This window comes from Abrus precatorius, unplaced genomic scaffold, assembly GCF_003935025.1.
Source record: "Abrus precatorius isolate BTA unplaced genomic scaffold, Abrus_2018 Scaffold7, whole genome shotgun sequence".
Lineage (NCBI taxonomy): Eukaryota > Viridiplantae > Streptophyta > Magnoliopsida > Fabales > Fabaceae > Abrus > Abrus precatorius.
This window is the reverse complement of record NW_020874417.1, coordinates 11,819,913-12,108,249: the sequence shown is the minus strand read 5'-3', so window position 1 is coordinate 12,108,249 and position 288,337 is coordinate 11,819,913. Positions and strand designations below refer to the sequence as shown.

Sequence of the window (288,337 nt, the reverse complement as noted above, 5' to 3'; positions counted from 1 at the left end):
TCTTGATTAAGATTTGTTATAAATATAACATCATCTAATCTATTTAACATTTTTGGCAGATTAAACTATAAAATATATATTTTTATTTAATTTTTATCTTATTTGTATTATTTTTAATAAAATTTGATAATATTAGCAATAATTAGAAAGATTTGTAGTATTATACCACTTAAGTATTTAAATTAGTAGAATATATTGAAAATAAAATTTAAAATATTTTTATTTAACTGATTAAATTTTAATAAAAATATGAAATAATATTTCATTTTTGTTTTAAAAATATAAATTGAGTATATTGTATAATAGTGATATAAATTTATAAAATGATTTTTAAATTTTAATACTTTTTTATTTAAAAATAATTCAAAATTGATTATATTGAGAAGGTATGAATTACAACATTAATTCACTATTATTCCAGTAATTTCTTGTTTGGGATAAAAAATATTAATAAAATATATATTAATATATTTCTATTTTATTATTTTAAAAAATGTGGGCATGATTTGTTATAAACAATTGTTTAAATTAGAATTGGCAATAAACAATTAATAATGGTAAATTTTTAGTAAAAAAAGTATTTATTACATTTTTTAACTTTTAATATAACAAATATATATGTTTTTGTTAATAAAAAGATGCTTAAACTTAGCCTTTATTAACAAAACCCATAAATTATTATGTTACTGATTGACAATTCAATTTGGGCGGCACATGGGAAGTCAGGAACTGGCACGTTAAGCTGGAAGTAACAACCTAAGAATGATAAACTCCCACGATGCACAATAAGGTGAGACTATTGCTAGCCGAATAAATGACAAAAAATATGAAAATAATAATGTTGTTGAAAATTATAAATTGAACAATATATATGCCAACTTCGTAGATAATAATTATGATAAATTAGATTGTTAGTAATCATTACCTTTCATATTATTTTTCTGTAAAATTTATTCAAATTATTTATCTTTTTATAAATCAAACTTTGTAATACAAACAAGAGTATATCATTTGAAAAGAGAAACATTCATTAGAGTTACTCTCTTATAATTTTCTATACATATATTTACTATTTAAAAAATTTATAAATTATACTCTTTTTATTATGATGATTTTATTTTATTTTACCTATGCTTTTTTCAAATTTTAAAGGTTAAAATTTTATTCGTATTATTCTTAAATACTTACGGTCTTTTTTTCAATTAATTTTAACAAATTTATTTTTAACATTAGAGTATCTTATACTCTTTTCTATCTATCACACATACATACATAATATGTTATATCTTTTTAACACAATAATATACATGTAAATTATATTTTTATAATACATCATAATTAATCTAATTTTTATTAGTATATTATATTTGATTAATCTTATAATTATGCAATAAATTTTTTATGTCTTTAATTTTTATAATATATTTTGATATTTCATATTACTAAACTAGTTGAATATAAAATATTTACTTTTGACTGATAAAAGGTGTTTAACAAATTGTGATAGCTTTTAACTTGAAAATGATATACTAGTTGAACGTATCATGCATTAAAAAGAAAGAAAATTTGGTGCAAGAATATAAACAAATATACATCTCACCTTTTTTAGCTTTTCTTCCTCCTTGTGTTCACTTTTTATTTAAATGTTTATCTATCATCTATTTTCTTATATTTATAAATATTTATTCTTTATTTTAACTAATACAAACGATCTTGTTATTAGTATCGTTTTACACAAAATTAACTATGAGAAAGAGAGATTCCAAAGAATTTCATACAATGAAACCAAATTAGAAGGTTTGAAAATGCCTAAAATGACCATATTCTTGAAGATCTAATTGAGAATGCCAAGAAAAACAAAAATTATAAAGAACAAAATATTAAAAATGAAAAAGTTAATAGGTATAGACTTAAAGACAATGAAGAATTTAGATTAAAGTTTTTAAATGAATGAAACGAGTATCATAATCATGACAACTTTGCAACTGAAAAAACTCTTTGGTCACACAAAAAAAAAAAAAAAAGTAAATGGTAGGCAGTTTTTAAAAGTTCAATTTATTTATGTTATATTATCTATGACCTTTTGGTATGATTTTCTCTTACAGCTTGACTTGAATTAAATTCAAAAGAAACTTAAGTAAAGTGACATGTTTGTTTTAAAATTTTGGAGCTTAATCTTTACTAATAAAATGCTATAAATTTGGAAAAAAATCATGTATTTTCTTGATTTTAAATAAGGAAGACATGTATTCTTTATAGTCATTTAATAATTTGGTAGATATTTTCTTTTTAACTATCAATTTACACATCTTAAAACAAGACTCAATTTAATGGTACACTTAATGACTCACAATTGATCCATGTTGGACAAGCTTAAATAAATACAATGTTAAAATAATATTGTTGAAATTATGCTATTATTTTAGTTTATTTATTTTAGGCAAGTATATCATTAAAAAGGAACATGATTATACCATTAATGAAAATTTCAAAAGAAAAGAGCAAAGAGAATGACAAAGGAAAAAAATTTCATCCAAATTCCTCCACCAGATTACAAGTTTTGTGAAAAGTAAACAATTTTTTTAAAGTTTGGGACAACTATTTGATGAAAATCAAGGAAGACCCATTGAAGACAAAGACTTGAAGACATTAGAAGAACTTCAAGGACTAATGACAAGGACAAGGGCAAAAAGAATAAATGGAGACTTAGAAAAGATTGTTGTTGTTCTAATTGAAAGAGAACTTAATTTGGAGTTAGAAAAGTCCAATACAGTCAATTACATATGCTTACAGAATTTGGACTCTAATGAGTTTCATTAAGATTTAATTATTATATTTAGTTTATTTATTTTAATATTAGTCATTACTTATTTTAAATTTTTATTTAGGATAAAATATTGTTATTTTATTTAATTTATTTGAATTTAGGCTTGTTAGTATAAGAGGCCTATTAGGGTTTGTGTTAGTATTGGTTTATAAGCATTAGGCATATATAAGCTCTTGTAAACACACTTTTAATTAGTTTTTGAATACAATTTGAGCTTGAACACTCTTGTGAGAGCGTGTGACTCTAGGTTCTTGAGTGAGCCAATTTTCTTTGATCTTATCAAGAGGTCAAAACTCTTGTGGCGATCGTTCCTTGACTTATCAATCTTGCGATTGCGGCGCCATTTTCCATCTCTATTATATTTTCACTTTTTATTAATTTTCTTCTTATTTCAATTCCTATTTATGCCCTAATAATTTCATTTTTATTGTATGAAATCCAATTCAAGATCGTTTAATTCAGTAACACGGTTTGTGGTTGTCATCAATTGGTATCAAGAACTTTGGTTAGAATTGGATTAAAGATACTGTTCATCGCACACTGTTCATGTAGTGCTCATTAAAAAAGAGAGAGAGAGAGAGAAATATATACTACAAATAAAAATTGCAACATATAAAAGTATGTTTTTGATATATTTCTTCCAATCTTCCATTTATTTTGCTTGATTCTATACCAAAAAAGAAAAATAGTTGTTATTTAATGTTACATAATCTTCTTTAAATTCTCCAATTTTGTCTTATTTGCAATCTATTTTTTAGTGTGTTTATTTCTTATTTAGTCCTTTTTTTTTCTATTGTCTTGTTGGCTTCTTCAGTTTTAGAGTTTTCTTTTGTTGGCTTCACTTGTTTCTTATTTATTGATCGTCTCTTGGTTTTAGTTGATTGTATGGATTGGAGGTTGACTTCCTTAAGAACTCTTGAGAGCACTTGAGGGGAAAAAGGCGAGGGAAATCCTTACACAAGAGCCAATTTAGAGTGAAACACGAGTGAATATCTACTGAGTGAAAACACTTAGTGAGTGGAAAGAACCTTTTCTTTTTGCATTAACTTTTATTGTTTTGTAGAATGTCTCAAGAAAGAGGATCAAGTAGAGAGAGCACTCCTGCCTCGCAAATTGAAAGACTTGCTCAAAGATTTGAAAGCATGTTTGAGAGGCAAAATGAAGCAATAAGGAATGTTTAAGAGGTGTTAGCAAATAATGCAAGAAGGCGGTCACGTGATCATTCCCTACATACCCATGGAGACTCTAGTAATTCTTCAAGAGAAAGAAGAAGAAATAGGAGAGATGAAGAAGAAATGAGGTATGATAGGTGGAGAGATAATAGAGAGAAGAGGAATCAAAGAAGGAGAAGAGAAGATGTAAGAATAAGAGAAAATGAGAGAATTGGTGGAGTTAAAATAAAGATTTCTAGTTTTCATGGAAGGAATGATATTGAAGCATACTTAGAGTGGGAATTGAAAATAGAGTAAATATTCTCATGCCATGATTATAGTGACGAAAAGAAAGTAAAGGTGGCTTCCCTAGAGTTTCATGACTACACTTTGGTGTGGTGGGATCAAATTCAAATAGACTGAAGGAGATATGATGAGGAGCCTGTAGATACATGGATTGAAATGAAAAACCTAATGCGTAGGAGATTTGTTCCTACATACTACAATAGAGAGCTTCATACAAAGCTTCAAGGTTTGAGGCAAGGTGGCAAAAGTGTTGATGACTATTATAAAGAAATGGAAGTTGTCATGATAAGAGCTAATGTATTTGAAGAAAGAGAAACAACAATGGTCCGTTTCTTAAATGGGTTGAACTATGACATCCGTGACATAGTAGAACTTCATTCCTATGTAGAAATTGAAGATTTGGTTCACCAAACTATTAAAGTAGAAGCACAACTAAAGAGAAAGGGTACTTGAGGAAGAGTGTCTCTTCCTACAACTCAAAAGGATGGAAGGAAGAAGTAAAGAAGGAGGAAATATCAATTAAGGATACAATTGTACAAAGTGGTAAACCTTTCTTTAAAATTTCTTTTAATTCTACTAATACTTCTGTTTCTCTTACTTCTTAGCATAGAGCAATCAAATGCTTCAAATGCCTTAGAAAGGGTCATATTGCATTCCAATGTCCAAACAAGAAAACTATGATTTTGAAGGAAAATGATGAAATCTCAAGTGCAAGTTCATCTCAATCATCACATTCTTCAAGTGAAGAAGTTAGTGAGTTTGAAGCTTTATACCACGAAGGAGATTTGCTTATGGTAAGATATCTCTTGGATAGTATAGTTAAAGAGGATGACACTACACAGAGAAAATATTTTTCATTCAAGATGCTTGGTACGTGGAAAAATTTGTTCTCTTATTGTTGATGGTGGTAGTTGTACCAATGTGGCTAATGTCAGACTTGTTGAAAAATTGAATCTTACTACTACTCCTCACCCTAAGCCCTATAAGTTACAATGGTTGAGTGATGAAGGAGAGTTAGTTGTTAATAGACAGGTTTTGATTACTTTTTCTATTGACAAGTATAAGGATGAAGTCTTATGTGATGTGGTGCCTATGGAAGCAAGTAATATCCTCTTGGGAAGACCTTGGCAATTTGACAAGAAAGCTATTCATGATGGTCATTCCAATAAGTTTACTTTTGTACATAAAAGGTGAACAATCACTTTAGTGCCCATGATTCCTAGTCAAGTACATGAAGATCAAAAAGTCATTAAGTTAAGGAGAGAGCAAGAAAAAAAGATGAGAGAAGAAATGAAAAGAAAAAGAGTGAGTTTGAGGACAAACTTAAAAAGGAAGGGGAAAAAGTGAAGACACTTAAAGTGAGAAATATGAGAGTAAAAAGAAAGATGAAGAAAAAATCAATATGAAAGGAGAGAAAATTTGTTTGTCAGAGGAAAAGAAGTGAAGAAAGTTTTGTTGGCCTCTCAGTCTATATGCCTACCTTTGTGTAAAGAAAGTCCTCATAATAAATTTATGGATTCCTTTGCTAACAATATTTTGCCTAGCGGTGTTTCCTCTCTTCTGCAGGATTTTGAAGATGTCTTCCCTAAAAAAGTATCTTACTGCCTACCTCCAATTAGAAAGATAAAACATCAAATTGAAAAAAAAAATAGAGCAACAAGCAAAGTATATCAATAAGGAAAGGAAGAAAGTAGAATTTTAACCTGGAGATTGTAACCGCCCCGAATTTTGTAATATTAATTATTGATAATTATATAAATCTAAATGTATATTCATGTGTGTATTTTTAAATATATGTTGTAAATATGTATATATATATATATATATATATATATATATATATGTATGTAGATGGGTGTATGCATGACTGGTTGGGCTGAAATAGGCTAAGTGCCTAAGTACAAGGCGAGATACTGAGTTGTTCTCGCTGTAGCTAGAGGGCTTTGGGAGGAAGGACTGAAACTGTCACTTTCTCGCTGTAGCCAGAGATGTCTCATTCTAGCAAGAGAGCGACAGTTTGGGGTGCATTTTTGGGTGCAATCTCGCTGTAGCAAGAGTCTGCAGAAACTAGAGTGCAATTTTCTCTAGTTTTTTCGCTGTAGCGAGAGGGCGTGTCGCTGCAGCGAGAATATCTCACTGTAGCGAGAGTGTCGCGACCAGAAAAGGATTTAAAGGGGGTTAGGGTTCGGGGAGAGTTATTTTTCCCTCTTCCTTCTATCCTCTCATGCCCAAAGCCCTTTTCACTAATTAAATTGCCTCCAAAGCTGTTTGGGAGTGAGATTGGAGCTCAGATTTGTGTAAAGAATGCTTGGAGGTGAGTTTTAAACTGTTAAGGTTTTTGTTTTCTTTCCCATTCTCTGTTCTTGGTGATTTTGGAGGTTCTCATAGAATTCTTCTATGTGTTTAGGCCAAAAGCCGTGTTGGGAGCATTTCTGTGGTTGAGTTCGGACGTAGGTCTTCAATCTAAGGTAAGGGGAGACTCTACCCTACCTCAATGCATTATAATTCTTGTGTGATTGTTGATTAATGCAATGTGGCTGAGATAGAGAGTAGGAATTGTGTGTTTGATGGAAATTAGTGTGTAATGTGATGTGTGCTGGAATAGTTAGACCCCGTGTGGGTGATTGTGTGTGATGGAATGCCATTGATTGGTGAATTAATGATATTGTGAATAAATGTGGGCTATGTGCCGTGTAATGTGAAATGAATGTGTGCCTAATGCTGTGTATTTGAGTACCATATGGGCTGTAGGCTGTGTGTAAGAACGACTATTGCATGCGTGAATGAAATATGTGTGAATAGGCGTGTTAGCACCGTTGTAATGTGCTGTGAATGGTTCAGCGATACACTAGGGATGTGAGAGATGAGGACGGTAGAAATACCTTGGGGAAGAGGGAGTGGTGGTGACACCGACTGCGGAACGGGTGCACTACGGGTCACACTTTCTCTTCCTGACTAGACCTCTGATCACTGTCTTTGCTGAGCGACCCGTGACTGCCCACGTGATATCCGTGAGACGGGGATAACCGGCGACCATTCATGGTATAATTTTGTGATCATAGTGCTATAGTGAGTGTGGCTGTTGTGCGTATGCACGAGTTTGTGTGTTGTGCTTATGAAAGTAAAATGCTGCATGTGATTGTATTTGCTTAATGCATTGGTAATGTGCTGGAAGTGTATGCTGACTATGTGCTTTTGGGTAGTGTAGAATACTCACCCTTACATTCATTTTTATGGTAACCAAGACGATCAGCACTGGACTCAGTGAAGGGGTGAATGGAACTGCTATGGGACTTAGGATATCATTTTAAAAACTATTGTATTTGAATAAATCTTGTAGCAACTGGTTGATATAATTTGTAACCCCTTTCTTTATTTGAAAATGTTTAATGAACTTGGATTGAAAATGGAAATTTTATTATTTTAAAATAATTTGCGAAATTCCTTATTCATTGAAATTAAATTTAAGGTGTTACAGAGATTGGGTTTAGATACATATGCACAAAAAAAAAGTTTCCCATGCAAGGAAATTCAAGGCTTAAAACAAGAGGGGATGAATTATTCCAAGTCTTATAGAGGATTGCAGATAATGCATACAAAGTGGACTTACTAGGTAAGTATGGTATTAATGCTACTTTTAATGTATTTGATTTATCTCTCGTTGATATAGATAATAAAGAGTCAAATTTGAGGACAAAATTTCTTGAAGAATGAGGGATTGATGAAAATCAAGAAAGACCCATTGAAGACAAAGACTTGAAGACATTAGAAGGACTTCAAAGACCAATGACAAGGACAAGGGTAAAAAGAATAAATGGAGACTTAGAAAAGATTGTTGTTGTTCTAATTGAAAGAGAACTTAATTTGGAGTTAGAAAAGTCCAATACAGTCAATTACATATGCTTACAGAATTTGGACTCTAATGAGTTTCATTAGGATTTAATTATTATATTTAGTTTATTTATTTTAATATTAGTCATTACTTATTTTAAATTTTTATTTAGGATAAAATCTTGTTATTTTATTTAATTTATTTGAATTTAGGATTGTTAATACAAGAGACCCATTAGAGTTTGTGTTAGTATTGGTTTATAAGTATTAAGCATATATAAGCTCTTGTAAACACATTTTTAATTAGTTTTTGAATACAATTTGAGATTGAACACTCTTGTGAGAACATGTGACTCTAGGTTCTTGAGTGAGCCAATTTTCTTTGATCTTATCAAGAGGTCAAAACTCTTGTGGCAATCGTTCCTTGGCTTATCAATCTTGTGATTGTGGTGCCATTTTCCATTTCTATTCTATTTTCACTTTTTATTAATTTTCTTCTTATTTCAATTCCTATTTGTACCCTAATAATTTCGTTTTTATTGTGTGAAATCCAATTCAAGGTCGTTTAATTCAGCGGCACAGTTTGTGGTTGTCATCACTATTTGTACATGATTTTGTTTATATTTGAACTGACATTTTTTTTTTGTCTTTATATTCTCTCTTTTTCTTATCAAAATATTTATTTATAATATTTTAATTTTCTTTTTCTAATGAATTTATATGATTTTAGGATAACTTATATTTGTGTGAAGAAGTTAAATAATATGTCATGAAACAAATGCAATCTCAATATCAGAAAAGACATAGTTATTAGTATTGAGGCATATCTTAAACATAAAGATAGGTCAAATGATGTGTTTCTTAAAGATTGTAATTGACTAATAAAAAAAGTCAAATTATAAATTTAGTTTCTATCCTTGATACATTTTTTTTTTTAATTTGATTGATCCTTACATAAAATAAATATTACAATTTAGTTCTTGCATGAGTAAACACTTTTAAATTAGTTCTTACCATTAAAAGTATGTTAAGAATGTTGGATAAGATGGGCCAAGATGTAAAAAATAAAATAAAATATTCATATAAAGACTAAAACATAAATGTTTATTGTAATAACTAATTTTTAAATAAGTGTTAACTATAAAAACTAAATATGTATTCCAACAAATAGTTGAAGTACTTATAGGTAAAAAAAGAAGTGCATAAACATGAAATGTCTGTTAAGCATATTGGTATTGACTTAATCATAGTTGATTCGTTAATTAAAGGATTAATGTCCAAAACATTTTTTGGCCATATATATATGCATAGTATTTTTCTTACATTATTGTGATATCCATGAATTCAATCAAAGTTATGTTTTTGTTTGTTTTCTACTTATTATCCACATTATATTATGTACATGTATATGATGACAGGTTGTGTCTTTAAGAGACATTAAAGTTAAAGATTACCTTATACTTTGGTTAAAGTTATGAATTTGAATTGATTATATGACACAGAGAAGAAATCATATTATTAAATAACTTGTAACTACTATGATGCAATGATTTCAAATTCAATTAAGGATGATGACTTGATAATTTCATTGCACGATGCACATTTATGGTTTATTGTTGAATTTAGAAGTTATCACAGACCAAATAGGAGATTATTAGATTATTTAATTAAATAATATAATGACTCACATAATTTATAGGTTAAATCTTATAAAAATTTATTTAATGTAATTGTTATTAATTAATAAGAAACAATTGAGTTAGTGAGAGTTTATTTAAATTTTAAAATATCTCTCATCTCTCAATATGTGCCTTTATTCTTTGTCCTTGATTTCTACTCCTAAGAATACAACAAAATCTCCGTCACATCTCGCTTGTCATCAAGCAATGCTTAATGGAATGTGTGCGCTTCACAGTAGTAGCACTTATGACCTTATTCTTCTTCCTTTAGGGAGATATGTTGTGGGTTACAGGAGGCTATATACTGTAAAAGTTGGTCTTAATGGTCAAGTGGATTGCCTTAAAGCTTATCTTGTAGCCAAAGGTTTTACCCAAGTTTTTGACTTGGATTATAGTGACACATTCTCTCTCATAGCTAAAATGATTTCTGTTTGCTTGATCTTGTCCATAGCTACCATTTGGCACTAGACTCTTCATCAACTTGAAATTAATGATTCCTCATGTCAACCTCCTGTATTTGTTGTTCAAGGGAAATCCTTAGGATTAGTTTATCGTCTTTAAAAATCCTTGTATGGTCTTAAATAGTATCCAAGAACTTGGTTTGATAGATTTAGCATCGTTGTTCAACAATTTGGGATGATTTGAAGTGAAGTTGATCATTCAGTCTTTATCACTATTTAGCTATTGGATGCATTTACCTTGTTGTATAGGATGATATTTTTATCACTAGCAGTGACCATCATAGCATTACACAATTGAAATATTTATGTCACTATTTTTAGACAAAAGACCTTGGTAGACTTCAATATTTCTTGAGAATAAAGGTAGCACAATCCAAACATGATATTGTAATTTTTCAAAGGAAGTATGCATTAGATATATTAAAAGAAACAAGTTTGATAGAGACACTCCTATGAATTCTAATTCTAAACTTCTACCAAATCAAGGGAAACCTTTTATTGACCTAGAGAAGTATAGGATATTAGTTGAACAACTAAATTATCTCACAATTCCTTGACCATACATCTCTTTTATTGTTAGTACGATAAGTTAGTTTCTCAACACTTCATGTGAAGGACATTGGGATGCATTGATTCCATCTTGAAGTATATGAAAGGAGTTCTAAAAAAAGGTCTCTTATATGAGGACAATGATCATGATAAGATTGTTGGATATTCTTATGTAGGTTACGCAGGCTCTCATTACAGGAGGCTCATTTTTTGCTATTTTATTTTGATTGATAGTAATCTAATTTCTTGGAAGAGCAATAAGCAAAATGTGATTTCTCTTTCTAATACAAAAGAAAAATATTGAGTCATGACTTCAACCACATGTGAACTTAATGGCTGAAACAATTACTTAAATAATTAATATTTGAAGAGTATACACAAATAACACTCATTTGTGATATCCTAATAGCCTTACACATTGCCTCAAATCTAGTTTTTCACAAATGATTGAAGCATATTAAGATTGATTATCACTTCCTTCATGAAAAGATCTTATCTAGAGTCATCGCCATAAGCTTTGTCAATTCAAATGATCAAGTGACATATGTAATCATGAAGTGTGTGAGAGGTTCTCGTGTTAAGTACATATGCGACAAGTTCGGTGCATATGATTTATATGCTCCAACTTAAAGAGGAGTATTAAATATATGTTAATATGTTATTTAGGAAAATAATATCTGTATAATTGTAGTAATTAGGTAATCATATATTTGTTCCTGATTACATAACTATGATTGATTACCCTTGTTAATATAAATATACAACCATTGATGTACATAGTTAAAACACACGAAATTCATCACATGCTTTCTCATTTTTTCTCATCTTAACATATTGCTATGGGATATATTGTTCGAGATGAAATTGGACATGCTAAGAGTAAGTTTTCCTACCTCATGAAGATTCTCTATATTATCTTAATTGATGAAAAATTTATATGGGTTCAAGGAAACATAATGAAGTAAGTCTTCTTACCTCATATAATATTTTTTTTAACCATATTAAAAATTCTTTCTAAGAAATGATATTTTGACTTTAAATAACTCTAACTTGGCGAGTATTCTTAAGAGAAAAAAATGCTACTTAAATTAAGAATATTGATTTAAGAGATAATAATATGATTTGTTAGAAAAAGAATTATGTATTCTAAAAATGATAATTTTTAGGGACTAATTATTTATTTAAATCTTGTCACGTCTAAGCTGATATTTCACATGACAAATATCACTTAAAGTATTGTAAATTAATGGTAATGACTATTTTAAAAAAAAAGTTTAAGTTTAAATCTAACAATTTTTTTTATAAAAATTAATTTTAAAAATTAATTTTTAAGAATATTTACTTATTTAGATTTATTTTTACATGCTTTAAGATGTGTTTAGAAGAAAACTTATAACTTAGTAAAAGTAATTATATTTATGTTTTATTTTAATGCTTTATTTTTATATTGGAAAAATAATATTATAATTTATAATATTTAATTTTAATAAGTTAATGTTGGAAGTTCATGTTATATTTATGTATTTAGTGTTATTGTATTTTTGAATATTTTTGTTTTTTAATTAATATTTTATGTAAATTTGTAAAAACTGTGAAAATCATAGTTTAGTTAACTAAACTACGGGTAATGAAACATGTACAGAAATTTAGCTACCGAATAAGTATAAAAATAAAAATCAAAGTTGTCACCAAATTAAATATAAAAATGGAGATAAATATTGTTTAATCGTAGAAATGTAACATAACACATTCTTCAGTTTATTGTAATAATGGACATTTATTTTAATTTCTATATAACACACACACACACACACACACATATATATATATATATATATATATATAATTCTATATATTTATAACAAGAATAATAAAATTATAATTATTTAAATTTAAAAGGTTTAAAATCACTTCTATGTTACACATGTTTATTAGTTTATATATTTATTAAAAGAATTATAATTATTAAAATTCATAATGTTAATTTTATATAATAAAATTATATATTATTTTATGTATTTATAACAAAATTTATAATTATTAAAATTTAAAGTGTCTAAAATTATTATAAAAAATTTTATATAAAAAATTTATTATAAATTACATTAAATTAAAATTTAATGAAATTAATTATAATATTTTATATAATTTAAAAATTGAAATTAAAATTAATTAATACTTATTATCTTTAAATTGTATTTAAGAAAAATTTATTAAAATTGATAGTTATACAATATTAAAAATGATAATAATAAAATTGTTATAAATGACATTTAATGAAAAATTATTAGAACACATTTTTATTTAAATTCTTACATGTGATACATTTATTAATTGTGTTTATATATATATATATATATATATATATAATTTATATGCTTTAATTTTTTAAGACTAAATAAAAAAATATATAAGAATTATAACGGAAGATGTTTTATATAAGAATTAAAATGAAAAATGTATAAATATCAGTATTATAAAAGAAGATAATAAGAGGACTATTTCAAATAATTCTTTTACTCAGAAATTTTAATAGATACTTTTTACAAGAATCGAATCGAAAATGTGTGTTAGATTTAGGGACAAAATAGTATTTCACGCAAAAGTTAAATAGAGGGTAGAAGGTGCGCATGAAACGGCCAAACGTGAAGGAAGTAGGAGGCAGCATCACGAAATTTCCATCGCTAAAACATGATATACCGTTCCTTACTCTTCCAAGTGTAGCCTTCCTGTGTCTTCCTCTTCAAACCTTTTCTTCTTCTTTCTTCTTCTTCTTCAACAACAACAACAACAACAACACAAGAGTCAAGAGCAATGGGCTTAGAAATTTTGGAGCCTAACAGTTGCATTAGGGGTTGCTGCAACAGCGCCTCTATTCCTCTCCATCTCCCTCCCTCCTCTTATACTCTCCTCTCACCTATTGCCCGAGGTAAATCTTCATTTTTACACTTCGAATTTTTATTTGATTTTCTTTTTGCTTTTTAGATTTTATTTATTCAATACTGTAACTTTGTTGGTTATGGTAATCGTAGGGGCTGAGAGTGTTGTTTATGAAGGGACTTTGGATGGCGTGAGGGTTGCTGTGAAGAAACCCGTCTTGTCAACTTCAGAAGACATTCATAAGTTTCATAAAGAATTGCAATTACTTTGGTCTCACTCTCTCTTTCTCACACACACGCACACGCACACATCAGCCTTTCTCTGTTTCTGTTGAAATTTACTATTTTCCTTAGTCTTTTGATATGCTGAAAAGTAAATTATGTGGAATTTTGTGTGTTGAGGGTTTACTGTGTTATTATTATTTTTATTGTTAAATATGTAGCAAACTAGATCACCCTGGAATAGCAACACTTATTGCCGCCCATGCAAAACCACCCAATTACATGTTTTTCTTCAAGTTGTATGAGTCTCTGAATCTCGCACAGAAGTTGCACGTGGAAGAATGGACCCCGACTCTCAATGATGCACTTATGATAACCATGCAGTTAGGTATATCTGTGATTTCACCTTGTATAGAGTTAGTACCAAATTTCAAGTCATAGTTGCTTGGCCTAGCTGTAAGTGATTGACAGTATAGGTATACATGTTCTTGCTAACTATCTGTATGTATATATGTGTCTTTTGGTATTCCAACTCTCCTAAATGGCTACTAATAATATTAATACCAGGATAGATTAATTGATTACATTTGTAAAATAATTTATTGACATTTATAGCAGTTTGGAATTGTTATTTTGGTATTAAGGCCTCCTCTTCAAGTTGGAATTATTAAATTAAAATTAAGGAGCCAAGAAGTGGAAGAATTTAAAAGTATTCACAAAATGAACCAGGAATTCTTTTCCTTCAATTTTTTTAACCATTATATTTACCAACTTTAATTGTGCAGGGGAAATTTGGAAGTTAAGAATAGAAAGTGATTGACAGTTTTATCCAAAAGAAAAAGAAACTAAGTTGTTTGACAATTTTTTTTTTCCTTTTTCTTATACTTCCTTTCTCCAGCAAAGGCTTTGCAATATCTGCATAATCTCGGGATTGTGCATAGAGATTTGAAACCAGCAAATATTCTTGTAAATATCTCCAATATCTTTTGATTTTCTTGTTGATTAAAATTGTTTTTAACATTTGATATATTGTATTCCGTGAATGCATCACCTTACTAATCTTATGTATCTGTGGTGCAGCTTGACAAAAATCTTTGTCCACATGTCACAGATTTTGGTTTGGCAGAACACAAGAATGATCTTAAGGGAGTATCTATAGAGAATTGGAAGTCTTCTGGAAAGCCTACCGGTGGTTTTCACAAAAAGAACATGGTTGGAACACTCATTTACATGGCACCTGAAATATTACGAAAAGAGTTACATACAGAAAAGTCAGATGTCTACAGCTTTGGTGTATCAATCAAGTAAGAACAAGAGGTTTGTTTTCTCCATTCATGTTGTTTTTCGGTTATGTGAGAAATGTTAACTGGAATGAAGTGTCATTGTATATGTGATGCAGTTAATTATATGCCATATGCTATTTTTGGTTTCTGAGTTGATTAGCTTGGTTTTTGATTGAGCTCAATGGCATTGTGTGATCTGTAGGCAACCTCACGTAGTGGAATAAGGCTGAATTGTTGTTGTAGTTGATTAGCTTGGTTCTCAATCCATGTCATTGTTTTCTCTCTCTCTTCTCTAATGCATGAACAGCCTAGCAAATCTGTGGATGGACTATCATCCACTTCTTTTGTTTCTTCCTTACTTGAATAGAGAGTATATTCACAAAAACAGAAACATATGGACAACTTCTGGAAATTATTAATTCTTGTAAACCTTAGTTATGGTAGAAAGTATGCAGCCTGGTTGAAGTATTTGTTTGGACTAACACTTTAACCACATGAACTGGTCATTATTTATCAAATAAGCTGTTGAAATGCTGTTATAATCAACAAGCGTAAATAAAATTTGTTGAACACTAGGAGGAAGAAAAAGAAGATAAGGAAAGTGAGGCAAGGCAATTGGAATAGTTACAAAACTAGTTAGGTTGTTAAAGTTGTTAGTTACTTAGTTGGTTAGGCAGTTGAAGTTGTCAGGAGCATGGACCTACTTAAATAGTAGGAGACGGACAGAAGAGGCTTTCATTCAAATTTTCTCATTTCAAAACTGAGCGGTCGCTGTTTTTGAAAGGAGGTTTATTGGAGGGAAAATTCTCTTCTTTGGTATCTGTCATTCAATCAATCATTACAGAACTGTTCTTTTTCTTTTCTTCTTTATCAGCTTTTTTTTATTCTCCTGGGTCTTTAACAAAGCATAGATAGATAATAATCTTTAATTTATTTTTTGCTTGGTTGATTTAAAACCTTTATTTGGACCTGCTGCAGTGAAATCCTTACTGGTGTTGTGCCATATACTGATCTTCGTGCAGAAGTTCAGGTCAGTCAACCTGTCTTATCTTATGTGTAATATAGGTAGTTTGAATATATAGCTTGTCTGTAGAGTATGTCTCCTATAAATGAGATAAAGTATGGACTATTGACTGTTACGAGCGGACATCCAAGTCCTACATTAGGAGAGTAGTTGGTCTTCTAGGTGAGAAATTGGGCTTGAGATTGCAACTTTGTCCAAAATGCCTGATGCAATTTGATTTGTCCATCTCTTGCCTATGTTCCCTTTACTTTTTCTCATTTACAATATGGACATTATATTTGTTGATAAACATGAATTTTTATTTTTAAGACTGAAAAACACTTCCTTTACTGTTTAAAATGTTAATCTCTGTTGTGACCACTGACCATCCTCGAGGGAACTTTAGCTCATCAATGGGAAATGTTTTATTAGCAAGAATCAAATGGGATATATTTTTTTTGTTTTTACTTTTTGTGCTTGGGGTGAAGAATGATTCTTGGGTCAAACTTAAGAATAAAAAAAATTTCTCTAGCACCTACCATGATAGATGTTAGAGAACAATAACAAAACTTTTAGAAAATAGGAATGAATAAATTTAATGACAATATTGTTAGTCTCTTTGATTCTATATTTATACCAAAAATAAATATTAGTATAAGAAAAACTGGCCCAGCCCAATAATACCAAATATCCTAGTAAGTTCATATATAGCTTAATGACTATTGTCTTTTTAACGTGCCCTCTCAAACTAAAACATAGATGTTAAATATAATCAATTCTGTTCTTGATGTGCTTTTGTGAAGACATCAGCTAGTTGTTCTCTAGTCTGTACATGTCCAATGGTACCAAGCCCCTGTTTTTAATCCACAAAGTTAAAATTGGCCTATATATGCTTTGTTCTTTCTTGCAATAGTAGGATTAGAAGCAATATGAATGGCAACCTGACTGTCACACCACAATTCTAAAACCAGTCTCATTGAGAAGATTTATGTATCCACACCATTTCACTTGTAGCTTGGACCATGGTACAATATTCTGATTTGGCATTTAACCAACCAAGCAACAACACTTTGTTTCATACTTCTCTAGAAGACAAGGTTGCCTCTAGCAAAAATATAGTAACTCGAAGTAAATCTTCTATCAATAAGAGATCCAGCCCATCTAGCATTGGAGAAACCATCCACTGTAGAGTTTGTAGGCTCTATCAAATATCTTAATACATATAGAACAACCTCCCAATTTGTAATATGTGTGCTAGGATCCAATTGCAATGTGTTGGATGAGTCTCACATTGGAAGTATGAGATTCAAATGTAGGGTTTAGAAGTTTTGGGCTCTTCAACTACAACGGTTAGCCTTTATAGTGTGATTCTCACAACGTTCTTATCAATTGATATTAAAGTCTTCCACCATGTTTCTCAGCTGCAAATGAACAGCGTGGGTGGTGACGTTGGCATTGTAGTGTTTGTTTAAGACTAGTCAAGGGGCTAGTGCACAACTAGCTAGCATGGGTGTTGGGGCTATTGAGCATGGTGGGATGTTAGGATCCAATTGCAAGGTATGAGACTTGAGTCTTGCATTGGAGGAAGTATGAGATTTTAATGCGGGGTTTATAAGGCCTTCAATGATTAGTTTTTTGTGGTGTGGTTCTCCCACGATCTATAAAGCCTAGATACTTAGTACGACACTGATATGGGAATACGGGAGAAGATATGTTAACATGAATTTAAAAAAATAACATTTTATACATATACCTTCTATAAAAAGATATTGATAATTAATTTATATTAATGTGTTACATTTGCATATCAATGATCATATTTTTCCTATGTCTAAAAAACTAAGTCAAAATATTTCTTTTACTATGAACACATGAATAAATTACGTATTTTACTCCCTTATTCAAGTTAGAATTTAAAAAAAGAATTGGTAGTTCTATCCAAAACAAATATAGAATTATCACAAAAAGGAAGTCCTGCCTTTGTACTATTTAATTCTAACATTGTCAAACTCATTTCCTCTAACCTCATCGTCTACAAAAAGCATAACTTCTAAGTTTGGTTCATTAAGAGATAATTCAGCCAATTTAAGAAATCCAACACCATTATCAAGTGAAACATGTACATCTCCACTAATATCACACATCCTTATCTCTCCTTTAGTATGTTTTTCTTCTTTATAGTGACAAATGTCCAAAGTGAAGATGATCATTTTGAAGCTCTATTGAACCAAAGTTACTTGGAATTCTAAAATTAGACTCAACACCAGAACTCATTTTTTGTCAACAAACAACTCTTGAAAAATGCAAGAATAACATTTTTACTTTGTTGATGTAAAATGAACTTAAAAGAGGAAGTTTGTGAGTTTTTACCGCAACTGCAATAGAGTAACAAATTTCAAAACTGTTGCTGAAGTCAGAGAAGAGGATCAAAGTTCAGAACTTTTTGTTGCAATGAAGCCCTAGTGGTGGCGAAGACGGTGCTTGAGGTTGCCGACCGCCGTTGAACACACCCATTATCGCCGTCAAAACAGAAATCCCATCACCCACTATCACGTTGAAATTGGAGAATTGTGCCTCAGGAACTTGCTCGACCAAAATTGACGCCTCAAAACAACCTCTTCGAATCACCTTGCTTTCTCAATAGTTCTCCTCCTGATGTATTATTTCCCCAAGAGAATCGCAGCTTAAAGAAGCCCTAGCTGGTTTTTGATTTTGGGTGGGAGAAAGATTGAAACTCCCCATTTCAATAATAATTTGACTCAAGCCTTTACGCTGAGCTGTATCGGAAGATTAGGAGTTGTATCCCCGCTGTATCTAAGCCGTATCGGGTTGGAAATTAATTTTTAAAAATAAATTAAATTATGGATACTTTTATGATACATATCGGACAAGTATCCGATAACGGATTCGTGTTTGACACAGGTATTTTAGCTGTTTTAATGTATCTGGGCTTCATAGCCCAAGGTTCTCATCAATGTGGAGATAACTAAATTGACTAATAACACTCACAAGGAAGACAATATTAGGGTGAGTGACTGGATGGTAATTATGCTTTCCTACCAATTTTGTGTTGTTTAGGATTTGGAATAACATCATTTACCAATTTGACATTAGGGAGCATAAAGGTTTTAAATGGTTTAGCTTTGAGCAAATAAAGCATATTCTCTCTCTAGGTACTACAATGCAACCTAATCCTTGATCTGAAACTGTGAGTGACTATGAGGTAATTAAGCTTACCTCCCCATTTTGTGTTGTCAAGGATCTGATATAACTTTGTTGACATCCAAAAGTTTGTTGTTAAGGACTGTAGGGGTACAAGTCAAGGCTAAATTTTCTCTTGGTTAGAAAAAATATTCTTCTTACTACTCATCACCTCAAGACCCAAAAGATACTTTGATGCATCCAAATCCATGATCTAAAATTGTGTTGAAGAAAATCGTTGAGGTTCTAATCCCAAACTCCTTCCTTTTAGTAATAATGATGTCACATATACTACTAGAAATATGCAATCATTCTCCAAGCATTGGGAGAAGGATGATTGATTGAAATTGGAATTAACCAAAATGAACCAAATTGTATTGAAATCACCCAAAAGTGGCAAAAAATTCCAAGCTAGTTAACTAGGGACATTTAAGAGAAGTGTTATGATTTTAACTAGTTAGAGCGCGTGCTCAATTCATAAACTTTGTTATCTTAGGACATTGAACCTACCATTAGAAGCAATTTTATTGTTTTATCTAATTAAAATAAACAACAAAAAGAAGAATGAAATCCCTCATAAATTAAATAGATGACATTGTTAAATATGGGCTTAAACCTAACCTAACTCAACCCCAAAAGCTGGCTCGTAAGGTGATGATTGATCTAACCTTTATAAGTTCTTATTTGGCCATATCTGTATTCATTGTGGGACTTCAATAGACGTAATATAATGTAACCAATGAGGTCAATATACATTTGGTATCTAGAGCATACATCTACACTCTGATCAATGTAAATGTTCCTATGACATCCCTGGCTGCAGATCACTACTCATAACATTAGGCATGAAACCCATGGCATGACCAAACCACCTAGAAACACTTGAAAAGCCCTCAGAAGTGATTGAAAAAATTGTATTTACTCTTGAAAAGGGTTGATTGGCAGTATGTGAAATGCTGAGGCTAGGATTTTGTTTTTGAAATATAAAGAAGAAAAACAAAACTTTGGTTTGGTAGGTTATTCTCTAATGAGGTCTAATTACCACAATAGATAATATTGAAAGAAATGTTATAAAATAGGAATGGGTAATGACTATCTCTATGTTGTTAGTCTCCTGGTGTCTATTTTTGTACTAAAAATAAAGATCAGTGCAAGAAAGTTAAACCCAGTCCAATAATACTAAATAACCTAATATGGTCATATATAACTTAATAACTATTCTCTAACAGGAGGGAAAGTTCAATTTTAGATCTTGTCATATATTCTAATTATCTTAAGAAACTTCTAAACCATTAGTACAATTACATTTAGTTTGAGATATTCAACTAATTGAGATTTATGTTACATAAAATAAGACTTATATCTATAGTTGTCAAGCGAGTAATTTTTGCATCAAAATAACAAACTTTTGGTGGGACTGATAATATTTGTAGTTGTTTATTTTGGAGGTATGCTTGTTTTGCATATGAGAACCTTTGGGAAATCTTTTTATTTTTTGTTTGCTATATTAACTATATTTTCTTTTTTAAAATCTCGGGGGTGGTGATATTGATCTATGATTACTGATGACAGGCTCACACAGTGCTTGAGATGAACTATACTGAACAGCAACTCACAGCAGCTATTGTTTCTGATGGATTACGGCCAGTCCTTGCTACTGAGGAGTTTGGTATACCATCCAGATTATTGTCAGTGATACAGAAATGTTGGGATGCAAATCCTAAAAATAGACCTTCCTTTGATGACATTGTCAAGGAACTAGAATTTATTATGGAGCACATGACGTTAAAAAAGGCAGAAGATATGTGTATCAGATCTTCTAATTTGCATGTTGTTGCTGAACCTGTGGACATGACCGATCACCTCCAGGCTTATCAAGAGAGTTTTAGCTGGTCCACTCAAGGAGAACTTTTGGCCAGGAGTGCCTCTAGTGCAACTGATACTGGTTTGAAAACTTGGCATGAGTCTTATGATGAGCAATTGGCATACCGTCCAATACTTTCTTGGGGATCTTATGCTACCTGTGGGAGAAGGGAGACTATGGAGGATACACATTTCATTCTGCCCCATATTTGCGATGAAAAGGATGTGTATGCTTTTGGGATATTTGATGGCCATAGGGGTATGTACTCGTTATTTAACAAATATCCACATTTTGTTTGATTCTGTTTTAAGATAACAACAACAACCAAGCCTTATCCCACTAGGTGAGTTCGGCTAGTATGGATTACATCAATAACCAAATTTTCAGAAATCTGGTTAATCAAAATGTCTCTTTTAGTAACTTAGTCTAAGGTTCTTTTGGGTCTCCCTTGACCCTTTTTTACTGGACTAAAAGTTATGCAATTCACTTTCTTCATTGGTGTCTCCAAAAGTCTTATATGCACGTGATCAAACCACCATAGACGATTTTTAGTCATTTGTTTTTACTATAGGTGTTACTTCAATATTTTTTTGTATACTATCATTTCTTATCCTGTCATTTCTTATGCAATCACACATCCACTTTAACATTCTCATTTCTATTATTCTCACTTTTTTTTTGTGTTGTTCCTTTTAGGCTCAACATTCACTATCATATAGGATAGTTGGCCTTATTGCAGTATAATAAAACTTTCCTTTCAGCTTAATAGGTAATTTACGGTCACAAATAACTCTGATGTTTTTCTCCACTTTAACCACTCAACTTGTGTTCTTTAAGTAACATTATTAATTTCTTCATCATTCTATTTTATATTACATTTTAAGATAAAATAGATTATATTACTAGCATACTAGTGGGTACATAAATCTCTTTTTGAATTTTTAGTTACATGCTCCTGTATTATACTTCTGAACATTAGTTAGTTTTTCTAATAGAGGAAGCAACTTAAGTATGGAAATTGAGGTTCCTGCTTTTCTTGTATTGCATTATTGATAACCCTTTTTCTTGCCTCTACTTGTTCCCAATTCCAGAATACTCTTTACTCTTTCAAGCATTTTTTCAAGTAGTTTTATGTTTGTATCCCACCTAGTGGGAGAAGGATTGAGAATGTAATATACTAATATGATATCTTTGAACATTTTTCTAAACAGGATATGAAAAATTAGGAGAAACGGAGAATATGAAAAAAAACTGAATTCTGAAACTTATGGAAACTGAGTGTATACTATAGGTTCTTTTAGAGAGACAGGGTTATCACAATCCTTTTACAATATCTTAACTCTATTTGTTATAACTAACTTATTAAATAGTTAACAGAATAATTCTATTTCTAACCGATAACTCTGTCAACTGTACTAACAGCTGCCAGCAAGGCAATGAGAACAGCTACTCTTAGTTAGACAGGGCTACTATATACCCTAATATTCCCCCCTCAAGCAAAAGGGGTTTCGATCAAGGTTGCTTTGTCACAGGCCGGGTTTTCTCTTCAAATCTAGGAAACTGAATAGTAGATAGAGTTTAAGTCAAAATATCAGCAATCTGAAAATGAGCTGTGATATGCGGCCCTTGAAGAGACTTGTTGAGAATTTTCCCACGAGCCAAAAAATAGGTCCAAATTGCATATGTATTGTTCAAAGCATACTTATGTTAAGAAATGACAATTCTAGAGGAGGATTGGACAACTTTAATATCCAAAAAATATTTAAGGGGACCACGTCTTTCATCTAAAACTGACTGGAAGAGATGGGCTTTAAGCCATTAGATTCCTTTTGTTTCATTATCATTGATGATGATGTCATTGAACTAAGACAAGAGAGCAATTAGCCTCACATCTGATCATGTCAAACTGTATTAAGGTAGAGCTAAAATGTTCAAACCAGGCATGGGATGACTGCTTCAAACCATATTGAGAATGATAACGGTGATAAATAAGGCAATAGTCACCAGAAACAATAAATCAAAGAGGCTGATCTATATAAACTTCTTCCTGTAATTCACCATGCAAGAAGACATTTTTAATATCTAGCTAGTGAAGAGGCCAACAATGAAGAGCAGCCAAGGCGAGTAAGAGACAAACATAAGTGATTTTGGCTACAGGGGAAAAAGTTTCTCCATAATCTATACAAAAAATATGCATATATCCATTGCTCCCAAAACTCCAGCTGTAATATCAGCCTTTAAGACCTGCTACGGTGTCTTGATGAAAGCCAAGAAGGTCTATTCCAATGATGTTCATCACCTCTACAGTGGTTTCTAGCCTAATATCTGTAACATGGATTTGCAGACTTATTTTGGTAAGCTTGATCATTTAATTTCTTATTTTGATAGCCTCATGCATTTGCTAGTGATGCAGTGACTCATGCCAAGCACCATAGCAAGTTTTTCATGGTACTTGATCTTGCCAGTATCCTGCCCACAACCTGATTTGGTCTATAATCAAATCTTATCACGAACCGTTGTTGTCTCCTATGGCATGATTATTGTACAACTATTGTGTCTCTTCACTTCTCATGCCTTTGACCACTCCTCCACTCCTACTTTGGAAAAAAAAAAGCCTAAACTATTGAGACTACATAAAAAGAAAGTGAATGAATGTTACATGTCAAAGATGACTACATGTTTGTGGATTTATAGTCACAAAAATGAGTACAGAGAATTAATCAAATCCCTTAATTACAGTAACAAATATTATAATTATAGTTAGAGAAATATAAACACATGATAAATGTGTTTTCTAAGAATGAGAAATAATTACTTATTTTTTAAAATCTCTCATGAAATTGGCTAAAATAACCAATATTATTTGTTCAAAATAATTTCAATCAAACACTCCCAGAGTCTACTGAAGGTACTGAACGAGAAAGGGTTATCACAACCCTGTTACAATTACTCTACATTAATTATATCTAACCTATCATTAGTTATTAGAACAAATAACTATTTGCTGACTGTATTAACAACTGCCAGCTAGGCAATGAGAACTGCTACTCTGTTGCACACAACAACTAATACACTAGTAAACTCATTCTAACTTTGGTAATGGATCCGGATGAATGTTCTTGGTAAGGTTACTACTTTGATAAATATCATTGATTGTTATGCATGAAGATGATCTTGATGACCGTTTGTGGTAATCTAAGCATGATTAATACTCTTGCAGGTGCAGCAGCTGCTGAGTTTTCTTCTAGAGCTGTACCAGCTGTTTTACAGACTTCAGGTTTTATGGGCAGGTATATTTCACTCTAGATGACCCTTTTCCTTCCCATTCTTTTTCCCCATCTGTCCTCTGATCTTGAAAGTTTAATTCTTTAATGTGTTAATGCAGTCCTGCTAATGCACTAGTGGAAGCATTCATTAGGACAGATGCTGCCTTCAGAAAAGAGCTTGATTCCTATCGCAATGCCAACAGATGTATCCAGAAGAATTGGCATCCTGGATGTACAGCAATTGCTGCTCTTATAGTAAGGAACAAGCTATTTGTTGCTAACATTGGTGATTGCAGGGCAATCTTATGTCGTGCTGGTAATCCAATTGCTCTAAGTAAGGTGAGCTGAAAATTACTGTTGTTAGGCATTATTTATAAGGAAGAGCTCATGAAAAGTTTATTTTAACTTATATAAATAGTGAATGACTCTTATAAGCATTTTTTAACTTCAATAAATATCTTGGGAAAGCTTATCAAAATAAGCTCAAAAATAAGTTTTGTCAAATTTATAGTTTAAGTTCTCATGTGATTGATAAGCTCTTAATTATGCTACTTATCCAAATACACTCTTAATACCATAAAAGCTTTTTTTTATTTCTTTTTGCTTTTCCATTTAGACTAATCAAATCTTAACAATATTAGGATCATGTTGCAAGCTGTCTTCAAGAGAGAGAGCGTGTTATTCGTCAGGGTGGCCATGTGCATTGGCAAGTTGATACTTGGAGAGTTGGTCTTCCTGCGCTTCAGGTTTGTTCAAATTGATTGCTAGGTTTGTTCAAGTCATGCTTCATAAAAAATGATATAAAAATTAATGAAGATATTATTTATAGAATATAAACTAGATGGTTAAAGTGGAGAAAGACATCAAAAGTTATTTGTGATTATAAAGCACCTATTAAGCTAAAAGAAAAGTTTTTTCTTACTACCATAGGACCAATTTTTCTAAATAATAATGAATGTTGAGCTTTAAAAGGACAACACGAGAAAAAAAGTAGAAATTATAGAAATGAGAGTGCTAAGATGAATGAGTGGTCAATCAAGGAAGAACAGGTTAAAAAATGCCTGTATATGAAAGAATATTGGAGCTACACCAGCTGGTGGAAAGATGATAAAAAATCGATTAAAGTGGTTTGAACATGTGTAAAAAAGGACACTAGTGGCACCAGTGAGAAGAGTGAATGATACGCTTTTTAATTCAGTGAAAAGGAGTAAAAAGAGATCCATTAGAACTATAAATGATTTTATGGTAATATTTCATAGAAAATTTGGTTTTTAACTAAGTTCAATGGTGTTGCGTGATTCATATAGCTGATCTCACTTAGTGGAAATAAGACTTATTTGTTCTTTTGGATTATAAATCGATTAATGGTTTATTCTTGACCCATCCATTATGATTCAATTCAAAACTTATCCAGTCAATCCATATGACACCTGTACTCAGCTGGCATGATGCTCACATGAATTCCAAGTCATGCTAATCCACAATCTTGTACATTATATATATTTCTGATTTTCCATTTCAGAAAGTAACTAGTATATATAGTGGAGGACAGGGTTATTTGCTGTGTGCGTATTTGACTAGTTACCTGATGGTAGTGGGAACAGTGTAGGAGGCCTTCTGAAAATGGGTTGAATAATTAATTTTAGGTTTTCATCTATTGGATGAGTCATGCAATCTGAATCTGGGATACTGTTGGAAGTGAGCCAAGTCTACCGTTACCTGTTTGATACATATAAAACCCAATTGGTTCAATAATGTCTGTCCTTTTTGCTTTCTTGTTCCCTTTGTTTTAACTTCTGGCACCAATGATCTTGTGTTAGCAAAACGATTTGAGCAGAAAATGATATTAATGGCCATTTGAGTTTTTACCATTTGTAGATGCTAATAAAAACCACTCTTTTCTTAACACAGGTTACTCGTTCCATTGGTGATGATGATCTAAAGCCTGCTGTAACTGCAGAACCTGAGATAACTGAGAGTTCCTTATGTGCAGAGGATGAATTTCTGGTTAGTAGTTTCACTTTACACCCTGTTATTTTTTTGAATTTCTTGATATGCATTGGATCTTTAGATAAGTTATCAGTTTGAAGTATCTTTAAGAATAAGTTGGCAGATAATTAACAGATTATCATTGGATTTGTAATCTTACTGATTATATTTACTGAGAGGCTTCAAAATTTCCTATGACAATAGCGGGGAAATCATGTAGGGCATTGTTAAGTAATGATTATTTTTGTTAGACCAAACTAGCTTCGTTTACCTGAATAATTTATTTCCAATTTATTGAAGTTCCCTTAATGATAGATTTATATTATATTATATTATATTATATTATATGCATCATCTTCTTATCACTCTGGTGCTTCTGATACTGTTTTGAAACACTTATCTTTATGATTTAATTTGTGGATTTAGGTCATGGCCAGTGATGGCCTCTGGGATGTCATAAGCAGTATGGAGGTCATAAATACAATAAAAGATACGGTTAAAGAGCCTGGAATGTGCTCTAAGAGATTGGCTACTGAAGCAGTGGAACGTGGGAGCAAAGATAACATCACAGTTATTGTTGTATTTTTACGCCCGGTATCTACAGCAGAGAGAATTTATTAGCATACCTTCCTTTTGAATGCCCTGAGATATGCCACAAATGGTATGTACTTATATTCCTTTATTGAATAAATAAAAATGGGTATTATGTTTTTCCGTCACCTTCCCCCTTGGATGATGATTGGTTCTGTTGATTGTAGAACTATCTTTTATTTGACCATAATTATTTATGTGTGTAGTTTTAATTTGCACAAGACTTAAAATCATGTCCAATCATCTTGTGATTCTGTCTACAGTACGGTTTTACTTCAGAACAAACTTTACAAAACGCAACATTCAAAATGTGGATGTGAATCATAATCTGCTGTATCAGGTATGTCAACACTTGATAAGAACATGAAAGATACTATAGAAAGTTGTATCGTGTGATATAAAATATTTAACAGGACAGCACCAAAGAAGCGGAGTGAGAGATAAGAATCATTTACTGAGACGGAAGAAGAAATACGATACACGAATTAAGATTAATAGCATCATTCATTACCATAAGGCAAATTAAGATACACAAACAACATATGTGCTATGCATGATATGATTTAACAATTTATTTCATTTTCTTGTCTTCATTCCATGCATGTGGGCCCATCCAAATCATGGGGAAGCAGTCAATAGACTAAATAATCCAACAACAAACACTTGTTAATATCAGCATCCAACAAGCTCCACTGCCCATAATAACCTTCAGCTCTAGTTAGGACAGTCAAGTTCGGTTGTTGGATTCCTAGCTACAAGGTGCTATTCTAGGCCATTACGATTCCAAAACTCAATACATATATTCTCTGGGCTTCATACATTGAACCAGCCACTATAATTTCTCAATGAACAACTAAGAGACTTACTCTCAGAGTAAGTGAATCTCTTTGCTTTATTAAGATCATAGGCTTTTAAGTTAAATTAATTGTTCTTGTAAAATTTTATGTTATCATGATCAAAGCATGTATCAATATACTGTTCCTATTAAAACATTTACATTATCAATTAGAATATATAATAGATATAATTTTAAATTAATAATTATTAAAGTTAATAATTTTTGGTGATATAATAATTTATTATTAGATTTTGTTTTCCGTCCAAAGTCTGCGACTATGATGTTAAGGTGTCTCTTCAAACCCAAAAGGCTCAAGGTTAATTTTTGCTCGCAATTCAAACACAAGACATCATGCTAAATAAATTGACCATACACATGTGAACTTAATGAGACCTTTCACCACTTCATTAACCCTTCGAATTTATAATTAAATAACATTGTAATTTCATTTTCTAAATATTACCCTATCCTATGACATTGACTTAAAATCAAAATAATCACATCATATATTTACTCTCAGCTGATAAAAGTAATAAGAGTTTATTTTAATAAAAAGAAATAGTGTATCGAATCTAAATTTAAGAAAAGCTAACTATTTTGGATACTTTTTTTCTAGATTGTTTAATTTATTTTATAATCATGTATTAGTGTTTTGTAAATACGATTTCATTCAATACATAAAAAAGCATATAAAGTTTTAATATAAAATAATTAAATATTTATTAATTAGAAAATTGATACAATATTTATACCATATTGTTTTTAATAAAACCATATACGATATAATGATACAACATTTTCAACCGATGCCTAATTTATGTTTATATTTTCATAAATTGGCATTAATTATTTTTTCAGAATCATGTTTACTACTTTACATGTTTTAATTTTTATATTATAGTTTTATAATGTACGAATCAATAGTGTTAAATACTATTATGTATTTAAATGGAACTTTTAAAATCAAACAAACATTGATAAAATTGAGTTGACATAGTATTAAATTTATGATCTCACTCTGTTACAATAAAATACAGGTATTATATTTATTCATTAAATTTTTTATTTATCATTAAATTGTAAAAATGTAAATGTTTTAAATATCAAAATAACTTCGATTCTTTAAAGAGGAAACCTAGTTTGTGGTGCTTTTTAAAAAAAAAAAAAAAGGGTAAAACTTACCTTCTCACTCTACACTTCCATAAAGAAGTTAGTTAGTTCAACATCATACTTTTTACTCAGTCAATGAAGAAAGAGAATAAAACAGTTAAATTTGAGGAAAAAAAATATTTTCCATTGTTAATTAAGAAATAATAAATATAAAGATAGTATTAAATTTTGATGAGGATTTCCCTAAGCCTCTTGAATTTCGGACCTACTAGGACTAGGACGTATCTCGAGCTACAAAACTCGAAAATGGGTGATTCAAAAACGAGAGAAATATTCACGTTGTGAACCTTAATTTTGACTCAAGAATCACTTAATTTGAATTTGTATAACGCAAGATATGGATACAAGCTTAATTTGGGGTTTGTTTGGAAGAGAATGCTATGAACCTTAAAATTCAGAATTGGAAAAAAAAAATTTGAAATTCATACCTTGTAAAGAGAATAAAAGGAAGGAAATATGATAGGGAAGGCGCCACAAACAAGGATGTTTGATAAGCCAACAAGATCGCCACAAGAACGGATGAATTCTTGATAAGATTGGAGGTTGCAAGGAAGAACCCTAGCAGAGAATAATTCTCACTATAATCTGATTTCAATCATGTATATCCTCAAAATGATTTTCAAGTGTTTTAGTACAATTCAGTTTTGGAGTTTGTTCACATGGACTCGACATATAAAAACAAAAACTAATCCCTTTAGTACAAACATGATGTATATGTTCAAGTGGTTAAGCGAGCATATTACATCGTAAGGTGCAAGGATTCAAATCCTATAATAAACAATAAAGCATAATAACATGTTTTTTTACACAAAGTACCAAAATAAATAAAAAATCTTCCAAAATGAATAAAAAGTCTTCAAAATTCAGATTGAAACTTTGGACTCTTCTTTGTACACTTTACTTTCTTATATGTGATAGATGTCAATCTCGTAATTTATATTTTCCCACCCAACATTTTTTTCTTTTTCTTTTTACCTGACGATATTGTGTTTAAGCAAAAATCTCTTAACTAATCATATATGTTCTATGAAATTTTGAAAAATAATAATTGATACAAACTTTAATGCACGTAATAGTATAACTGTCACTAATAAGAAATAATGAGGTTAAATAATATTATGATGATATATTTAAAAATTCATAAATATAATTAAAATAATTATTAAAAAAAGATGGTAAATATTTACAATACCATATTAACTTATTAAAAGAAATTATTTTTTTCATTAAAGGGATTCCTTATTATATTAGGATAGTATTTGGTCGTAATACAATTGTATAGAGGCTTAAAAAATAAAACAATTTTTTCACTAAAAAAAGAACAAGTTTTTAGATAACTAATTATTGAAAATTTTCCTTCTCTATTTCGAATCTCACGATCCAAAGTCCATACTACATGAGAATTTTTAACTCTGTAGTAGGCTTGTCCCATTGCAAGCAATTAACTTTTAAATGTAAATACTGTGATTCCATGCCGATGGAATGATACATCAATGGTATATATTTACTAAAACTAATTTGATTTGGTATCAAAAGTTAAAGTATAACATCTATGCATCATATTTTTAGCTAAGACCTAAAACTTTATACTAATAAATCAGTTTCTGTTAGATAAAAATTATACCAACGAAGACATTAACCTTAACTTGGAGTAGTAGTAAATTTTTAGTTTTTACTTTTTTTTTTTTATATTCGACCAAAATAAAATTAAACTGGTGTTTAATCAAATTTTAAAATAGTTTCACTTAAATTTGTAGAAACAAAAGAGGAAAAAAAAAGTTGTTATTTTCCCATTTTAGTTATAAAAATAAATTATACAACTATTATTGTTTTAAAAGACACATAAGCGAAATTATTATCACTGATCACTGTTATTATTGTCACCTCCACTACTATCATCATTGTTACTATTGCATAAGTTTTTTTAAAAATTAACAATTATATTATTATAATGACTACTACAACTATTATCTTAGCTTTTTCCATCATCGTCACATTATTATTATTTCCACTCTCAAATCTCCACTATTTTCATCACAAGTCTACTGTATATTGCTATCACAATTACCTCTCACTTTCTCTGTAAAAATTAAATATATGTTTTAGTCTTTAAAAATTTTAAAAACTAAACTAATAACCATATCAAACAATTAAATATATGTTTTAGTTTTTAAAAATTTTAAAACCTAAACTAATAACCCTAAACTAATAACCATATCAAACAATTAAATATATGTTTTAGTTTTTAAAAATTTTAAAACCTAAACTAATAACCATATCAAACGGGACTAAGAGAAATTATTTTTAGTTTTAAATTTTATATTCTCATTATATTATGTGTGTGAGTCTAAAAACACTTACACTTAATTTAAGTCTTTTATTTAACTTATATCTAATAAATTATAACCAGTTACATGTAAATAAATAAAAGGCTTAGATCGAGTATATGAATTTTTAAACTTTAACTAGTATAAAAAGATTTTACTTTTATATATATATATATATATATATATATATATTATAGTTAAATATATCAAAATAATTCCTTATAACTTGATTTTTTTATTACATAAATAGTTAAGTAGATTTTTATCCAAAAGCACTTTTATCAATCAGATTTAACATTTTATACCAATAATGAGTTGAATTCAAATTTCAAACCATTGTCATTGCATTGAAACATCGAGTCTTCAACTCAATTTTCTATAAAATCCACGATAACTATTTAGAGGTAGACAGTTTTTTTATGAAAATGATAAAAATAAATATTGTTTTATCATTTCATCGTTAATAAAAAACCCACCATCATAATTTATGAGAAGGTAAACAACAAATAAAAAGACATAATTTAGTGATAAAAATAGCAGATCAGTTTTTTTTACACAAAAATAAATTGTTATAGTACATAAATTCCTTATTTCAAAATAAACTCACAGGTTTGTATCTTAAAATAAGTCAACTTATTTGTTTATCATGTTCTTGTCTCCCTTGTTGGATGATATTAGATCGAACTCATCTATAATAGCGCAGGAACTAACATATAACAAATTAATGTATTTAATTTATTTCTACTCAACCAAAATAATTAAATATTAAGCATTTAGATATTCAACCAATGTGACTAATACAATACAAGGTATTTACATACTTTTATTGTTGATTAGACCCTCATTTTAGCTTATTACAATGAATTTTTTTTTTATAAAACGGTTTCTCATTATTTTAAAGAGCACTACCAAACATTCAAATAAATATTGTTATCCAACATTGATATACTTGGACAGCGATTCACTTTCTAACGTATAAACTATAAATCAGAAATTTGAAATTTTTTTCTTTAAATTTTTTTTTTACAAACTTAAATTAATTTATTGTTATGTTTAAACTTGAATTTATTTATCTTAAATTCAAAATTTCTTCATTTATGAGTTTTTTTTTATCACAAATTAAAAAATCAATTTTTTGTCTTATGGAAACTCAAGTTTTTATTTTATATTAACCAAATAGTTTACATTTAAATAAATAAAATAATAGTAAATATGAAAGAAAATTAAAATAATAGAAAGTTTCATTGTTAATAGAGAAAAAAAAAAGAGGAAGGAAGTATGAAGAGAAATAATGAAGAAAGTACCTACAGTTATGAAAGAGCCAACTTTGTCAATATAATTTTTTAAAATTTTAATTTATGAAAGTGATTGACATATAATTACTTTCTAAAAAGTGACTTTAGAAAGTTGTTAGCATGTGACTGCTCTTTAAATAACGTAGTGATCTTTTAGTAAGCACTAGACATTTTAGTCTTTAAAATGTAAGAAATGTTATGTTAATTTTTGACTTTTGTATCCGTCAAACATTTTAGTTCCCAGATCTAGATACTGTTAATAGACAAAAAAAAAAAAATACTGACACATCAAGTTAGATGGCATGTGAATGGTGACTTAACAAATACACATGCAGAAAAAGTCGAGTCTTAATTATGCAATGTTTTCCTTCCCTTTCCATTACCTTTACACCTCTAGTTAGCTTCCTTCTACAGCTAATGGGTTTCCAGCATTTTGAATGATGACAGAATTATAGTAGAGACCTTGTTATTTTATGCATTACTTGATTGCTCCGAGACTAATATTATTAGACATGAGAGTAGGACCAAGTTGGAAAGCGAGCTTAGGTAAAAAACTTCTTTGTTTGGGAACTTGAATGGTGTTATTATACTCCACTCATAAGAGAGTTCCTAGTGCAGCCAGCACCCAAATGCATTTGCCTTGAGAAATTTGTTTATTATTGACCCTCTTGCTACTTTAGTAAATCATCATAACCCTTTTAGAAGAACAACAAATTTTAATTTTAGATTTTCTAATGCCAACTACAATTTGCGAATCAGTCCTAGAATTTAAGAAAAAAATTATGTCAGGTTCTTTTGTGAGAGAAAATGAGAAAGTTGTAATAACTATTGTATGACCATGTTTACTCATTTAAACATATAAAATAGCATCGCACTTGACAATTCATATTTTACACATGTTTAGGGATTAAAATATTTGACAAATATAAAAATTAGAGACTATTGTGACACTTTTAATATTTTAAAGACTAATTTTTAAATATTTATTCTTTTGAGACTAAAATAAGAATTTAGTCTTTATTATTGTACACATATACTTTCATGTCTTTTAAAAAATGGAACGATGAAGGCAAAAGCATTTACAGTTTGCTTTACCATCCAGAGCAATTGGTTCGGCTTCCATCAACTTTGTAATCATGGAACAGTCCGAACCTTGAAGAAAGAACGGTAACAAAAAATGACTTTTTTTTCCCCAATCGATCTTTCGCATTATTTACACGGTTGTTATTTAGTTATAAAAGTTGGAGTTTATAATTTTAATTATAGTAAGGTATATAAGATGTAAATTAATAGTTTTTATATCATTGATGTAATATAATATTTATTTAAAAGATAAAATTTAAAAGTTTGAGTTTTTAAATCAGTTATAAGTTATTTTACACGAGCTGTACAGTCGATGTAAATAATTTATAGAAATTATATTACCTGTTTTTATACCGATTATAGAATCGATTTAAAATATTTTTTTATATGATTTAAAAAATACTTTTTAGCAGTAACTATAAACTAATAAAGAAGATAAAATAAATAAATAAAATTTAGGGATAAAAATAGTAGAGCAACACCAGCATCAATTGACAATTAGAAACAAGGGCTCTCTATATAATGAATTTTAAATAGCATTTGTAGCAAATATGCTTGCCTAGGTATTATTGAAATTGAATGTCATCATTGTGACGCAGACCTGAAAAATCACAATATTGCTACCACAACTGCAATTGCAAATCACTATTTTCAAATCATTATTAAAGATTAAAGGGAAAATTCGGCCCGAGGATTAAAATTGTTGGTTCCCAGTACAATGATTTCTTAGAAGACTACTAAGATCAGAATGGGCCATGGTAGCTCTTCTAGATGCATCAAGGGAAGGAACTTGGTTAAGTTCAGAACCAAACCCCACATTCCTGTGGTACAGATTTTGTGCAGTTTCAACATGTGGAGGTTCAGTAGCTACACCCAAAGGGTTGGTCATCCCAAATCGATGCCCTGGGATAGAAGTCTTAGGCAAACCTTGGTTACCATAGCCTGGTGCAAATTGAGGAAATGGCATGTGAGCCATAGGGTGCAGATGAGTCCCATTATAAAAGGGTATCGACCCATGTAAAGGATGATGATGTGCCAAGGTTGAGTATGGACAAAAGTGAGCACCAATACCAAATGTTCCCATCTCAAATTCTTTGTCTATCCTTGAGAGCACTCTTTCACGCCTATGAGCGTTTTGGTGTCCACCCAAAGCTTGAGAGCTTGGGAATTTCTTGTTGCAAAACTTGCAGGAGAATTGGCGTTGCTTAGGCTTGATCACATGAAGATTAGTGTTTTCCAAAGGTTTTTGAGCAAAACCTGATGGATCCTCATCACCTTTCAAGGATGTGAAGGTGAAATTGGATGAAGTTTCACCCACCATTTTGTCATTGCCAAGACTAAGAGATAGTAATAAGTCTGAACCTTCAGCATCCACGGCATGTGCCTCCTCGATCTTGTGCTTGAGCTTTCTATTCTCAATATCTCTGGCAAAGAGTTGTTGTGGCATTGTTATAAAGAAACACTCCCCAAGGAAGATGTACTTGCTAAGAGCTTTTTGTGGTGTTAGCTGTTGTAGAGTAGCTATTTATTATGAGAGAAATGAATATTGCATCTTCCATCAAAGGAAACATATCTGGGGTGGATGCATTACATGGCCTTGACATAATAACAAATTTACATATAAGGAAACCATAGAATTCAAAAGGCCTTAAATGTCAAACTTTAGGATACATGATTGAAAATTCTTATAATATGCTGTAAATTAATACTTACTATATTGTCCTGTAAACTATGACATGTACACCCATTAATTTTGAGAATTTTCAACTTCTTTGGTTTATGTCATTTTATAATTAATTTTGTAGCTCCATTTCTTGTAATGCATGTATACATGTAACTTTTTTTTTTGGGGGTCTTAATTAGTTAATAAACTAAACAATTAAACTTTTAAAGCATCTGATGAACTATTTTTAAAAAAAATTAATTAGATTCCAGTACGTACTAAACATTATGGAGGGCCCCAATTAAAAAGTTTAAAAACCTAGTTACAACCCTTCAAAATATAGGGACTTATTTATAAATTCTTAAATAATTTAAAAACTTCAAATTAATTTAACCATTCTTACTTTATTTTAAAGATATTCCTTAATACATTGCACTAATTTGTAGCAATTTTGTTCCTTAGAAACATTAAATTACATTACGGCCAAGAACAGTAAGCAAGTCTCATGTTGTTCTAATTTCAGGTGGTTTGCAAATTCACAGTAAACTAATATGTTGTTAGTTGATTATCACTGTAGGCTTTTTGTATCTAGCAAGCATCAAATGGGATAGTCAACAATTTCAACATGACATTCTTTTGTCTACATCTTTATCGAAACAATTAATTGATGTGCCAAAAAAATCCTTCTAATTTGGTTTTTTGGGAGAAATTATTTATATTTTTTTTCACTTTTCAGAAATGCATTAATTCTATTAATCTATTATTCATGCTAATTTGACTAAGAAAATTAATTAATTCCCTTATATGTGCCTTATGCCAATATAGAAGTCTAATATATATATATATATATATATATATATATATATATATAATGAATTTATAGTCACAATTTATCCAAATGTTTACCAAATATAACCTTATCATTTATAATTAATAAGGGGATGGTGTAAACAGGGAAAGCCTATTTAATGTCCAAAAAAGAAGAAGAAGAGATAAACACAATATTTGAAATTAGCATTATCATATTACAATTTCACATGGGAGGATCTTTTCCCCACTGTGCATAGAACACAAATTTCTAGAAACAAAATCATCTTAAGATTTAATTAAGTTGAACTATGATTTGGTCATGCAATTCAAAGTAAACATTTTATCTAAAATTCTTTCTAATTTGATTTTATTGTTGTTATCGAATTTGTTTAAGCAGACTAAATCCACTTTAAGCTTTTGAGTTTTTGCTACCATTTCGTATGAATTATCATATAAGTATTAACATTAAAAAAATGGAATGAATATTAGAAAAATTAAAAAGGATAAATTATAATGCAAATTTTATAAAACTCCAAAACAGCATTTATGGAATATAGAAACGAAATATTTCATTAAACCTTTTTCATATAGAGATTGATAAGTAATTAGATAAATCATTCTTTTTTCAAAATATGGTTAATTATCATATTAACTAATCAATTTCGATCATTTGATTGGAACTTACAGTTTTGCCTTTTGTAGCACATCGTGGGAGAATATATATTTTATAACTACAAAGGACAAAATTATATATTTGACACAAAATGAAAACTTTATTCTACATTAAAAAAATTGTAACAATAGTCTTTTATTCACTTATTTTCAATGAAAGTTTTTATTTTTATTTTTATATCTGAATGTATCCTAATTTTTTATTTAATTTTTATTTGATAATATTTTAGAATAAATTAGTAGATTGAATCATTAAATTTTTGTCTGATTATCTAATATATTTTTTTCATTTCGGTTCTTTAACTTATAAAAGTATTTTAAATAAGTATTTATTTTTGTTAAAAAATTATTTTATGTTTTTTTTCTCTCTGTGAGCTCCAACAAAAATATAGTATATTCAAACTATTTTTTTTGGTTGCTTCTTTTTCTCCTCACTTCTCTTCCTTATCTTATCCATCATTCACGTCTCTTGATCCATTTTTCTTCCTTTTTTTCTTCTTCTTCTTACCACCATTCACACATTTTCCCCATCTTCAAACTCCAACAAAAATCTTTTATTTTCTTTTCCTTTTTTCTCTCTCTTCCTTTTCTTTTTTTGACAAAAATATAATAAAACATTCCTTATCTTGAAAGTTTTAGTCACTTTAAATCTCTTATTCAAATATCTTTATGTAACATGAATTTGGGTTCATTAGATTTAACCATTTATCTTAAAAAAGCAATTGTGTATATGAAAAGTTTAATTTCTCTTATTCTATCTTTATACACACACATACCTTTGTAGTGCAAAATTTATCAATTAAAATGATTATTGTTGTTACCAAATTTTTTTTTTTTGAAGTTTGAAGGAATTGATAAAAGGAGAAAAAAAAAAACAAACAAGAAAAGTTTTGTCAAAATTTAAAGAGGTGTAACGTCTTTGATTATTTAATTCAGTAAGGGAAAAAAAATTTAGTTGAGAATGGGAATTAAATTAAATTCATTTACACACTAAAAATAAAGTGCATAATTATATAACTTTTATCCAATTTACTCATACTTATAAAAATTTAAATGATAAAGCAATAGGAAATAAATAAATTTAAGTAGAAAGTTGAAATAACATTAATGTATATTGTTCTCATTAATTTACAAAGGATTAACATTTGCAAAATATAACTTCAAAATATATTAGAACTCATTTACAATATTTACAAAATACAAAAAAATATAACAAGTCCTAATGAGCAGTCTATCTACCAAAGGACCGAAGATAATACTAGTCATTTTCTCCAAACCACCTATCAATCTCTGCTATTTCCTCTGGGGATAAGTCTTTGTTTTCATCATAGTCACCCACATTAGTTACCAATTCAGGGCCCGTGATTCGCTCAATGTTTCAATGGCTTAGTCTCCCATGCTAATCATGGCCTAGAAAAGTATATACATATTTCCATGCATTTGGCGATCAAGTTTGTAATACCCTCATTTTTATTCCCTTATTTTTGAGTAAAATAGGAGTTGTCGTGCAGGACTTCTCACTCAGGCGAGATGTGTCTCGCTCAAGCGAGAAAGGATAGAGTTGCCTCAACTATCCTCTCGCTCAAGCAAGAAGGGAGCTCGCCCAAGCGAGATAGGGCTCGCTCAGGCGAGATGTCGCAGAAAAATCTGGAACTCTCAGGACCCGTCCTCACTCAATCGATAATACCTCTCGCTTGAGTAAGGATATCATAAAACCATTCTCTGATTAGCTCATTCAAGCAAGGATGTGCTCGCTCAAGTGAGATCGCGTGGGTTTGAAGGGTATTTAAGGACTTCTGCGTTGAGAAATTTCATTTCTCACCAAAAGCCACTTCTTTTTCTCTGATCTCTTTGTTCTCTCCATCTCCCATCCTAGAGAAAGCCCTCAATACTTCTGAATCTCTATTGGATCTGAGCTCCAACGTCCGTTCTTCTTAGATATGAGTAAGTTTCTGGAGCCCAACATTCGAATCTAGTTTCTATTTCTCTGTTCTTTCTCCTTCTGATAGTAATCTATTCTGTGGCATTAGAAAGAATTCTAGTTCTTGAGAAGTTTTACCGGTTGAGATGTGGAGTTTCTTCCTAGAGCTAACGAAGAATTTAGTTCTTAGACTCATTTCCAAGTAAGGGGAGTGTTCTCAAGCCTTAGCTTTATTTCTATATATAGTGACCCCAGGAGAATCTGAGTAATCTATTTTAGTAATAATTTATAAATTTTTATGAAACCATATGGTAAGTGATTTTTTGGTATAAAAAAAGGTTTCAGGTTTATTTGAAATAACTAGAATTAGATTCTTAGCAAAAGTTATGGGCTAGAACAACATGAAGAAGTTTTAGGATTAAATTAATTGGGATGTATAGGAGTTAAGTAATAAAAGACAGAGAATACTGAGTTCTAGGTTAGAAGACTCTATTGAGGCTGAGGAAATATGACATCTGGTGAATGATTATGAAACTGCACAATTTGGGATGAGTCCGAAGGTGTTCAACCATCGGCATATTGTGTGCTAATGTGTTATGGTCTGATAAATATGTGATGAAGTGATAAAATAAGATAATTGTGCTGAATTGTATGATGATGCATTATTGTTTGAGGTTATGTACTAAAATAAAAGAATATGATGATTGTCTGAATTTAATGAAGTTTAGTAGATACTAGGAAGAAGAGATGTATAAGTATGTGAATTACTGAATATGTTTTGATGAATTTAATGATGAGAAAAAGGGATAAAAATTATAACAGTGAATAGAGGTGCATGAATATGATCTTTGGAAAAACTGTGTGATATGAAAAGTGATGGGTATGTGTAGAGAAAAGAAATAAGAACACTAGTACATGTGTTACAAATACAACGATTGGTACAATTATGATATATGTGTTGTAATACATCGACGAATGAGATTATAACATATATGTTGTAATACATCAATTCATGTAGTTGCAACATATGTATTAGAATAGTATAAGGTGTTAGAATAGTATAAAGTGATGTGCCACGGTTAAGATATGGTATGGATAGTTTAGGGATACACTTTGGATATAGGGTTTAGAGTTGATTGTGAAAATCTAGGGAAAATGAGAGTGGTAAATGCAGTTCACTGATGTGTACATGATATAAAAGTGGGAAGCATTTACAGGCCTCACCTCATTCCTTGACCGAACTCCTAACTATACCTTTGATTGGAAGGCTATGAATGCACATGTTGTATCCGTGTGTGGTTTAGCTTACGCTGTGAAGTCCTTTGTAACTAGAGAGAGTACATTGGTAGTGAGTTAGGGGCTCGAGAGTACCTAGAGTACCATTGAATTTATGGAATATTTGAAAGTGAAAAGGATAAAGTGGCACAAAATTATGGATCAGATGATGATCTTTGGCTAAGTGTAAAGTAATGCATTTTCATGTCTTATTATTGTATGTTTAATTGAGAAATTAAGTTTGGAGGGAAAATGATGTGAATGGATTATTTATTTTTTAAGAATAAAAGAAGTTATGTTGCATGTGTATGCTAGAAGAAGTAGGAAATGTATAGACTTTGAATATAAATTTATAAATATTTTGGAATCAATATGATAAAATGGAAATGAGTTGAATAATCGAATTACAATATTATACAAGGAGAAATAGATGTTAATTAATCAAATGATGAATGAATTTGTTAGAAATTGACTGTCCCTAACTTATTATATGTGGCTTTCGCAAAAACTGTCTGCATTGTTCCCTTTATTTTATAAATTAAGATTTAGTGGGTAAGAGATGCTCACCCTTACAATTATTTTTCAGGTAAAGAAGGTCATTTCGTTCTAGGGTCATACTCACAAGGAATGATAGGAAGGAAATTGTTCTGCAGAGTTTAATTTATTTAAGAGAGAGAATTGTAAAGATTTATTGAATAAATTCTATTTAAAGTTATTTACTCTATACTATTATATTGATGAAAGTTTTAATTTAAAGTTAAAGCACTTTGATAAATTTATGGTGAAGGATGATTAATATAGCCTTTCAGTTTTCTTTAAATGTAAAGCATTAAATTAAATTGTGTATGAATGAAGTTCTTTATCTTACTCAATTTTAGTAACTCTAAACTCAATTTTAGTAACTCTAAACTTACATGTTTTACAAAGATTTCCTATATATTTATTGATCTTTTACTTAATTTACTCAAGAAAAGAGTTAAAAGAATTATTTTAGCTTTTCTAGAAAGTGTGAATTGAGAATTCCAAAAAATATATAATTGTGATTTAAAATACAATAAATTTGTACTGATTTAGAGTATATATATATATATATATTTTTTTTTTTTCTATATTCATCTATCTTTTACTTATTTTACGCAAATCATGTTAATGTTTTTATATTTAAAAGAAGAAATTATATAAATCAATAATAGGGTGTTACAAGGTCAAACCTCTATATATAACCAAACATGCAGTATGGTGGATTCTACCACTGCTAGAGTAGTCAAAAGGTACATTATATCCTATAGTCATTTCTAAAGTAAAAATAATGCCAAAATAATCATTACTATGAATAAAACTACAATGACACAATTGTTGCCATTCTCTAGCTACATGGTCTAATCTACTGCTAGTAAGTAACTCTGACAAACTAACAAGTCTTTAAATCCGTCATCTTTATTTCCTAGAATGTTTTGTAAGGATGAGCCTCTCTTTCATTACAAAACATGAATTTACAATAAAATTAAGTAACACAAACAAAGATGATACATTAATCAATCATACAATGCAATTTATGTTTATATGCATACAATAATTAACAATCATTCCATTTATCATATTCCTTTCTATTAATACTTAGAGTTTTCATTTCACACTTTCACTATATCTGATTCTCTTGAGGTATTTCTTATTATAGATAGTTGTTGGATAGCCGTAGCTACATAAATATAACTTGTGCTAAACTGGCCCTTTTTAGCAAAAGCATGGTCAAGAGTTTAGGTTAGAAAATGAATGTGAGGCTTGTGGGACTCTTACTCTCATTAATTATACGCAATTCAAGAAGAGCATAAACTACCTTCATTTTTCCAAGATTTCTAAAATCGCCTCTAACTTCCACATTTCTAGTGTATCTCTGAACTATCCACACTTGTCCTTATCATTTTTCTTTCTCATTCCACTTTTATTTTCATATTTCTTATCATAATCTAACTTGACATTTCCACTTTACTAATTTGTTCATCCTTTACCTCCGGACTTTCGGTTGAGCGAGACTATTCTCGCCTGGGCGAGATATGCACACAATGGTCTCCCTAACTATTTCTAATATTCTTGCTTGAGCGAGCCCATTGTCGCCTGAGCAAGATGACATCTAGAGAGTTGGATGTTGAGGTGACAGTTAGGCTAATTTATCCCATTCTTGCTTGAGTGAAACTCATCTCACTTGAGAAAGAATGCCCTAAAATCTTGTGATTTTGGGTGCTCAGTCTTGCTTGAGCGAGATTTCCTACACCGGACTTCTATTAAAACACTTATAAATCATTCTGAAACATACTCTAACACTATCTAATATCAAATAATCCACCAATAATCAAATAAATGAAAAAGAGGGTATTATAGGAGGGAAGGGGAGAAATGGGTCATCAAAGCGTGAACATGGAGTAAAAGAATAAAGAAAATTAATAAGAAGAAGAGACAATAAAAAAATTTGCCAGAATATACTAAGTTTTCATCAAAATTCACAAAGAAGAAGATGTTGAACAATAACTTGTTAATAAAGATCAAAATGAGAAATGATGAAAACACCATAACAAAAATAAATTTTACTAGCCATTATTTAGTAACCATAAATATTTTGTCAGAAATTCTTCAAATTTTAATTAGTATACTTATTAAATATTAGTCAGTAAAGATAGATTTCTTAAAAAATTAAAATAAATGTCAATTGGAAATATACAAAACTCTTGAAATTGAAACTCTGACTTTCTCTCTCATCTCCATGAACTAAAATCCCTCTCCCATTACATGAGTATCTTGTTTTCGGGTACCGGAATCTCTCTCCATGAACCAAAAGTCCTCTCTCATTGCATGGGTATCTTGTTTCCAGGAACCAAAATCCTTCTCTCATTATATGGATAGATCTAAGAAGAATGCATTCGTATTCTTCTTCATTTTCAGAAAATCCAAGTGACTTTTCAATTAGTTCATTTTAATTTTGATTACTGCTGAGTTTAGTTTTAGATGTATAGAGAGATAATACTAAATTTTTTGGTCATATGATTATAGAGGTTATTTTTTTAAAAAATTAACAATTTTGAAACTTGATCCTTTTTGTATTCTCTTCTTAAACGTTTATAGATTGACTGCTATTTTGAGTTCTCTATTGTTCCTGAGATATGGCAAATTGAGCAGTGCACAAAAAATTGAATGGAATAACTGGTAAAATGCCTTTATATAAATATTTCTTTTTTTCTATTTTGTCCATAATTGACTTTTTATGTTAATTTTAAGACATTTTACTAATGTAGGGGATTCTTAACATTTCACGCTCTGTTTGCATCATTTACGTCATTTTACCTCTTGATGTTATCATATATCTCCAATAAGGATTCACAAAAAGGGCTGGTTGTTAATAGATTATCTACTTTCTCTAATTCAGTATTGGAGGAATGTTAATGTATAAGCAAATTTTAACTTGTTGAATATGATAAAAGCTTATTTTTAAATTCTTTTACATTTTAACTAGTTTACGCTAAATTGATGGTGATGCTTATGGGGTATTGATAAAATATACTGACTTATGAAGTGAATGTAATTATTGTGATATTTTCTGTTTATAATTTAATATTCATGTTGTATCATTTGTAAGAATTGATAGTGTTATACTCTTTAGATTTTAGATAAGGATGCAATGGAGGAGGTGAGACAGAAGAGAGATACATGAAATAAAGCCTGGTTATATTGTGCAACTCCAAGTGGTATGAACTAGTTTGTTTTTGAAGATTTGCTTGGTTTTTGTTTGTGATGATAATTTAATGTGATCTTTTTTTTTTTTTTGTTATTACATTGGTTGATCCAACAGGAAGTGCCTGAAAACAAGAGGCATTACAAGGCCAATGCTGGCCTTAATTCAACATTTAGAATTAGGAGGCTAGTGGTGTAACGCCCCGAATTTTGTAATAGTGATTATTGATATATATATGTATATATATGTATGTGTAAATATGAATGAATATTGAAATTTTCACTTGAGTGCGTGATGACTAATTGAACGATGATATGTATGAATGGGGATATATATATATATATATATATATATATATATATATGTGTGTGTGTGTGTGTGTGTGTGTGTGTGTGTGTGTACGTGTATATGTGGCTGAATTTGGAAAATAGGCTGAGTGCCTAGTGCAGGGTGCTCTCGTTGTTCTCGCTATAGCGAGAGGGTCCTGGGAGGAAAGCATGAAACTGTTTTCTTTTTGCTGTAGCAAGAGGTCTCTCGTTGTAGCGACAAAGCCACAGTTTAGGCTGCATTTCTTGGTGCAGTCTTGCTGTAGCGAGATTCTACAGAAACTAGAGTGTAGTTTTGTCTGAGTTTTTCGCTGTAGCGAGAGTGTTGCGACCAGAAAGGATGTAAAGGGGGTTAGGATTCGAGAAAGGTTATTTCTCACATTCCCTTCGAAATTCCTTTGATTTTCTCGACCCAAAACCCTATCCCACCGATTAAATTGCCTCCAAAGCGTGTTGAGAACGCTTGGAGGTGAGTTTTAATGGTTAGGATTTTTATTTTTCATCCCCTTTCTCTGTTTCTCGGTTTCCTTGGATTCTCATGGAGTTCTTCCATGTATTTTAGCCAAAATCCGTGTGGGGAGCACTTCTGTGGTTGAATTCGAGTGTGGGTCTTCAATCCAAGGTAAGGGGGAACTCTACCCTATCTCATTGTGTGAGATTCTGTTCAGTTGCTATGTTTTTGTAATGTGATTGAGATAGAGAGTAGGAATAAGTGTGTTGATGGAAATCATTGTGTTTTTGAATGTAATGTGAGTTGGTGTGACTGATTATGTACTAAGTGTCATGTAATAAAATGAAGACATATATGCCAAGTATTGTGAATGGGTATGGGCACTTGTACTGTATATTTGAATGAATAATTGTGAACAGGTGTGGGCCGTGTAATATGAATGAATATAAGCTTTGTGTCATGTACTGTAGAACGAATGAGGGCATAGTGCCGTGTATTATGCATGATTATGGACTTTATGCTGTATACTGAGAATGAATATTGCAATGTGTGTGAATGGAGCGTTATTAACGTCGGTGTAACGTGCTGTAAATGGTTCAGTGATACACTGGGGGTATGAAAGATGAGGACGGTAAAAATATCTTGGGGAGGAGGGAGTGGTGGTGACACCGACTGTGGGAGCGGGTGCACCATGGGCCACACACTCTTCCTGACTTGACCTCTGACCACTACCTTTGCTGAGCGACCTGTGACTACCTACGTAGTATCCGCGAGGCAGGGCTAACCGGCGACCATCCATAGTAAAAATATGTGATCACAGTACCACAGTGAGCGTGGCTGGTGTGCAGTGAGTGCACGAGATTATTGTATGATAATTACGTGTGTGTAAACTGTTTGGTGCTGTGAGTGCATCGAAGTTGAATTAGAAATTAATTGAGTGGTAATGTTGCCTGTGATTATATTGTGTGAAGTGTATTAGAAATAATGTAAATTATGTGCAAGGTAAGACTCTATGTTCGTTTATGTGTGTGGTAGTGTAGAATACTCACTCTTACATTCAGTTTTTAGGTAATCAAGACGATCAGCACCAGATTCAGTGAAAGGTTGGATGGAACTGCTATAGGGCTTAGAATGTTAATTTGAAATTGTATTTAAAATGGTCATATAGCAGTTATTTGATATAAACTTGTAACCTTTTCCTTATTTTGAAATGTTTAATAAAACTTTTATTATTCTGAATTTGCGAAAGTATTATTTATTTGAAATTAAATTTAAGGTGTTACAGGTGGCTGGGTTAGGATTGAGTTTATGTTGCCATTGTGAGTATTAACTTTCCATTTTTCAAGTGGATTTAGTTGCATATGGGTTGTTTGAACTGGTAAAATTGTGTGTTATCTTTTTTGTTGGCATTCAGGCTATGTTTTTTGTACTTAATGAAAAAGAATGGTGTGACATTGGGTAAAGTTATCATTAGTTTGGATTTGAATCTTTTTATGTGGAATGAAATGAATGGTTGGTTACTTCCTATACCTTTCATTAGAGGGGAAGAAAAATAGGGGTATTGTTTGTATGAATGGAATGTAGTCCTTTTGATTCTGTTTCATTTCAATTTTCATCTTATTTAAAACAATACAAATAGTGGAACCTAGTGTCATTCCATTTCACTTCATTTCTTTCCTTCAATCCAAACATAGTCTTAAATAGGCTCACTAAGAACATGATCATATTGTTATGATAATTATTTCAAACTCTAGTTATATTACTTGTATCTTTGGAATAATACCTATTATTGGAATATAAATGTGATGTATGCATACAAAATAGTGAGTTTTGCTTGCTTCATGGTGTCATCTATAGAGTTAAGGGGAAAAATGAATAACTAGTTAATGCAAATATGTAACAATTTCTTTGATTTAATGTTCATACATGCTGTTTTTTTTTGTTTGACGTTTTTGAGACTAAATTTAATGTGTTTCTTTACTGCTTCAGATGTGATTTTGTAATTGTACTATTAATGATCTTGTGTCTATCCTAATTGTCAGCCTTTCATTATTTTTATTGATCATACATCTTTCAGTGTTGTGATCATTTGATGTTCAGTTTATTTTGCTTGTGGACAATACTAGTCCACCATTTAATTATTTTATCTTTGGTACAAATTCTTATTATAATGTATCCAAAGCTTTGAGTTTGGTAATGTTTTCCATATCTACTATTGAATTTATTATATTAGCACATTTTTTTTAATGGTTAAGGTGTTTGAATGGGCTAAAAAAGGATATAAAACCTAAATATTGATATTATTGCATTTGGTTATTGCCATAGTCAGTTGCTTGTTTGAATTTCTGTAAAACTGAGTCTCTTCTTCTTTTGTTGTATTATCAATAGGTGGGCATGCATAAACTTTCATGTTTGTTCATATCAATCCTGAACTTAATGCTATTGGAGAGACAAATAGCACACTCAAGTTTGCTGAGAGGGTTTCATCCATTGAACTTCGGGCTGTTCAAACCCAAATTGGCATTGGTCAAAGTAGGGAATGCTCAAAACACCATAGAATCTGAAAAATCAAGAGCTGTTTCACCTTTTCATTTACTAAAATATGGTTTCAGTAGCATCATGAAGCTTGAAGCTAGTCAACGACTCAGATTATAGAAGCTTTGATGTTATTGAATAAAAGATATAGTTAATTATAAAAAATTGTGTAAATACACATTTAGAAATTGTTTCATATTGATATAATTCACATATTCTCTAACTTGATCTGAAATTCTATTTTCAATCCAGAAATTGTGTTTTTATGTTAAATTTGCTTTTTACATAAAACGATTGTTATTATGATGTGTGAACTTTGATTACTAATGGAATTTATAAAATTTGACTATTAAGGATGTCAAATATATTATTTCTTTGAAATAATTGTATATATATTGTTATTTAAAAATTTGTAGATAAAAATACTAATTAAATTATTCATATTTAAGATATTATTAATTATTAATAGAAATAATTTTAAAATTTTACCAGCAATAATAAAGGCTAGTAAATAAATAAAAAATAAATTTTGAAATCAATTTTAGTGGTCATTTAAATCGTCATTAACATTTGTTACTATAAATTGAAGTTTTTAGCGGCAATAAATTAAGTCTTTTTAGCAGCATTCTTTATAATGATGAGTAATACTTTTACCGACATTGGATACAATGACAAATAATTTTTTGTTGGTAAAATTTTTAATGGCTATTTTTATTGTCACTAAAAGTTATAATAATTGTCATGAAAAATTAATTTTGTTGTAGTGAAAGAAACTTATTTGAAACACATTTGTAAGTTAAAAGACTAAAATGAGAGAAAAAAAAAAGTTAAGAGAACCTAAAATCAAAACAAAACCAAGAATTGACATACCAATATACTAATTTAGTCATTATTTTATAATAGAATACTTTTTACATAAAATGTTTGTCTAACAACCTTTTATCAATGGTAGTTAAGTTATTTACTTCTTATGTTAATTATCAATTAGCATATCTCTTGTATTTAAAAATATGTTCATGTTCTCTTCAAATCATCAAATATTATCATTTTATGTTATTCTCTATTCTTTTCTATAATTCTCTTTAGTTAATACAATATCAACGGTTTAAACTTACTTTATGTACATTTTGTTTCATTGTTTTTTCTTTTTCAACAATGATTGTTGCTACATTCAGTCATGATTAATTTTTGAACTTTTATTTTTTTCATCATTCTAATAATCTAGGCCTTCCAAACTAAAACAGTTGGTAATTATAATTAAGTCAATCTATTAAAGATTTTCTTACAAGACAAGAACAAGTTTTGGTTTGTTGATGGCATTATGCCTAAAACTAATGGCTCTAATCCACAAATACTTGCCATTTAGGAAAGAAATAATAACCTTATGAACTTGTGAGTTATTGAATCCTTAATTCAATGTGAGAAGAACTCTCAACTAATATTATATACTTTAAAGTTGCTGCCACATATGCAATGACCTTCAAGATCATTTCAATTAACACAATGGTCCTAGAACTTACAAATTTAAGAAAGACTTCATCAATCTAGTTCAAGACTCCATGATAGTTAACCAATATTTTACCAAGTTGAAAGCTCATATGGAAGAGTTGCTTGATTTTCATCCACCCTACCTATATACTTGGGGTGATGCATGTGTCTTGCTAAAATATTATTAACAAGAATATGATTTTTTACTTATAGGCCTAAATGATGTTTTTACATTAATAAAAAGTCAAATTCTACTTATGGATTCATTACCTCAAATCTCCAACTCCATAATTGTGGATCCATCATGTACTCATTATGATCTTAAAGGTCATACTATTAATCGTTGTTATAAAATTCATGGATACATATCTAAATATCCAAAAAAACAAAATGAATAATTTTCAAAATCTTCAAATTGTAAATTAAGTTTTGGCATCTATATTTGAAACATTTGGTTGTTTATCCATGAGCAATGATCAATTCCAAATGTTGATGATCTCTTTGTTGTCTTCACAAATGACTTAAGTTGCTAGCTCTACTATTACACCTTTGGACTCAAACCTTAATCTTAGGTTTGTTATGTCCAATACACATAATGGATTTTTTTAATAAAACCATCCAACTTAGGAAGTAGTAAACAAATGTCATGAAAACAAGAAAGAGGTTCATTTATCTCATTAACTCAATACTTGGACTAACATTTTGTTTTAGATCAAACATTCATACATCATTGTCATAATTACCCATCCTTAGTACTTCAAACAATAATTATTAATTGTGCAACTACATGCAAAAAATTAAAATATTATTTGTTAATACAAATAAATTGTCAAGATTTAAAATAGTTGTAAGAAATAGGGATATTGGAACCAATATGGAACTGCCTCATTGATTCTACAGAACTAGAGGAAAAAAAAAATAGAAAGAGAAAATAAAGTTTCAATAGAAATTTAAAAGACTTTTCCATTGCACTTTGAATCATTTTCACCCAATTGAAACTAAAGCTTATGTTATGATGTAATGCCTAATACTATAAATAATAAAAATGATAAAAAATAAAAATAAAATTGTAAGTAATAATTTGAGGTGAAACCATAGGCATTAAGGCATTTATCACTACCAAGATGAGAAGAGTTAACAAACTTATCTGGTGAAACAAGTCTCAAAGCATTACATGGATTCAAATGTTGTGACTCAAACAAGTCACGAAGCAAGTTTATGTACTTCTACAAGTCTCAATGATTGTGAGAATGTGTGCTACAAAATCAAAGAGGGGAAGAAGAAGAAAACAAAATCTTATTAGCAATGAAACTAAGAATAGACAGTGAGAGAGAATAAGCATGTATGCAAAGAGAGAAAGGGATTGGAAATCAAAGAAGGGGAATGCAAAGAGAAAGGAGGAAAATTAGGTTTTGATTTATTTCTTACTACCTTTCTAAGAAAATCTTTGGTAATTATTAGCACTCAACTACAATTATGCACAAAATATTAGTAATGCTAATTTTTTTCATCACAGTTAATTAAATCATCAACATTTTTAGTCTTTTTTACAATAAAATTACCATAGCTAATAACACATGGTTATAAATGCTTTTTTGATAGTGTAAAAGGAAGATTAGTGTATGTAAAATACAGAAATCTATATATAAGTTTAGGCAAGTTTTAAGACAGCGATTCACAGAATCTCTACCTCTATAGTCAATGTGGTTTGGACAATCAAAAGTTGATTATTCCTTATTCACATGTGGCACTACTTCCTCATTTGTTACTAATGTATGTTGATGATATTATTTTATCTTGTCCTAACTAACATATATGTCTTCAACTTCACTACAAATTATAGAAACTTTTCAAACTTAAGGTAATTGGTGATTTGAGATATTTCTTAGGAATTGAACTTGCTAATTAGTCTGGTCAAAGAATTCATCTATGTCAACACAAATTCACCCTAAACTTCCTTGAAGACTTTTGTTTCCTCAATCACTAACTTGCCTAGCTTCCCATAGATCATAATCTGAAAGTACCTCTAACGAAGACCTCCTTATAGATGCAAATCAAAATACATGGTTGATAAGTATACTTTGATTTTATCGTATTTAAACTTGACATTTGTTTCACTTAGTCAATTCATTTTTACATCTGGAACATCTCACCTTGATGTTGTTCATCAAGTTCTTCACTACTTAAAAGACACTTCCAAACAAGGAGTTTTTTTTCTTAGCTAAATCTTCACTTTTGCAAATGATAATCAGATAAATTGTCCAAACACCTATCAGCTAACTAGTGAATATCGTATCTTCTTAAAAGACTTAACAACTATTTTGTGACAATCAATTTGCAATCATATTACTTCTAATTTAACATTTCATGAACAAATTAAACACAAAAATTGATATTCAGTTCCTTAGTGAAAAAGTTAGCAATGATTTAGTTCACTTAATACATGTTAAATATGCTCATCAATTGGTTGATCTCGTTACCAACCTCCTTCAAGTCACATTGTTCTATAACTTACTATCATCCTTAGAAAGACTTTTATAATAGAATATTTCCTATCTAAAATACCCCTTTAACAGTTCTTTATCATAGTTAGTTATGTTAGTTAAGTTTATTGCTTTCTCAAATTAGTTATTAGTTAACATATCTCTTATTATATTTAACATGTTGATGTTCTCTTTAAATCATTTAAAATGTTAGTTTTACATGTTAGTTTTATTTTATCTCTTCAAAGAATTTAGTAGGACATAATAACCTTATTATTTCAATGGAAAAAAGTTATGATTACTTTTTAGTGTAACACCTTATTTTCAATATTCATTAAATAATAATTTCGCAATTTCGGGATAATAAAAGTTCCATTTCAAATAAAGTTTTTAACCTATGGTTTCATCAAATATTTCAAAATAAGAAAAAGGGGTTACAATCTTCATCAAGTACTACTACAAGACCCTTTTTAAATACATTATTTTCAAATTTATATCCTAGTCCTATAACAGTTCCATCCACCCCTTTCACTGAATTCGGTGTTGATCGTCTTGGTTACCTGAAAAATGAATGTAAGGGTAAGTACTCTACACTATCCAAAAACACACAGTCAGAATAGAGTCTTACCTCCAGCACATTTCCAATACATTAAACAAATACAATCATAGGCAACATTTCACATCAATAAGTACAAGTCATAAACCCATGCACATGCACGCTAGCCACACTCACTGTGGCACTATGATAACAGATTTTTACTATGAATGATCGCCGGTTACCCCCACCTCACGGATACCACGTGGGCAGTCACGGGTCACTCAGCAAAGATAGTGGTCAAAGGTTTAGTCAGTAAGAGAGTGTGTGACCCGTGGTGCACCCGTTCTGCAGTCGGTGTCAGCACCACTCCCTCTTCCTCAAGGTATTTCTACCGTCCTCATCTCCCACATCCCCAGTGTATCGCCGAATCATTCACAACACATTACAACGACGCTAACACGCCCATTCACACATATTTCATTTACGCATGCAATAGTCATGCTTACACACGGCACATAGCCCACATGGCACTCAAATACACGGCACTAGGCCCACATTCATTTCACATTACACGTCACATAGCCCACATTTGTTCAAAACATCATTAATTCATCAATCAATGGCATTCCATCACACACAATCACCCTCACGGGGTCCAATTATTATATCACACATCACATTGCATATCAATTTCCATCAAACACATAATTTCTATCTTCTATCTTAGCCACATTGCATTAATAATCAAAACACACAAGAATTATAATACATTGAGATAGGGTAGAGTCCCCCCTTACCTTGGATTGACGTCCCACACTCAGATTCGACCACGGACGTGCTCCCTACACAGATTTCAGCCTAAAACACATGAAAAAACTCCATGAAAGCTTCAAGAAACCAAGAAACAGAGAAAAAGGGATGAGAAATGAAACCCTAACCATTAAAACTCACCTCCAAGCGTTCCCCACACGGATTCAACATTCAATAAAGCTCCCGAACGGCTTTGGAGGCAAATTAATCGGTGGAAAAGGGTTCTGGGTCGAGGGATTCGAAAGGATTTTTGAGAAATAACTTAAACCCTAAATTCCCTTTAAATCCTTTTCTAGTTGCGACACTCTCGCTACAGCGAGATATTCTAGCTGTAGCGAGGTCCACGCCCTCACGCTGCAGCGAAAATATCAAAAGAAACTGCACCCTGGTTTCTGCAGAATCTCGCTACAGCGAGACCCTCTCGCTACAGCGAAACTGCACACAGAAATGCACCCTAAATTGTCGCTCTCTCGCTACAGCGAGGTGACAGTTTCAGTCCTTCCTCCCAGGGCCCTTTTGCTACAGCAAGAATCCTCTCGCTATAGTAAGGACAACCCAAAATTACACCCTGCACTTAGGCGCTTAGCCCATTTTCAGTCTAACCAATCATTCATACACATATCCAAAAATACACACATATATATATGCATTTAGATTATATAAATAACAATAATTAATATTACCAAAATTTGGGGTGTTACAACTCTCCTCACCTTTAAGAAATTTCGTCCCTAAAATTCAACTAAACATATACAGTTACAAGAACAATTCCAGATATAATTTTCTGAGCAGGAACCTAGTGGGAAAGGAGAGTAGGCTAGGGCCAAGTAAAGTATAACTTGTACATATATGTAGGTATAATTACCAGTGACTGAGGGAACGGGTAAATAGAAATCCTCAACCGTTGTTAACTTTTGGAGAAAATGGTAATTTTGATGATCATGGGTCTAGGGGAAAACTTGTGAGGTCATTTTTTTTAGTTGTTGTATTTGATATCGTGACCCCACTTTATTTTGTATGTAATTCAGCTATGTGCATATGTTTATATGACTGAATGACTGTATATTTTGACAAATAATATGTATATATGTATTTGGATAACTGGTGCAGATGGTGTATTTAGTTTCTATTAATGTGAATAGATGTAAACTCATACATGTGACTTTCTTACTACTTGGATTATTTTAATATTATACTTATATTAATGGCGTAATGAGTAGTAAGGGTGTCACATGATAAGCTGAACTTAGTCTCAACTTAGTCTCCAACGCCCATTACAGGCTTTCCTAAAACCTTAAGGTAAACCTTGGGTCTCTATCTGACACCATACTAGTCGGCATTCCATGCAGTCTGACTATCTCTCATACATACAACTTCGCAAGTCGCTCCAATTTATACTTCATGTTGATCGGGAGAAAGTGTGCAGCTTTAGTCAACCAATCCATTATCAGCCAGATGGCATTATGATTGTTCCTGGTCTTAGGCAATCTAAAAACAAAGTCCATGGAGATACTATCTCATTTCCACTCAGGGATCTCCAACGGTTACAACAACCCAGGTGGACACTAGTGCTCTACCTTCGCCTTCTGGCAAGTTAGGCATCTAGCCACATATTCAGCCACATCCCTCTTCATTCCATTCCACCAAAAACTGTTCTGAAGATTCTGATACATTTTAGTTGCACCGGGGTGAAAACTCATCCTGCTCTTATGCGCTTCCTCAAGCACCATTTGTCTCAGCTCATCCACTTGAGGAATGCACACTCGGTTCTGAAACTTAACCACCCCATTCTCATCGTGGTGGAAATTCAAGTCCTTTCCCTCATCCTTCTGTTTCATCATGTCTTGTAGGAAGGCATCTCTTTGTTAAGCATCTCGGACGTACACTAGAAAGTCGTTGTGAATCGTCGTCGCTCTGAGATATAAACTCCCCGGCCTCACCTCCATGGTCAAATTCATGTCCCGAAATTCCTCAATCAACTTCATCTCTTTCACCATTATCGCTGCCACATGCAATGATTTTCGGCTCAAAGCATCAGCTACCACATTTGCCTTGCCAGAGTGGTAAGACAATGTGAAGTCGTAGTCCTTGAGGAATTCCATCCATCTCCTCTGCCGCATATTCAGCTCCTTTTGATCAAATAGATATTTCAAGCTCTTATGATCACTGAACACCTCGAACCTCGCCCCATATAGGTAATGCCTCCATACCTTAAGAGTGAAAACCACCGCGGCCAATTCTAGATCATGTGTCGGGTAGTTGACTTCATGTGGGAGTAACTGTCTTAAGACATAGGCGACCACTCTCCTGTCTTGCATCAAAACACAACCAAGTCCTTGCCCGGATGCATCACAATACACATCAAATTTTTGCTCCGGGTTTGGCAGCACTAACACCGGTGCCGAAGTCAGCCTTATCTTCAACTCTAAGAAACTAGCCTTACACCCCTTGGTCCACTTGAACTCCTTCCCCTTGCGGGTCAACTTCGTTAAGGGCAACGCTATCTTAGAAAGGCCCTCAATGAATTTCCTATAATAGTCTGCCAATCCGAGAAAACTGCGCACCTCTATCACATTCGTCGTCCTCGGCCGCTCAGTCACTGCTTCCACTTTTGCAGGGTCTACCATGATCCCTTCCTTCGATACTACATGTCCCAGAAATTGGATCTCTAACAACCAGAACTCACATTTGGAGAATTTCGCATACAGCTGCCTCTCCCTCAGAATTTGCAAGACAATCCTTAAGTGCTCGGCATGCTTCTCTTAAGTCTTTGAATAAATTAGGATGTCGTCATGAACACCACCATAAACTTATCCAAAAACTCATGGAAGATCATGTTCATGTAGTCCATGAAAATCGCAGGCGCATTGGTCACCCCAAACGGCATCACCAAATACTCATAGTGACTATACCGCGTTCTGAACGCCGTCTTAGGTACATCTGCATCCTTCACTCGAATTTGATGGGACTCCGACCTCAGGTCAATCTTTGAGAACACTGCTGCTCCTCTTAATTGGTTCATCAAATCATCGATCCTCGAAAGTGGATACTTGTTCTTGACCGTCACTTTATTCAATTGCTGATAATCTACACACATCCTCATGCTTCCATCCTTCTTCTTCACCAAGAGCATTGGTGCTCCCCACGGTGACGCACTCTGTCTCACAAACCATTTATGCAATAGGTCTTCTACTTGCTTCTTGACCTCTACCAATTCCATTGGTGACATCCTATAAGGCGTCACAGAAATTAGGCTTGCTCCTAGAATGAGGTCGATAGCAAACTCTATCTCCCTCTTAGGTGGCAGCTCAGAAACATCTTCAAGAAACACCTCCAAGAATCCTTTACCACTGGAATATACTCTGGCTCCACCACGCTTTCGGTTTCCATTGAGAACATAACTATGAAAGCCTTGGCGTTTACTATGTCCTCCCACGCTCCCCGGCTCATAAGCCTTGGAACCTCTGCCATTATCGCACTGAAGATCAAGGTCTTCTCCCTACATTCTAGCAGCACATGGTTGGCAGCAAGCCAATCTATTTGCAGAATTACATCCAATTACGAAAGAGGTAAACAAATCAAGTCCACCTTAAACTCCCTACCATGTACCATTATTGCACACCCCATACACACCCATGACATCATAACCAGCTTACCCGTAGGGGTAGTCGCCACAACATTACACGGCAATTCCGTCACATACAAATTCAGACTCTTGAGGTAGCTTCAAAGATTCTGCTCTTGCTTGATGAATCCACACTTTATAGATATTTTATTTGGTTTTTATAAAGTTTTAATAGAAAAAAATAGACTTAGAGATTGTAAATAACATTAAAATCTCATTTAGGTAAAAAAAAAAATAGCTTTCTTAATTTTTGTCTTATTTCCATTAATTTTTGTGAATATATTTTGTAATTTTGATCATTTGAATAATTGTGCAATAAATTCTAGACAAACTTCATGAATTTTTGGCTCTTTGGAAAAATATGAACTGAGAGTAACCACTCTCAGTTACCAGAGTAATCACTCCAGGGAGCTGATTTCAAGGGATAGCCCAGAATAACCACTTTCAGATATCAGAGCGATCACTCTAGAAGCTTCAGACCCCAAGTTCCTGCGCGTAAACACTCTCAGAAATGAGAGTAATCACTCCAGAGACGCCCAGAAGGAAGTACCCTGCGCGTGTTTACTCTCAAAAGTGAGAGTAATCACTCCAAAGATGCCCAGACTCAAAGTGCCCGCGCATGTTTACTCTCAGAAGCGAGAGTAATCACTCCAGAAAGGAAAAAATCTAAAGTTGTTGCGAGTAAACACTCTTGTTTACAGAGTGATCACTATGGGGCCATGTTAGACTTAGTATATATAGATTTTTAGAAATTAGGGTACGGATCTTTTTCATAATTTTAGATTCTTTTGCCACTGAGCATTTTTGCAGAGCTTGGGATCCTTGGGTGACAGCCAAGGGCAATCTTAGGGTTTGATTTACAATTTCCTCTTAAATTTCCTTTAATTCTTGCATTGATGTCATTGAATTCCTTTATCTTTCATCTTGATTTTGTAAGACTCATCCTCATGGAGGGCTAAACTTTCTTGTAATCCTTAGTGAGTTCATGTATTCTTGAATTCCTGGGTATGAATGTCAATATAATTCTCTTTCCTTCATGAATTTATTTTTCCCAACTCTTTGAATTGAATTAATGTTTGAATGAGGGGGACATTGCTTAATTAACCCTAATTCATTTTAATGAAATTCATAACTTAGTTTGCTTAATCCTAAGTTAATTTCTAAGGTAGCGTTATCTTGGGGATGAGAGGTTGGAGCCCATATAAATTGCTTAATTCGTATGAGAATCTAAGGTTAATTCATGCTTTTTGAGTTACCCTAATTCAGAGGAAGAGGAAAAGTATTGAATCTTGAGAGGGATAAGGATAGAATTGCACGAACAAACTAAGGATTGCATATTTCATTGATTGGATTCATTAATTTCATCACTTGACTTTACATTAAAATTGGAATCACACAAAACCCCCTTGTTTTAATTGTTTTCATAGTAAATGTTGACAACATGTTCAATGTATGTTACAAACTAAAGTCTTTGGAGACTACCTAGGTTTGCACCCTAGATGACATAAATTTTTCTGCAAATTTTGATGAAGGTTAATGACAAATCTTTTTGTAAAATGAAATGAGAAAATATTTCGTTCATCAGTAAACAAATCAATTACGAAAGAGGTAAACAAATCAAGTCCACCTCAAACTCTCTACCATGTACCATTATTGCACACCCCATACACACCCATGACATCACAAATTGCTTACCCGTAGCGGTAGTCACCACAACATTACACGGAAATTCCGTCACATACAAATTCAGACTCTTGAGTTAGCTTCAAAGATTCTGCTCTTACTCACCAGAATGGGCAAGTCCGTCAGTTGAAACACACTGACTGCAGCCCGAATGTCTGACCTCAATCCATGCTCAAACTGAGCGCACAAATCCTCCTCTCCATCAACATGTTGATAGTGAGGCCAGTATTTCATCAACTCTTGAAACTTAGCTGCATACTCCCCCACGGTCATGTTTCCTTGCTTCAGTTCAAGGAACTCCCTAGCTTTCTGCTTCCTCAGATCTCGAGGAAAGTAGTTCCCTAGGAAGATGATCTTGAATGTTTCCCACTGAACATAGCCATCTTCTTGTGGCAAGCTCTGATCGGCAAACCTCCACCACTCCTCAACCTCCCCATACAGCAAATAGGTGGCATAGGCCAAATTTGGGAGGATCATGCTTAGTGAAGGTAGATAACCCTCTATACTCAACTGGCTCTCCGCCTTGATTGGGCACCATGGCTTCCAGAATCTGAGCCATGCGTTCCATGAGGTCATTGGTGCCTCTAGCTCCTCTACCTCTACCAGACATATTAAATCTAACTATATAATTTAATAGTCACAGTCCAACACGTCAAATCAATAATACATTTATAATTCAGGCAAACAAAACAATAAACACTTATCTTGGACGCTTCAGCCCGATACCCCAGTTTGGTTTGGATGAACTGCTCTGATACCAAAATTGTAACACCTTATTTTGAATATTCATTAAATAATAATTTCACAATTTCGGGATAATAAAAGTTCCATTTCAAATAAAGTTCTCACCCATGGTTTCATCAAATATTTCAAAATAAGAAAAAGGGGTTATAATCTTCATCAAGTACTACTACAGGACCCTTTTTAAATACATTATTTTCAAATTTATATCCTAGTCCTATAACAGTTCCATCCACCCCTTTCACTGAGTCCAGTGCAGATCGTCTTGGTTACCTGAAAAATGAATGTAAGGGTGAGTACTCTTCACTATCCAAAAACACACAGTCAGCATAGAGTCTCACCTTCAGCACATTTCCAATACATTAAACAAATACAATCACAGGCAACATTTCACATCCATAAGTACAAGTCATAAACTCATGCACATGCACACCAGTCACACTCACTGTGGCACTGTAATCACAAATTTTTACTATGAATGATCGTCGGTTACCCCCACCTCACGGATACCACGTGGGCAGTCATGGGTCTCTCAGCAAAGATAGTAGTCAAATGTCTAGTCAAGAAGAGAGTGTGTGGCCCGTGGTGCACCCGTTCTGCAGTCGGTGTCACCATCACTCTCTCTTCCTCAAGGTATTTCTACCGTCCTCATCTCCCACATCCTCAGTGTATCGCCGAACCATTCACAACACATTACAACGATGCTAACACGCTCATTCACACATATTTCATTCACGCATTCAATAGTTATGCTTACACACGGCACATAGCCCACATGGCACTCAAATATACGGCACTAGGCCCACATTCATTTCACATTACACGACACATAGCCCACATTTATTCACAACATCATTAATTCACCAATCAATGGCATTCCTCACACACAATCACCCTCACGGGATCCAATTATTCTATCACACATCACATTGCATATCAATTTCCATCAAACACACAATTTCTATCTTCTATCTCAGCCACATTGCATTAATAATCAAAACACATAAGAATTACAATACATTTAGATAGGGTAGATTCTCTCCTTACCTTGGATTGACGTCCCACACTCAAATTCGACCACGGACGTGCTTCCTACATATTTCGGCGTAAAACACATGGAAAAACTCTATGAGAACTCCAAGAAATCGAGAAAAGGGGATGAGAAACGGAACCCTAACTATTAAAACTCACCTCCAAGCGTTCTCCACACGAATTCAACCTTCAATCAAGCTCCCGAATGACTTTGGAGGCAAATTAATCGGTGAAAAAGGGTTCTAAGTCGAGGGATTCGAAGAGTTTGAGAAATAACTTCTCAAATCCTAAACCCCCTTTAAATCCTTTTATGGTCGCGACACTCTCGCTACAATGAGATATTCTCTCTTACAGCGAAAATATCAGACGAAACTGCACCCTGGTTTCTGCAGAATCTCGGTACAGCGAGACCCTCTCGCTACAACAAGACTGCACCCAAAAATGTACCCCAAACTGTTGCTCTCTCGCTACAGCAAGACATCTCTCGCTACAACGAGAAGGTGACAGTTTCAGTCCTTCCTCCCAGGGCCCTCTCGCTATAGTGAGAATCCTCTTGCTGCAGCGAGGACAGCCCAGAATTACACCTTGCACTTAGGCACTTAGCCAATTTTCAGCCCAACCAATCATGCATACACATATATATATACACATATCCAAAAATACACACATATATATGCATTTAGATTTATATAAATAACAATAATTAATATTACCGAAATTTGGGGTGTTACATTTAGAACCATAAATGACTATCTTTAAAATAACAAAGTTAAAAAAATTGTTGTTTGAACAATTAGTTTGTATAGGAGTATGACCTAAGTAAAATTCATTTGCAAAGATATAGCTTACCATGGATTTAGATGAGGCAAATTTTATAATCCATTTAATTTGATTTTAACCACTTACTTACAAACTTAAAATTATCTTGGTGTGCAATGTTAGACATAGTTTTAATAATTAAAATTGATTAATTTTACTTGTTTTTATTTCTTCTCTATGTCGAGTTCTTTAAGCTTAATTTTGTAACAAAATTTTTAATAATTAATAATAGTGATACATAAAAAAAAATGCTCTGATTATGCTTCTAGTGGAAACATTGTATCAAGATTCCTTAAATTAAGAAAAATAAAAATAAAATTATGTTCAACATTTTCTAAAAGACTTGGTTGGGTGGTAAAAGTGTTGAAGCAAGTTCTTAAAAGATGAGAAGTCCAAGTTTTGATGAATGAAAAATACTCCTATCGGAGATTAATTGTTTAGAATATTTGATTAGTTTACTCAAGTGTTTTCATACCGTTTTTAAGACAATATAAGTACAAATCGTCTAGAACTAACAAGTTATACAATGTCCAAAGAAGGTAAAAACATTAGACTACCAATACAAACAACATATTATTTAATCATGAGATGCACTGTGAATTTTGAAGATATTAAAATAGAGAAAATACAAGAAGTTGACTAGATAAAGATAAACCATACACAAAATAGAACAAAATAAAGAGACAGTTATGTAAAAAAGGAAAAAATAATTTTAACACATACGGATGTGAACACAATATAAAAATATTAATTACTTAGAATTTGTAAAACTCAAACATTACATCACATTTTTTACGAAAAGCATAAAATTATGCAAGCATAAATAGGGATCAAGTAAATATAATTTATTTTTATGATGTAAAATAAAGGGAGAAGAAAAATTATATTTTTCTTTTTTATAAATGTAAATTTTATGAGATAATGAGATCTAAATCTATTTTTTTTTCTTTTCTTTTTAGAAACGGTGATAATACAATAAATCATGCACAATGTAAGAGAAAAACATTTCTATATACTTTTAACAATATAAAAAAAATAACATATGTAGACAGAATGGTGAACAATGTTCCTCTTAATTTGTTTCTACAACGAGATAATGTCATCGCTAATTACATGATATGAAAAAGAGAGTTGTTCGTCGCTCAAGCGAGATTACCCAGAGCTGAGGGGTGTTTAAGAGATTTTCAACATGGAAATTCATTTCATTTTTTCAACTCACGTACCTCTCTCATATTCTCTGAACTCTCTCTTCCCTATCACAGATAAAAGCCTTAGAAACTCCAAAACTTTACCGAATACGAGCTTAACCTTCTACTCTATAGAATTCTTTGTGAGTGTCTTAGAGCTCGAACTTCTCATTTTCACTTCTATCTTCTTTATTTTCTCTTTTCTCGAAGAATCTCTTTTCTTTAAGGTGTAAAACTACCTTGATTCGTGAATCAACATTCTCTTACTTTTTCATCACTAAAAACTAGTTTTCTAAGGTAAAGAGAGCTTTATCTCATTATTAAGAAATGTTGTGTTTGTATGTATGAAAGTGTTCGATTTGGATATGTGATAATATTTTTTTGATATGCTTGGAATATGATTTGATATTTGTGAAGCATATTTTTGTGATGATTAATGATGAGTGCGATCTCTATTCTGAGTAGATGCATGATATGGTGGATTGTGGATTGAGTCTGAGGGAACTAACTCTTGGCAGTGATTGAGTAAAATATGATACAATAATGAGCTAAGGAAAAATATAGAAATATGAGATAGAAACATGGAAAGGGAAAAGGAAAAGGATATGATAAGGACAGGTATAGATAGTTCAGAGGTACACTGGAGTATGGAAGATGGACAAGACTGAAAAGTCTTGGAGAAATGAGGGTGGTGGATGCTCCTCTTGAATTGCATAAGACAAATGAGAGTAGAAGCACCACAGGCCTTACACTTGCTTCCTGACTAAACTTTTGACCATGCTTTTGCTAAAAGGGGCTGGGTTGGTGTTGTATTTGTGTAGCTGCAGCTATCCAGCGACTATATATGCTAAGAAAGACCTCGACGGATCCCAGGAAATGTGAAATTGGGAAATTGGAAATGTTAGTAGTGATAAACTTAAGTTGAATAAATTAAAATATTAATAATCTTGTCATATTATTTGTGTTTTGTATGCTTAGTAATGAAAATGGAGACTCATCCTTACATAACCATTTTAGGAACCCATTATGACAACACCCATTGAGAGTCTTAGGCTTGTAGATAGTTTTGTAACTATAAGGTTAAATTATGTATTTAATGAGTATCAGAGATTGTGTTTCTTTAGAATTATTATATATGAAAATGATGTTTCTAGTGACATCATTATGATGGAAATGGAATTATCTTTTAGTATTCCTTTTGATTTCTCTATAAGTAGAATCCATCATACTCTATGTGTATATATCTTTCCTTGCACTGTGAGAACCCTAGCAGCTTTGACGTATCTGTTCACGTATCACGACCACAATTATCTTGGGAAACCATCCTATTGGACGTTTGAGCGGATTACTAGTGCTCATGTTACTGTGGATCTTGGTGATCTATATCTCGGATCAGATGACGACCTCGACTCCAATGATATTGCGAGGATAGAGGACTGGCATGAGATGACTAATGTCTCTTGGTCACGTGATGGATAGGTTGCTCATTAGGACTTATTATGTTTTGTATTTTGTAAATGTTGGAAATAAAGTCCTAATGTATTTTATTGTATTTTAATGAATACTTTGTAAATGTTAACATTATGTATATCATGAGAACAATATACGTTCATGTATTTTAATGCTTCTTCTTCAGGTTCTGCTTAATCATTATTGACTCGTTATTCAAAGTTTTGTACAATTAATCAAAATGAATGGAATATATGATAATTTTACTGTTATATTTGAACGGTAAATAAAAATTTATCTCATTTTTCATTTAATTCTGAAATTTTACTATTATTGTTTAAAATAAAAATAAGAATGTTATAGTGATCGACCCCAGGGTCGAAAACTTAACCTACACAATCAACTCAATAGAGTTTTAAAACACTTCCTATTCAAGAAAATGCTTTGCTATTGCAAGTCAAGTCAAGGTGATCAATGAATTTTTATACACTTGTGATAGCTTTGTAATAAGCCTAATTAGTTGTGAATTATGCTTAATTGTATTGTTTTGGCTGAGTTTTATATTATTGGGCTTAATTGGGCTTAATTGTTAAACTTTGTTAATTTTCGGCTTTTAGAGCCTTTTGACCTTTGCTTATTGTGTAGGTAATTTCTCGGGCTATAGTTATCGGATCTGAGTGATTCCAATTGCATTTGAAAGCTAAGAGATGGGCCTACAACACTCATAGACATTTAAAGGCTGAATCATAGCATCCAAAAACAAAATTGGATCAAAAGTGGGCTGGAAGACGCAATTCGCGGATTTTGGACCTTAGTGCAGTGTTTGGGTCATATCTCGGCCCACAGATGTCCGATTCGACTCATTCCAGTGGCATTTGAAAGCTAACATCCATGGCTTGAATGGAAGTTCAATAAAAATATAACAGACACGCTTCCTGGCCGAATTGGAAGGAGGAAGTTACGGTTTATTGTTGAAGATTTTGAAAAGTCAGATTTGAATAAAAGGTGGGGAGTTTTTCTTGTTGGAAGACTTTTTTTTTTTCTACTCATTTTTTTTGGAGATTTTTCTTTTTGTGAGCTTCCATCCATGGAGGAGTAGTTTCGTTTATCTAGTTCAAGGATCACCGAAATACAACATTCATGAGAATCGGTTTGTAGATTTTATATTTGAATTCGGGTTTCCTGGTTTCTTGTTTCTCTCCATTCTGATTAATATTATGAACTGAAGGTTTTTGTTTGATTTATTTTTCAGAGGCAATTCAATTTATTGTTTTGTTTCGGTTGAAGTGCATAAATTGATTTTTCAAAAATTAAGGTTAATTAAGTGGTTCAAAAAGTTAACATGTTCGATTAGGTTTTTTTAGGTTTCTAAGTTTAATTGAATTTGTGTTAATCAAATGCATGAAGGTTTTCGTGTGATTGCTTGATTTAATTTGAGGTCTCAGTCGAATCTAGTCTTTAACCACCGAATTTGAATAATATGTAGTTTGGGATTCCGTGATTGAATATTTGCTTATTCTTTCTTGATTCTTAAATTAAGTGTTTTTCTAATTGATTTAATCCTTTCAACTTTGACTCTGTTTTATTGATTCTATATCACCCCCCCCATCCTACATACTCTCCAAATAGATTAATTTGTCTCTGTGATCCTTTGGAAAACGATCCTGGTTGCTTGCCTCATGCTATAGTAATTAGGTTTATTTTTGACACGTGTACGTCCCCGTGTCAAATTGGTGTCGTTGCCAGGGATCATTGAGGCGTTTAACCGTATTTAGAGTGCTTTCCTTATTCTGTTTAATATTCTCTTTAGTCTATTTTGCAGTGCTTTGCTTCAACCCTGTTTTCCTTGAAGCCTTCAACGTGAAAACTTACATCTGATTTGACTTTAGAGTTTGGGGCTGAATTTTGGTGTCCAAATAGCACTCATCAGGCTGATCAACCTTGACCAAAGGAGCTCCCGCCAATTCCTTCATCTGGTAGGTGTTTTTTGGCAAAAGGGTAAAAAGGTAATTTTTCTGGCGACTAACTGAGATTGGGCTAAAACTTGGTCAGGCATAGTAGAAAAATTCAAGGATCAATACCACACAATTTGAGACTAAATTGAGGGGTGCACCCCTCAATTTCCAAAATTCAATCGTTTAGACCACTTTTTCAATTTTTTTAGTATTTTATGATTTTTAAAAATAGTGAAAAAAATTCACAAAAATAGGAAATTTAATTTCTAGTACTTTTGTAGTGGTCCCATAATTTTTTTTTAAATTTTAAAATTTTTTTTTCGCTGGTCTTATTTCTCGGTTAGCATATTGTGTTTGGGAATTTGTGACTAGCTTTTTTTTAATTTACAAAAATAGACAGTAAAATCATCCATAAACACCTTCATGCAACTCTCCAAAAGGTCAGAAAATATACTCACCATACACCTCTGAAAGGTGCCCGAAGCGTTGCACAAACGAAATGGCATCCTAGTGTAAGCAAATGTGCCAAATGGGCAAGTGAATGTAGTCTTGTGCTGGTCCTCTGGTGCAATATGAACCTGCATGTATCCAGAAAATCCATCTAAAACACAGTAATGGGATTTACCTGCCAGCATCTCTAAAACTTGATCAATGAATGGAAGAGGGAAATGATCCTTGCGAGTAGCCTGGTTAAGTCTTCTCTAATCTACACAAACTCGCCAACTGTTTTGAACTCTGGTTGGAACCAACTCATCATTATGGTTCTTCACCACAGTCATCCCAGTCTTCTTTGGGACCACCTGTACAGGACTAACCCACTTACTGTCAGAAATGGCATAAATAATACCTGCTGCCAGTAGCTTTGTGACCTTCTTCTTCACAACATCCAAAATAGTAGGATTGAGTCGTCTCTGTGGCTGTCTCACAGGTCGAAACTCATCCTCCAATAAAATTTGGTGCATACAAATAGCAGGACTAATCCCAAGAAGGTCAGCAAGAGTTCAACCATTGGCCTTCCTATGATCTCTCAAAACCTGCAGTAATCTCTCCTCTTGATCAGATTTGAGATCACGAGCTATAATGACAGGAAGTCGTTGGTTGTCCTCTAAGTAGGCATACTTCATATGTGCAGGCAAAGGCTTAAGCTCTACTGATGGAGGTGGAGATAGGTCAACTGCTGGTGGTGAAACATCTACGTAGTGGGGTAACTATATCTGTTGCACATGCAATATCAACACTACAAACAGCACAAATAGATGAATCATCACAAGTACACAGCAAACAAATCATCTAAATTTTTGCAATCATCAATAAGAAAATCAATAACATCCAAACTGAAAACAAAATGGTTCTCTGTTGGGTGTCTCATTGCCTCAAAAATGTTGAACTGCACCAAATTGTCACCAAACTCCATGGAAAGGGTCCCTGCATGAACATCTATCTTTGTTCTTGCCGTCCTCAAGAATGGTCTCCCAAGGATCAATGTAGCATGGCTGGACAGGTCATCCTCCATCTCTAGAATATAAAAATCAGCAGGAAAAAGGAGGTCCTCAACTTTGACAAGAACATCTTCCACGACACCAAGTGGCTGCACAGTGCTTTTGCTGGCTAGCTAGACTACAATTCCTGTAGGAATCAAATCTCCAATCTGCAATGATCTAAAAACAGATGCAGGCATAACATTAATTGAAGCACCTAAATCCAGCATAGCATTTGTAAAAACTTCCTCTCCAATAGTACAAGGGATGGTGAAAGTTCCTGGATCTTTGCACTTCTGTGGTAACTCAAGGAGCAAGTCTTGTGGAATGATTGCAGACACATTCTTATTCTGGAGAAGTGCAGAACCATTTCTCCCCATACTCACTCGCTCATTACCTTTTAGCTTCCTCTTGTTAGTACACAGTTTCTTTAGAAACTTTTCATATTTTGGAACTTGTCGGATGGCATCAAGGAGAGGAATATTTACTTCTATTCTGCTAAACATGTCCAACAACTCATTATCTGACTCTGGTTTTTTTCTTGCTGCTGCTGGTCTGTTCGGGAAAGGCAGTGGAACATGTTTCTCAGTGGCTACATCACTATTATTTTCAGAATCTGGTGTTGTGGTAACTCTTTTCCACTTCGCAGTGTAATTGCACTATTACACTCACATTTCCCTTTGGATTCATGACTGTTTGAGAAGGTAGATTACTGGAACCTTGAGATTGAATCTGACTCAATTGAGTGGCTAGTTATCCAACCTGAATCTTCAAATCTTAGATAGTTGCTTGCATGTTCTGTTGAAACTGTAGATTGTTTGTAGCCATTTGTTGCATCATCTCCTCGAATGATGGTTGACTCCTTTGTACAGGAGGGAGTGGTGGAGGTGGCTGTTGCCTGAATGGAGGCTAATATTTGCTTACAGCAGGTTGAAATGAAGGTTGTTGACTTTGTTGCTGTTGCTGCCCCCATTTCAAGTTTGGATGATCTCTCCAACCTGCGTTATATGTCTGGGAGTATGGGTTATAATTCTACTGCTGCTGATTTGGAGATCTATATTACTGTTGTTGGTTGGTGTACATTCCAGAAACATTCGCATTCGCATCTATCTCTTGCAAGGTAGGGCATGAATCTGTAGGGTGCTCAGTGGAAGTACATATGCCACAGACTCTTGTTGGTTGCTCACTTGCTTGTTGTTGACCAATTGCCAAATGCCTCACCATGATAGTTAACTCGTTGATTTTGTTTTCCAGCCTCTAATTTTTCACACCATAAACAGCACTAGTACCAGCACCAAGTGCTATCTCATTCACTCCCTTAGCAGCTCCTCTGAATCTGAATTATTGAGTGTTGGCTGCCATATTGGTAATAAGTTGCCTTGCAGCCTGTGGTGTCTTATCCATCAATGCTCCTCCACTTGCTGCATCTATCATACTCCTGTCCATCAAAGTTAGTCCCTCATAAAAATATTGAATTAGTAATTGCTCACTTATTTAATGGTGAGGACAGGTAGCACACAGCTTGTTGAATCTCTCCCAGTGGTCATACAAAGTCTCTCCATTCAGCTGCCTTATACCACAAATCTCTTTTCTTATTGCTGCAGTTCTGGAGGCAGGGAAGAATTTTTCCAGAAATAACCTCTTCATTTGATTCCATGTAGTGATTGTTGAAGGTAGGAAGTAAAGCCAATCTTTTGCAATACCATCTAGATAGAAAGGAAACGCCTTCATCTTGACATGGTCTTCAAGCACTCCCTGAGGTCTCATGGTGGAACACACCACATGGAACTCTTTTAAGTGCTTATGAGGATCTTCACTTGCGAGTCCATGAAACTTTGGCAACAAATGGATAAGTCCAGATTTAAGCTCATAAGAAGTTGTTTCATCTTTAAGATATTGGACACACCATGACTGACACACAACATTAGGTGTGGCCAATTCCTTCAAAGTTAGCTCAGGGTTATTAGCCATGTCCTCAATTTTAATCTCAGATTCACTAACAGTAGGATTAACAGTTTCAGAATCACCACGTACACTACCACTGTTTTTGCTAGCTCTTATCCTACAAAGTGTTCTTTCTATTTCAGGATCAGGTTCATTCAATACACAAGGGTTGGCCCTGGTCATGCAAGGTTAGAACCAACAAGAACAACAATTACTCAATGAATGCACAAAGTCAATTTACAAAGCAAGTACCATCAAAATGCAAGATACGAATGAAGTGGAACCATGATAAATCTCTTTTTGGTATGGGAAAACACCACAAAAAAATTTCAGATTTTTTTGAATTGATTTACTATGGAAACTAGAGGCCTAAAATAAAAAAAAATAAAAAAAAAGGTCAATAAATGCTAAAAAAAAAAAAACTTTTAGAAAACAGGCGATTTTTGAAATTCTGGACAGCCTCAACCAACAGAGTGGGTTGATGGCATAGGAAATTTTTTTCTACCCCAAATGCATATGCAATATGCTCAATTTGGAGTTTTCTAGCAAAAGTTATGTCACTTTAAAGTTTCACAAAAATTTTCTTGGCCACTAAGATGTATCTCTTTTTCTATTAATGATTTTTGTAATCCACCAACTCTAAACACTAATACACACCAAAAGAAATGTGGACACAAAAATTCAGATCAAAATTCGATCTTTAGTTTTTTTTTTTTTCAATTTTTCAAAATCTGATGAATAGTCAATAAACAGTACTAATGGAATAGTAAAATCTAATAGCAAAATATGCAGCAACTAACTTTTCTATTCCTACTAGTCCTCTGTTTTTCGCATGCAGCCACACATAATGGAACCAATTCACACACTTAATTGCAAATTGAATTACAATGAAATAATGGAATAGACAATCAAAGGAACACAACTAAACACTAAAACACGAATCAATCGTCATACACATACGAATTCAATTGCAAAACTAAAACTAAAAAATTGAAAAACAAACACAAAATACTTAGTGATCAAACTGGAATTTAAGAATGATTATTGAAGAAAGCAAACATCAAATTACAAAATGCTCTCAAAACTGTAAAATAGAATGCATGAGCAAACGAATCACAGAATCAATTACACAAGAATAGAGTTTGCAAACGAACAAAAACACAATACGCAGAATGGAATACCCGAACAAAATGCACGATGAAATAAAAACAAAATGACTTATGTCCCCGGCAACGGCGCCATTTTGAGAACCACGTCGTAATGGTATCAAATAAACTATATTTTCTCAACAATTTTGCAATAGAAGGAGTAACCCTAGGTCATCTCACAAGGACATAAAATACATTCTGCATCTGGTTCCATCATACAGTTTTCAGGTTAGCTTGGGAGAGGATTGTTTGAATTAAAATTGTAAACAACAGAAAAGAACAAAGAATAATTCCAACGAAATATGAACTTCAACCAATTCAAAATCTCAATCACTACAATGCAATTCTCATTGTTATAAGAATACAATTCCAACGAATTTCCAATCAACACCAATTCAATTCGACATTAACAATCTGAAATCTAAGTTCAAATTATGAATTCCATCAAAACAAAAACTGCAATCGCAAATCCAATGCTCTAACGAAATTCAGAACGATTGATTGATTGAATTAGGTGAATTCATTTATTTCGAATCTAAAATTCTCATTCTCTGTTTAGGTTGCAAATGAAAATTCAATATCATGAAAAATACGTAATTATCCTAATCAGAAAAACAGGAGGAAGGGAGAGAATTTGATAGAACCTAATTCGAAACACAAATGCAATGTAGTTCTTGAAACCTTCAACCGATTGATGGATTAGCCTTGCGTCATGACCATGCTTGCTTCGGCCAAAACCAGAAAAAATGAAAAGATGGAATGTAGAGAGACGAAAATAAAAGAGAGGAAAAGAAAGAATTTAGAATAGAGACTTTTTGAATTCTAAAAAATGAGGGAAGAGGTATCGTACATGAAGTCATAACCTCTATTTAAAGACAAAAAAATTGGGCTTAATTAAGGCCCACCTCCCTAATAAGGTTCCTAAACACCTAACTAAGTAATATAAAAAATACAATCAAATTCTGAAAATTTCAGTGCAGGGACGCAATATTGTGACGCAATTTTGGGCCTGAAGATGCTCGAACCGGACTTTTCTCCCAACAAAGAAGTTGTAGATCTCTCTCTTATCTTTCCAAGGACACAAATTTTGTTCAGTTCTGAATAGTGTATCACTAGATATGGTCTTTGCAAGAAATTGTGTCAAAACAAGAAATTATGGCAGGAATTAAGAAATATTTACATTTAAATCCTAAATGACTTACTAACACAAATCTGAACTAACATATCAAAATAACACACTAATAAGACTCAATTAAACCAAAAATATGGAGAAAAAGATGTACTAAAATATGACTATCAGAGTCTGAGTCTTTGCGTTCTGATTTCGAGCATATTACTACTAATATGGCTAACAGAACCTTGAAGGAACTTGCAGCACCTGATGTTAACCATCAAGCTCTAGCCATCCAATACCCTGTTCTGAATGGAGGCTTTGAGCTGAAGTCTGGATTAATCGACTTGCATCCCAAATTTCTAAAATTCAATCGTTTAGACCACTTTTTCAATTGTTTTAGTATTTTACGATTTTTAAAAATAGTGAAAAAATTCACAAAAATAGAAAATTTAATTTCTCGTACTTCTTTGGTGGTCCCATAATTTTTTTTCAATTTTAAATTTTTTTTCGTTGGTCATGTTTCTTGGTTGGCATATTGTGTTTGGGAATTTGTGACTAGCATTCATATGTGTTTGATGTTGCATGACATGAACCAACCCTGGTGAATTGCATCCTTTTAATCCTGAGATTGATAGGACATTTCGTCATTTAAGTAGAACACATAAAAGGCTTTCCTTCATCGAGGTTCCAATTGATAGCAGTGTAGGTTCTGCTAGTAGTGTTCATCATTCTATTTTATTGCATTCTAAGTCCGAGTCTAAGTCTTTGCATTCTGATTTCGAGCATATTACTACTAATATGGCTAACATAACCTTGAAGGAACTTGCAACATCTGATGTTAACCATCACGCTTTCGCCATCCAACTCCCTGTTCTGAATGGAGACTCTGAGCTGAATTCTGGATTAATCCACTTGCTTTCCAAATTTCCAAAATTCAATCGTTTAGACCACTTTTCAATTCTTTTAGTATTTTATGACTTTTAAAAATAGTGAAAAAATTCACAAAAATAGGAAATTTAATTTCTAGTACTTCTGTGGTGGTCCCATAATTTTTTTAAAATTTAAAATTTTTGTTTGGTTGGTCATGTTTGTCGGTTAGCATATTGTGTTTGGGAATTTGTGACTAGCATTCTTAGGTGTTTGATGTTGCATGCAACGAGCCAATCCTGGTGAATTGCATCCTTTTAATCCTGAGATTGATAGGACATTTCGTCATTTAAGTATAACACATAAAAGGCTTTCCTTCATCGAGGTCCAAATTGATAGCAGTGTAGGTTCTACTAGTAGTGTTAATCATTTTGTTTTTGTGCATTCTGAGTCTGAGTCTGAGTCTTTGCTTTCTGATTTTGCACATATTACTACTAATATCGCTAACAGAACCTTGAAGGAACTTGTAGCACCTGATGTTAACCATCAAGCTATAGCCATCCAATACCCTGTTCTGAATGGAGACTTTGAGCTGAAGTCTGGATTAATCCACTTGCTTCCAAATTTCCAAAATTCAATCATTTAGACAACTTTTTCAATATTTTTAGTATTTTACGATTTTTAAAAATATTGAAAAATTCACAAAAATAGTGAATTTAATTTCTAGTACTTCTGTGGTGGTCCCATAATTTTTTTTAAAATTTTAAATTTTTTGTTTCGTTGGTCTTGTTTCTTGGTTAGCATACTGTGTTTGGGAATCTGTGACTAGCATTCTTATATGTTTGATGTTGCATGACACGAGCCAACCCTGGTGAACTGCATCCTTTTAATCATAACATTGATAGGACATTTTGTCATTTAAGCAGAACACATAAAAGGTTTACCTGCATCGAGGTTCAAATTGGTAGAAGTGTAGGTTCTAATAGTAGTGTTAATCATTCTGTTTTTTTGCATTTTGAATCTGAGTATGAGTCTTTGCGTTCGGATTTCGAGCATATTACTACTAATACGGCTAACAGAACCTTGAAGGAACTTGCAACACCTGATGTTAACCATCAAGCTCTAGCCATCTAATACCCTGTTCTAAATGGAGACTTTGAGCTAAAGTCTGGATTAATCCACTTCCTTCACAAATTTCCAAAATTCAATCGTTTAGACCACTTTTTATATTTTTTTAGTTTTTTACGATTTCTAAAAATAGTGAAAAAATTCACAAAAATAGGAAATTTAAATAATAGTGCTTCTATGGCGATCCCATAATTTTTTTTAAAATTTTAATTTTTTATTTCGTTGGTCTTGTTTCTCGGTTAGCATATTGTGTTTGGGAATTTGTGACTAGCATTCTTATATGTTTGATGTTGCATGACACGAGCCAACCCTTTTGAATGGCATCCTTTTAATCGTAAGATTGATAGGACATTTCGTCATTTAAGTAGAACACATAAAAGGCTTTCCTTCATCGAGGTTCAAATTGATAGCAGTGTAGGTTCTACTAATAGTGTTAATCATTTTGTTTTTGTGCATTCTGAGTCTGAGTCTGACTCTTTGTGTTCTGATTTCGAGCATATTACTACTAATATGGCTAGCATAACCTTAAAGGAACTTGCAGCACTTGATGTTAGCCATCAAGCTATAGCCATCTAATACCCTGTTCTGCATGGAGACTTTGAGCTGAAGTCTAGATTAATCCACTTGCTTCCCAAATTTCCAAAATTCAATCGTTTAGACCACTTTTTCAATTTTTTTAGTATTTTACGATTACTAAAAATTGTGAAAAAATTCACAAAAATAGGAAATTTAATTTCTAGTACTTCTGTGGTGGTCCTATAATTTTTTTTAAAATTTTAAATTTTTTATTTCGTTGGTCATGTTTCTCGGTTAGCATATTGTGTTTGGGAATTTGTAACTAGCATTCTTATGTGTTTGATGTTGCGTGACACGAGCCAACCCTTTTGAATGGCATCCTTTTAATCGTAAGATTGATAGGACATTTCGTCATTTAAGTAGAACACATAAAAGGCTTTCCTTCATCGAGGTTCAAATTGATAGCAGTGTAGGTTCTACTAGTAGTGTTAATCATTTCGTTTTTGTGCATTCTGAGTCTGAGTCTGAGTCTTTGTGTTCTGATTTCGAGCATATTACTACTAATATGGCTAGCATAACCTTAAAGGAACTTGCAGCACTTGATGTTAGCCATCAAGCTATAGCCATCTAATACCCTGTTCTGCATGGAGACTTTGAGCTGAAGTCTAGATTAATCCACTTGCTTCCCAAATTTCCAAAATTCAATCGTTTAGACCACTTTTTCAATCTTTTTAGTATTTTACGATTACTAAAAATCGTGAAAAAATTCACAAAAATAGGAAATTTAATTTCTAGTACTTCTGTGGTGGTCCCGTAGTTTTTTTTAAAATTTTAAATTTTTTATTTCGTTGGTCATGTTTCTCGGTTAGCATATTGTGTTTGGAAATTTGTAACTAGCATTCTTATGTGTTTGATGTTGCGTGACACGAGCCAACCCTTTTGAATGGCATCCTTTTAATCGTAAGATTGATAGGACATTTCGTCATGTAAGTAGAACACATAAAAGGCTTTCCTTCATCGAGGTTCAAATTGATAGCAGTGTAGGTTCTACTAGTAGTGTTAATCATTTTGTTTCTGTGCATTCTGAGTCAGAGTCTGAGTCTTTGTGTTCTGATTTCGACCATATTACTACTAATATGGCTAGCATAACCTTAAAGGAACTTGCAGCACTTGATGTTAACCATCAAGCTCTAGTCATCTAATACCCTGTTCTGAATGGAAACTTTGAGCTGAAGTCTAGATTAATCCACTTACTTCCCAAATTTCCAAAATTCAATCGTTTAGACCACTTTTTCAATTTTTTTAGTATTTTATGATTTTTAAAAATAGTGAAAAAGTTCACAAAAATAGGAAATTTAATTTCTAGTACTTCTGTGGTGGTCCCGTAGTTTTTTTTTAAATTTTAAATTTTTTATTTCGTTGGTCTTTTTTCTCGGTTAGCATATTGTGTTTGGGAATTTGTGACTAGCATTCTTATGTATCTGATGTTGCATGACACGAGCCAACCCTGATGAACTGCATCCTTTTAATCCTGAGATTGGTAGGACATTTCGTCATTTAAGTAGAACACATAAAAGGCTTACCTGAATCAAGGTTCAAATTGATAGAAGTGTAGGTTCTAATAGTAGTGTTAATCATTCTGTTTTTATGCATTCTAAATCTAAGTATGAGTCTTTGCGTTCAGATTTCGAGCATATTACTACTAATACAGCTAACAGAACCTTGAAGAAACTTGCAGCACCTGATGTTAACCATCAAGCTCTAGCCATCTAATACCCTGTTCTGAATGGAGACTTTGAGCTGAACTTGCAGCACCTGATGTTAACCATCATTCATGATTTATGTGTTGTTTATGCCGAAATTAATACATGCCTGCATGGTTTAGATTCTGAACAGATTTTTTCTGATGAGTTATATGCTGATCATCCTGTTGTGGGATATGATAATGCTCTTGTGCAAGATTTTTCACATGTTGCAGGTGCTGAAGTTACACCAGCAGATCAAATAAGATAAGTGTCGTTCATACAAGAGCCACCAACAGTGGAGCTCAAGCCACTGCCAGAAAATATGAAGTATGCATTTTTGGCACCCAATGAGAAGCTGCCAGTCATAATAGCCAAGGATCTGCGACCAGAACAGGAAGAGAAGTTGCTTAACATCCTGAAACATAATGTAAAGGCTATAGGCTGGACACTTGTTGACATTTCTGGAATTAATCCTTCCACATGCATGCATAAAATTTAGGTAGAAGAAGGAGCCAAACCAGTGAGGCAGCCCCAGAGAAGGCTCAACCCGCTCATTCTGGATGTCGTAAAAAAGGAAGTCAGCAAGTTACTAGCTGCTGGCATAATTTATCCAATTTCAGACAGCAAGTGGAAGTGGTTCTTAAGAAAACTGGCACTACAGTGATAAAGAATTCCAAGGATGAGTTGGTGCCTACAAGAGTGCAAAACAGATGGAGAGTTTGCATAGATTTTAGGAAGCTGAACCAGGCCACCAAGAATGATCACTTTCCTTTGCCCTTCATTGACCAGATGCTTGAGAGGTTGGCAGGTCAATCACACTATTGCTTCCTTGATGGGTTTTCTGGCTATTTCCAGATTCATATTGCACCAGAAGATCAAGAAAAGACCACCTCTACTTGTCCATTCGGCACTTTTGCATATCGGAGGATGCCTTTTGGTTTATGCAACGCCCCAGGTACATTTCAGAGATGTATGGTGAGTATTTTTTTTAATTTTCTTGAGAACTGTATGGAACTCTTTATGGATGATTTCACTATATATGGTCAATCAATTGATGCATGTTTAGACAACTTTGATAGGGTATTGCATAGATGCATTCAGTCTCATCTTGTCTTGAATTTTGAAAAATGTCATTTTATAGTTGGGCAGCGTGTAGTCTTAGGACATGTCATTTCTAGTGAGGGCATTGCTGTTGATACAGCTAAGATCGATATTATTGCCTCTTTACCTTACCCCACATGTGTACGGGAAGTGCGTTTTTTTCTTGGACATGCAGCTTTTTACAGGAGATTCATCCAAGTCTTTAGCAAGAGTGCTCTTTCGCTATCCAAGCTGCTACAAAAAGAAATAGACTTCCAATTTGACGATGATTGTAGGAGAGCTTTTGACAAGTTGAAGCAGCATCTGGTTTTTGCTCCTGTGCTTCAGCCGCCTAACTGGGAGTACCTGTTCGAGCTTATGTGTGATGCATCAAACCTTGCAGTAGGCACTGTTCTTTCACAGAGGGTTAGGAAGATTCCTCACGTCATAGCATATGCTTCCTGAACCTTAGACTCTGCATAGGCAAATTACACCACCACTGAGAAGGAGCTTCTGGCTATCATTTTTGCTGTAGATAAATTTCGTGCTTATCTGTTAGGAACTAAAGTGACAGTCTTTTCTGATCATGCTGCACTAAAGTTCCTATTAAACAGACCAGATGCAAAGCCCAGACTCATCTGATGGATGTTGCTTTTGCAAGAATTTGATATTGAGATCAAAGATAAGAGTGGAGCCGAGAACTTGGTAGCAGACCACCTGAGTCGAATCCCACAAACTTTAGAGCCTCTCCCGATCCGTGAGACTTTTCCAGATGAGTAGCTATTAGAGCTGTAAGGTAAGGATCCATGGTATGCTGACTTAGTAAATTATTTGGTTGTTTCTGAGTTGCCTGCTTATTTTAAAAAGCACTAAATAGAGAAACTTAAGAGTGAGGCTAAGTATTATGTTTGGGATGATCCTTACTTATGGCGCATATGTAGTGACCAGGTCATTAGGCGTTGTGTGCATGAGCTAGAGATACCATCTATTTTGCAGTTTTATCATACTCTTCCATGTGGGGGTCACTTTGGGCCACAGCGCACTGCTAGGAAGGTCTTAGATTCTGGTTTTTACTGGCCCACATTGTTTCGTGATGCTTACACATTTTGTAAAAGTTGTGCACAATGTCAGAAAACAAGTAGTATTTCAATGTAGGAATGAGATGCCTCAGCAACCCTTATTGTTTTGTGAGATATTTGATGTTTGGGGCATTGACTTTATGGATCCATTTCCTGTTTCTTTTGGTTTTATTTACATTTTATTGGTTGTTGATTATGTCTCCAAGTGGGTGGAGGCTAAGGCCACTCGGACTGATGATTCCCATGTTGTTGTAGATTTTGTTAGATCACACATTTTTTGCAAGTTTGGAGTGCTCAAGGCTATCATCATTGATTAGGGTAGCCACTTTTGTAACAGGAACTTGGAAGCCTTGCTGAAGAAATATGGTGTCACTCACAAGGTCTCAACTCCATACCATCCACAGACCAATGGACAAGCAGAGGTGTCAAATAGGAAGTTGAAACAGATCTTGGAGAAAATAGTCAAGCCCAACAGAAAGGATTGGAGCAAGAGATTGGAGGATGCATTATGAGCTTACCGCACTACCTACAAAACTCCTTTGGGGATGTCCCCCTATAGGATTATTTTTAGCAAAGCATGCCACCTACCGGTGGATATTAAACATAGAGCCTACTGGGCAGTGAAGAATTGTAACCTTGATTTGAGCCAGGCTGGAATACACAGGAAGCTCCAGCTTCAAGAGTTGGAAGAGATTTGAATGGAAGCTTATGCGAACTCCCACCTATACAAAGAAAATACTAAATTCATCCATGATAAGATGTTGTTACGGAAGGAGTTCTCTATTGGCCAGAAAGTGCTTCTCTACAATTCTCGCCTCAAAAATTTTTCTGGTAAGCTTCGTTCTAGGTGGCTAGGTCCTTATATTGTGATAAAGATTTTTCCTTCTAGTGCAGTATAGATTTTAGAGCCCACCACAGACAAAGCTTTCACAGTGAATGGCCATCGCTTAAAGCCATTTCATGAGGACATACTATTGGAAATAGAGGAGGTCCGCCTATTGGCAGCCACATACACTTAATGAGAGAGTTTGCCCTTCTTTTTCTACTCTTTCATTACACTTGTCTATTTTCCATGTTATTTTGTTGTGCTTACATTGAGGACAATGTGTGATTTAAGTGTGGGGGAGGGTTTATAAAAAAAAAAAAAATCAATCAATCAATAAGAGGTTGTAGTGCAGAAAGAAAAATTGCAAAGGAAGCATAAGAGAAGTATTTTGTCTGTTCATTGTCATTGATCTATTTTATTGGGGGGGTTGACCCTTATGTATGATTCGTTCCCCAGTGCTCCTTTTATTTCCTTAGGGTTATAGCTTAAATGACTTTTCTTATCCATCTTGACCTTAGCCCCATTACAACCCTAATAAAGTCCTTTTGATCTTTATGTGCATATGCTTCAAGTGGTAGAAATTAGAGGCTTGTCAAGCCTATGGTAGTGCTTGCTTTCATGAGTACCTTGAGTGTAAACACAAACTTGAACACTTGAGAGATAGAGAGCGTGCATAGAGAGGATTCTATCACTTTTGGTTCACCATTTAGTTCGATTTGCTCCTTGTTTGCTTGGAATGATAAGAGTTGTTGACTTCTTGACACTTGGAATGTTCTTTTATTGTATCATGCTCACCTCATCTCATGCCTAGGATTCATTGTAAAGTATGTAAAATTTTGTTTTCATGCATTCATCTTTGTTCATTTTTTTTGCATACTTAGTGAATTGTTGTGTATTTGCCCAGGAGTGCAAAAGCTTAAGTGTGGGGGTTTTGATCAATGAATTTTATACACTTGTGATAGTTTTGTAATAGGCCTAATTAGTTGTGAATTGTGCTTAAGTGTATTTTTTTGGCTGAGTTTTATATTATTGGGCTTAATTGGGCTTAATTGTTAAACTTTGTTAATTTTTGGATTTTAGAGCCTTTTGACCTTTGCGTATTGTGTAGGTAATTTCTCAGGCTATAGTTATCAGATTTGAGTGATTCCAATTGCATTTGAAAGTTAAGAGATGGGCTTACAACACTCATGGAGATTTTAAGGCTGAATCATAGCATCCATAAACAAAATTGGACCAAAACTGGGCTAGAAGACGTAATTCGTGGTTCTAGACCTTAGTGCAGTGTTTGAGTCATATCTCAGACCACAGATGCTCGATTCGACTCATTCCAATGGAATTTAAAAGCTAACACCTGTGGCTTGAATGGAAGATCAATAAAAATCATAACAGATGTGCTTCCTGGCTGAATTAGAAGGAGAAAGTTACGGTTTGTTGTTGAAGATTTTGAAAAGTCATATTTGAATAAAAGATAGGGAGTTTTTCTTTTTGGAAGACAGTTTTTTTTTTTACTCATTTTTTTTTAGAGATTTTTGTTTTCGTGAGCTTCCATCCATGGAGGAGTAGTTTTGTTTATCTAGTTCAACGATCAACAGAATGCAACATTCATGAGAGTCGGTTTGTAGATTTTATATTTGAATTCGGGTTTCCTGGTTTCTTGTTTCTCTCCATTTTGATTAATATCATGAATTGAAGGTTTTTGTTCGATTTATTTTTTAGAGGCAATTCAATTCATTGTTTTCTTTCGGTTGAAGTGCATGAATTGATTTTTGGAAATTAAGGTTAATTAAGTGGTTTAGAAAGTTAACACGTTCGATTAGGTTTTTTGAGGTTTCTAAGTTTAATTGAATTTGTGTTAATCAAATGCATGACAGTTTTCATGTGATCGCTTCATTTAATTTGAGGTCTCAGTTGAATCTAGTCTTTAACCACCGAATTTGAATAATATGTATTTTGGGATTCCGTGATTGAATGTTTTCTTATTCTTTCTTGACTCTTGAATTAGGTGTTTTTCCAATTGATTTAATCCTTTCAACTTTAACTTTGTTTTATTGATTCTATATCACCCCCTCTCCCCCCCCTGTCCTACATACTCTCCAAATAGATTAATTCGTCTCTGTGATCTTTTGGGAAACGATCCTGGTTGCTTGCCTCGTACTATAGTAATTAGGTTTATTTTTGACACGTGTACGACCTCGTAATCAAGGACAGGTAATAGATAGAGCAGGTACCCAAGATAACTATGAACTTTATTTTCAACATTAGCTGTATTGACAACGAAAGCAAAGTTTCCATAATGTATGGAGTGAAGGTATCTTAGAGAGGTTTAAACCTAAGTTTGAGAAGGAATGGTATCATAGAGACAAGTCGAGTGGGTACATGAGTCACGAAACAAGTCCACATGTTGAAGCAGCGAGGGTTTACGGAGGTGCCTCTTGTGAAGGTTCCAGTACTTTGAAGGTGTGTGTGGATGCAATGATGAATATAAGAGTGCAAGAAGAATGCTTGAGGGATAGTTCGTTTGTAGCATATACAAGTGCCAATGAGAGCTCGAAGAGTGGGTGAATTTATTCACTAATGTTTGAACTAGAGACCCCAATGAAAATGGTGGTGGAAAAAGGAAGAGAAGATTTGCATAACTATTTTTAAATGGTAAAATGATGTTGTTTTTTGTCAACTCAACTTACACATTTGTCACGTAATATAACATGTCAACATTATGTTATTGTGTATTGGTTAAAGAGAAAAATGTTCAACAAAAATAGAAGTTAGAAACAAATATCAAATTTTTAAAATTTTAGGGATTAAAATGTCTTAAACTTACTATTTAAGGGATTAAAGTGAGAGTTTAGTCATTAATAATGTGAAACACCCTATTTTTATTAAATATAAAGATAACATACTTCAATCATGGATTTTTTTTTTTTTTGGCTAACTTTATTGATTTGTAATAACAATTATTATTTATTTGAATGCATGCTTTATTCCATGAGAAAATGGAATGTATAAAAATGCCTAATAAAAATAAGAGTTTTTTTTTTTTAACAAAATGTTGTGATGCATACAAATGTATTTATTTTCATAATATTTTATTTTTAGGTTATGTTAGTAAAGGAATTTCATTGTATTTAAAAGGTGTAAAAATAATAATAATAATAATAATAATTTACATTTTTTTGGCAAAATTTCATACTATACACTAATGATTCAAGTGTTTTATTCTAAATGTTTACTAAGAAAAAGATAATGAAAATGAAATAGTACAAAAAGTCAAGCTAGAATTTATTAAAAAAGTTATGCTAAAATTTTTATCCAAATATTTTATTACTTATTTATTAATAGATGCTAGAATGTATGAATTCTTTTATCAATTTAAAAAAGTCTAAAAATATTATAATTTTAAATTACTTTTAGGATATCCTTGTTTTATAATTGAAAGAAAATAATAAAAATGTTCTCACAATGTCCTATCAAAGTTTCTAGAGTTCTACACTAATGATATGAGACATTTATAATATGTGACCTAACTTAATGTGATTTACAAAACCTAAAGATAAATTTATTCTAAATTCTCATCCATAATCAATATATAGTTTACTAGATGTAAGGATATATACAAACAAAGATGTTCTAATTGGAGTTTTCATAATAGACAAATATGATGTACATCTAAATTGTTATACTATGCAATCCCTTAAGTCTAAGGTTACTCACACTCAAGCACAGGACCCACCGTGCAATGTGTGCATGTGGTGTGTGATGAAGAAAATAAATCTTTAGGCCATGTAATTACAAAATGAACAAACAATAAAAACATATATAATAATAATGGTCATCTACCCTACGGTTTCACAACATGTAGCAAATAAGCATTAAAAAAAATAAGGAAATAACAATATACATGTACAATAGAAGAACAAATATTCAAACAAACAATTATTAAAAAAAAATACACAATGATTTAAATTAGGGTTTAACTCTTGAATATCCCTAATAAAGTCATTATTGTTGCAACCTGAGTTGCTACGTTAGGAAAACAAAAATGATAAATAAAAAATATATAAGAAAAAAATATATACAAAAGAAGCCACTATTAGAATTTTTAAAGAATTTTAAAAATTTTAAAAAATTGTTCGTTTAACTATATCCAAATTTAGAAGTCTAATTACGCGTAAAGAATATATAATATAAGTACTCTATAATATTCATAAAATAATTTACCTAAATTGTATAATAATCGAGTTCTATTTCATTCCTAATCTTACATTTTATTTATTAAAGAGAAAAAGATTTATAATAATTAGGCCCAAAGGATTTTAATCCTCACTCTTATGTATTTCTTAATACAATAAAAAAAATCAGAGTTTCATAGTTCTAAAAGTGCTAAAATGATTTAGGAGAATAATTTTTTAAATTTGTTAATTTTTCTATAAATAAGGGAGAAAATTTGGCATTAAAAGTTTATAATTTATTAATAATAGTATAATCTATACATTGTTGTCATTCATTCTTATGGAAATTTGAAAATTTTATTTTTACTCTTTAGATAAGAAAAGATATAAAGATAAAAATAAAATATAAAATAATTCACATGCACGAGGTACTAAATAATGTATATAAATTGATATATTTACAATTTTATATCGTGTGAATGATAGAATAATTTATATATTGCTATGATAAATCATTGTGTGAATAATAAAACAAATTAATTAATTAATTATTTGTTTTACTTAAAAAATAACATCATGAGAGTTTATAATTGAAATATTCATTTGAATTTTTTTAATTTGGCTTAAATATGTTTTTGGTCTTCACATTTTAGCAAATTTTTAATTTTTGTCTCTTCAAATAATATTTTTTTTTGCTTTAATCCTTATTTTTTTATAAATTTTTGTTTTTAGTCTCTAACGCTGATGCAGTCAAACAAAAAACTGATATGTAACAATATCATAATAGACTAAGAGTGCATGTAGTCAAGAAGATTTTGGACATGGAAATTTAGAAAGACATGATTGTAGGTCTACTTTATGTATTTTAGAAGAAATATACATTGAAAAGTTGTTGTAATATCTTCAAATGGAGAATTCTAAGTTGATGAGCACTTTTAAATTTGATTGAAGCACAATTCCTCGAAGGAGTATATGAGTGACATTTCTTTTTCTACTGTTATTGGAAGCTTGATGTATGTCATGATCTGCACTAGACCAAATTTGGCTTATGTTGTTAGTGTAGATTTAAGCAAAATCTGAAAGGAATTAATGATAGTTGTCAGATTTATGGTTATAATGGATTTGGTAATGGTATTGTTAGCTATGCAAAATTTTGACTATGAAGTTTTGAAGAGGAGATCATAGACATGTTATATCTATACTCTTTATGGATGTGCTATTAGTTTAAAAGCAACACTTCAACCTATTCTTGTTTTGTCTATATAGAAGAAAAGTACATGTCATTGACAAAATGGGTTAAAAGAGATATATGGTTGCAAGGTCTTATTGATTATAACACCTTAATTTTAATTTCAATTTAATAATAATTTTGCAAATTAGAATAACCCATTTTTCATAAAATACTTCGAAACAAGGGAAGGGTTACAAATTAATATCAAATGACTGCTACAAGACTAGTTCAGTTACAACAATTTCAAAATAAAAGCTAAGTCCTATAGCAGTTCCATCCACCCCTTCACTGAGTCTGGTGTTGATCGTCTTGATTACCTGAAAAATAAATATAAGGGTGAGTACTCTACACTACCCAAAGACACACAATCAACATAAAGTCTCACCTTCAGTACATTCCCAATACATTAAATAATTACAATCACAGGCAGCATTAACACACAGCTCATGTCAATTTAATATCGATGCACTCACGACATCAGCAGCATTTCACATCCATAAGAATAATTTATAAACTCATGCATATGCACGCCAGCCACACTTACTGTAGCACTATGATCACATATTTACACCATGAATGGTTGCCGGTTATCCCCGCCTCACGGATACCATGTGGGCAGTCACGGGTCGCTCAGCAAGGATAGTGGTCAGAGGTCTAATCAGGAAAAAGTGTGTGGCCCGTGGTGCACCCGTTCCGCAGTCGGTGTCACCACCACTCCCTCTTCTCCAAGGTATTTCTACCGTCCTCATCTCCCATATCCCCAGTGTATCGCTGAACCATTCACAGCACATTACAACGGTGCTAACACGCCCATTCACACATATTTCATTCACGCATGCAATAGTCGTCCTTACACACAGTCCACAGCCCACATGGTACTCAAATACATGGAACATAGCCCACATTTATTCACAATATCATTAATTCACCAATCAATGACATTCCATCACACACAATCACCCTCACGGGGTCCAATTATTCTATCACACATCAAATTGCATATCAATTTTCATCAAACACACAATTTCTATCTTCTATCTCAGCCACATTGCATTAATCATCAAAACACACAAGAATTACAATACATTGAGATAGAGTAGAGTCCCCCCTTACCTTGGATTGAAGACCCACACTTGGATTCGACCACGGACATGCTCCCTACACAGATTGCAGCCTAAAACACATGGAAAAACTCCATGAGAACCTAAAGAAACCCAGAAACAGAGAAAAGGGGATGAGAAACAGAACCTTAACCATTAAAACTCACCTCCAAGCGTTCCCCACAAGGAGTCAACCTTCAATCAAGCTCCCGAACGACTTTGAAGGCAATTAATCAGTGGAATATGGCTTTGGGAACGAGAGGATCAAAGAAATTTTGAAGGGACAAGGAGAAATAATCCTCCCCAAACCCTAACTCCATTTAAATCCTTTTCTGGTAGCGACACTCTCGCTACAGCGAGATATTCTCGCTGCAGCGACACGCCCTCACGCTGCAGCAAAAATCTCAAACGAAACTGCACCCTGATTTCTGCAGAATCTCGCTACAGCGAGACCCTCTCGCAAGACTGCATCCAAAAATGCACCCCAAACTGTCGCTATAGTGAGACGTCTCTCGCTACAATGAGAAAGCGACAGTTCTGGTCCTTCCTCCCAAGGCCCTCTTGGTACAACGAGAATCCTCTCGCTATAGCGAGAATAGCCCAGTATCACGCCCTGCACTTAGGCACTTAACCCATCTCAGCCCTATCTAGTCATGCATACACACAATACACACATCTATATACTTAATACACATAAACATCATTATCAAGTAAATCAACACACATATATATGCATTTAGATTTATATAAATAACAAAAATTAATATTACAAAATTCGGGGCGTTACATTGATAGTTTGAGCTTGGATGTGCAAAGACATGTTTTTTATTGTGATAGCTTAAGTGCATTGAACTTAGTTAAAAATACAGTATATCATAAAACATCAAAGCATATGCTGTTAGATTAAATTTTATTTGAGATGTGATTGAAGACAATTTGTTCTCCATAGATAACATAGTCATTGTTGATAATTCAAATAATATGTTAATTAAGTTTTTGCCTACAAAAAAAATCAAGTATAACTTGGACTTGAAAAATGTTCTTATAGCTTAAGACCAAAGAAAGTTGTTGTTTAGGTACTGATGTTTGGAGAGAATTCAAGTCAAATGTCTTGATTTGGTGTATTGACAATATTTCTTATAAATGTGATCTTGTATCTCTTGAATTTTAACTATTATTTTCTTTAATGAGTTATAATAAGGAGTTATAAGTTATTATAATGAGTCATAAGACATTATGTATATAAACTTTAAAAGTTTATAAGACTTTTTTTACATATCTTTAACTTATATTCATAGTTATAATAATAAAAATCTTTAAATCTGTCTATAATTTCATAAATGTAAATCAAATTAACTTATGTAAGTTCTTTCTCCTATTACTATATTTTATTCTTGTCACTGCAATACAATTTCAGCCAAATATATATTTAAACATACAATTTACTACTTATGTAACACCCCACACCTTTGGAAATACACAAAAAAAAATTATTATTATTATTATTTTGACGAATTGAGGAAAAATGAATTTGTTACAAAACATGTAATATGAGAAAATAATAGGATTAAAAATTCCTGCCAATAAATCTATCTATGAAAATTTCATAAATTCTACAATTAACGAAAATACGATTTAAAATTTTAATAATTTATATTACACAGGAATAAAAAAAATGCACAGCTAAACTTTATTTCGTACATAAATTTAATATTTACAAATTGTTTCTTAAAATGCATTAGGACTTAAATTATAAATTTATAAAATCAAAATATACTAAGTCTTAATGAGCATATCACTCACATCCCAAAACACTGAGACCATGAGCCTAGTCTTCATCACTGTGTCAGCCCTCTATCTTGGCTAACTCCTCCAATGTCAACTCCTTATCCTCTCCAAGGTCTCAAGTGTCAGCTACAATCTTGTTACCAGTCACTTGTTTTGAGGTAAATCAGGTGGGTCTTCCACAATAATCATGATCCAAGAAGGTGTAGACATAATTTACTGCATTTGGTGCCCTGATTAAACCATGGTATATGTACAGATAGAGTGTAGTGTATCCTACCACTAATGGGGTACTCAAAGGGAATATTATAACCTATGGTTAGTTCCAAAGAAAGTACAGTACCAGAATCATCATGACTACTTATGATAAATTTATAAAGACAAAGCCATTGTCATTCCTTAAATTCATTATTAAGTCTACTACTTATTATTAGTTCAAATAACCTAATGTGTTTTTGAAGGTCTATCATCCTCATTTCCTAAAAATATTAGTAAAGATGAGTTTCTTCCTCATCACTAAAACATATGCAATCATCAATAGCACAGTATTAATCAAACATTAATTAAATCAATCAATCAGAACACACATGCTTCAGCCACCTAATTACTAAGTTTTCCTCTGAAATAAGCATTTTATAGTGCACTAAGATAATAGATGTTGGTTGTCTCCAGCATTTCATGAGGTCTTACATAGATAGGTGAACAGTCACCAGTTAGCCCTTGTACACGGATACAACGTTTACAATTTAGGGCCTCTTAGTAAAGGTATAGGTAGAAGTGTTAGTCAAGAAATAAGTGTGAAGCCACGTGATGCATTCACTTCTAGATATATTGTGTACACTTAGGTGAATGTCATTCACCACCCTATATTTTTCCCAGATTATCACATTCGGCCTCATATTTCATACTCTCAATGTATCTTTGTAACTATTTACACAAATTTCTTTATCACTCTTTACTCATGAAATCCTTTCTTTCACCTTATTCTCATCATAATCTAACTTCGCCATTTTCAATCATACTTGGCTAACAAACATAGATACAAATCACACCAATTTCATTCATATATATATAATCACTTCATCAATTTGTCAGAGCTCGAACACCTCTAGACTCAGCTCAAATCGTATATTACAATAGATATATTTCATATCATACAAAGAATAGTCAAGTACACACCAAGTTTTCCCAACATAAAAATCATCCAGCATATATTTACAAGAAAGAAAACACACCATCATGCTCTCAAAAGTACATAAGATTTGCTATATTTTAATGATGGGATAGAGCTCTCCTTACCTCAGTAAGATGATTTTGCAAGGATTTTGTGAAGGATCTTGCCTAAAGACTGAGTTCTTCCAAATAACAAAGGGAATGAACTTCCAAACTTGGATTCGAAGGAGGAGTAGGGTTTACCAAGGGTTTTTCTAAGAGGAAGAAGAGAGAAGTCAGAGGAAAGTGAGAAGGTTCATAACTTGAATTATAATCCAAGTTTCTTAACTTAAAAACTCGTAAATACCCCGTAGCTCACGATATTCTCGCTACAACAAGAGCTTCTCGCTACAGCGAAAAAATCAGACATCAGTTTTTCCCTGTTGTCTATCATTTTCAATACAGTGAAAGCCCCTTGGCAAAAAATCCTCGCTGCAGTAGGAGAATTAACGAGAATGCAGTTGAATCATCCTTATCTACTCTTCGCTCTAACGAGACTCTCTCGCTTCAGTGAGCCTGATTTTAGATAATCTTTCTTACTACAACAAGATGTATCTCGCTACAATGAGAAATCATACAACTCTCACACTTACAACTCTTCTAATTCCAAGTAACATGCATTAATAATTATCATACAAAACAAAATAAATAAATAATAAAATTAAAGGTGTTACAACTTACACAAATGCAACAAAATTCATCTCATTTATACCCTTATTTAAAATTCATAATTTTAGTGTATAATTTTATTTAGAAAAATTGTGTAAACATGATCTAATTTAGAATATAAAATTATGCTAGTGTTAAATACAACATACCTTTGATATTTAAAATTAATTAACTACAATTTTTTGTCTTTTTGTTTCTTCTCTATGTTGGGGTGTTTTAAGCATAGTTTTAAAATAAAATAAAAAAAAACCAATGGTCAATAATAATGATATAGAAGAAAACAAACAGTTGTTTTTATTGAGTTTGGAAATTGGAAGCAACATTATATCAAGGTTCATTAACATCAAAAGCACAATTCAAAGGAAATTATTTTCAACACTTCTTAGAAAACTTTGTTGTGCGGGAAGGAATTTGAAAGAAATTCACGTGAGAGGAGAAAGAAAGAAAGAAAGCATTCATATGCAAACAAATCTGATCCATTGAGATCACTCTGATGAACATTTCGTTTCTAGCTTGGCCGACATCTTTAGCTGGCTTGGTGGAATATACAGAAAGGATTATATGTGACGGAAACCAAAAAGAAAATTGTTACAAATTTTTTTTTCTTTTTCCTTTCATTTTCTTTTTCCATATAACGTTACAAAACATCAGTGATGCATGTAATCAAGGCCTGCCACTTGTAGACTTTGACCTGAAAACGCACACACCGTCTGGATTTTTTTTTTCCTTTTAAGGATACATTTGATCTGGACCTTTTTAATCAACTATTTACACTCTTAATGATAACTAGTATCCACTCAGATGTGAAGCTAGCCTTTGCGTAGCTCACCTTTATAGCACTCTAGTTTGTCTGGCCGAATGATACAGTTCAGAACTTGCTTATATAAGTAATACAAGTACTAAAAACATTAAAGATGTCCATTTGACAGTCCTAGCATAACCTGCAGAAGCTGCAAAATAAGAATGTCAGTCGAAAGGAAATTATTTCATGGTCAAATACAATGTTTTAAATATTAAACTCGTTGTAGTATGACTTCATGGTTTAATAATGATTTAAGCTAATACTGAAGAAATAGTAACCTCCATTTCAGGTCTATGCCACTATTTGTGTCTTCAAAAACATTTTGACTATGGGAAAAAAAAAAAGAGGACAAAGACACGACCTTAGTATGAGCTTGTGCTCATAAAAATGCAAAACCATGAAAGAACTTGCAGGACACAATCAGAAGGGTGTTAGTTTCCCTCATGAACCGAGTAAACTAAACAAAATTCAATACAAGATGGTATTTGTTAAGATGTCTCACATTAGATAGAAATAGAATCAAAATACTCCTTATAAGCAATTACGTAGTCTTTCTCTTATGAGTTAACTTTTAAGAATGAGTTAGACCCAAAGTATCTTATTATGGTATAAGAGCTTATCCAATCCTGTTGGGCTACCCGTAGATGTTCAATCTTACAAACTTTACGTACCAAATGTAGACCCTTGGGTGTAAGAGGGATGTGTTAAAGAAGTCCCACATCAAACTAGCATATAGGGGCTTGAGTAGTCTTTCTCCTATGAACTAGCTCTTCAAAGTTAGTTAAGCCAAAAGTTTCTTGATATTAAAACATGCACATGCAAAAAAAATTTGTAAAACAAATTGTCTCTAATTTAGAGTTAATATGTTAGTTCATGCAAACAATTACTACCATATAATTAAGACATTAAGGATACTCACATGAAGAAGGTGATGGCCCATGAAAATATGCATTAGGAGGGGGCTCAGTACTAGCAAAAGCTACATTTGGTAAAGGACTCAAAGCAGGAACTGAATAAGAGGCATGTGATGGGGTCCCAACCCGTGGAAAGGTAACAGGATAATGTGGAGCATTAGTAGGGGCAACTGAAGGTGTTAGATGGACATGTTTCAGAGTATTCCGTGTAAACCTCTTCCTATACCCAAACCAACAACTAGGAGGCTGAGCATAAGTTCTCCCTGGGGCAGGCACAGTTCTTGCAGGGGCAGAAGAACCAAACATAGGTGAAGTAGCACCTTCCCCGGTCCTAGGTGCAGGTTCGGGTGTAGGTGGAATATCAGGAAATACTTGGGCATTGTGGCGGTGGCTTTGGTGCTGATGATGATGGTGGTGGTGATGGTGATGGTGACGATGAGGCAGAGGGGCAGGGGAAGGTGACCAGGTAGAGCCACTACGTCTACCACCACTGCCATGGAGGGAGTGTTGCAAGATGGAGGAAAGTCGAACTTGCTTAACCCTACCAAATTCAGTGTTATTCAATCCGAGGTTCCATGAATGATGTCCCATGATCGTTTGTGCCAGTTGCTTTAGCCTCCCATTTGATGGTGTAATCCCAACTGCAAGTAGGACAGATGATTGAACAATAGTAGGAGCGACTACTGTAGAACCTTCAGAATTTGATAAGATGACATACAAGTTCTGCATACAAACAAGGAAACCCAATCAAAATCAGCTTACTGAGACCAGTATGTCATCGAAAATCTTGCAAGTATCAAGAACAGGTAAATGTATATTATGTAGGGAACTCCTCAATTTAGGATACTTTTCAAATCATGAAATAGAGATTATACATCCAAGAAAACCTGCTTATTTTTCATGAATAATATTATTATTAATTCTGCTTACAGAGTCCAACATCAAACTTGACACACTTGTAAACTGACAGAGATCCCACAATCCATATAGAGGTAATTACACAAGAACATAGCCATATTGACAGATTTGCCATAACATCAGAACTGAAGTTGAACTTTAGAATAGCAGGTATATATAATATTTACAATCAAGAGCAAAGAGCAAACATTAAGAGGAATAAACAAACCTCATAGGGTGCCAAATGTAGTCCAGACTTTAGCTGACTTGTCAGCTCATCAAAATTTGATTGTATTTCATAAATAGAGAAATTCAAAGTAAAGTTGAATAATGTTTGGACTGTCTGCAGAGGAAACACAGTCTGTTGGGGAATGATAGTGATCCCTCCTTTAAATTTTAGCACCTCAAAAAAGGAGGGAACACCAAACAATGATGGAGTGAGCTGGAGATATGATTGGCGTATAACCAGTTCTGTAAATGATGCTCTTATCAAACTAATGGCAGCTGAAGACATTTCTGAATATTTACCATCAGGATCAACTGCAAACACCACTTTTGTCATGTTTGACCCTGGTAAAGGATCTAGGGACAAAATGACCACCTGGTTTTAAAATATAAGATAATAAGAATGACATCAATATGAAATATTAATAAAATTTCATTAGAGGAAACTAATGAGAGAGGTACTTTGGTAGAGAAAACCCCTATCTCTTCAAAAATGTCATCAGAAAGCCGCAAGATGTTATCCTCTAGAAAAGAAACTGGCATCTTAACATAAAAGCTTGCAACAATATCATGACCTGAAACAGCAAAACAATGTCATTAAGTAAAAAGATTTGATAATCATGTTTATATCCATAATTATAGTGTATCCTGTATCATAAAAATCACATAATATACGGCAACATATAAGATTTGAGCTTAAAAGATAAGGAATATATAATTACAATCTCATCTCCATATGTCACAAAATTGAAAGATCATCATAAAGATGTTGCATTACATATAAATTGAATAAACAACATTTATGCCTCTCGTAGATAACATGTATTCTCAACAATTGAATGTTATTTCTGAAAAGTTAAAATAGTATCAGTCTCAGTGCCACATTCAGCAGCACGTCAAAAGACACAAAAAAACATTGCACCACAGGACCAATACCAAAATGGATGAGATAGAAGAGAATTCATTTGAAATTAAAGGGGAACAAACATTATTATAATTGGATTTTGCTAACAAAATAAAAACTAAACACCATGTATGGATGTTCAATATTTAATTAATCATAACTTAAAATACATAATAACTACATTAATTTGATCAAAAGATAATTTAACTAATACAAATAATACTTGACATGATCAAGAATTAATGTAATAAATAGTTATTCAAACAAAAGGAAAGTAGGACACTAGAATAAAAATTGTAAGCAGCCATAAAGAGATAGCTGAAAAAAACAAGGAGACCTATTCAGTTGATTGTTAATACCACCATATGTCACCAGTTTAACCTAAAAGAATTTTATATCCATGGCTTTAAACTTCATAATCAAATTTCAAATTATTTTATTAGAGCCACTTATAGTGATCACAAGAGATGTAGCAGCACCATATCCAGAATGAAAACAAAATATCCCATTTCTCGAGTCAAACAAACAGTACATGTTCCAACACATTTGCAGTCTGACTTGTTCCTTTACTCTTTTCGTGGGAACAGAATGTGAATCAGATTACATGCATGTTTCTAATCATTCCGGTACAAGTGACAAATCAAAGTTACATATACCTTTTAAGTAACGACATTACTGACACATACAAGTTACTTATCATTGAGCCATTATTACTAGAACAGAAATGTTAACAATACACACTCTAATTGAGCCATTATTACTAGAAGAGAAATGCTAATAATAAGCTCTCTAACACACTCTTTATCATTTGTTAAAATTTATTGAAAACTAACAAAATCATGTGGATTTCACTCTTAATTTTATGATTCTCAGTCATATTTTTGTAGTTTTTAATAAATTTCAACCAATAACTGAGAGTAAGAAAGTGTGTCAGAGAGTATATCCTAGCAATCCTCTTACTAGAAATGATTTTATTTAAATAGAATTCTAATATTTAATCACCCAATATTCAGTTTTTTATTAATTCCCATACATCTATAGACAAAAACCCAAAGAAAGAAGGTTAATTTCATGTATCAATGAACCACACAAATTACTTCCTTTAAATATTCCAGCAAATAAATTCATTGGCAACAACAAAATAAACTTAATGTAAGAGATGAGAATGTTGTACCGGATGAGTAGACATGCTATGCAAAAGCATGAAGCAAAAAGGTATATTATTAAAGAAACATATATAGAACTATATATATTCCAAAGCTAGCTGCCCCAATATTGCATCAGACTACAAAATTCCCATCATTCTCTTGCTATTTATATCTTCTCTGTCCCTGCCTCTAACATTTCTTTTTTCTCTGTTCCAGTGTTTAATCACTTGTGTTGTTCATTTGTCATTTCCACCTTAAGCTCCTCTTATTATTATAACCCCATTGATTCTTGCACTAACAGGTAAATTTTTATGCAAATCAAGTATGCTAGTTATGGGCGTAGACATGTTCAGTGCTAGTAAGCAATAGAGTAATAACAAATTGTGATTGTCACTATCAAAGCATGATTCCTTAAAATTGTGATTAGCTCTAAAAGCTTCGAAAATACCAAATGCATGTCCTTAAGTTTGTGAACATGCATCGCCAGAACACAATCTTCAAATAAAGCGCCAAAACCAAGTCCACAAGATCAAAAGCTCCAAACCTAACTTCATATAGACAAGAGGAAAGTAACAACAATTTCCCAAATAAACCACGACCGTTGAACAAACCCCCTTCTTTTCAGAACGAACACTTCTAAGCCTTAAAAATTATAACCACCGAGTTTGGTACGAGTAGCAAGACTGCTCACCCACCACATCCATTCAGGTGAGCCACCTCGGTAGTATTCGGATTACACTGGATGGAAACCAAAAAAAGATTAAAAATTATTATTTTTTATTGAAAATCATAGAAAAATATTTATTAAACCTTTATATTTCTTATATAATAGATTTTTTTTAATAAAAATTTATTAATTTTACATGTTTAAAGTGAGATGTTAACAAAACCGTAACGAAAACTAAAAACCGCAACCGACAGTTTTATTTTAACAAAATCTAAGTTACCGACACGCGGAAACATTAATTCCACGCCATCTTTATCCTTATCCTTATTTTATAACAAACCTAAAAATTAAAAATTAATAAATACTTATAGCCAAATCGCTCCCATTTTCCCTCACAATTTATTTCCTCATAAATTAAGAAAATAGAAAAAAAAATGGAAAAACGGATCCATAGTCAAATGAACAATGAAAAAATAAGAAAAATTCACCTTTGTACTTAGAATTGAAATGCAGATTCTTTTGATCTGCGAAGTGAACGAATGGGGGTAACCAGAAGAGTGCGGAGAGGAACAGCGCGACTGAGAAAAGCAAGACAAGGACGCATCTGAGTCCAACGGCAGAGGCGCAGCAGCCACCGCATCCTGCCGCCGCCGCATCCCGCCGTTGATCCTCGGCGGTGACTGTTGAAGGCAGGGTTTGTTGTTCATCTCGGGGCTTTCCCATTGCCGGCAAAGAGGGTCAGGACCCATCGTGTGTTTGGGTTGAGTTTGGTGTACCCATTTAACGGCGAAACTGATAAAGTGGGTTTCAGTCTGCGTGTGATTTTTTAATAATAATAATAATAATAATAATAAGATGGTGATGAAGAGAATTAAGAGTTTAATTTTGTTGTAGGGTTTGAAGTTTGAAGGAAGGAACGAGAAGAAGGCAAGAAAGGAAAGAGAAGCGAGAGGAAGGAGTGATTTTTGTAAAAGCGACAGTACTTTTCCAGAGTGGGGGTGGTGCTGATTTATCTGTGTTTTTGTTTTTTCATTTTCTTTTATGAAAATAATAATTTGTTTTCAAAATTTGAAAGACAAAAAGTTGTACGGCGTATTGTAACAAATTAAAATGCTTGCTACCAGTGCATTGAATTTAGGGTGGCCTAACGACTGATATTGGTTAATGTTTAGTTAAAACAGCTTTCAAAAAATAAATGATTAAGATAATTCTTTTAACAAAAACGTTGACTTTAATTTTTTGGAGGATTAATTTTAAATTTTAAATAATTAATAATTATAACATGTTATCAAAAATATATTTATTATTTTATTATATTTATTAAAAAAATTATTATTTTAATATATTGCAATTATTAAAAAAATAATCTTCAAAAAAGTATATAAATTTAATGATTACTGAGTTATCTATAGAAATAAAACTAGTTTGGTTTGTAGAAATAAGATAAGGAAACAAAATTTCTAATTTTGTTAGCTAAAATTTTAATTACAATTTTATAATTAACATATATAAAAAAATAGGTTTAAAATTTTTAATATACTCAAGATTACTAAACTTTGAAATTAAAGTAATACTAATTTTATTTATAACTGTAATTTTTTTAAGATTTTTAAAAATATTTAATACAAAATTATAGAAAAAGGGAGTCAAATTTTTTAATTATTTTTTAAAAAATAAAACATGAAAATCATTGGGATCAATAGATTTAAAATTGTCAATACTAAAAAGAGAGTATCTAACTTCTTCAATAAACAACTTAAAATTAAGTTTAGCATTGTCACATAAAAGAAAGGAATTTAAGCTATAAAGGTAGGATGAAATGTAGAATCAAAATAAATATCCTCAAAATAGTAAAGGCAATGGATTTAAGTTTCACATAGTCATATTCTCAATTATTCTTTTCATCATTTAGGGCTTTAATTAAATTTCTGTCTACAAAAAAATCTCAACTCTATAAAAATATATATTATTCCTATCCCCAAGTTTATGTCAATTATCCCTATAATGATAGTACCAAAAAGTCTCCTCTTATTCCAAAATTTGTTAATATTCCTCTTGTAAGGATTTCATAAGATTAGTAAGAAAAAGATTATCCGCTAAAACTAACTTACAGTAAATACCCTCAATTCTATTAAATATACATTTTTTATCTCTTGAATATATTGTCAAAAATAGACAATGTTCCATTCAGAAACATTAATTTGAAATCTAAATACATTTGCAGACTAGGAATTAGAAGGTAACTAGGAATTTCTAACCTAAGTATGGAAATTAGTGTAAATTACCTAAGGAGCTAAAAGATTAAAAGATATTTTATAATGTCAGATAGAGTCTTTATTTTTAATTTTTAGCCAAAGATCATCATTGTCAGGCTTTAAGATTTGAACATGAATTAATGAGCTATTTTGAAATAACAATTGCCAAGAGTCATTAGCAACTGTCTTATCTAGTCTCTTCTTTTCCTTTGCTAGGTAAAGGAATTACTATTAAACCCTGGATCTTACAATCCATAGGTATCTAAACATTCAGCAAGTTTTTTAATACTAGAATGGTTAGCAGGTCTAACTTATACCTTTTCAAAATCATAGAGTACAAAATTAAAATCAACTAATTCCTTCCAACACTCGACTTTTATTCCTTCTCGAGGGCTAGCAGAAATATATGAGAGGATCCAATCAAATTGACCGCAGTTATTAAGATGAATGGAAAATTATGATTTAGCCAACATAAACTTTGACTCTATTAGTATTTCAACAACAACAAATCCTTCTAAAATATACTATACTATCCATCTTTTCAAAACCATCTAGATTAATTTTCTTAATAATCAAGTCAATTTTACTAAGGCTAACTCTAAGTTTAAATAGAGCAATAAAATATAATTTGTAAATGATAATCAAATTATTTATTAATCTAGAAAAAGATTTTCTCTCTATACCCCTACAATTTTCAAAAAGACAATTCATAGAACTAAGAATGAGAATAGGCTACGCCTTTAAAGTGTTGAGATTCAATTCTATTACAGTTCATAGACTGGACGGTCTCAGAGGTTCTAAGAGCTTTCTTTTGAGGAATTTCTAAATCCATTAAAAGGTTAATGTTAGGTGACCTATCAATAGGGTCATAGACCATATTGTCCTAAGTTTTTCATATGTATCAAAACTTGATGCCTATCAAGTCTTAGATAGACTTTCCCATCTAATTATTATCAATCAAATTCTTTTGGATTCAAGACATTAATAGAAGAGTATTTTGTCTATCTTGCTTAATTTTAGTTTGAGAATTTTGCTCATGACATGGATCAATCAAAATCTCAGGTTGTGTACTTTCATGTTTCTCTCCACCCAATTTTCTAAATTTAGTTAGAGGTTTAGTTTATGGATTTTCTTAAGATAAATATTCAATTTAGAGCTATTAACAAAATTATTAAGAGATCTAGGTTTAGAAATATCATTTTGAGGTAACTCATTACCAATGTGATCAATTTTAAGATTACTATGGTCATCACCCATATTCTAACCCATCCCTTGAATAGAATTACCTAGGACATCAAACCTAGGGACAAACCTTGCCAATATTTTTGGGATTGAGATTGACCTAGTTTCTTCCTAACAAGTTTCTTTAATAGCATCCAAGGGTCAAAGGTACTATGCTCTTGTCCTAGTTTCCCTATATAGCGGTCTTGACCTCTTTGCTTTCTAGAGTCAATTGGTTCCTCAGACTCACAAATATTACCTGAAACTTTGTTACTAATACTAGACATAGGTTCTAAACCTTCTTGGTTAGAGCTAATAGGTTCTAAACTCTCTACATAATTCCTGGTTATGTCCATATTTTTCACACTTAATACAAACAAGATGCAATCCCTCATATTATACTTTGAACTCCTAAGCTAAGACGTTAAAAGAGGGAACCAATTGCTTTCTTAAATATATTTTCACACATATCCTAAGAAATCTTCCTCTAGAAAGTAGGGAGGTGTAAGGAACAATTTTGAGCATTAATCCCAAGCATGCACCAACCTACCATAAAAAATTTCCATTATAGAGTTCTAAAGGAAGATCAGGGATATGAAATCATATTCTTATTTTCTTAAGACTATAATCTTTTCATCTAAATAAAGGCTTCCACCTCTGCACCAACAGATAATGGTATAAAATAAGCTAATAACCCTCAAAGAGAGCATGCTTATAATCTAATAGATTATCAAATTTAAGCAAAAAAAAAAATCATTATTAAGATCTAAAATTTTTAAGAGGTCATTTTTCCCTAAATATTATCTAATTTCTAAGATAAGTAATTAAAACTTATTGATTTCTCTAAGAGTTTAATTATTAGGATGAACTTCCAAGAAGAATATTACAATTCATAATCTTCTATAAAGGAATTTTTAGTTCTTGACAAAAGTTCTGTGTTATTTAGGATTTTATCATGACCTTTAACTTCATAAACCATATTAAATTCTTCTAAGAATAAGGTCACTTGTTCTTTGTGACAGCTTTAACAATTTCATCATTGTCAAGAATAAGGTCTAAGCCCTTAAACTCTAACACCTTATCTTTATAAGAAATAAAACAAGAAGATTTAGGGTTTAAGAACACTTTTTTGTGTGCAAATTTGTAAGTATGTGTTCTTGCATATACAAGTTAAGGTCCATTATAAGGTACGCATAATTCACCTTAACCTTGAAACTTCGCTAAATTGTGCTAAAACTTTACGGCACAAAATGGAGCAAGAATAGGCTAAGGGTAAGAAACTTTAGTAGAACCACAACGTCCTATTTTTTGTAAAAAAAAAAAAATCTTAAAAAATTAAAATTTTCAAACGAAACTTTCAAACATGTTTTCGATATATTTTTTAAAAAAAATATTTATAAAATTAATTTAACCTATATATGTAATCTTTCTACGTTTAATTACTCACATTTAATCTCTTAATTTTTTTATTACACAAATCTAATCAATCACATCAAAATATATCTAGTAATAATTAGTAAAAATATTCCAAACACATAACGCATCATTAATTTATATAAATTTACAAAACAAAAGTATATTAACATTAATAAAAACAAAAAAAAAATGTCTTTTGTTATATTTTATATACTTCATTTAAATATTTTTAATATGTTACACATTTATTATATTTTTAAAATAATTAAATAAAATTTTGGAGTAAATAACTTAATTTAAACAATTAAAAAATTGGAAAATATATATATAAACAATTAAAACTAGAGAGTATAAAATCGTATATACATTATAATATAAGGACAAAGTGTAATTAAACTTTTTTAAAATTATAAAAAATTTAGCAAATTTCACATCAAAAGCATCAATTATAAGCTTTTCTTAAAACTACTAACAGTCATTTTAGAAACACAGCTTAATTAAGCCTTTATGTAATAGCTCTTATTACACAACGATTTATAACACATTTGACTAAAAAACTTCTTGAAATAAGCTGAAAAAAGTTTATTCTAATAAACTATGCTGAGTAACTTATTAAAATAAACTGAAAAGAGCTTACAAGAACCGTAAGCTATTTCCATTAGTTCTCTAAGTTCTTCCAAATGAAACCTAATTAAAAATTTTCTGAAATATTTATCTACTAAATAAAAACACCCTTGTTATGTTGAATATTAAATTTAAGCAATTATGCATAAATAACTATTCATTCAAAAATAGTTCACAACTTTAGAAAAACAACTCCCATACTCAGGTCTCAAACAGTTTTTCACTCTAAGCAATCAACATCAGTCCATATGATCTTTCAATCAACACGAGTAAACTAACAAGTTAAAAAAATGGACTACACACACTATAGAGTATAGTCATTCAAAGGGCCACCCAGAATACCCTCTATGATGACTATTCTCAGGGATAGTTGGTGTTGGGGAGCTGCTTGCAGTTGCTTCATCATTACGGCTAGAATTTGAAGAACGGAAAGGCCACAAAAAGGAAAACGGGTTTCTCCTTCCTTGGTTCTCCCTACCACTACTTACCCTTCCATTGCCACTGCTACTATAACTGCTTCTACTTCTACCATTTGCACCACGGTTACTGCTCAATCCTTGCAGTGGCAACTCTTGACGGCAGACAGGGCAGGTGTTATGCTGCAGCAACCATGGAACAATACAATCTGAGTGATATAAATGGTTGCATGGCATTTGCCTTGCATCAGACCCCAGCTCAAATTTATCTTTGCACACAGGACAGTGTGAATCTGATCGAAGATGCCTCTGCGTGATCTTGACAGTAGGCATCGCATCTATAGAGGACCTGGACGCTGGTGGGGGACCTTGCCTGTTGTTAGCTGAAAACTGTTCAAACAGTTCTTCTAGTCCAGGACCAATAAAATAATCGCCTGTGTTACCTCTTGTCAGACCAATTCCTGGAGCACCGTTAAAGAGAGCTTCAAAGCCACCATGTCCAGACAATCTGAAAGGAATTTGGCCACCAAAGATCAACAGAGGAGCAAACCCTGCATTGTGTTCGGGAATTGAGTCTGAATGTGCCCTGATATCTCGGCTATGGACCCTATCTGCCATTTGATGCCTCATGAAAGCAGAGAAAGTTTCCATGAGTCCAAACCTTTGGTCTCGCTCTTCATTGTTGTCCACTCCTAAGAAGTCCAGAGGGTTAACATGCATCATATCATTAAGTTCTTGAACAAATCCCTCATTACAGCTAGGACAAACCATATCTCGCCGTCCCAGCCGAACTGGCCTCCTGCAACTGTAGCACCAGTGAGTGTTCCTACTATTTGACATCCTATTGCTTACTTTCTTAATGGTCTCAAACAACTAATTCCAAGGCTCTTTCACCACACTGCGTTTTCTTTAACCATCACAACAGCACAATGTCTGATATACTGCAAAATAAATTTGATAACAGTCAACCAAGATGAAAAGCATAAATAGTCATTGGATTTACTCAGATTTAAGGTGGATTTGGGTAATCAACTTAAGCATTTTTCCGATAAGCTCTCATCATATTTGGACCTATGACACAAATGTGATCATGAAACTTAATAAAATAAGATAAAAAAAGCTTATTTCGACAGGCTGTACCAAAAAGCTTATTGAAATAAGCTGAAAAGGGCACATGGGAGTCATAAGCTACTTTCATAAACTCTCTGTAAACTCTTCCAAATACCCCGTAGACATTAACTAACAATTGAACAAAATGCTATGCTGCTCTCCACAACAAATATACTAGTCTAAGTGTCTGTATGAAGCACTGTACCTGTTACCCACAAGTGTCGACGTTGATTTAAGAAACATCTATCGAATTTATCATGGATGGCAAAACTCTCAGGTAAAGTTTCTACAATGCCAGTTGGTGGCAGAAGAAAAGAAAAGAAAATGTATATATGGATTCACACATTTTACCTTAGACTTTCTATATTATATATTTCCCTGATCATAAGTCATCACCAATCTTCCACTTAAGATTCTCCATATATAAAAAGACTTGCACACTATGCTTCCAGTTCCACAACAAAGTTATTACTTTTGACTTACCACCTAAGAAGAAGTAAAAAACAATGGACACAACTCACACAAGCAAAACTATTTCAAAAAATTAGATTCAAAAGTTATATACAATTTAAATTCTAATTGAACTTAAAATAGAAATTGAAGCATGAGCACTTATTAGATTAGATGTAATCCGAAATGAAAAATCAGGATTATATAAAATTACATGCCCTGTGATGAGAATGTGTTGTTTGCAAGAACTTGCTCTGGAAAGTTCCCCAAATTCAATATATATAACTTTTTTTTAATACTTGTCCAGATTTAAAATTTTTAATTTAATAATTATTTTTGGCTCTTGAAAGAAGAGAAAACAAAAATTATTTTGGTAAAAGGACAAATCTAGTTTTGCAATCTTCAAAGGTTGGAAAAATATGGGGATTTCAGTAAAAACAAGTTAAGAGGGTAAGATCTTTGGAATCCTCGAGGGGAATGAGGGATCAAGTGTGAACGCACTAGTTTCTAGAACCTTCGTCCAAACTCATTCCTCCACTGATAAAAGATAAGAACAAAAGACAAATGCAAGTCTTCAGTGAACAAAATAGTAAAGTGAAGGAAATAGCTTACCAAGCTTGAATGTGGATCGAGAAAAAACCACGAGTCGCTTAGAGGAAAAGTGAATGCAACTTCTGCAACCCTAACCACTGCATGATGGCATGGGACAGGGAAAGAGGATTATTGTGTAACCGACATCATGCTTAGCTGGCACCGCATGCATCATTTCTTCTACAGTTCCACTTCCAGTGCAGTAGTGGACCGTGGTTGTTTCTATATAACAGCACTGTTTTTTCTTTTCTTTTTCTCTTAAATATGTCCTTAGTGCTAATATTTTAGGGAATTTTTAATTTGTTTCTTTAAATAATTTTTTATCTTTATTTTTTTAATTTTATTACTGATATGATTTATCAAGAGATTATTAAATGTTCAATTTTGTTCATCATATTAACAAGAAAGATTAAAAATAATAATTTATTAAAATATGAGAATTAAAATAAATTTTTTTGAGAGATTAAAAATAAAAAAATTACTAAAATATAAAAACTTAAAATATATTTAAAGTTTTCAAAAATTTTCAATAATTTCATCCTCTCTTTCGTTAAAAATGTCCATCAACATCAAAACGGATCAAATTTAATGCTATGTCAAAAATTAAATTAAAAAAAAACCTGAACGAACTAAAAAAAATTATTTAAAAAATATTTTGTCCATCATATTTGTATTATTTAATTTTTTATTTTAAAAATAAAAAATTATTTTTAAAAATGTAAACAAACGTACTTTGAATTATTTAATCTATTTAATTGAATTAAATTATATTTTTTTTTAAATCAATCAAAATTCAACTGCACTATAATTAAATTGGATGACTTTTTATCTAAAAACTGATTGAATTCAATCCGAGTCTCTATTTATGTGCACTAATTTTGTTCTTTATACTGAACCCGTTATAAAATTCAATCTTAGATTAAGTATTTTTAAATTTGTTAGTATTTTAATAATATTTATAATACAATTAATATTAAAAATTACTATAGTTAATTAAAATAAAATTACATGTATGTAGACAACATATTTGCATATTATATATATATATGTGTTATATATTTAGAAGTGTAGATAAAAAATATATTTAGATAATTATAATTTTGAAATTATTAGTTAATTTTAAACTCCGATGATCTTTATTTGAGAGAGAAAAAAATTACTATAATATGATATAGGAGTAATAATATTAGTTTTTTTTATAAATTAATTTTTTATTACTATAATAATAAATAAGATAAACTTAATGCTCAATAAAATAAGAAAGTATTTTATATTTTCTTACACGTAAAATAATTATAATTATTAATTTTATATTAATAAATAGTAGAGTTTGTAGTTTATTTAAAAATAACATAAATATTTCACTAAAAAAATAATATAAATATTTTTTAATTTTTAAATAAAAAAATTACAACCATTAATTTAAATATAGTACATAATATCTCATTAAATTTAGGAGCATTATAACATAACAAGTAACAATAATAAATCTTAATTTATGTTTTATGTTATTCATATATACTATATCTTTTGTTATATCTCTATATTATATATTTATTGATTATAATATATAAAAATGTAAAAAAATTATTTTTAATATTTTAAAATTTTATCAATATGTATTTTTATATTATTATTTTATATTTCATGTATCATTTTAATTTAACTTGTTCACTTTCTTTATTTTAGACTTTAATATTTATTTAATTTCATTGATTCAATTATAAAATAAATATTCACCTATTATATTCTTAAATTTAAAAAATTTCATCATTTTAGTATACTCAATTTTATTAGTTATAAATTGAATTTAAATCACCTATTGTCTCCTATTTAAGGATTATATTATCATTTTAGTTTTTTAACTTTCGTTTGATTTGAGTCTTCTAAATAATTTGTTTGCTAAAATTTTTCTTTAATTTTGTTTTGTCTTTAAATTTTTATTTTATATATTTTGATGTAAATATGTATTCATAATAAATAAATTAAGAGTAAGATTCATGTAAATTTTATTATTTTAAATAATAATTAAGAATGTATTAAATAATATGTTGCTAAAATGAATAAAAAGGAAAAATTAGTAGTTGTTAAAAAAATAATTTTAAGTAACTGAAGAGATTTCTAAGTGATAATTTGATTATTTTGAACGGTAATGTAATAGTAAAATAAAAATGTAAAATAAAAAAATTCTTCTCCCATGCACGACTATTTACATAACATTTGTTAAGTTAAAAGATATAAGGAATTATTTTGCTTAAAAAAATAAATTAGAGTACTAAATTGAATTGAAAAAAAAAGTTAAAGGTTTGAAATGAAACTTTAATTAAATTTAGATGAAAAATTGAATAAAAAATTTAAATATCAAATCAAAATTTCACTAGCCATCTAATAATTATCATTTAATTTTTCACTTAGCAATAAAGATGATCACTAAACAAAAACAAACTAATAACAAATCACAATTATGAGAAATGCACAGAAAAGTAGAGTTCATTTCTTATTTACTTTTGCAGCATTTTAATCGTGTATCACACACATACATTCTACAACATATTCTAAAAGTGAATGAAATTTTAAAGTTTTGTACTTAATATCATTTTAGCTTTTTTCTCAATTAGGTAGTGTTCGGAGTAACATTTATATGTTAAATATTATATTTTGAAAATCCTAAGATGCTGAATAAAAATACTAAGATATTCTTAGTAAAACTTATATTAAGACTTTAATAAAAACATAATTAGTTATATAATAAGATTAAGACTTAATTTAGAAAATGTAGATGGATTAACAAAATCGAATGTAATTTCTTAAAAATGCCATCTTTTAATGAAGTGAAATTATTAAATTTTTTCTGGAATGCAAAATACTTACAATACCCATGATATAATTGTAATTAGAAGCAAAATGGCATTACCGTTTCTTCACTGTGAAGGACTCTCAAAGCTGCCCAAGATAGATTAAAATATTAGAAAAAATAAATTTTATCGTTTAGCAAAGATTTCTTAAATATCATTAAAGTATGTGTGGATGAGATATTTTAAATAATTTATTTAATTTACAATTTTATGAGTTAAAATTTATTGTTTGAATGTTGAATTATAATAAACTAAATTAAAGAATTCTAAATCTTAACAAAAAAAAAAGTAAGAATTTGAAATTATTATTTTTATTTATTATGTGTTTTATTTATATTTTATTTAATAATTTAAATTTTATATTTTTAATTAATTTTGTTAAATATAATAATAACTTTATTTTTCTTAAAATGTAAGTAATTTAATTATTTTATTCAAATAAAAATATTTAAAATAAAAAATAAAATATTTTAAAATAAAAAAATTTAAATGATATAATTCAGAATTTTTAATTTTTTTAAATTTTTAATTATTTCGTCCAAATCTTATTATAAAATTTCTTCCTCAAACTAATTGAATAATTCTATCATGAATGCTCTCAATGGCACTGCCACGCCATGGTTCAGCTTTCTTTTTCTCAATTTCATGGTATGAGAGAAGTCTTCAAACTTAGAGAAAAATCACCGAAATCCATGGGATAAAGACTTGAAATTTTGGTTAGAATTAGAGGAATAAACTAATAACCATGGCAACCATGAAACCAATGGATAGATGAAAGCCTTGGAGCTGGAAATGGATGAAGTAAAATTGAGAGAAGACGACCTACTACCTCCTTGGGCTAGCATGGCGACCATAGGAAGTAAATGAAAGACACTTGTCTTGGTCATCATGTCATCAAGATCCAATTCAATGCGAGGTTGTAATGTGGTTAAGTTTCAATGAGAAGTTGGCCAATTCAATTTGGATTCAATAAAATGGAGCAAATTAAGTTAAGTTACTCCAACTAAATCATGATAAAATTGTTGGCTCCATCGTTATAAATAGGAGGCTTAGGATATTGAATTTCTTGCACCTAAAACTTGAAATATTTCCTTCCTTCTATTGTACCAAATTTATACCTTAGAAAGGTTCTAAAATTCTGTGAGTTTAAGTGTTTTGAATCTTGAAGTTCTACAGGTTTAGGAGTTCTTGGGCTTGTTTTGATGCTTTCTTCTTGCTTGCGATTAAGGTAAGGGAAGAGATGGACTTATGTTCACCTTAATAGAATAAGAATAAATCAAAAGAAAAGAATTTATTTTAAAATGCCAAGGCAGCTAAAATCCAAATTGAAAGTGTTATTCATCTTGATTTAATTTATTCTTGTTATATTGATTTTGCTTATGGTTGAATTTGATTTTTTTTTTCTTTCATGTTCTAATTTTATTTTAAATTTGTTCGTGGTGTCCATCTTGAATTTCCTTAAATTTTTTAGAAAATGAACTTGTTATCTTGATTTGATCCATGGAGTGATTGTTTAGTTTGAAAATTCTTAAATTCTTTGAGTATTGTATACCATGAAAAGTCATCTTGATTCTTTTCTATTTCATTAATTTTGTAAACTCATCTCATTTTTACCTGATTCTGATAAACTTCTTTATATTGTTGTTTTCAAGTCAAGTTCTTCACATTTTCATTCTAGCTTTATGGAACCATAACTCGTGATTCATACTCGTTTTAAATATTTCATTTTAATCTTATCAATGTCGTGTTCAGAGGGTTTTCTAATCATCTTGATGTCTTAAAACTTTTTATGGATAAATTTTAATTTTATTTGAAGGAAAACAATTTCTTTGAAGCCATAAATATCTTTCTACTTTTCTATTCACAATACCATATATTTGATTCTTTAAAAGATTAATTTTTACTAATACCATGTGAATTCAAAACCTTATTGATCTTGGAGAAATCAGTCTTGAAAATTTTGTCAAAAAAAATCTGTTGTTATAACGGTTTTGAATCTATCAAACTGTACGAAAATGGTAATGCTTTTTGGCCATAAACCAAAAATGTGGAGATTGAAATATGTTTGTGTTCATGGTTCTGAAATTGTGATTAATGCTTGTGAGGATTGTTATGAGATGAGAATTGGCCATAGATCTTGTACCATCAAGAATTCAAAAATGAAATTTGAAAAGATCTCGAGTGTTTTCTTTTATTAACTTTCCTAATGAAAAAGAAATAAGTGAAAGGGACTCACATGCATTGACATGCCATTAATGATATTAATAATATAAAAATAAGTGTGAGCAGGGATATTCATTCATATGATATTCTTATTATGTGCTTGATGATTGATGGAAAAGACATATTACGAGTGCTTTTAAATTTGTTCTATTCTGAGTATTCCGCCTTTTTTTCTTTTGTTTCATGATATACAAACATCCCAAAATTTTATAAAGGAAATGGAAGATTTGTCATTAGTTATGATGAGCCTGACTTTACATTGGGATGAAAACGGGGCCTGGTTCCCTAATAGGAAAGCCAATCTGCGATACTGCAAGCAGTAAAAAAATCCCTACTATTAATTATGTCTCAAGTTGCAGTTCATACATTTACGCACTCATGAAAGTGCTGTTATTTAGACACAGCCAGCTACATTTCTGCAACAATAGATGTATAATGCTTTATTTTATATGTAAAACAACACATGAAACCCTGAGACCCTGCCGATAGGAAATAGGGTATACATGTGTATTTCAAGGGGGCAGAAAAGATACGGACTACATCATAAAGATCCAGAGTGCAGTAATGAAAAATATTTTTATTTCTCGCATAACATGACCAACCAGAAAACTCTAAGATGAACAAAGAGAAAAGAAAATTGAAAATGCTGGAAGGCACAAAATTTCCTTTCCTTCCCAGTCTTCAGATTCTCTAAAACTTCCAAATCATGAAAAATCATATGGTTGTGGAGTTCCTGCACATGAATGTTACCAAGCTGAGTTCAAGTTTCACCTGTCAGAATGCTTCAAATATATCAACTCCAGTTCTTTGGTATAAAGACAGCTTCTGTCCAGTCGTTTGTTTGAAGCATTGAAGCTATGCAAATTGCCCATTATTTGCAGTAAGTCACACAATATAATAGCACAATAGCCCGGCTGGTTTACCAATGAAATGCATCGTTATCTAACTCACAGATAATAGAGTAAAATGATGTGATACATTTCATCCACTTGGCACAAACAGCACGACAAAGGTGAACTCATTTTTGTTGATAAGATGATCCTAGTCTGCATCACCAAGCCCATCACTGCCATCACCCCTTTTGGATATGGGAGTATAATGTGAATTTGATTTCTTCTTCTGAGAAGCAATTTCAGCATTCTTTCGCAAAACAGCTCCAGGTGATGGATATGGTCGTTGTTGAAAGAGAGGACCCTGAAATTGATTGAGAAAGATAATCACTGATTGATACCAGCAACACTAGAGACTAGCATGGCATCAAATGGATGCATAGTAACCACCAATTCTATTCACAATCTTTTCATTAACACAATTTCACTGACTTTGTGATTGTTTAACGCTGGACCTTTTTGTGGATAACTTCAGTTAAATTCTTCAGAGTTTTGAGCATCCATGGATACCAGATTGAAGGAATTTTTTGGGTTAACAATGCATTAAAAAATATATCGATATCAAATGCACCAAGTAGAGCAACTAAGACAGGAACAAAAGAACTTCTGAAAAGAAGGGATAAAAAGAGGAAGAAACAATGTACATACTGTTGCTGTTGTGTCAGCTGCTCGTGGCTGCACGCCTTTCAGACCCACCACCCTGAATGTAAACATACGAATCCAATTATTAATTAGGTTTTTCTATCAGAAAACCAAGTTGATAAACAATTCAGTATCATACAAGGATTTTGAATGGGTCCAAGTGATCAGTTCAATGGTGAATATATGTACATGCACACATACCAGCCACCACGAGGAGCATCAGAATATGAGCTAGGGTCCATGGGATCCAACTCATCATCCTCGGCATAGGCACGTTTCTTGCCCCCTTTTCTACTTCCCTTATCAAATGGAGGTTTTGAACTGAACCTGGAGAGAGAATTCTGCATCAATACACCCTTTATGGCTTTCATAAAGACTAACTTAAAGATTTCAAGGAAAAATCTTGTGAGATAACTCAAGATGAGATCTCTTCAATAAATCATCCATGAAATCCGAAGCTGAAACAACAGATTTAATTTTTCATCATTTATGACATGCTAACTCAGCCAAACGTTCAGTTTAAGAGAGATGTAATGTAATTGTAGTCCAATTTTGATGACATAGATTGTACTTGATTGTATGAATAATTCTCATTTATTGAAAAATATAATAGATACTATGTTCCATCAATGTTAGTTTTCTTTCCAAAAGTTCACTTCACTTTAATTTTTGTCAATCTTTCCCCAAAGAATGCACCTTGCACTGTTGAACTTTACACAGTATTTTATCAAAATGGAAGAGAACCTAAAAGAAAAGTATATTTGCAAAAAAAATAAAAAATAAAATCACAAACAGATATTAGATTTTTCATGACACTACAATGTACAAAAAGAGATGTTTTAAATGATGGATAGCGGCAGCTGAAATTTAATTATGTTATTATAGAGGTACCCCAAGGGTGGAAGGAAGCAATAAAATGACAAATACAGTCAACCAAACAGCAATATTTTTTTGTTAACAACTTAACAGCACAGTAGATCTTCATACAAAACTATACCTCTGTTTGCCAGCCCTTTGATCAGAATTTTCACTGGGATGTGCAGCACTGCTTTGCTGACTATTCAAACTTGAGGTCAAATATTGACATTGTGGAAGATTCAAAACTCTGCATTTGTTCAATTTTGGATAATAAAAACCAAAAGAAATATTAGAGACAAACAATGGCAGAAAATTTAGAAAAAGAAATAGAGAGCAGGTGATATATTGTCATTTGTGGAGAATCCTTTTTTTTTTTTTTTAACATTTGTGGATTTCATTTACATTAAAACTGAAAATGATGCAAATTTCCAGTGAGCTCCAATTATTATGCCAGCTATGACCCAAATAAACCAACAAATTATAAAAGTAGACTTCAAGTAATCAACACAAGTATCTTTCAGTCACAAATGGTGTTGCACAGAATGACAGTGCGGAATCAAGATTTGCCTTATAATGACCAAACTCGTAATTGGTCAAGTTTCAAGAATTTCAACTACAAAAGTGGAGCCAGGGTTGGTATGTGTAACCCTGTTGCACAGCATTAGTATATTAGTATATAAAGTCTATAGCATGTCACACTTTCTAAACCTTGGTGTAGGGAAAGAAGAGAAATTTTATTTTGTAAAAATCTGGGTCATAGCTAATGAGATAGACTAAGTGACTATCGCACTATGTCAAACATCACAGAACTTTAATCATCAATCAACCTACTACAACATTCTCTTTTGCTATCTATGTAAGATATCATGCTTTGATTCTTGTTCAACATACAACAACCAGAGTATGACCTAGGTAACTTCAATATTAACTTGCACCCGAAACAATCTACACATGTAAAAGGCATAAACAGTTTAAAAAATACTCTTCAAAATTAAGTCCTCAGTAAGCATCAAGAGTCATCACTCTCTACCTTGTGCAGTGACTGCAGTAACCCCATGCTTGAACAAGGCCAACACCCCATCCACCACATCCCAGGCACCTTGGAAAATTAGATGATTGACCATACCCACCACCAACAGACAAGTCTGACTGATTGGAAACAACTTCCTGAGTTAAATTAGGATACTCCCATTGTGAAACATGAGTTTTTGTATTGTAGTAATACCTATGACCTGTAATATAAAGAAAGAATTCATAAGATAACAGGTAAAATTCAGAAAATTTCAGCAAATGAGATAAGAAAATTAGACCCACCAACTACAATCAAGTCAAGGGTAAACTGACCCAACAAACTAAAATTTCCAACGATCATTTTGCATGTGTTAACAGTCTACTTCTCTTATAGACAAAACTAGAATACATGCTGAAACTAATGGCACACACTATATGGTTACAATGAAAATTTGTGATGTATATGCAAAGTGACTTTTCACTTTGCATGAGGAATAAAGTAGATGTACAAAATTGACAACACAAAAACATGCAAAAGGGCCAAAGAAAAGGTCAAACATTAGAACATACAATATAAATCTCTTGTTATCCATAATTTTAAGTATGGCTGTGATGTGCTTTCTATCAGATTTTAAATAGTCTTTCAGTTTCATAATTTTGCACTAAAAATCTAATGGAGATATTTTCTGTCTTCTAACATGTCGATTAAAATTTTAGCAGAGAGATATGAACCTGAAGTCTTTCTTAGAAACTGGGGAAGAACTCCCCACTTTACTGAATAGAACAAACACTAATTGTAGAACTTCAAGGGTCTGCACCTCTCAATGCCAAAAGGCCCCAATTCAATAAAACAATGACAAGATAATCTCTCTCTCCACCCTTCCTCTAATTTATAGGCAACATGCCTTATTTAAACAACCCACTAACCTAACTAACTAACTAACAAATGCAAGTTGTAACTGACTAATTAGTTAGTTATCTAACCCAGGACCATGCATCCTTTTCTGCTGGCCTTCTATGCTGTAAACATAAAGAATGTTGCTTCCTTTTCTTTGTTAAAGCAAAAGGTGTGTCCAGATAAACCATGTAATGTATTGCATGTTTTAAAAAAAATGCTGATATATTACACATGGTTAAATTTATTACTAAGGCACTAAAATTGAGATAAACACCTTTTGCCTCCAAAACTTATTTCCAAAACCATCCCTCCACAGCAAGTCAGTCCTTGACATTAAAACAACATCAAACTTATTAAGAAAGAAAAGAGAGATACAAATGCATGAGGATAAGAAAACCTCAATAATTAAGCCAAGAATGAAAGAAAAAAGGAAAAATCTGTTAGTATAACATGCAATTCATGCATATATAGAAATGGTTAAAGTAGAGCTTATAAAGGCTAAGGCAATCCTCACTCTACAAGCTAGCTTTTGGGTTGAGTTAGGTCCAAGCTCATATTTAAGAAAGTTCATGTATCACAAGTTCAAAATATTTAGTTTTCATATGAATTAGTACATAGGAAGTAACAGCGATTTATTTTCTGCCTAAGAAGTAGTCCCCACTTAATGTATTAAGAGTAGATATGCAGGTGTTTTGCAAAACCTAAGCACTACAAACTCACGCAATATCAATCTAGCTATTCCATCCTATCTCCCTCTCACTATTTCTCGCTTCATCTCCCCCTAAATTCAACATTGTATTAGAGCAGTACCATCCATGGAACCTATGATTGCACGGATATTTCAAAATTGGCAATGTATCTGAATCATACTCATACTAAACACTCAATATGCATATTCTCGAACTTATTTCAGTATCAAAGCAAGATGGTGTTATCATCAAATCTCTTAATAAACAGTTTTTCTTTGGATAATAAACAGATATCATAACTTAAATATACTATTTTTATTTAAATTATGATTATGCATTTTTAGTGAATATTTTAATAGGTTAAAGACTAGTAGTGATACAATTAAAAATATTTTAGATGTGCTAAACCTGTTGTTTCATCCAATGTCTCCACCCAATTTTCTGGAAGATGTGAAGAAGATGGTGATTTCTCAGTTATGGATGCTTCGTGAGGTTTTTCCCATTGACTCTTTCCAGTACTTTCATTATAATAATAACATGCCCCACTTCCCGGATCTTTCACCTCCACCTACATGAAACATCAGTAATTCATAGGCTAGTATGTAGTAAGGTACAAATAAAATTTAAAATACTAAAGGAAATCAGGAAATGATAGAAGTATGCCCATCATTCAAACTTATAATGGGAGATAAGATAACATTAACTATATACCTTCAAACCTAGTCAGGAACTTCTATTTTTAAACAAAGATTATTTCATTACAAGGGTAAAACCCAATATCTGATTTATCATTTGTCATGTCTAAGGTGGGTTTATTCTTCCATAAGCAATATAAATACCAAAAGTTCCAGTCAAAAAGACTAGCTTCACGGTTTTTTTGGTTTTTTCGGAAAAAATACACAGGATTGTGGTAATGACTATGCAGCAGCTTTGACACCCAAATCTTATTATGATTTCTTTTGTGAATGTCAAAGACTGATAAGGAGATTTTGAATAGCTATCTAATAAGGCAACTGCAAAAAAGAAATTCCATCTAAAGGTAAACTTTGATAACAAGTGATACACACCCATCCTGGAGGCAACTTTTCATTTTCTGTAACTTCAGCTGTAGTACCTTTCTGAAATTAAGAAAAACATGTAATCTGTAAGGTAATTGAACAGAATGAAACAATCTACTGTAAAATACCTAAGAACATAAGAAATGAAAAATTCTAAGTCAAACAGCACAGCACAATAATTTGAAAAGGTAGAATATCACATAGCTCAAACCCAAATGAAATTTGCATCAATATTTTGGAATGAAGTATCAGCAACCGATTACCACTTCCAAAGAGGGGGAAAAAGGAGGAGAGAAAACAACTCATACTGGAGGAGGAGGGGTGAAAATCAATTATGAAAGCAAACATAAACTATAATGAATATTCTTACAAGATCTGCAGCATGTGTATCATCCTTAAGAATACCCCTAGCTCTCAACCTCTCCTTGAGGTACTCAGGCAATTCTTTAGTTGCAGGTTTTTGCTCTGAACATCTATCAAGTATAGATTCAGGCTGACCAGATGCATTGCTACCTACTCCACATTTCCAGAAGTAACAAAGTCTTAGTATACTCATTGACTCAGTTATTGCAATGATAAAAGGGTGCCGCAGCATAATGGAATTAAATTTACCTGGAGTAGTATTAAGCTTGGGAGCATCATAATAGGCACCTCCACCGGGTACACCATATCCATTACCTATTTCTGTGTTACCTGATACAGAAGACATATAATACCACACAAAGCATTTGAATTCATTACTATTATAATACAATTATGAATGAAATTAATCATTACAAGTGAATGAGACAATGAGTTTGTCTAAAGTGTTTTTAGGTCTTCCTTGACCCCCTTTTACCGAACTAAAAGTCATGCTGTTCACTCTCCTTATTGGTGCCTCCAAAGATCTTTTCTGCACATGACTAACCATTTTAAACGATTTTCAATTATCTTTTCCACTATAGGTGATACTCTAATATTCTCTCGCATAATATTAGTCTTATCCTATCATTTCTCGTATGACCACTCATCCACCTTAACATTTTCACTTCTACCACTCTCACTTTCTTCTCGTGTTGTTCCTTTAAGACTCAACATTCACTACCATATACAATAGTTGGTACGGTAAAACTTTCTTTTCAGCTTGAATGATACTTTATGGTCACAAATAATTTCTGATATTTTTTCTCCACTCTACCAACCTAACATGTATTATGAGTAACATCTTCATTAATTTCCTTATCATTCTATATAATTGACCTCAAGTACTTAAATCTGAAAAATTATGGTATAATATCATCTCCAATTTTAACTTCCACTGCATGATCGTCGTCTTGTTTTTTTGCTAAACCTACAATACATATACTTTGTCGTACTTCTACTCAAACAAAAACCCTTAGATTTTAAAGTCTCTCTCCATAACTCAAGTTAGCATTAACTTTTTTTTTTCAAATCCTCAACTAACATTATATCATCCACAAAGAGCATGCACTTAAGGATAATTTAATCAAACATGAGATCATATTCATATATAAATTCACACAAAATCAACTAGTACCCAATAATCTAATTTCAGAGACAACTTAATTGCTTTTCTCTAACTTTATATGCAGATATTATTATTTCCAATCTAATTTCAGAGACCTTTTTTTTAATTTGTTTCACTACGATGTTAACCATTGTTACAATAATAGGGTTATTAGTACTATATCTAATCATTAGTATAAAGAGGAGTATTGGGTTAGGGTAAGTGCGCATTTGGTTCAACTTATTTTGAAGAAATAAATACTTATTTTTCCAGCTTTTTGAAAGAGCTTTTGAAAATGAACAACTATTTCTCAGAAACAATCTCTTATCAAACATGCACTAAATGTAAGATAATATGATAGAAACTGGATCAGATATTGAAGAACGATAATCTTTATTGACAGAAACTCTAGTACAATCCAGGTATTTGAGAGACCCGGTTCTCTCTCCAATGACAAAATATGTCTCTCTTAACTTTCTCTCTAATTTATATATGCCTTCTTAAAACCTCCTCACCTAACTCACTCACTCACCCATGTAACTAACTAACGTTGTAAATTTCTAACTAACTAATGGGAACCTAGCTAACACATTATATAACTAATTACTAATGGTGTTATCTAACAACAACACCCCCCCCCGCCCCCCAAAAAAATAGATTCACCCTGTCCTCGAGGAAGGGCTGGATGAAATTCAAATCCTTGATTGATTATAGCACAATTATGTCACATTTATGGTAATCCAACAGTAAATATATTCTTCCCACTATCAAGCAATTATTTGTACATAAATCCCTTTGATTTCTAATTGTACAGTTTGTTTAGATAGGATTTTATTCTATTTCCTTATGTAGAATTCTGATTGATGTACTATATACCTATCTTGTAAACTATTTTGAATCAAGAAATGAAATTTTCATTTCCTCAAATATTTCACAAATACTATAGAACTCTTTTAGTGCCTCTCTGAGTTAGGGTGGGTTTGTCAAGTATGCTGTTAGAGTACAAATGTAGTAATGTACATACGAATCAGACAGTTATTTCTGTTTTCAGAATCTATACAACTGCTCAGAGTTCTAATATTTATGTTCACTAGATAGACACATGATTTATTCTTCATTTTGTAAAGACGCTTAAAATGAAAGGGCCAACAGAATGGAAAATTAAGTAAAGAAGCACCCACAAAAAGAAAATAAACTAGTAATCATCATATTCCTGATAAAAAAAAGTCCAGGAAAGAGGAGTATCCTGAAGTCCAAGGAGCAAAATAAGGAGCAACGTACAAAGAAATTAAGTCATAAAGGAAGGTAAAGGCTAAGTACCAGAATAAAGTAATATAAGCAAAGCATCAATAACATCAAGTCACCAAAGCCACATTATCATTGAACTGGAGACAAAGGAAACATAATGGTACAGAATTAAAAATACTGGGTTAAAGAGTTAAACTACAGACCTTCAAGACGTGCAGCTTTCCCACGCTTAACAGCCATTTCAGCCCGATGCTCTGTGGCCATTTTCAACAGATGCTCCTGTTTTTTTTTTTTTTTATAAAAAAAGGAAAACAGAAAAACAAAGAATAAAAAAAGGGATCACACTATAACTCTCATACACCTCACAGAAATAAATTATAAATTCAATTCGAATCATGTGTTTATCACGCACCTTCAAAGCATTAGGGTCACGACGTTCTAAGAATACATCTAAATTATCCTTGGTATCTGATGAAGCAACGGTTCTTCCCTCTCTGTAACGGCACAACATAAACATCTAACTCAACAATTCTCACTATCTCAAACCACTAAGATATAACAACCATTTTAAAATCAAGAAAACACTCCACAGAATTGGGGGGCGGGGGGGGGGGGGTGTCAATACACACCTTTGACTCCTTATAATATTCTGTGTAGCAATTTCCTATCAATAAAAACAAACCCAAAATAATCAGAAAAATGAAAAATTGTAAACACGAGTGAGTGAAAGAGAAAGAAACAGACTTGTTCACGTAACACAGCGTCCTGAGCAGCAACATCAATGCAACGCGCGTCGTTTAATTGTCCTCCATAGTATTTGGAAACATTCACCGTAACACCATCCACTTCAGAATTCTCAACATGGTTTGAATTTGAAGACATGTTTTCTTCTTGTTGCTTCGTTGATTTTGCATTGGGAGGGACCTCAGAGGCTAAGGCTTGTCCAGAGTGATATAGGGTTCCTTGTTGAAAGTTAAGAGTTGCATTGGGAGAAAACTGATATTGAGTTGAAGGAACAGTATGAGCATAGTTCGGCCAAGAAGGAACACCTGGAGGGAGGGGTTGATCTTGGGAATTATCCATCTCTTTTAAATTTCCTCAATTTCTGATTAATAAACCAATAATGGGTGAAATTGCATGCTTAGCTTAATGTGGAACATAAATAAGGATAAGGAAAGAGCATTTATAAAGTGACAAATAAAAGAAGATTAAGAAATGGCGAGAGTTCAAAGTGTAGAAGAATTATGATGCCGAATAAGATATGAGCCAGCTTGCGTCGAATGAAAGCGTAGAATAGAAGTAGAATTGGATATATTAAAGACGAAGGGTTGAAGATTGACGAGAAAAAACTGCTTTGGATGTGAGTGTCACACGCACACACACACACAGAGAGAGAGAGAGAGGGTTACTGTGTTTGTAGGGTGGATGAAGAAAACCCCTGCGTCTTTGCGTCTTAAGTCCGGCGTCAAAAAACGCGGTTCAGTGCTTTTTTTATTGACGGGCTGGGCCTTTTCTTTTGTCTATTACATGGTATCACTGGCTTTCATTAATTGGGCTCGAGTCCAACTATTTTCTATATGCACCCCTATGCTTTTTTTATAAATTTTGTTTTCAAAATAATTTTATTATAATTTAAATTATCTCTCCTTCAGTTTTAAGCTTGTTCAATTCCTTCACGTTGTATTGCTCTTCTCTTCAGCTCTCTTTCTCCTTTTAGATGTTGACTAGTATTATCATATGTCTTTTTTTCCCTGCTGATAGCATCTCCACTAACAAATTGCTCTTCTCACCGTTCTATCAGCACCTTTTAATCAAGGTTATTATAATTTTTAATTATTTCTCCTCTTGTACTCTTAATTTCTCCCTTGTTCACTTCCTTCACATTCACGCATTGATGCTCTTCTTATCCACCTCTCTCTCATTTTAGACGTTTTTGTCTTTATTTTTGTATTCTTAATTTATATATGTTTGTCAATTTATCTTTCCTTTTTTGTCAGATGATACCACAAAACATACAAATACAAAGAAAATTAGAAGGGAAAAGCTACTAGCTTAAGTGTTGTCAAAAAAAAAAAAAAAAAAACAAAGAATGTTAATGGTAAATTGCAAGTTATTATTTCAACTAACAAAAGAGTAGTTGTTGGATAGGCAACTTTAGATTTTATTATTAAAATATTTGTTGTTATTTCAAAAAATATACCTTTTGAGTGTTACCAAGTGGAAAGAAATTCCTCTATTTGAAAAGGAAAAGATAATAACAAAAGTTTTGGTAATAAAAATCTTATTTTTGTACACATTAATTTTTTTATTTGAATATATAAGGTAATAATTATATTCATTTGAATAGTTGAGTGCATGATACTTTTGATATTGATGATTTAAAGCATAATAAAATGTTATTATTGACACTACGAAAAGTGACTTCTTATCACTTTTAACAATATGAAACAAATGATAAAGCTTTAGAATGTAAGCCTCAAGATGTAAGTGGAAAAATGCTTAGAAATTATTTTTCAAGCTTGGACTATAAGGTATGTTGATGGATAAAAAAAAATTAAAATTATATAATATTTTGGTTATAAATATGGATATTATATTTACCAACATTTTTTATTTTATTATCTTCAAGAATTTAGTGAGAGGAACAAAAAAAACAAAGCAAAGCAAGTCATTAATCGTAGATGTGGAAGAAAAATATTTCAAGCTATTAATTAGGATGCAATAAAATTTAATAAATTTTTATTGTTGAGTACTGTATTATTTGTTAAAGTAAAACTTATTAATGTTTTTTCTTCAAAAAAAAAATTCTAAAATTATGACAAATGACTCACATGAAAAACAACTATGCATGGGTAGACAAAGCTTTTAGAGAAGTTCGTGTAACTTAGAAACTATAACTATAACTATAACTATTATTTTTTAATTATAAAATATAATTATTTTATATTTTCTCTTGTAGAAAAATATTCAAGAAATTTATGTAAAGAAGTTACAAGATGTAGTAGAAGAGGTAGACAAAGACCTTGTAATCAATGCAGCTTTATAATTGAAGGGGCAACTTAGGTATTGCGGTGAACTTGGAGGTGGAATTAAACCAACAAAGGGACAGTGTTTCATTGATTTGCAAACAAAAAATGCATAGAGATCAAATTAATAGAGGTTGAAATTCAACTTCAAAAAGAGAGAAAAGAAGTGATCGTATAATTTGAAGAAAGTCAAAGACAACTCGAAGAAAGAATGAAAAAACGAACTTAAGAAAAGAATAACAACCCTCGATAAAATTAAATAAAGAAAAAATAGTGGTAGAAAAATTAGATAAACTAATTTTATACTCTAAAAATCTATTATCTTCAAATTTTAACAATTAGCTTATTGTATTTACTTTTTTACTATTTGATACCATGAACATTTGTATAGATTAAGCAACTTATTAGAGAAATAAATATGATATCTGAACTTTGTGATAGAATTGAAACATAATTCAAGCAATTTTTTATAATCTTTTCTTTCTTGTTTTATTAGAATATGAATTTATTAATTACATTTTGCGTAAATTATGTTATTACATGTAGTAGTTAATATCACCATTCTAATATTTTATTTTATTGGTTTCATAATAAAATACATGTTTCAATTATAAAATTTAAATTTTTATTTATATTTTGTAAGTCTACTAATGTTGTTTTAACTACGTTACAAGGAGATTTAAGTGAAATTTAAAAAAGAAATTAATGTTGCAATTATATTATTTTCTTTAGAACTATATTTGATTAGAAGTTTCTTTATGAGAAACAATAACTGTTATATAAGGTTGATGTTTGCAATATATGAAAAAAAAAAAGGATGAAGACGAATTTCAGTAACTCATCGAATGAAAAAACATATTTAACCTTGTAATATAAAATAATTAATGGCATGACAAGTTAACTTGATCGTTAAATCTTTACCTTGATTTTTTTTTTTTTATGTAAAGTTTATTTGTATATCAAACATTAATTAAAATTTGTCATTTTCTACGTAACATGTTTAAGTCAATTTTATTATATACTTTAATTTAAATAATTATAACAATAAAATTAATATATATTAATAATATTAATTATAAAAAATAATTTATATTATAACAACGTTAAATAGGTATAAATATTTTATAATGAGGAAAATCAATAAAAAGTTATATAAAGTTAAATATTTATCTCAACAATTTAAATTGTTACAAAATAATAATTTTTTACTCCACTTTTGTTAAAAAAATCAAGATATGATTGTTTAGAAAAATAATTTACAAGGACAATTTTGATAGCTATAATATGTTAAAAAGTGTCAACTATCAAGATATAACTATTATCACATGCAATGATATTTTTTTTACTATGGTAAATAGTTTTTTTAATGACTGTAAAATTTTTGCAACAATAAATAATGTTGCTAAAAACCTTTAACTTTCAACGTATTTTTATTAAAAACAAAATGACAATTGATTGAAGTTTATAAAGAATTATTAAATAATTTTAACAAATTATTATTGTTCTTTCATTTATTTTTCTTGAGTTCATTATTCTTTTCTTCTTAATATCTGTGTTACTTCCAACACACATAACATTGATGACATTTTGTATTTTTATTGAACCTTTCCTATTTCATATGTGACATAAAAAATAATAAATCTCTCATTTATTTATTTTGTGACATAAAAAAAATGATAAACATGTGTATACTTCTTTAAAATGAGATAAATTTTGAAAATTATATTTAAAAGAAGGTTTGTTAACATTTTTGGAAACAACTATAACTTATAGACTTCTAAAATTATGTTTTTGTAAGATATGAACATATTTTTATAATTACATTTTTTAAAAAAAGTGCAAAACATGAAAATGAAAAACAAACCATAAGACAATGAAAATGTTATCAATAACTCAAAAAAATAAAGGGCTTAAATTTAAATTGAACAAACTATGTGTTTACCCTTTTTTTTCTTTTAACTGCCCAACTTAATAGAAGAAACAAATAATAAAGTATAAGGTAAATGATACATTTACATTAGTTTGACACTTTCCTAGCACAAATTTTACGTTGACATTTGTTTATATTGTAAGATATTATACTATAATACTCGTATATAGAGGAATATTTTTGTTAAATAAAATAAATAAATATTCAAAATCTCTAATTATTTTAAAGAAACACACGTTAAACAATGATTTTCTTTAATTTGTGTGGTTTTTAAAAGAGAATGTGAATTTTTCATCTCCTCAAACTAAAAACAAAGAGAGATTACTTTTTTTTTTGTCAAAGTTTTTCTTATAGATTTCACCATAAGATATTGTTATTTCTCTATTTTTTATTCACACATTTTCTTTTTCATTTCACTCAAAGATGAAGTTGCTCTTTCTTCCTTCATGAAAACTTACCTTTCTTGATTTTGCCAAAATATTAAGCCTTCTCTTTTTTGACTCCATTCATGTTTTTCTTTTCTTTGACACACAATAATCTAACGTATCATAATAAGTAGTGTATTAATTTGTTTATATTTTAAAGTTTGATAAACATAATTATGCATATATTGACATTTACTTTTTTCAATATGGTAACAAGATCTACAATTTAGTAACCTACAATCAAATATTATTATTTGATATATATTTATCTAGTTAACTATGGTTAAAAATCTCGTTAACTAATATTAAAATTCAATAATTATGTTCCATATAAAGACAACTAGAGTGCTATTTTTGTCTTAAAAAATATTTATTTAACTTTGTCATATCATGTGAAATGTATTAATCTATTTAACATGATAAATGTCATTTTGCCAATTTATCTATAAAAATTTAACCTATTTATCATTAGAATTTGTATTTTATTCTTTGAATTGTCAATTTTAACCTATTCTTTGAATTTTAACCAATGATTATTAAAATTTAATGTTCAATGAGTTAAATGGTTTAGGTGAAGAAAGATTGATTATCTTAGAAAATATCATCAAGCAAAAAGAAAAAATTACACATTATAAGAAGTGAGTTCGACAAAAAATGTTCCAAGAAGATAACTTAGTTTGAAAAGTGATTTTATCACTTGATAAAAAGTCTAAATTTTTATAAAATTGGTCCGTAATTAGGAATGGCCTTTTGAAATTGTTAAATTCTTTTTAATAACACATATTCAACTAAAGAAGTTAGAGATAAATGTTCAATCATTTCGACCACTTTCAATGCACCTTCTAGCATGGCTTTACTCTCAGCTCTAAGGGACTTCAGCAAAGTTATCTATCCTATTTTCATGTCGTTTCATCCTTGCATTGTTGTGGGTAACAAACCCTTGTCCTTTTTGGCTTTTGCTAACTGTTGTCAAGTGCTTCAATGTCATTTTTGAATTGCTTCAGTCGACCTTGAACAATGGTGATCTTCTCTTTGATACCTTCCAACTTAGAAGCTAGTGTAGTTCATCTTGACAACTTTAAGGTGTATTACTTGTGACTTAAGCTGCATTAATTGGCTGGCAACCATTAGGTCTTGATTAAAAATTATTTTGAAGACTTGCACACCTAACTATTGCTCAAAGGTGAGTTGATTTAAAATAACCTTGACAGCCTTGAGGACTCTTTGAATCTTGTCAACCACCTTAGAATGCTTGCCATTTTGCGCATCAAAGCGTGATCAATATTAACAAGTGCATGACATTAACTTGATCCTTGACTAGGGTAACCACTGTCTAAATGACCTTGAATGCAATAAAGTAGTAGGACTTGTCAGTCAAACTAACAGCAAAACTCTCCACCAACAGTGCGATTATTCTCACCAGGTCATTCATAGTCATTTCCTCCAAGAGGGGTAACAAATTATAGCTTGAATGGTCGGTGGTTGAAGTTAGCGTTGAGCAACTTATGATTTGAAAGGGGTTTGAGTTAAAGTATCTAGAATAGGAACAAGTTAGTGTTCCTTATTTATCTTATTTTTTGTGCATGTATATATGTTTAAATATAGTTTTATTATGTTAGATAGGATCTTACAATCTGTGCTCCGATCCTACGAGTTATGTGTTTATTTCTTTCTTCCAATCCTAAGTAGTATCTCGAATTTAACTACCTTGGTGGTAAGAACTGCCTTCGACAACCAAAGGAGTTATTGTTGAGCTTGAGTTAATAGTGAATGCATTGAGGCCTACAAATGGTAAAAAACATAAGTAAGGCAAAAACATGAAATCAATTATAGCTAAAGATAATGAGTAAATATTATCTCAAGTTATTATGCTTGCCTAAAAAATAAAAATGATGTCCTCAACCTCTTGTTCTTAACCATGACCTTGGTCACCTTGGTCTTTAATGGTCCTTTCTACCTACAAATATAGGTCATGGATGTGAAAACCAAAAATTAGAAAGAATGAGTCGCTGAAAGAAAGTCAAGATGAACAAAAGGTATTGGTGAAATTTGTGCCTTTAACTTAATGATGAGAATGGTAGTTTAAGATGATCAAGTAACCTTGGCCTTCTTTCAACTCTCGATTGAAATAGTATAATCCTTCACAACCTATAAAAATAACATCTAAGTCAGGGATTCAAGGCCTGAGTTAAAAAGACCAAAACAAACATTACTAGAGTCAGTAGCATGTCACTTCTTCGACTTATTGAGGTCTTGTCTTTATTGTTTCAATTTTTCTTCTCTCCAAGAGTCTTGAAAGGGTGGTAGAGTTGCTTGTCAATCAGTATGAAGTTACAGTAATATTTTTTCCTAAAAAAGAATAACTATAAAATTGAATAATATAATACCTTCAAAATCAAGTTTTAAATTGCACACCCACATAGGTTGAACTTGTAAAGTTGTCCAAATGATAACTTTGAAATAGTAACTTTTTGCTTGCAAGGAAAATAGTTATTCTCCAAAAAAGTTTTGGGTTAGAAAGAGATAGTTGTCTTAAAGGAATCACTCCATGTGCCAAACTACATTCACATATTGGCAAAGGTGAAAACTTTAAACAAATCAACCAAAAAAATATTGTTTTAAGAAACTTTAAGACTTAGCTAGTCACCCAAATAATTATTGACAAATAATACAACATATAAGATGTTTCAAAATATTTTTAAACGCTTGAATGCATTTAATTTGCCTATTACTTGAAAGCAACAAAAGTGGTCAACAAACTTGACTGATGTTGTTCCAAAGGAACTCAATGATCATTGTATAAGCTTGACCAAAATTATTAAAACTACTTAGTGCAATTAAAAAAATGAGTGGTTGAATCGAAACATTTGACAATTGAACTCTCCTAACTTTAAAGAACTGTGTTGCAAATGGTAGCAACATTCAACCAAGGGGCTATTTTTAAGCATTTATGGCTTATCTCCTAGTTACACACCAACATTATGATGCATTACTTCTAAGTTGTCTATTTTATAGATGTAAACAATTATGAGAATTAGGCAAATTATCAATAATACTTCCTTCAATTTCTAATTAAGTTAATAAGATAGAAATATATAACAATTGAAAAATGTTATATAAAGAATTCAATTGTAAAATAACACTAATAATGTAAAGTAATGCGAAGCAAATTTAATAAAAGAAATAAAAACAACATAACACAACAAAATTAAACAATCACATAAACATGAGACAACTAAGAATTTATTTAAATATCACTTCATATACTAATAAATGTCGGGTTCAAAATTTTCACCAACATTGCAGGATCTAATCCTTTAGTGTAATATAATATATGTTCAATGTTTTGACTTAATCTACTAATTTCTAGTTAAGGATCACACTTAACAAGTTGTCAATAATAAAAAACAACATTAAGTTTAGGGATTAATAGCAATCACACGAAACCCTAACTCTTATGTCTAGGCAGTTAGAAAATAAGAAACTCACTTTAAATTTGAGTATAAGACTAAAGTGTCTATTGTGAATTACACTTTGAATTCGTGCATTTGAATGACAAAAAAAAGAAGAAGAAGCATGAAGTACAGAAGTGAAATTATACAATTTTTCATGTAAGATAAAAAAAAATAGAAATAATAAATCTAACTCAGTTTAATAATAGTAATCTTTGCCTTATTCACATCACTAGTACAGTAAAACTCAATGTCTTGGCATTCTACCTAATTCTTAGTTAAAAAATTACAATATCTTAGGTAGGTTCAACTAATAATTTGTGCAATAAAAAATATTAACAATCACAATACATATTCATCTCTATGTTTAGACAATGCAGAAATAAAAAAGGTTCACTTCAAATCTAAACATTAAACCAATATGTTTATTGTGAGTAATGATACAATCTTACAAATGACCTACGTTAGTTGAAACATTAAGAGTAAGAACAATCCTTTATAAAGTGTAAGAAAATCTGAATTACATTCAAGTGCAAAAGAATTAAAGTTTGACCTATAATTTATCTACACTAATTTAGACAGATATATGTATAGAAAACATAATAACAACATCCACTACAATAAAAATAATCTTTAGTGACAATTATTTAGTAACCATAAATAACATACCAGTAAATTATTTTTAAATATAAATTAATATATTTATTAAATATTAGTCGGTACAAATTAATTTATAGTAACTATTATTAGAAATAGTCGTTAATTAAAATCTAAATTTCATTATAATTTCCAATAATTAATTCCCCTTTTATCTTGTTCGACACTCTCATTCTCTACTTAATGTAATACATTTTTTCAAAATCAGAGGAGACGGATAACTAATCTCATATAGTAGGGTTATGATTGGGCAATAGCATAGATATAGTATTGCTCATGCACTACTCGCACTTCTTTGATTCGATAGTCAAAACTTGTAACATCCTCTTTTCCATTATTTAGAATTTATGCTTTGTTTGATATTAAATAGCATTAAGATGTGTTAGGAGTATATTTTGAAGAGTATTAGAGAATGTTAGTGCAGGGAATCTCGCTCAAGCAAGAGAGATCTCGCTCAAGTAAAATTGAGCGCTCAGAAATATCTTATTTTAGAGCAATCTCGTTCAAGCGAGATAGGATAAAATTAGCTCAACCATCACCTCGCTTAGCGAGAGTGATCTCGCTCAGGCGATATGAAGATCTCACCTAGGCGAGCTGTGTCATTCAGGTGATGACTTAGGCGAAATGGAGCTCGCTCAAATGAACATACTAGAAAAACGTTGAGAGAACCATTGTCTACATATTTTGCTCAAGCGAGAGATTTGTCACTCAGGTGAGATGTTCCTCGCTCAAGCGAGAGTGCGTAGGGCTGAGGGGTATTTAAGAGATTTTTAGCATGAAAATTTCATTTCACTTTCACAACTCACGTCTCTCTCATTTTTTCTGAACTTTCTCTTCCATATTACAGATAAAAGCCGTAAAACTCATAAACTACCCCGAATCTGAGCTCAAACTTTGACTCTACAGAATCGTCGGTGAGTATCTTAGAGCTCGAACCTCTCATTTTCACTTCTATCTTCTTTGTTTCTTCTTTTCTCAAAGAACCTCTTTTCTAGAAGGTGTAGAACTACCTTGGTCCATGAACCAACCTTCTCTTGCTTTCTCATCACCAAAACTAGTTTTATAAGGTAAGGAGAGTTCTATGTTATTACTAAGAAACTTTTATGTTTATGTTTATGAAAATATTGTAATAATATGTTTTGTCATATATATACACATATATATATATGGTGGACTAAGTCCAAGAAAACTAACTCTCGGCAATGATTAAGTGATATATGATGTAATAATGAACTAAGGAAAATATAGAGAAATGAGGTAGAAAACATGAAAAGAGAAATGAAATGAGAAAAGAATCTAATAAGGATGGATATAGATAGTTTAGAGGTACACTGGAGTGTGGAAGATGGAGAAGACTGAGAAGTCTTGAAAAAATGAGGGTGGTAGATACTCCTGTTGAATTGCATAAGACAAATGAGAGTAAGAGTACTACAAGCCTCACACTCGTTTCCTGACTAATACTCCTGACTATGCTTTTGCTAAAAGGGGTCGAGTCGGCACACGTTGTATCCATGTAGTTGCGGCTATCTAGCAACTATCTATATTAAGGAAGACCTCGAGGGATCGCAGGGGTAATGAAATAGAGAACTGAAAGTGTTAACAGTAATGGACCTAAGTTGAATAAATTAGATGATGAATGATTTTGTTATATGATACTTGTATGATTTCTTTATCTATATCATTGAAATGTATGTTATTTAACAAAAATAGAGACTTATCCTTACGTAAACATTTTAGGGAACCAAGATGACAACACCCACTAAGAGGATTAGATTAGTAGATAGTTCTGTAACTAATAGACTTAATTATGTATTTAATGAGTATCAGCGACGTTGTTTCTTTAGGATTACTGTATATGTAAATGATGTACCTAGTGACATTATTATGATGGAAGTGAAATTAGCTTATAGCATTCCTTTTAATTTTCCTGTAAGTAGAATCCATCATACTCTTTGTGTATATATTTTTCCTGGCACTGTGAGGACCCCAGCAACATTGACCTACCTGTTTACTTACCATGACCACGATCATATTGGGAGACCATCTCGATGGACATTTGAGCGGATTACAAGTACTCAAGTTACTAAAGACTCTGGCGATCTATATCTGGGATCGGATGATGAACTCGACTCTGATGATATAGCGATGACACGGGGATGACTAGTGTCTCTTGGTCGTGTGATGGATAGGCTACTTATTAGGACTTATTATATTTTGTATTTTGTAAATGTTGAAAAATAGTCCTATTGTATTTTGATGTATCTTGATGAATATTTTGTAAATGATAATATTTTGTATATTAAGAGAACAATGTATGTTCACTTTATTTCAATGTTTCTTCTTAAAATTTGTTTAATTTTTTATTTATTATTTTTTTATTATTCAAAGTTCTTATATGTTTGAGCAAAATAAACAAGACATACGATAATTTTATTTGATATATTTAACCGGTAATGAATTTGACTAAATTTTCATATTATTCCAAAATCTTTATTCTTATTAACTTGAATAAAAATAAGGATGTTACAAAACTCTTGGTCTCTAGATTTTATATTAGAACAACCTTCACTCATTGCAGTATGGGCTCATTCCAGTCTGGTATAGCTAGTAAGTAGAAAGTTTTTACAATTATTGTACTCTTATGAAACTACTACCTTACCAGTATTGTCCACAATAACCACACACTCAAACTCCATTCTCTTTTTGGATACTTCATTCTCCTTTCTACTTGAAACTTTTATCAACTTGTATTCTTGTGCTTTATTACTAAAGCATATTCCCAAAGATTGTGGCACAGATAATTCATTTATCTATATGTAGTTTCCTTGATTGTTTGCATTAAAAGGTTGTAGTTAGTTTACGAATAAACTATATTGTTTGCAGTAAGATTGGTCAAGCTTCATTACTTTAAGTTTCAATTAAGCCAAGAGAATGCTTAAATTATTTTCTATTAGTGCGGTTGGTGCTTTTTTTTATTTATTTAAATTAACTATCCAATGCTATGTCCTATCAGTTTCCTGTTGTGAGTATACTTTAAATTACCCAAAATTTCTGTCTTTTTTTATTACGTTACCTGTGGACAGTATGCAAAAAGCACTCAATGAGTATAGTTTTCTCTTGGATAGATCCTTTTGCCTTACTATTGAATATTAGTTAAACTTTAATTTTAAGTTTCATTTATATTAACTTGATTGAAATTACTTAACATGATTGGTTTCATTTATATTAAAAACTACGTGAGATAAAATCAAACAAGTTGAATGCAGACAATTGCTAGTATATTTCTCAGTTGTTACATTGGTAATGAAGAATTTGTTTTATCCAGTAACAATTGTCTATTTTGCCTTGAGAGTTATAATTTGATTGCTTTTTCAATTTTAGGTTAAATACTTTATTTTAAATTATTTAAATACTTTGATTTCTTTATCACTTTAATACTAAGGTATTTTAAATTAATTTTGTAATAATTATCAAACAGTCATGGAAATTCCTAGAAGTAGAAGATGGATGAACTATGAAAAAGTTAGTAAAGAATATTTGGATGGCATTGAAATTTTTTAAGATCATGCCTTTCATAAAAAATTCTGGAGAAACAATTTAGTGTCCTTATAAAAAAATGTGTTCTACATTACACATTTAATCGGGCAAAAGCTTATGATCATCTTGTGGTTAATGGTATTATATCATCATATGATACTTGATTTTGCCATAGAGAGTTCCTAAATGTGTCAAATTGTATTGAAGAAGCTAATTTTGAAGAGACCTCTAGCAGTGATGATATGGTTGGAATGATAGATGATACTTTTAGAGGCTATACCAAAGTCATAGATGATAACTTTAGTGAAATTGATGATGATAAGGAGCCAAACTTACAAGAAAACGCATCTCATCCAAAGGTGAAGTTTGAACAATTGATGAAAGATTCTCATGAAGAACTATATCCAAGGTGCACAAAATTTAGCAAATTATCATTTTTGTTGCATCTTTATCATATAAAACGATTGTTTAAATGGACAAATGAGTCTTTTAATGCTATACTTGGACTATTGAAGGATGCATTGCCTAAAGGAGAAAAGTTACCCTCTTCATATTATGAGACCAAAAAGATAGTTGAAGGATTGGGTTTAAAGTATGAAAAGATTCATGCTTGTCCTGATAGTTGTATGCTTTTTCGATATTTTCCTCCAAAATCAAGGTTGCAAAGATTATTCATGTCTTCAAAAACTTTTAAATTGTTAAGATTGCATGATGAAGAGCATAATAAATATCAAGTCCTATGACATCCTGTAGATTTTGAAACTTGGAAAACTTTTGAAAATTATCACTTAGAATTTGGTAAAGATCTTCGCAATGTTTGCCTAGGATTATCTACTGATTGCTTTAATCCATTTGGTACAATGCAAAGTGTTAGTACATAGCCAGTAATTTTAATACCATATAATCTTCCACCTTGGTAATGCATGAAACGAGATTTTTTTCATTCTATCATTACTTATACCTGGACCAAAAAGACTTACGAATAACATTGATGTGTTTTTAGAACCTTTGATAGAAGAATTGAATGAATTATGAAATTTGAGAGTAGAAACCTATGATGCCTTTATGAAAGAGAGTTTTTAAATGTGACCAATTCTCATGTGAACTATAAATGATTTTCCTGTATATGGTGCTTTATCTAGATGGTGCACATATAGCCAATTTGCTTGTCCTTCTTGCAATATAAACACTTAATCTATAGCGCTTGCTCATGGTAAAAAAAATATTGTTTTATGGGTTATTGACGTTTTTGAAGTTTAGACATAAATATGGAAATGATGTAAAGTCTTTTGATGGAATGAAAAGTTATGCAAGTACAAGTAACAATGCTCCTAGGTATGGAAATATTACTTATTATGGTAGATTGAATTCAGTTATGACATTTAGATGATTTTATGTCAGGTTCTTCAAATATAAGAAAAGTTCGTGGTCCAACCTTATTAAGAGATATATGTAATATGCTTACAGGAAAAATAATAAATGCGAAATTCAATAATCACAATCAACCTATAGGAAAGGGAGGTCGAAAGCTTTCTAGCTTTCTTGGCATTATAACTAGAACTCCTGAACTGACACCTTTAAATATAGATGATTTGATATTTTTTGACAAAGATGAAAAGTTAAAGTTGGAGGAATTTGTGAGAGTATGAAATAATTGTTTTTAATTATTGTTCATTTAATCTTAGATTCATGTTTGTCATGCATGATATGAGCTTGTAACTTTATTGTTTATTTGTATAAGTTTTTGATCCTTCAAGTATAACGCCCCGAATTTTGTAATATTAATTATTGATAATTATATAAATATAAATGTATATTCATGTGTGTATTTTTTTAGATATATGTTGTGAATATGTGGATGGGTGTATGCATGACTGGTTGGGCTGAAATAAGCTAAGTGTCTAAGTTCAGGGCGAGATACTGGGCTGTTCTCGCAGCAGCGAGAGGATTCTCGCTGTAGCGAGCGGGCCCTGGGAGGAAGGACTGAAACTGTCACTTTCTTGCTGTAACGAGAGATGTCTCGCTGTAGCGAAAGAACGACAGTTTGTGGTGCATTTCTGGGTGCAATCTCGCTGTTGCGAAAGTGTCTCATTGTAATGAGAGTCTACAGAAACCAGAGTGCAATTTTCTCTGATTTTTTCGCTGTAGCGAGAGGGTGTGTCACTGCAGTGAGAGTGTCCCGACCAGAAAAATGATTTAAAGGGGTCCGGGTTAGGAGAGAGTTATTTCTCCCTCTTCCTTCGAAATTCCTTTGATCCTCTCGTCTCCAAACCCTTTTTCACCTATTATATTGCCTCAAAAGCCGTTCAGGAGCGAGATTGGAGCTCAGATTTGTGTGGAAAACGTTTGGAGGTGAGTTTTAAACGATTAAGGTTTTTGTTTTCCTTCCCATTCTCTGTTCTTGGTGATTTTTGGGGTTCTCATGAAATTCTTCCATGTGTTTAGGCCAAAAGCCGTGTTGGGGCATTTCTGTGGTTGGGTTCGGACGTGGGTCTTCAATCCGAGGTAAAGGAGGACTCTACCCTACTCTTTGTATGCGATGTACCGTTATTTAGTTGAATATTGTGATGTGGCTGACTAGAGGATAGGAAATTACTGTGAAATATGATGTGGGTCATGTGCCATGATATATGAATAATATGTGTATGGATGAGAGAATATGTGGTTGATAGAATTTTGCTATGTATTGCGGTGTGTGAACAAATATGGGCTCGAGAGCTATGTAATATAGATGAATGTTGGCTATGTGCCGTGTAATGTGAAATGAATTTGGCCCTAGTGCCGTGTATTTGAATGCAGTGCGGGCTGTGTGCCGTGTATAAGCATGATTATTGCATGCGTGAATGGAATATGTGTGAATGGGCGTGTTAGCGCCGTTATAATGTGCTGTGAATGGTTTAGCGATATACTAGGGTGTGAGAGATGAGGACGGTAGAAATACCTTGGGGAAGAAGGAGTGGTGGTGACACCGACTGCGGAACAGGTGCACCACAGGCCACACACTTTCTTCCTGACTAGACCTTTGACCATTACCTTTACTGAGCAACCCATGACTGCCCACGTGGTATCCGTGAGGCGCGGGTAACTGACGACCATTCATGGTGTAAATCTGTGATTACAGTACTGCGGTGAATGTGACTGGTGTGCGTATGCATGGGTTTATGAATTATACTTATGGATGTGAAATGCTGCTTGTGATTGTATTTGTTTAATGTATTGAAAATGTGTTGGAGGTGAGACTCTATGCTTAATTGTGTGTTTTGGTAGTGTAGAGTACTCACCCTTACATTCATTTTTCAGGTAATCAAGACGATCAGCACCAGACTCAGTGAAGGGGTGGATGGAACTGCTATGGGACTTAGGATATCATTTTGAAAACTATTGTATTTGAATAAGTTCTGTAGTAACTGGTTGATATAATTTGTAACCCCTTCCTTTATTTGAAAATGTTTGATGAACTTGGATTGAAAATTAAAATTTTATTATTTTAAAAATTTACGAAATTCCTTATTTATTGAAATTAAATTTAAGGTGTTACAGCATGTGGTAACAAATTTGTCAAAAAAATCGTTTAAAAAGAAATAGAAAGATTATAAATGTGATTTGAAGAGTTTTATATGAGAGTATAAGACAAAAGATGCCTTATTGAAAAATTGACCAAATCGTATACTAAGGGGTCTCTTATTTGGTTTCTGATAAAGTAAAGGTAATAAATTTTCTATATGAGATCCAATGAAATTTACTAGTTGAAACATCATTTTGGGTTGATGAATCCACTTATTATTATATTTTTACTTTCCTTTTTGGTGCTCTTTGATAGAAAAAAATGGACTTAGATAGTGCAAATAATATAGAAATCACATTTTGAGTAAATATCATAGGTTTATTAATTTTTGGTTAATTTGCATTTAATTACATAGATATAGATTACAATTTTAATTATCTTGATAATTTTGCAGAGTCCCCAAGTTAATTCTGAGATATCTTGGCCCTTGGATGAAAGTTGCCCCCAAAGTAGCCACTTTTAGGAGCAAAAGTGGCAACTACAGCAAGTCTGGACATTAAAGGTTCCAAAGTAGCTACTTTCAACCTCCAAAGTAGCAACTCCAGAAAGCTCCAGGACGCCACTTTTGGAAGCAATTTGCGCGTGACCACTATTGCCTTTCAAAGTGGCTATGCGCATCCAAAGTTCCCACTTTCAAGCCCAATAGTAGTAACTCCAGAAAACTCCAGGACGCCACTTTTGGAAGCAATTTGTGCGTGGCCACTATTGCCTTTCATAGTGGCTACGCGCATCCAAAGTGGCCACTTTCAAGTCCAAAAGTGGCAACTCCAGAGAATTGGCAAGCTTACGTAAATATGCGCGTGGATACTTTCAAGGCCCAAAGTGGACACTTTCAAAGGCAAAAGTGGACACTTTGCTGACATGTCTTCCACTATAAATAGATTTTAGGAATTAGGGTACGGGGACTTGAACATTTTATTTTCTTTCATTCTCTTTGCCAAATTAGGACATTTTCTTTCCAGAGCTTTGGAGCCTCGGGTGACAGCCAGGGATCCATTATAGGTTTTGATTATCAATTTTCCTTTGATTCTCATTGAGTTTACATTAATGTTGTTTACGTTTCTGTATTTCTTTCTTTTATTTGTGAAGCCCATCCATATGGAAGGCTAAATTCTCTTGTAATTCCTAGTCAACTCATATGGTTCTTGAATTCTGGGGTTTAATGGCAATATTACTCTTTCTTTTCTTGGATTTATTAACCCCAATCTCTGAATGAAATGAAATTTACATGAGGAGAACATTGCTTAATGAACCCTAAATTACCCAAACGAAATTCTAATCCAAAATTGCTTAATTTTGATCAATCTTTGAGATTGCTTAATCTTAGTGATAGAGATTGGAGCCCATTAAGATGCTTAATTTTAATTGGGATGCTAAAGTTAATTTTCGCTTGTTAGATTAACTTAATTCAAGGGAAAAATAGGGGATTATTGAATCATTTGAAAGAATAAGGATAGAACTCATTGATTGACTAGGGATTACTCTCCTTAACTGATTGAATTTCACTAGTTTACATTTTGCTCTTGATTAAAATATGAAAATTGACAAACCTCCCCCCAATTTACTTGCTTTAAATTTTATGTTTACACTTGTTGGGAAATGAAAGAAGTAGCTATGTTTGTGGTTTGAGACTTGGTCCAATTCCTTCTTTGCTATGGGGTAGTAAATCTTCCTTAAAAAATATTATTATAGATAATACATCTAATGAAGCTATCCAAAGGTTAGAACAAGAGATAAAAGAACTAAAGGAAAAACACGACGCTGAAATGAGTTTGATGAAACAAAATTAGGACAAATTAGTATTAGAGTTGCCTTTCATGAGACAAGTTATGGGTAAATTTTTTACTACTGAGTTACCTGGAACTCAAAATTGTAGCAAGGTTCTCAAATTAAGCTTTTAAACTTTATTTTTTTTCTTAAAAGGTGTTACTATAAGATAAGTTTATTTTCTCATAACATAATATTTTCTAGATTCCTTATGCTTATAGTAGCCTTGAACAAGTAGAACAAGCACTTCACTCATGGTGCTGATAAAAAGTGTGCACTTTCTCATAGTATTATATTTTTATTTTTATGTGTTAATATAATGCTCATTCTTGTTGTTTTTATGTTTTTAATAGATTTATCCATTATAATTATAGAATTATTGTTATTAATTTGCAATCTTCTGTGGTATTTGTGTTATGTGTAGCAACTCTCTTGGAAAGTCAAGTGGTGAAAGATGTGGAGATTCAAAAGCTTCATGTCATGGTTTAGCTCAACAAGTATTTTAATTACATGTCATATTATATATTACATGCTACTATTCCATGATGCTGAAATGGGTATATTATTAGAAAGTTAAGTGGTGATGTTGTAACGTTATAAATTGACTATGTTTGCTATATGAAAGACTAAAATGAGAATATATTCAACATGAATTTGACTAAGTTCCCATACTTTCAAGTTCTGCATGAAGTTATCTCTTGATAGTTGACTATAACATTATTAAAAACACATTATGTTTCGTCAGTGAAATTTTGGTGATTTATGAATGATTTATTTTATAGTATGAACCAAAAGTTGAATTCTAATGAAACAATTTATGATAAAATGAAGATGATGCATTTGTATTTTGCTTATGGGAATATCTGAGTTTTTAATTATGTATTACAGGGATTAATTGACAAGTTTAAGGAAAATAATAGTGGGTTTAATGGCTTCACAACATTTACTTATGAATGTTCACTGTCTTGCCATTTTTAGTAGCTTAGAAAAGTAACGGTGTGTAATCCAAATTTACTTTGTTGGAGGGTGTGTGTTATTTAATAACTTTTATGTCTTATTTAAGAGTAATTTTTTGAATTTGAACTTATTTGATGACATAAGTACAATTTGTTACGTGTTTTATATAAAATCAAGACAATTTTTATTTGAAATAATTTTGTTATTTATTTGACATAATTGTATGTATTTTATTGTAATTAAAATTTTTACTAATCAAATTATTAATATTTAAGAGATTATAAATTATTAATAAAAATAATTTTAAATTTTTACAAATAATAATAAAAGCTAGTAAATAAATAAAAAATAAATTTTAAAATAAATTTAGTGGCTATTTAAATTTTTATTAATATTTGCCATTATGAATTAAAGTTTTTAGCAATAATAAATTAAATTTTTTGTTAGCATTCTTTATAATAGTCAATAAAACTTTTATCAACATTGGATACAATATCAAATAATTTTTTGCCAATAAAATTTTTAAAGACTATTTTTATTGCCACTAAAAATTATAAAAATTACTGTTAAAAATTATTTTTGTTGTAGTGATTTAAGAAAAATAAAAATAAAAGAAAAGAGAGAGAAAGAACTTTATCAATAAGTAAAAATAAGTAATTTATCTTCTAAAAAAATATCAAAATAAATTTAAATATTAATCTAATTATCACATCATCATATTAGAGACATTAATGCCTTAAATAACACACATATAAGGTACATAAACTTAGTAGTAGAAACAATTTTCTTTATAGTGAACACCTCAATAATCTTTAACTATTAAATATTATGATTATATTTACTTATACATATTTATTTGAGTAACAATAAGTTAATATCATAATATGTGATTAATTACTTTCATTAATTATTTAATTTTGTTCATACTATATATACGTAAAAGTAGAGGTTCTTGCTGGTTTCTCAAATATTATCCTTAATATTGTTTTGATAGATAAAGTGTATAAATCTATCTATAAACACATAAATTTCATCACTTTTGCTTTTAAAATAATTAAATTTTATGTGATTTTTATAAATATAAAATAAAAATTTACGATAAATTTAAAAAACTTATAAGGATAGTAACAAAAAATTAGCTATCAACTTTTATTTTTATTTTTTTAAAACTTAATAAAAAAGTGAGTAAAAAAAATAAAATTATTACAATAAAAAATGTAATTTACGTATTATTTTCAGTTGATTTTAATATTAAAATATAAAAAAATTAATTATGAAAAAAATAGTATACTTTATTTTACTTCCAGTAATTTGTTTCGAAGTTGACATAATAAAAAATTATGTTTGAAAGAGTGCGGCTTCTTCGTTGTCTAAAATAAATTTATAATCACGTTAGATAATTTTTTTTTTCTTACCGAAAAATCATCTATTCCTATCCGAAAAACTCGGGCAGCCTAGTCCAACCGCAGGTCTCAAGAAATTCCGCGGTGGTGGGTCCACACACCCCCCAAGAAAGAGAGAGAAAGAAAAAATAAACAATGGCGTGGGCGTAATCGTCCTATAAAAGCTCCCACACACGCGAGACCTCACTCTGCATTTTCGTGCTTCTCAAAACTGAGAAACTCGTACTTCTCTCTCTTATCCCTTCCACACCACACTCACCGCTACGCTTAAACGCTGCTTTTAGCCTTAGAATCTTCCCAAACTCGCTCTCGCAGTTTCGTCATTGTTGCTCTTTGTAAGAATCTTCTTTACAATCTCAGAAAATCCTTATTCGGTTTCTCCTACTGCTCTCAGTATTTGTGTTTGTACATGGATAATTAGGTTTTATTTATTTATTTATTTTTGGATTGTTTTTCTGCGCTTTTGATGTATGTTAATATGCTACAGTCGATGATCAACTGTGCAAACACCTTGCTGTGTTGAATCCAAACATGTTTTAGTCCTCTCTTGATAGATTTTTAATTGTAATTATGTGTCGATTACTGTGTTCGGAAATTTGCTTTTGCTTGTGCGTTGTGATGTCAAAATTTGTTCTGATAATGTTTTTCTTCTTTGTGTTTGATTTCATAAACTGTTTTTTTTTTTTCTTTTCCTTCTGTGGCTTTGTTCACTCTTCGTGATTACTGTATGCTAGCATTGTGCTAGGATTACATAAGACCTTCGTGTGAGCAAAGTAAATGTTTGTTGTCACCTTACGTGCTGATGTGTTGTGTTATTGTTCCACTGCATGGTGAAAGGTGGTTGTCACTTGACTGAAGAAAGGGGAAGGGGGTTACTTGTCGGCAGTGTTTCATGGTGCTCTTAGTAATAGTTAGTGATGTTATTTGAGATTCTCCAAAATTTTTGGTTGAATTTGTTCCTTATGAATTTTAAATTTTTTTTAAAATGGTCCTGTCATTGCTTAGTAAGTTAGTAGCATGGCATGTATCTAACAATACCATATCAGCTACCATGCTGAGGTAGCATGTCTAGGTGCGTGCTAAGTTATTGGTAATGGTGATGGGGACTGGTTTTAAAAAACTTTAAAATTTGTGAGGATCAAAATCAACAAAAATTTCTTTGGATGACTAAAACCAAATTTAGCTATATTTACAAGGATTGAACACATTTGTTATTCTCTAATGTATTTCCTACCATGCATTGATTGTAGGGGATCAAAATTGATAACTTGTTAAATTTGATAATATTTGGTGTGTGATGACTTTGCCAATGACCTGTTTGTCTAGAAGTAGTGGTTCCGAGGTAATCAAAGGCAAAAGGTGATTTTAATGGTTTGAAGCGAGAGGCACCAAAAAATGGATGCCTCATCGGACAAAGGTGTTAACATTAGAAAGAGAAGAAAATAGTAAAGTATCTGACTGATTTGGATCAAGTTACTGAATAAATTAACTACTCATGCACAATGTTCATTTGTAAAATAACAATTAAGATGTTCAATCTATAATACCCTTAGGTGCCTGCTACTAAGAACCTAAAAGACTTACACTGGTTATGACTACCTTCCCCTTTCATTTCAAATAGTAAGTTGAGTGACTGTGTTTTGTTTATTATAGTAATCTGAAAGATGCTGAAAAGTTGTGCCTCACCTGAATTAAAAAGGCTGCCCTAAGGCATCAGACGGGTGTGCCTTGCATCAATTTGTTGCCTTTGGCTACTTAAGCATGCCATTTGGCTTCTTTGAAATGCACTGAGTGGGTCCCTTTATGTTGGAGTCTCAATCAACTTCTCAAGTCAGTATTGATTGCTAACTTCATTCTAAAATATATCTTCTTTCCTTTATTCAGATATAGTTTATTTAGTTTGCCAAACCCTGAGTTCATCTTAGTGATGATTGGGTTTGCCCCAAGGGTCTCAGTATGTTTCTGTGTGTTAATTTTATAGTTTTTGGCACCAATGATGCCAAAAGGCTTTGGTGTTATTCTCAATTTGCAGTTGTTTTCTGTATATGGCTGGAAATAAAATATTTTTATTGTTGGAATGTTGCATGATGTGTATTTGGGATCAAGTAGTTCATTTTGTTTCTTTGTGGTGTTTTGCAAATGGTCTTTTCTGGAGGATGTCCCATCTATAGAGAGATTGGCATGCTGTGTTACATGTATTTTGTTTGTAGTCTTTTTTTCCTTTTCCTTTTATTAGTCATTATTGATATTGTTTTGAGGATTTCTTGTCCTCATGCATTTGTATCTTTCCTTTGTTTCTTAATAAATTATTTGTTTATGAAAAAATAACCGATAGTTGCTCACTGTGGGTCCAAATTGGCATCCCAAGGTAAATTTAGGGCTTGAGTCCCATTATTTCCTGACACTTATGTACCCTTCTTCAAGCGTGAGAAACCATGTTCAAAACTCGGTAATTGCTCATTTATTGTGGATTCCCATCTTTAAGGTGTTATGGTGTGGTGACCTAAATATAGTTTGCTAATAGTGGTGGGGGGGGGGGTTTCCTAAATAATGAATATATGTGCTTATTTATTTATGTAAAGCAGATTAAGCAATCCTATTTTGTGTCAATAAATGAATAATTAAAAGCTTAAGATGTTAGGAGAAGTCCAAGGCATAATTATCAATCTTGGATAGTGACGTGTAGTGGCCGACGCCGAAAATGCTAATATGGGGTAGCACATAGCGGGATGAGTGCTATTTAGAAATTTTATATACAAATTAAATAATTTATACTAATATGCTATATACACAAATGCTCAAAATTTTTAAAAATAAACTCAAAATCCATGACATATTTATAATTAAAAATAAAAGTTATAACTCTTAAGCAAAACATACAAGTAAATAAGAATAAAAGTAAAATAATTCACCAAAAGAGTGCTTTTTTTTAGGGCAAAGATGAATTGTTTTTTAAAGTTTTACTCTAGCACCACTTTGGCTGCTATTTTGGTAACTATTGTGGCCACTATTTAAAAATGCTCTGCTATTCAAATTTTGTAGTGGCCTGTTGGTGCTCCACTCTGCAATTTTGCTATAGCGCTGCTATTACCTGCTATTGATAACTATGGTCCAAGGATGGATTTTGAATTTGATCTCTTACCACACCCTATTGTAACGAGAATAAGGAACATTCATGCTACTAGCCAGGCCTGTACAAAAATTAATAACTGAGGAGAGGATATCACTTCTTTCATTGAGTATGAGTTGCACTGCGCTGTGAATATATTTTCTTCTTTTAGCCTTGAAGGCATTGGAGTCTGCCTTCATTTCATTTTTTGAGTGGAATGTTGTATATTATATAGGCATTCATCTGTACAGGTATAGGTAGATGCCATATTTGTCTAGTTTTAATGCTGTTGTTCTTAAACCCTTAACAAAGATTGGCTCAGAATTCAAAGCAATTTCTTGACAAAGGAGAGTAAGTTGTGATAATGATGGTTGTTTATATGTCTCTGTTTTCTTTACTATGTGGTTACAAAATAGCTTTTTCTATTTAGTTGATGATTTTATATTATGAATGGTTGCTTTGAAATAATATTGACTTTTCCTTTTTTCTGTCAGGACAATACTGGTCATTTCTTGGACAAGTGCTTTTGTGACTGGATTTGATGATGACTTCTGCTGTGATCCATTTATGCAGAGCTGTCTTTGTATTTTAGAGTATTCTTGTAATTCAAACAGTTTCAGATTTGAAAACACTATCTTGTACACCTGTAAACATTTAACATTTGAGTGCTACTATATCCAAATTGATCAACTTTGATGGTGTCTGATAATTTGTATTGGTTTGAGGCTTTCTTTATATTCTTTTTTGTATTTCCATCTCTAAATATATACTTGAATTCACATGAAATCTTGTAGATTTATATTGGTTATGCGTGGAAAAAGGAGAAGAACTGATTTCTTCATCTGAATTGTTGGATACACATCCTAAGCAGTGAAGAATGGAGACTTTGGCACAACTAGAAGCATTGTGTGAAAGGCTTTATAATTCGCAGGACTCTGTTGAGAGAGCACATGCCGAAAATACCCTGAAATGCTTTTCCTTAAATACTGACTACATTTCACGGTGCCAATATGTTCTGGATAATGCATCCTCTCCATATGCTTTGATGTTGGCTAGTTCGAGCTTGTTGAAGCAAGTGACAGAGCAAAGCCTTCCTTTACAGCTCCGAATTGATATTCGTAATATTCTTGCTTGTTGATGATTATGACTAGGAGTATTTTAGGGGCTCTATATATTTGGCATGGGTCTGTGGGCAAAATCATATTATTCATCTTTTTCCCTAAGAAGATTTTACGCACTGAGGTTTTAGCATTATGATATAACATTCTTCAATACTTGGTAGACCTATTTTTGCATATATTAAACTCTTTGTTCTTGAATTGGTATCAACTTATTTTATGGATTATCTGTGGGCTATTTTCCCATATTTCTTTGAAGGTTGTTTTTGGGAAATATGGGTATAATATTTGGATTGGGTTGCTGTCAATTTTATCATACTCTGGTTGCTTCATTTGCTATTTTCTTTTAACCCAAATTGATCAAATTGCTACTTTTCTGAAGGAAACTATCTCATAAACTATCTGGCTAGCAAAGGACCTGAACTGGAGCCCTTTGTGCTTGGATCCTTGATCCAACTCTTTTGTCGCATTACAAAGTATGGTTGGCTTGATGATGACAAATTCAGGGATGTTGTTAAAGAGGCAATGAACTTCTTGAGTCAGGTGACATGTCATGTTTTAATAACATAGCTGTGTCCATGTGAACCTGTCATTTGTACATCTCACAGCTATTTTGTTTTTGTACATTCCATTTTCTTGATGTTTAATTAATTGTATCGAAGTCTATATTTCAAAAACTAATGGAAACATCATGTTAGTTAACTTTTTTTCGTCAATGAATGGTGTCTCTGACTTTTGATTTTAGATGCCATCACTTATTTATTGAAGTTCAACATAAATTGGTTGTAGTGTAGGTCTATGTTTAGGTTTCTCATCTTTTTCTTCAAAATTGCGCCTTGAGGTATTCTTGGGTTGGGAATGCCAGAGTTCTATTTTCCCTGTAAGATTTTGCACAGCTTTTGTTCAAAAGTTGGAAATTACTTCTTGATTGACTTGGAAATCTATGGCTGCAGCCAGTGGTGAAAGTCAAAGGCTCAAAGCTTTTGGTTGTTCTGTGGAAGTTAATAGGGTTAATGCTAATGATTTGCTATGGCTTAGTAACCACAGAAAGCTCTTCCTCTTACTGTTCTTTGCATAGTCTTGGTGCATGGGCTGGATTGAGATCTCTAGTAGTAGCTTAGAATGTTTGTCCTTCCAGCATCTCTTCAGGTCTTGTTGGATTTTCCCTTCTATCTATCTGTTTACCTACCAACCTACCTACCTATGATAATAATAGGAAAAATCATTGTACTAATAATTCTAATTGTATTTCCTAAGTACAGAGTATCTAGGCTACTTGGAAGTCATTAATTAGTGTAGTTTCAAGCAATTTTGTCAAAATTGTGCTTTGGAGTGTTGAATAGCATGATTCAACGCTTTTTTCACCCTTCTGTGAGTCCTGCTTAGGCGGCCTGGAATGTCATGTTGAGGCTTAAGTCGTTGGAGTGGCGTGCTCCAAACGTGTCAAACTTGCATTCAATGTGGATCAGGTTGTGGACCTGACTTTTAAAAAGCCCTAATTCTTTTGGTCTTTTTGAAACCAACTATGTTTCTCCCAAATCATTTACACATTTCTACCTTTTTCCCAAACATTCTCCTCTGAAAACACAATTGTGGTTTCGTGCCTCTGCTGTTCTGCATCTGTGTTGCATTCTGCTTCATCCTTCTGTGTTTGCCTCTCCACTTTTCCTCCTTCTTTGTGTCTACCTATCTACTTTTCCCTCTGTTGGTGTTGCGTTCCTCTGCTGCTTTGCGTGTTGTGTTCTCCTTCTTTGTGGGGTACTTTATTGCCGCGTCTCTTTCTTGTTGCTGTGTATTTTGTTTTTTGCTTTATGAAGGTGGTAACAATGGTACTTTTGGCAGTGTTAATGAGGCTGGTTCCAGTGTTTTTGGTGGCAGTGTTTTTTGCTTTATGATATGTTGCTTTTGTTTTGGTAAAAACTTATGCAACTTTATAATTCAGATATTGTATCATTGATCCTATGGTCCAAGACTCCCCTTCCGCTCCAACCTTGAAACTCGATTTTGACAACCTTCGTTTCAAAGTATTCCCCCTTAAGCTGGAATGTATATGTCAAAGGCATTGATACAATATTCTTGGTTCCTTAAGTGATTTGGTAATTTCTCCAGATGCAATCTTCTCTTGGATGAAGTGTCAATCAATCTTAGTGTGTTTGGTTCGTTCAAAATTAAGTTGCATGCAGTAGGGAAAGGTCTCCATGCATACAACTCAATAGATGCAATGTCAAAAAAATTTATTTGATTTACTAAAATTGTTTTACCTGTATGAGCTCATATTGTACACTCTTGTGAACCTATCAATACTCCCTGGAAGAGCCACCTTATCTTCAAGGTGAAAATCTGGGAATACCTCTTGGATCGTGGCAGCAGATTCCCAACTATTCTCACAATTTGGAAGCTTCTTCCATTTGGGAAGGACTTCTAACTCAGCATGGGAGGTTGTCCTTGTATCTAGTAGTTGTTCTGGGATTACCTCCATAACATGCTCATCTAACAATATAGGAGGTAGAGGTTGTGGCGTGGTGGCAAGATGCACAACTAGTTTGGGGAGAGACACATGAAAAATAGGGTGGATATGACTATGCTCAGGTAACTACAACTTATATGTCACCTGGCCAATGCGATCTAAAGATTTAACAGGGCCACATAACCTTGGACTCAACTTAGCATTTGATCTCTTAGCTAGTGATCATAATCTGTATGGTTGTAGTTTCAAGAAAACCCAATCACCCACTTGAGAAACTACTTCACGCCTATGTTTATTGGCCTGCAATCTCTTTTGAGCCTGTGCCTTACACAAATTGCCTCTTAAATCTCTCAATACTTCATCTTGTTGCTGTTGCAATTGATTCACACTATCCACTTTAGATGGAAAATTAGTGCCCTTCAAAAGTAAAGGAGGACCACGTTCGTATAATGCTTTAAAATGGGTCATCTTTGTAGTAGCACTATGATTCGTGTTGAACCAGAATTCAGCCTAACTCAACCAATCCGTCCAGTTCTTGGGCTTCGACCCTATCATGCAATGTAAATAAGTCTCCAAACAATGTTCCACCACCTTCTTTTGACCACCCGTTTGAGGGTAGTAAGAAGTACTAACTGAACTACTAAATTTCAGTTTAGTGCCAACCTGCATGAACAATTCTTTCCATAATATACTGCAGAAGATTTGATCCCAATTAGAGACTGTAGTTGAGGGAAACGTGGGATTTGACAATTTCTTGCACAAAAGGCTGAGCCACATCAGCAGCAGAGTAGGGGTGAGTGAGGACCGAAAAGTGGGCATATTTGTTAGGTCTGTCCAACTACTAAGATGGTTTCCTTTTTAGCCCTGGATAATTCTTCAATGTTCATCATTATATCTGACCAAACTTTTGTAGAAATGGACATTGGCTGTAAAACTTCACATTTCATCCCAAACTCCATCTCTCTCCTCATTCCTTTCTAGTAAGTATAAAACACTAAGTATTCTCTTAAATGTCGTATCTGTACCCTATATGTGTGTGTGTATATATATATATTTTATTTTTATAATCAATGTACCTGAAACCTATGTTTTTATAAAATGCCATATACCGTACCTGTATCCATTCAACATTGCCCATAGGGGGTACATGTTATTCCCTTTTGATTTCTTGAATTTGCGGGAAATGCCTTGGTAATACTAGCTTTCCATAGTAATACATTCGTCTCTCTTGTAACTCAAAGTTTGTATGTGCTCTAGGATCCACCAATAAGTCTTACATTAATGCATACAGTCGAGAGTCCTTTTGAATTTTTAGTTCTCAATCCTCTCACTCTTTTGTTTGTAAAATTGACATGGCAGAGAACAAAACCTTCCGAGGAAGAGCATCAACTGCTGTATTTTCCTTGCCAGGCCTATATTGTATTTCAAAATTGAATTCAATGAGCTTGGAAGCTTGTTTAAATTGTTCTTCCATCAAATTTAAGGCGTTTTGTCTGTCCACTTTTGTGCAGCTTGAACTACTACCATCAATTCTCTTTCATATACAGATTTGATCTGTCCTTTTTCTAACAAAGCGTGACTCCAAAATGCCAATGGTATTTCTTGTAATAATACTGCACCTGGCCCTTTACTGGATGCATTAGTCTCAACTGTGAAAGGTTTAGAAAAATCTGGAACTGCCCAGTTCAGTAATTGAGAAACAATTTTAGGGTCTCAAAAGCCTAATGGGCCTCTTCATTCCATTTGAACCCTTCCTTTTTTAACAATTGAGTCAAAGGTCTTGCAATCTTACCATATCCTTCCACAAATCTTCACTTAGAGTCATGCCAGATTGTTGAACCACCATGTTGAATCTGTCAAACCATGCCCTTGGAGATTGTTTGAGATCATAAAGGGATTACCAGAGACGACAAAGAAATCTTGAAGACTTCCCTTCAACAACAAATCTAGGAGGTTTCTCCATGTATACGACTTCTTCAAGATCACCATGAAGGAAAACATTTCTTGATATCAAACGGAAAAAGAGGCCAGTGACAAAGAACAACCATAGATATGAGTAGCTAGACAAATGTCATTTTGGCTACTAAGAAGAGTGTCTGTAGTCTAAACCAAATATTTGTGTATGAGCTTTGGCCACCAAACAGGCCTTAAGGCATCAATCTTACCATCAGGATCAACCTACTGTATATATCTACCTGCAACCAACAAGAGACTTCCCAGGAGGAAGAGGAACAAGGTCTCAAGTACCACTATTCTGAAGAACACACATCTCTTTAATCATTGCTTGTTTCCAAGTGATATGTGAGAGAACATCACCTGTGGTTTGAGGAATAGAAACAGAGGATAAGGAAGACAAACAAGTATAGTGGGAAGAAGACAACCGATGATAACTCAGAAGCATAATTAAGAGAGGGATTACGAGTAGAGCGTGTGCCCTTATTAAGAGCAATGGGAAGTTCAGTCTCAGGAGACAAGCCTGGAGGAGAGATGGTGAGTGGCACCGGAAGCGAGTCAAAAGTTAGACCAGCAAGACAATGTCGGTGCAGAGAGGGACTAGCAACGACAGAGTGCGCGAAGGAGGTGGTGTGGCAGAAGCATGAGATGGTTTTGGTGGAACATAATGGAAAGGCACATAAGCTAGATGAGGGAAAGGAGGAGACTCAGAGATTGAAACTTGAGGACTAGGTGTAAAGAAAGGAATAGATTCAAAGAAGGTGACATTAGCCGAAACTAAATAGCGACGAAGAGTTGGAGAGTAACACTTGTAACTTTTTTAAGACCTAGTGTAACCTAAAGAAACACATTTGTGAGAGCGTGGTGAGAGTTTATCAAGCTCAGGGCTAAGGTCATGAACAAAGCAGGTGGACCCAAAGACACGAGGGAGTAAAGGGTGAAGGGACTGGTGAGGGTATAAGATAGAGTGAGGGTTTTGAAGAATTGAGGATGGCATTCAATTAATAAGGTAACACGCAGTAAGAACAGTATCACTCCAAAATCGATGAGGAACCTAACTATGACACAATAGAGTACGAGAAATTTTAATAAGATGTTTATTTTTTCATTCAACAACCCCATTTTATTGTGGAGTATGGGCACAAGAGGTCTGATGAAGGATACCATTAGAAGCCATAAAATTTTGAAATTGATTAGATAAGTACTCACGAGTATTATCATTTTATAAAATACGAATTGTAACACCAAATTGAGTTTTAATTTTAAAAAAGAAAGTTTTAAAAATAAAAAATAACTCAGGACAATCTTTCATTAAAAATAACTAAGTACATCTAGAATAATCATCAACAAAAGTAACAAAATATTTTGAACTTAAAGTAGATGCAGTGCGACTTGAACTCCACACATTAGTGTAAACTAAAGAAAAGGGAGTAGTAGAACGACAATGGACATGACTAGAAAAAGAACGACGTGTATGTTTTCCTAATTGACATGACTCACAAGCAGTGTTATCAAATAGCGGTTATTGTCCCGTTATAACATTTTTGCGGAGTAGAATTTGGGCCTGCCGCTATGAAAAAGCTATTGCTTTGCGGTTTTGCCATTTCCGAAATTGAGGATGTTATTTATGTAGTGGAAAGCATAAATAAAGCAGAAACAGCAGATTACAGAAGGTTTTGTTTTTGTTTTTTTGTTTAATAAGAAGTCTGAGTAGTCATATCTTACCCCACGTGACTGCTGTTAAATATTTTTTTTTTACCCATCACTTCTCACCTGCCTCTGAAGATGAACAGTGTTTCATTCTTTTACAGTTTTACCTACTCTGTTTTTTGAACAAAAAAGAGTCATATTACAGTCCATTTAGTTCAACCCATTTAGTTCTTCTTGTCTGTCTCTTATCTCCAACAACTATTGTTGCCTCCTACAAGTCTCCTGTAAGTATTTCTGATTCTTGCTCTTCTCTCTTCCCTCAGATCAGCACCTTTGTTTTTAAATATAAAAACAGAGTATAACAGTACCATCTATTTCACACCCCTATGCAGTGCTCTTCCTCCAACAATCAGATGTAGCAACCAATATTGCCCTCAACGAGTCCTCAACGTGCACTGTTGTCTCCGGTGAGTACAGTAGACAACAACTACTGCTGCAATTTTCTCCTTTTTTATTTTTCGTAGTATGACAAATGAAGAATCTTCAAATCCTTCAAGAGTTGGTGCTAGGATTGACCGCGGATGGAAATATTGTCATCCAGCCCAAGGAAATGACACCAATAGTTGTGTTTGCAATTTTTGTGGTAAAGTCACGAAAGGAAGAATTACCCGAGCCAAAGAACACTTGATCGGAAAAAAAGGTAATGTTGCACTTTGCACCAAATGTCCAAAAGAGGTTAGAGAAGAATTATGAGAATATTTGAAAGAGAAGAAGAAACAAGATAGTGAAGCATTTCAAAGAATGTGCAATGATCTTGATGAATTTGGTGATAATGATGAAGAACGTGCTCTCGATAAAGGGTTTAGAGAAATACTGTCTAATAATGCTATTGGAAAGAAGAGTGCTTCTAAGGGCCCTATTAATCTTTATTTCAAAAGGCTTGAAACTGTAATTGAGAAAAAGAAGAAGGATAAACTAAGGCAAGCAAGCATAAAGGAAGCATGTGACAAGGAGGTTACTACAAGAGTTCATCAATACATTGCTTGATTTTGGTATCAAGTTGACTTATCCTTCAACATGATTACGTTGCAAAGTTTTCATGACATGCTTATAGCTATTGGAAGCTTTGGGCCAAATTTGAAGCCTCTTTGCCATGATATAAGAGTTCCACTCCTCAATAAAGAATTGGCATACACTGAAGATTTGTTGAAAGGTCAAAAGGAGCAGTGGAGAAGATTTGGATGCTCTATCATGTCTGATGCATGGACAGATAGAAAACAGAGATCCTTAATAAAGTTCTTAGTGAATTGTCCTTCAGGCACTATGTTCATTAAATCTATTGATGCGTCAGACATTGTGAAGACTGGTCAAAAAATATTTGACTTTCTTGACTCTATTATTGAAGGAATTGGGGAAGAAAAGATTGTCCAAGTAATAACGGACAATAGAAACAATTATGTTCTTGCTAATAAGTTACTAGAAGAAAAAAGACCTCATTTGTATTGGACTCCTTGTGCAGCCCATTGTATAGATTTGATGTTAGAAGACATTGGAAAGCTACCTATGATAAGGAAGACAATTCAAAGGGCGATATTTCTGGTTGGCTTCATCTATAGTCATATAAGTACCTTAAGCTTGTTAAGGTACTTAGCTTAAGGTACTTTACCAATAAAAGAGAATTGGTGAGACATGCAATTACTAGATTTGCTACATCCTTTCTCACATTAGAAATGATTGGACAAATAAATTGTCCAAGGAGGCCAAAGGAAGAGAAGAACAAAAATTGTACTCATGCCTACTTTTTGGAATAATGTTGTGTACACACTTAAGGTCATGGCTCCTCTTGTGCATGTGCTTCGTCTTGTTGATAGTGAGAAAAAACCAGCCATGAGTTATATTTATGAGGCAATGGAAATGGCTAAAGAAACTATTATGAGATCTTTTGAGAACAATGAAAGCAAATATAAGGAGGTTTTTTAAATTATTGATAAGAGGTTGAGTTGCCAACTTCATTGCCCATTACATGCGGCTGGTTACTTCCTAAATCCAGAATTTTACAACAATCCCTCAATCGAATTTGATTTTGAGGTGACAAATGGGTTGTATGCATGCATGGAAAGGTGGGGGCCTACTTTGGAAGTGAAACAAAAGATTCTTGAGGAGCTACTGGTTTATAAAGCTGCTGGTGGTATGTTTGGAAATAAATTTACAATTTCACAAAGGAACACAATTGCATCAGGTGAGAAACTTTATGAAGTTTTCTCTATTTTTCTAAATTGTAACCTTTATTACATGCATTATTGCAAAATATTTATTTGGATTTATAGCACAATGGTGGCGAATGTACGGATTATCAACTCCAAATTTACAGCAATTGGCTATAAAGATCTTGAGCTTGACATGTAGTGCATCAGGATGTGAACGCAACTGGAGTGTGTTTGAGCGAATAATTTACTAATTAACAATTTTCTTAGTAGATAATAGTTTCTATACTTAGTCACTTGGAGAATTTTGTTAATTTTTATTGAACTTATTGTTGCAGATACATTCTAAGAAAAAGAATAGGCTTGAGCATAAAAGACTACATAACTTAATTTATGTCAAATATAATCGAGCATTGCTTAGAAGATACAATTTTAGGGGTGAGATTGACCCAATCTCACTCAATGATATTGATTAGTGTAATGAATGGTTAGTTGGAAAGATGGATGGTGATGATGATGCTAGGAATGGAGGGTCTTTGAGGATGACAATGATAATACCCTTATTTGGGAAGATTTTTATAGAGCTTCAGGAGTTGGAGAGCCTATAACATATACTAGGCAAAGATTTTAGAAAGGAAAAGAACCACTTAATGTTGTTGGGGCTGCATCTAAGACAAAGAAAGGTTTGGCAAGTGCATCTTCATCCAAAAATGGAAAAGTGCTTATGGTTGAAGTTAACGATAGTGCAGTCTTGGAAGAATCCGAAAAAGAATTAGAAGACAATCAAGATATTGATTTTGAAGATTTAGAAGAAGTTGAAGGATATGCCTCACTATCTGACAATGAGAATGATGATTATATAGGGACAGAAGGGGATGAGAATGATTGAATGAATGAATTTGTTTTGTCTTTGTTTAGTGTTTTCAGTATTTTATTTTAAAGTTTGAACAATTGAACTTTTGACTTGAATCAATCCTATGTCACTTTTTTTGTTTATCATCTTTTAAATTTTATGGAGCTTATTTATTCATATATTGCTTTACTATTTAATTTGTTATATTTCAACCGCTATGTGACTTTTGCTATTTGTCCGCAACGCTATCCGCTATATGTCATTGCAGTTTTTCGTTTTTTTGCAATTTTCCTCAATCCACTATTGATAACACTGCTCACAAGACAAAATAGATAACTTGGAAAGACTTGATACTAAGTGTTGTAATTTGGTTAAACTAGGATGTCCTAACTGGGCATGAATAAGAAGTGAATCAATACCAAACCAGCATGAGTAGAAGCATTTAAATGGTAGAGACCATGAGACTCACATCTGGTGCCAATCATCCTCTCTGAACTCCGGTCTTGTAGGTAAACAAAATCTTTTGTAAAAGAGATAATACAATTAAGGGAACTAGTGAGACGACTAATGGAAAGTAAGTTAAAAGGGAATTTGGGAACATAAAGAACATTATCAATAGGGAGGGAAGGAAAAGGGTAGACAATACCAATACCCTGAGATTGTGTTTGGGACCCATTAGCCGTTGTGATAGAGGGTAAATAATCAGATGTAGAAACAGTGGAAAAAGAATTTATTACCAATGATGTGGTCAGTGGTCAGTTGCTACAGAATCAAGGACCCATGGTCCAAGGGAGGAAGAGGGAGAGACACTAACAAAAGAATTACTTGTGTGCACAACAGGAGTAGTGGGACCAAAGGTCTGACGCTCCTCAAATCATTGAAGAAAGTCACTATATGTGGGTGAAGGAGCATGTGCTGGTGGTTGCTGAATTTTGATGAAGGAATGGGTAGAGGCGGCCATGGTGCACCTTGAACAACACCAAACAGGACAAGAAATGCAAAAAGTTAGGAACCCGTAACTTGGATTTGAAGAATAAAGGACAGATTAGAGGACAGCAGCCTGTAGTGACTCTGACAAAACAAACAGCAGCCGGGGACAATGCAAGAGGAGAGAAAGCTGGTCAAAACAAAACACGCCGGCGGTGTGAATAGTGGTGGCTGGAAAAGTCGTCTGCAATGTAAAAAAAAGCACGCCAGAAAAGTTGCCGGCGATGTGAACATTGGTGGTTGGAAAAAATCAGAAACCGGAGAGACATGGTTTTGAAAAAAAATTAGCTGAGCAATAGGCCCATAGGAAAAGGATGGATTAGGGTTTCTTCCTTGTTAAGCTTTTGATACCATGTTGAGAAAAGTGAACAAGAAACATAGGAAGAATTCTTGTTTTGACTAAACACCAGAATATATATTTATAATAGGAACTATTGATACAGAATAAGAAATTACTATAATTACAAAGATACTAATTTTCCTATTTAAAATATTACTATAATGACATAATTCCAACATACTTGAATAGGGATTAATGCTGGGTCTAATAAGTCCTGCTTTCGGAAGGTCATTCACTAATATTTTAATCTTGGTCTTCTAATTTTAGCTCCTTCCTTTAGATGGATGACATGATTATGTTTTCTGCTTGGGGGTAATCCTTGTGGGTCTAAAAAGATTTCTTCCGAGTTCTGGCACCTCTGCTATAAATGGAGAAAATGTATTCTCTTTTTCTTGCACCCATTTTACTAACTACCTTGCTCCTTCTTTCAGCTCATTCATCATCATTTTCAATGATACTTTAGTCTTAAACAAGGTTGGATCCCCTAACAAAGCCTGCTTTGTACTGCTATTTCCAATAGTTAGCTTCAGCTGCCCAAAGTCCGCCTTGACCTCCCCCAAACTAGCTAACCATTGTAGTCCCAAAACTACATCAGCCCCTCCCAAATCAAATATAAAACTGTTGTTGTATCTTTATTCCTTGCAATTCTAGTATAAATTTCCTGCATACTCCTTGACATTTTACCCTGTGCCCATCTCCAACCTCCACCACATATGGGGGAGTATCTTCCCTCTCTAATTGGCATTTTAGTAGCAATTTCTCATAGATAAAATTGTGAGAGGCTCAACAATCTATTAAGACTACTACTTTCTCCTTCCCTATTCTTCCCCATACCTTCCAAGAATTTTTGGAACTAGGACTTGTCATGGTGAACATAGATAGCTGCATAACTCTCTTGCTTCCCTTCCCATCATCTTTTTTTCCCCCTCCATCATCTCCTCAGGTTCCCATGGTGTCTTCTCTTCTATCTACAACATGTGTAATTGTTTATTTCTGCACACAATGTTGGACCCAAACTTGTCATCACAACAAAAACTTAACCCCTTTTGCATCTTTTCTTTCATTTCTTCATCAAATAATTTCTTGAATGTTGCACCCCTACTTCAATTTCCCCGATATTATTACTACCCTTGTTGCTCAATGTTTCTGGAATTTCTCCCTTTTTGTATTATTAACAACTATTGATGTTGGGTACTCCAAATGTGTAGAATAACTTCTAGTCGCAGAATAGGGTCTGTATAGGCTAATAGCTTTATTCCCCGGTTGTGTCCCCACTTTAACCATTTTTTGAATTTTCTCTTCAACCACTTGAGCCTTTGTCATCAAATCTGCTAACTTGTTTAGTTCATGTAGCTTTACTTCTGCCTTTATGTCATCCTTTAATCCATTTAAAAATATTCGCACCAAATAATCTTGTTCCATTCCCTTCAATCAAATTGTTCGATGTAATCCCCCACGGTACCTTTTTGTGTCAACCTGATTAGAATTTTGACAAGATTTTTCATCATAGTTGGTTGGAACCACCTTACCAGTGAAATTATGAACGACTTCCATGTGGGATTCGAGTTACAAGATTCCGACCATTGAAACTAGTTCAAAGCCTTTTCATCGAATTACAAGATTCCAACCATTGAAACTAGTTCAAAGCCTTTTTATCCAATGCTAACACCACCACTTGCATCCATTCTTCCTTTCTTACCCTTTTCAAACAAAAATATCTCTACAATGTTTGTCCATCCATATGCCTCCTCCCCAATGAAAATGGGTATATTGAGTTTTCGTTGTCAAGAATTGTGGTTTTGTTGCAGTCATTCGCTCTTTGACCCCCCCGTTCGATCCAACGTCATCAGCATCTGACTCAATCTTGTTTCTTTCCTTGTCACAATCTTCCTACCAAATCCGATCTTCAAGTTTTTGGAAGTGCTGATGTTGCACATTGTCTTGATGCTCGCTTTCGCAATTCGTCTCCTGTAGTGTTCGCTCCAAGATCTCAATCCTTGATTCCATTCTTGTATTCACCATAGAATCTTGCTTCACCACTGTACCAAGATCGGTGCTTTGATACCTGTTGATTGAACTGTATAGAATTAGTGAAAAGAACTTCTGAATTTTACTAAGAAAATCCTAATTCCCAAACTAGTACTAAAGTGACAGTGCTTTTGAATTGGGTGAAGGAATTACAACTGATTACCACCAGAGTTATTTGAAAGAACCCCACTCTCCCTGCCTTTCCAATTACCAATTACAAAAACGAACCAATAATCTATCATATGACTATTTATAACAGTAACTAATTCAAAATTACAGCTGTCATAACCTCTAAAACAGCTAATTATTGAATTTTCCGCCTATTCCCTTCCTCTTTTTCTATTGTACACTCTTGTGAACCTATCACATAGTTTTTTTTCCTTCTCTTATCTCTGTATCATGTCCTGTAATTGTCTTGGCATTATGAAGGAGTTTGGTGGTCTGCTCTTGAAAGAAAAAAGTTTAGGGGGATTGGATTGTTTCCCAAACTATACTAAATCTTATTTTTAGTATAGTTTTTAAATATATAATCTTTTATTTGGGGGTATGAAGGCATGTTAGGAGTAGGTTAGTGTAACCCAAAACTATTGATTGACAATGCAAGTTCTATGAACTGCCACCATGCTCGAACATTTACTGAATCTTGGACATACATTCTCTAGTTCCGTCTTTGTTATTGCCATATTATGATCTGGGATTTGTAGTGTTTTTATTATGCATTGTTTTTGTTCTGTTCTCCGGTTTGTTTTGTTTTGTTTTCCCTATAATTTTTAGTATTTCCTTTTGTATTACACTTCTGGTTGCTTTGAATTTTAACCTTACAATGTATTGCTTTCTTTGCAGGCACAATATCATTATGCTATAGGTTTGAAGATATTGAATCAGCTAGTTTCTGAGATAAATCAGGTCAGAGTCAATATCTTATGTTTAAATAGAAAAGTGTATTATTTAATAACTTATTATACTAAGAAGCAGTGCTCTTGCTGTAGCCTGTTTATCACTTAACCCTCATACAACCACTGTTTCACACTTTTTAGCTTTGTACTTTTATTTTGTTATGGTTTTTGTTGTTGTAACTTATTATCAGTTTTGCCTTAAGTTAATGATGATATTATCTTTAAAGTATGATTTTGAGGTATTACTGATGAATATGTATTTAGTTTTGACATTTGAGTACTTTAAAGTTTTGAGGTTTTATTATGTGTGTATTAGGAATTATTTATTTGCATTGTATTTGTTATACTTGGTTTAGCAGCGGCTTTATGATCTGCTATCCAGAATTTTATACTTTTATGTGGGACTCATTAACAAAGGGTGTCAAAATATTATGAGTTGTCAATATTAGCCTCATATTACTGTTATAGGGTTCGTAGTTAATCTTGGATAGCGGCGCAGAGCAGCTGACCCCAAAATTGCTATAAAGGGATAGCAAGATGATCACTATTTTAGGCATTATAAATATACCCGTATAAATTAAGTTACACACATATATATGCTGAAAAATATAAATTTAAGACCCAACTTAAAAACATATGCAATATTAATGATTAAAAGTAAAAGTTTAAAAACATAACACATGTCATATGCCAATAACAAGTAACAACAAAATATAAGAACTAAATAAATTTAAGTTTCTAATGCTTAGATGTTTGAGTGATGTCGGAAGCTTCGCTGACCTTGAAGAAAATGACAAGAGATGAAGAAAATGACTTAGTAATCTTGATTGCATTAGAGGCTTCACCGGACACAAAGAAGATGACCGAAAAATGTCTTTTTTTTGTTAGAAACCTCGCCGGAGATGAAGGTCACACTCCCGTGGTGGAAATAGAGAAAACAGAGAGAGGAAATGAAAGGAGAAATGAGAGGAGAGCTGAGGAGTTGAGGGGCTAGGGTTTGTGAGAGGGAGGGAGGGAGAAGATTTAGAAAATAAAGTGGGGGGCGAAATCCCAAGATTACCTCCTCTTAAAAGCCCCCAATGTTAAAAAACAAAGGGCAGATTCGGAATTTTCAATGACAGCATAGCAGCCGCTATAGTGGCGATTTCCGCAATTTCTGGCCGCTGTTTGCAGCGCGACAGCTGCCGCGCTAGAGGGTCGCCATAGGAGACTGCATTGCTTTGCCGCGATAGCGGCCACTATTGATAACTATGGATAGAACTACCAACTCTTTTGTAGAATTCTAGAGCTGAGGAGAGAGTTGAGGGGCTATGGAATCATAGAATAGAGAAAAGAAAGGAAGTGGCTTTTGCCAAAGAAGTCGTCCTAAATGAGCGACTCATGTGAGGGAGTGTCTAATAGAGAAAGCAGAGAAGAAAAATTATGCAGAAAAAGTGGGGTTGCAAAGCAGAAGAACAATACAGATGAGAGGAAGGGGTGTCGAAGAGAGAAAGGGAGAAAAAAGCCCAGGGAAAAGTGGGGTTAGGTTTGAAAAGTGAGAAGACTATTTTGCCCTTAAAAAACCTAAAGATTGTGTCATCATAAGGGTAAAAAGGGAAAATCAGCTTATTTCTTAAATATTAAAAGTCTTTTTTACCCTTAAAAAACCCTAAAATTCCTTCACTTTGAGGGTTGAAAAGGAAAGTTAATATCCTTCCCTGTGATGGCACTATTACACCATGAATGGCTGCATTTTGGGCTGGAAATACAGCTGCTATTGGTTGCGATGGCCGCGACAAAAAAAAAAACACTGCTATGCCAGATCTGGAGCGGCCGAAGGTCCGCCACGTACCCCCGCTATCGCACTGCAATCGGGCGCTATTGACAACTATGATAGGGTTAGTACCTATGAATCCCTGAAGTAGGTCCTCATTGTGATCCACTATCCACCACTTGTTTGGCATCCCATGGCAAATGCATATAGAGCGAACATGATGCATATTAGAGTGATGATATGACACTGAACTACTTATGGAACAATGTTTTTAAATATTTTCCTTGTTTTACTTCTTCTGAAGTGATCTTTCTATCTTCTTGTTGGAACGGGTTCCTTCATCGCCAAATGGAAAATTATTTGCACTAAAGAATATTCTATAAATTCTGGACTCTTGGTGTATGTGTTCTTTTGTAAGACATTGAAATTGTACTATTTGTTTTGCTGACAAAGAATTAGGAGCAAAATGATGCTAGAATCCCATTAGGTTATTACTTTTAAGTCATGAAATGGTTGTTTATAGCTCTTCACAGATTCAGCAATACAGATTGTTTAGTATTTTTTAGGTTTTGGTTCTTCTATCAATTTTTAGGTTTGGACACCTTTGCTCTTTGAATCTGATGGATCTATATTTGAAGTGTTACTTCAATAACCAGCTACATATTATATTTGTTCTGGACTTCTTAATGATTATATTGATGATGATTTTGTTGTTGTTACTTGTATGTTTCTATTTTCTATATTTCCAGCACAATCCTGGATTACCTGCTATTCGTCAACGGAGGATAGCAAGCTCTTTCAGGGATCGGTCACTTTTTGAGATATTCCAGATATCATTAACTTCACTCTTCCAGTTAAAAACTGATGGTATATCAAATTTTGGTTATTACAATGATAGATGTATACATCCATTCTCAATGTTCTAAACTGATGTCATGTTTTGAATTTAGTAAAGTTCTTTGTTTATATATAATTTGCAGTTGGGAGCAAGTTGCAGGAACTGTCTCTTTTACTTTCCCTTAGTTGTTTATCATTTGATTTTATGGGGACATCATATGATGAAAGTTCAGATGAGATTGGTACTGTTCAGGTATGTTCCTGTGTGCATGGATGGTTGTTCTTTGCTTTTGTCTAGTTTGCAGTTCTTGATTTGGAATTAGTGTTGGTTGTACAGGTTCCATCTTGTTGGAAGCCTTCCCTTGAGGATTCCTCAACACTGCAAATCTTTTTTGATTATTATGCAATGAATCAAACGTTTTCAAAAGAGGTTTGTTTATGTTAATTTATTTGATTTGATTTGATGGGAGAGTTAATGCTTTCTGAACTTTTCGTAATAAATTGTATCCAGTGCTTCATTTAGTTTGATTTATCAAGTAATTAATATTTGTCTTCTCAAACTAGGGTTATTTCTTTTCCTTTGATTTTGTATATAAAGAAAGAATTTTTTTGAGATTTAAGGACCTTTCTTTGTTGCATATGATTACTTGATAATATGTAATAGAATGAGGTCATTGGGAATGATGTTCTTAGGGGAATATGTTTCATTTGTTCTCTTAAAAAGAGAGAATGAATCTTTATTGGATGGGACAATCTTTCAGGTTTGACTCAGTGTGAGTATAGCCTGAAAAGAGAATACAAGATGACAATACTCCAGAGAAATTAAAGAGGCCTTGGACTCTCCTAAGTGTGTTGAACTGCTGGATCCAACTTGGGGGTGCTGATGTTGTTTTGGGGTTGGATTGGTTGGCTGGGCTGGGCTATAAGAGCAATTTGTGAAGAACTATGAAAATTAAGGTAGACTGGGAAGATAAAATTCTGCTAGGGAAACCAGAATTAATCGGGTCAGCAGTCTCTCTTAAATCTGTGTTGAAAACTCTTAACTGGAGGAGGGCCAAGGATTTATAGTAGGCTGCAGTTCTATTGACTGAAGATTCCAGTAGTGGTGAACTTGTGATCCTATACCAGAGGCTGGGGCTAGTGTTTTATCAGAGTTTGAAATTATTTCAAAAGCTCAGAAGTATTACCCCTAAGGAGTAGACATGATAATGCTTTTCCCATAAAGGCATTCTTAACTTGAGACCATATAGATATTCCCATTATTAAAAATCTGAGATTGAGAAGTTGATCAATGAGATACTCTCTGCTGGTATTATTAGACCCTATGTTAGTCCTTATTTAAGCCCAATTATTCTAGTAAAAAAGAAGGATGGAGTTTTTGTGTTGATGATACAGCCTTGAATAAAATTACAGTACCAAATAAATTTGAGATTCCTGGCATTGAGGAATTGTTAGATGAATTAAGAGGGGTGAAGTGTTTTCAAAGCTGGACATGAAATTATACCATCAAATTGAGATGAGGGAAGAAGACACTGAGATGAATTCATTTAAAACCCCTGAAGTGCACTAGGAATTCCTTGTGATGTCCATGTGATTGACCAGTGCACCATCCACCTTTTATAGGCACTTACGAATGAAGTGCTCAAAAGTCAACATTTCTAGAAAAATTGTTCTTGTCTTCTTCAATGACATTTTAGAATACAACAATGATTTGGAAACCCACAATTCTCATTTGAAGCAAGTCTTACAGGTTTTGATAGAAAATGAATTGAAGGTGAATAGGAATAAATGTGCATTTGGCTTTTACCTTTATTTCACTACACCTTTCTGCCACTAGTTCATTCTTTTTCATGTTAAATATGTGAAGTCATGTGGATATCTGATGACTTGTTTTTGTGCATTATATAATATATTTAACAGAAAAAATAAAAGAGAAATTTATCTTATTCAATCTTGTTCTGTATCTGTATCTCCCTCCTCTCACTTGATTAGACTTTTAATATATGGTGCCTAAAGCTTTATTTTCTGCTTGATTTCTTCCTATATTCTTTTCGATGATTATTTTTATTTGAATGCAGTAAACTTGTCTGTCACAAGAAGTGTACACTTTGTGGCCAAGTGTATTTTTTTCTCTTTGTTCCATTGCTTTATTCCCTCCGCCTATGTAATGTGTCCTTAGCTTCATTAGAGGATTTTTATTCCTGTGACTTGAAAAGAGTTGTGAAGCTTTCTCTCAGTTCAAATTCCCATATATGTGTGTGTATGTGAGTCCCATTTTCTAATATGCAATAGTTTCTTGTATGGGCAACTCTCTTTTTTAATGCGACCTTCACTATGCAACAGCTGCTTATTTTCAAGCAACTCCCACTGAAGTTTCTCTTACAAAGGTGTTTGCTTAACTTTCTCGTTTAAAGAAGTGATTTTATCTTCCCAAAATGTCTAAAATGACATACAAGTTTGCAGAGTGGTGTCTATAATGTCATATCGTATTGGAGTTTGTTCTTGGTTGCCTGATGATTTCCCTTTATTTTGCTTCTGATTTTGATACCTAAAATTGTTATTGCCATCACTACTATCCATGGATTGTTCTCCTTTACATATATAACTGTTACATGTTTGTGGTCTTGTTTAAAATTAAAGATATTGTTAACACTGTTGTTATTATACGCTTTTTATTGTTTGAGCTTTTTCTGTGTGGAATGGTATTATATGATCAATGGATATACTATTTGACTGTTGTCCTTTTATTTTATATCTTATCCAATTACTTTTTGAACTTAAAGATAAAATGTATGTAGCATTTATGAATTTTATTTGCCCCAGATCCTTTATTTCTAGAATCTGAATTCCTATTATGATGGCAAAATTGTTAATTACAATATGGTAGTCATTTTATTCAATAGGTATGCAAAGAAAATTTCTGATCCATTTTGTCTATTGCCTAGCTTCCATTGGTGATCTATTTATTTGTCTCACCTCTACATGTTATGACGTTTTCTCATTATTTATATTATTTGCAGGCATTGGAGTGCTTGTTGCGTCTTGCTTCAACTAGACGATCTTTGTTTTCCAATGATACTGCTCGAATGAAGTTTTTGTCACACTTAATGCAGGGAACGAAAGAAATTTTGCAAATGGGAATAGGTAAACTGGATTTTAGTTATTTGGCTGCAACTTAGGAATTGTGTGGGAAGGGGAGGGGAGGCAAATTTTTATGATTTTAAATTAATATTTTTTTTAAATAAAAGAAATAAAATGATATATTAACATTAACTTAATGTATTAATCATGTATTTATTTTCTTAAATGATATGATATATAATTTTTTTAATTTAAAATTAAAAAATGTGTCCTCCCTTCCTTTTCCCTCCAAAATCACTCCCAAACTATCCCATAGTGTTTTTGACTTTTTGTGTTTCTCAGGTAGCAGTGTAGTTTAAGGCCTAGGAGCATTAGTTGACTAATTTCTCTCTAGTCTTGGAAGGCTATGCTAATAAGGTATTGAAAGAAATACAACAACAAAAATCAAGCCTTATCCCACTAGGTGAGGTCAGCTAAGGTATTGAAAGAAATGTGAACGATTAATACTATCCTCAAACAGTTTTAGTCACTATAGAGGTTGGGACTGTTCTTTGCATCCTTCAATTTAGGTAGCTCCTAGTTTGTAGTCTGGTGTGTGTGTATAGATATGGATAATGGTTGAAAAATGAATTTTATTTTCTCACAACTTTAAGGGTGCAGAAAGCTTACAATTTAAAGGGTGTTGGCCACAAAGCTTTGACCAATCAAATCCCATAAAAGAAGGAATTAAAGATAATAAGACTAAATCATCTATTTTAGGAAATGAAATATTTTTTTTCCTTTAAATGACAGATAGAACCAATCAACTCAATAAGGAACCTAATAAACTAAATAAGGAAATAAGATATTTAGGAAAAACTTATAAACATGTGACTAACAACACACCCCCTCAAGCTGGGGAATATATGTTAATCATTCCCAGCTTTGTGACTTCACTCTTCAAATTTGGTCCGGGCTCCTTAGTTAGCATGTCAGCTATTTGATAACCTGTGGATACATGGTTGAGATCAATAATATTTGATTTAATTTTCTCCTTAATGAAATGCCTATCAATCTCAATGTGTTTTGTCCTATCATGATGAATAGGATTCTTCACTATCCCAATGGTTGCCATGTTATCACATAATACCCTCATGGGTGAGTCAATGCTAATGTGTAACTCTTTCAGAAGTCTTACTCTTAATATCCACATTCCTTCACATATCCCCAGTGCTAAAGCATGAAATTCTGCTTCAGCACTACTCCTAGCAACAACAGGTTGTTTTTGCTTTTCCAAGTTACCAAGTTGCCCCCACACAAATGTGCAGTAGCCTGTGGTGGATCTTCTATCAATCAGAGCCTGCCCAATCTGCATCTATGTACTCCTCCTCCACACCTGAAAATCAATTCCATTGGTTTGTGTAAACCCTTTAGCTACTAGTCTAGCCTTGTAACGGTTGATGCTACCATCATAATTGTACTTCACTGTGAAGATCGACTTACATCCTACAAGGGTCTTGCCAGGTGGAAGATCAACGATGTCCCATGTTTTATTTTTCTCAAGCGTAGTTAACTCCTCTTGGATGGCAGTCCTCCGTTCTTCCTTCTCTGCTGCCTCAAAATAGTTAGGAATTTTTTCAAGAGCAACACTTTTCACGAAAGATTGTAACCTTGTGGATAGTTTATCATAAGAAACAAAATTACTTATTGCATGCATAATTTGGAGGGGTTCAGAGAAGAAGAATAGATAAAAACAAAGAAGAAAAACAAAGCAGGGAAGGAAAACAGTAAATAGAGTGGTCTTTCTTCAGAGAAAGGCTCTAACGTAGATGTCTCCCTAGATAATGTCTGGGTATTGCTGGAAAACGGGTGGAACTTAACTGGAAATTGTGAACAGCATGGTAGTCAAAATCGAGATTTTATGTAGGATCAGAGAGAGGATGAAAGATCGTAACTCGTAACAAGGATTGTAAGATCCTTCAAATTTGTATAAATGCATTTAAAATAGTATAAATATAAAGATGGGGAAGCTAAACAAAGACAAATGAGGGAAGGGAGCCACCCTCAATTCAAACCAGAGACAGGGACGTACTCACTAGAAACAGAGATAGAAAAGAGAAGGAAAAGATGGACTAGGTAAGGTATTCTGATGGAAAGACTATTTTACCCTTAAAAAAGACTTAAAACAGAATTATTTTAAGGGCAAAAAGGGAAAGTCAGATTATTTTTAAAAGATAAGAAATCTTTTATACCCTTAAAAAACTCTAAATTTTGCTTCATTCTGGGGATAGAAAAGGAAAGTGGATGACTTATACTCCAGCGTCACTGTTGCACTGCAAATGAGGCTACAATGGCTGCAAATACAGCTGGGATGGCCACCACAGCAAAATGCTCCGCTTTGACAAGGTTGCTGGAGTAGACACATTCATCAGAGCAAAAGCTATAGGGATCGTAGAATGAAATCAATTTTAGGGTTTCAAGCAAACCGGGTCACAAAGTGGGTCACGGGTCATTAGGTTAAAAATTGGGTTTGAAAACATAGGGGATCGTCGAAGCTTACTTGTTTTACGTTCTAGCACGGCGATCCCACTCAATCTTGCTAAATCACGATTCTGGCACTAAGCTGGCACAGAGAGGGGGTTGGAGATTGTAAAATCGTTCCGGCACGCGATTCTGACTACCTTGGTGATCAGCAATGGAAAACAGCTCCTCATGCAGATGGATCATGTCAGAAATCAATGTGTTTCACTGGAGATGAATATGACTGGAACATGGCTGGAAATGGTGACGAACCAGAAAATGATGTCACCTACTAGAAGTGTGTGGGACGAAGGAGAATTTGTTGGATATGGAGGACAAAGGGTGTTTGATTTCAAGGCTATGAGCAATACTGCATAGAAACAAGGGAGAAAGGGGGTGAAATCCGAAGGGACTGATTGGTTTCAGGAATTTTTTTTTCCCTGTACAAATCTTAGAAAACAGGAAACAAAATGAATACAAGATGGCAGTTTTGTAATTAGAAGTGAATCAAAAATTAAAAGTAGAAAAAATTTTCAGAAACCAAATAGGCCCCAAGATTGCCCCCTTTAAAGCATTCTAATGTTTAGAAAGGGAGGGTAAACTTCAATTTTTCCCTTGCAAGATATAGCGGTTGCTATGGCTGCAATTTTCTCTTTCGTGGCCACAATGATGGCTACTCAAAACCATGTCACAATGAGCTTTGAATCATGGCAAGGAGCCGCTCCACTCCCCTCTTCGGTGATAGTGCTGCTATTGTGTGCTATTGATTATTATCCCTAGCACAATATCATTGTGAGTGATCCATGTATAGGTTTTGACAAGTTTTATGTTGGTTGCTGAGGGCCCAACATAATCTTCCTCTTTTTATCCGAGCTTGGGATCAGCTATGGGACTGTAGTTGGAGTTATAGTCATTTATTGACTGTTGCTAAATTTTGCAATTGCATTCATTGTAAATACATATTATTTAGAAGGCCTTTAATGCTGTGATTTCATTATATTGCAGGTCTTGCTGATCATGATAACTATCATGCCTTTTGTCGTCTACTTGGTCGATTTAAAATAAACTATCAGGTAAGGTGTATGCCTTTTTTGTATTTTGCATAATATATACACATTTCAATTCACTGTAGATGTGTCTTTGTTTTCTAGGACCACCACCTCAATATGCATGGGGTTTGACTTGTGATAGATTATCAGTTTTATTTCTAACATTTCTTGTTGAGTGTGCACATGTTTTCTATGGTACCTTTCATTTGATAAACTGTACATATGATGTAAACTTCAGGTTTTAAAACTTTAGTATGAATATCATAATTTTGCAAGTTCTGTGAATTATGGGTAGGTAAGAGAGGGGCTTGTGTTTGGATATCCTAAATACCTATTCTGGGGACAAGTAATTTTTTTATCCTCAATGCTCTGATATGATAAGGTTGTTTTTGAACCTTTGCTGGATTTTGCTTGTAGTTTACTATAGGTTTTCTTGTTAAGAACTACAGGTATACAAGTCAACTTAAAGAGTTTGACAACCAATCCACCATGCTGTCAAGTTCCAAATATGGAATTTGTTTGCTTGATGTGTTTTATTATCACCTTTCTTCAACTTTCAGTAGTTCTACTTACTTATCTGCGATTGCTGCACTCTGCTTGTAGGAGGTCCTTTCCCTTGATCTGCACTCATTTATTTTTTCCATCCTCAGTGATGTGCCTTTTTGCCACTACAGTGCCAGTGTGGTGGTTTTCAACTCCTTTTTTTTGGTTAACCTGTGACCTTTGATGCATCTAGTGACCCATCCTAACTGGTTTTAGAGTCTTGGACTTAATTGACCTCATATTGCTGTCGCTGCTATCACTTTCTCTTGTCAAGCCCAGTCCTCATTGCCTCTGCCATTTTCACTATTTAGTTTTGTTTTGTTTTGTTTTTTTTTTTCAAGTTTCAACTATCAATGACTGATTGACTATCTTCTCTATTGCCAGCATAACATTTGGGGGGAGGGGTAGTGGTCATGTCTGGCCCTTATTTTGTCATAGGCACACCTTGGCTCCTATCTACGTCCTAAGATGCTTTGACCTTGTCTTCATCCCAAGGGGCTGGAATTGGAGCTGGAGGAGACCCAATTTTTAATTGATGCTCTTCTCTTTGAATTGGAAGGCATTGAGTTAGTTTTGGGCATGTCTTGGCTGTCCATTCTGGGACCTATGACAATTGATTGGAGCAAACAAGTGATGGAGTTCCTGTGGAACAAAAGAAGAGTCAAGGTTTGGGGCTGCAGTAAGCAGGCCGTACAAAATGCCCCTTTCTAGAGTATTGTAGAGTCTTCCATTCCACAAGTGGGAGAGCTAATGCTCTCTACTGCAATTCTGCCCAAATCAAAACACAATAGGAGAGCTAATCATCTTTAGAGAGTTGAAGAGGTTGCCTCCAAAGAGGAGCAAGGAACATGCTGTCAATTTATTAGAAGTGCAAGGTCTGATTAACGTGCGGCCATATTAATATCCTCACCATCATAAGAATGAGGTAGAGAAACAGGTTTGGGGCTTGCTGCAGCAAGGATTGATAAGACACAGCCAAAGCGCTTTTTCTAGCCCTGTTATTTTAGTTAAGAAAGATGATTCATGGAGGATGTGTGTTGATTATTGCGCTCTAAAAAAAGTAACTATTCTGGATAAGTTCCCTATCCCTATGATTGATGAACTCTAAGATGAAGTGCATCTGTGCATGGACTTATGACTAGAGATTGCTTCGTTATGTGGCACAAAGTAATTTTGATTATTTTTTATGTCAACCTAGTGATAATTCCAGGATATGTTTTCTGTTGGAGATTCAGTGCAGTCAATGGGCCCAAGTGCTAATTTGGTGCAGCAACAATCTAATAGGCCAACCATTTGGAGGGTATATGTGAGAAGGAATGAGAAGAATAGGGATTGATGATGTGGCAGGGGATGTAGTGTGTTTGGTGTGGGCCCTGGGTGGTTTTGAGTGATTTTCTGTTATATTGGGATGGAGTGAGGAGAGAAGGTATCTTGGAAAAGGATAGAGAGCTATAGCGCTCTGTTAGGAGCCTTGCTCTGTGGACAGGAAGATCATTCCTGGATTTTCCTTTTGATCATTCAATAAGACAAGCAACATTTCTCTGTCGAATATATTTTGCAATTGTTCCTTTATCTCTAAATGATTTTGCATAATTATCTCTCTATTTTGCATAACTCACCATTATAATTTTTCTTTATCTATGGTCTTAATTTAACTTGGAACTTTATTCTATACTTGCATTGAAACTTCTAGTGAATGTTTGATTTCAGATTGAAGCAGAATGCTTGCATAGGTGTCCTCTTTTTTATCCCTTTGATTTGTTGTGGATAAATTGTGTTTATGATTTGAGTGCTTTGTTCAATGCTTAGCTGCATTTTTCTAGTTTGAGGGAATCTTATTCTTTTCTGTGTTGGGTTTTTCTATACCTATATTTTCTAAAAATATCTTTCCTGGTCTGGATCTAAAGGTATAGGGGAACCATCGTAACCTGTTTTCCCTTTACTGCACAAGTCCTATTCTCTCTTGCTTGATTTAGTTCACTTTAATTTATCCTCCCTCTTGGTCATGAAATTGTGATGGTGTTACTTATCTTGGTTAGTGAAAGCAATCTCTTATTATCCTCCCACTTTGATTTCTACTGTAGTTATCAGAACTTGTGAATGCGGAAGGCTATAGTGAATGGATACGCTTAGTAGCGGAGTTTACATTAAAATCTTTGCAATCTTGGAAGGTATGTGTAAGACATTTAATATGTTCCCTAAAAGTACTATACATTTTGTTTAGTGAATGACTGGATCCGTATGTCATATATTCATAGTGATTGGAGATTCATCTATACTTATGTATGCATGTATCTATGTGTGTGTGTTCTTTTTCATCTTTTTCCTGCTTTCTGACTGTAGTAGGATTCATTATTCATTCTACGTTGGAAAAATTGGCTGGATATTAAATATGTGGTTCTTCTTTCAGTGGGCTGGCAGCAGTGTTTACTACCTTCTAAATTTGTGGTCTAGATCAGTGACGTCTGTGCGGTATTTCAAGAGTGACAAACCTAACCTACTTGATGAATATGTTCCTAAAGTTATAGAAGGTTTTGTATCATCAAGATTTGATTCGTTGCAGGTCAGATTCTTTAACACTATACTCACATGTATAACATAAGTGAGTCAAGTATTTAATCTTGATTGAAGTTTTAATCATCTATTTACTGCAGTCTGAACTATCAGATGAACTTGGTGAAAACCCACTTGACAATGTTGAAGTACTTCAAGATCAGCTTGAATTTTTTCCATACCTCTGTAGATTTCAGGTTCATGCTTTTTGATGCTTCTGCTGTTGTATAAAGAGTTACATGTTATCATGAAGTTGTAGTTCATGATTATGTTCATGAACTTCATATTTAGTGATTATGTTCATGTTTTAACATCTGTATTGATTCATTCAATTTCAGTATGAAAGTTGCAGTTCATATTTAATGAAGATAGTCGAGCCTATCATGCAAACCTATATGGTATTATTGTGTAGTTATTTGTGAAGTGTGTCAAATTTGTTATACCATTTTAATAAAATATTCTGCTTCTGTAATATACATTAATTTTATGTGTAGAAGGAAATCCATGTGGATAGTTATGAACTCTCTGTAACCGAATCGAAACTTGCTTGGTTCACACACATAGTTGCTGCAATTCTCAAAACAAAACAGATTTCTGGGTTTAGGTAATTGCTTTAACCATTGGAGGAAAATCAGCACTTTTGTACTATAAAGTGTTAAGTTGTCTTTTTTTTTTTTTTTGTATACTACAGTGGAGAATCACATGAGGTACTTGATGCGGAGATTTCAGCATGTGTTTTGCAGTTGATTAATTTTACTGACAGTGGATTTCACAATAAGGTATGTGTCTATTGAGGGTTAAAATTAGTGTATCATAAAGTATCAAGAAGGCTACATGGAGTGTGCTCTGGCATATGTTTTTTTCTTGTTCACTATGGTTGAGTATTTATTTATACAAGTGTAACATCATTATCTTTGTGTTGACGTATTCTTTTCCTTTTTTAGACTGTAGGCATTTTGTTGACCTTTAAAACTGAGTTTGAACCATGTGATGTAAGTTCAAGAACAGTTGAACAACCTCAGATTTGTCCTTCATCAAATATATCCAAGAAACACATGTATAGTCATCAATAAAGGAGACAAACCACTTAGCATTAGATATATTAAAAATAGGAACTGCCCCCCATACATCAAAATGAAAAAGATCAAAAGGTTCAAAGTTTTAATAATAGATGTCCCACGTTGGCTAGGAATAGGGTTGCCAATAGCGGATAGCTTTGTGGGCAAATAGCAGGAGTCATGTAGCAGTTGAAATATACAGGTTACATATATAAAAATTTAAGCATTAATGCAGTATATTAATAAATAAGCTACATAAAAATTGAAAGAAGCCATATTAAAAAGGTGACATAGGATTAACTCAAGTCAAAAGTTCAATTGTTCAAACTTCAAAACGAAGTACTGAAAATATTAAATACAGATAAAGTTCAAAACAAAGTACTGAAAAGTGAAAACACTAAACAAAGACAAAACAAATCCATTCATTCAGTCATTCTCATTCCCTTTTTTTCCCTATATAATTATCATTCTCATTGTTAGATAGTGAGTCATATCCTTCAACTTCTTCTAAATCAATGTCTTGATTGTCTTCTAATTCTTTTTCTGATTCTTCCAAGACTGCAGTATCTTCAACTTCAGCCATATGTTCTTTTCCATTTTTGGATGAAGATGCACTTGCCAAACCTTTCTTTCTCTTAGATGCAGCACCAACAACATTAGGGGGTTTCTTTGTTTTCTGAAATCTTTGCCTAGTATATGTTATAGGCTCTCCAACTCCTGAAGCTATGTAAACATCTTCCCAAATAAGGATATTATCATTGTTATTCTCAAAGACCCTCTCATTCCCAGCATCATCTTCATCGACATCCATCTTCCCAACTTACCATTCACATCGATATCATTGAGTGAGATTGGGTCAATCTCATCCCTAAAATTGTATCTTCTAAGCAATGCTTGGTTATATTTGACATACACTAAATTGTGCAGTCTTTTATGCTCAAGCTTGTTCATTTTAGAATGAATTCGCAACAATAAGTTGAATAAAAATTAACAAATTCTCTAAGTGACTAAGTATAGAAACTATTATCTACTAAGTTAATTGTTAATTAGTAAATTACTTGCTCAAACACATTCCAGTTGCGTTCACATCCCGACGCACTACATGGCAAGCACAAGATCTTTATAGCCAATTGGTGTAAATTTGGCGTTGATAGTCCATACATTCCTCACCATTCTGCTACAAATCTAAATAAATATTATACAATAATGCACGTAACAAGGGTTAAAATTTAGAATTGAGAAAATTTCATAAAGTTTCTCACCTGATGCAATTGTGTTCCTTTGTGAAATTGCAAATTTATTTCAGTTTTATAAATCCGTAGCTCGTCAAGAATCTTTTGTTTCACTTCCAAAGTAGGCTCCAACTGCTAAGTGTATGCATACAGCCTATTTGTCACCTCAAAATCAACTTTAATTGAGGGATTTTTGTAGAAGAATTCTGGATTTAGGAAGTAACCAGCCGCATGTAATGGGCGATGAAGTTGACAACTCCATCTCTTATCAATAATTTCAAAAACCTCCTTATATTTGCTTTCATTATTCTCAAAAGATCTCATAATAGCTTCGTTAGCCATTTGCATTGCCTCATAAATATAACCCATGGCTGGTTTTTTGTCACTATCAACAAGGCAAAGCACATGCCATTATTCCAAAAAGTAGGCATGAGTACAATTTTTGTTGCTTCCCTTTGTCCTCGGAAAACTGAAAATACCTGTTTGTGCCAAAGAACTACTCCTAAATGAAGAACTAGAAATTTAATGCCTGTCAACGTAAATCATAACATGTATAATATATTTGAACTTGAACATTGATCATTAGAATTAACAAAGCTAGTGGTGATGGCTTTTGAAAATATTTTTTCTCTAATGAAGCGACAGTCTATCTTAATATGTTTGGTCCTCATGAAAAAATGGATTTGATGCCATTTGCATGGCTTCCCCATTCTTGCAAATGAGTGTCATTTGTGGAAACTTCCCAAATCTCAATTGTTTGAGCTATTGTTTAAGGCAAATAAGTTCTCAATTCTTTTACTTTCTGTGTTTCCAAAAAATCAGATTACCTGATTACTTTGGGGGAGTTTTTACTTTTGTTGCTATTTACTTGTATGTTTTGCTTAGGAGCTAAGACTTCTTATTGTAATTATGAATATGTCATGGATCAATTCAAGCTTTGAGGAAGTAGGAACTATTGCAAATCCATTTTAATGATGTCTTCTAAATTTATCTTTGGTCCTCCTCTTAACTTTATAGTTTGTGTTGAGTTGTGAGGTTTCAGGTATAGGGAAAGAGAGATAAATGAGAATGCAACACTGATTGCTATCAACTGAAATGTATTTCATTAATAAATTACTTTGTTCATTAAACCTAGAGCATTATTCATTATCAAAACTAATTATAATCCTAATCAATTAAGAAAACAAATCATGGTAATACAAAAAAAATACAGTAACCAAGCCTAAGCGATAATGAGGGAATAAGGAAACTTATCCTAGAAGATTATCTAAGATATGGGCCCAATTTGGATAAACTTTTGTAGAAGTACCTGTAGGAGAAGAAAATAAGGAGATGAATTAAATAGAATCAATCTCATTAGTCAAAATCAACTTATGCATCTCAGGTTTTGGAGAAGTTGATTGGGAAAGCTTCTACAAAGGTAAAAGAGCACAAGAGATTTAGCTTATGAGAAAGATTTTATTTATTATATCTCTTTATTTTCTTCTTCTATAATTACTTTTGCAAAAGCTTGCCGAAACTGGATTTTGATAAATATTTTCATAAACTGTTAATATAAATTTTAAAGGAGCTATTCAGTAAAATTTGTCAATTTGATACAATTCAGGATTTTTTTTAATATTTTTGAGCTTGACGAATTACTTACCTAGGTTTTTCAGGTTCAGAATTTAATTTATACACCAATTACCTACTTAGTTACTCATTTTAAAGATTTCTTTTTCTCTTTATTTTATGTTTTGGATGTTAGTAAGAGGTTGTAGTTGTGTTTCATTTTAAATAAGCCCTCCTTGAACGGACTAAGTCTAGTCCTATTCCTTAGCTTCTTATGTTTATATTTGTTGATACTGTTGGATAATTTAAGAGGTGTGGAGATGTGAGCAAGCAAAGACTTGATCGTGCTATACTAACTTTCTTACAACATCTTAGAAGGTGTTATATAGGTGACCAGGCTGTTCTTTCTTCCAAGGTAAGGGGTTGGAAGTTATTTTTCTTTCAAATTTCAAATATTTTTAGGAAAGTTCAGTAATGTCATTTTCTTGCTTTTCTGGACTGTAATTGCAGCAGTTATATGCCCGACTATCTGAACTTCTTGGACTTCATGATCATCTACTACTACTAAGTGTCATTGTAGGAAAGATTGCTACAAATCTAAAGTACTACACAAAGGTGACGGATTGTGAACTAGATAATATTTTGCAATCCTTTTATTCAGTTCACAACTTTTGAATCTCTTTTTGCAGTGCAAAGAGGTTATTGATCATACCTTAAATCTCTTTCTGGAAATGACATCTGGGTTAGTCTGGTTCCATCTTATATTTATAAATTATATATTTTGGTTGCTGTCTATCTAATTGGATTAGGACTTCGTTTTATTGCAGATACATGACGGGAAAGCTGCTTCTTAAACTTGATACAGTTAAACACATAATTTCAAATCAGAATGTGAGATGCACTTTTGACCTCCTTGTTGCTATTCTGTTTTTGTGTGCTATACTGTTTGAAATTATAGAGTTTATGTAGGAAAAAAGAAAAGGGAGAATGAAAACTCCAAATAGATTTATTTTGTGAATAATTTATGTGATACAAAATGCAAAGCTGTAACCTTTATTTATACTAGTCCTAAGCTCCTATCCCAAATAAAGTAAGGAAATCAACCATGAAATATAACAAACATTGAAACCACTCCTAAGAGATCATCTAACATACTTTGAAATATTATGCTACAATAATGATGCTATAAGATGTTTTCTAGATATTTTGACACTCTTCCTCAAGATATACTAAGCTTTATGCTTGTTATGAACAGTAAACAATTTTTTTTTAAGTGTACTTCATATGGTTGGCAAAGAAACTCAAGGAGGTTGGAGACATTGAGGAGATAAGCACTATAGTGTTAAGATGTCCTACATTGGCTAGGAATTATCGAAATACCCTTTATAAGGGCTTGTGTAGTCTTTTTATGAACTAGTTTTTAGGAGTGAGTTAGGCTCAAGTTTCTTAGCATAGTATAAGAGTCTATCTAGTCCTGTTGGGCCACCTGCAGATGTCTAGTCCAAACCACGCACTAGATCTCCAGCTGTGGGTATGGGAGAGGTGTGTTAAGATGTCCCATATTAGCTAGGAAGAGAGTCAAAATACCCTTTATCAGGGCTTATATAGTCCTCCTCCTATGAGTCAGCTTTTAGAAGTGAGTTAGGCCCAAGTTTCTTAATATGTAGGAAGATAACACAATAGTTGTTCAGAATGTTGCATGGCTAAGGAAGTATAACCTTGATAGAATGATCATATGCAATATTTGGAAACTTCAAACCTATATGCACAACATGATACAACATTTGTAAGGTTCAACGTTCAAACAGTAGAAAAACATACAAGTCTCAATAAACCTGGAAATAAAATTTGGGACTATATTTGACCTCAAAATGTCACACTAGTTGATAAGAGCATTTGGAGAACCGCAACACAAAAGCTATTTGTTGTAGTTGGAGAACCACAACACAAAAGCTATCTGTTGTAGTTGGAGAACCTAAGGCCTTATAAACCCACATTAGAATCCCATACTTCTAATGTAGGACTCAAGTCCTATACCTTGCAATTGGGATCCTAACATCGCACCATACTCTGCAGCACCAGCACCCACAAAGGTTGGCTGTGTACTATGCCCTTGACTAGTCCTGTGCAAACCCTGCAATGCCAACGTCACCACCCTTGCTGCTCAATTGAAGCTGAGAGACGTGGCAGACTATGATACCAATTGATATGAACCTTGAGAGAACCACACCAAAGATAGCTATTGTAGCTGCAGAGCCCAAAGCCTTATAAACCGCACATTAGAATCCATACATCCAATGTTGAACTCAAGTCCCATACCTTGCAATTGAGACCCTATCACAAATTCAATCACTTGCCCAGAATGATTATTCAAAGAGAAGTCACAAACAACAAAAAAGTGGCTGGCTGATTGATTGTCAGCAGTAATAGAAGTCATTACTTAGTAGAAAAGTCACTTATAAAAGAACAAATAATCACCCATAAAGTGTCAAATGACACAATCAGATATAACCACCACAAAGAATGTCAAGAAAATGACTCAAACCTGTCTAAATTGATCTCACGAGATATGAGATTTGTTGAGAATAAAGATAAACGCAGTGGAACATGATTTATGATAGGAATCTCTGAAGCATGGGTATGGCACTTCCCATGAAGTACCGGTAGTGGGTACGTACCCAAAAAAATTTGCAAAAAAAAAAAAAAAGTTGGGTACGGGAAGTGGGTACGCGGGTACGGTTTGGGTACGGGAAATAAATTTTTTTTTAATTAAAATTTTAGAGTTTTAGGTATTTTTTTTTCAAAAATCTGATTAAGTTGTTTCTTTCTTCCCTCCAACTTCCACATATCAGTACTTTCTCCAGCTTTCACATACCCGCAGACTACATACTATAGTTTTTCTCCTCTTATCTCAAACCTCAACCATCAACTTTCACTGGTGAGCGACAAACAGCAACAACAACAAATGACAATGGTGGCAAGTTTGGTGACCATCTCTTTCGACAATGGCAAGCCACAAATATGCTAAAATTTGTGTACTTTTATTTTATATACAATTTTTTTATATTTATTTTGTACAATTTTATGTGTCTATATATATATTTATTTATTTATTTATTATGATTTTAATTGACGTATCCCGTACCCAGTACCAGTACCGTACCCGTGTCCATGCAACATAGATATGAATAATTAATACATGAATTTAATAACAAAATATATAGTTACCCAATTACCATAATTATAAATATATTAATTTTTCTATTTACAACATTACTATAATTATATATTTCTGGCACTCCCCTCAAGCTGGAGTGTATAAATCATATGCATTAAGCTTGTTACATATATAACTAATATGAGGACAACTTAATGAATTGGTGTAGATATCTATCAGTTTATCATTAGAATTCACAAAGCTAGTAGTGATGACTCTAGATAAGAATTTTTTTTTTTAATGAAGTGACTGTCTATCTCAATGTATTTAGTCGTCTCATGAAAAACTGGATTTGAGGCAATTTGCAAATTATTGCAAAAAGGTGTCATACGTATAACTTCCCTAAATCTGAATTCTTTGAGCAATTGTTTAAGTCAAATAAGTTCACAAGCAGCTAAAGCCATGACTTGATACTCCACTTCTGCATTAGACCGTGCAACCACATTTTGCTTTTTACTTTTCTAGAAAATCAGATTACCACCAATGAGGATGAAATAGATAGATGTAAACCTCTTATCTAAGTCTACCAAGATCTTTTGTGTGGAAGTGGTGAGAAATGTGTTGCTTTACTTGTTCAATGCCACCGTGATCATTCCTTGTAATGACTGTCATCAATGTACATAATCACATAAATACAACCTGAGGCAGAATGATGATAGAAAACTAATTGATCAATTTCACATCAAGTCATACGTAACTGCTGAACCATTATGCTAAACCTACCAAACTATGCCCTTGGAGATTGTTTGAAACCATATAAAGATTTCCTGAGATGATAGACAAGAGTCTGAAAGACTCTCCTGGAGCAACAAATCCAAGAGGTTGCTCTCTGCAAGATCACCTTGAAGGAAAGGATTCTTGATATCAAGCTGATATGGAGGCCAATGGTGGATAACAGCCATAGACAAGAATAGTTGAATAAATGTCATTTTGGTAATAGGAGAAAAAGTGTCATAGTCTAAGCTAATATCTGCGTATAACCTTTGGCTACCATGTGAACCTTAAGCTGATTAACTTTACCATCAGGGTCAACTTTGACTGTGTAAATCCACCTGCAATCCACTAGAGACTTCCTATAAAGAAAAGGAACAAGATTCCAAGTACCACTGTTCTAAAGGACACATATTTTGTTAAGCATTGTCTTTCTCCTACCAGGATGTAAGAGAGCATTGTAGTCTTAGGAATAGAAACAAAAGACAAAGAAGATAGGCAAGTATAATAAAAGGGAGAGAAGTGATGGCAAGTGAAAGAAACATAATGAGGAGATAGATTACAAGTTGAGCATAGGGAATTGACATGAAGGCAAGTCTAGAGGAGGCCGGTCAGTAGGTGTAGGTAGCATAGGTGGTGGCTGATGCTGAAGGTGATACACTTGCAAAGGACGTGAAGGAGATGGTTCTTCAGGAGTAGGAGATGAGGCTGGTGGAGGATAGTGGAAAGTATAGAGATGAGAGGAGGTAAAGAAATAGACTCAAACAGAAGCTGAAGGACTTGGGTAGAGAAAAAGACAGATTCAAAGAAAGAAACATCGAGACTAGATAACAGCGAAGGATTGGAGAATAGCAAGTGAGAGTTTATCAAGTTGAGATGAAAGACGAGTGAGAGACACAATGAATGTGTGTGTCTAAACTACACAGTGGAATATTTATTTATAATAGAAATAATTAATGCCTATATTAAATAACAAAATATACAGTTATCTAGTTACCCTAATTACAAAGATATTAACTTTCCTATTTATGACATTACTATAATTGCATATTTCCGATGAGCTTCAAACCCAACCCCTGTCTATGGACTCACATGGCAATGTGAATGTGGCAGAAAAGGTGATGGGCACTAGCCATGACCAAAGATGGTGAGGCAATGCAATTGACAATGAAAATGGTTGGAAAGAGGGAAGGTCTATATTGGCTTTACTTGCACCTTTATTATACTTCAAGAATGTTAACTTAATGTGTTACCATAATATGACCATAAGCTCCTCTCTTCAAGCGTCACACTGTACTTTCATTGTCAAAATTGGATTCCGATTAATTATACTCAAAATTATTTTCTGTACATTTAATATGTCTGACATTTTGGTATGTGACATGATTACCAAAAGATAAAAATGTTGTACTTGAAATTTAAATACATGAAACCTATATTGCACACACATATATCAACCAACAAGCTTGGTTAAAATTGTAGTTTGTTTTTTATGCAAGAGAAATGAATGAAAGGATGAGGAAGATATAGATATATTAGGCACCTGCAATATATTAGGACATTACATATCCCTAATTGTTGAATTTGTTATTATACTGACTGCGTGAAAGTGAACTATTACTATCTAAGTACTTATCCTTTAAATTAACCACCTAATGTTGAAGCTGATCATCTATAAAAAAAACCAACCAATTTTGATTTGATTTATCCACTAATATATAGGATTACATTACATTAATTCAATATTTCATTTTTTTATTGTTTATAACCTGAAAAAATGGTACTGATTCCACCCAATATATGTGTGTATATGTGTGTGTAATATGACATGTTGAAAGAGGATTGGAATGGTACAAAAAAGGGGATGTTATATTCCCTGAACAGAATAATGAAATATCCTCACCAGTACAACAAAATTTTGCAATTCCTCTATATATCTTACATGCAAACTGGCTTGAAAATAGCTTTTCTTTTCTAGTTTTTTGTCCAGCAAATGAGTTGAGTCTAGTGTTTTAATTTCAAAATTCTATATGCAGGAAATTACATCTGTAGTATTTTAAAGTGCAGGGGCAAAAGGAAACATGCATATTTACTGACTAAGAAATTTATTTTTTGATTTCTGCATATATGCTTGTTCATATCAACATATTTCTAATGGTAAAAATTATCTTCTTTTTCAGAGGGAGCAATTCCCTTTTATAGAAAATTGGGAATGTTTTCGTAGCAGAACAACCATGTATTATACTATTGGCATGCTGATATTCTTGGAAGATAGCCCACTGAAATTTAAATCTTCAATGGAACCTTTTCTACAGGTTGGAAGTGTTTATTTGCTACCCACCATTCATGTTCAATTTGTTTTGATTGTGTCTCTGTTTCAATTTCTCAAGTATTAAAGAAATTACATCATGGAATTTTAGAGGATTTAGTTTGTTCTATTTGCCTTTTTTCTAGTCTTTTTATGTAGTTGAGTCAACTGGTTAAATCCTTTTGAAAGATATTCATCTGATTTCTATGGATATAATTTTCTTTTTCACCATACGGAAGATTCTGCTGGCAACTATCAACAAATAAAGGTCTGAATATGTACCCTTGTCCATCCCTTTGGCTGTGATTTAACTGCAAACTACTACTAATACGAATAAATCTTCGAACTCAAAATATTTTCTGGTTCTCGTTACTCCTTTTTGCCATAATTCAATAATTATTTAACAAGGTTTTGTCTTCATGAAGTGTTGTGAAAATGATGCTTGTTGCACCTCCATTACATCATGCCTAACTTGTTTAGAAATATAAAATGTAGCCAGGAAAATGCATGCGATGTATAGTACAGTACCGGCAGTATATTATTGATTATTGGGAGGTCCTGTTGATTATTTTACATTATGATTGATGTTTCCTTTTTATTTTTTTTATAATAAGGTTTTGCTAAGATTGGAATCAACACCTGATGCATTGTTCCAATCAGATGCTGTAAAATACACATTCATTGGGTTGATGCGGGACCTTCGAGGAATAGCTATGGCAACTAATAGGTTGGCACTGATTAAAACGTCTTAAACTCGTTTGCAAAGGCTCTATTCTTTTGTCAACTGTGTTAATTTATTTTGATTTCTTTTTAACAGTCGTAGAACATATGGGTTCTTTTTTGATTGGCTTTATCCTGCACACTTGCCACTTCTTCTGAAAGGCATTGCACACTATGCTGATATTCCAGAGGTATGCTTATCCATATACTGCCAATTATAGAGTGATCACATACTGATGCATTTCAAGGAATAATTATATCACGTTAATTTTACTTTCATAATATGTAGGTGCATCATTTAACATTTTCTTTTCAAGGGATAATATTTTCATCTTAATTTGACTTTAAAAATCTTAGTCCTCATTCTTGAATGTGAGAATATTTCTTATTGTACTCTTTTCCTTCTTTTGACACATTTCCTGACTTCACACATATTGGAGTCAGACATTTACATTTTTGTTTCTTTTATCTCAAGATAAAATGAAATATGGAGTCAGGAAAATCTGCGATCCCTGACTGCATTAGAACTTAGAAGTAGTTGGGACTGTCACTCATATTAAAATTACTTTACCAATTACAATTACAAAGCCTCTTTGATGTGTAACCTTTTGAAGCAAGCCTCAAATTTCACCAAGTTATAACTGTTAATAGAGATCCAACTACCTGGATCTGAAGGGAAACTTTTGTGACAATAGCATTCTTGATGTACCTTGTTCCTTCTTAATGTAACAAAACTGTCATGTCTAAAGTGATCCTATACATCTTCTGATCAATATGACTATTTTATTTTCTCATATTGTTGAATACAGAGTTAATGCTTAAACTGCCATGTTAAAATCTGCCTCCAATATTTCTTAAAGATAGTTATTGTCCTGATGGAGGGATGTTTGATGTAAAAAACATGATGCAGGTAACAACTCCATTGTTAAAATTCATGGCTGAACTAGTGCTCAACAGAACACAGCGATTGATTTTTGATTCTTCTTCTCCTAATGGGATACTGCTTTTCCGAGAAGTCAGTAAACTGATTGTTGCTTATGGTTCAAGAATTTTACCTATTCCTAATAAGGCAGACATGTATGCATCCAAATACAAGGGGATGTCAATTTGTTTGGTAATTCTTACACGGGGTAAGTATGTACTATGACATATTACTATATTTCTATTGTAGCAGATTAGACTGTTCTTTTCGAAGCATGAAGTCACCTAGTTTTAGATCTATGAAACATTTTTCCACCGGATCTATTTTAAAATCAAAATGGTAAATCCATTTTTTAGAGCTACAATCTTCCAACCTGCTTTTCATAATTATCTTATCATATTATATTCTAAATATCCTTTTATGGTTTTCACTCAATTAAATGCTTTTCCTACTTGCTCCTTGTTAAGATGTCTTACATTATTTAAGAATAGAGCCAGAATACTCTTTATAAGAGTTTGGGTAGTCCTTCTATGAGCTAGCTTTTGAGAGTGAGTTAAGCCCAAGTTTCTTAATATGGTATCAAAGCCTATCTAGTTTGAATGTTGAGCTGCCCACAAATGTCCCGTCCTCTTGGGCCACCCATGCAGATGTCCAGTCCTGTAAATTGCACGCATTAGATGTCCAGTCTTAGGCGTGAGGGGGATGTATTAAGATGTCCCACATTGGTTAGGAATAGAACCAGAATATTTCTTATAAGGGCTAGGGTAATCGTCCTATAAGTTAGCTTTTGGGAGTGAGTGAGGCTCAAGTTTCTTAACAGTGTTAATGTTAGGGCTATAGGCTCAAATGGGGCCAAGGTTTACACTAGAAGAAAGAAGTGTATAGGCAAGGAAGGTGACGTGGGAGAGAGAGACATAAGTGGTTAGCTATGGAAGGAGTCTATTATAGTAGTGGGGTGGGTGTGTGTGAGAGAGTATCGTTTTGGAAATCAAGAAGTTAGTTATGGAGGGAGGGCACTAGCTCTCTGTAGGAGCCTAGCTTTGGGCAGTAGTACCCATTCTACTGATTTTTCCTTTTATATATCAAGTAATATCAGCTTCTTTTCCTCTTTTCCTTTTAAATTTCTCGTTTATCTTTATCGGTTTGTATTAGTTAAGAAGTCTCATGTTTGTGAGGAATAAAGCCAGAATATTCCTTATAAGGGCTAGGGTAGTCCTCCTCCCATGAGTTAGCTTTTAGGAGTGAGTTAGGCTCAAGTTTCTTAACACTCCTTTTAAGTACTTTTGTCAATAATATACATGCAGTCTTATTTCACCAATATGAAAATTATTTACAGGTATGTGAAATGTATGTATTGTAAAAGGTGATAGAAGTGACCGGATAAATTATTAGTATGCTTTTATTTATTGTAGAGGCTTGGTTACATAATAGTCAATTACTTCATTGACACTTGCATTTATTTATAATATTATCTTTTTATCCATTTTTTTGGTGTCTGAAGCAAAAAAGAATTGAGTGAACATTTTGAGTTTCATATATTTACATTGCTGATGGGTTTTATTGTGGTTATTTGCCTTTTCTGTGGCAGCACTATCGGGGAACTTTGTCAACTTTGGTATTTTTGAACTTTATGGTGATAGAGCACTTGTTGATGCTCTTGATATCACTATAAAGATGATATTATCAATTCCGTTGGCTGATATATTTGCATTTAGGAAGGTATTACTCATCCTTTATGATGGTCTCTACTATGTTGGTTAACAGTAGAAGTGCTTTACTCTGGTTGCTTCGAACTGTATGGTAACTTGCAATATATACATGTCCATTACTGCAAACACATTTAGTTAGTAAACCTTATATGCAATATTTCTATTTGTCTACTTAAGTGTTTAATTTTTCAATTTTTGAGGTAATGATTATTCAAGCAGTTTTGAATTACTATTTGGTTTGCTTGTCCTAAATTCTTTGAAAGTCAACTGTATACAAATATTTGATCTTTTTTTTTTTTCATGTACATTGTGTTTGGTATGTGCCTTTTTGCTTTATCCTGTTAACAGGGGCTGGGCTGGTCCTAATGTTTATATGGTTTTTTTTTCTGAAGTATAGCTGTTGGAATTATGTAATTATAGCAATGTTGTAAATAGAGAAAATAGTATATTTGTAATTATAGTAATTATGTAATTGTATATTCTATATTAATGATCCCTATTATAAATATATATTCCGCTTTTGTAGTAAAGACACATGGATTCATCTTCTGTTTGTCATTTTTCTCTCTGAACATGGTATCTAGAGTTTAATGTGAGGTAATCCGTGATTACCCAGTGGGCCCACTGCTCACTGGTGCAAATTTTTTTTCCAAAAACTGTCCTTAATCAGTTTTCGGTCCTTTGGACACTGAACTACCACTTGTACTGTTTCAATGAGTTTTCCAATGCTTTTTTTTTTTTTTTTTCCAACAACCACCGTTGGATCTTGTTTGCCTTGCTCAATTCAGCCTGTCCTGAAGTTTTGCACCAATTGAAGGTCCCATGCCCCCTCACATGTGGCTTCTACTCTTCAGTATTCTCTCTCCTCGCTGCACCACTGCCAGTGCAAGGTGGCATGTCCGACATTGTTTCTGGCTGCTGCTTGTTTCATTGGAGTCTCCGTAGGCTGCTGTACTCCCATCTGTGCTTTCTTCTCTAGGTTACAGATCACTCGTTTTTTGCACTTCTTTACTGTTCACACTGCCCCATGGCCACCTCTACCCCTCCGAAGGCAGACACCCTTGTTTCTAGCAACTATGTTACTGCCCCTCCATCCTTGGAAAAGTTGGATGGGAGTAATTACACCACATGATCTTCCAACATGAAACTTTGGTTAAAAGATCAAGGTCACGTTGATCATCTCACTGCTAAGGAGGACTCCATTGATGCAGCTGAACAATCTAAATGAAGTGAAATTGATGCTTAGTTATTTAGTGTCATCAAATCTACCATTCATCCTTCTTTGATGCAAAATTTTCACCCTCATTAGACGTGATTCTGTTTGCACACAGGTTAAAGAATTGTATATCAATGACACTCAGCACCTTTATGGGTTTTGTCAAAATTTCATGAATGTTTTTGCTCCTTAACGATTTGATGGCTCCATGACTAAATATTTGTGTCTAGTGACCAACATTCTCCATGACTTGAATGAAGTCTTGCCTCTTACTACCACAATAGGTAAGGATTGTGAAAATCGTTAACAACTTTTTATGTTACTTGCTTTGTATGGTTTACCAAAAGACTATTATGTTATTCGCGATCAAATTTTGGAGTTGTCTATGGTACCCAATATGCATTCTACACGGTCCACTTGCTACGGGTATTAGCTAAAACCCCATCCACTTCTATGGATGTCTCCTACTTCTACTTTTTCAGACTCCTCTACCCTAGTCTCACAAAGTAGTAATCGTGCTTGTTCTCTTAACATTGTACATTCCACACCTTTTGACTCTGCACCTTGGACCGTGCCACCATCACCTACATATAGTGACTTTCTTCAATAGTTTGAGGAGCACTAGGACTTTGGTTCGAATCTTTTTTTTTCTACATCTGATTATTTATCCTTTGTCACTATGACTAATGGGTCCCACACGCAATCTTAGGGTGTTGGTAGTGTCCACCCTTTTCCCTCTTTCTCCATGGATCATGTTTTTATGTTCCAAGATGCCTTTTTAACTTACTATCTATGAGTCGTCTCACATTTTCTTGATTGTATAATTTTCACTAAAGATTTTGTTTTTCATCAGGACTAAAGTTTGGGGAGGATGATTGACATCAAATGTGAGTCTTATAGTCTCTACTACTTGTTAAATACTTCTGCTCATGCTGATTTGGCAGTTGATTCTCCTCTTCTTATTCATACTTAGGACATCCTTTTCAACCAAATTACAACAACTAGTACTAAGTGTTTTCAAATTATCTATTTTTTTATGTGATTCGTGTCAAATACGAAAACATATTTGTAGTTCTTTTACTAGTTGAGATAAAAAATTTTGTTACCTTATTGGTGATTATTTTAGATATGCTTGATTATTTTTAATGAAAGATCGTTATGAGTTATTTTCAATTTTTATAACTTTCTTTTCTTGAAATTAAAACTTAATTTGGTTTTCTAATTTATACTATACAAAGTGATAATGGTTGTGAATAACTATCTAATCAATTTCAAAATTTTATGGCTTCTAACAATATCTTTCATTAAACCTCTTGTACTCATACTCCACAACAAAATAGGATGGTTGAACAAAAAAATATACATCTTATTAAAACTGCTCGTACTCAATTGTGTCATAGTCAAGTCCCTCATCACTTTTTGGGTGATGCTATTCTTATTGCGTGATACCTTATTAATAAAGTGTTGTCCTCTTTTCTTCGAAACCAATTTCCTCACCTTGTCATATCCTCAGTACTCACTAAGCCCTTCACCTTTTACCTCCTCGAGTCTTTGGGTCAACCTGCTTTGTTCATAACGACAGTCTCGGGCTTGATAAAGTCTCCACTCACTCTCACGAATGTGTTTTTCTTCATTACACTTAGTCTCAAAGGTTATAAGTGTTATTCCCCAGCTTTTCGATGCTATTTAGTTTCAGCTGATGTCACTTTCTTGACACCTAGTCCTCTTGCTTCAGTCTTAGAGTCTACTTTCCCTCTTCTAGCTTTTGTTCCTTTCCACTATCTTCCACTAGAACCATTTCAAGCTTTAGCAGGACCAACTCCTTCATGTCCTCTACAATTGTATCACCGTTGCTAGCCACTTTTTGTACCACTACAAGTGTTTGATGGACCTTCGTCTGACTCACTTTTGGTACCACTCACCCTTTGTCCTCAGGACTCCTGAAATTGAACTTTCCATTGGTCTTCGTAAAGGTATTTGCTCTATCCATAATCCTTCTTCATTATGTTTCTTTGACTTACCATCGTTTGTCTCTTTCGCATTATACTTGTCTGTCTTCCTTGTCCCCTATTTCTATTCCTTAGTCTACAAGTGATGCACTCTCCCATCTCGGTTGAAAGCAAGTGATAATTAATGAAATGTGTGCTCTTCAGAATTGTGGTACTTGAGAATTTGTTCCTCTTCCTCCTAAGAAGTCACTTGTTGATTGTAGGTGGATTTGTATGGTCAAGGTTGGTCTTGACAGTTATATTGATCGTCTTAAGGCTCGTTTGGTGGCCAAAAGTTATACATAAATATTGGCTCGGACTACGGTGACATGTTCTCCCCTATACCTAAAACGACATGTTTGACTACTCATTTTTATGGCTACTATCCGTCACTGGCCTATTTTTCAACTTGGTATGAAGAATTCTTTCCTTCATGGTAATTTTGTAAAAGAACATATGGAGCAACCTCCGAGATTTGTTGCTCAAGGCGAGTCTTCAGGACTTGTTTGTCATCTTTGGAAATCCCTTTATAGTCTTGAGCAATCCCTAAAGGCATCACGTTAGAGAGAAGGTTTTATCCTGAGGCATCACTGTTAACTTCATAAATTTTCATGATCAACTAGCAGATGTCTATACCAACTCTTTAAGAGGTTCTCAAATTTGTTATATATGCGACAAACTTAGTGCATATGATTTATATGTGCCAACTTGAGGGGAGTGTTAGAACTATGTAATTATAATAATATTGTAAATAAGGAAATTAGTATCTTTGTAATTATGGTAATTATATAATTGTTCATTTTTTATTAAAGATCCCTATTATATATATGTTCCATTGTGTAGTCAAGACTCATGGATTTATCCTACTTTTTTCATTCTTCTTTCTCAATAATAGCTTAAAGAAAAATTGCCTTGTTATGAAAGAACTGAAAACTATGGTAGCAGAGTTTAGCTAGAATAGAAAACTTAAGACATTGTGTCCTGATCACAGCAAATTGCAGCTGTAGCTTCTGATGATATAGAAAATATTAAAGTTTACTAGTTTTTTTTTTTTTTTTTTTTTTATTCTGGACTATTTTGCAGGTTGCAGCGGCATACTTTGCATTCTTGGAGACTCTCTTCAATGGTCATTTGTCATTTGTTCTGAGTTTGGATAAATCTGCATTTATGCTTGTCATTGGATCTCTTGAATCAGGCCTTAAAGATTTAAGTGAAAAAATATCGTCACAGGTTTATAAAAGCTTGGCATATTACATAGTTGGGATAATTCAACTAATGTTATTACTGGTTTTCAATACAAGTTTTTGTTCATAAACTAAATATTGATTTTTATATGCTTATGAATTGGTAAACTAAGCGCAATTTCTTATAAGATGTCATTGTGTACTTGCTTAAACTAACTATCCTTTTTGTGCATGTAGTGTGCCTATGCTATTGACAACTTGGCAACGTTTTATTTCACCCATGTTACTGTTGGAGAGTCAGTAACCTCACCTGCTGCCGTTAATGTAGCTGGACTCATTTCTGATTTTGCTGAGCTATTCTCTAGGGTAAGGTTGTGATTAGATTGATGCTAATATTCATTTTTCATTTACTTATAGTATGCAGTTTGCAGTAATGCGGCTTACTCTATTGATGTCTTGATATAAGTGTGTCTTCATCTTTACTTGTCTTCAACATTTTCCTTAGATATTGAGAACCCTATTTGAGATTGTTATATTGGAGGACCGTGGCAATCAGTGGACTCTTAGCAGAGCAATTCTGAGCATGATACTAATTAGTGAAGAGGTAATGATTTGACAATACTATTGTTACACTGGTTCAGAAGCTATAAATTTGAATGTTGTTACTTGTTAGTGCTGATCAGAGCACATAATCTGCCAGTAGTGTTTTGATATAGTTTCAAAAACTAGGCAACTACGTACTTATTATAGCATTTAGCCAGCTGATATTTTGAAGTTGGAATGCAAAATACCAATTTTCTGGATGTTTGAGCAGGATGTTACAATGGATGATATTGTTTTGATATGATAACATTCTGTTTAAATCTGGAAATGTTGGATGTCCAAGAATAAAGGATTTCCACGTTCTTGGGTATTCCATGTTGATAGAAAATTGTGTATAAATTTATAGGGGTTTTTTATGTGCTATCTAGTCATATGCATGCACCAAGAAAAACTATTTTGGCTGTTTTCAAACAAGGTTATCAATAGTTTGGAAGTAAAACCACTGGGAAACATAAGCATAAATGATCAAAAGATTTCACATGATTGGGCTAGATTTATGTTGGTTGATTTATGTTGGTTATGATTCCATTTTCTTAGATAAAAATAGAAATATTGTTAGATCAGAGGGACAAAATAGAAGACCAGGTGTGCTCCACAAGAAACCACAAAGCTGAAGAAAAAAGTGTAAAGCCCCTCATTGGAAACTACAAAACAAACACTTCAAATAGATAAAACATAAAGAGAACCACCACAAATGTCCCAAAAACTTCATAGGAAACTTCCTCCACTAAACCCCAGCTGCAAAGTGATAAACTAATATGAAAATAACCACCACACAACACACTCTTTTGTTTTCAATAGAGAAGACATCTTCACAAGAACCAAACTAGGCCTTCTAAATCCTTTAGGCTTTCATGATTTGCAGTTTCTGATCTTTGTTGTTCCTTTTGTACCTTATTCATACTGCTGGTATTTAGTGAGAAAACCACCTTTACATTCTAACGAATGGGTTAAGCAACTTTATCCATATCGAGTCAATAATTGATTGTGGATCCTGCAGCTCACTCTTATTGCCTAAAGGCAAAGGCATAAGACAAAAAACTTCCATCCAATGTTCTCCCATTTGGCCTAAGTCTTTTTATACTTGGAAATTAGATTATTCCCAATGAATACGCAATGTTGGAAACAACAACAACTGGGCATTTTCCCACTAGATGGAGTTGGCTTCATAGATTTGATCTATGAAACCATAAATTTCTGTTGTGAAATGTGTCTATAAACAAGTTATTGACCTCGAAATCGTTCTTAATTCTTTTATTTATAGTTTTTCTGGATGCCTTGGTGCTGCCAAACCACCTAAAGTGAGATTGTATCATCTTTTGTAGAATAGGCACTACCCCAATTTTTTGCTTGATGCGTTAGGTTCTAATCCTATCTTGTTTAGTATGTGTATGCCCACTTAACCATTGTGGCATTCTTACCATTTCTGCCACATTGAGTTCATTCTCTTGTTGATATCTATGTAATACTAAATTGGTACCACTTCCACTAGTCTAGATTCATTGTAACATAGGAAATAGAATTAAGCTAAGTAGCCTAGTTATTTTTCCTTATAAATTGCATTCTGTATTCACTTCTCTCTGTCATTATTTTGTATATAAAGTCAATGGGCTGGGTGCATTCATCATTCAAGCATCTTGTTAAAAAACTCGAGCTTAACTCACTCCCAAAGGCTTGTTTATAGGAGGACTCCACAAGCTCTTATAAGTTATAAGGAGTATTTTGGTTCTATTCCTAGCTAATGCGAGACATCTTAACACATCTTATGAAAAATGTGTCCTACTTTCTCTGGATATCAACTTAGTATCAGAGTGATTTGATCTTTTCACTGTTGTGCATCTCTATTCCAACCTCTGTCAAGGTTGGAACTCAGTCCTAAGTTCCTTGATCACTATAGTCGGCCCTTGGGTGCCTCCACTGGAAAATTTTGGCTGTCTGAGTTTTTTCATTGGAGAAACCACTCCACACAGTCATCAATTTTCCCCCTTATTCCAATTTTCCCACTGCACAGTCATCAATATCTAATCATATCCCTTATTTTGTGATCATTGTTTTCTAACACTCCTCCTTAAGCTTGAGCATATAAGTCAAATGACCCAAGCTTGTCAAAAATGTAGTCAACACGAGAACTTTTGAGGGATTTAGTGAACATGTCAGCCAACTAATCATTAGAGTGGACAAAACCAGTTATGATTTTGCCTGCAAGCACCTCTCTTACAAACTAACAATCTATCTCTATCTGTTTGGTTTGTTCATGGAAGATTGGATGTGATGCAAAGTGAAGTGCAGCTTGATTATGGCAAATAAGTTTTGCCTCCCAATTTTAATTGTTGAAGTAATTGGCTATACCATATAAGCTCATATGCGGCTGCTGCCATAGCATGAGCACCAAATCTTGCAACTATGTTTTTTTTTTTTTTTTTTTTTTCCTCCACGAAATCAATTTTCCTCTAATCATATCCAGAAGTGAATCTTCTGTCTAATGGTAATCATACCCAATCAGTATCAAAGTAACAATTGATTCTGGCATTACCTTTATTTTCATATAATAATAGCCTTCGTCCAAGTGCATTTTTAATGTTCCGAAGAATTTTTATCACAGCATCCCAGTGGCTATCACAAGGGGCATTTAGAAACTAGCTTACTACGCTAACTGCAAATGTGATGTCTAGTCTAGTGACGGAAAGGTAGTTAAGTCTACCCATGAGACACCGATCTCTTCTTGGGTCTTTCATTGTCTGCCCTCAATCCATGGGAAGCTTAACATTAGGATCCATAGGAGTATCACATGGACGACAATAAAAAATACTGGTCTTAGTAAGAATGTCCAAAGCATACTTCCATTGGGAAATGGCAATGCTCTGAGTATTCGGCAAACAATCATAAACCTTGATTAAAGTGTTGTATGAATTTGATATGGCTTTTGTTCTTTGTGACCTTCATAAGGATCCTAATAACATTCAAAGTCAAATCTACTGAATCCAAACATTTTTGTTGTTAAAGAACTTGTTGATAATTTGTTGTGTCTGGTCAATTTAAGAATCTTCCAACGTTTATTCTCAAACAAAGCTGGTGCCTTTGTAACAAATTTTTGTGGCTATGGAGGAGGACATAGTCGTTAAAAGAAGAGGGGTTGCGGTAGTTGTCTGCTAATGTATCTCAATCCCTAGTGCTATTTGTTAAGAAAAAGGATGAATCCTCTGAAGAAAATAAGATTTTCCCATCAGACAAGTATAAGGAGTATCTTCAACTGAATCACTCAGATTTCGTAGGCCTCACTATACCAATATGGTAATTCCTTAGTTTGTTTTTCTTAGTTTTTGCTTACTCGTTACTAAATTTTTGTCCTTGTTGCTTCTGATCATATTACTAGTAAGCCTTACCTTTTCTTAAATCTATCTCCCACAAAAATTCGTCATTCTGGACTCTCTTGTTTCTACTCATGCTTGCGAATGTCATCTGTACGGTAGAATCAATTAGTCTCCTAATTGAGGAAGTAATTTTAGGTGTCATTTCCTTATTTTATTATGGAATTTACAAGTTATGACTTGGACTCAAGCTGCTTCTAGTTCTAATATTATTTGTTACTTGGTAATTTACAATTATTATTATTATAGAATCTGTAACTTGAATTTGTTTTCTGTGTATTGCATATGATCCAAGGATCTTAATTTATATATGTACAAAGAAATCTATATTACTTACAGATTAGCTGTAATTACGCTATTTTACTGGTCTAATTACTATAATTATACATCATACCTAATTACTATATTTACATATCAACACTCCTCCTCAAGTTGGGGCATACAAATCATATGCACCATGCTTGTTACAAATATATTCCACTCGAGGCCCCTTAAGGATTTTGTAACAAGTCCGCCAACTAATCATTGGAACCAACAAAGCTTGTCTCGATTTCTCCTGCGAGAATCTTTTCTCTAATAAAATGGTAATCAATTTCTATGTGCTTAGTTCATTCATGAAAAACTAGATTAGAGGCTATGTGTAGTGCAGCCTGATTGTCACAAATTAACTTCATCTTATCAACCTCTTTTACTTTAAGTTGTAGGAGTAATTGTTTTAGCCAAGTAAGTTCACACGTGGTCACAGTCATAGGACGATATTCTACTTCTGCGCTGGATCTAGCAACGATGTGCTACTTCTTGTTTTTTCATGAGATTAAGTTTTCCCCAATAAAGATACAGTATCCCGAAGTAGACCGCCTATCTGATGGTGATCCAGCCCAATCAGCATCAGAGTAGCCAACAATAACAGAGTTTCCCTTATTCTGATAAAGTAGCCCTTTGCCTGGTGCATGTTTGATATATCTGAGAATGCGAACAACATCCCAATGGCTGGTACTAGGAGTGTTTAATAACTGGCTGATTACACTTACGGCAAAGGTGATGTCTGGTCTAGTGATGGTGAGATAGTTGAGTTTATCAACTAAGCGTCGATACCTTTCTGGGTCTTTCAAAGGCTTCTCCTGACCCGGAAGGAGCTTGATATTGGGCTCCATAGGGGAATCAGTCAGACGACAGTCAAGCATGCCAGTTTCAGTAAGAATATCAAAGACATATTTGCGCTAATTGAGAGAAATCCCATGGCTGGATTGGGCAACTTTAATGCCAAGGAAATATTTGAGAGGACTGAGATCCTTGGTCTGAAAATATAGGGACAAGTGTTGTTGGAGGCGCTGGATGCACATCCACTCACTGCCAGTGATAACAATATCATCCACATATACCACTAAATAGATACTGGTATGTTCTAAAGAGTGGAGAAAGAAAATAGAATGATTAGCCTCACATCGAGTCATGCTAAACTGTTGTAAGACAGTATTAAAGTGGCTAAACCAAGTACATGGGGACTGCTTTAAGCCATACAAGGAGCGTCGGAGGCAACAAATCAAGGGAGACGGGCCAGGGGTAGTAAAGCCAGGAGGCTGGTCCATATAAACTTCTTGTAATTCACCATGGAGAAAGGCATTTTTTATTTCTAGCTGATGTAGGCGCCACTGATGTACGACAGCAAGAGCAAGGAAGAGACGGACAGAGGCAATCTTGGCTACTGGTGAAAAGGTATCGCCATAGTCTAGTCCAAAGATCTAGGTGTAGCCATTGGGTACTAATCCGGCATTTAAGCGGTCAATAGTTCTATCAGGGCCAACCTTAATAGCATAAATCCAACGACAGCCAACAGTGGTCTTGCCGAGAGGGAGAGAAACAAGGTCCCATGTGCCAGTGGAGTGTAAGGCAGCTATCTCATCTCTCATTGCATTTCGCTAGTCGGGATCAGACAACGCCTTATCTATAGTTTGTGGGATAGACACAGAATCTAGGGAGGACACAAAAGTAGGGTAGGAAAGACATATAGGATTATAATTCAAATGACAAGCATAAATAGGATTAGGATTACGAGAAGACCTGACACCTTTGCGCAAAGCAATAGGGAGTTCCTGTCCAGGAGTTGGAGAGGCGGTTGGACTAAAAGATGAATCGGGAGGAATGTGCTCCGATTGCAGTTGTGCAGGAATCGGGTGAGGCCTTCTATGGTAGGTGAGAAGTGGAGGAGGAGAGAGTATAGGGGTAGGAGCAGGTGGAGGAGTAGTAGTACCTGAAGAAATGATATCAAAATGAGAGGCAGTGTCAGAGGAAGCGGAGAAGAAGGGACAACTTTTGAAGAAACTGACATCAGCAGAAACTAGGTAACAGTGGAGGTTGGGAGAATAACATTGATAACCTTTCTAAGACAAGAGTATCCCAAGAGAGACATTTGAGTGATTTGACAGTGAGTTTGTCACGTCCTTGAGAAAGTTCATGGACAAAGCAGGTGGACCTAAAAATCCGAGGAGGAAGAGAGTAAAGAGGTTGGGCAGGAAACAAAATGGAATGAGGTACCTAATTGTCGAGGACAGAAGATGGCATGTAATTATTAAAAAAACAGGCAGTAAGGATAGCATCTCCCCAAAACTGGAGTGGTACTTTGTAGTGGAAAAGGAGAGTGCAAGCTGTTTCAACTAAGTGACGATTTTTTCGTTCAGCAACACCATTTTGTTGTGGTGTATGGGCATAGGAGGACTGATGCAGAATACCCTAGTTAGACAAGAAAGACTGAAAAGCAGAAGACAAGTATTCGTGAGCATTGTCAGTTTATAAGATTCTAATTTTACTGATAAATTGAGTTTGTACTTCAGAAGCAAAGGAACGAAAAATAGAGAAAAAGTCAGAACAATTTTAAGTAGAAATAACCAAGTGCAATGAGAAAAATTGTCTATAAAAGTGACAAAATATTGATATCCTAAGGAAGAAGTAATACGACTTGAACTCCAAATATCCGAATGGACTAAATAAAGAGGAGAGACAGCTCTGTTATTGACATGACTCGGAAAAGAAGCTTGAATATGTTTTTCTAACTGACATGACTCGTATTCTATAGTGGATGCTTTGAGTAAGTGTGGAACCATGATCTATAGTTTTTGAAGGTTCAGATGACCCAATTGTTGATGAAAAAGAGCAGGGGATTCGATAGCCGAACAAGCAATTGGAGCCAGTGCGGTAAGATAATACAATCCTTGAGATTCATATCCTACTCCAATCGTCTGTCCGTTAGTTCAATCCTACACAAAAATAGAGTTATTAGTGAAAAGAACTGAATAAGTGGACGAATGAGTAAGTTTACTAACGAAAATGAAATTGAAGGGACAATTTGGAACAAATAAAACTAACTCTAAAGAGAGACCTGGGATAGGGGTAGTATTATCAATGCCAATGACGTTGGTTTGAAAATCATTAGCTAAAGTGACAAGAGGAAGATAATCGAGATAAGTGAATTGTGAGAAAAGGAAAACATTACCAGACATGTGATCAGAGCTGCCAGAATCAAGAACCCAAGGACCAAGGGATGGAGACTGGAAAATGCAAGTAACAGGAGTACCTATTTCTGCTACAGAGGCAACCGGTGGAGCGGCCTGGGGGTTGGTAGTGGATCTGACTGTATGGTGACTTTGTATAGAAGATAGTCCTAGTATTCCAATGTAGGCACAGGAATATGAGATGGTACGGTAGGAGCTAGAGATGGCATGTGGGCAAGATTCACACTAGGATTATGGGCTCTGACCTTTGGTGTGACACTAAGTCTCAAGATGGCCAAAACGTTTGCAGTAGGCACAACGAGGATGCGGACAAGAATAGGTGTTACCACGTTTCCTCCCACGACTGCAAGGGGGAAAGGAGTTTGGCAAGAGTGCAGAGGAATCAAGAGGGGAAGTGGGGTTGCCACAAATGATGGAAGAGTGGACATGCGTAGCAGCTGCTCAGAGATAAAGTCAAATGATGGCAATATGGGACTAAAAAAACTTGATTGCGAACAGAGTCGTGTTCTGGAGGAAGGCCATGAAGAGCAAGCACCATGAAGACTTTGCTCCACTGTTGGGCATGTTTTTCAGCATCACTAGTAAATGGCATAAGAGCATTAAATTCAGCCATCAAGTTATCAAGGTTACCTAAGTAACTTTGCATATCCATGTCCTGTTTCTTGATGGAGATAAGGTTGACAATGACTGTATAGAGACGGTGAACTTGATTGGAATAAACTCGTTAGCCTTATCCCAAACCTCATAACAGGTTTTAAATGGACGGTACTGATGTTGCAGTTTGGCATCAATGGAGAACCAGAAAACACTGCAAAGGGAGGCATCAACTTGCTTCCAATAGTCTCGTTTGTCCGCAGCAATGTCTTTAGCCTGTGTTGTGAGACGGTCAGAGCGGCCTTGTCCTTGGAACCAAAGTTCAACAGCAGCTACTCAAGAGGAATAATTGGGAGCCCCGAGGAGTTTCTCACAAGGTATCAAAGGCACAGTGGTGAAGGTCACAGCAGCACTTTCGGAGGTGGACATTGCAGGAGTAAGGAGAAGAGAGGAAAAAGGCTATAAGAATGTACTGGGAGGGTCGCCGGAGATGGAGAAATGGTAGAGAAGGTCGCTGAAGCAGAAACGACGTCAAAAAACGAGATGCGCAGGCTAAATATGGCGGCGCATGAAACTGACGTACAGGAACTGTGGCGGCGCGTGCAGCGGCGGGTGGCGTCAGCGAAAAGTCAAAGGTGGTCGCCGGGAAGAGACCGTCTTGGTCGCAGCCTTAGATGGCCGAAAAAGTCAAAGGTGGCATAGATCGGGCCTGGAGAAGGGCGTGGTTACTGTAGCAACTGAGAAATAGGTGTCTGGTCAAAACTCAAATCTGATACCATATAGAATCTGAAACTTGAATGTGTTTTCTGTGTATTGCATATGACCCAAGGGTCTGAATTTATACATGTACAAGGGAATCTATATTAATTACAGAATATTATCTTAATAAAGGTAATTATGATATCTTACTATAATTACGCTATTTTACTGGACTAATTACTATAATTACACATCATGCCTAATTACTATATTTACATATCAACAATTATAAATAAAACTAATAGGTTATTATTTTTTGTCACATCAACACACCAACCTCATATTCATCTAACGTATTATTCAGAGCATTCTTGCCCACTTTTCTTTCCACCATATGTAAATCTTATTATTTCTACTGTATATACTAGCATATTGACTTGCTATTTTTGTTGCAGATGTTCACAAATATCAAGGCTCAAATTTTGGCTTCATATGTAAGTCCAAAACTGTCTTATGAATTTTATTCCTGGCCAGCATATCTTGCTATATGATTTAGCAGTATTATGGACTCCTTTCTATTGGTATTCTTGGTACATCTATGATAATATGGTTGTTAATACTATTGATCTCTTGTTCTATTATCATATGATATTTAATAAATTGATTAGTAATCTATACTGGAACAAGTAATTTCTGAATATAATATTTTGATGATAACACTCTATGCAACATTACATTATTTCAAGCTAGTCAAAATTGAGGTTCTAGGTAGGGATTGGGAAGGGGAAAAAAACGTAAATTGTGAGATTCTAAGTTCTAAAAAAATTCATAATTTATGCATATAAATTTATATGAGAAAGGATCCAACTTATTCTAGTGAGTTATTCCAACTCTTACATTGGTCATTAAATTATCATTAAACTATTTTGTCCTAAAAGCAAATTTTCCAATTAAAAATTCCTTTTATATAGATCATATCTGCAAAGTTTTAGATTAATTCAAAATTATTTCTCTCATTATGTGTGTTTTTACTATCAAAATATATGAAAATAAGAACCTACAAAAAATAACAAGGCCTTTTTCATATTCATATACTTCAAATTTGACAAAAGTTGACATAAATAACCAAGGTAACATCTTTATTATTCAACGGTTAAAATTTAAAACCATAAAAATCACATTCTATATTACGTTATTCACAGTGCTAGAGTTGTTGTAACTCACCGGTGTTAGTTGATCCCTTCTCAATTTGTAATATATACATGTAGTTCTTTAGCCACAAATTAAGAACGTAAGCTAAAGTAGTAACTCCAAATACCAAATACCAAACACCAAGTTTTTGACGAGACAAGATATAAAATAGAAACAGAGAATGCTGACTGAGCAAGGAGAACAGTCAAACAGAACACAGAGATAGAGGTACCAACAGCACGCTGAACCATCCTTCTCACAGTGCAGTAGCATCAAACAAGGAAAAGAGAAAATCACGACCCTGGAGAAGATTGGTGACACCAGAACAAATGGGAAATGCAGGCACAGAAGAGGACCAGCACAGATGTTCTGTTTGAAGTGCAACGTAGAAAAAAAGGGTTTGGAGAGCTGAAATGTCGTTTAGGGTTGAGAGGAAATTGGGTTTTCAGGTTTCATCCAAGTAGATCTTGAGTGAACACCAACCAAATTTTGTTGTCCAGCTTGGTGGATCACATGTTCACATCGTTTTACGAGTAAACATGACAACACTGGATGGCAATCCGAAGCATGATCCCGGTAGTACAAGCTACATAAAATCATAGAATTGTGTCATCTTTCTTGTGTGATTTTATGAGTAAGATTGCGATATTGACTACCATGCATTATATGGCCGAAACAGAATAATTCCTTTCCTAAAATAAGGCTAAATCTATGATAATTAACAATCTACTTAATGGTAAGATAATTTAAAAGTAGTTTCATTACAGTGCAACAAATGTCTTCCTCGCAGCAAGATCTTAAAAGTCTCAATGAGAGTGATCATTCCTGTCCTGATAAATAGGCAGACAAAACCAATAAGTAATAAATGAATACTAATTCAGATATCTAATCTTTTTCAGGAAGTTATGAAATGTTGCTTGTTTCCTGATCGAAACTATCTAGAATTCCATATATTTTAATTATTTGCCTCAGTTTTTCTCAAGTTAATATTTGTTAATGTCAGTATTACTTAAAAGGTGTGCATCAATTGGAATGTGAAGATTTCTATCAAGAGCAAAACACTATGGAAAGTGTCTTACAGTTAGGCAGTAACCAGTCTTGTATTTGTTTACACTGGCGACTTCTTTAGATATTCTACCCACAAAAGAAGTAGCAATAATTTCAAGTTTTAAAATTTCCTTGAATTATTTTGCAGCCACAAGACCAATACCAGCGGCTATCGTTGTGTTTTGACAAGCTTATGCAAGATGTGACGCTGAGTTTGGAAGCAAAGAACAGGGATAAATTCTCGCAAAACCTGACCAGATTCAAGTCTGAGTTTTGTGCCAAATAGCATCTGCCTGGCAGAATATTTTGGCCAGCTCAGAAACCATATGGCATCTTGTGGTTTTTTCTTCTTCACATATTGTAGGGGTATCTAATTGAGTTCTGTGCTTCATTTACCATGATTCCTTTTTGGGGGGAGGGGGTGTCAGTGTTGGGCAATATGGCTTGATGAAAGCTCTGCTGCCATGTTGACATACCGTAAAAGAAAAGGAGGGAGAGAAAATAGCAATTCCTAGTTGAACAGGTAGATTGTGATGAAGTTAGGCTCAAATGCCTTGAAACCATTACCTTTTCCCCCTTTTAAACTAGCTGATGCTAAATTTGAAGGGAGTTTGTAAATTGTAGGATTACAGATAATAGAGTTTACAATATATAATATATTTTGTTAATACTGAATGATTATCGTTCCGGTTTTGCTTTTTCATCACTTTTAAATTTTATGAGAAAAAAATATATGAAATGTGAAAACTACTCTGATATTTAAAATATTTTACAATAATTAAAGATATAATAATGATATACTAAATTACAATTTTCTCTTGAGAGATGTTAAGTTATACGTTGCTTCTTTTTTTTAAATATGTGTTCTGTCACTTGAGAAATGGATATAAGTTATACTTCAATTTATTTCATTATGAACAAACTACTAAGTAGAAGTTAATAATTATGAATGTGTCTTAATTTTATTTTGTATTTTCTACTTTTAGGTGAGAAAGAAAGAAAACAGCTGAATATAATTGAGCTAATAAAGCTAAATATATAGCTGAACAATGTGATTGAAACAAATGCATTGATTATACAAAATAAATTAATTATTAAAACATATCTCAGTAATATGTAGCAGTAGTACAATGATAATATCAGGAGATAATTTTTAAGATAACTTTAAATATATTTTAAATTTTTATAAACGAGGTGTTTTAATTTTTGTGCTAATTAATTTTATCCTGCATTCTTTATTTTATCAAATTTACCAAATTTTACACTAGTAAAAAGCTTGTTAAATGGTAACAATATGCTAGATATACAAATAACAATTGACATTGTGTCATATTATCTACAAATATATTTAGAATTTAATATTATTTAATTTTAATATAGAATTGCCATGCGTTTAGTAACTACTGAAAATCCTTAACAAACTTCGAAGCTAAAAGAAAAGGACAAAGGAGGAAAAGAAGGTTCAGAGACAAACAAATAGATGGAATCTATATTTCTAATTCATTGAAGAGAAAAGAATGGATATATATACAACCTATGAGTCCCATAATTACAGGAAGGGATAAAAATGCATAACAGAAAAATATACGCCTCAGCTTTATTCTAGAGGCTGGTATAACATAATGCAGCAGTAAATAGAAAAAACCAAAAAAAAAAAAACAGAAGAAACAAAATTGTATATCTGTACAGAGGAAAGCTGTGCTGAGCTGTGTAATTAGAATGATGATAATTTGGGCTCTGCTTCTTCTTTTAGAAGCCTACGCGCTGCCAATTACAATAAACTCTCATTTGTCATCTTTGTTGTTGGGGGAGAAATGTGGGGTAGTAGTCAGATTTCTTTACTCTGTAGCTATGTCTGTGGGGAAGAAAGTTGTCCCTTTGCTTCTTTTCAAGATCTAAGAGAAATAAGTGATTAGAAGATTCAGCTAAAACCTTGAATTTGAAAAAACTAGATGGAGTTTGGAAATCAAGTGTAATATTGTCGATACTGTATAACACACCAACGACATGGTCTTCAACAAGTCACATAAGCATTTACCAAACTCAACAATAAGGACTAAAATTTGAGAGAATTTAAAAATGAGAGATTATAAGCTAAAATAATTAGTTACAAAGTAAGACAAAAAAAACATCACAATCGTAACAGTTAAGATTATACTTTAGCCTTTTTAGATATTACAACACAACAAACACATTATTTTAAAATTGTCTGCTTTAAATGTTAAAATCTTTAGAGTTTGTTACTGTTAAATACATGTAATTATAGTAATACAAAATCTTCATCTTTTAATTAGATAAGCTTATTTTACATAATTGCTCTTGTATTTATGATTATCAAATATAAAATATATGTTTCCCTGTGTAAATGAAAAACACGAATTTATTCTATGCAAAAAAACTGTTTGGTGAATATTTATAATGGAACAAAAGAGTTTTTATTTAAAAATAAAAATAAAAATTCTTCCACTAGTTTTTTCAAATAAAAATTATTCCCAAAACTAAAATAATATGTTTTCAAATAATAAATACTCTAGCTTCCTTCTACTCCCTTTCCAAATTTAAAAATTAACCTTTTTAAAATTAAAATATATTTTTAAATTTTTAAATAATTATTTTTTGAAATTTTCATTCCAAACAAATAATTTTTTGAATAAATAAATACATATATAAATATTTACCCTACAAATTTAAAATTCTCTCTTTTTCTAAAAAGTAAGTTTTTTTTTTCAATAAAACATCATTGACTAATTCGTTTAGCTAAATAAAATAGAAAAATTTAGCCACTGCTTGGTGGCTAAAATTTTGTCGCTAAATTTTTTACAAATATTGTATAAATATAAAAAAGAGAAAGGTAGGGGGAGCTTTTGGGACAAGAGGAGGTGAACTATTGTGAGTGGCATAACTCTGAAGAGAAAGAGAAGAGAGTTGAGGTGTAAACATTATTTTTAGCAAAGAGTAGGCAACAAGACTAAATTTAGTTAATTTTAAAAACAAAAAACTTAATCAACTTTAAAAGAAGTTAAAGAAAAGAATTACACATATATAATCTAAAATAAAATACCAAAGGTACTGTTAAGTATTTTAAACATTTAATTCTAAAAATAAATCCAAAATAAAAGTTTCTAATTTTTAATTTGTATATACACAGTTAATTTCTTTTAATATTCAGCCTAGAGAAATAGAGCTATACAACCACCAAAAGCGCTGAAGCCAAGTAAGGAAACTATCTTTGAAGAGAGATTGACAAAATTAACAAGAATGGCACTTCAGCATTAATAATGGCTATGTACCAATGTACACAAATGCAAAAAGAACCATTGTTAATTACATGGGTATGTGAACAAGCCTCCTCTCTCATTGCTCATCGACAAGCATAATTTTATTAAAGAAGGTATAACTAATGGATATAGTTCAAAAATATTATTAAATTATATTATATTTTTTAATAAAAAATTTAAAATATATTATAATATTATATAAAAATTAATAAATTTTAAAATATAATTATCAATAAATATGTTCTAATATATTAAATTAAAGAGTTAAAATTTGATGAAAATTTAAGATAAATATTAAATGAAAAAGAAGTCACTATATATAGTATTAAAATGTTAAAATAGCATTATGTATTGATGTGAACGTGGCAAACAATATTTGAATATAATGAACCCGGTCACTACCACATCCACGTTCAGGATCCCAAACTCAACATTTTCTGTCCCGAAACACCCTCCTTTGTTAGGCTCTCTCTCGCTCCATCAACTAAACAGTTCTCACTCCCACCTAAGTTCAAGGAACTGAACAAGTAGCACTCTCAAAATGCTCCTAAAATCCTTGGCTGTGATAAAGCAATCCACAAACATCAATAATTTCTCCAACTTCATTCTGGCAACACTGTATAATTGGTTACTTAACACTAACTTATTTTGGCAGCTAAAAAAAAATACTTAAAGGTATTTCTTTCAAATACCAAAGATATAACTTCAACCTCAGACCATAAACATAGTTCAAAATGATTGTTTGTTTACTGAAGTGAAAGAAGTACACATAGCCATTGGCACAGTCATTTTGATTCCCAATTCATCCATTCTCATTCTATCCAAGACGTAGAACGTGATTTATTTGAGTTTGAATTATTAGAAGTAAATAATTAACAAAGTGGCAAGACTAGGACTTAGTTTGGATAAAGTTACGGAGAAGTACTTGTAAACAAATAATAGAAAAGAAAATAAAACTTCTTTTATAAGATAGAAGCAATGTATGCTTTTCTACTTTTTGAAAAGAAATTTCATATAACTTCTTCAAAGTTTGAAGATAAATTATTTTTAATTTATGAAAGGAATTTTATTTTTTTATATTATTTTTTTCCTATAAGAACTTATCTTGAAGTTTACCTAAACTAAATCTATGAACCTGTAAATTAGTATAAAAAATGAATAAACTTTTTCTCATAAATTAAAAATAATTTCTCTCTTCAAATTTCATATAAGCTAAATGATCAAGTTTTTTAGAACTTTTAAACAAGTAAAACTGTATAAATTATTTCTAATTCATGAAAGGAATTTTTTTTATTTTTTATACATATTTTTTTTCTTTTATAAGAACTTCTCTAAAAGTTTACCTAATCAAAGACTTATATGACTAGCTAAGCAAGCAATTCTCACTTCTAAAGATGAGCTTTGTCATTGAGGCATAATTATGTTGGGGTTTCTTTGCTTTTGTATCTCCTAAAAAATGAGGGGAATGTCAATTGATTGAGAAAACCATGACTTCACAAAAATAATAGAAACACAAAACCATCTAATTCACAAATAAATATAGTGTAAAAGTAAATGAGGATTGACAGGACATCAAGATTGTGCTTTGTTTCACCTTGATTAATAAGAGGCAGCTTGTGAAAACAACAAACAGATCTATCTAGTCAATATTTACAAATTTATTATAATTCAACTTCTAGTCATTGTCAGCTCCTTGACTGTTCGAAGAAACAGTGAACCATTAAATAAATTAGGCTTTAATATACTTTTTAGTCTTTACATTTTTGCAAAATTTTTATTTTATGCGTTAAAATTTTGCTTCTGGTTTTAGTCCCTAATTTATTACAAGTTCAACAATTTTGATCCTTTGTAGTTACAGGGTGACTAAGAGGTTGCCACAGGTATCCTTTGATAGGTCTGCATTACCTAGTATTATTTTATTTGGTCATAACAATAGAACATGATAAATTGATATACTATTTTAAGCTGATGAACCATATCAGTTCACAAAGCATTCATCTGGTTGACTTAAGATGTCATTGAAGGGGACGGACATTTTAGTAAGGACAATTTTAATACTTAGTTGATTCATTCTATTATTGAGTGAAATAATTGATGCGTAGAAAATGGAAAATAATGGTAAATTCAGTTGTATATAGGAGTTTGCTTCTGCTATTGATGCGATGAACAGCAAAAAAGTAAAGCATACTTACTTTAACATTCTGATTTTACAATTTTAGACCTTTTAAAGACCCGCTTCAGCCCCCCAAAGCCCTTAGTTGTTCTAAAATGATACTGTCAAGAACCAACCATTCTGAAAGCCAAAGTCATTATGAGAAGATACATGAATGGTTTATATTATATCAATTTTTCTGACCTGTTCAATATTTCAAAGGATTAAAAGTTATACATGGTAACTTTTTATTAAAAATCGTGGCATTTAATAGTATTAATGCATTGAATTGGATTGGCTTTTATAATTTTTAATAAAAGCTTATCATATATAACTTTTTATCTTATATAATGTTCTACAAGTTAAAAAAATTGATATTATACATGTAACGTACAAGCCATACCTGATCTAATCCATTAATAATCATCTAATCGTGATGTATGGCTATGCTGAAGCTACACTTCCCTATAAATTTGTTTCATCGAGAAGCTGGTGAAAGTTATTTTACCATCGAATGCACTGAGACATGGTTGGCGTCTACCTTGATGACGGGCTATGAACAGTGGCCAGACCCTCCAACCTTGCAAAGAGAGGATCAGAATGGTTTTGTTTCCCCTCCAAGAGTTTGCAAATCCGGATCCTGAGTGGCCTCATAGTTGATGACTCAATTTTTGGACAACCCCGCAGTTGAACTTGTTTCAAGTTTGGCATAAGATTAGTTATTTGTTCAGGCAGAGAATTCAATTTCTCACAGTAGTTGATGGTTAATAATGTGAGCTTTGGGGCTGCGAATCCTCCCTTGGGAAATGATGTGAATTTTGGACAATGCCTTATCCATATAGAATGAAGGGATTTGAAATTTGGAGGAGTTGCATTTGATGCTGAAACAGTAAGCGCTTCAAGATTTTTACATCCCCAAATATCCAGAGACTTGAGGTTGGGGAAGAGATCTAAAGGCAAGAGCATGAGTGAGTCACAGCTACCATGTAAGAATAATGAAGTCAAGGATTGGTGGTACCAAGGTGCATGTACTGGGAATTCTAGATTCTCACAATTCTGAATGTTCAACACACGCAGAGCTGGAGCTTTAGGAATTGAACAAAGCAAAGCTTTGCAATCTCTGATTAGAAGTAATGTCAAAGATGGAAGGTTACCTGGTAAATCCCCTATCAGTTTGGGACAGCTTTCAATATGAAGCTCTCTAAGATGACAGAAAGCTCTGCTGCCTGCATTGTCAGCATAATGACACCATTTCTCCCATGCTGACATATACTCAATCCTTAGAATTTCTAGTGCAGGAAAGCTATCAGTTGCAGAAGAGTTTCTATTTCCATGAAACTCAGACCCCACATTCACTAGTCCTTCAAATTTAATAATGTGAAGCTCTTTCAACAATGGAAGTTGTCCAAGTGGAGGCAATTTGTAGCAATATTTACTGCCCTTAAGCTGTAAGGACACCAAGTTGCAAAAGGAGTGATCCCCCAACCAATCTGGAAATTCTGTGCTTGGATAGTGATAGATATCTAGCTCCTTCAAATTAGTATGTGGTTGCAGGCTGTCCAGTATGGTTTTCTCATGCTTGGAGTTATCAGTATCACCACTCCCACCCCACTCCAAAGACAACTTTTCAAGACCATGCTTTTCCTTCAACTTTGCCTTTACAGAATCCTTACAATTACCAATATGTTCTATGTAATGAATGCACAATGTTCCATGTAAACTAGATAGCTCTCCCAATTCCCCAATGGAAGATCCATATTCTCCCACAAAAAAGTCACTCAACTTTTGGAGGCTTCTTAACTCACTCATATGCAATGGCATCCACCTCAAACAAGTTTTTGTAATATCCAAGTAGCGCAAGTTAACAAGCTTATGAATACCTTTTGGCAGCTCAACAAGATTATAGCACCCAACTAACTTCAGAGTTTGTAAATTGAACAAGCTGCAAATGGATTCAGGTAACCTCACAATCTGTGTGTCAAACACTTCCAGAGAGCGCAGATGTTTTAGTTCATCTATTGAATCAGGTAAACTATAGATATGTGCACCTACTAAAGATAACACCCTTAAGCACGTTAACTTTGTTAACAGATCATTTGGCGTGTTGTTGAACAAGTCAATGGATGTACCTATTGGTCTTATTTGCAAAATAGTCCTTAGGTGCTTTGCTTTGCTAACATCTTTGAGATTCAAACATGAAGAACTATCTGCAACAATGTGGGACAGATGGCGAGTTCTTTCCTCAACTTCGTTAGAATTGTTACCTTCTATTCTGACAGAAAATGTTCCTGACACAAATTGAGCCAAGTCATTTACAAGGTGATGCATCAGAAAACATGGCTTTCCACGCCGTGGTTGCTGGAAAAAAGATCTTGATACTAATTCACAAAAATACTCATTTCCAACTTCTTCAATTCTTCTGTGTCTTTTTGACTGTTGGAGAAAACCCTCTGCCATCCACAACAAAATTAGGTTCTCCTTTTCAAATTCATAGTCTTTAGGAAAAATTGCACAATAAGCAAAACATCTCTTCAAATGAGAGGGGAGATAATGGTAACTCAATCTCAAAGCTGGAAGAATATTACTCTCACGATCTTGCAGATCCCATATCTCACTGTTCAATACTTTGTACCATTCTTGCTTATCACTTTTAGACCTCAAAAGTCCTGCTAGTGTCTTCACAGCCAAAGGTAATCCCTTGCACTTTCTAACTATTTCTCTTCCAACTTTTTCTAGACTTCGATGCACACTAGAATCACCATAATCAAATGCGTGTTTTGAAAATAAATTCCAAGAATATTCATTGGACAATTCACTGAGATAATATGGTGGAACAGTTTGCATGATGGATGCAACATGCCCACTTCGAGTAGTTACTATAATCTTACTTCCAAGTGCCCCTTCATGTTTAAATGGGCTCCTGAATTTGTCCCAATTATCATAATTTTCATCCCAAACGTCATCCAGCACAAACAAAAATCTTTTCTTCTGTAAGTACATTTTGAGATTCCTCTGGAGAGAGTTTAAGTCTTCAATATCGCAACTACAAGATGTGACAACCTCCAAAAGGTTTTTTGTAATCTTGCAGATGTCAAATTCTTCTGATACATAAATCCAGGCCTTGAGATCAAATTCCTTCTGTACTCTATAGTCATTGTATATCAATTGGGCTAAGGTTGTTTTTCCAATTCCACCCATTCCAACAATGGGGATGACACCTATTTTTTCATCATGAGCATCATGTGACAAAACCATGTTAACCAAGGCTTCTTTATCACCGTCCCTTCCATACACATCACTTGCTTCTATCACAGATGAGGTTGGTGTCTTGTGTGCCACTTTGACCTCCTTGCCCAACTTTAGATCAAGTACCTCTTTCTGTTTTATAATAAACTCTAATTTCTCATGAACATCTTCAATTTTCTCCTCAAGCCCTTTATCATAAAACTTCATAGAAGTGGAGTGGAGTGTGTTTACCTCTTTTGCCTTGATTTCTGCATCAGTGCAGATCTCATCAAGTAGATCATCAGCTGCAAAGGCTACATCTTTGAGTTCCTCAAGCCACTCCTTCACTGATTCATTTTTCATTTGCTTTTCCTCTGCATCATTGAGCACAGCATTGACCGACAACAAGATTATCTTCAACCTTTTCAGTAACCTGTCGCTGTTTTTGCTTTTAAAGAAGTTGACAACCTCAGAAGAAGCTATCCTTTCAAGCAACACATTGAAAACAGCTCCCAGTAAAGGTCCAGCAACAAGTTCCAGAGCCATCGTGTGTTTCATTCAAGACTCTATAATTTCGATATATAGTAAAGTAGATAAAACAGCAGTGACTCTAGCCCTCTAATTGAATTGCTTCTCTTTCTAATTTCGAGTAGACTACTCGTCAAGTCAATGCCAGCTGTTTATTGAATATTAGTTTAAGGAAGCGTGCCAACTATCCAGGTACTCCAAAGTCCAAAAACATGAATATAATATCACAGTACTAAAATAGAACCTTATTAAGGACCCGTTACTCCAATCCTACCGATTAGGGGATATTAGTGTATGCTCTCTTATTTAAATTATTAAAATTTAGTATTATATATTATTATTTTTCTATTCGCTTTTTTTTTTTTAAATACTCACATCCCATTAATATATCTAAAAATGGTAAATCTTTGATTTGATGCTTGAAAAATAGTCATTTAATTTAATTTTAAAATAAACAATATTAAAACTATCTCTTTGCAATTTGTCATTCATTTAACCCTTAAAAAATAAAGAGCCTTTAATTTAGTAGTTAAATATTAAAATTAACTTTTAAATATTAAAATTAGTCTCTAAATGTACAGTCAATCTTTCATTTTAGTCCTTAAAACATAAGGAATCCTTCAATTTAGTCTTTAAAAAAGAATGTTAAAATTAGTCTATATATGTAATTTACCATTCATTTTAGTTTCTATATATGTTAAAATTATTAGCCTTTAATTTAGTCTTTAATGACCTATATCTGGTATTAGATGATGAAGAAATTATAAAATCGATTATAGAAGATATTAACTTCTAGACTCTAATGAAATTGTAACAGAAGATGATAATACTGCTAATCTTTGTCCTAAATTTAAAATTCCATTAGAGGACTACAAGGCATAGTGTAATCTGTGAAAATTTACTCTCATAATAAAACTTTTAGGTAAGTCCATTAGCTTTAATTTCCTGAGTCAAAAAATTAATAATCTTTGGGGAAAGAATGGTAACCTTAAAATATTGGACCTAAATAATGATTTATTTTTCTAGTTAAATTTGAGAACTTAGAAGATTATAAACATGCCTGATTTGAAGGGCCTTGACTTATAATGGATTATTATCTTTTAGTCCAAAGATGGAGGCCTTTGTTTAGCCCCAAAGATCAAAATCTTAGGAAATTGGTAGTTTCAGTACATATTCCAGATCTCCCCCTAAAGCTGTACAATGAGAAATTCTTATGCCAGGTAAGAACCTGCCTGGGATCTATGCTGAAAACTGATTCTCATACCTCCTTACTAGCTAGAGGTCACTTTGCCAGAATGTGTTGAAATAGATCTAAATAAGAGACTTATTCATTCCTTTAAAGCCCTAAGGCAGGTTTTTAGAATCAAGTATGAGGGTCTACATCTTATATGTTTTAAGTGTGGGAAATACGAGTATAAATTGGATTCTTGTATTGATATTTCTAAACCTTCCTTAGTTAGGGCTATTGTTGAGAATACTCTTAATCCATTTGAAATGTTTAAGGATAAAATGTCTGTTGTTCCTAAGTGCTACTCTGGGAAAGTTTACAAGAATCCCAATCAGATATGTCTAGTGAGGAGATAGTCAGTTTGGTCCCTAGATGTTGGCCAAAAAAGCCTTTTAGAAAAAAACAAGCTCAATCTAGAGGTTCAGGGGAGTCTACTCCTAAGGGTAAGGGTAAAGAGTTATCTTTTGGGTCAAGATTTGGGGTGCTACAAAATTCAGATAAAGAGTTGGGTCGAGAGTCCTACCCTATTCAAAAATGCCCATCTGGTAATAAGGATAAAACTAAATTGGAAGTTTCACACCACACTGAGGGATCTAAATCTAGGTCTACAGGTAAAACTCTTAATGATCATGGTTATAATAAGCCTCTTAAAAACTTAACTAAGCTTAGATCCAAGTCTAAGTATGAACCTCATAATGATCCAGTGAATGCTAATAATCACGCTGAGAAACAGGATCTGCTTGAAGTTGAAACTGGGACTAGAGGCTTAGTTATTGATAGAGATAAGGATATCTTGCTTCTTATGAGTCAAATGCAGAAAGATATTAATAATAACTCATCCCAAAATTGTTTTATACAGAGCTTGTTAAGTATGAATCCTGATAAAAATTGGTCCCTACACATCAAACTTGAAAAGCCTCCAGATAGGGAGTTACTATCGATATGGATTCAACTTGCAACTTAGGTACTAGGGCTAAACCTCTCCTTGATGCCCCCTTGGCCCTAGAATCTAGGTTAGCTAATGTTCAGCATCACTCAATTGCTTCCTAGTCTTCCCTGTTTTTTATAAATAACTTTTTCTGAAACTGTAGAGGAGCTGGTGGTAGAGCTTTTTATAGAATTATTAATGACCTAATTGATATTTACAGTCTAGGTTTTGTGGCTTTATTTGAACCTAGGGTCAGTCTTGATAAGGCTAATAGTATTATCAATAAAATTAAACTTGATGATAATACTAAAGTAGATGCTCTAGGGTTTTTTGGAGGCATTTGGTGTTTCTGGAACACTTCTAGGGTTAAGGCTTTATCTTATCTAAATCTAAGTTTATTATTCACATGAAAATTAGTTACAATGACCATCCTGACTGGATTCTCTCTTCTATTTATGTCAACCCTCAGGAAAGAATTAAAATAGATTGTTGGAATGAGTTGATTGACTTTAGTCGTACAGTTACAAATCTCTGGTCTGTTGCTGGAAATTTTAATTCTATGCTTTATGATAAGGAAAAGATTGGTGGGGGTTCTGTCAACACTTATCTTATTAACAACTTTGTTGATTGTCTTAACAATTGTGGTATTCAAGACTTGGGGTTTAAAGGAACCCCCTTTACTTGGTAGAGAGGCAACCTTAAAGAGAGAATAGATAGAGTAGTGGCCAATGAGGATTGGTGCCTCTTATTCAGAATAGTACAGTCATTCATATCCCTGTTTCCAAGTCTGATCATGTGGAACTTTGACTTAGAATGAGTCCTATGGATAGGGGTCACCTGCTAACAAACCCTTCAAGTTTTTAGCTCCATGGGTTTCTCACCTGACTTTCCTAACCTAGTTAAATCCTCTTGGTCCAGTTCTAGCTCTTAGACTAAAAATATTCATAGGTTTACTAGTAATATATATGAATGAAACAAAACCACTTTTGGGAATATTTTCAATAGAATAAGAGAATTTTAGCTGAATAGAAGGGATTTCTAAGAAGCTTGCCCTTGGGAATAATCCCTTCCTCACTAATCTTGTTAAATCTCTTTGGAAAGAATATATTCAAATCTTGGACTATGAAGAATCTTATTGATTCCATCACTACATATCTAAATGGATTAAGTTAGGGGATAGGAACACGAGTTTTTTCCATAGAGCAGCTGTTGTCCGTAGAAACAAAAATGTCATAGCTACCCTTAAGGATGATGTTGGTAATTGAGAATATAATCCTTCTAAGCTTCAGCTTATAGCCCTGAGCTAGTTTAAGGACATTTACCATGACCCTTTACCCTAGGAGTTCCACCTGAGAACCTAGTCTTGTTTTCCTTACCTTAGAGAATTTGACATCCAGAGATTCTCTACTGTCCCTTCCATTAAGGAGGTTAAGACCTCTCTTTTTAGCATAGGGAATTTTAAAACCCCTGGCCCTGATGGAATTCATGCCTTATTGTTTAAGAATCAATGAAATACCTTATATCCTATTATATATTCCCTCCTTCTTGCCTATATAGGTAGGTCCATTGCCTCAATTAATTCCCCTTCTAGATCTGTTGGGCCTTATTATACATTCTAGAATATTTCTAATAATGAGATTTTTTTTCCCCTTAATTCTGCTTATTATATGCTAGTTAATGTTAATCTTAGTCCCTCAAATAGGACTAACCTGTTTAAAATTATTTGGAGTTGGAAAGGTCCCTCTAAAATTGTTTTTCTTCTTTGGAAACTAACTCATGGTAGATTATTCACTAATGAAGAGAGATTTTTTAGAGGTATGTCTGAGTCATCTACTTGTCCTAGGTGTGAGGATTGGCCTGAAACTATTATGCATGTGTTAAGGGATTTTTATTTTTATTTTTCAAAAAAGGTTTGGGATAACCTCTCTAATTCTCATTGCTCTCGTTTCCATAACTGGTCTATCATTTTTTGTTGTGTTATTTGGAATGATAGGAATCATTTTATCTTTTAGAAATGTTTTTCCCAGCCTGGTAGTGTTGTCCAAAAATCTTTATATGATGTTGAGTACTTTTCCTTTGGTGGCAAGTCTGATTATATATCTTTCTCTAACTTGATCTCTAATCATGGGATGGTTAGATGGACTCCTCCACCTATTAATCAACTTAAACTGAACATGGATGCAGTATCTAAATTTAAAGGGGTGGCTGCCTGTGGAGGGTTAATTTGAGACTGTCATAGCAAATTTTGTTTTAGGTTTAGTTGCAACTTGTCTTTTTACTCTCCTCTCCTTGCTGGGCTTTGAGGATCTATTTAGGCTATCAGATGGTTGTTTCTGCCAAAATTCAAGTAATCTGGATTGAGAGTGATTCTAAGGAAAAATTGCTTTTGTGTTGAATGTCCAACTTCCTTCCCACCCTCTATTTTTATTACTTTGTAGTATTAGAAATACTTTGAAATCTATTAGATTTGTTAGATTTGCTTATATATGTAGAGAAGCGAATCAATGTGCAAACTCTTTAGCTAAAGTAGGTTTAGATTCTCTAGTTCCTTATTCCTAATTTAAGGTCCCCCTCCCCTTCTTTTGCATTTCTTGAATTTGGACTCTAATTTCTAGAGTTGTCCTAAGCCTTGTGCCTATATTGTGTTCTCTTTTGAGCTTTTGAGCCCCTCTTATTAGAGAAAATAAATAAATAAACTAAAATAAATCATTATATATTGACTTTTATATATTTTTTATTATTTAAAATGTCTAATTATATCAAGTTATCTTTTTTCTCTAAATTTTTTTTTTTTAAATTTAGTCCTTAGTTAAGTTCTTTTTGTTGAAATTTTTATCACATTCTTTATTGACTCTTACTAATAGAGAAATTAATTTTATATAAGTTCTTTGTACAAAATAGGAAGAAATAAGAAAAGGAAAGTGAAAAAAATGAAATAAAAATATTATATGAATTATAGTTAAAAACACGACAAAAGTATAGAGAAGAACCAATTTTCATATTACATAAAATGACAAACAGAAAAACAAATAAAAAAAATCTTTCAAATACAAAATGAAATTACACCAAGAATTATATCCAATCAAAATACTTCAATCAATTAAAAATCTCAACGAAGGGCATTACATTCAATAATATTCAAGCTCCTTACTAAATATTGTAGTGTATTCTACTACTTATTATATTCAATCAAACATAACATTCAAATGGTGAAGATTTGAATGCCCTTTTTTCTATAATTTCAAGGGCATTTAGGCTTATTCCCATGCGTCTTGAGAGTTGCATAACATGGACAAACCTCCTTGTGGCCATAGGTACCAGGGGGTACACAGTGGCATGTGTTGCAACATGACTTGCATGCTCGTTTGCACCTCTTCTTTTTAAATGCCTTCTTACATCTTCGAGAGCACTCGTGGTTGCAGTCTAATTTACAAAGACAAAAATAATCAATCTCTATATTATAAATGGTAGAATTTTATATGAAAGATGACATATTTAAGTAGATTTACTCTCTTTTACATTTATCATATTTTTTAATATTACAATTTTTTAAGAATGATACATGGCTTTTAATTATTATTTTTAATTTTGTCATAAATTTTAGAAATAAAAATTGTTATTTAATATTATCTTTTTTTTTTCATAAACTTTTAGATTTATTGCAAATTTTTTATTTATATTTATAAAATTTCTTTTATTACTTTATAAAAACTTTCAAATTTTATGTAAATATCTTTGTTTTTATACATTAAATTTTTATTATTTTGATACTGTGATTTTAAGGTTAAGTTAAAAAAAAATTTAAAAATTAATATTTCAAATAATTTTATTAATATAATTATATACAAAAATTAAAAAATGTTAATTATTAAATCATATATATATATATATATATATATATATATATATATATATATATATATATACATGGGCTACTAATTAAATATTTGCTTTAAATGCTTGCTCATGCTACTTTAGATGCGAACCATATTTAATTAACTTTGAGTTATGCTGCAAAGCTATGGAAAGAAAAAATAAAGAGCCACAGTTTAACTTGATTCAAGAACGAATCAATGTAGAATAAGACGGTAAATATCATTGTTTGATCAATGATTCAATAAACATGCGAACTCATTTAGAGTCATATATCCTGTCAAGATGTGTTTTGTCAATATTAAATAGTCTCCATTAAAAATAGGTTAACTCTTCAGCTAACATATAAAACTATCACTGCACTAGAATGTTTACTGTTTCACCTGTATGTTATTTGTCACTCTAATTTAAATTTTTTTTATATAAAATACTCTTATTATTGATATACCCATAAGAAAAAAAATATTTTAGACAAAAATTGTATTAAAAAAAGGTGATAATAAACATATACATGTGACAATAGTAACGCATTTTTTTATAATTTTTCACAGTCTTTTTATTGTTAAAATAATAATGTATTAAAGAGAGTGTCAGTAGTATTGCTCATATTTGAAAAAATCCACTACACAAACATAAACTCCTCAACCTTAAACTCAATAAAATATAGACAAAATTAAAACCATTGTGTGCAGAAAATATTGTGAAATTAATGCAACTTACTGATTTTGTGCAACTGGACATGTTCGTTCATAGCGACAGCCTGCTGACTTCCTTCATATGTCTGTAACCAAAATACCAAATCCATGTTTCGGTTTAAAATTTAATTTTGCCTGTAAGAAGCAGTTAATTTACAAAATGATGAAAGGAAAATGTTCATACAGCGACTAATTGAAGAGCTATTTAATAAAAATTGTATGAAAAGTAGAAAATTTTGAGTAACTCACGTTTGCAAGAGAATTGGCCACTCTGCTAGTGGATGCAGCTTCCGCATAAGCCTAAAAAGGGGTAAAGATAAACAAACCAAAATGCAAATTTCATGTGAGATTTTAACTCTTCTGAGATTATAAAGAAATGAAGATGTATTTTGAGATTTTGAATTGAGACTATGTATATAATTGGCTACCTGTAGAAGAAGAAGAATGGCAAAAAGAAAGACTCTAAAGAAGCCCATCTTGTGCTAGGTTGATAAAATGAAGAAGGGGATGGTTTTATATTATTATATACCCATTTTTGAATATATAAAATTTTACCCTTTATCTCTTAAAAGAATTTACAGCCAATAGGTGGAAGCAAATTCACATGTTTGAGCTGATGAGTACCTGAAATAAAATTGGTGAGCTTGTTTAGACACTATTTTGGAAGCTTCCTTCACTTTTGGTTTATTGTGAATGCACAGCTGTTTGATGCTTTATCTGCTTATGGGATCACGAGTAGAACGCAGGGAGATTGGTCCCCTTTCCAGTTGTTATGATAAAACTATATTCCTCATTCGTGAATAAGAACGGAACCTAACAAAAAGGACTTGTGAAATGGCACCAATCCATTTTATGTGTATCTGCCTAAGGAAAATACAAATTATTTAATCAAATCCTCAGTTTTGTCGTCGTATAAGAACAAGGTAAAGTAACCAGTGCATTTGCCGGGCTCCAGTTTCAAAAATATCCATCATTCTTTTATATATATATATTATATTTAAATACTACAAAGTTATTTTTAATTTAATAATATATTATAGTATTAATATAAATTTACTAGTTTTGTTGTTTTTAATTTCCTTCTCTTTTTTATCACATTTTTAGCCATTATTCTATTATCTAATTTTCAAATTCTTTCTCTTTCTCAATTATTTTATTTTATTTTATTTTTTATCATTTTTATATTTTTCAGCCTGATAGTTATCTATTTAATCTTCTCACCACCTTTCATACTAACATGAGATACAGAAACTTGAAAAGGAATACGAAGTACAACATGTTACGAACCAACTTAACATGTGTGCTCAAGTTGAGAGGCTTCTTCAACTTAATGATAATAACCAACTATAGTTTACTCAATTTAAGACCAGTCTATATTATTTTTGTATGTCTTTTTCACATTTTAAACATAAAGTCAAAGAAAAGTTTAAGTTATTCTATTAGAAATAATAATTAAAAAATAAAATTTTACATGAATTATTAGCCATGAAAAATTGTTAGATGGTGAGAGCTAAGAATTATAATTTTTTTTATTTGTAACCACTTGACATTTAGTGATACAATAAAGTAATTATTTGATATAAGTTAAGGGTCATTCTACAACTATTATACATAGTACAACCATACTTATGTTTATGTATGTCAAATAATAGAATCTTTATTTTTTTATTATTATTGTTCTCTTTCTACTTCAAATAAAAAAGTGATACCATGAGCTAGTGTTTGATCTTGGGAGTTAAAAGAAACATCTTATGAGTTGAGAGAAATGCTTTGATAGTTGAGAGATGACAAGCAATGACTTAAATATATTTCAATTTCCACATCTTACTAGAGAAAAATATCATAATAGGTGTCAACCTATGGAGTCCTTACTAGATTCTAAGATGTTTGAAAGATTGTAGATAAGAGTTGAGAGAAATAATTTGATAATTGAGAGATGACAAATAATGGCCTAAATATGTTTCAATTTTCACATCTTCTTATTAGAGAAAATTATGATAATAGGTGTCAACCTATGAAGTCCTTACTAAGTTCTCAAGATGTTCAAAATATTGTAGATAAAGGTTGTGTTAAATCTCAAGTTAAGACTATTTTATCACAAACTAAGAAGGATCCTTTAATGAAGGGGTAGATAAAGTCATCTTTGAGGTAGTGTTTGATACAACCACCTCTAAAAAAGATTGGAAGATTTGAAAGACCAACCTTAAATGGGTTGACATGGTTAAGAATGTGCATTTACAAACTCTACAAGTAGAGTTTGAATATTTATATATGAATGAATATGAGCTTATTTTATATTTTGGTAATAAAGTGATGGTTGTTGTAAACTAAATGAAGAAGCGATGTGAGGAAAAAGTAGAAAATGTTCATGTAGTTGAAAAGATCATTTACTCCTTGACCACAAATTTTGATTATGCGATTTATGATATTGAAGACTTAAAAGATTTAGACTTAATATCTATGGACCAATTGATATGGGTTTACTTCAAAAGAAACTTATGAAGTAAGATTTAAGAGAAGATAAGAAAAAGCCTTTGAAACAAGTCTATAAAGTCAAAATTTCTCTAAAACTCTAAAAGAAAATGAAGGAGAAAGAAATCAATAGGGAAGAGTGATAAGTTTGTATTTAAACTCTCTTGTACAGCCCATATATTTATGTTTGATTTTTATTTTATTTAAATTTTACACTGATTTATATGTTAATTGTACAGTTTAGTATGAAGAGGTCACAAGTAGATTTTGGGTGCATTTTGAACCCAAATTGATGAAAAATTAAAGTTTTATAGATTATGAAGAGCTTTTAGGATTTTCAAACCCTATAAAAAAAGACCTCTGGATCCTACTGAACACCATTTTACATTTTTTCTTTGGCTCTTCGATACACCTTTTCATATTGTCTCTCTTGCACGAGGTCGCTGACATACTCTTGATGGGACTTAGAGCTTCGACGATCGTACTTGAAGACCGAAAACTCATCTCTTTCTAGTTTACTTTTCTTTATGGCTTTGTTTATGATTATTTAAGCTCTTTCCTTTAGCTTGATTAACTAAATCCATAGCTAGGGCTATGAGAACTCTTGTACATGAATTCATGAGATTTTTATGTTTAAATCTAAATTTGGTTTCCGTTCATGATTAGATTTTATCCTATTACGCTTCCTTCTTAATCCTAATTAATTATATCATCAGGCGACTGTGCCTCGATTAGTTAATGGATCTATAGGATAAAATGAGACAAAGGATTAGGTGGACCAAACCAATCTTTCTCTTTCAATCATTATTAAATTAACAAGTTCATAGGTTCCTTATGCTTCCTTAAATTTATGTCTTGCATAACCACTGAGGATCATAATTTAGAGAAAAGAATAATAATATAGCATGACCATTGGATATTTTATAGTATTTGTATGAATGATTGGTAATCACAAGAAAATCAAATTTAGAGTTAAACAGAAGAATAATATAAAGGATTGAATAAGTAAACCCATATGCCTTAGGTTCCTCTCCGATAAGTTCAACCAAGATGTTCATTGTGTTCTTTATTCTACTTTTTAAATTGATTTTATAAATTATTTTAATTAATCCCATATCTTTGAAGATTAAACAATTGAATTAGAAAATTCTTAGTAATTGAAAATTAATCCTTGTGGAACGATATTTCGAGAATTTAATTTAAAAACTCCTTATTACTTTTCGAAGGGTACACTTGTCCTCTGAACAACGAGGATGGTCATGAATGTCAAAGAGGACATGGTCATACAAAGGAAGAGGAAATTGTAATAATTTTGACAATAGTGAAGAGAGTCATTAATTCACTAGAAGTCATGGAAAAGGAATAAAAAGAGACAATTTTATTAGAAAAAAAATGAAAAGAATTATAATAAATCTAATGTTGAATATTTTAATTGTCGTAACTTACGATGACAAATGTTTATATTATCCAGATAATGGAATAAATGATCACCTGTGTAATTCTCAAGATCTAGAGCTTTCTCGCTCAAGCAAGATGAATCTCGCTAAAGCGAGAAAGGATAAAGTTGCCCCAACTGTCCTCTCATCTAGGTGAGAAAGGGTCTCGCTCAAGCGAGAAGCAATTCCCCCAAGTGAGATGTAACTCGCTCAAGCGAAACTACAAGAAAAACAAGGAGCTCTCTGGACCCATTCTCACTCAGGCGAGATGGAACTCACTCAAGTAAGGTTGCCTCTCGCTCAAGCGAGATTGTTTCCGCTCAAGCAAGAATAGCAAAAACTTGAGTAGCTCCACTGTTTGGTTTTCTCGCTCAGGCAAGAGTGGGCTCACTCAAGCGAGAATGTACAAATCTGGAGGGGTATTTAAAGGACCTCAGTGCTGGAACTTTCAATATTCTCCTCAAACAACCTTCTTTGCTTGTTTCTCTCTATTCTCTCACATTTTCTTCTCAAAGAAAACTCTTTCGAATCTCTAACCTGTTCCAGATTTGAGCTCGAACGTCTATTCCATTCAGATTCAAGTAAGGGTCTTGGAGTTTGGTTCTCCAAGTTCATTCCTTTTTCTCAATTTTCTCTGATCTAAAGTTTTATGCTTTGTGGTACTCAAGGAAACCTTAACCCTTAAGACAATATCCTCCATTAGGATACTGTCTCCATTGAATCTCTAAGAAAACTCAACTTGAGAGATCCATTTTTAGGTAAAGAAAGTTGATCTCGAACCCTCAGTCTTCTTTATGTAATTTAAATTAGAAAACTCAAACTACTTGATTCTAAATAACAGAGTTATAAAATTTCTTTGAAATTGTAGTATTAAAAAGAATTTTTGGAGAGAAAATATTGTTTTAAACTCTAACTCCAGTATTCTCGTTTTGGGTAATAGAACCCTATTTATTATTAAGATTCTAGTACTAAGAATTGAATTTTGGGCATGAGAAAATGATAACTTATTTTAGAAATTTTCTAAACAAAGTAGTAAAGATTATGAGTAACTAAATTTCTGATGAGTTTAAGATTTTTCCACCATTATATGTGTATGATTAATATTAAAATATTATTCTGCATGATATAAGTATTAGAAGATGTCAAACTTTAGGATCAAATGATTTTATTAATACTAAAAAGTACATATATTAAGTTGTATGCATGGGCTAAGTCCGAAAACGTCCAACCTTCGGCACATTATATTGATTGCATGGTGTGACATTGTTTAATGATTCTCTATGTTAAATTAGTATGATACAATAACTATAGATGTTGTTGATAGCTAATGTATGTCAAAATGGATGAATTTATATTATTGATTTAAGTGTGTAACACCCCTATTTTATTATTTATTAATTTTGTATTTGGTATAAGCTTTTAATGCATGTTGCTTGAAATTATGAGAGTTTTAAATGTTTAAGTTGCAGGATTTTTAGCTGTAGCAAGATGTATCTCACTATAGCAAGAAATAAGCATCCAGAATCAGGCATTCTAATACTCTCCTGCTCTACCAAGGATCTTCTCGCTGTAGCGAGGAGCTCTCACTGTAGCTAGAATGACAGACAGTAAAGTGCAATTTTGTCTAGTTTTTTCACTGTAGCGAGAATCGCTCGTTGTAGCGAGAATTAGCTTGTTGCAGCGAGAATGTTGCGAGTTGAGGGATATTTAAGGGTTTCCAAGTTGAGAATAATTCAAGTTACGACCTTCTACGTTCCATCTAACCTCTCTCCTCTTTTTCTCAGAAAAATCTGAAAGATCTCAACCTTTCTCCAATCCAAGCTTGAGAGTTCACTTTCCTTGCTTCTTGGTAAGTTCTTGAAGCTTGGTTCTCCATTCCTTTGGTTATATTCTTGATTCTCCTTCTCTAATGAGATCTCTTGTGATATTTAGAAAGAACCTCATGTTTTAAGCAAGAATCTTCAAAAATCATTTACTAAACTTCCATTTGAAGGTAAGGAGAGCTGTATCTTGTTACTAAGAAAGTGGTTTGCTTGTGTTCATGAAAATGTTGTGGTGAATCATGGGTGAGAACATGTTTTTGTTATGTTTGAAGCATGTTTTGTGGTGTTTGATGATGTGTATGATCTTTATTTTAAGTGTACATGCATGTATATGGTGGACTGAGTCTGAAGGACTAACTCTCAGCAATGATTGAATGATATATGATGTAATAATAAAACTAGAGTAAATTAGATAAATAAAAATATGAATAATATGTTAGTAAACAGACAATGAAAAATATAGAGATGAAATGGGAAATACTGATAAAGAGAAATGAAATGAGAAAGGAATATGATAAGGATAAATATGGATAGTTTAAGGGTACACTAGGAGTGAAGAAGATGAAGACGATTGATAAATCTTGGAAAAATGCGAGTGGTGGATGCTCCTCTTGAATTGCGCAAAACAAATGAGAGTAAGAGCACCATAGGCCTCACACTCATTTCCTAACTAATACTCTTGACCATGCTTTTGATAAAAGGGGCCAGGTCGGCACACGTCATATCTGTGTAGCTACGGCTATCCAGCGACTATCTATGCTAAGGAAGACCTCAAGGGATCCAAGGGGTAGTGAAAGTGAAACAAGAACTCTGAGTATTAAAAGAGAGATGAAGAGGAATAAGTTGAATATTTAAAGATTTTTGCATGCATATGAGTATAATTTTATGATATAATTAATTGTTGTATTACCTTTATTTTGCTATGTGAATGTATGGTTGGTAATATGAATAGACTCATCTTTACATAAATCTTTCAGGGAACCAGATGATAGCACCTAGAGAGAGAATTAGGCTTATAAATAGTTATGTACATAATAGACTTAACTATGTATTTAATAAATATAAGAGATTATGTTACTTTAGAATTGTTGTACATGTTAATGATGTGCCTAGGGGTATTATTATGATGGAAATGGAATTAGCCTATAGTGTTCCTTTTGATTTCCCTATAAGTAGAATACATCATACCCTCTGTGTATATATATTCCCTAGTACTATGAGAACCCTAGCAACCTTGACCTATTTGTTTACATATCATGACCACAACCATCTCAAAAAACCATTTAGATGGACGTTTAAGCAGATTACTGGTACACAGGTTTCTAGAGACTCAGGTGATCTATATCTCAGATCGGATGATAATCTCGACTCTGATGATATCGCAATAATAGAGGGATGGCATGGGGATGACTAGTATCTCTTCAGTCTTTTGGTGGATAGGCTACTCATTAGGACTTGTTATATTTTATACTTTGTAAATGTTATAAAAGAGTCCTGATATATATTTTGCTAAGGTCAACTCACTGTAAACTCTTTAGGACAATATATCTATAAATGTTATTTCACGTTTTCTTTTTAATTTGTTTTACTTCCATGGATTCGTTCTCTAAATTTTTATAAGTTCGAGCAAAATAAATGAAATGTTTTATAATTCCACATATTATACTCAACTGGCCATAGATTTAAATTAATTATTTCCTTTTAATTATGAAATTATTTTCTTATCATTTTGAATAAAATAAGGATGTTACAATTTGGTATCAAAGTAGTTCTTCCAAACCGGACTAGGGTATGGGACTAGTTGTCTATGCTATGTGTTCTTATATTCTTACTTTAACAAGAATATGAGTTCATTGATTGTTAGAATAGCCTGTTTGGTTTTTCAAATAGGAATGTGTGTGATTTGTTTACCTTGATTGTTATGTGCACCGGCGCGAATAATGGTTGCTTATAAGTTGATTAACCTCTTTCAATATAGAATCATAGCTAGTAGATGTAGACCCCCAGGAGTTACAAGTGAAATCCTGAACCACATGACTTAAGTACTAGAAGCTCTAGTACAGAATCAGGACGCTGAGTCAGCAAAGTACCAAGGACTATTGTCCTTTACGAAACACAACCCTCTAAGATTTGACGAAAAATTTGATCTAGAAGTAGCCTAGAGGTGGATCGCTGATACAAAGAAGATCTTTAATGCAATGGGCTGTCGTGAAGATCACAAAGTGGGCTATGCCACTTACATGTTAAGTGGAGAAGCTGAAGACTGGTGGAGTTCGCCAACCAAACGCGAGGGGTATATCTCCTGGGAGGCGTTCAAGGCTTGTTTTCTAGGAAACTACTTCCCCAAAGACTTGCAGAAACAGAAGGCGGGGGAATTCTTGGAGCTGAAGCAAGGAGTTATGTCGATAGGGGAATATGCGGCCAAATTTCATGAGTTAATGACATATTGGCCCCACTTCCAGCATGAAAGCAGCAAGGAGGATTTATGCGCTCAATTTGAAAATGGGTTAAGAGCTGACATCTGCACTGCAATGAGTGTATTTCAAGTGACGGACCTCCCTACCTTGGTAAGCAAATGTCGAATTTATGAAGCCAACGCAAAAGAAAAGTCTATGGACAGTTAGGTTGGAGGACCGGTGAGGCAAGACAAAAGGCCCTTAAGATTTCATATGAGACCCTATTCAAGCCTAACTCAATCTCAGGCAAGCGAGATGGCACCTCACAAAGGTGGTAGTTACAACTCCAATATCCCTTGAGAACCATTGAAGTGCTTTCAATAAGAGGGACCTCATATGATCTGAAACTGCCAACAGCTAACTGCCGCATGTAGTCACTATGGAAAGATGGGGCATCCAACTAGTGCTTGTTGGTTTGCACCTCAAAAGAGCAGAAGCGTCAGTGGGAGCAACAAGCTAGCACCTAAGAGCAGTAGTGGATCAAAGTCCAATGTCCAAGGCAAAGTGTTTGCCATGACTGGCTCTGAAGCAGTAAAATTTGATGATCTTATCCGAGGTAAATGCATCCTAAAAGACAAACTCATTGATGTTATTTTTTATTTTGGTGCTACGCATTCTTTCATTTCCTTGGATTATGTGCATTGCCTTGAATTTCCTATCTCTGCTCTTCCATATGATATTGTAGTATCCACCCCTACAGATAAGCCTCTAATAACCTCATACATATGTTTGGGTTGTTCTGTGATGATTCATGGTAGGAATTTCTTAGTGGATTTGATTTTCCTACCCCTTTCTCAGCTTGACATTGTATTAGGAATGGATTGGTTGTCGTCTAATCACGTCCTTCTTGATTGTAAAGAAAAAACACTAATCTTTGGTGCTAATGTACTGGGAGATCCTAAAATCACTTTTATAATATTGTTCTCTGCTGAGGCAGAAAGAAGTGTGAAGGTGGAGCACATACCACTGGTGAATGAATTCTTAGAAGTCTTTCCAGAGGATGTAACCAAACTGCCACCTGAAAGAAAGATTGAATTTACGATCGACCTCATGCCAAGAGCAAGCCCAGTCTCCATTGCACCTTATCGTATGTCGCCAATTAAGTTAACCGAAGTAAAGAAATAAGCTGAGGACTTGTTGCAAAGACAATTTGTGAGACCGAGCGTATTGCCATGGGGAGCTCATGTACTCTTAGTAAAGAAGAATGATGGAAGTATTAGAATGTGTGTAGACTACTGTCAATTGAACAAAGTAACAATCAAGATAAGTATCTCCTTTCCAGAATTGATGATTTGATGGATCAACTGTGAGGAGCCTCAGTATTCTCAAAGATTGATCTACGATCTGGTTACCATCAAATTCGGGTTAAGAATGGGGATATTCCAAAGACCGTGTTTAGAACTCGTCACGGACATTATGAGTATTTAGTTATGCCATTTGGTGTGACTAACGCTCTAGCAGTATTCATGGATTACATGAATCGAATCTTCCATCAATATCAAGACCAGTTCGTAGTGGTATTCATAGATGATATCTTGATCTACTTGAAGAGCCATGAAGAACATGCTGAGCATTTGAGAATTGTCTTGCAGATTCTGAGCAAACGACAGTTATACGCAAAGTTTTCAAAATACAAATTCTGGTTATCGCAAATACAATTTCTGGGACATGTAGTATCATGCGAAGGAATCATGGTTGATCCAGCTAAAGTTGAAGTAGTGTCTCAATGGTCCAAACCGACGACTCTGATGGAAGTTTGAAGTTTCTTAGGATTGGCCAGCTATTATAGAAAGTTCATTGAGGGATTTTCTAAGATAGCTTTACCTTTGACGAAACTAAAGCAAATAAGGAAGGATTTTGACTAGAATGAGGAATGTGAGGCACGTTTCCAGAAGTTGAAAGAGAAATTAATGTCAGCACCTATGTTGATTCTACTAGATCCTGAACAAAAGTTTGAAGTATACTGCGATGCATCAAGATAAGGTCTTGGATGTGTCTTAATGCAAGATGAGAGAGTAGTGGCGTATGCGTCTAGGCAATTGCAACTTCACAAAGTCAATTATCCCACGCATGGTTTAGAATTAGCAGCAGTGGTCTTTGCACTAAAGATCTAGAAACACTATCTCTTGGGAACACGATTCGAAGTCTTTAGCGATCACAAAAAGTTGAAGTACCTATTCAACTAGAAAGAGATGAACATGCGACAATGGAGGTGGATAGAATTCCTAAAAGACTACGACTTCACATTATTCTACCATCTGGGAAAAGCGAACGTGGTTGTAGACGCGTTAAGTATAAAGTCCATCCACATCTCGACCATGATGGTGAAGGAATGGAAGATGATTGAAGAATTCAGAGATTTGAACTTAGCAGTGGAGTTACGACCCAATAATCTATATCTTGGGACTTTAAAGATCAGTAATGATTTCTTGGCTCAAGTTCGGTCTATTCAACAAGAAGATCTTTATTTGCAAGAGATGATGCGCTAGAAGGATGAAGGCAAGAGCTTGAAATTTCATCGTGATTCAAATGGGCTAATAAAATTCAAAGACAGAGTGTATATCCCTCAAAATGAAGAGTGGAAACAGATGATTTTGGGAGAAGCCCATAAAAATAAACTGAGTATCCACCTGAGAGCAACCAAGATGTACCAAGATATGCGAAAGAACTTTTGGTGGCATGGGATGAAGAAGGTAGTAGTAGAGTATGTGGCAAAATGTCTGACTTGCAAAAAGTCAAAGACAGAACACCAACGCATGTTAGGAGAGTTACAAGCACTAGAAATTCCTGAGTGGAAGTGAGATGACATCTTTATAAACTTTGTGTCCGATCTGCCAAAGACCAAGCAAAATCATGATGCGATATGGGTGATCAGGGACAAACTGACTAAGATTTAAAGATTTTATAAAGTGTTTGACTGATCTTGAAAGAATATTATGTATAAAGGAGATAATATCACATGATTGTGGAATTATGAGATGAGTGATTATAATATGTGAGTTATAACTAACTGATAGGTGTGATTATTATACAAGTATTGTAATGCATCTAAAGGTGTACTTATAATATATGTATTGTAATACATAGATTTATATAAATCATAACTTATATATTATGACATGTTGATCAATGAACAGGATGTGAAAAATAAAATGAGAAATATTGAGAAAGAAAATTATATAAGAAATGTTGAGAAAAAGTATAGATAGTCATGTCTTGTGAATTGAGATTTAGATATAGAGCTTATATCATTTTACTTAGGATTAGAAGCTGGAGAAAAATGGAGAATAACATCTCATAAGACAGAGAAATGCAAAAAGAATATTGAAATTTAAAATATTTAAATGCAACACCATAAATACACTTGTAGAAGGTGGGTTAAATTTGTTAAGATTTAAAGATGAAGAGCAGACAAATCTTATATTCTCTAGGAGCCTAATGAGAACTTAACAAATACAAGACATGATATTTTGTATATATTTGAAATTGTGTTACTGAATGAAAATTTTTCCCTTCACTTACTTAAAAGATGTAAAAGTGAATTATTTATTATCTAAAAATTATAATTGATTTTGGATTATTTTATTCTTCTTCTAATAATTTTAAGCTTAGTAATTTTGCTAGTGATATTAATTATATAAAAAAAACACTACTACATTTGAGTTTTTCATGGGTGTGTGCCTTTACATAAAATTCTAAAAAAAAAAAAATTATTCTCACTCTTTTCTACTTGTGAAGCTAAGTGAGTGGCTACATCCTCTTACAAATGTCACATTATATGGTTTATAAGATTGTTGGAGAAATATTATTTGAACCAAGGGTGAGTACAATAATCCATGTTGATAATAAATTTGAATAAAACTATGCCAAGAATCTAGTGTTTCATGAACGAAGTTAGTATAGAGATACAAAATATCATTTTATTACTGAATGTAAAAAAAAAAAAAAGGTAAGTACAAAATTCATATTGATAATAAATTTGCAAAGAGCTTACTAAGAATTCATGTTTCATGAACAAAGTAAGCATATAAAAATAATATATAATTTTACTAACTAATGTATTGCCAAAAAAGAATTAGAGCAGATTTATGTAAAAACTCAAAACTAAGTTGCAAATATTTTCACTAAGTCTCTGTAGTTTGACAATTTTAAAAGGTTGAGAGCAAAATTTAGAGTGCAAAAATATTTTTAAAAATTATTGCATTAGTTATAAGAAATGAAAGATTGTGAATTAATTTAAGTAATGTGAATTATATAACGTTGATATAAGTAATGTGTGATAATTAACAAGAAATTATATAATTGGTGCTCATGTGCATGTGAGCTCAATCCTTTATTTTGTTAGTATAATGGGCTTATTTCCTTCATTGGTGACCATAAAAAAATAATTCATCTCATTAAAAAAAATTGTAACACACTCAATTATAATAGTTGACCCAATATAAATATATACACAAATTTATCTAAGGTTGATGAATAACTCATTATTGACTAACAAGCAAACAAACCAAATAGAATAAATAAAAAATGAGTTAAGTAACAAAATATTATATTTTTTTAGTTATAAATGGGGTATAAGCAAGTGAGCATGGAACTTTTCATTTTCTCTCATTCTTTTTTCTTTCATTTAATCTTCTATTTATCAAGTCTCTAACTCTCAGTTTCTCACACTCTCCTCTCTTTGAAATCAATGTGCTAGTCACTTCTCATAACCTTTTTTTTTCTTATTTTACTTGCTCCTAATACGTTAGTGATTGGAGTGCATGCGTAAATGTGAAAGGATGAGAACAATCTTATGAGTGGTGACTTCAGTTGGCAGTATCATGAAGTTGTGATTTTAACTGGAATCATGTATGTTATAATTGTGCAACGTTAGCTTGACAATTAGCTTTTTTTTATTATTTATTTTTGAGAATGATGGCATAAGGAGTGTTTGAGAATGATTATGGATGCATACAATCATGTTTATTATGAAAAATACCTAAACTCACTTAAACCTAACTAAAACACTAGCAATTCTGCAACCTATGACTCGTCAAACTCAATGAAATGAATGGTAATAAACAATTATTTAGTTTTTAATGTGATTAATTTATATCATTTCAAGTTTTTAGATCTAGATCTTACCAAAATTAACTAACAATCACCCTTGATTTTTCTTAAACGTCTCCAACTATGGTTATAGTTATGTTTCATCAACAACAAAAATTCAATCAATTGTTAGGCCACTAGTTTCCATCTTTTGGCCTTTAACATAATAAATCATGGAGTAGAAGTTGTTAATTAGGAATTTCAACATTCTTGTATTGGGATAGACCAACACTAATAAGTGCTAATTGACTTGGGGTTGCTTCAATTGACTCTTACCTGTTAACTCCACCATCCTTCTAAGCTCTATTTATATACTTGTCATAGTTATTGTTTTAGCAAAAGAGATCTTTCAATTTGTAAAACTAAACCTATCCAATACAATAAACTAGTGAGTTACTAGTTTCATTTTAAAATAGGTCAAGTCTTACAATTTGCTCTAATTAGTTTAACTTATAAGATTATTTGGATCAATACTAGAATTTAGAACACCTAAATATTATTTATGTAAAAGGTAAATTGCATACCTTTTGAAGACATCTTTTACAACTCTCCTTTGGTATCACAAAATGCACACGCGTGTATACGTCAAGAACAGACTCTTCCACTTGATCTCCCCTTCTTTCCAAATTAACCCCTTGATGGAACCGTGAGTCATCAGAGAGCATATATTTTCTCTAGAGTCAAGTGGGGATCCTGCCTCCTTTTAAATAAAAAAAAACATAGGTATTTCCATCCATCATGGATATTAGGCCTATTAAGCTCTACACATACTACTCAGCATACTCACATACTAGACTCAGTCCAGTAATTATACGTACACATGGTGATTCCCAAAACTCAAAATAGGAACATAGAATAACATATCAAGTCATACATTCAACCCATTTTAATAAATTAAAATTACATCAATCAATAGTAGTCCAAATATAAAGAAAATTCTAACATTCTCCCACTTGGACAATATTGATTGGGTTTTACGAATTTTTTAAATTCATTTCAAAAATGACTCTCGAGTTGAACAATTCTGGCCACAAAACAACCTGAATATAATCCCCACAAAACATGACCAATACTACTAACAAAATTATTAGCCAAGAGCCATAAGCAAAAATAAAATATTCAAAATTTAGTTCACCAATGACCATATAACTAACAACTTTGTTAGCATGATCATAACACAAGTGTGCAAGTGTATATACACTTCACATAGCATAATCTATTAGCTACTGTGCATGGATCCTACATTGTGTACTCCCAACAAAACACAACTAACCTCCCAAAGAGATCATTAATATGTTTCTCATGAAACATCATTCCCTGAAAAGAAATACAACATCTCGAGGCAAAGTACAAAATTGCATTATTGCATTAATGATATAGAATGTCAACACGAACATCACCAAAACAAATGACACAAATTCAATGCAATAAAATAAAATAAAACATAATAAAGATAACAACTCCCACTAACAAAATACATCAAAAGATCTTACAATGCCCATATTTTTAACATGCTTCATAAATACCACGGATCTTAGTCCTTTAGCTAGGGGGTTAGCAAGCATTCTCTCAATGAAAATATGCTCAACAAGAATCTCTCCATTCTCCACCATCTCTCTGACAACCAGGAATCTAATCCTAATATGCTTAGAAGCTGTAGTGGTTTTGTTGTTATTGGTAAAGAAAACAACAGAACTATTGTCACAAAAAATCTTTAATGACTTAGAAATGGAGTCTACAATTCCAAGAGCGGAAACAAAGTTTTTTAACCGCATAGCATGAGATGCAACTCCATAACAAGCAACAAACTCATCCTGCATAGTAGAAGAAGCAGCCAAAGTTTGTTTTATACTTTTCCAAGATACAGCTCCTCCAGCCAGAATAAAAATATATTCAAAAGTAGATTTCTCATCATCTGAACAACCGACAAAATCTGAGTCAAAGTAGCTAGTAATTTCCAAGTTATCAACTCTCCTGTAAAGAAGCATGTATTCCTTTATTTTTTTCATTTGATAAGAACCTACCCAAAACACTAACAACAAAAGACAAATCAGGTCTAGTACACACCTAAGCATACATCAAACTACCAACTGCACTAGCATAAGGAACATTTTTTATGGAGCACTTTTCAATATCATTCTTGGGACATTGGTCCTTACATAACTTATCCCCTTTGGCAACAAAGACATCATTAGGTTTACAATGCTCCATATTGAATCTCTTCAAAATACGATTAATATAAGCCTTTTGAGATAAATATAAAAGTTTATGAAACCTATCTTTGTGGATCTTTATCCCCAAAACAAAAGAAGCCTCCCCAAGGTCCTTTATGTCAAAAGACACTGATAACATGTTTTTTGTCTCAACAAGTAGATCATAATCATTGCTAGCAAGTAAGATGTCATCTACATAGAGAACAAGAATAATAAACTTACTCCTTCTGAGGTTGAGATATATGCATTGATCTACCTTGTTTTCCACAAGCTCATGGATGTGATGCTCTCATCAAATTTAAGATATCACTGCCTAGACACCTGTTTTAAACCATAAATTGATTTCTTCAATTTACATACCAAATGCTCTTTTCCACATTCTACAAAATCTTCAGGCTGCTCCATATAAACCTCCTTAAAAAGATCCCATATTTAGAAAAGTCATTTTCACATCTATTTGATGCAATTCTAAATCATAGTGAGCCGCTAAGGCCATAATGATCCTAAAGGAATCCTTAGAGGAAACAGGAGAAAAAGTTTCTTTATAATTAATACCCTCCTTTTGAGTGTATCGCTTTGCCACAAGCCTTGCTTTTAAATGCTCCACTTTTCCTGTAGAATCCTTTTTAGTCTTGAAAATCCAATTACATCCAATAGGTTTAATACCATCACAAACTTCCACAAGCTCCCACACACCATTATGGTTCATAGAGAGTAGCTCATTATTCATGGCCCATTTATCAGACAAAACACTAGAAATAGCTTCCTTGTAATTTTTTGGATCTAACATACAACTAATATTGAATTCTGACTCTCCAAGAAAAGTATAATAATCATCAAGATTATCATGTCTTCTTTCTCTTTGCGACCACCTAAGAGGAGGATTTTCAACAAGCTGTTCAGGGGCTGGTGGTGGCACATTTTACACAACTTCTTATTGTGGGACTTCACCTACTCTTTCAATTGGTTGATACACAACTTTTTCTTGAAGAATGGGAATTGAAACAACAATATGCTCTTTATTAGAACTTGTTCCCTCATTAACAGAAATGTCAAAACCACCCATATCATTTTCCAAGAACTTGGCAGAAATTGCCTCGACTATTTTTTTTCCACAGGTAGGACAATAGAATCTGTAGCCTTTAGCATTAATGGGATAACCAATGAAGTAGCATCTGGTGGTTTTATGACTTAATTTTGAGGCAGTAGGGTCATAAATTTTTACCTCAGCAGCACAACCCCACACACAAAAATGGTTAAGGCTAGGCTTCCACCCTTAAAAAGTTCAAAAGGTGTTTTAGGAACAAATTTGGAAGGTACTCTATTTAGAATATACATGATTATTTTAAGGGCTTCTCCCCAAAGGGATTCAGGTAATCTAGCCTGACTCATCATAGACCTCACCATGTCCATCAAAGCGCGATTTCTTCTCTTAGCCACCCTCATTCTACTTAGGAGTCATTGGCATAGTAAATTGGGAAACAATTCCATAATTCTCAAGATATTTAGCAAAAGGTCCCTTTAATTATCCAGTCTCACCATGCCTACCATAAAATTCACTACCTCGGTCTGACCTCACAATTTTAATCCTTTTACCGCATTGGTTTTCTACCTTAGTCTTAAAAATTTTAAATTTTTCTAAAGATAAAGATTTATTATTTATCAGGTAGCCAAAATAGGAAAAATCATCAATGAAAGTTATAAAATATTTATTTACACACAAGTTTGGTTTTAGAGGACTACAGATATCAATATGAATGATTTTCAAAAGATCTTGACTACGTGTAGACCATTTTCTATTTGTTTTGGTCAATTTTCCTCTGGTACAATCTACATTCTTCAAGATCTATAATCAAGAGGAGGTAGAACCTCGTCCTTTATCAACCTGTCAATCCTTTCTTTAGAAATATGACTAAGACACTTATGCCATAAAGAAAAAGAATTTTCTTTAATAAAAGCTCTTTTAGATCCAACTGCTTGAACATAAGGGAATTAAAAACATTGGAATCAAGGCTCAAGCAATATAAACCATCAAATTTAATAGCTTTACCAACAACTTGGGAATTGAAAGACAAGTGACAAAATCTATTATTGAAATTAAAAGAAAAACCACAATCATCAAGTTTTGACAAAGAAATCAAATTATGCCTCATAGACGATACAAAAACGGTGTCTTTCAAATGCAAAACAAAATCAAACTCCAATTTTAGTTCGACCAATCCAATAAATAGGATGTTAACTTTATTTCCATTCCCTACATATAGATTAACTTTAGCTTCACTTGGCTTTCACTTGCTCTTGAACCCCAGCAAAGAATTAGCAACATGAATAGATGCTCCAAAATTAATCCACCATGAATTTAGTGGAACATCTATCAAGCTAGATTCATAACAAACGAAAGCAAGTGACTCACCTTTTACCTTTATTTTTCAAGAAAAATTTAGAGTCTTGACAATTTGATTTTGTGTCCTACTGATTTGCAAAATCAACACTTTATTTCTTTCTTTTGAACAACTAGTTTAGGATCAAGAGGCTTATGAGATGGACTGGACTTCTTATCAAGACCATTGTTTGTTTGGAACTTGTTCCATTTTTTTTTTAGGGAACTTCTTATGGTGAGGATGCGAAACCAAATTCACACTTTCAAATATCACATGGTTTATCCTATCCTCTTCTTGGGCACAAATTGAAATAAGGGTGTTTAGGTCCCACTCCTCTTTCAACTGGGTATTATAAAAAGTTTTTAGAGCATCAAACTTACTAGGTAAAGAGTAGAGCGCATGATGAACAAGGAATTTGTTAGCTACGGGACACTCAAGGTCTTTGAGTTTATTGGTAAGGGTCACCATTTTCATTATGTATTGCCTAACACTACCAATCTCATCATACTTTATATTAATGAAATTATCCATCAATTGTCCCACTTTGACTTTCATAGAAACTGCATACCTTTCCCCAATGGAAGTAAGAAAAGTTTTGGCATTCTCAAATTGTGGGATTTCCTTCATCAGTGACTCATCAATGGATCGCTTGATTAGTATCAAACACTTATGATTTACCTTTGCCCATTCCTTATGATAGGCCTTTTTCTCATTAGTACTTTCATCAGTTATGACAGGCTCATTTTTCTAATAGCTATGTCAATATCCAACAAGCTAAGGACCAACTTAATATCATATTTCCATCTCTTGTAATTGTTTTCAGTCAAAAACTCAATGTGATTCACAGTGTTATTCATGGAAAAAGTCACATGAGCTGAAAAAATATCAAAAAAATATTAATGATATGGGCAATCTATAGTAATAATAAAAAATAATAATAATAATTAAGGGACATAATACATATAATATACACTCTCTTATGGATGGAGAATATATTATACAAAACAATAGTTACAAAAATCCAACACATGTGGGTAGAAGGATTTTACTGCCATGCTCACCCAAAATTAACATGTCTAAACAAATTAATTAATAAATTAACTCCCTATGGGTGAGTTAAAACAAAAATTAATTGACACAACATCCCAATAATAATTTATATATTTATTTATTTATTTAACAGGTAACCCAATTAATTTTGTAAATGACCCACTGTGGTGAGATATATTTACTCAATTAATAGAGTTCCAAATAGGAATGTACAATTGTCCATAAAAAATTTCTCATACAACTCCTTTTTTTTTTTTCAAACGTGTATTTGGAATATAAAATTTAGTAGATTTCAATCACGTACAGTGAAACACTCCAAATTATAGATTTCAATCAAAAAGTTCAGTGAGATAATGAAAAATAGCAAGACAACAATGAACGCAATTTGATCAATCAAAAATAAATAAATAAATAAATTATTCAAATAAAACTATTACAATAAAATTGATAAAATGATTTCAGAATCACAACTGTGGCGAAATATTTCACAAATTAATCTCATGAATTGAGCCATTTCGAAACTGCAGTGAAACATTTTGGAACAGCAATAGCACTATAGCTTTTAGGCATTTTACGAATTAATAAAATTGATAATATATCTAATTTCATCCCAAACGGGAAAAGTAATAAATTTTAGGGTTCTAAACCGAGTATAACCAGCTCTGATATCATGTGTAAGATTATTTGGATCAATACCAAAATTTAGAACACCTAAATATTATTTATGTAAAAGGTAAATTGCGTAACTCTTGAAGACATCTTTTATAACTACTCTCTCTTGGTATCACAAAATGCACACACATGTATACATCAAGAATAGGCTCTTCCACTTGATCTTCCTTTCTTTCCAGACTAACCCCTTGATGGAATCGTGAGCCGTCAGAGAACATATATTTTCTCTAGAGTCAAGTGGGGATCATGTCTCCTTTTAAATAAAAAACATAGGTTACCTAATTTCTATCCATCATGGATATTATGCCTATTAGGCCCTACACATACTACTCAATACACTCACATACTGGACTGAGTCCAGTAATTACACATACACATGGTGATTCCCAAAACCCAAAATAGGATCATAGAATAACATATTAGGTCATACCTTCAACCTATTTTAATAAATTAAAATTACACCAATCAATAGTAGTCCAAATAAAAAAAAATTCTAACATAACTTATTAGTATTGTTTAAGTTTGTGATAGGTTTGTAAAGAATTTCGTTAGAAAGTAAAACTTACATAAGCAACTATAGATATACTAACCAACTATACCTATTTTCTTCTTATTAAAAAGGTGTCTTATAAAAAACTTAACTCGGTTATAAATTGATTACTAAACTACATGGAATGTTTTCCAATTAGTGTTTTGCAATGATTTTGAAGTTACTTCTAGATTTTGAAATTATACAAAAGATTTAGGAATAAGATTATAACTTTTTCTAACTTGCCATCTAGAAACTAATAAACAATCTAATAATTACAAGATTTATTAAGGACACATATTAAATTTAAATATATTTGTTATGACTTCATATGAAACTATATATGGTAGAATATACAAGCCCATCTATGTTGATTTCAATTAGGAGAGAACATTAAGTTAGAACTTTACCTTATTCATTAAACTATTTAGAAAGTTAGTTTGATTCAAGAAAAAATGAAAACTATCTAAAGTAGGCAAAAAAAAAATTAACAAAAAGGACATATATCTTTGAGTTTATCACTTACAAAATTGTCTAATCATTCTTTTTTTCTAATCTTCATAACGTGTTTCATGTGTCATTATTTAAAAAACATGTTCCTAACACTTTACATATTGTTGATTTAATTTTAGTATAATTAAAAAATAACCTTATATATGAGGCACAAACTATAAAATATTATATAAGTAAAATAAACAACTAAGGAAATACATATTCTTTTGAATAAAATAGTACATAAAATTTTTGATGAAGATATACAATAAAACAAGGAAAGAGCATGAAAAAATAGTACTTACAATTATTCAAATAAGATAATCAAATTTTAAGAACAAAATTTTAGTGGGGATAAGAGAGTGTAATGTCCTAAAAAATTATTAGGTTAAATTCTTATACTAAGCACACTTTTTGTAATTTAGTCCCTACATACAAAAAAGTATACAATTTAATTTTTACATTAGTAAATATTTTTGTATTAATCTTCAATGTTTATGAACTTGTTGGTGTTAGACCAAAGAAAAAAAAATATTTGTACAAAGACTAAAATATAAATTTCTTAGTTATAAAATTTAATTTCTTAATTATAAAAATTAATTTCTTAATTATAAAAATTAATTTATAAATAAGTGTCAATTATAATAATTAAATATGTATAATTGATAAACTCATTTAAAAATTAAAAAAAAATGAGACACCAAAGAAAATAATCATGAAATTTAAAAAGATTAAATGTATATCATTAAGCAAACTTATATCTAGTGTTAATTTCATATTCTAAAGATAGAAAATATTTTCATTCCTATAAAAAAAATTATAAATATTCTATAATGATTAACATATAATAAAAAATTATAATGAAAATGTTAACACTAATACTTTTATTTTTTTATTTTTTTAAGATGTAATAGATAATAAAAATATAAAATGAGAAAGTTAACTTCAACTCCTAAAATTGAATTTAAGCAATTAATTATAATAAAATTTTATTAAAAAATATGATTTATTATACTTTTATAACTATAATATAATAAGTGCATTCATTCACAATAAAAACTTAATACTTTTTAATGTTTAAATACAATCTTAAGTACTGAAGTTAACAAAATTCTATAATATAAACTAAATTTTTTATTAGTCAAGAAAAAGTGTATTATTAAGACAAGATTAAATTATAATACAAGTCATTGTTCAACTAAATTTGGTGTCATACATTTTTTTAAATTATAATTAAATTACATATTTAGTCTCATAGTTGACACTTACTCATGTAAAAATTAAATTGTATTTTTTTTTTTTTTTACGAAGACCAAATTAAAAGGGCATATAAGTATATAAACTAAATTTATAATTTAACCAAATTATTATTAGACAATATTTAGAACTTTATAACTTATAACTTTCAAAAACTTATTAAATTAATATGTTAAATGTGAACTATAAATTTTTACTATATCCATTAATAAATAAATAAAATAAAATGGATTTATGTTAATTTAAAAGTTAAGTTAAAAAGCATCTTAGCTAGTACTTAGTTAAACAAACTTATAGACATAAATTTAGTAACTTATAGACATAAATTTAGAAATGTACTTATTTTTATGTTAACTCAACATAAATTTTCTTTGGTCCTAATACTTTTCCAATTATAACCAAATATTTCAATCAATTGTTAAATCAATTTCATAAATTTATGATCAAAGGATAGCATGTTTTCATTAAGGTTTTGATTTTGAAATTTTGTTATTATTATTATTATTATTATTATTATTATTGTTATTATCTTCTTTTATGTTATAAGTTTTCTAATTAAATATGTGTAATTTATATAGGTGTGAGTGTTTATAAATTATTGTTAATATTTAGCTAACCATTGTTTTAATACTCAAAAATTTAATTATATTTATATAATTAGTCATATTTTATGTTGACATGATTCCATTTTCAAATTGATTTTAATATATAGATTTTGAATTATATTACCTCTTGTCTATGTACTAAATAATGTTTGTGTGAAAAAAAAAAAAAAAGACTAAATTTAAAAAATGATTAGAAGAGTTAGGTAACTTATGTTGGACTTTGAACCCATGAATAATGTGATTGAAGAACTAAATTTGAGAAAGTTAACATGGATGGGCCTAAGAATATGAGAAATTGGATTAAGAAAAATGATTGAATGATATTTTTATGGACACACATCTTCAGTGTTTGTGTTAAAGAAATTTTTTAGAAGATAGAAAGTCTAGTTTTGATAATTGAAAATTACTCTTATCTAAGATAAATTGTATAAGATAAATCATTAGTATGTTCAAAAGTTGCGGTATCATCATTCAAATGATATAAGTATAAATAGACTAATTGAATGTGTCATAGATGATACATGACCGACTTAAACATAATAAAATCTGATAAAGGTCAAAACTATCAACAGACAACTGATTATCAACCAGGGACAACCGATTATCTAAAAAGTTATGTGAATTTCAAAATCATTAGATCTCTGCATTTAATAACAATTGACCTAGTGAAGACAAAGCAAATATCAAGAACATAAAGAGAATTATGTAAAAAAGACGAAAGTCATTTTATGTTACATAATTCTCTTTATGTTCTTGATATTTGCTTTGTCTTCACTAGGTCAATTGTTATTAAATTCAGAGATCTAAAAAAGTCAAGAATACAAAAAACTCACTAGTACTAGTACGACAAAAGGAGACTAAGCACATTAAGAATTTTTACTAAAAATAGTTTGATTTATCTAATAGGGTTGTATCTAATTATTACATTTCTTAAAGTTCTATAAAATAAAAATAAAAATAAAAAATAAAAAAGACATGCCCATGCAAATGAAGAAGAAACATGAGAACTACAAAATCACCCTTTGAATCAATTTCTCTTAAGTCTAAAGCAATTGATGTAAAAATGCTTGAGTTGTGTGTGATATGGAGTAACCCATTTAGGCCTCATCTTTAAAGCTAATTCTTAGTTCTACAAGTCCAATTCTGAACATTTATGCATGATATATAAAATTCCATGTTCATTGTAAGAAATTATAGTGATGAGTAACACCTATAACATTATTACAGAATCTTCGGTGGTTATGCCACCCAGGCACACCACGCAAGCCTACTCCCATGCCATAGTTGTGCATCACCCACAACCAAGCACTATATATCCAACAACATATTCTACCTTAAGGTATGCAATTTATTTTTTTTGTCTGTACAAATGAGCATAGAATGCTTTTCGTACGCTTTTGTTCCAATATCAACCTAACATGCCAACTAACAATGACATTAACAAACACATCACAAGTCAAGGTCCAAAAAGGTCCAATACAAGGCTTAAAAAAGCCCATGACAATAGCTAAAACTACAAAAAATTAAGAACTTTCCTAATTAACTTTTTCAAATCATGAGCTACACAAACTAATTTTAAGTTATGGAAAAAATTTGTTTTTTATTTTATAATCATATAAATGTTTTTGCATAACCCTACCCAAACTTTTAACCTATATTATATACTTCGTACAAAAATGTATAAAATTAAAAATGCAAATTAAAAGGGAATGTGTTAAACCAATTCGGCTTTTAAACGGCAATAATTTTACAACACCTATAAAATAAATTACATATTGTTAATGCGTTTTTAAAATACCTTTTAACAACAGTAATAATCTTTTAAAAATTGAACCACAATGGTTTGATATGACTTGAAATTATGTTAGTTTATTATTTAATATATTTATAAAAAAAAATTATCGTTAGTCCATAAACTAACAAATTATTAACTATGGTTCATCTTCCCCATGTCAAAGACTGATCTATTTTAAGGACATCGGTTAGTGAACCACATGAATCGAAAAAGGAGTGGTCTTGGAACAAAAACAAAAATGGTAGTAGTGGTCATATGGAAATCTCCAAAGCAAATCAAAAGGCAAATATAGTTTAACACTAATATGGTATAAGCCTTCAAGTTTAAAAATTTCGCGAGTTTGAATTATTATAAAATCAAAGCAGAAGCACTATATATGTATATATACCAATAGACAACATCCCCCAAACAACTTTCTTTGCACATATGCTGTCCAGTCGAACAATTGAGCATACTAACTCATGGCATATTTCTGAGTCCAAGAACGGGCAGTACTCTCGTACTTGGCTCTGTCAGTCTTATACATGTGGGCAATATCGGGCACCAAAGGATCATCCGGGTTAGGATCTGTCAGCAGGGAGCAAATTGACAATAAAACCTGCACAAAATGCATTCTTAATGTAAGTCTGAATACTAATTATGTTCTCCAATTGCAGTTGAGTCTGGATACATTCCTGCGGTTTGCGGGTTTTTCTTTAAATGCAACTCAAAAATCAATATAAATTGCCTTTTTTTTTTACTACTTTAATAGGAAGGTTAAGCAAAGAGACTAATATAGAAGGCATGAGTGACAATTATGAAGCCTCATACCTTGGAAACAGTAAGAGCAGGGCTCCACTGCTCTTTCAGAATGTCAAGACAGATACTTCCATTGCTGTTTATGTTAGGATGAAATACCTTAGTTCGGAAGGAAACCTACAAAAACCAAGTAAATACTTTTCCCAACCTAAACTAGAAATAAAATTTCAACCAAAGACACAATAAATGCATCAGAACTCAAGAAAAAGGAAAACAGATGAGATCAGAAAAATAGGCTTGCTATATATCTCTATAACAATATCAAAAGAAAAACAATTACAACAAAGAAATATCAGATAGCAGACCATAAATGCTTCACTAAGCTGCTATACATAACTGAAGACATAAAGGGGTTCTTCCTCACTTGCACGTACAGATATAAATATCTGGTTGAGGCCATGTCAATGACAGATAAGCTTTCGCTTTTATGGTAGTTTAGTAATGATAGAGATCATGTCTCAATATTGACACACCACTTAAAATGGTTTGAACTTTACACAAGAATATACATCAACAACAAAGCATGTCCATTAGGTAAGGTCAGTCATTGAAGCACACGATGCCATTAACCTTGGCCAATAACTAAATTCTCCAGAAAAATTATTTATCATGAGATTCCTTCAATTATTCAAAATCAAATTTTACCTCAGGTACATAATAATTTAAAGACTTTGTTAACCTCCAAACCTAAGAGCTGAGTTTAAGCATCTAAAGTTACTGAACATTTTATTGAAAAAGAAAGCAATTATCACACTTTTATAACTCTAAATATAATATTTGCTTTCTTTTCCAATAAAATTTACTAATTTTAGGTGTTTAACTTAAGGTTTGAGATTAAAAAAACTGTTTTAAATGTTTATATTACAGCATTGTGACACACAGCAGGTTTGCACAAGAATCCACGATGTTGGTTTAGGCTTAATTAGTTACCTTTGGTGGCTTAAATGGATAATCCGGTGGGAAGTGAATGGTCACAAGGAATACACCACCAGCATAAGGGCTGTCTGCTGGACCCATAATTGTAGCTTGCCAGTGAAACATGTCTTCACCAACAGGGCCTACTCGAGTAGAAAATATAAGAATCATGAGAACCTACTTACAAACAAAGAAAAAGAAGTACTTGACAATGATACATATTTAAATACAAAGATAATATATTTTATTAATATTTTTACATTTTATTAATATACAAAAATACATACATAGGTAACCTACTCACAATCAAAGAAAAAGAAGTACTTGACAATGATACATATTTAAATACAAAGATAATATATTTTATTAATATTTTTACATTTTATTAATATACAAAAATACATACATAGGTGTTTGTGTATCCATCATATCTTCCTCATTTATTAATTTATTTCCATTTCTATCACTCCCATTTTCATCTTGACCAATCTAAACCAAACTTTGATGTTGAGTGTTTGGTTTGGCTACATGAAACAGTGACCAAAACGTCATGGCCAATTCAAATCTACCCAGCTTCTACCATTCTCAACCACAGCATTTTCCCTCTAAATTTGCAACAGTATCCTTCTCTAATAATACCACCACAAGGTTCCATTTCTATCGCTCCCATTTTCATTTTGACCAATCTAAACCATTCTTTGATGTTGAGTGTTGCGTTTGGCTACTTGAAATAGTGACCAAAACATCATGGCCAATTCAAATCTACAGTCTACACAGTTGCTACCATTCTCAACCACGGCATTTTCCTTCTAAAAGTACTTCCATTTGCAACAGTATCCTCTAATAATACTACAACATTGTACTTTTAAGACCATGCAATTATGATCTTATGACTTTCGTACAACCAGCCTAGTCATACCTAATAACTAACTTTGGCAATCTTCAACATTCTAGAGAACCACCTATTATGTGGCAGATCAATCAAATTTGGGGGGAAAACACAGGCTGCCCTGATTCATGAAGTTACATATGACCTCACCCATCCCCCTTTCTATTCTGTCATTCAACCTGTGGCTTGGGTCAATCATCAATCTGTCAGGATTCATTCTTGAAGAGGACTAGATCGCTTGTGGATGTTGGTTGTGGTTGAACTCATCTCTTCTTCAAACGTGGTTGAGGCTGACAGCTGGATGTGGTTGCTTGCTGGTTTGTTTCTACATTTGTCCAAGAAAGTAAAAAAAAATATTTACCTAAGTTGTTTGTAGTTAATTGCTTGTTCCTTCAAACTATCTAGTGGGGTTTGGCTGACAAGTTTTGAGAAAAAAAGTATATTTTTGCCTATTTACGGTATTATATATGCATATATATTTGCTGTATTACAGTTTTGTGCTTCAGTAGGATCTCACAACCCATGTTACAATCACAAATTTGGCAAATCTTCACCGTCCTCCCAACCTTGACTACAAATGTTGTTTTTCTTATAATCGAAGCTGCATCCACATTTTACTAGCAACACAGTTACCCACAGTTTCTCCTACAGTGCTCTTACACTTCAATACACACATGCAAAATGGCATACAAGCCAAACTCATAACAGACAATTGTCTATCATTGTATTGTAACTTCCATTCAAACAAATTTCAATTTTTTCAAAAGAAAATTTTCAAACAATTATTTTGCTTGCCACTGTACTATATATATGCACACATTCAGGTCTATTGAAACAACAGGACTAAATGATATAGATAGACAGAGAAACAGAGAGAAAGGTAAAAGATTGAAAGAATGTCAGCGCAAACAAACCAGCACTGCAGGAAACAGGAGGGTCCTTCTGGAGGTCCTTCAACTCTTTAGTAATGCGCTTTGAAGCCATCACAAGTGTACCTAAATTTAAGAAAAAATTTCATGCTTCAAAAATTGCACCGCAACCAAAAAGAAAATATCTGGACAGAGATTATAAATGCATTTAACATGACCCGTTCAAATCAGTTTTAAGAGCAGAATGAATAAAATCATGAGCAGTGAATTCTGAAGACTGAAAAAGGGGTCACATGCTCACTCCAAAGAAAATAAAAAACAGGTTCAATTTACAGTGCAAGCAGGTAATACTAAAAATGAATAAGTAAAATAAAACATTTTAGTGCAGTTTTTTCAAATCAAGCAGACCGTATCATGAAAGGATTTTGCAAAGATCAAAAGTCAATTTTTGAATTGAACATATTTTGTACTATTAAATGCACAATAATTGATAAAATTTTGAGAGCTAACACAAACCTACACTCCATTCCGAAGTAATTGCCATTTATGGTTTTACACGGATTAAAAAGATACTAAAAACCGTCAATTTTAAGGATACATTAAAATAATTCACCATTTTAGTCCATTAATGCTCTTTATCATTCCAGGATTTGCAACCATGGCCTCCAAGTTATAAGGCTGTTAACAACCTTACCATTGTAGCAAGGCCTACCCTCACCGAAAGAGAACAATTGAATTAATGTTTTCTTGTTTTGATTTTCCAGAATGACAAACAATTTGAAATTAACTAAACTCAAAAGAGAATTATTTTGAAAAACATCAGCTTAGCTTATAAACCAGCTTATTCACTGCACAAAAAGGAAACGGAGTAACTTATTAACGATCATCAAAAGAGAGAGAGAGAGAGAGAGAGAGAGACTATGATAACATATTAGCCAATTCCAGATGAGTAAAAATAATTTTTTTACTTGAAAAAAAAAAACATACACTTAAACCAGGATATAAACAATTGTTTTCTTGCGATTTCGTCAAATAAGTAGCTGTGTATCAAAAATATCTTGAAACAGAACAATATGAACTAAATTTTGAACCAAACTTTTGTACTATCTATCTCAGGCGTAAGATGAATAACTGACAAGTAAAAAAAATTATATGTTCCAACACAACCAGCCAATAGATTTTTACCAAAATATTAAAACGTGAAACCGAGGATTTAAGCAATTCACTGTTTACAAAAGCATAGTTGAGTGCCTAGCACCAAACATCACAATCTCTAAACACCCAAATGATTAAAGGACAAAAAACAACAAAAATAAAACCTATCACTTCAGAAGTCAAAAGGAGAAAAATAAACGAAACAAAAGACACAAAACAAAAGGGTAAAAAAATAGCTAAATCAAACCCTAAAATTCCAAGTATCAAATTCCGCCTCTGTCATAATCCGATCAAACAAAGCAAAGCCACAAATAAAGCGTTGCTTAGGAGGAACAGAGATCAAAATCGAGAGAATCGAAGTGGGCAGAATTAGTCACAAACCTTGAAATTCTAGGGTTTGAAGTTTGATCAGAGCGATAAGAGAGAGAAGCCAAAGCGTTGAGCAGAAGAAAAGAGACTATGAGAGTGTTCCTTATATAATCTTTCGTGACCCAAACAAATTTCCCACCCCTTTCTTTTTTTCTCTTTATTTATTCTAGACTATTCTAGTTATTTACCCTATGTAAAAGTTGAGTTATATAATTTGCATCTCACACGGAATTGTTATACCTATTTATTATATATATTATTAAATCTTATACGGGAATTTTGTACCTTATTATTATTATAATTATAATTATTACTATGCTGTACAATAAAATCAACATGAATTATGTAATGAAGTAGCATTAAAACTATTTTTATTGAATTATGTAATGAATTAGTATTAAAACTATTTTTATTTTTAAGAAAGAACAACAACAACTCAAAAAAAAAAACTAAATTTAAAAACGAATAAATATGAATATGTTGCATCGGCTTAGAAGAATTTGAGCTTTTAGAAGTTTATAGAAAAAGCCAAAAAAAAAATATTTGAAAGATTAGAAAGGAAAAGGTAAGAGAAGAATAATAGAAGTTAATATAAAACTTTAAATTGAAAAACTTAAAATTACAGGATTAAAAGAGTTTTAGAGAGTTTATAAATATATTTTTTTCATCTAAAAACACTTAAATATAAATAAATATTACATAATTTTTCTTCTTTTTCCTTTTCTTTCTTAAAAACTAATTCTCAAACAATGCTAAAGAAAATGAGCACATTTGTTACTTTCCTTAAGGGTGTATTTTAAGCAACTTCTCATTTTTCATCTATATATTCTTTAATCTCCAATGTGATTTTAGCATAATTATGATAACATAGAATTACACATTTTTGGTCAAATGAATTACCTTCAAAGTGTCTAAAACAATAAGAAATGGAATGCATTTGAAGTTGATAGACAAGTTTAAGACCATTCAAGATTGCTAATACCGATGAAACTAGAGCTACCCTGATTCAATTGCCACAATTATCACAAATTACAGTTTCAAATTCTATCTTGAAATTTTTCCATGAAAATTCACGTTCAAATTAGCACTGCGCTGGACATTTTCAACAGTGCTACATCAACTTGATGTCAAATCGAATAATAATTTATATCAACAAAAACAAAAATTGATATATGATATTCCGCTAATTGACTAAGTTAGCAATATAAAATAAAAATAAAAATTTTAAAAGTATATATATATATATAGATATTAAATTAACCATTAGATTAAAAGCTTCTACCATGTAGATCTTGCTTAAAAATTTTTACTTCAATTCAAAATTATTTGATACTTCATTCATACACTTCAAAATAAAAATAACATATATATTTAAAATATATGAAAATAAGGACTACTTAATTATATTTTTATAATTTTTAATTTTAACAAAATTTGATATAAATAATTCATATAATATAAAATTATAATTCAACAGTAAGAATGACAAAACATTAAGCATATGATTATTAATACTATAACTATTTATGTAACTTACACCAAGATAAAATACTATTCCCTTATTATTAAATTAATGTAAAAAAATTATTATAATTGTAAACACTTAATTTTGTCATAACTTTTTTCTATCACTTAGTTTATAAAATAAAATTAAAATTAAGCAAGCAAACTTCTAATACTTTTAACACTTAATATCAATAAATGTAGCTTAATCCTAAAAAGAAGTAGATTTTAAAAATAACAATAATAATGATTAAAGTTGATAATAATAACTTAAGAATAAACTAAAGTTTTTTTAATGAAAAATATTAAAATTAGTCCAAAAATTAAAGATAAATTAAATTGAATAAAAAATAATTTAAATTTAGTTTTAAATTATAAATGGAGCTCTTCACTATAAAATAATGTTTAGTAGTAAGAAACAAAAAAAAAAAATAAAGGAAGTTGAAGGTAAGGTTAAGATGGGAGAGGAGTACAAAGTGGTGGAGATCTATGATGGAGTAAAAAGAAACAAATATTGCAAGCTCATATTGAGACAAAGTCATAACATAGAATATTTTCATTTTGAGATAAATCTTAAAGAGATTATCTAATTGACAGTAGAAGAGTTTGGTTTAGATAAAAAAAAATCAAGATATAGATGTTGAGAAAAGTCGGTCAACAAAAAATTTCAATCCTATAATCATGGTGGATTTAGAAGAGTTTGAAACTTAATATAGACTATGAAAATTTAGAGCATGTATGTATGCATTTTTAAAAAAGAGTTTTCTTTTTCTAAAATAAAATAATACACTTGTTTTTTAATTTTAAATAGAAAAAACTCTTTTTAAAAATGTAAACAACATATTACTCTCATAGTTATGCTTTTAGGAAAAAAGACATTTGTTATAGGACCTCTAGACCTCAAAATTTCATGCAAAAAAAAGGTGAAATTAAAATTGTGAACACAAATAAAGAATTTTCTGATCCAATTTTTGGATGAAAGAGACTATAAATATGCTTTATTAGAGGGACCACGGTTAATAACTGATGATTATTTCCTTATCCAAAAATGAAAGCCTCTCTTTCAACCATTAGAGCAAGCTATTTAGAAAATTATTGTTTTAGTTACAATCCTTATCTTCTACTTGAACTATATAATGAAAAATTCTTCTAGGGGTACCATACTCAAAATTGATAAGCACACTTTTATCCATTCTAGAGGAAGATTTGTTCCATGTGCCTAGAAACTTTGAAAAACTAATTAGTCCCTTCCTTTAACATTATAAGACAATTTTTTAAGATAAAATATGAAGGTCTTCACATTATCTAATTCAAATGACGGATCTATGATTACAAAATGAAGTCCTATCTTTTTGGATGTCAAAACAAGGATCAACCTTAACACTCTTCCATTTAAGAGGGGATGTAAACCTTATTAACTAAGAAAACTCCTAAATAAGAATGATAACTCAAACTTGTTTAAGCCATGAATGTTGGTTAAAGGGTGAGAAGTGTAATACCCTCTTTCTTTTCGTATTATTAAAGCAATTATTTAACATGAAAAGAAGAATTTATTTTTGAATAATAATGATAATAAGTTATGGATATTTCATTATTCTAAAAATAATAATATTTATTACTATTACTATTAACATGATAATATTTTATTTAGTTGTTGTAATTATTATTATTATTACTACTATTATTATTATTAGTGATAATAATAATAATAATAATAATAATATTGATTATTAATATTAGATTTTAATTAGGCTTTAGGAAATAGAATCTGTATACGAAAAAATCTCAAGGGACCTCCCAAATCACTTCTATATAAATTTGAATGACTCAAGACTATTATTTTATGTGTATTTAAATATTTGGTCTTATTATATATAAATTTATTTTTTAAATATTTCAAAAGTGAACCAAGTGAAAATCTTATATTATTTTTCTCTCCTCACTATCTAATTTTTTTAATGACTCATATTTTCTTTTACTCACTCTTTAAATCTTTATATATATATATACAAGACTCATTTCCTTTATAAACCAACAAAATAGCTCCATCTTTTACTCATTTTTTTTCCAACATAACACTCCCTTTCTCACTTACTCATGGTTGCACCAAAAGAGAACAATTTATTCTCATTCTCTTCCCACCAAGTTTCTCCTAAGATAACCATTAACATTCCATTTTCATTCAGCCAAAGCCACATATAAAAGCACTTTTATGCTCCCTTTGTCACCCTCTTCCCATCCATCTAATCTAAGAAAGCTATTTCCTTCATCCACACCCAATATATATATATATATATATATAACTCCTTTAACAACCCATATTCTATTTGAAATTCTAACTCCCTAAAACCTTCACGAGTTTTTGTTATGCATATCTAGTTCTTTGAGTTTGAATGTTTAATAACTTGGAATATTTTTTAATGGCCCTATTTTTAATTTTTATACTATTTTCCAAATTCTTTATATTCATTTTAGATTAGTTTCTAAAAAAAATATTTTTGAGAATGTTTATGTGTTTTATAAAAATGAGAAAAAAAATAGTATTTTGATACACAATATTTAAGATGTAGTTTCATCAAATTTTTCAACCAACCAAATATCTTTTGAAGAAGAAAATAGATAAAAAAACATAACTATTTTAAATTTCTATCATTTCTTTATACTATAAATGATATTGATCATGAAGTTTCTAAGTGTACATAATTAGATAATGAATTATATCAATTTATACAACCTAAATAAATTAATATTCATATCATTTCTTTAATAGGATTACTAAAACTCATAAATCTTTATATATTTATACACATGTACATACACATAGTTTTATATACCATGGATACATACAATATCTTTATGTAACTATGCTTAAAATTCTTTGGATGGAAGGTTATACTTCCAAGTTCATATAAAGGTAACAAGAGTAACATCAAAATTCTAAAGACAAATTAGTAAGGAAACAATGGACCATAAGCATCATTGCATAAAAATTGTGGAGATGACGATAAAGAGCACACTATGAGACCTTTGGTAAGGTAATAGTAAATCAAAGGATTGATCCAAATAGAAAATTTTCCAACTATGCAAGAGAAATGTTTTTAGAGGTATGTGAGTTTGGTTGGAGGATCTCAATGGTTTAGAATGACCTCTCAATGATTGAGACTTCTCTATTTGAACTTATTTACCTTGACAAAATTCTGAATAATTATCATGACTAGATGAGTCGACTTTAATTGTTACTATTTTTGTATGTCTTCGATGTACAATGATGTTTAGAAACCAATACATTGGTATCTTCCTACAATGGTGACTATGGGCCCATTGCGTCATAAGATAGTTTAGAATGATATTCTAAATAGTATTAGCCACATCCACTACATGCATTTTGATTGAGCTTCTTTGTTTATTTTATTCCTTAAAATTATTATTTAATATTAATGTTTTACTCTTTGTTTATTATTTGATATTTGCTTTTGTTTGTTCTGTGAGATTTTAAGATGGTTTGTTTGTATATTGTAATTGAAGTCATAATTGATAAGGATGGCAATAAGGATCTCTATACTCCCTCCTACCACAAACATTATGGTAGCATATATAGTAGGAGAGTTATATTTTTAGTATTTGACTCATCAACCACTAAGCCTTAAGCATGAGTACTATTAAAAGCTCAACAAAATTGACTTTACCCACCCTACCAATATCTATAAGAGTACATGTCAGATTACATACCCTTTTTTCCATGATTGAATAAGAAAGTGACTACTTCATCTTTAGAATTTTCATTATTAAGGGTGAAAATTGGTGAAGACATATAATGTGTTTTATATTATGTATAGTCAATGTAAAGATATTAATGATGCTCGCAAGATGTTTAATCAAATGTCATGAAGGAATTTAATTTCTTGGTTGTTATAGTTGTTAGGTTTGTCACTATTAGGACTATTATGAAGGTGAAGAAATTGTTTGATAATAAATGTGGTTTCTTGGAACACAATGATACAAAGGTTTATGACGGTGAGGAATTTGAGTTATATTATTTTAATATTTTTAAAAATAAAATAAAATATAATTTTATGCTCCCTCTCCCATTCATTATTATTTTTGTCTCTAAAAAAATGGAGGAATTTTTGGTGGTGAGACTCACAAAAAAAATTCCTTCCTCTTTATTTTGCTTTCAACCAAAGAGAAGCATACTCTCTTTACTCTTATGTCTCTCTCTTCCTCTTATCTCCATTGCAATCAAACATATTAATAGTTTTTTTAGATTTTTTTTCTAAAGGAATATTGATCTTTGGAGGAGATAAAGATGTATGGATCTTCCCAGAGTATTTAGGAAATTACTTTGAATTTGTGTGTTACATAAAGTCAAGGCTTTGTTCATTTGTAGCAAATTCTTTAGAAAATAAGACAAGTTTTGCTACCTAACACTCCATGAATTTTAAACTATTTTTCTATTTTAATTTTCCTCTAAGTAAGCTTATCTTTTTAAACCTAGGCGACTACTTCATTTTGGATGTTTGAATGTTGATTTGTCCTTGGTTGCATAAATTGGACCATCCATCCTCCATGGATTTAGTTATTTTCTTCAAATGTATTTTAGACTATCTTAGATGTTTTTATCTTGCTTGAACTTTCCTTGTTCTTTTGTGACTTGTTCTCACATGAGATTACTTGTTCTTCTTAGATAAGCTTTGTTCAATAATTTTAACTTATTGATCAAGTCATTTTTTGATATCTTATTCTCTTTGCTTGTGCTTGTTTCACCTTATTCCTTTCTTTAGTTTTTTTTTTCCTTATCTTATCTTCTTTAATCATAGCTTTTTATCCAATTTGACTTGATATTCCCCCTTTTTTAGTTTATATCCTAATCATAATTTTTATTGATTATTCGTTTAAATCTTGGTTCTAATTTAGTCCAAATTATATGTCCATTCTCTACCTTTTTCTACGATAAACTTGTTTCTTTCTTTAAATAATAATTGAGTTTTAATTCACATTACTATTACAAGATTTTATTTACTATTCATTAAGACTTGTTGTTCTATGTTATTATGATTGATGGAGTCATAATTAAATTATTATTTAATAATATTTTGCTACCATTTAGAGGTTAATTATTTATATTTTTGCTTAAATTATTGGCTAAAATTGTAAAATAATAAATATTGTTAATTTTTAACTTAATAAATATTTATAGCTTTCAATCAAATTTATAGGATAGTTAATCTAATTTATGATTTTTATGGTTTATAGGACCATTTACAATGAAAAAAAAAATGCTTGACAGAAGTCAAGAAATACAAAGTTCAAGAGTTGAAAAACTGAAGCTAAGCGTTGTAACAACCAAAGTGAGTGTTCCAACACTTATTCATAGAATAATAGAAATTCAACAGACAATTAAGCATTTACACGATGGTTTAACAAAAAAGAACAAATGTGCTTTTAGACTTTAAGTGTTTCAATGCCTAAGGCTCGAGTTGCCAATAATTAGTGTGCCTTTCAATACCCAATATAAGTGCCTCAATGCTAACCTCCACTTTAGAAATATTGAGTAAAAGTTTTCAAGTGTCTCAGTGCTCATTCCAACGTCTCAATGCCTAACATGACTCAAAAGCCTATAAATAGATGTCATAATGATCATTTTTCATATATAGAGTTCATTTTTACTTTTCTACTTTAGGGTTTATATTTTTTTTTCCTCTTTTCTCTCATTTTTATTTTCTTCCTAAGTGTTTGAAAGAATTTTTTGTGACTTTCTAAATTATGTATAATGTTTTATGAGTTTTGTTAACTTTAACTTTTAGAACTGAGGATAAGTAACTAATAATAGTAAAATTTTATTAGAAAGAGAAGTATTTATTATACTTTTATATTTTCAATACAATAATTGTGTACTTTTTTCATAAAAAAATTTCTATTTGTGGATGCTTAAACTCAGCCCTAAAGATTGAGGTTAACAAAATTCATATTTTATTATATCATTTATTTTTATTTGTAATGTGTTTCGTACATACGTATGCCTTTTTTTTTATATTAAGATAAGATAAATTTTTATTTACCTCTCTTATATTATCAATAAAATCTCATTATTATTTACTTTTTCTCTCAAAATTTGATTGAATTATTCTGAGTTTAAAACTTTCTTTGCCTTGGCTAATTAGGATTAATATAAGACTTGATTTTGTTATTGAAAAATTGGCTTTAAAGTCTAAATTGAGTAATTCAATATAGTTGTTGTAATATTGAGAAATCTGTCAATGATTGTGATATTTTTTTTTTTTTGAGTGATTAAACTATGATGCATGTTTTGATTTGGTTAGCTTAAGACTTTAGGGAATTTATTTCGTTTGATATGAAGTCTCCAACCAAGACATTAGAATTTATTTTAAATTAATGAACTCAATAAATATAAAATATATATGATAAATTTTAGTATAAGAGATTTTAATTCTAATCACTTTTGTTAACTGCATTTTTTTAAAACTGTGTGTATGTTTGTGTTTGTTTATTCATTGATAAAACATAAAAAACACTTTACTACTTTTTTATTTAGTTCTCTACATAACATAGCATTTTTCTTTGATGTTACCTCAAATAGAAAATCAAAAAAGGATTATTAGTAGTTTGATCCAATTTTTTTGAGAACAATACATATATACTCATTAAAATGATTGATGCATTTGTCATTGCTATTTGCATTTGTAAACAAATTATTAAAAGTATCGCATCAATATCCTATTATTCTTATTTTAAAAACGTTGATTTTTTTCCTTTTAGAATAACCTTAAAACAAGATAATGAATTCTTAATATTAATATTTTACTAAATTTATTAAGTTACTGTTAAGGTCTCAGAAAAATAGAAAACTCATATCATAGAAATTTAATAATGTAAAATATATGCATGTCAAGTATAAATAAAATAATTTAGTAACTAATTTTATGGAGGTATTACATGGCCCTCCTAGTATTAAAGCTTTCATGTGAAAAAATTTTCATAGTTGGCTATTACCTAATCAAGAAAGAAGAAATAGATATCTCATTTCATATGATTTTTTGCCTAACAAGTAATCAATTCCCTTAATTTATCATGCATACTCTAAAAAATTATAAGGTACTTGGTAGTTTTTGGAATCATATTATTGATCAAAAGTATTGGAGATCTTTCTTTAGCTTGTATTTAACTTAATGGTTTGACAACAACTTCAAGTCTACATGCAAGAAGATACAAATATATGATGCATCACCTTTTTTATTACATATTGATATTTATAGAAGTTGCGAATTAATTTTTTAGAGAAGAATCCATATCAAATTTGATCTCGTAGTTAATTTATATACATCTGTAGCCTAGTTTTTAATTCTCCTGCAAGTAATCAAGATGTTAATCCTTTCAAGGAAAGAGAGAAAAAATTCATGGGGTAAACTCTTTCTAAGGAATACACTATAAAAAATAAATGTGGATAGATTAGGGAGACACTAGTTTATAAGAGTCTCCACTATAATATTGGTATATGCTCATTTATCCAAGATGAACTCATGGATATTTGGTTTGACATCTAATTGACTGAAGCCATTAAAGTCAAAGATTTCATTACAAAAGTCAATTCTCGAATTGCCTTAGACTTTGTTTAGAGAAATTTTGTTTTGCTGAATACAATTATTCAACTCTTAGCTGAAACATTCAAGAACTATTGAGACCTATTAAAATACTAGTGTTCAACACTCGTCTTTAATACTTGTTCAGAGAAGAAAATTTTGTTAGGAATCATCTAGTTAAATAGGCCATTCTTAGTCTTATTGAATTTGATTGGTGTTTCTAGTCTTTATCTTCCATTATCAATAGGAACAGTTAAGGAGATTTATTTTCGTAGACTTGTTTACATTGTATGATAATTTTTCTTTGGACATTTTGCCTTATTAAATATTAAAAAATACAATAAATATAAAAGAATTGCTTTTTACACTTGTTTTTTTTTCACACTCTTATTAAAAACTTTTATAACTATTTTCTTTAAAATATTCTTTATGATGTTAAAAAAAGCACCTTTATAAATATATCATTTTGTACTTTCAAAAAATAATTTTAGAAGTATAAAATTTTAAATTTGAAACCTTATTTCTAGAAATGCAAAATAAATAAATTTAGAAATGGTTAATAAGTTCATAAAATAAATTTTGAAAGTGTAAAAGCTTAATTCCATAAATTAATTTTCAGAAATGTAGAATTTTATTTTCATAAATATTTTTTGAAAATAGTTCATAATTCTAGAAATTAATTTCTAGAAACATAAAAAATTTATCCCAAAAATTAATTTTTGAAAATATAGAATTCTAATTTTGAAAACTTATTTTTAAAAATGATTAATAATTCTTAAAATTAATTTTCAAAAGTGTAAAAACTTAATTCCAAAAATTAATTTCTAAAAGTATAAAATCGTAATTTTAAAAATATTTTTTAGAAATATTTAATAATTTTATAAATTAATTTATAAAAATGTGGTAACTTAATTATGATTTTCTCACTTTTAAACATCACTCAAATGAAATTTTTCTATTAACTATGTTAAATGTCTTAATTACAGTCATAGTCTTCGCTCTTCGCTCTTAGCTATTATTACACCGTGTTATTTTTCATTCTACATAGTTGGAAAATAAAAAATAAATAAAAATTATATATTTTGAGTTAAAAATTGACAAAAGAGATCAAGTTTACTTAAATTTAAAATTAGAGAGACTTGTTACTGCGAAAGACAATTTGAAGAAATAAAATCCCTAATAATTTAATTAGAAGAAAAAAAGATAAAATTAAATAAAAAGAAAACTAGAGTACACATATACCCCAAGATCTCATAAAACTTTACTTAATATTCTTTCTTTATTAACCTTATAAAATTCCCTTTCAATTAAAAATAATATCACATACCTTTTTGAATGATATAAATTTCCTTAATTTTTATGTAATTATATAGATAAAAAACAATATAGAAAATATTAATTAAAATTTTGTTAAATATAAAAGAATGTGAATATTGTTTATCCTAAAAATAAAGTATTTTAATGAATCATATATGACAATCTGGAATTGCGGTTGGAACAAATTTACTTTTTACGTCCACACTACTAATGAGATTTTATCTTTGTCCCTTTCGCATTGAAGATATGACACCATATATATTCTCCCAATTTTTTCTTTCGAGACTTCTCTTTCTCTCCTTATTGGTGGAGAGAGAAACAGACAGAGGAGAGAGAGAGAGTAACAAATACCTGTTTTGTATCTCTCTCTCCTATGTCTGGGCACAAATCTTCCTCCCCTTCTTCTTCCTTCTGACCCTTATCGAATCAGAAGAAGAAACTAAAGAAGAAAAAGAAAAAACGAGGGAGAAGCTTCTGCAAGCTGCCAATTTTTTTCTTTTGTCTGTCTGGGTCAGAGAGGGTTGTAATTGTAACCATGTATTCCTCGTGTGTCTCAAACGGTGCCGTTTCTGGGTTCCAACGTAAGGAGTCAATGGTTGACCCTTTCTTGGTCGAGGCTCTTCAGAACCCTCGTCACCGTCTCACCAGTCAGTGTTCTCTCTTTCTGTCTCTTAAATCTTAATTTCGTGTCGTATACCATTTTCGTTGTCGTTTTTGATTTTAAGTTGTTTCGGTTTTTTCTGTTTGTTTATTATTGTTGTGCTGCTTTTTTTTTTTTTTTTAATTTGGGATTTTATGAGGTCAATTGTTTTTGTTTTTGGTTTTAAATTTATTATTGGGGGTTTGGGATAAGTTTATATTTTGTCAGATCTGGAATGCTTTTGGTAATTTCCCTATATAATTGTGTTAGTTGATATTACCATTGGAATTAGGACTATGAATGTGATGTTTAACATTGGGGAGGTTCTATGGGAATGAGAAATTTGGATTTCCTGGTACTTTGGGTGAAACCCAATGGTGATCAGGTGTTGAGTTGGAAAATGTTTCTCGAACATCCTAAGCGGGACATCCCTTTAGATTTTAGGGAGTTTTTCTCAGATGGATTGTAGAAAAAGAGGTAAGAAAGAAATACAGATAATTGTATATGGTGTCAATTTTAGATGTTTAAATAACAAAATTGGTTGAATTTCAGCCATATTTATGTTACAGAAGTTTGGTTTCTGATAGAGCATGATGGCATCATCTGATCCGTATAACGGATTCCACCTACTAGCATAAGCTTGGTTATTGTAATATGATCCTTAGTTCACTGAAGTTAACTTTATTCTATTGTTGGTTTTCTTCCCGAAGTTTTGGTCCTGTAGACTGTGTCAGGAACAGAGCCTAAGTTATTTTCCTTGTATATTTGTGTATATGTCTATAACCTACATTTGGTTGGGCCTTGAATGGTAGAGGACTATTGGATTAGAAGATTGGAGTTTTATAGGAAATGAAGAGGTTTTTCTTTGATGATGTGGTTGATAAGATTCATTTTGTTATGACTATAATTTTCCCTACGATATCTTTTGTAGCTGTTTTGGTATATTTATTTAGTTTTGCTCCATTTTTTCATTTTATATCATGACATTTTCCTTTTTCAATATCTACCACTTTGTTAACTATAGTTTTGCGGATGGAGCTGGATATCCAGAGGTTTCTGAATAATGCTGATCAGCAGCATTTTGAGTTTCAACATTTCCCTTCTTCTTATCTCAGATTGGCTGCACATCGTGTTGCTCAACACTATGGTATGCAAACAATGGTTCAAGATAATGGCCTAGATGGCCAGGGAACTAGAATTATGGTAAGAAAATTAGCAGAAAGCAGGTATCCTATGGTCTGCTTATCTGAAATACCTACCAAACAATTTGAAAATGATAAACCTGAGCTTATAAAAATTGCCATAAGGCCTAGGCCTAATAGCAGCAGTTTAAATGAAGCCAATGAACCTGGGAGGAAAAGCAATCCTCTTAGAAGTGTGGAAGAGAGGAAGGAGGAATATGATCGGGCACGAGCACGCATCTTTAGTAGCACCACAAGTTGTGATGCAGGTGGTACTCTGTCTCAGGTCTCAGTGGATGAGAAAATTTCTTTCGTAAGCAAGGATGAGACTGAAACTAGCAAGAACCCCGTGGCTGAATCAGAAAAATGCACTAGTAGCAGGGATAATAGTTCTACTCGAGTTGCCATCTTCAGAGATAGGGAAAAGGATCGTAGTGATCCAGATTATGATCGTAGCTATGGAAGGTTAGTTCTATCACTTTACTATGCTATTTGTTTGAGAGCCTTCTTGGCAATGGTGAAGTTGCAAATATATGGTTGTATAGCCTTTTTGTTGTGTTGTGCTTACTCAGAATTAGAAATCTGTATTGTATTATGTATCTGTTTCAAAATTGGCACCTAAACTTACCACTAAATTTATAAATATTTTATTGTAATAATTATTAAAAAAATCCTGAAATTAATGAGTGGGTAGAGGTATTTACTAGTTAGTATATGGGATAGTCTGATAGTCATCAATAGCATGCAATAGCAGCACTATCACAACATAGTGTTGTGTTGTAGCTGGCCCCTGGTACAAACTACATTATTGACTGTTTGTGTTGTGCAATAGCAGTAGCACCCGCAATCGCACTCGAAATTGTTTCGATATGGGGTTGTTGCAGCTGCTATTCTGAAACTGGGATAAACCCCCTTTATCCCTCTTGTTGGACAATTTTTTGGGGTTATTTGTTGGTGATTTCACCCTGCTTTTCATAATCATATGCGTAGTATTCATGGTACCTTATTCAACACTTTATTCACGCAGTATGCACTGCTCTGAGCTCTCTAACCTTTTCAACACAAACCATCAACACATGGCACATGTAGTGTTGTTTCCAGGCAAGCCTGGTATTTTCCTGCAAAGCCTGGCCTACCTACTTTCAGTTCTCGCGGAAGCCTTCTAAGTAGAAGAATGGTCTGTGCCCTTCCTCTGCCTTTGTTCTATTGCACATTCTTCTATTTCCCTTTTTTTTTTTTGTCCTAACTCTTATTTCTGTTCCACTGCCAACCCATCTGTTCTATCTTCATGTTATGTTATGATTCTCCCTCTCTCTCTCTCTCTCTCACTTCATTGGTCACCCTTGAAGCAGTCAGTGTCATCCACTTGGAGGCTTACACTCATTTAATTTCTTGACTTTTATTGTTATTAACTTGTGTGCTTAGGAATGTGACTTCTGATTATTAATTATGAATTTATCTTTCACATTAATTTTTTATTTTGGAGCATTTATATGTGTTATTTAAGTTATTAGCTTATATTGGAATAGGGGTCATCCTCCTATCCTGCTATAGTGATTTTGGAGTTGGCTGGTCTACATTGGTATTTGAGATTGATAACTATGGTATATGGAGAGAGGGTGAAAGGATACTGAACAGTGGATACAATGGAGCTTAATAAAAATTTTAATGCGACATCACAGGAGGTGTTAGCCTTTGATAGAAACTGGTATCTTTATTAAGAACTAGAAGAAGAAACTCCCAACTTTAAAGAAAAAACAAACACACTCAACAGTTCTTCAAGGGACTGCACCTCCTAAGTCAAAGGCCCTATCTCTCTCACAAATGACAAGCTAACCCCTCTCTCTTCCTCCCTCTTATTTATAGAGGCAATATGCCTTAATTCTTCTACAATCCCAACCATCCCAAATTACTTACTAATTAAGGCTAACTAACTAATATACTATAACTAACTACTCATATGTCCCTAACTAACATCATTGCTAACTACTAATGGGGGTTACTTAACACTACTTCCCTCCTAAAGTTTCACCTTGTCCATAAGGTGAAGGATTAAGTAACTGCCTTGAGTAGTTGCTAAAATAAAGTCCAATTGATTGAGGCATGATAACCATTCCAATTCCACCTTGCAGCCAAAAATAACTTCCATTCCTCCTGGGTCAAACACAAACATATAAATGCATCCATTCTCTTCCAACACTTTGTTTTCTTTTGTATCTTTAGTCCTGAAACAGAGTATCATTGCCTCTGCCTGCATGTGTACTGAGAACCCAAGGTTCTATTGAGAATTGCACTATTGCTAATGGCAGAAGCCAATGATTATCAAAGTTCTTCACTACCTTCTGTTGGGTCTGGTCTTTTATGTCAAGAATTCTATTTCAGAAATTCCCTTTTTGTCATCAACTCAACTGAATATGCATCACCTATCTCTGCAATCTCTTCTACAAAATTATTGGTTCCCTGTTCCTCAACTGCTGGCTTCTTCTCTGTTTGTGTCTTTGGATGCTCTTTTTCCAAGTCTTGGGTCACCTTTCATATTGCGTTCCATCAGTTTTTTGAATGCTGTGATGATCTGTTCATTTGTTTCTGGCTGCATCTCATCAAATTGCTTCTCCAACTTCATGTTTGAATTCATTTTCTTGCTTTACCCAACTGTGTTTCAGGTGATTTTTATCCAAGAACATGATATTCTTTCAAGAATCTCACACAGCTCAACCACTTGAGTGATGAAAATTTACAAACACTCCAGGTTGAAATCGACTGTTATAAGGTTGAAAGCAAGAATTGAGATATTGCCTCAGCCACAGCTCTGAATAGGAGCTCTCATACCAGTTGATAGAAACTGGTATCTTTATTTATAAAAAAAATACAAGAAGCTCCCAAATTTACAGAATAAAGAGCACACTCAACAGTTCTTTGAGGGACTGCACATCCTAAGCCTAAGGCCCTAACTCACAATTTACAAGCTGACCTCTCTTTCTTCGTCCCTCTAATTTAGAGAGGCAATATGCCTTATTTCTTCTACAATCTCAACCATCCCAATTACTAATTATTGAAGGCTAACTAACTAATATATATTATAACTAACTACTACTATGTCTGTAACTAACATCATAGCAAACTACTAATGGTGGTTACCTGACAGCCTTAATGCCGTATGGTAGTATAATAAATTATTTCTGTAAAACATTTGGGGTTTGCCTGAGTTATTATGCTATGCTAAAATCCTGTAAAGTGAGTATAGAAGTTGTCCTTGTATGAGAGGAATGGGAGAGTAATGGATGACAATCTGCTGTTGATTTGGCATATTTTATGACATAAATCAGATTCACTGATCGCAGTCTACATTCAAGAACTTACATTTGTGATACTTATAGATGTCATCTGTTTTTTCTCCTTCAAAATCTTTTCTATTTATTTGGCAGTTGACTTTTTTTTTTAATTGGGCTTTAATTTTTGCTATGAAGAGTTTGTTTATTTATCTCATTGTATCACATTGCTGATATAGGTATGCTAGGGGTATTCCAACCTCTTCCCTCAATTTTATGCCCTATAATTTGCCACAAGTTCAACCTTCATTTGCTCAGTATGACGCTACTTTTAATCAGCTGAGTCATATGTCACAAAATCAAGCTTCACTTGGCTATGGATCTCCTTCAAGTCCTGTAATGAATCCTTTTGGTGTCACGGGATTGAATCAGGCATCTAGGGATGCTACTTACCCACAGTGGCCAAGTGCTGCAATGATCTATGCACATTCATATGATCAATTTAGACATGCTGTTTTCCAAGTAAGCAACAGTTAATTTAATTCCACTGCATTGTTGAATGTGACAAGCGGTTTTTATATTTTTTTCTTTAAAATTCCAGGGCATGCTAGATTTAAATCTATAACTTTTATCTTTATCAATTTTTTGTTTTGTGGGTTAGGCTGATATGACATGTAAAAGTGCAATAGCTCATTTTTTTTTCTTCAGATAACTGCTTATTTGGGGTTTCTTCTTTCAGCTTTTATGTCCTTTGATATATTGCCTTTACAGTCTCTTAAATTCATACCTCATATTGCTCATAGATTTGCGTTGTTAGGCCTTTTTGATTTGTTTGACTCATACTAGTCAAATTGTGCTGGGAAAGATGGTGTACGAAGGATGAAATGTAGTTGTAGTGTTTTATTGATGTGTTTTGCTATAGAATGTTGGGTATTGTGTAATGCGCAAAGAATGATTAAGTGTCAGGGTAGGTTAATGAATTTGTTTCGCTTCAGATTGTTGGAATTCTACTCTCTGACAAAGATTAAACCATGTTGTTCTCTTAGATGTTTGTATAATTTAGTTTATTTTCTAACATGTATATTATCTATATTTTTGTTGCTTTGCAGGCTCCGTTTGGTCAACAGCCATTGAGCTTTGATTATTCACAGAATTACTAGATGACGTCTAGGGGTGCGCTTTTCCATTTGGATGTAGAAGTTACTTTAGCTATTAAGGATTGCAGATTAGATACAATTTTTTCTGTACTGTCATAGACCCAAAGTTCCTGTTTTGGTTTTTCAGTTTTGATGGGGGTAGTAAAGCATTTGGTGTTTCCTACTTCTAGTGACATTTTGATACTGGACTCTGGTGAATTACTGGATTTCAAATGCATGAAGAGTACTTATTTCTGGTTACCTTGTCTAATGTTAGGGAGGCTTTTTATTCTAAGCTTGTGCAAACTATCCCGTAGATGGAAATGAGTGAAAGCTGGTTTGGGCGTCTGTGTGGGCTTATCCTTATAGGGAGCTTTTGGCATAGGAGGAATAGATGGTGCAATCATTCGAAGGGCTTTTTTTCGTTACCTACTTTGCATTTTCAAAAATCTGTCTTAAATAAATAATATTATGTAATTCTTTTTAATGTTTGAGATAAAGAATAATAATAAAATAAAATATAAACATATAAAAGTAATAATATTACACTTTTTTTTTCAAAATTAATATATTTTTTTAAAAATATTTTTTATTAATTTTTTTACTTTCTATATATATATGTGTGTGTGTTAAAATATGCTAATTTTATTTCTTTTTCATCATTAAAATTTATATATAGGTAAGAAATTATAATTAAAGCAAAAATTTATACAAAATTTATAGAATATATTTTACAAATGGTTAAAATATTTTTTACAGATAATTTTTAAAAAATAATTTTCTTAAAAAATTATCAATTTTCAAATAATATTTTTTATTAAAATATTCATATAATTTTTTTAAGAAAATATTAAAATTATGTTTTATTGAATAATTATTTTTTATAAAATATTAAAAAGATATAAAGTATCAGTAAAAATATAATAGAAAGAAAGTTATCACTTTCTAATTTATCAGCTTCATTGAAATAAAAATTTGAACTAGATAAGTTCTACTCTTTAGATTAACGGCTACAATGTCCACCATACAAGTGACAAATGACTTAAAACAAATCAGATCAGTTAAATCAAAGAAACCAAATCAGTTTGGGTGGCATTTCATGCAAGACTCCCGGGGTGAAAGTACTACACTTGAGCATAAGTAATCACCCACTTACTCAAATTAAAAAATCAGACACAACCTCTCTTCTTTCTATTCATAAAATCCAGAATATCACCCTCTTCACCCATTGTAGAAAATATCAGCCTTTTCTCTTCATAGTGACTTAACCAAAAGCCACTATAACTGAAAGCCGCCATCACCACATCAAAATTCCAACCATCCATATATGCCTTAAAACCTTGTCTTTCTACTTGGAAACTTTTTACCTTCACCATCCTCACTTTATTCAATGTTGCAGACCTCAAGCTAGTGAAGCTCAGGAGAAAGTTACCATTTTCAGTCTAACGGTAAGATAAATTGCCACGTTTCCTCATGCAATAACATTCATAATACATTGTTCCTTTATCATAAAAACTAATCCAAGATATCTAAAATTAGTTTCATTGCTTCCTCAACTTATCACATTTTTTGTTCTGAATTTTAAGGTTTAGAGTAACACTACGAAGCAAACATAGAGCATATAACACAAATAAGATTCGATCAAGAACACAGAGATGTAATTTGTTTCAAAGGAAATGCAATCTACATTCTACTATAAAACTTTAGCAAAGATATCAACCAATTGAAGTTTGGTTTCAATAAACTTAACGCAATGTTGGATTGAATTCCTTGAAAAGTTTATTGCACTTGTGTTGTTAGAGAAAATTGGATTTAGAGAGAAATCTTCCATTTCATGGTTGATCACAAACTTTGAGAGCAACAACTTGGTCTGGAAACATATCCAACTTCTGACGGTGATAGGCTATTGTGTTTTGCTTTCTGCTTGACTAAGTGATTAAGGATTCACCAAGAAATTGGCTCCACCACTTGTGCGCTTTACCTCAACAGTCTCTACCAATATCAACTTCACAGTAACCTACAAGATCAAAGCTTATGTCTTTCTTATACATAGGCTAAGATTAGTAGTGCCAACTAATTGTAGTTAATAAGTGCAATTTATACATTAGTTTATAAGTTGCATTTGCATTTAAATCATACATAATCATGTATCTAGATTAGTTTTTATCGTGCATTTCATTCATTTTAGCTCAAGTTATTACTACTGTATGTTTAATATATAGGAAAGTTGATTTTGGAGGGGAATCTTGAAGAAATAATGATGCTAGAACAAAGAAAGGAAAGCTCAGACCACTTTGGTGGTACAAATTTGAAGAAAAGCTTCATTGTAGAGATCACAACCTACCCATTTTGAAGAACACTATCTATGTTTCATTCTGGTTCAAGAAAAATCATTGGAAAAGACAACTAGTTTGTGATTTGAAACACAAGTTGCGTTCCTTACTATTTAATTGGCTCTTTACTGGCTTTACTTTAAAACTGTTAGGCCAAGTGGAGTTCTAAAACCACTGCCTTTTTAAACCCTAGTAAAACATAAAAGAGGGGATCCTCACTTTGGCAAGCCGTCGAGACACTTTCAAAAAGATCAAACCGAAAACAAGGACCTTTGTTGGAGATTCTTGAAGGCATATCCGAGACACATTTCTAAGAGTAGAGATTAAGATATTTCGTCTTTTGTACTGCAATTATTTTTTGTTATTGTGTTTCCACCATGTTTAGATTCATTCACGGGACTTGGAATCCAAAGATGATTGAGTAGTTTTCTTATTTTAGGGATTGAGAATAACTCAAATGAAAAATGATCATGATGTTTTGAATAGTTTATGATTTTTGGCTAATTTTGATTGTTTCAATTCAATTTTTGGCACTCTTAGTACTTGCAATATTGTCATGTCCCTTATTGACATGATGTTTGATGTTAAGAGAAGGATTGAAAGGTGAAACTTGGTATTAGATTAAAATTTTAGATTACAAAATATACTAGGTTTCTTGAAAAGGGCTCCCTTATTTACGTGATGTTTGAAGTTAAGGGAAGGATTGAAAGGTGAATCTTGTGACTATAAATCTGAGTTTAACTTGAAATTCACAAAAATAGGCCATATTTCTTGAAGAATGACCATTACTCTTAATAAATTTAATCAAATAAAATTACCATGACAGTAGGGTTTGTCTAATTAAATATGTTATTGTATCTTGAATGAAAATAATAATCACATTAGATAATTAATTTCAATATTAAATCAAGAATTAACAAGAAGGTCCATTTTGGTAAGTTTATTAATTTTAATATGTGGTGGAACTTGTTAATTGTAACATTCCAGATTTTTTTGTAATAAAATTTTAATATGTTAGTATAAGTGTATATGTGTATTTTCATGTGGTTGTATGTTTGATTCACGTATATGATGATGCATATGAATGTGTATGGATAAATATGGATTATAAGAGTATATATACATACATATATATATATATATATATATATATATATATGTGTGTGTGTGTGTGTGTGTGTGTGTGTATGGAGAAAGTTGGACTGTGGCTAAATTTTTTTATCAAATTTGGCTAAGTGTTTGGTGTAGGGTGTTTTTGCTATAGCAAGAGGGCCCTGAGAGGAAGGTGTGAAACTGTCACCTTCTCGTTGTAATGAGAGAGCGACAGTTTGGGGTGCATTTCTGGATGCAGTCTCGTTGTAGCGAGAGTGTCGTGACCAGAAAAGGATTTAAGGGGTTTAAGGTTTAGGGGGTTTCATTTCTCATACCTACCTTCAAAATTTCTTCGATCTTCTCAATCCCAAACCCTATTCCACCGATTAAATTGCCTCCAAAGCTATTCGTAAGCTAGATTGAAGGTTGAATTCGTGTTGAAGACGCTTAGAGGTGAGTTTTCATGGTTAGGGTTCTAGTTTCTCATCCCCATTCTCTATTCTCTTGGTTTCCCTTGATTCTCATGAGAACCCGTATATTCAGGCTGAAATTCGTGTGGAGAGTCCTTTTCATCGTTGATTTGTGTGTGAGTCTTCAATCCGAGGTAAAGGGGGACCCTACCCTATCTCAATTTGTTGAAAATACATTTACTTGCTATGTTTTAGTAATGTGATTGAGATAGGATATGTGAACTGGTGTGTTTCGATAGATAATGCATGTTGGGTATGATTTTGATGGTGTTGGACCCTATTATAAATAGATTTGGATAAGGAATTGATGTGGAACATGAATGAGTATGCTTATCTATCATTGATGGATGTAGATTATGCTGAAATTGTTGTGTGTAAGCTGGAAATGTTGTGCGTCGAATGTAACACGAATGAATATGGGCACTTGTGCCGTGTGTGAATATGAATATTGTGTGTGATTGAAATGTGTGTAAATAGGGCATGCTAAATGTCGTTGTAATGATGTTATAAATGGTTCAACAATACACTGAAGGTGTGGAAGATGGGGACGATAGAAATACCTTAGGGAAGAGAGTGGTGGTGACACCAATAGTGAGCGTGGGTGCACCACAGGCCATTCACTCTCCTCTTGACTAGACCTCTGACCACTACCTTTGTCGAACGACTTGTGACCGCGCATGTGGTATCCGTGATGCGGGGGTAATCGATGACCATCCATAGTGTGAATCTGTGATTACAATGCCACAGTGAACGTGGTAAGTGCAGTGAACGCACTTGTGTATGGATTATTGTAGTTGGTGCAGTGAGTGCACCAGTTTCAAAATGAAATGAGTGGCTTGACATTGTTGCTTGTGATTCTACTTGTGTAAAATGTATTAAAAATTATGTGAAATATCTGCAAGGTGAGACTTTATGTTTGTGTGTGTTGGATAGTGTAAAGTACTCACTCTTATATTTATTTGTCAGGTGAACAAGACGATCAGCACCAGACTTAGTGAAGAATGAATGAAACTGCTATAGGACTTAGGAATTTATTTTTAAAATTTGATGTATTCGTTAAAGTCCTGTAGTAAGGATTGATACAAATTATAATCTATCCCTATTTGAAATATTTTATCAAACCATGATTTGAGAACTATTTAAATGAAAATATTCTTATTTCCAATTTTGCAAAATTCATTTATTTGAAAAATTAAATCTAGGTGTTACATTAACAAAGGAACCCATTGTTTTTCATTTTATGTTGTAACAATTAGGGATATAATTCATTCTTAATTAATTAATTGTATATATTTAATAAATTAACTAGTGCGAATCAAGAATTAGAATTATAAGTTGTAAATTAGAATTAATTGCTGTAAAGTGGGGAAACTAATTTCTTTTCAAGTTTCTCTACTTAATATTTTGTCTTTTTGCTTGTAATGGTGTTCCAAATTCGTATAAAGATTGACAAAAAAATTTAGGTTACCCTAATTGTCATTTTGTCTCATATTTTGAAAAGTCAATTATTTGGTAATAAAATTGTCCTTTCTAATTTCTCATTTGATTACACAATTTGCAAACTTGCTAAAAGCAAAATTCTTCCCTTTTTGTCTACAACTCATTATGCTAATAACTGTTTTGTTCATATTCCCAGTGATATTTGGATATCTCACCAATTTTATCTCATACCAAGTATTAATATTTTGTCAAATTTATTGATGACTATAGGCGATTTATGTGAATTTATTTTCTCTACTCTCTAAATTAAGATTTTTGTTTAGTTTAAGAAGTATTTGGCCTACACTAATAATCAATTTCACACATGTATTAAGACTTTGCATACTAACTTTGGTGGGGAATATATTTCTCATGACTTTAAGGAATACTTAAAGCAAAAGAGGTTAATTTTCTCAACAATATTACTCATATATGACTCATCAAAATGACATTGCAATGTGGAAGAACTTGCACTTGATGTCACCCAAATGCTACTTCTACATGTCTTTGTTCCTTCTCACTTTTGGATTAAAGCTTTGTCCATTGTTGTATACTTGATCAATCGTCTTCCATTTCAAATTCTAGACTTTGATTCTTATTTGTTTCATCTCTATAAGATACAACCTACTTATCTACATGTCTTTGTTCCTTCTCACTTTTGGATTAAAGCTTTGTCCACTGTTGTATACTTGATCAATCGTCTTCCATCTCAAATTCTAGACTTTGATTCTTATTTGTTTCATCTCTATAAGATACAACCTACTTATCATGACTTTCACGCCTTTGGTTGTATATGTTTTGTCCACTTGCCACCTCTAGAGCGGCATAAACTAGGTGCTTAATCTATTAATGTGCCTTCATGGATTATGCTTATACTCGTAAAGGATTTGTGTTTTGATACCATTACCCAACACTTGCACATTTCTAAGAATGTGGTTTTCTTTTATCATTAATTTTTCCTTATATTTCCTCTAACTCTCCATTTCTTGTCTCACTCACTTTCTTCCCCAATGGGAGGAAGTCTCCCATCTTGTGAAACATTTTAAATTAGGTCATGTCTATGTTAGATGATAACTTGATCCTCTCCCTCTTAACACTAAACTGTTACCTGACTCGTCGTTTATAGCACCACACCGATCCAATTGCATTCACCATTCGCTAAAATGGTATGGATTTTAACCTAATTCTCTTACTACCACTTTATCTAACATATTTATTCTTACAAGTTACTAACAAACTATTAAAGATTTATGGTGGAGAAAAATAAGATGAGATACTCTACAAGCAATTCAATTAAATAATAATTTTTGCAAATTTGAATAACCAAATTTTCATAAGATATTTTGAAATAAGAGAAGAGTTACAAATTAATATCAAATAACTGCTACAAGACTAGTTCAATTACAATATTTTCAAAATAAAATCTAAGTCCTATAGTAGTCTATTCGTCCCTTCACTGAGTTTGGTGTTGATCGTCTTGATTATCTGAAAAATGAATGTAAGGGTGAGTACTCTACACTACTCAAAACACAACAAGCATAGAGTCTCACCCTGCCTCTATTTTACTCAAAGTAAAAATAAACAGCATTTCATACATTTCAATTTAACTTGACACCAATGCACTCATAGCACCAATCAATCATGCACACTCGCGTGCTCAAGGTGCACCGCCACGCTTATCGTGACACTGTGATCACAGATTTTCACTGTGGATGGTCGCCGATTATCCCGGCCTCATTGATACCACGTTGGCAGTTATGGGTCGCTCAGCAAAGGTAGTGGTAAGAGGTTTAATCAGGAAGAGAGTGTGTGGCCCGTGGTGCACCCATTCCACAGTCAGTGTCACTATCACTCTCTCCTCCCCAAGGTATTTCTACCGTCCTCATCTTCCACACCCTAAGTGTATCGCTGAACCATTCACAACACATTATAACGGTGCTACAAGCCCCATTCACATACATTTCATTCACATACGCAATATTCATGCTTATACACGGCACACAACCTATATTCTATTTACATTACACGGCACATAGCCCACATTTTATCCACAATATACGGCACATAGCCTTCATTTATTCACAATATCATTAATTCACCAATCAATGGCATCCCATCACACACAATCACCCCCACGAGGCCTAACTATTCCAGCATACATCACATTGCACACAAATTTCCATCAAACACAAAATTTCTACTCCCTATCTCAGCCACATTGCATTAATCAACAAAACACACAAGAATTGCAACACATTGAGATAGGGTAGAGTCTCCCCTTACCTTGGATTGAAGACCTACACTCGAACTCAACCTCAGATGTGCTCCTCACACAGATCTCAACCTAAATACATGGAGAAACTCCATGAAAATTCAAGAAAATCAAGAAAACAGAGAATGGGGGCAAGAAATCAAAACCCTAGTAATTAAAACTTACCTTCAAACGCCCCAAACGTGATTTCAACCTTTAATCTAACTCTCAAACGGCCTTGGAGGTGATTCAATCGATAAGAATGGGTCTGGGATCGAGGGAGTCGCAGAAGAGAGAAGGGAAAACGTAAAAATAACCCATTCCTCGAACCCTAACTCTTCAAACACCCCTCTGATCGCGACACTCTCGTTACAGCGAGATATTCTCACTGCAGTGAGGTCCTTTTGCTGGAGCGACACGTTCTCCCACTACAGCGAAAAACTCAGAGAAAACTACACTATAGTTTCTACAGAATCTCGCTACAGCGAGACCTTCTCGTTACAACGAGATTACACCCATAAATGCAGCCCAAACTATCGTTCTGTCACTGCAGCGAGACGTCTCTCGCTGCAGTGAGAAGGCGACAGTTTCAGTTCTTCCTCCCAAGGCCTTCTCGCTATAGTGAGAGCAACCCAGTATTACATCCTTAACATGTTTTCAGCATCAGAAAATTCAATCCAATCATATATACACATCTATCCGCACTCATATGCATTTATACACATCACCGTTTAACATTTATTACGCACCAAAGTGCCAATTTCGATATTCAATTACATTTACACACATACACACACATAATAATAATAATAATAATAATAATAATGATCAAAGTTACCAAAAAATTTGGGGTGTTACAAATTATACATGTGATATTATTTTTTGTCCACCTAATATTAAATCTATGGACTACATATGGGTACATTTTGTGAAACTGAATTCATATGACTCTCTCAATTGCTTAAGGTTCGGTCAGTTGCTTTGGATAACAAATAGAAATATGGAATAAATTATGATAAGACATTTGTCTCTATTGTTAAAATGACTATCATTAGAATAAATTTTTCGATTGCGGCTTTTAAAGGTTGATAACTTGATCAAATGAATGTAAAAAATATTTTTTTTTCATGATGATTCGGAAGAAGATATTTACATAACTTTGTCTCCATATTTATTTTCTTCTTCCAAGAGTATGCAAACTCAAATGCTTTTTATATGCTTTATGATTTTGTGCAAGTTATAGTTCTAAATATTAAGCTCACGAATTAGTATATTCAAAATATTATTTAAAATTTTAAAAATTTGTAAAAATAAAAATTTGGTAATTAATAATTAATGTCTATTATTTTTATTAAAAATGTAAATAATAAGCATTTTAAAAAATTTATAAAGTAATACAACGTAATTTTTAATAAAAAAATATACTTATAATTTTTAAAGGTAATGGATCCTAAAAGTTTAGAGCTTTCTAGATAAAAACATGCATTTAACCTTAGCCAGGAATTGCCACACCAAGTTAGTTTGTGCCAAGTGGCAAGACTTGGTAGGCCCACCTCACCGTGAAGAATGCTCTGAAAGCATAATTTATTCGTCTGCAGGAAAACGTACATTCTGTTCATTATTTTCTTCCTTTTCTCAGTGAAATATACGTTAACACGCTTATTTGACCCTAAGTGCATTAAAATTCCCTCGTGTAAGAGGGAAACTTACAAAAATAAATTATACAAAGACACATTATTATTTATATATTTCTTTTGATTTATATATATATATATATATATATTCATTAAAATAATTAAAAAGTAATTCTATATTATAAATTTATATTATATTTAAAATATTTATATTATATATTAGAGTTGAAGATAATCAACTAAAAATATAAATTTTAATTAAAAAATAAAATACTAATTAAATATATTCACTTATATAAATAATAAATTAAAATCTCACTAACATTAATTTTTAAAAATAAATATGAAACTAATTGAACAAATAATATATTTAAAAATAAGTTTATATTTCTTCTCACGAGAAAAAAAATATTAGTCATTGGTATATTAACTTTTAAATTAAATATAAAAGAAATTATATAAATTAAAAAGTGGTATTTTTTTAATTTAAAGATAATTTATTGGATTGATTCTGAAATAATTAATATAAAAATAAATATTTAAATTATTTTTTAACTAATTAATTTAGAAAATATAATTTAAGTAAGTTGTTTTGACAACTTATCTAGAATTTTCTTTTTATTTTTTCTATTTTACAAAAAATAATTTCAAAAACTCAATCTCTCACAATTTTTTCTTATGTAACATTTTCTATTCGTATTGTCACTTTTTCTTTCTACCTTTCATTGTGTTCTTTATATTCGCTCATAAATCTTGTTTATCATAACAATAATGGTGATGATGAATCTAAGTTGTGTAGGAAATAAGGACAATGATTCAAATGTATAATTTTAGACTTTGATGTTAATGATACCTCGTTAAGAGGTGTGTATGTGGGTTGAGACGCCTTCAAACTCCACCACAACCGTGACTTCATTTTTTGAGACATTTGTTAATGTATTCATTACAAAAATTATCTTGTCACCTTACATTAACCCTCTTAGATATAGACTAAAAGGTGTAGAACCATTATCATAAACATAGAGTCTGTCATTGGATATTCCAAGAGAATCAAGTTTTGGGGTTGTTGTTTTAGGGTTGGTTCTCACAATGCTGGTCCTCGGCACGAAAGGTGATACTGTGATAGTAGTTGATGGAATAAAGTTCCTATTGAGTCTCTAAAATTATTAGTGTCAAACATTTTAATTTGGGAGATCTTAAAATGCTTCCAATAGTTCTTGATATTTATCTTCATCCATAAATTTAGTCCTTTCAATCATCTATTATTAAGAAACAGTAACTTAATGTCGTGACATGTATGATTGATTGTATGAAACAAAATAATATCTCATATGGTATAATATATGCTTTTTCTTTATTATGGTCTCTCAAATTCTTAAGACATTTCATTTACCAATCATTCTTCTTCTTTTTCCTTGAAAATCAACAATGGTTTTCAACATCAAACTCTCATACTTCTATCACATTATTTCCATCACTGAAGTTTTCAAGAATTGACTCATCTATCCTATGATCCAACTTATTTGAATCAAGACATCATGCATTTCAAACATCCTCGTCTCCATAGGATTCTAAACCAAAACCTTTCACCTCATTAACACTACAAAACTTCCTCCAATCCATGTAATCATATCATCAAATCCATCCTTGAGTTCTACCCTAACCACTTATCCTCGACACAATTAGACAACAACCTTTTACAATTCCATCAACTGCCTTCTAAATATTTATCCCTATTATCCACTAAATCATACTTAGAGGGTACTTTACTTTCAATAACTTTCTTCAACTACAAAATTCACATGCTGTCCATCACCAACATTGGAGAAAAAATTCAAAAGTAATCAATGGCATATATCTCTCTCAAGAACAAAACAAAAAATCTCTCAATGAGAGTAGCTTTTAGCAATGGTAGTTTTCAAGATGGTAAGGAAGAATGGAGAAGTAGTAAGATAAAGAGATGGAGATTTTAAAATTTTGAAAAACTAAAATGAAGAAAAAACATATATCACAATATATATGACATTACTTTGTTATTCAATCAATTTTACATGTTATTTAATGTAATATCTCAACATTTTATTATTATTTTTTAATAATTAATTATATTTATAATTCAATATTTTGTTATTATTTCTTAATCGTAAATAGTTAGAAAAAGTAAATTGACGAATAAAAATGTTATTGAATATAAAAATATTTTAAAATTTTATAGACTAAAGTATTCAATATTAGCAATTTTAAAGACTAAATAGAATATTTACATAATTTTATTTTAGTGACATTTGCCCTGGCATCATTGAATGCTTGGAGGTTATATCCTTGCCAAAACTTCTGAGTTCTAGAATTGGTTATAAACTTCAACCCATGTAAAAAAGCTATCAGATTTTGTGTTGGTCATTTTTAAATCAATTCTAAAATTGATGTAAAAAGTTAATGTACACTTACTTAACATGCTTTTACTGCAGGAATCGATAGTTGCTTTTGGGGTCTTCTCATAAAGTTTTTTTTTTTTCTCTCCAAACATACGGTTAGGTGTTGAACGTTGTGAACATGAATGAGAAATACAGCCCCCTGATAGTGTTCAAAACTTTGTTGGTACACTATTATTTATATAGTTCTATTAATTTTAATTTTTTAAGTTTCCACTCATCAATATCATTGTCATGTTACTAAAATGACCAAATATATTTCTAATCTTTATTTTTTTTCTTTTATACTTGAAAAAATAAGAAGAAAATGCTATCTCATTCGAAACACAGGACATACCAAATGTGTTTGCGTACTTACAAAATGGTCCTCAAATATTGCAATGTACTTTGCTTCTGACCAGGTGAATCGATCATCATTGCCTTACATGTTCATAAAATCCCGCCAAAAACGAAAGGCACACGTTATATCCTCAGAACCGACAACATTTTTCTTACCATGGTTCCGACAACAATTTCCATGGCACTATTCTTTTGTCATGTCATAGCAGAGCACTGCAGAATCGCTGGTCTCTTTCGACGACTAGTATTTGAAAAGTTGCATGGTTTAGTTTAAAGTTGAATTAAATTAATTTTAAATTATTGAATATTTTAAAAATATGTGCATAAAATTAATCTTGACTACATATTTTTATTAGAATTGTATTTTGCATGGTTAAGTGAAGACACTTCAGTAATTCCAAATTTGAATATCTATTGTTATAAACAAGTGTTTGAAAAAACTTATCAATAACTTATGAGTTTATAAAAATAATTTATAACTCTTAAACTTTATTTAACTTATTTAGGTAAGGTTTTTAATATAACTTATTGAAACAATTATTTTAACTTATTAAAAAAATTTTATGGTCCAATAACATAAAATCCTTAGGTAATAAACATATATTAAATAAGCATTTAACTACGCTATTTACCCAAACACACCCAAAGTTCAGTTGGAGTCACAGTATACTTTACTGTTACTTGCTGCTGTAAGGTAAGGAATTCAGATTTTTAATTAGGAGTTTGTCTTCCACCTTTTGAGAACCCAAATAAATAAATAAAGCGACTATTCGACCAAAATTTATGAAGAAATGCAATCAAAGTAAATATTAACCAACTTGGTGCACGTAGCAAGTTTCTTACCATTTTCCATTCGATCAACAACCAAAAAGAGCCTACTATGCTTCACAGAGAATACATCTCATTTGAAAAGGCGAAAAAATGTCCACGATGGAAGCAACATGAAGGAAAATATTGGCCTTTAAACTCCCTCCATTTCATCCCACTTGAGTAAATTTGTTACATCTTCCATCAGGAATAAGTTTTCAGCCCCATGCCAGAATCAGGTTTGGTTTAAGAATGGCAAAATACTAAGCAAACAGGTAAGCATTCGACAATTCTAAAGCCATCATTATAGTTTAGAAGAAATGGCAACATTAGAATGACAATCTTAAACTCAACTAGTCTACTGTCAAGTATAATCTGCATGCTGTTGTGCTGTGGAGAATACGTAATGCTTTTGATAATCATAACAAACATGCAAAGCCAGATAATTCTTAATCAAAATTAATCTATCCATGGACAACAAAGGAATCAAAATTCAAGCAAGTCATGCAATGGAGCAGACAATAAATTGTTTATATTCTTTTCATTTAACATGACCATGCAGTGCTGAAGCCAGAAGCCATTTTCTATATGAGGATTAAAACATAAGAAGGAAATGGAAAATGCCAGGTACAGAAAACTCCGGAAATTTAGACTGAGAACTCAAGAAGCAAAACAGCTTCAGATTGAACCAGAGACAGAGAGGATGAGAAGTCTCACATACAATAAATATGTTATTTGAGTAACTCGAAGATTGCGGTGACACTACCTGGTGGAAAACTCAAGCAGCAAGATGGTCTTAAACTAAATAAAATAAATGATAGGAGTCAAATCTTTAGCCTTTGCAGGCAACTAAAATGCAAGGTTCGTTACAGCAGATAAAATTCCATATGTTAATTCAATCAAGCTGAAAGTTTAATTACAATAAACATGATATCTTGTTTAAATTAAATGCTAAAACAGTATGTTCTTTCATCAAAACAGTGCTTTACTAAATCTCAGTTAGCATGTATACAACAATGCATCTTACTATGCCAGTCAGAATACCAGAAAGAAACTCAACACAAATGGTTAGAACATAATACATTGTGCTTCTGAAACAGAGTATAGCTAATATCCCAGTGACGAGAAAATTGCTCATCAAATAATAAGATTCACTAGGAATCTCAGTAATTCGTACATTGAGAAATCATGATTTCTAACAAGACAAAAGAAACCCAACAAAGTAAAGATGAAACTCAGGGGACAGGTCTTCTGCATAGAAGCTCCTGGATCTACTCAAAGAGTTCACAACAAAATGTGCCAACTTTTGACATACTTCCTTAGATATCCAATAAGCACAATGCCAAATAACAAACTTGTTCCAGCCAAAGCTAATAGAAAACTCCTCAATCAGTAACGCTCTAGAAGATTACCTTGAAATGAAGCTGATTCCCAGACTCCTATGGGATAAACCAACATATAGGAAGCCTTGAAACCACACAACTAACGATTTACACACAAAATTCACAGAGTACAGACATCATTGCTCCCTAAAGACTCTCTAACAACAAGGTAACTACTGATACATTTGCCGTTGTCTATAAGGCAACCAGAGCAGAATCTAAAATTAATCCGAAGTACTCATTAATACAAGACACTTGTTTATGCCTCTTAAGCATGACCAATTAATACCACCAAGATTATCTGTACCCGTAACACAAAATTACCCACTTAGACCCTAACAAAACTCATGCCCCATCAGATATTAATTTCACAAGACAAGGTTGATATATAGAAAAAGTTACAAAGTTCAAATAAACATATAGTATGTTTGGAATCACATTTACATAGTCATAGATCCACCTTCAATTCAACACTACTAGCCATAGCTTTTCTCATGGATCCACGTTCACACATTTCTTAACTTGTTTCCAAACACACATAACAATTACAATAACCACATTCAATCATCTCCATTTGGAAACAAAGTAAGAACCTTTCTCCCTCCAGTAGCATTGGCTGATTCCATGTCCTCCATGTAACCTGGCACGGGACTGTGCACCGGAGCCCCAATCCTCTGAACATTTTGAGACTGCCTTGACAGAAAGGGAAGCTCAAAGTGTCCATTCGGGGGCGAACCGAAATGCGCCACCTGCCGGTGATACTGCGGGTGGCTAGCCACCGCCATCTGCTGCTGTTGAAGGTGGTGCCGCAAAGCCGGAACCGGCACAAACGGCAGGAAATGCTCAGAACTGGCCCGTGCCACTGGATGCAAGAAATGTGGCGGCACGGGCGAGCTGGCAAACAAATGGTCGGTGGCGGGATCGGCAGAGGCAGCTCCGCCGTTTCCGCCACCGCCAGCAGACAACCCCTGCATGCGTTTCAAGTAAAGGCGGTATTTTTGCAAATGGCTGGCGACATTTTCTCTAGTCAATCCGTCGACGCTCATAAGCTGCATTATGGTCTTAGGCACAGCATTTTTGATCCCCAAGTGGGCCACAGCATCCACAAACCTCTTGTGGAGTTGTGGGGTCCACACCAGGCGTGGCCTCTTCAGGGTGCGGGCGGGTTCCTCGCCCACATTCCCCGAACCCAATTCCGCGGAATCAGTGAATTCCGCGGAACTGGGTTGGGTGAGATTGCCTTGAGAAGGCAAAGGATCTGACGAAGGAGGTGGTGGATGAGAAACTTGTAGTAGCTGTTGTTGTTGTTGTTGCTGCTGTGAGGTGTTTCTTATGTCAAAAGCTACGGCAAGATCAGGGCTTATTAGGGTTTGGGACAAAGGCATGAGTTCCTCTGGGGAAGGGAGTTCCTCTTCCCATCTTGAGAACCAATTTGAGTCCTCTTCTCTCATTTTGGTCCAAATCCACCAACACAAACCCAAATCACTGTTCTCTCTTTCTCTCTCTGGTCTGTTCCTGATTCAATAAAGAGACAAAGGCTTTTGGATAGTAAAATCAATAACTGGTTTTTCAAAAAGAAGACATGATCTTGACAATGAAAGAAAAGGTTATAGAAAAAAAAGGGGATGCGATTGTGTGAAAAAATATTAGTGTTGAGAATTGGATTGAGGAATGGAGTGAGTAAGAGAAGAGGGTGAGAATTGAAATGGTTGAATTGTTGAATTGTAAGCGGAGAGAGGATCGAGGTGGATCTTGTTTTCTCCTTTTCAGCTTTTAATTCTGTGTACTGTTGTGTTGTGGGTGCTTATCTTTCTCATCTTCTGTGATTTTTATGGAATTTAATTTTTCCGGGATTTGTGGGTCTTATAATAAGACTCTGTTTGTGTGTTTTTCTAAGATCTCGAGATTTTTTGTTCCACAAACCTAAACTGCGACTTCGTTGCACGCTCTCATTAGACCCACGCAAATGATGACACCTAATCTATCCAAATTCTGCAATTACCATAATGCCGTTGTTTTGTTTGCTATCTCTCCTCCGTTTTATTTGTTCATTTGAGAAAATTATTCTTATTTAATTTAGGTTAAAGTTTTTGATAAATTTGAAATATTAGGAGTGTATTATTATTATTGTGATACTTTATTGGGGTAGGAGATTTGGCAGCGCGTGTAGGGGACGCGCAGTGAAGGAAGTTGCGAATGCAGGTTGGTAGGAGAAGGATTCTCAACTTTGTGGGGATTTATTGTTTAATGATGGAAGAGAGAATAAAGTGTGATGCTTCTTTCCCTTCTCTCTTTAAAGATAAAAATCTGATTTGAATGTCAATGTACAATTATGCCTATTCGCTTCAGTTTCAGATTCCCATTCATATATGCATGTGTGCGCCAGAGATATTCAAATCACATGGCAAGTGCATGTTGGCTCGAGAAATGAAGTGATAGCCGAATCACATATTGAAGACTAAACAAAACGAAGGTAGAGAGTAGAGAAAATGGATGCATGAAAAGATTGGGGTTTGTGTGTTGCTATTATTAGCAAAAATAGAGTGCACAATTATTGTCCCTTGAAAGGGTTACTTTTGCTTGGAAGCTTACTGATACACTAATTGAAAATTGAGAAGAAGGGTAGCCCACCCATGTCTGAATTCGAAGAACATTATTATGATGACAGATGTATCTCTTTGTGGCTATTATGCCTTTTATAACATAATTGCCCATTTAAGACAATTTGTCAAATAGTTTTGGAGCCTCATTGCCTAACACTATCCTTTAATTGGTGTAAATAAGTGGGAGAAAAAAAGGTATGAAGAATGAGAAAATGAGAGAATTAAGATTCAAAATTCATCTCCTCGTGTCATAGAGAGGGGTGGGAATGTTATTCTTTGTATTATTATAATTTAAAAAATCATTTTATTGTAAAAAATTAAAATAATATAACATATCTCAAGTTTGACATGTATTCTCAAGTTCTAGTTTTATGAAAGTAGTTGTGTTAAATTTTTGGAAGGACAACTTTGTCTCTTATAGTAATTTCATTTAGTTCAAACAAAATTACTTAATTTTATTTAATATTCTTGTTTTTATGAAAAGAAAAAAAAAACAATTACATTTTCTAATTTATTGATGATTTGACATTTTTGTTAGCATTAAATGTCTTTCGTTGACTATTGAAGCTTATATGCTAAATGTAAAAGTTAGGCTATAAAAACTAAGAAGCCATTTAGCATCTTAATAAAAGAGAAGAAAATTTTGGTAACTAATATCAAGGAGATTTTTTTCTCGTTTTGAAAGTTTTATGAAATTATTAATTCATATTTTAAAAATAAAAAAATAAATTGAAAATAAAAATTAGATTAAATAAGAATATTTAAGAGATAATTTCATTAAATAATGTAAAATCAATTAATATTTGCTTATATTTTAAATCACTATACTTCAATTTATATTTGAAATTGGAAGGAGTATATAATTTGATAATCCTAATTCTTAAATAATAGTATTTTTATAAGATATTTTAAAATGGGAGATTTTTAAAAGTTAGTGTTCTTTCTCATCATGCCATATGACTTTTCTTACGTTATATATTCATTTTAAATTTAATCTTAATATAACTCTTGATATTTTATCGTTTATTTTTTAATTTTAAAATTTTATCTCTGAATTCATTTTATTTAATATAATATAATATAATATTCATCACTAATTTACAATGTTTACTTTTTTTAAAATTCATCAAATTTAAAAATAATCCTATAATACTTTTAATTATTTTAAAATTTTACTTTAATTTAATAATATTCATACAGTGTACAGAAAATATGTTACTCACGTTTCGTGGCAGGGAAAGAGCAGTGACTAGAATTAATTTGGGAAGTGTTATTATGGTGAGATGAAGTTAAAACCAATGCCCATTAAAGTTAACTTTAATAGGGCCGAAGAGAATAAGGTGAAGGAAAACTACAAAAACTCAGTTGTAGGGCCTAAGAAAATTGGGTAATGAGCATAAGATCTAAAAGAAAACTAAGAAAATTAGGCAACAAGATCAGAGTCTAGAAAAATTAGTAAGTCGTGAATGGGCAATAAGGCAATGGGCAATAAAAGCCCAAAGGAAATATAATATGCAATCCAAATGATGCTTTCTTGTTGACATTGCTTTCGTTTTGTTATTTTCTTTCTTGTTTCTTTTTCTTTATGCTCCTCTTATTATGACAATTTTTTAAATTTTGTTTTTATTCCTTTTTTATGTCTCTTGTTGCACTTTGTTACTGCACTTTTAGGCTTAAAATTCTTATTTTTGACTAGATATGAAAGAATTAATGGTTTATGAAAAGGATGAACCACATTGGTTATGAATGAGATGTAAAGAACTACATAAACTTAATATTAAAAAAAAATGCTAGAATATAATTTTTTTTTTCAAAATTCTAAAACATTTGCATTTAACAAGAAAAATATGGAAAATCAAAACAAAGAGCATAGTATATAGACAAAAGAAATAAACCGATCATGATGCAATTTGTGAAATGCAAATATTTTACGTTCCAAAGCTAAATTCTTTAAATATTTTCGAAAAATAAGGGAAGACATTCAAATATCACTTTTTTCCCTTGCAATGTTCCATAATAAGAACCCGGCAATTAAACAGAACAAAATTTAGATTTTAATTTATTATATTCTTGCAATTAAATTCTCAAATTAGATGATATTTGATTTTTTTTACTTTTCCAAAATCATGTACTTAAACTTTGAGAACTTGATGACAAAAATGTATAAAACTTGATATACGTTTAGTCCTTATGTAAAATTAAAAACAAACCGACATGTAATAAAAAGTAAAAAAAATCCCAGTTATAGTAATTAATAGATTTAAATATATTTTAAATTTTTATAAATATTATTTATATTTTATTTTTCAATTTTTTTGTTGGTTGTAATTTTCTTACAAATACATCCTATTACTACTTTGTGATGAAGTAATAAGTAATGTAGCATATATAAATGCAAGCTACATTATTAGTAAGTTACGATATTTTCAAATGTTTAAAAATTTATGAGGATCAAAACTAACCCAAAAAACTTTTGAAAAACTAAAGCCAAATTTAATTATATTTACAAGGACAAAGCATATTTAAGCCTAACTAATAACAATGCACCTTAAAACCAGATGATAAAATTTACAATTTTGTTTTCATTTAATCTTTCCTTTTTAGTTTTTTTTTTTTTTTTTCAATTTAGTTCTCCAAAACTTGTTCTTCATGTCATATTATAAGTTAGTTAGATCAGATGATGCCACATAGGTCGATAACAAAGAAAATTAACAGATCACAAATAGAGGGATCATATGGGAACCAAAATATATTTTTAAGAGATTTTGTTTGAAAAAAAATAAATAAATAAAAAGAAGAGCAAATAAAAAATCACGAGTTTTTGGAAGAACCAAAACCTTACATTCAAGCCTAATAATGCTGTATGTAAAAGCCTGCACCCTGAACTAGCAAAAAGTCTCTTAGGCCGAAGTGGCCCCTTTTTGCACTTTGTTGAATTTCTTCCTCTAAAAACAATGAAGTACCTTGGTACAGAATTCTTGAAACCTCCACATTTTAATTTCAACATTGAGATAACATTACCTATATATTGCAATCATCACTGGAATATCGTTACTAACAATAATTTCCTTAAACACCCTTTCCCCCGGGCCAGCTTGTAAAAAAAAAGAATGTATACTCAACAAACCAAGAATTCATTAAATCACACACTACAAGCGATATTTCTAGAACCTAGTAACTATACAGCAATTTTAGGCCAGCGCCAATAGCAATTGGTTTTACCCATTATTTCAAATTTCACCTGTTCCAAGAGGCTGCCTTGAGGTATCTCCAGAGGCCCAGGCTTTATAATCTTTCACAAGCTGCTCAAAATAAATAAATCAATCAATCAAATTTATGAATTGTTCATTATCTAAAATGTGAACAAAATATATGCAGCAGGCAGTTCATTACTGAACCATAAGCTGTAAACTGTAAACACTACTGCAGTCAACATGCCAATCTCAGTTGAACCTATAAAGAACCTAAGGACTGGAATGAAATCAATAAAAAGTAGACCTAAAAAGTTTCTTGAAATGTTGAAAACACTTCTTCAGAACACCGACATCATATACAATTTTCCGTTGATTTATATGTCATAGATATTGGAAAGAATATGTTATTTACTAATTAGAGGGAAATTCAAATACAATCACGCTCAAAGACAAGCTGTATCCCCAGGAATTACCAGTTGGAGTGATAGCAAAGTAAAATGTGTAATTCTGGTCAAAACATCTCAACCTCAAATGTATATAAAAATACAGGAAAAAGACAAAAAAAATGGCATGCTTTCTTTTTCAGTAACTTTAGGTTGTCTTAATATAGCGGAAGTCCACTTAGGAAAGAAAAAGAAGGATGTATGATATGATGGGCTGCAAATAATGAATTCTACGGTCTTATGAAAGCAATATCTGTTACCTGCCATCTATTTCTTTATTCTGCATTATTGAAATAAAAACTCAGATTTTATACGTGCTGTTATAACCAGGTGCACAACAGACAACAGGGAGAAAATAAATAGACAAAAATTAAAGATGGTACAGCATACAACAGAACAAAGAATATTTTGTCCATGAGGCAAAATAGAGAGAAATATGCAATAATCAAAGAAAAATATGATTAGCCACTCAAATATTCAAACCCTAACCTAAGAACACTCAACTGCTAATTGCCTGAGAGATTTACAACAATCTGCAAGTGCAACAGATTGGCTTGATCCCTCCTTCCATCGCACAAGATCCCTCCTTCCATCGCACAATCCCCATGAAATTTATTGTCCGATCACATCACAGACTGTTTAGGCCAGTCACATGTTGAACCAAACCAAAACCCAAACTTAAAATACAAGCTGCTTTGTAACGTGCTTCATACTAATAATTTGGTACCTCTAGTTGTATCTATGTAACAAGTCCAAAAGCACATTGCAATTTTAGACAAGTCTACGAAAGTGCAAACTGATACTTTCAACCAAATTTATGAAATATGTCCCCTATCAAAAGCTCAGACAAGAAAGTTGCAATGCATTCCATGAAATAAAACAACTGACAACATGAAAACTTAAAAGCACAGAAGCATTCATCATTGAACAAAAGAAGACCCTTTAAGTAACAATATAACATTTTGAGCAATTGAACAAAATAGGGTTCAAGTCTCAAGATACATTCAAATATTGTCAACAAAGTATGCTAATTGATATTCTAAGCAAAACTCTAGCTTATATATATCCAATTAAGGGAAAATATGTCAAACTAAGCAACTAATAATATATATTTTCAATATGTAACTGCCTAAACTTGTAACTGTCATCCACACACATCACATCCTGAATACATAACTGCCTACTCCTATGATTACACATTATAGTCTGAATACAAAACTGTCCACATGACAGATTTTATTTAAATTCCTATACCTCCTGGAATAAACCTGTGAAATAGGTGGTTTTGCTTCAGCCTAGGATAGGATCCGTGGTGTTGCCAAGGAGAAGGTAGGCATTCAATTGGGTAGTGAAGAAAATGATTCCTTCTCTTAGTTAGTTTTCCACTTTTCTTTCATTATTATTTTGTATACTTTCTGCATATTAGCCCTGTAATGAGTGTACTGTTCTGCAAGTATTTCCTTGTTATTTCCATAGTAAATTCCTATCTCATACATCAGTTATTCATCCTAGGCCAGTAAGAATCTAGAATAAATAAATGTACCAGCATGTAGCCACATATAGCATGTTAAAAATCATGTAAATAGTGTCTACATTCATTGTATAGATTGATCAAATCATGTAATTATGGTAATTACAAATTAGGATATTTGTACAACAGCAGTAATAACAACGATTAAGCCTTATCCCATGGAGTGAGATTGGTTATATAGATCACACAATGTCATTAAACTCGGTCAAAAACAAAATTCTCTAATATATTATTTATCACTAGATGTTTATTAATATAATTTCCTCTAAAGTTCCTTTGAGTCTCTATCTATCCATTTTTATTGGACTAAAAATTATGTAATCCATTCTCCTCACTAGTACCTTCCTTAGCTATTTACATTATAAACACTAGATCACAAATTATGATATTTGTGATCTTATGTTTATAATTCTTTTGTGTTAGAATCCTCTATCATATATGATGTTGATTTGACTTTATTTCTTTCATTTATTGTAAATTTCATTTACAGTGTGCATATTGGGTACTTAGGATTGCCTACTATTGAATTAGCAGTTTATTTTTTCCTTTTTTTTGGGAGATTTACCATTACGGCACCCTATTTTTCCTCTACTCTTTCTTTCTATAAGAAGGGCTGTACTGTATATGCATGGGTTTGTTTAAGAGGCAACATTTTTGTGCCAATGCACAAGTACAACCTGCTACATCTTGGTCCATTTGGTTGAATCATAACTATCATATTTTTAAGGAGGCTTCTGTGGTACAACATTTGATTTAGGATAAAGATTAGGCATTTCATGTTTGGTTTCTATCTGTCAAGGAAAGGGAAGTTTAGCACCACTGGTTTTTCTCTGTTTTGTGTTTTTTTTGCTATGTTCAGGAGGACAACTTATCCTTGCATCTCTTTGAAAGTTTTTTCTTTGAATGAATTTCTTCTTTTATCCAAAAAGGAAAAACATATGTTAAAAACCAAATTCATGCAAAATATAATAAGCTTTAACAAACCTGGGACATAAAACGAGGAAGCATAATCCTGAGTATCTGGTCTAGGACTTGAGTACCAGCCGATTCAATTGCTTGCTTTGGTATTGCTTGGAAGGCAAAAGGAATTTCAATGCTTACCTGGATTCCACATAGCAATTAAAGACACTTTTAAATGAAATCCCACAAATAAAGATAACAAGAAAACAGAAATAGAGTACCACCTCAATTATAGTATCGGATGTGAGTTGCTGCACCAATGACTTATCAGCTTTACTATCACATGATATCCGGTTCACCATAATAGCTGCATTACCATATTAAAGTATTGAAAAGGCATTCCTGAAAGTAACATAAACCAAACAGCATGATACCCTACAGATTTTTATTTTGATTTTTCAATAAGGAAGTAGACATATAGTTTGCGTAATCATCACATTTACTGCTTTCAATGAATAGCTAATAAGCTACAACAAAAAGCAGTACTATGCAGAATAAGCATATATTCCCTTTCGAACCAGCGTAACTATTCAAGAAATTTTGTTTTGCTTTGTTTTGCAAACAAGTTGACAAGAAAGAACAACAGTTTTCAAGAAACAAAGTAGATGAAAGTTCATATAAACAAGGTAAACCCTAAATTCTTCATGAGTAAGCTTTATATAAAAATAAATATTTAAAACTTTGACAACATAAAATGTATTCAATACTTGCATCATGTTGTAAGCATAAAGATGTTGTAGGAAGATTTAGTATTATTTATTCTTAACACATTAACCAGAAATTTGTAGCTTTTAATAATCAAATCCAATGAGTTTCAATAAAAACGAACTATATATAGGTTTTCATTGAGTGCCTTGGGCACAGGTTAGAGAAATCGATAACGAATATCAATGCAGGAAACAAAAACAATCCTCACCATCGAACTTGTCGTTTTGAGCCTCAACCATCGGCGAGCCCTCGAGCTGTGATGAAAATCAAAACAAGAAATGAGAACTAGGAAAGTAAATTCAGCACAAGAACACAAGGTTGACACACCTTGCAAGACAAGAGCTTGATGCAACACCCATCAGGTTGCTCCTCCACCTTAACCAACAAAACTGGACAAACCTCAAAGGAAAAGAACTTGAACCTATACACGTAACACCTAAACGTGTTGTCGTTTACCCGCTCAATCCTCTCCGCGTCCAACACAGAGTACTGACTCGCCGGTAACCGCATATACTCAACTGCACGGCTCCAAAATCATGAATCCAACAAAATTACCAATTTTTAAAACTCAAGTAAACATATTAAAATTAAAAATTTTAAAAAATTACACAATTGCATTAATTAATGTTTCTCTGACATTACTTAGGGGAAGTTGGAGTTGCCGAACCGAAACCGATTCCTTGCGTCGAGCAACGAACCGAGCCTTCTGGGTTGGAGTTGCCGAAGCACGAAGCGAAGGGTGTGGGGATTTAAGGGTGCATTGGTTAAACGAAAACGAAATGGGAATGGAACGAACCAATGAAGAAGAAGCCATTCACCAAAGTCTATTGAGTCCAAAAGGATAGTGTTGCGGTGAAGAAGATGTGGTCACAAAACATATGCCAACACTACGCGCGCACGGACGCACGGACGCACGTGACGTGAGTCACGTGATAACTCCTCGCTCGTTTTCCTGGTAAAAACTTTCAAGAAATATTATTTAATTCTGTTTAACAATTTTTTTAAAGAATTAGTTTATCAAATTTTATAAAGAAAATGATTTTTTAAAATAATTCAGAATTTTAAATTTATGATTAATTATTAGCTTATTTTAAAATTATCTTTTTAAAGTACATAAATCCTTGACATTTTTATCTGAATTGAATAAAATTACATGCCACAGAGCTTTTTCTTAAATTATTCACCACTACTGTATTATTTGAAACTTTAATTTAAAATTACAAGTTAAGTTATTAACTTTTTTTGTTTCAAATCTATTATCTTATTTTTTTAAATAATTTATATATTATTTTATTTTTCACAATTAAATATCTTAAATGTTATACTAACTGTTAGACACAATTTTATTTTTTTTAAATTATCTTTAAAAATTACTTTATACAATCGTAACAGAATATATTATTTTAAAATCAGTTTTCATTGAATATATATAAATATAAAATTTATTTTATATAATTAACTATCACAAGAATAAATTATACGTATAATCAACTATTTAAAAAGAACTAAATAAAAAACTATAATAAAAATATTTACAAGTTTTAAATTGAAATTTTTTTTTATTTATCAATTTTTTTATAAAATGACATTTTCAGAAGTCTTACTAATTATAATAATTTTTAAAGAGTTAAAAATCAAATTTTAAAATGACTCTCGTTAGTATTATTTTTCACTTAATTTTTTAAAACTTAAAAAATTAGATTTAAATATTCGTAATATAATTTTTATTACTTTTTTAGTTAATCTTTCAAAATTTAAAATTAGGATTTTGGGTTGTATATTAATATTTTAAATATCTCTTTCATTTATTTTTATTTTTTGCATTGTTGATGTATCTTTTCTTTGTTTGCCTTTTGTTTTGTACAATTTGAAGATAGAGTATGATGTAGGGTTGTGCAATTCTATAAGTAGGTCTCTATTCTTGATTATTTTTTTTTCATTTTGAATATTCCTATTTTTCAGTTTATACTTCATTGAAATTCTTTGTATTTTTTTAATGACTTTTATCATATTTATTTCTCATTAATCCTTTAGACTCTTATTTTTTTTTTACACAAGTTATTATATTTAATTTAAATTTTGTTAGTGTTAATTTTAGGATTAAAAATAATATTTAAATCTAAAACTTTATGCATTTGAAAAAGTGAAAAAAGAATGAGACCAAAAGTTTCCTTATTCTTATTTTTTGACTTTGATTGTATTTCTTTTATGTTTTTTTTTTGTCATTAAGTTTTTTTTCTTAAACTTCATTTCAAGTTCACTTTGGAGATAAACAACAATTAGTTTTATATGTACACTTTTTGATGTTTAAAAATCACAATGCCTTAAGTTTTCTTTTTATTATGCATTTGTTACTTATTTTTGTTATATATGTTTTGATTTTTCAAAAAATTACAATCCCCTTTTTAGAGTTTTCTCAATTGAATATATTTATGTCATGACCCTTTTTATAAAAGTTAATAACATTTTCACTTATCTTTCTCAATTCATTTATTTAATTTATATGACACTAGATATATGTATATCAGTAAAAGAGTATGAATTTTTCAAAGATTTGAATTTAACTCCAAAATTCAAGTAAATAAATAACGAGCCTTCATGCACCTTTATATCCAGCATCCAAGTCTTTACATAAACTTTCACATTTACATCATCTAATTTGGTGCAAATCGAATACAAATATTTAAACATAGTTACATTCGTTAACAAATTAGTAACCCAACAAACTAAACATAGACCAACAAAATGGTCCACTCCATGTTCTTCCCAAAAAAAATTGCTAACTTCAATATTTCTTAATCAGACCTTCCAGCTTGAGAAGTCGATACATTCCATGTATCTTCTGCTCACGTACCATCATATGATCATGGCAGCACATACATATATCAAAACAACAAGATGCAAGAGTGAGCTTATAAAATCGATAATCCTTAATATTGAAATGTGAATGAATATAGATAAAATCATTTAAGCAGTTCATAACAATCAGCACACAACATTATACAGCTTCAATAAACAATGCATAATGTCCAGCTCATTCCCAGTCCATCTAGTGCAAATGCAGCAATCTCAGTTTCCATATGATTTCACAGCCTAAGTAATCCAGAGGAACTATTTTTCGATCTGAGAGCGACCCATCCCAGTATTTGGATCTAGACATAGTACAACTCAGCATCCTAATCGGCTCTAAAATGATGATGATAATGAATAGGATGCAGTATAGCTAAATCAGCATATTACAATACAGCAAAATATTTCATTTTCAGCTTCAGCATCACAATTATATATATATTTTCACAACCTCAACAAAATAGCAATACATATATTTACAGCAAAACTCAGCATTTCGTGTATTTTAATATCCTCAACATATACAACACAACATTACAGCACAACATATTCAATCACTGCTAACCAAGGTTATTCATCATATGAGTTAAATCAGCTTAGTTAAACGACTGAGAAAACTACTCAGCTATACTACTCTAAATCTTGATCTAGAATATGGCCACTCAATGACTTATTTCTCGGCTACATCAACATCAAGTTCTTAACTAGCTCCATGTTCACTATACAGATAAACCAGTTCAAATAAGCTTCCTTTACCTAGAATGAGTTCCAAAATAGTACTCCTAGGGAGTTCTGTAGAGAGATCGACCGTTTAAATGTAGAATAAGGCTTGATCAGCTCAGATCTACTAAAAAAATAACCTGATTTAAGTTCCTTGAGAAAAAGAAAGAAGAAACAAGGTAAAACCAAGAACTAAGCTTCGAGAACTCACCTAAACTTCAATGAGATAGAAGATCTCGCTTTGATCAGGATGGAATTTAGCGTTGAGGAAGAGTAATAGGAGAGAGAGAAATTGAGAGAGAAAAGTTGTCTGGTGAAAAAATGAAGTTTCTGGGCGCTGAGACCCCTTAAATACCCCTTTAGCGCCTATGCTCCTCGCTTGAGCGAGCTTTACTCTCACCTGGGCGAGTCAACCCTTGCCTGGACGAGAAAACCAGACAGTGGAACCTCTCAATTTTCTAATATTTTTGCTTGAGCAAGAATTTCGTCGCTTGAGCAAGCTACATCTCACCTGCGAGCAGCATTCTCGCTTGGGCGAGATTATGTCCAGAGAGCTTAACCATTACTCCTGCGACATCTTGTAACGCCCCGAATTTTGGTAATATTAATTATTATTATTCTTATATATATATATATATATATGTGTGTGTGTGTGTGTGTATGCATGACTGGTTAGGCTGAAATGGGCTAAGTGCCTAAGTACATGGCATAACACTGAGCTGTTCTCGCTGCAGCGAGAGGGTCCTGGGGGGAAGGACTGAAACTGTCCCTTTCTTGTTGTAGCGAGAGACGTCTCGCTGTAGTGAGAGAGCGACAATTTAGGATGCATTTCTGTGTGTAGTCTCGCTGTAGCGAGAGGGTCTTGCTGTACGAGATTCTACAGAAACCAGAGTGCAGTTTTCTCTTCTTTTTTTTTTTGCTATAGCGAGAGGGCGTGTCGCTGCAACTATCTTGCTGTAGCGAGAGTGTCACAACCATAAAAGGATTTAAAGGGTGTTAAGGTTTGGGGATAGTTATTTCTCCCTCTCCCTTCGAAATTCCTTTGATCCTTTCATTCTCAAAGCCCTATTCCATCGATTAATTGCCTCCAAAGTTGTTCGGGAGTTTGATTGAAGGTTGAATCCCTACAGGGAACGCTTGGAGGTAAGTTTCAATAGTAAGGGTTTCAATTTTTCATCCCCTTTCTCTATTGTTGTGGTTCCCCTGGGTTCTCATGAAGTTTCTCCATGTGTTTAGGACGAAATCCGTGAGGAGGAAAACTTTTTGGTGGATTTAACGCGTGGGACATCAATCCAAGGTAAGGGGGGACTCTATCCTACTATTTTGTGCATGAATTGTTGTTATTTTGCTGAATATTGTGTTGTGGCTGAGTTAGTGGGTAGGAAATTACTGAGAAATGTAATGTGGGCCATGTGCTGTGACATGTGAACATGATGTGTGTTGATATGAAATTGATGGATGTGGATTGTATGTAAATGTTGTGTGATATAATGAGTATGGGCACTTGTACCGTATATTTGAATGAATATTGTGAAAATGTGGGCTCAAGGGCCGTGTAATGTGAACGATAATTATAGGCTGTGTGCCGTGTGTAAGCATGATTACTACATGCGTGAATGGAATATGTGTGAATGGGCGTGTTAGCAACGTTGTAATGTGTTGTGAATGGTTCAGCGATACATTGGGGATGTGGGAGATAAGGACGGTAAAAATACCTTGAGGAAGAGGAAGTGGTAGTGACGCCGATTGTGGAACGAGTGCACCATAGGCCACACACTCTCTTTCTGATTAGACCTCTGACTGTTATCTTTGCTGAGCGACCCGTGACTGCCCACGTGGTATCCGTGAGGTAGGGGTAACCAGCAACCATTCATGGTGTAAATCTGTGATAACAGTGCCACAGTGAGTGTAGTTGGTGTGTGTGTGTATGCACGAGTTTTGTGTACTGTACCTATGGATATGGAATGTTGCCTGTTATTGTGTTTGTTTAATGTATTGGAAATGTGTTGGAGGTGAGACTTTACGTTGATTTTGTGTTTTTAGGTAGTGTAGAGTACTCACCCTTACATTTATTTTTCAGGTAATCAAGACGATCAGCACCGGATTTAGTGAAGGGGTGAATGAAACTGCTATAGGACTTAGGATATTATTTTAAAAAACTGTTGTATTTGAATAAGTCTTATAGCAATTATTTGATATAATTTGTAACCACTTCCTTTATTTGAAATGGTTAATGAAACTTGAATTAAAAATAGAAATTTTATTATCTCAAAAATTTATGAAATTTCTTATTTATGGAAATTAAATTTAAGGTGTTACAATTTTATTTAAGGTGTTACACATCTCGCTTGAGCGAGAACCTCTCGCCTGGGCGAGGGGACAACTGAGGTGATCCTATCTACTTATTTCGTGTACAACACACTTAATAACCAATTTCTAGCCGTTCTGCCATACTGCAATCATATAGCTTTCACACCTACATTTCAATATATATATATATATATATATATATATATATATATATATATATATATATATATAACTCATACACTTTAAGCATACTCAGCATAATTCGATTGGAATAGGAAATACATCAATCTGACAATTCATGTGTTACCAAGTTTAGGATATATTTGAATAACTACTTATTTAAAATATTTATTCAATAAGATACTTTTAAAATGATGACTTATATTATAAATTTAGTGATGAAATTTATTGCAATAAGTTGAAAATACCTTATTTTAATAAACTATACCAAGTAGTTTACAGAAATAAGCTGAAAACAATTTATGAAAGATATAAGTTATTTTTCATAACTTGTTCATAAGTTCTTTCAAATAGGACTTTGATCAATCAATGAACTAATTTAACTAGATAGGTGAATTGGTTTAACCGGTGTATGTTATGCCACTAATAGGAGGGTGCTTGGAAATACAAAGATTATTCATTTTTTATACCATAACATAAGAAAGTATTTTCTAAGAATATGCTCAATTTATGTAGAGGAAACTTTGAATTTATCTATTATGATAATAAAGTATTTTCTAAGAATATGTTCAATCTATGTAGAGGAAACTTTGAATTTATATATTAATTGCACTATACCTATGGTAGGTAGCATCATTACCATTAATTAGATGGACTACTTCCAAATAATATGTCCAATAATGAATTCTTTTATAGTTTTCACATCAAGTCAAAGTCAAACTATTTAACAAAGTAAGATGTTATGCAAAAATATTGTCATAATTTTTAATATGACCATGGAAGTCTCTAAATAAGTTGTCATTAGAGTTGTAGATTAACTCACTTATCTTGAACTCTCTTATCATTATTTAGAGCCACCACATTGGAAAAGAAGAAAAGACCTTTGAACTAGACAAAGAAGTTAGGAGCACACAAGATGTGAGCTTTGAAGAAAGGAAAAGTTTTGCAATAAATATTGAATTGCTCTAAGAATGATATCCATTGAGTTTTTGATACTTGCTATAGAATACAAAATTATTTTCCAGCCACACTTGCCACAAAGTTGCAATGAAAGAGTTCCTAGAAAATTAACAAATGAATTATTCAAATGACAAGATTTACAATCATTAGAAAATTATCAAGATTGAAGAATCTCATGATTTTTCAAATTTCTCTAAAATTAGCATAATATCTAATGTAGTGCACAACATTCTCCTTAAAAAATTGGCATTTAGAGCAATTAGGTGAAGTAGCAATATGATGCTGGAAACAAAAATCATTTGAAGCAACTGAGTTATAAAAAATAAGTTATATAAAAAACTTGATCTTCTCTAAAATATTAACCCTCTAAAACCAAGTTTATTTAGGGTCTTGATGGATTAAGAAGGTTGTCAAGCTTTAACTAATCATGAATAAGCCACCTTCTTAGAGTAAACGCCATGAAATTTGTCTCCAAACAATGTTTAATAGGTCTTCATAAAAAATAATGCATGACAGTTGTAACATCCCTACTTTACTAATTATTAATTTTATACTTGATGTGAGTTATTAATGCATGTTGCTTGAAATTAGGAGAGTTTTAGATGGGTGAGTTGCAGGATTTTTTGCTGTGGCGAGATGTGTCTCGCTGTGGCGAGATGTGTCTCGCTGTAGCGAGAAATCAGCATCAAAATCAGGCATTTTGGTGCTCTCTCGCTGTAGCGAGGATCTTCTCACTGTAGCTAGAATGACAGACAACAAAGTG

General features: G+C 32.4%; 13 protein-coding genes and 1 non-coding gene across 25 annotated transcripts; 5 read left to right on the top strand and 9 right to left on the bottom strand.

The window, feature by feature from the left end:
* Positions 1 to 13,429: 13,429 nt before the first annotated feature.
* Positions 13,430 to 27,359, top strand: LOC113871227 (protein kinase and PP2C-like domain-containing protein). 3 transcript variants are annotated; one of them, XM_027508178.1, is made up of 12 exons: positions 13,430 to 13,733; positions 13,837 to 13,954; positions 14,127 to 14,293; positions 14,804 to 14,871; positions 14,986 to 15,209; positions 16,167 to 16,218; positions 20,965 to 21,514; positions 24,477 to 24,546; positions 24,642 to 24,861; positions 25,164 to 25,268; positions 26,434 to 26,529; positions 26,938 to 27,359. In XM_027508178.1, exons 1-12 carry the CDS (start codon positions 13,619 to 13,621, stop codon positions 27,130 to 27,132), a joined length of 1,980 nt encoding a protein of 659 aa, XP_027363979.1. In that variant the 5' UTR covers positions 13,430 to 13,618; the 3' UTR covers positions 27,133 to 27,359. The 3 variants fall into 3 exon arrangements, with proteins under 3 accessions (XP_027363979.1, XP_027363980.1, XP_027363981.1); XM_027508179.1 differs by having other exon boundaries at positions 24,486 to 24,546; positions 26,938 to 27,234; XM_027508180.1 differs by lacking the exon at positions 14,804 to 14,871 and having other exon boundaries at positions 15,017 to 15,209; positions 26,938 to 27,326.
* A 7,150-nt stretch (positions 27,360 to 34,509) lies between these two features.
* Positions 34,510 to 35,262, bottom strand: LOC113871482 (zinc finger protein 8-like). Its single transcript, XM_027508577.1, has one exon. The coding sequence runs from the start codon at positions 35,260 to 35,262 to the stop codon at positions 34,510 to 34,512; it is 753 nt and encodes a 250-aa protein (XP_027364378.1).
* A 32,710-nt stretch (positions 35,263 to 67,972) lies between these two features.
* On the top strand, positions 67,973 to 68,079 carry LOC113873955. Its single transcript, XR_003506020.1, has one exon. It is a non-coding gene; the product is annotated as a small nucleolar RNA R71 (small nucleolar RNA).
* Positions 68,080 to 88,683: 20,604 nt separating this feature from the next.
* Positions 88,684 to 94,644, bottom strand: LOC113871213. Of its 3 annotated transcripts, none has more exons than XM_027508147.1 (6): positions 94,139 to 94,625; positions 93,679 to 93,721; positions 91,394 to 91,506; positions 90,936 to 91,307; positions 89,815 to 90,532; positions 88,684 to 89,043 (listed from the first exon to the last, which is right to left on the bottom strand). In XM_027508147.1, the coding sequence occupies exons 1-6, from the start codon at positions 94,397 to 94,399 to the stop codon at positions 88,973 to 88,975; spliced, it is 1,578 nt and encodes a 525-aa protein (XP_027363948.1). In that variant the 5' UTR covers positions 94,400 to 94,625; the 3' UTR covers positions 88,684 to 88,972. The 3 variants fall into 3 exon arrangements, with proteins under 3 accessions (XP_027363948.1, XP_027363949.1, XP_027363950.1); XM_027508149.1 differs by having other exon boundaries at positions 88,710 to 89,043; positions 93,528 to 93,721; positions 94,139 to 94,631; XM_027508148.1 differs by lacking the exon at positions 93,679 to 93,721 and having other exon boundaries at positions 88,689 to 89,043; positions 94,139 to 94,644.
* A 4,665-nt stretch (positions 94,645 to 99,309) lies between these two features.
* On the bottom strand, positions 99,310 to 101,928 carry LOC113871214 (probable E3 ubiquitin-protein ligase RHC1A). The gene is made up of 2 exons (XM_027508150.1): positions 101,755 to 101,928; positions 99,310 to 100,523 (listed from the first exon to the last, which is right to left on the bottom strand). The coding sequence occupies exon 2, from the start codon at positions 100,420 to 100,422 to the stop codon at positions 99,484 to 99,486; it is 939 nt and encodes a 312-aa protein (XP_027363951.1). The 5' UTR covers positions 100,423 to 100,523; positions 101,755 to 101,928; the 3' UTR covers positions 99,310 to 99,483.
* A 5,189-nt stretch (positions 101,929 to 107,117) lies between these two features.
* Positions 107,118 to 117,169, bottom strand: LOC113871212. 3 transcript variants are annotated; one of them, XM_027508146.1, is made up of 14 exons: positions 116,357 to 117,169; positions 116,242 to 116,276; positions 116,025 to 116,106; positions 115,816 to 115,891; positions 114,839 to 114,841; positions 113,470 to 113,541; positions 113,228 to 113,370; positions 112,867 to 112,917; positions 112,208 to 112,367; positions 110,232 to 110,433; positions 109,341 to 109,448; positions 108,545 to 108,670; positions 108,350 to 108,401; positions 107,230 to 108,005 (listed from the first exon to the last, which is right to left on the bottom strand). In XM_027508146.1, exons 1-14 carry the CDS (start codon positions 116,693 to 116,695, stop codon positions 107,853 to 107,855), a joined length of 1,602 nt encoding a protein of 533 aa, XP_027363947.1. In that variant the 5' UTR covers positions 116,696 to 117,169; the 3' UTR covers positions 107,230 to 107,852. The 3 variants fall into 3 exon arrangements, with proteins under 3 accessions (XP_027363945.1, XP_027363947.1, XP_027363944.1); XM_027508144.1 differs by lacking the exon at positions 114,839 to 114,841 and having other exon boundaries at positions 107,118 to 108,005; positions 113,470 to 113,550; XM_027508143.1 differs by lacking the exon at positions 114,839 to 114,841 and having other exon boundaries at positions 113,470 to 113,553.
* A 19,230-nt stretch (positions 117,170 to 136,399) lies between these two features.
* On the top strand, positions 136,400 to 195,755 carry LOC113873837 (exportin-7-A-like). Of its 4 annotated transcripts, none has more exons than XM_027512177.1 (30): positions 136,400 to 136,666; positions 139,935 to 140,041; positions 140,235 to 140,558; positions 140,941 to 141,101; positions 153,884 to 153,946; positions 156,439 to 156,556; positions 156,670 to 156,779; positions 156,864 to 156,956; positions 159,547 to 159,670; positions 163,112 to 163,179; positions 165,783 to 165,869; positions 166,109 to 166,261; positions 166,353 to 166,448; positions 166,590 to 166,649; positions 166,746 to 166,855; positions 166,943 to 167,030; positions 170,403 to 170,507; positions 170,603 to 170,707; positions 170,782 to 170,834; positions 170,920 to 170,983; positions 176,201 to 176,335; positions 176,943 to 177,055; positions 177,146 to 177,239; positions 177,959 to 178,178; positions 179,559 to 179,689; positions 183,967 to 184,113; positions 184,305 to 184,433; positions 184,573 to 184,671; positions 193,296 to 193,334; positions 195,227 to 195,755. In XM_027512177.1, the coding sequence occupies exons 3-30, from the start codon at positions 140,318 to 140,320 to the stop codon at positions 195,362 to 195,364; spliced, it is 3,144 nt and encodes a 1,047-aa protein (XP_027367978.1). In that variant the 5' UTR covers positions 136,400 to 136,666; positions 139,935 to 140,041; positions 140,235 to 140,317; the 3' UTR covers positions 195,365 to 195,755. The 4 variants fall into 4 exon arrangements, with proteins under 4 accessions (XP_027367978.1, XP_027367979.1, XP_027367981.1 ...); XM_027512178.1 differs by having other exon boundaries at positions 136,520 to 136,666; positions 170,606 to 170,707; positions 195,227 to 195,747; XM_027512180.1 differs by lacking the exons at positions 136,400 to 136,666; positions 139,935 to 140,041 and adding an exon at positions 144,166 to 144,168 and having other exon boundaries at positions 140,318 to 140,558; positions 166,749 to 166,855; positions 170,606 to 170,707; positions 195,227 to 195,364.
* A 5,064-nt stretch (positions 195,756 to 200,819) lies between these two features.
* On the bottom strand, positions 200,820 to 204,339 carry LOC113872901 (putative disease resistance RPP13-like protein 1). The gene has a single exon (XM_027510782.1). It carries the CDS (start codon positions 204,289 to 204,291, stop codon positions 201,046 to 201,048), a length of 3,246 nt encoding a protein of 1,081 aa, XP_027366583.1. The 5' UTR covers positions 204,292 to 204,339; the 3' UTR covers positions 200,820 to 201,045.
* Positions 204,340 to 209,658: 5,319 nt separating this feature from the next.
* Positions 209,659 to 211,461, bottom strand: LOC113873526 (peamaclein-like). Its single transcript, XM_027511681.1, has 4 exons — positions 211,414 to 211,461; positions 211,235 to 211,285; positions 211,011 to 211,071; positions 209,659 to 209,840 (listed from the first exon to the last, which is right to left on the bottom strand). The coding sequence occupies exons 1-4, from the start codon at positions 211,459 to 211,461 to the stop codon at positions 209,659 to 209,661; spliced, it is 342 nt and encodes a 113-aa protein (XP_027367482.1).
* Positions 211,462 to 218,914: 7,453 nt separating this feature from the next.
* LOC113871481 lies at positions 218,915 to 220,932 on the top strand. Its single transcript, XM_027508576.1, has 4 exons — positions 218,915 to 219,283; positions 219,530 to 219,728; positions 219,858 to 220,259; positions 220,487 to 220,932. The coding sequence occupies exons 1-4, from the start codon at positions 218,915 to 218,917 to the stop codon at positions 220,930 to 220,932; spliced, it is 1,416 nt and encodes a 471-aa protein (XP_027364377.1).
* Positions 220,933 to 235,536: 14,604 nt separating this feature from the next.
* Positions 235,537 to 240,385, bottom strand: LOC113870817 (ubiquitin-conjugating enzyme E2 28-like). The gene is made up of 5 exons (XM_027507302.1): positions 240,265 to 240,385; positions 238,774 to 238,854; positions 236,986 to 237,113; positions 236,068 to 236,172; positions 235,537 to 235,855 (listed from the first exon to the last, which is right to left on the bottom strand). The coding sequence occupies exons 2-5, from the start codon at positions 238,841 to 238,843 to the stop codon at positions 235,712 to 235,714; spliced, it is 447 nt and encodes a 148-aa protein (XP_027363103.1). The 5' UTR covers positions 238,844 to 238,854; positions 240,265 to 240,385; the 3' UTR covers positions 235,537 to 235,711.
* A 10,572-nt stretch (positions 240,386 to 250,957) lies between these two features.
* Positions 250,958 to 257,379, top strand: LOC113872122 (cAMP-regulated phosphoprotein 21-like). 2 transcript variants are annotated; one of them, XR_003505836.1, is made up of 5 exons: positions 250,958 to 251,317; positions 252,335 to 252,956; positions 253,519 to 253,668; positions 256,000 to 256,282; positions 256,870 to 257,379. XR_003505836.1 is itself a non-coding variant. In XM_027509407.1 (4 exons), the coding sequence occupies exons 1-4, from the start codon at positions 251,206 to 251,208 to the stop codon at positions 256,918 to 256,920; spliced, it is 1,068 nt and encodes a 355-aa protein (XP_027365208.1). In that variant the 5' UTR covers positions 250,958 to 251,205; the 3' UTR covers positions 256,921 to 257,379. The 2 variants fall into 2 exon arrangements, 1 of the variants encoding a protein (XP_027365208.1); XM_027509407.1 differs by lacking the exon at positions 253,519 to 253,668.
* A 13,372-nt stretch (positions 257,380 to 270,751) lies between these two features.
* LOC113872902 (transcription factor MYBC1-like) lies at positions 270,752 to 272,993 on the bottom strand. Its single transcript, XM_027510783.1, has one exon. It carries the CDS (start codon positions 272,564 to 272,566, stop codon positions 271,676 to 271,678), a length of 891 nt encoding a protein of 296 aa, XP_027366584.1. The 5' UTR covers positions 272,567 to 272,993; the 3' UTR covers positions 270,752 to 271,675.
* A 3,549-nt stretch (positions 272,994 to 276,542) lies between these two features.
* Positions 276,543 to 281,404, bottom strand: LOC113872150 (uncharacterized protein SYNPCC7002_A1590). Of its 2 annotated transcripts, none has more exons than XM_027509463.1 (6): positions 281,197 to 281,404; positions 280,882 to 281,072; positions 280,763 to 280,808; positions 280,071 to 280,153; positions 279,871 to 279,987; positions 276,543 to 277,020 (listed from the first exon to the last, which is right to left on the bottom strand). In XM_027509463.1, exons 1-6 carry the CDS (start codon positions 281,366 to 281,368, stop codon positions 276,949 to 276,951), a joined length of 681 nt encoding a protein of 226 aa, XP_027365264.1. In that variant the 5' UTR covers positions 281,369 to 281,404; the 3' UTR covers positions 276,543 to 276,948. The 2 variants fall into 2 exon arrangements, with proteins under 2 accessions (XP_027365264.1, XP_027365265.1); XM_027509464.1 differs by having other exon boundaries at positions 276,592 to 277,020; positions 281,192 to 281,329.
* Positions 281,405 to 288,337: the final 6,933 nt, after the last annotated feature.

Excerpts from the sequence above, each read along its gene's own strand:
- LOC113871227 (XM_027508178.1), top strand. The coding sequence starts at position 13,619 with ATGGGCTTAGAAATTTTGGAGCCTAACAGTTGCATTAGGGGTTGCTGC. Across the intron at positions 16,219-20,964 it reads ATCTTCGTGCAGAAGTTCAG|GCTCACACAGTGCTTGAGAT; the intron begins GTCAGTCAACCT and ends TACTGATGACAG. Across the intron at positions 21,515-24,476 it reads GATATTTGATGGCCATAGGG|GTGCAGCAGCTGCTGAGTTT; the intron begins GTATGTACTCGT and ends ATACTCTTGCAG.
- LOC113871482 (XM_027508577.1), bottom strand. The coding sequence starts at position 35,262 with ATGCCACAACAACTCTTTGCCAGAGATATTGAGAATAGAAAGCTCAAG.
- LOC113871213 (XM_027508147.1), bottom strand. The coding sequence starts at position 94,399 with ATGGGTCCTGACCCTCTTTGCCGGCAATGGGAAAGCCCCGAGATGAAC. Across the intron at positions 91,507-93,678 it reads GGCTCACCTGAATGGATGTG|GTCATGATATTGTTGCAAGC; the intron begins GTGGGTGAGCAG and ends TTGCTGTTTCAG. Across the intron at positions 91,308-91,393 it reads TAGGGGTTTTCTCTACCAAA|GTGGTCATTTTGTCCCTAGA; the intron begins GTACCTCTCTCA and ends TTTTAAAACCAG.
- LOC113871214 (XM_027508150.1), bottom strand. The coding sequence starts at position 100,422 with ATGTCAAATAGTAGGAACACTCACTGGTGCTACAGTTGCAGGAGGCCA.
- LOC113871212 (XM_027508143.1), bottom strand. The coding sequence starts at position 116,695 with ATGGATAATTCCCAAGATCAACCCCTCCCTCCAGGTGTTCCTTCTTGG. Across the intron at positions 109,449-110,231 it reads TACTGCAGTCACTGCACAAG|AGTTTTGAATCTTCCACAAT; the intron begins GTAGAGAGTGAT and ends GAACAAATGCAG. Across the intron at positions 108,671-109,340 it reads CAAAGGGCTGGCAAACAGAG|GTTCAGTTCAAAACCTCCAT; the intron begins GTATAGTTTTGT and ends TTCTCTCTCCAG.
- LOC113873837 (XM_027512177.1), top strand. The coding sequence starts at position 140,318 with ATGGAGACTTTGGCACAACTAGAAGCATTGTGTGAAAGGCTTTATAAT. Across the intron at positions 170,708-170,781 it reads ATCTAAAGTACTACACAAAG|TGCAAAGAGGTTATTGATCA; the intron begins GTGACGGATTGT and ends CTCTTTTTGCAG. Across the intron at positions 179,690-183,966 it reads ATATATTTGCATTTAGGAAG|GTTGCAGCGGCATACTTTGC; the intron begins GTATTACTCATC and ends ACTATTTTGCAG.
- LOC113872901 (XM_027510782.1), bottom strand. The coding sequence starts at position 204,291 with ATGAAACACACGATGGCTCTGGAACTTGTTGCTGGACCTTTACTGGGA.
- LOC113873526 (XM_027511681.1), bottom strand. The coding sequence starts at position 211,461 with ATGGGCTTCTTTAGAGTCTTTCTTTTTGCCATTCTTCTTCTTCTACAG. Across the intron at positions 211,286-211,413 it reads CCATTCTTCTTCTTCTACAG|GCTTATGCGGAAGCTGCATC; the intron begins GTAGCCAATTAT and ends ACCCCTTTTTAG. Across the intron at positions 211,072-211,234 it reads TGGCCAATTCTCTTGCAAAC|ACATATGAAGGAAGTCAGCA; the intron begins GTGAGTTACTCA and ends TTTTGGTTACAG.
- LOC113871481 (XM_027508576.1), top strand. The coding sequence starts at position 218,915 with ATGGGCTGTCGTGAAGATCACAAAGTGGGCTATGCCACTTACATGTTA. Across the intron at positions 219,284-219,529 it reads TGACGGACCTCCCTACCTTG|CTAACTGCCGCATGTAGTCA; the intron begins GTAAGCAAATGT and ends AACTGCCAACAG. Across the intron at positions 219,729-219,857 it reads ATTTGATGATCTTATCCGAG|TATCCACCCCTACAGATAAG; the intron begins GTAAATGCATCC and ends ATGATATTGTAG.
- LOC113870817 (XM_027507302.1), bottom strand. The coding sequence starts at position 238,843 with ATGGCTTCAAAGCGCATTACTAAAGAGTTGAAGGACCTCCAGAAGGAC. Across the intron at positions 237,114-238,773 it reads TCCTGTTTCCTGCAGTGCTG|GCCCTGTTGGTGAAGACATG; the intron begins GTTTGTTTGCGC and ends CTACTCGAGTAG. Across the intron at positions 236,173-236,985 it reads ATCCATTTAAGCCACCAAAG|GTTTCCTTCCGAACTAAGGT; the intron begins GTAACTAATTAA and ends TGGTTTTTGTAG.
- LOC113872122 (XM_027509407.1), top strand. The coding sequence starts at position 251,206 with ATGTATTCCTCGTGTGTCTCAAACGGTGCCGTTTCTGGGTTCCAACGT. Across the intron at positions 252,957-255,999 it reads TATGATCGTAGCTATGGAAG|GTATGCTAGGGGTATTCCAA; the intron begins GTTAGTTCTATC and ends TTGCTGATATAG. Across the intron at positions 256,283-256,869 it reads TTAGACATGCTGTTTTCCAA|GCTCCGTTTGGTCAACAGCC; the intron begins GTAAGCAACAGT and ends GTTGCTTTGCAG.
- LOC113872902 (XM_027510783.1), bottom strand. The coding sequence starts at position 272,566 with ATGAGAGAAGAGGACTCAAATTGGTTCTCAAGATGGGAAGAGGAACTC.
- LOC113872150 (XM_027509463.1), bottom strand. The coding sequence starts at position 281,368 with ATGGCTTCTTCTTCATTGGTTCGTTCCATTCCCATTTCGTTTTCGTTT. Across the intron at positions 280,809-280,881 it reads TCAAGCTCTTGTCTTGCAAG|CTCGAGGGCTCGCCGATGGT; the intron begins GTGTGTCAACCT and ends TTTTCATCACAG. Across the intron at positions 277,021-279,870 it reads TTCCTCGTTTTATGTCCCAG|CTTGTGAAAGATTATAAAGC; the intron begins GTTTGTTAAAGC and ends TATTTTGAGCAG.